The sequence below is a fragment of the Drosophila gunungcola genome, chromosome 3R, assembly GCF_025200985.1.
Source record: "Drosophila gunungcola strain Sukarami chromosome 3R, Dgunungcola_SK_2, whole genome shotgun sequence".
NCBI lineage: Eukaryota > Metazoa > Arthropoda > Insecta > Diptera > Drosophilidae > Drosophila > Drosophila gunungcola.
Window position 1 is genome coordinate 24,871,165 of NC_069139.1, and position 220,988 is coordinate 25,092,152.

Below are 220,988 nucleotides of genomic sequence, written 5' to 3' on the forward strand. Positions count from 1 at the left end.
AGTGACAAAAAAAATTTAAATATTCAGGAAGTGCTTTTGAAGTTCCAGTGTAAAATCTCCGATGGCGGCAACAGCCGCAGCATGCTAAATTGGCATTTAATGATTAAATTATAATCAATTCAAATACTGTATAAAAAAAGAACCACGCTCTTCTCGCTGAGATCAAAGTTTCTTCGAGCTTTTGCCAAGATCACTCTCTTGAAGCCCGTTTTCTTCTCTTTGTGGGCCCCTTCGATCTCTTTTCTTCAAGCAACCACACTTGGGTATGTGAACATTTTCAGTTGATATTTTGCCGCGCTGCGAGAGGTTGTTCGCGAGAACTTTTCAGCTCGAAGTGAAATTCCAATCCCTACTCCGTGTGTGGTCGAGTTAAACTAAAGTAAATCAAAATCAATTGAAGGTTATCTGGACCCTTGTGGTTGCCAATTAGCAACTGCAATCGTTGGGACACGTGCTGCGAAAGCTGCCGTTGAGCGATTGACCTGGAAATTTTAGAAATTTTGGTTATGCAAACGGTTTTGTGAGAGAAATGTGTGCTATAAATGAAAAAACTCAAGACTGCAGTCGTGGAAACAGACGCTTTTTACTAAGCACACAGAAAAAAATTTTAAGATCTGTTGGATAAACAAAAGGGGGAATGAAATGCTTCTTATTAGTGAGATATTTTCTTAGAAAACAATTTGTACATTCACTTTGCAATCAGTGAAAATAAACTTTGATTTCTGAATTGCACAGATATCTAATACAGACGGACTTGTATGATGTAATACCAGACAAAATTATCTGTGTAAATAACAATTTAGCTGAATTTAAAAAAAAACAACTTTTTTTTTAGATTTCTTTTTTAAATATATTTTTCTTTATAAAATTCACCATCATCAACAAAGTTTGACTCAAATTTTTCTCTCAATATAGTACAGTAAAAATAGTTCACTTTTGAGACCTTTTTTAATAAAGGTTTCTTACAGATATAATCGATTAAGCTTTGGCGAAAGCACAGCGATAAAGAGTGGCAAAAAGAGAGGCTATAGAGAGAGCGATGCACGCTTTCTTTGTTGACTCCAACATGGCAACACGCTCTCCATTGGGCACCATTCAGGCTGGCTTTTGTTTAGAAGCTCGATGGGATTTTCGCACTCTTTTGCGAACTGGGGAAGGGGTGGATGACATGCCGGCCTCCAACTGGCGATCAGAGTTTAAATATTTAGACGGACACAAGATATCTAACCGGGCCGAATTTCTGTAAATTCCATCAGGCCCCCCAAGTCGCCATGAGTCCCCGACCACGAGAGATCCTGGACGAAAATGAGCTTGAGGTTGAAACGTCCACCTGCTACCTCCGAAAATCTGGGAAGGACTCAGCAGGCAAAAGTTGGGTAAGTCAGATTATGCTCTCTGATAAAAAAAGAAACTGTGGACAAAACACTTTAACGGTAGCGGTCTGGAACTGGCGGGGTCTTTGTACTTGTATAAAAGAGCACAAAATATAAATATTTATATTGAAGCAATCGATAGTGTTTTGCCGCGCAATTTGCCAGCCAGTTCATGTGTCACTTAATAGACTTGGGTCAGTGTAAAAAACCTCCAAATTACTCTACTTCAGTTTAGTTTTGAGTTGTAATTTTAAAATTTAAACAAGAAAGAAAGCTATAGTCGACATTACCGACTGTAAGATACCCGGTACTCAGCTAAAAAATATCAAACTAAATATTCCCCCCAGACTTTTGCGATTTGTGGGCATTAGAGTAGGCGTGACCACGTTTTAAAATTAACTTACGCTGCATAAGAATAACTTAAATCTGCATGTCAAATCTCTTTTAGCTTTTTTAGTTTCCGATGTCTTGACGTTCATACGGACGGACATAACTAGATCTACTCAATTTACTTTACGATTTACTGCGGATATAAAAATTAAACTTACCTTAATGCTAATATAGACTGTTTTTTAAATCAATACACATTTTTGAAAATATATTTTCTTTAGTTTTTGCTACGTAAATTTCATACCCAGAAATAAGTTTTATAAGATATTGAGAATATAATCAATTTTACAATAAGAGTTTTGTATAAAACACTTTTTTAAAAGTTTACAAAGCTTTTGAAATCTATGAAATCTATTAAAAAATTATTTTAAAAAGAATTACTAATAGTTAGTTAGTGCAAGTGTGATGATATAGCCAACGCTATCCATGACGTCGATTTCAAGCAACTAAACTTAAATTGATACAAGTTGCTAAAAATCCAATACAAAAATAATATTATAAATTATTTAACATTTGGATTACTTTTTTTGTTTGATATTCTGTTTATTAAGAGAGACCCGGAAATTGCAGTGCGTCAAATCGAGATCCGCTCCTGTTCTCGACGACTGCCAAACGGCACGTGCATCGCATTGTATTCAATCCGCAGCGTTTAACACCAAAAACATATAGCCGTAAGAAAAGCTGAAGCGCTCGATTTAACCTTACACAAAAGTGGCAGAGTGAGCGATTTTCGCCATACCCCAGGGCTAGCCCACTAGATCTCCGCCGAATGGAGCCAAGGTCAAGTTGGGCTTATTTGTAACCGATTAGAGCTTGCCACACCGATATCTTGTTATGCATTATGTTTACACATGCCCAAGGGGCCTTGCGAAAGTCCCCACGCGGAATTCCTGAACTTCGTCGAAAGGCGAAACTGGTTTTTGGGCTCGATTTTCAGATATGTACATACGTTTTGGGTTTTTACTTTTACGTCTCCCGCCAGCGATAAAAACAAATCATGCATCCGTGTACTGATATCATGTAAACAATTAATGCGAATTCGAGAGAAAAGCTTTAGCTTTCAAAATTGTGCAATTTTTGTTTACAAAAAGGTTCTCATTGTGCGACCGATCATCAACTCGATTTGTTATGTAACAAGGGGGCTTGTCTTTATTGAAAACATACATGGTACACTCACAAGAAATAATTGTACTTTCCTACTTACAAAACAAACATTTTAAAATGAAACAAAAATAAACATTTACATTTAATGGTTTGATCAGCATTTGAAAGGATTTAAAAAATAAATTATTTTTATTATACATATTCATAAACAATATGGTGATTAATTAATAACACACAAAATTAATTTTTTTAATGTTTTTACAATATGTATTGTAAGATGTGTGGTAAATTGGGTTGTTTTAAAAACTATATAACTTTAAATATAGTTTTAAAAATATAGTACTTTCAAGTAGAAAAATCTTATTTAAAACACTATTTTTTGAGTGTACTCGATAACCAACCCGACTTGACCAAAACAGGCCGCTTGCACAAGAAGCGAAAGCTCATCAGCCACGAAATTTCGCATGATTTCAGCATAGCATATAAATGTCGGTAGAAAATATCTGCCTCTCCCCTAGAGAAATGATTGGTCAGCTTTTTTGGCTCAAAACATTCTGCAACCGAGTTGACGCTCTTGGCAGCTGCGAAACTATAGAAAGCTTTTCCACAAGCTTTTTCGATTCACTTCATTGGCCACATTGGATATCGGGGGGTTTTCAGTTGCCAACTAGTAAGCAATCGCAACGGTTTGATATTATCCCGCGCTCAGTTGAAAATTTCGTCAAGGAGTCGCGAAACATTTGGAAAACACGGTTTTGAAATGACCGTTTTGGTGTCTTGTGTGTGTTGAAATATATTAGTTAATTGAGAAAATTAGTAAAAACAAAAAACTTAAAGGACAAACAAACCAAATCTTAAATTCCAAATATATTTACCTGGTGATAAGCTCACAAAAATGGAAACCACAATTGTTACCACAACGACAACCGAACTGAATTGCATTATTCGCGGCAGCAAAAAGAAAGATGTAAGCTGGGCTCCAAACTCTGAAAATCTAAAGTGTGCATTATAGGAAAACAAACAAAAAGCTAAACTACGTCAACGGCTAATTAATGAATGTTACATCCTGTTTATTGATGGCATTTCACTACATTTTCTATTTACTGACAATTACCTCGGCGTTTTCATTAGCAAGAATCAGGAAAATTTTCATGGAGTGTTTGTTTGAAAATATTTAACAAGTTACAATGTCATGCTATAGAGCTGGAGCATATTTCTTATTTCAAGTGATATTTAATAGAATATTGAGAAGTAATTTGCATTATATTTTCTGGTGTAGTTTACAATGTAGTTGACCAACAACTATTTGACAGTTATGAAATTCAATTAACTAAACATACACCTATTTCAATTTAAGCAAACAGCCGACCCCAAACAACATTTACTCACTTGTATAATTATTTACAAATAGGTAGCGAAAGCAATTCTAAATAACCTTTTAAGTGACTCTAAGGATCGTGAGTTAAAAGTTTAAAAAAGGGAATTATTATGCAAAACGCAAGTGCTTAAATGTACTTATCATTTGACATTTTACTAAGTATTCTATGATATATGTATGTGTGTCTAGTTTTTGTTGAAAAAAAACTATGTTGGCCAAAAATGATTGAATTGAAATTAGACTTTTATTTACTGAAAATATTCAATTAAGGAAGTAATAATAGTTTTCTTAATGCATTTATGGGAATGCAAAAAAAAAACTAAAAAAAAAACAAAAAAAACGAATTGTAAACAAAACGTCATCAAATTGGATAAAATACTTGCACTTGCACTTGCCCTCCCACACTTGTTGATGTTGTTGTTGTTGTTTTTATGCATTAGATTTAGAAGCTAGATAAACAAATTAAAGTCAAGCCCCCTTTGCAGTTGTTGTTGCTGTTTGCTTATGGGGTTATAAGTGATCGGTTGTTGTTATTGCATTTTTGCAATGCTCGTTTCTAAGTTGTTTACACGCGAAATCGAAACCAAAACCCCGAGTTCGAAACAACAACAACAGCAACTGAAATAGCAGGAACCACAGAAAAGATAATAATAAAATCAGCAAACAAATCAATTTTCGACTGCAGTTGCTGTTGGCTAAATATAAATCGAAAACCGCCAGTTGCCAACGTCTGTTCATAAGGCGGAAGAATCTGCGAAACATATATGTACAGATATCTGTTCTTGTCCTCAATTCAAATTAGTTTTGAGCCGATGCGGCAGCTAATCGATAAGGTTTGTGTTTAAAACATTTTCTTAATTTCTTGGCAAATCTCTTGCAGATCGATGGTCAACTGGTTGCGGATAACACGGACGCATCACACCAATTTCCGTCCAACGAGGAGCCCAATATTCTGGGGCATGGACCCAACTACGACGAGAAGTTGTCCAAATTCAAATGGCTCTGCAATTTCGATGATGTGAGTTAACCCACGCGATCTTGGGGGTCAATTTGGTGGCAATTGTCGCGCAGTGAATTTTAATTGATCGCAAATTGTATTTGGCGAATTGACAAAACGACACAATCAGGGGCAAATACGAGTACAGGTTATACAAAAAATCAAATCATTCAATTACCTTTGGTATACCTTTGCTTATACATGGTTTCAACTCTGGCTCTGGCCTATTGTTATGGTTATATGCCCAAATAATAACCGATCGCTCGTTGTAAAATGGCCACAACGTTAAAATATGTGAAATCCACGATTTGGCAACCATTGCAAAATAATACAATTAGACAAACCCAACCAAATGCCAACTGAATCAAGGTCGGGCAGCAACAAATAAAAAGCTCTACGAACAGCGAGCATTAAATATTTAAATAGCGGTGGCAAATAAAAAGAAGCTACTGTTGTTCGGAGGTGTAGGTTACATGACTGAGAAATTCCCCAAGGTAACTCCCGAATCGCTTTGTTTGCATTCGAAGTGGATCGGATTGTGAATCGATTTTGGGATTTTTAAAAAAATATTGTACTCTTAGCTGCTGTCGAAACATTTAACTTTATTTTGAACAAGTTCTCAAGCAATTTAAAACGAGATTTATTGCTTCCGACTTAAAGCCATTGATTAATTTATTTAAATGTTATTATTTTAAAGGGCAAAAATTAATACTTTTTAACCTGAAAAACTATAAGAAACGGTAGACAAAAACCAAAAAAAAATTAACAAAAACATGTATGAACAGAGTTTTTTACATTTGAAACATTTCTTTCAAGATGCCTAACTAGAAAAATTGGATTAATTAGTTTTATTTATTTTTAATTCAAGCACGTGAAAAGCTGTTTCGTTAGAGATTGGGCGGGATGCCAAAGCCAAAGGTTTCCTCCATTTGTTTCGGCCTTTCTATGTTACTTCGTCTTCATTGTTTTGTTTTCAATGCTGCGCATTCGATTTGCATGTCTTATCGACTTGAAAAAATGTATTTATTTGGAATGTTTATTCAATTGTTTTTTCGATGCAGGCCCCCAGTCACTTAAAGTTCAACCCTTACATCCGACGCGGCTATCGCACATTCCTATCCAACAAGTTGTGCCTGCAGAGCATTTTCTGGTGGACCAATGAGACGGTAAGATCATAAATAATCATGTTTCTAATCCTTGTGTTAAGCTCAAAATATCAATCAAATTTGGCCTTTTAAAAAGAACTTTTAAAAAAGTCTTAAAAATAATTTTGTTAAGTACATCTCTTTAAAATACAGTTAAATCATTTGTTGTTTTTTATAAATCGATCCTCTGATTTGCATTACTTAAATTAAGACAATCTGATAAATAAAATATTATTTAAATTTAAATTAAAGAAATAAAATTCAGAAATAAAATACAGGAAATACCTTAAGACCATATTTTGGTCAAATATTTTGAAACAACTTTGTGGTTAATTTCAAATAATTTAATGGTTATTATTTTTCTAGATTAACATCTGGAGCCATCTCGCCGGGTGCATCCTGTTCATCGGCCTGACGATCTTCGACCTGCAATTTCTGCGAATCCACGCCTCCCTGACCGATCAAGTCCTGGTCGTCTGTCTGCTGGTCTGCTTCTGCCTCTGCATGCTGATGTCGGCCATATACCACATATTCTCCTGCAAATCGGAGGAGCACTACGAGCTCTTCCTATCGGTTGACTTCCTGGGCATCTCGCTGTCCCTGGTGGCCATCTACATCAGTGGAATGTACTATGCCTTCTGGTGCCACACCTTCCTGCGCACCCTGTACTCCACGATCGCCTTGGGTATGTTCGCCCTGGCAATCGCCGTCCAGATTCCCCGCTTCAATGTCTCCATGAACGCCAAGGTAGCAGTGCTGCTGCTCTGGTCCGCCTACGGAATCATCCCTCTGGGTCACTGGGCAGTGGCGATGGGCGGCCTTGAGAACGAGCTTGTCAGGGTAGGTAATTCGAAAAATTCAGGAACTAATGTCCACAATTTTTAAAGATTTTTTAAATATTTTATTTAATGAAAAGTGTAAATAATATTTTCCTAAGTTTCAATAATAACCTATAGTCAGAAATTCAGTATAGATAAAATTTAATTTTAAATGAGAAGGAAAAATATCGAATGATTTTTTTTAAGTTTCTAAGATCTAACTATTTTATAATATTTATAATTACAAGTTTTAAAATGCCCATTTTTAACCGGATATTATTAGAAATATTGAACATAAATCATTTGGATTTTGTGTGTCGTTTATTAATCAATTAAAATAATTATTGAGTAAACCTACAATTGTAAATAATATTTTCCTATGATTTATAAAAGATTTTTTTCTTTTTTAAAATTGTAACTCGTATTACCTACAGTTAAAAATTCAGTGAAGATAAATTTTGAGTTTTAATTACAAATGAGAAAAAAAATTTCTTAAGATTTTATTTTAAAGTTTTATATATTTAAAGTTTTTATATAAAATAACAATTTTTAATATGTTTACTTTTTAAACGGATTTTTTAGAAATATTGAATATAAATAATTTGGATTTCCTGTGACGTCAATTAATCATATCGGACGACTATAGCATATAGCTCCCATAGGAACAATCGGAAAAATAAATGAAAAAAAATTATAACTTTGCTGTTTTTTAATTTTTTGTTTAGTTCTTCGACATATAGTAATGGTAAAATATTTCCGATTTACGTTTTAAATTTCATCAAAATCGGACGACTATAGCATATAGCTCCCATAGGAACAATCGGAAAAATAAATGAAAAAAATTATAACTTTGCTGTTTTTTAATTTTTTGTTTAGTTCTTCGAGATATAGTAATGGTTTAATATTTCAGAATTACGGTTTTAATTTCATCAAAATCGGACGACTATAGCATATAGCTCCCATAGGAACAATCGGAAAAATAAATGAAAAAAATTATAACTTTTCTGTTTTTTAATTTTTTGTTTAGTTCTTCGACATATAGCAATGTTTAATTATTTCAGAATTATGGTATAAATTTTATCAAAATCGGACGTCTATAGCATATAGCTCCCATAGAAATAATAAAAATATATAAATTTAATAAATGCATTTAATAATGAGTAAACTTACCATTTCCTATTTCTTACAGCTGATGGTGCCTCGCATTGTGGTCATGTACTTGCTCTGCCTCATCGCATTCGTTTTCTACGCGGCCAAAATCCCGGAGCGCTGGTTCACCGGAAAAGTAGACTTTGTGGGTCACTCTCACAACTGGTGGCACCTGATCATTGTGGCGGCCTTCTATCACTGGCACAATACCGGATTGATCTATGCCGAATATCGTCTGAATAATGGCTGCAGTGCCCCCGTCCTCGCCTGAGATTTGATTTTTAAGAGCGTTAATCTAAGATCCCAGATCCGAGGAGCGGAAATGGATGCGAAAACGGAACCGGGACATAGTGTACATAGTTTATGGGGCGCTCTTTTTCCGCTATTAACTAATATTTAGTTGTAGTTGTTGACCGATATGATTAATTTATGTGTAATTTACCGATTAGTTAGGTTTTCGTGTTAGTCTATCCAAACAGTTGACTTAACACGAGCGGAAGGAAGGTTTCTCTCTTTATTTCCTAGTTCATTTCGTTTTAATATACAATGTTTATGAAAGTGCATGTTTGAGCTGAAGCTGTGTTAGTCTAGTTGACTCGATTTTTACAAATACTTTAAATGCAAATACAATATTAAAAGTACAAAAGATTCTTAACCGTATACTTCTTGAAATTTATTTATGCATGGTGGGTACTTCTTATGAATCCATATATTTTTTGATAAAAAAACATTTTTGTTTTCTGTCAGACTTGAAATCATTCCCCAAAACATAATCATTTTCATAAATTTAGTTTGGCCGTTTTCTTCTAAAGAGCTCGCGTTTTAATGTTAATAATATTCTAATAGGCTAGCAAAAAAGAGGCTACGGGAATTCGTCAGATCGGGAAAATCAAAATTAACTGTAACTTAAAAACTTTAAATACTTATGGATTTTCTTGCTAGATACACAATGGACTAAATAATTGTTTAGTAGGAACTTAATCCGAGCTATTTTTAAACAAGCCGCTTTGTTTTGCACTGCAATTAGTAATTTTGATTATTAATTACGGTGATTAAAGTGCATTTTCTATTGAGCATACAGTGCGTACGACGCTATATGTCATACTAATTATTTAAGGAAAAAGTTTTATTTCCAATATGTATGACAATAGAAAGCTGTGCAATAGAGGAAAATAAACAATAAAATACAAACCCTTTATGAATAAACTCTGAACTTTTAATAGGTATAGTTCGAGTTTGGCTATGATAAATACTATATATTTTCATAATATACCATCATGCAGCCTGATTTGTTTATTTTTTACAGTGAATACATGTTATTTGTTACATTATATTTTATTTATTTTTGTGATATTAATTAAAATATTACATTAACATTATATTAACAGAATTCTGTTCAATTCTGTAATAGATAAACATTTTATAAAAAGCGAATACTTGCACCATAAATAGCGAATAATTTCTCCATAATAAGCGAAGACACAATCCGCAAATAGCAAATACATAATCCGTGGTTGGCGGATACCTAACAGAGAAGACTCATTTATCAATATTTAGTGGAGACACATTTATCAATATTTAGTGGAGACACTATCAAATTTTCTCTCTGAGATTGAGAGAAACATTTTCAAACATTTCACCGCAAATTCGCCACGTCAGGCCACATGTCGACCGTGGCAAACAGCACTTTGTCCAGCGCCGTGTTGCTTAGAGGTGAGGAAATGTCTATGTATGCGGTGAATTTGCGTGCTTGTGGGGGATTGTGTTTTGCAGTGAAATGCTAGCGGAACGTCGAACTAACAGCGAAATGTTAGCCAATCGTCGAACTAACAGCGAAAGTTAGCGAAACGTTTAACTAACAGAAAGAAAGAGAGACTGGATGGAAAAACATCGATAATCTCTGCCAAACATCGATAGGACCAATATTTTGAAAACATCGATATCATTCCCCCTCCAACGCTCGGCTTAAACCTGTTCTTCGTGGATTTGACGTTTATTCTTCGTTGGTTGTCGTTTTTATTCAAAAAAAAACGGTCGAGCTTGGCGCACGTTGCGGTTCCTCCGACTGGTGTGTACTCCCCCCTGTGTCTCGCGTCCCTGTGGAAAATCTATACTGTGCATAAGATATAACTCTGAAATAGGTGCAAGCACTTTCGTTATTGATTTACCAACGCGCTGCGTTCGTTTGTGCCAATTCAAATACATATTTTCCCTGACCGCCCCCGCCGAGCTGCCCTGCACATTGCATAATTTCTGTGGCGGTCATTAATTCCTGCAGACCGACTTTCCAAGAATTACGCAGAGACCAAATAAAAGCTGCGAGAAGAAACTATGTATAAAAAAAGTGCCGCAGCAGCGGATTGGGAATATGCGCATAATAATTAAACACAGCGGAACGGAGAAAAAATAATACACAATAAGCGCAGCTTTGCTTTATCTGTGTTGTGCTTGCCGATTCCTCGGTGGTCTGTTTTCGCTTGTTGTTCTATGTGACATAACGGTTTTGGCCAGCGCGAGCGAGAGGGCGACAGAGGCTTAGTTGTGCAAAGCAAAAAAAAAACGGGAAGCTCAGATAACCTTGCAAAAACAAAGAACAGCAAAGCCCGCATCTTTTCAACTTATCTGTGAATTAATATTTTCTTTCCGAGGATAACGGCTAACTGTTGTTTGCCTTTGAATTGCAGATCTTAATCGTAGAGCAGCACTCACACTCGCACACGCCCCCGCAAAAATAACACACACACCAACACACTGCCAGCAGAGATCAAGATTCCAAACAAGTGTTGTTGCCGCTGCCCATTGCCGTTCTTGTTGTTGTTCGTCCGCTAAAATGCTGAACGCCGCAGCGCTTTTATTGGCGCTGCTCTGCGCCGCAAATGCAGCCGCCGCCGACGATTTGGCGGACAAATTACGCGATGACTCGGAACTCTCTCAGGTGAGTCAGAAGTAGAAGAGGAGGAGAAAGAGGTGGTAGAAGAAAGCAGTAGCAGCAGAAACAGTTTGTGCAAACAATGAAACCCAGCTCCCAAGCACCACCCCCGCTCACCTTGACTTATCCTGCGGTACAGTCGGCCCTGCCTACAACGATTTTTCAATAGATGCAACAAATGCATATGTTCAAAGCAATTAATCGCATCTTTGCATATGTAGATCGAACTTTTTGAACAAGAACCTATCTTTTAACACTTACCAAAGTCATTTTTAAACGAGACCAGAAAACGGGCCTACAAATGTACGATTTTCAGAAAATCAACTTTTTTGACGATATTTCCTAATTTATATTCCCATCAATTGATTATTATTGTTTAGAAGGATATAATACACTAGCACTGTTGTGCTGGTTTGTTGTTGTTGGTTTTTAGGTCCTTAAAACATTTTTAAAAATGAAAAGTTACAGTATTCGTTTGACTAAACTTTAGCTCTGTTCAAAAATATCTCTCAAAAGGTTTAAGCTGTTCGTTTTTTTTTTTTCAAATAATAGTCAAAATATGAACTTATCAATTATGTCAGACCGATTTTTTTAATTTCATCATTTCGACCAAAAAATTTTGGTTGTGTCAGCCTTGTATTCAGAAGTAAGAACATGTCAAAGTGATATCAAAGTTTGGCTGTAATTGTGCTACCTCCCACCAAAGTCGCCACATTTCGCTGGCCTTGAACGGAAAAGCCTTGACAGCGTGTGCGAGGGGGACGGGGTGAGCCGGAAAAAGGAGCCTGCGCAAGGCTTAGGCACCCGCATTTCGGCACAGGTAGCTTAGTTCCGGCAGCATCGTCCTTGACCTTTAGCCATCTCACTTGTTGTTGGGGATGTGGAAAATCGATGATGCTGCCTGAAATCGCTTACGGAAAGTCCAGCCGACCACTGAACTCCACTTGGCCACAATTCGTATGCATGGCGGAGTGTGTTATGTAAAAATAAAAAGCCACATATATAAATTAAGCAGAAGTCGGAGCCCAGCAGGCAAATGCCGGCCGTTGACGTCCACTGAGCATAACAGTTTTATATTTAGTTTTGCCTTTTTACACCTTCACAGGCCAACTCACACACAAAAAAAGTACATAGAAAAACACATTAAAATGTTAAAAAGTCTGAAGCCAACAAAGGTACGCGGCTGAAATAACAAGAACAACATGTGTAATGAACACAGTGGCGGGGTTTCAGTCAGCACAGAGGCTAACAATTGTACACCATGAAAAAAGATCTAAAGACTATACATATATTAGTAATATTTTAGACTAATTTGTTGTGCCAAACAAAAAATAGAATTAGTAGATTGTCCGTACATGTTTTTGGACCCTTTTGGAAAAAAAACTCCTAAGCCCCTGCCTAATTTTCTAGTCTGTTTAGCATTTAACGCCCAAAATACGTGTTGAGTGAGCAAAAAATTAAATAGTATTCCAAGTAAAAAGAAAGCGTGCGACAGAAGGCAAGAAAAACACGGCTGTAATTGTTGCAGCAAGTGTCTATGAACTGGGGTCTCAGGGAAGTAGTTGCATCCACCAACCTTTTCGAGCCGCACTAGACGAAACAGAGCGTACAGCGAAATAAAAAAAAAATATAAACTGGAAGGGGGTTTCGGCTTGCTCATTTGCACCCTTTGCTTTGGGGTATTGTTACTTTGCCTAGAAGTTTGCCACTTTCAGAGGAGAGAATTTCCGGCCTCATATAGTGTTCTGTTTACATGAGGGTTGGTCGGTTTGCTCGTCTCATAAAAACGTAGGGGCGGAAAGTAATCTTCGGTCACTTATGTAAATTTGATGCCGTAAAACTGAAGGATTAAAGTCAACTCTTAGCAATTGCATTTCCAAGTTGTTTTCTCATTCAGTCAAAATTTATCAACTGGAAAGATATTTATTTTTTGTAAAAAATACCTACGTTTTTTATTTTACCCATCAGTGTGCTGTTTATGCTTTTTTTTTATTTAATTTCATATTAATCCAAAAAAAAAACCATATAAATTTGGTCGCAAGGGTATTCCAATCACCAGAAGTTGAAGTCTTACTTATGTTCTCATTATGCCAGCACTTCTTATTATGGGTTAGATAAATATAGGTTGGCTGTTTCTTGGTTTGCGGCTTTCTGCTTGTGGTTTTGCTTGGCAAATCACCGGGGATCTGGTGAGAGTTTTAAAGTAATCTGGTACCGCATTCCCTGCTAGTCTCACTAATTTACTCAGGCTATATTAAGCTCACTGGCATAAACCTAACAGATCAGAGCTGAGCATTTTTTAGTCTTTAAAAGTGAAATTTCAGCCGAAATTAATTTACATACACTGCTTATGTTCATGCTCGCGTATATACGATGGTAAGCAACTACTGTGCGGGTCCGAGGAACGAACTGACCTCCTGCGACTGACCCCCACTTCCTGTCGTGCGTCAACGTCTTCTGCCTTTTATTAATTTTAATTTTTAACCTTTGACTGATGCAATTGCAGTCGGACGAGTGGGGGTGTGGACAGTCCGAGTTGTCAACTACTGGCTGAACTCTGTCTAGGAACACACACTGTACCGAACAGTCCACACTCTCACTTGCAGCATCATCGAATTCAATTAAATTTAATTTAAGAATTCAATGCGATGCCAAGGCGCGTTATTTGATATGCGACGAGCTCCATTACAGGCGAGGCGGTGAATGAGCCACGACTGACCTTAATGGATCCACATGCTCATAGACGGATCTCTGTCCGTCGGAGCTACATACTTGTACATCTGTAATCCGTGGCGTGGGGGCGAAACGGCCTCGAAGTGATGCCAGAGCAGTCCCCGTTCAAGCCCCTTTCCACTGCCCTGCCAATTAAAAGAGAAATGTTGTGCCTCAATCTCAAGTCCCGAGTCGGGGGTTGAGACCGCTTTCGCTTCTGTTTTCTGTTTCTGCTGCCGCTGCAATTATCAAAAAGAAAATACTGTACAACCGACATATGCATACATAATTTGTACCAATTAAATTTATTTATACAACATGCACTCGCTCAGAAGGAAACCATATACATACCTCAGCCCCCTGCTTCTGATCCGATTTCAGTCCCTATTTCAAAATACGAAGCTTGGCTCGCTCTCTTGGCTAATTAGTTTTAATGGCTCCATTAGATGATGGAAATTGAATTTCCTCAAGTGCCGCGCCCCTAGAGAAACACACAGTCTCCCCTTTCATAATTGTAGATGTTTTGGTATAGGAATTAGTACAATTTTTGGCTACAAATCGAAAGAAAACAAAACAAGTTTGAACTGCCAGCGGTTCTCTCTCTCTCTTTCTTTCTTTCTCTCTCTATCTCTTTCAGAGCACTGCCAAATCCTTGAGCCGCCTTATGCCAGTTAGGGTAAGCTGCAATTCCAAAAACCAAACAGAAACAACACGAACACAATTAAGCTATTGTAAAATTCGGCAAAACAAAAGACATCATTTACAACTCACATGTTTTCGACTTAATTTAGTTAACCAGTATTCATCGGGCCATTGGCCAAATTATTGTTTGCCCCGCCGTCTGACTCTTACCCTTGATTTGGGGTGCGACTGTGGCCCCAGGGTCATTGGCTTGGCACTCGGGAAAATCAAAATGCGCTTTTCAAAACCCTCCCCCTCGGGAGCACTTTTAGCGGTTGAGAGACGAGCGATGTTTGCATAGTAAATGAGACGCCCCAGCCCGAAAGGGAAACTGTTTTTCGATGACAGGATAATACCCTAACAATTGCTGCAGATTTTCGGGCTTCCGAAAAAGACTCCCCGGGGAAAAGCCCAACGGCCTTATCGCGATGATGTGCTAAAAGAGCCGGAAACTCATTTAGATGGGTTGCCTTTCGCCCTGTTCTTTCATCAAATGCAAAACATTCGATAACGGAAATTTATGAAAGTAATTGCATCTAATTGTCAAAGGCTTCTAGTCAGAGCCCAAGGGGGTTGAATTTGGAAAGGATGCTGACAGATGGGCAGTGGAAAATGGCCGCCAAGTGAAAGTGTCTCAATTTTCGGGCTAACAATATCTATTCAACGAAACTTCTTTCGAATCTATTGGCTATGATACCTGAGCGTATCCCATATCAACCTGTGACATATGCCACAGCCATTCAATAATACCCCACTTAACAGCAGGGCACTCTCTTGGCAGATAAGCGAAAACATTTCGAGAGCGAAACAGAAACCGGCCAAGCAGTTCTGACCAAAACAGGAGACGGGCTAAGAACAAAGCCAGCGACGACTCGAATGTCCACGACCAGGACAACAACAACGCTAACGGTCCCGACAACTGACGGTTTCAAATTACCAAAAAAAAAAAAGAAAGGAAAATGAATGGGGAGCAAGACTGCAATGTATTTACACTCGGGGAAAAGGGACAAAAAGTCGTTGTAGCAGAACAAAAATCTTAAAATGTTTGATCAGTAATTTTGTTAGACCAATCGATGTATATCAACACTTTTCGGTAATAGAAAAGTTCCTGAAGTTAAATTTAAGAACAAACAACATGACAGACAAATCGATGTATATCAACACTTTTCGGTAATAGAAAAGTTCCTGAAGTTAAATTTAAGAACAAACAACATGACAGACAAATCAATAATGTTGGTTTTTATTGCTCATGAATGTGTCAAATTTACTTAATATGATATATATTGCAGTTTAATCTTTTAAAAATAATATAATTTTGATGATTTTGAAATCTAGTTATTCCTTCAACATTAATTGCTTTAAAAAGCTAAGTAAAATTGTTATCATTTGTAGAATGAGAGAGCTTTATTTATTTTGAAATATGTAGGTTTAATCACATTAATGGTTTGATGTAATTCGAGATCCCATTCCCGAATCTATCCCTTTTTTGTCTGTGTATATGCGTGTGTGTTGGCGATGCCAGAGCATAGATATGTGCAGCAGGCAGGGAAAATGGAAATGAAAAAGGGAAAGGACGGACTTTTAAAGCCAATTTGCCATGACTCATGCTGGGCAGCAACGAAAACACGAGAGTCACACGACCGTTTTAAAGGAGGGCACGGAAAAAGGTGTTGTCCCCGGCAGGACACGCACCCACACAGACACACTCAGAAACAAACACAGATATTGCCACAGGACCTCATGAAGGCGACTGGGAATGTGCAGCGGGGCGTGGCGGCCAGTGGTTCTCCGACGGGAAGCCGCAGAGTGTGCGGTTGCATGTGACCTTATGTGGCAGGGGCAGGTGGCCCGCCTGGGCAACTGACTCTGGGCCTGGTTTAGGGTCAGTGGCTGCCTTTTTGGGGTGGCTGGAAAATGCATTTTCACATCCCGCTCTCAATTGAATGACACACAATCCACTTGGGCGGCGTAACCCACCCCGAGGCTTACGTAATTGGTTCAATAAACCTTTTTTTTTCTGGTACGCCGCCCTGCCATCCCAACCAGGACATGCATAATGTTGTTCCTCATTTTATTAGTTTGTTTGGCGTTGCCATGGTGCCGGCCGTTTGCCGTTTTGCCAAAACCGCCCAGCAACCGTCTTCGAACCACCCCGAAAAGCACCCACTCCACCCCAGAACCACCACCCACTACTCCCCACTCGGTTCGATAAGATATTGGCAATGGAGCGACGCGAATGAGTGTAACGAACCCGTTTATCTTTGCAGTTCTACAGCCTGCTGGAGAGCAATGCCATTGCCAACTCGACGCTTTCGCTGCGCAGCTGCACGATCTTTGTGCCCACCAATGAAGCCTTCCAGCGCTACAAGAGCAAAACCGCCCATGTGCTCTATCACATTAGTGAGTTTAGTTTCAATCAGGCTGATTAAAAATAATCAAAATAACGTGACTGTACCCTTTAAATCCGCACATTGCAGGCACTGAGGCGTTCACCCAGAAACAACTGCCCAATACCGTGTCATCGGACATGGCCGGCAATCCGCCGCTGTACATCACAAAGAACTCGAATGGCGACATCTTTGTGAACAATGCTCGGATCATACCCTCGCTCAGTGTGGAGACGAACAGCAATGGCAAGCGACAGGTCGGTAACCCCCACACATGTTACATTCCATTCGGCCACAAAGCAACCTATTTAACTCCCCCCCATATCGACCCACAGATCATGCACATCATCGACGAGGTGCTGGAGCCGCTCACCGTGAAGGCTGGCCATTCGGAGACCCCCAACAATCCGAATGCTTTCAAGTTCCTGTCGAATGCCGAGGAGTACAACGTGGACAAAATTGGGGTGCGCACGTACCGCAACCAGGTGTCATTGGCCAAGAAGGAGTCGATCTTCAATGCCGCCGGGCAGCACACCTTCTTGGTACCCGTTGATGAGGGCTTTAAGGTTGGTTACCCTTTGTCTCAAACGTTTTCTCCACTTAACCAACTCGCCACGATTGCAGCTTGCGGCTCGTAGCAGCCTAGTGGACGCCAAGGTCATCGATGGCCATGTGATACCCAACACTGTCATCTTCACTGCCGCTGCCCAGCACGACGATCCCAAAACTTCCGCTGCCTTTGAGGATTTGCTGAAGGTCACCGTCAGTTTCTTCAAACAGAAGAACGGCAAAAGTATGAAACCCAAGAATTGCTGTTAAGTTGCATAGCAAGTTTAGTTTCATTTACACTTTTTTAAAAATTGAATTCAAAACAAAAACATTTATAAGAAAAATACTCTTACATGAAAGTTTTTAAGGAACTTATTCAAAAGAACTCACTTGTATAGGCAAAACAAAGTTTTCATATAGTTTATTTTACAACAAATAAAATTTAAAATTGATATTTTATTTTAATAATAACATTTTTAAGTCATAAAAGAAAAATCATTTCTGTTAGTTAATAGCTTTAAAACAAATTCAAACTAATTATTCTGGTTGAAAAATATTTCAAATAAAGTTAAATTGTGTATTGATTTTTCTCTTAATAATTATTTCCTTTACATTTATTTGTAGTGTACGTGAAATCCAACACTATTGCGGGCGATGCTAAGCACCGCGAAGGAGTTGTTCTCGCCGAAATCGTAAAGGCCAATATCCCAGTGAGCAACGGAGTCGTCCATTTGATCCACCGACCGCTGATGATCATCGATACGACGGTGACCCAATTCCTGCAGGTATGTGGGGTGTTGGAGAACGCCTCCAGTGCAATTGTAGCCACACTGACACAAACAGACAGTCCAAGACACAGACACCCAGAAACATTGATAGTGCCTGCGGCTTGTGATAAGGCTTGGCATTTTGATTGGCTCGGCACGCACTGAAAGATAGCGCTGGCGGCAGCTCCAAAGAGACTGGGAAACCATTTTATTCGCTTGTCAGTTGCCCCAGCGAATGCTGCAATACATGAGCTAAACACATTCAAACACACACGTCGAGCACTCGGCTTTTCTTTGCCCTTAATTGAGCTTTTTCTCAAGTTTAAAGTCGCCAAAGGGAGAAAAATCCCATGGTTAAAGATTCCTCAGGGCTTAACTGAGGGCAAAGCCAAAATCAAATAAATATGCACCCAGATACCACAGCTTAAACACATACAGTATAGAATAGATCAATGCAGACACTAGTTCTGAGAACCCCCTAGACACATATAATTTATACAAATGAATACCCAAAAGACTGATTTTATCTAGAACTGAATTTTTGCTTAAACTTGATGCAAAACTCCTCCAATAAAGGATTTTGCTCAAAAACCATTCTAATTCGGCTCTAAGTAAAATCCAAAGCAAAATTTTATTTTAAAATAATTTTTAAAATATAAATTTTATTTTAAAAAAATTTTGGGTGTAATGTAAGTATTGCCAATAACTGAAAACCAAAAAAAAAAAAAAGTCCAAACGCAATGTATTTCATGTAAATTTTTCTATGAATCAGACTTCTGTATCAAAATGCATTTCACTGACAGTTGTTGCACAAAAATTGCAATTGACTGTCGCAGTTGGGCAAGGCGCTTTAAATTGGCCCTAGAAATTCGATACGTGATTCAGTCACGAATTGGCAAACACTTAAAAGAATAGCTGAAAAGGCGCTTTGCTCGATCTGACCGAAATCGACAAAAGCTTCATCACCAAAAACCCCATTGTTCTATATTGAATGTATTGGTAATTGAATGGCGTCATTTAATCATTGATTGGCTACCGCTCTTCGAACCCTCAATCGCCGTGCATATCAATGGTCAATCATCGATCGCTCGCTATCAGCCGGCATGCTTTGATCATAATCTTAACCGTAGCTGTATATGTTTCTTCTAAGCCTAATCCAAACCCACCACCCCGCTCAAAAAAAATAAAACTCTCTCATAGGCATAAACATTATATACAGTGCGTTTCGAAACTATGAGACAGATTTCAATAACATGTATTGTGTATATGCGTCGACGTTCTGAGTCTAGTAACGTAGTTCTTCTTTAGTTAATCTTATAGTATTGCAACGGACTGTAGAATGGCTAAGCCATTCGACCGCTCGAATCGTCAGCGCCCCCCATATCGTGCTATTGTTTTCGAAATTTCCAACTTAGTTCTGTTGTAATTACTTGTGATACGATCCTTTGGCTACTTACTGATCCATTCCTCTATCCTTTGTTTCTCGCAACATGCCGAATAATTGTCTCTAAAACTACAAACACAATCCAATCCAACCACATATCGATCTAAAATTGAATTGATGCACCGAAAAATTGAAACAAAACCTATACGTTAACGCATTCAGTCGTTCAAGGTAAACAAAACCAAGATCCGATCTTAAAATTTAGTTTATTGATTTCTTATAAGTTGCATTCTATGTTACACCCCCTGCTATATTCGTTCTGCATGATTGACATACCAGTTAATGCTTAGACCTTTTTTGTAAAAATAATTGATAGGCTCTTAAAGTCGTGGAGGTCTAAAAGTGTTTTAAATAATGTCTGCACTTCCAAAAAGTAAATATCTATATATATATATATTGTTCATACAGCACATAAATAATGTACAACCAGTTTGGTTTAGCGAATGAAGCAAATGCACATAATGCTTAATAGATTGCAAAAAGTTTTTTGTAAGAAATAATTTTACAAGGGAATATAGGGCAACAAAGTGGATTTAAATAAAAATACTCATCATTTTCTAAAGGTTACTTATGATTTGGCGTTTATACTTTTTGTTTTACCATTTTTTTAATTAGAAACTAAGAAATGATTGAAAGCAATAAAAACTTTTTGGTTCATGGTAATGCTAACTATTTTGCTTGGTTCGCTGTAAACGTTTGAAGAGTGCTGCACGCCGTTCAATAATAATGTACATAAAGGAATCGTACTGTTTGCCTGCTCTCTGTAAAATGTCTAAGAACAACGAAAATTAAATATATTTCCCTGTGCTTTATTTCAAACGTTCTTCTGTGGCGAAACAACTCGGCAAACCTGCGTGGAACACAAAACCAAAAACTGAATATAAATTTAAATGTTCCAATTCAATTTTATTCGAAATTTATTTTTACTAAACCACCTCGAATGAAAAAATGAAATATTTTTTCTGCCACTCCGTTTTAAAAACTAATTTAGTTCATGAACGTAAGTAAATAACACACCAGCTGAACAAGAACAAAAACCACAAACAGTCATCAGTGCAACGCTTTGCTATCAAATTGCCATCCAACCCAACCACCGCACATTCGATTCACCACTCGAATAAATATTTTTAATGATTCCCTAGATTTGGTTTCCATGAAACTCATTAATTCAGCTGTTGTGAATCATTTTGCATTATCCCCATTGACTCACGACTCAATTGGCCAGCCATCCACTTTCTTACTCAATGTGTGTATAATTGGCTAATCTTATAATCGGATATTTTCCTTATTTATGTTTTATGTTCGTAATTTTTGAACGTTTTTTCCAAAAAAACACAACAAAAAGAAAACCCAAAAGCCTATGCGTACCTCTCCCTTCATGCAACCAATTATTTAGTTAGTTTTTTGTTTTGTTTTGGGTAAACTAACTTTTTAGAACATGAATCCACTTTAAAACTTTCGTCCTATATTTTGAAGGAGAATGCTGAGAACGGAGCCCTGCGAAAGTTCTACGAAGTTATCATGGACAACGGAGGAGCAGTTTTGGACGATATTAACAATCTGTCGGAAGTGACCATTTTGGCACCCAGCAATGAGGCTTGGAACTCCTCCAATATCAACAATGTTCTGCGGTAAGATCACTCAGATTGGAAATAAACTCATTTTATTTTTAAATAAATAAACTTTACAGAGATCGCAACAAGATGAGGCAGATCTTGAACATGCACATCATCAAGGACCGCTTGAATGTGGATAAGATCAGACAGAAAAATGCCAACTTGGTAAGGATCTACTTCAGCTATTTTTTCAGTTGTTCCTTTTCTAAACAATACTTTTTCACACAGATTGCTCAAGTGCCCACTGTCAACAACAACACCTTCCTCTACTTCAATGTCCGTGGTGAGGGATCGGAAACCGTGATCACAGTTGAGGGCGGCGGCGTTAATGCCACCGTCATCCAGGCTGACGTAGCCCAAACTAATGGCTTCGTGCACATTATCGACCATGTCCTGGGCGTGCCTTACACAACAGTTCTTGGCAAATTGGAGTCCGATCCCATGATGAGGTAATTGGTTGTATAGCGTTGATACATCTTTGATTACATTTAACCTTACTTCCCAAGTGACACGTACAAGATGGGCAAGTTCTCGCACTTTAACGACCAGCTAAACAACACTCAACGCCGATTCACCTACTTTGTGCCCAGGGACAAGGGCTGGCAGAAGACCGAGCTGGATTACCCGTCGGCTCACAAGAAGCTGTTCATGGTAGACTTCGCCTATCATGTAAATTGGTTGTCCAACTATTTTGTTCCTTTTAATACTCATATTTAAATGTAATTACAGTCCAAGTCCATTCTGGAGCGCCATTTGGCCATTTCGGATAAGGAGTACACCATGAAGGATCTGGTCAAGCTCTCGCACGAATCGGGCAGCGTTGTTTTACCCACATTCCGCGATTCCCTGAGTATCCGTGTGGAGGAGGAGGCTGGACGTAAGTATACCCAATTGGAAGCCAATGGCTCAACTGCTTCTCCTTTCAATTCAATTCAAGTCGATTCGATTCATATAAATTTGATTTGATTAATATTGGTCCTCCCCTACCGTGCTGCATTACTAACCGAAACTGTTTTTCTACAACTCTCGAACTAAATTTCTCGCTTTCTGCTTAACTTAATCTAATCGTTGTCCAATCGAAAGATCTCCATGATGAGTATGCTAGTCACGAATGGACTGGTGAGTGCTGTCGTTTGTCAAACCCACATCGCACCGCCCACAAAAACGCCGACCTGGCCATAACCATGCCCACCCATAGCTCTCTCATTGGGCAATCCACTAGCATTAGCCACCCATCGATTGCATACAAATTGGTTTTCTGTCCGACCAACTCTCTAACAACGATTACTTCCTCTTGCAGGCTACGTGATCATCTGGAACTACAAGAAGATCAACGTGTACCGGCCCGATGTGGAGTGCACCAACGGAATCATCCACGTCATCGACTATCCGCTCTTGGAGGAGAAGGACGTGGTCGTGGCCGGAGGTAGCTATTTGCCAGAATCAAGCATTTGCATCATCTTGGCCAACCTCATAATGATAACAGTAGCAAAGTTCTTGAACTAAACGCATCCGATATGTAAAAACCAATCCAAAGCAAATGCAAATGCAAATCAAACACTACAACAACAGTCGCCTACAGAACAAGAAACAACAACACTCAGTATCAGTATCAGACTAATGTGACATCCACCATGGATGTAAATAATCAGAACTAGTTTGTTGATACCGATCGAAAACCATAAGCAACCAAAACTGTATCTGTAATATATGCGTCACAAGGAACGATCATCATTCCAACATGCCACGCCCATGCCACCCACATACACACAGCCCCACACAGAAAGACACGCATGCAGAAAACTGCCTGCTGAATTTGCTTTAGCATCGACAGCTTCCTCCAAAAAATCTGACAAGAAAGATTAGGATGACGATGAAGCCCTTACTTTTAAGTATTAAACTCGATTCCCCTTCAACGGCCTTATGTATTATATGAAATATGAAACTCTCTGTAAAACATTTTAATTTTATGTTCGACCTATACTGGTAGCTTACGTTCATCAGCTCGCTAAGTTTTAAGTTTAGACCCACGTCGATATGTCTGCCCACGCATTGACATTGGTATCGTACCATGGAACATCCGATTGTGTTTATGATTTTAAGTGTACATTTTTTTGTGAATTGCTTGTTTTAGTTAATGATCTAATTTATGATTTATGAAATGAGTTATCTTAAGTAGAATGCGAATCTCATTGTACATGTCGAAGCAGAAGCAATAAGCGCATCACACTCTCATACTCGAACGCCCACACATTCCCCTATCCATAAATACACACGAACATGTAACGAAGCAAAGTCATTGTAAGATTTGAAAAGTGTGAAATTTTATAATAAACTGAAAGTTTTCATTTGAACTTAACTATTAAGCCCGCCAGCATTCTTGTCTCGAACCACATCGAGTGACCCCTGTAGGCTCAGAACTATATCAAAGTCGGACAAGAAATGTGCAAGCAAACAACCAACAAAAATTCAATTATATGAAATGCCATCCTGCACTTAGTTATTAGCCCGCTATGCATGAGAATCCCCCAGATAAACCCATACGACCACACACACCAGCCACTTGGAGCGAGAGTAGCCACTGCAACTAGGTTAGTCCAATGTAAAACAAGTTTCGAAACTGCCGCCAACTACAAACTATACAGCATACATACAAACCCTGTAATCTAAATCACTCACGGGACACTACTACATGTCATCACTGAATGGATTTTGATACCGATTTTAACTTGCATACAACCAAAAACAAAACAAAAAAACCAGAACAACAAGATGAGAAACCGAACTAAATTCTCCCTCGCCCGAGCAGTTGCATTTTAAACTTTGTATGTAGTTTAAACTAGTTTTTAGTCCGACTTAGAACAACCCAATCGCTAACTATATACCAACTCTCTTTCTATTTCTCTCTGTCTCTCCCCCTAATGCTATGTACTTATAGGTTAGACATTGTAACTAGCGTAACCAACCAAACCCCAGCGTTAAGTCGAACAAACATAGAAATGTACTATCCCCAAAAGAAAACCAAGCGAACTTGCATTCCTATCAGCCTACCAGTACACACTGTCTCAACTTTCACCACCACCCACTTAGGAACTCACTCGAAAACCAAATCGAAAACGAAATCAAAAACCCAGTTGTGGCTTCTTCAGTCGCTTCTCGTAGTTGCTAATTCCCGATACGATACTTCCCGGCAGTCTTATCTTTAGTAGGTGGTTTAGTTTCGTTTGGTGCAGTGTAGTGCAGTGCCGTAGCAGCTAAGAGAAAATGAATATGAGATCGAAAATGAATATGAGATCGATAATGTAGAAATGAATACGCTAATGAAATGTACACGTAAGCTTTAAAGAATCGCTGGGGAGCGCGGATCGGAGGATTTGGGAGGGAGAACCGCATTGCAGTCGCAATATGTGTCCGTAGTCAGTAGTTACACGTTAAGCGGCGTCTTAACGTGTAACTAGTGCCTTACTAAAGATAAAAAACGCATTACCTTAACCTTTATACAAATTTACTCGAAACATACTTGTACCCCAAACATACGTTCCGCTTCGAAAGATATCCAGATATATATGGAGGTACACCCAACAATACAAGTATAACTACAAATGATATTGCGCCACACGCTATTTACACCAAAATACACCAAACAAATCGATAAATGCATATTTTTCATATATTTAATTGTCAGAATAATGTAACGTAAATGTAGTTTACTTACTGTAAATCTCAAGAATCTTATAACAAGGAAATTAAATCACATATATTAATGTATATTTAGCCATTGAGTTTCGAAACAAGCGTTAGACACGGGAATATATGAATAAATCTATATACAACAATATGCGAAACCAAGCAAACTATGGAAAACTGCAGTGCAAAAGAATATTATTCCATTTTATTTTACGACAAGCGCTTTTTACAAATAAACCGAATCCATTTCAATTAATCGTAATGAACAGCAAGATTATATTTAGCATTAGTTAAACTAATTAATACATGTACTAGAAAACCGAATGTCAACCGAGAATCTTCAGCAAGCTTGAGCGAATAATAAAACTTTAAACTAACTATAAATAAATGAAGAAGTTGGGTCAATGTTGGTTTTTATTTGGGAATTTTTGGACAGGGCATCTAAAAATTGACGGAGCGGTAAGTATTATCATGCTTCCATGGATAATTATTGCAAAGAAACCTGCGATTAGGAACGATAAATGCAGAGGATGGAAAAAACCTCAAAGAGCATATCAAAAATGAATGATGTATCGGGTGTTCTGTGGCAATTTTGTATTACTTTAATTGGTGCAATGTTTTCTTATATATAAATAGCCCAAAAATCAGGGCTTAGCTCCTTTATTTATAGATCCACAGTTCCGCTTTCGACGCTATTCCGTGTACGCTATTAAGACGCAGTTATTTTTGGAATGGCTGCGTTTAGCCGCTCGAATTTCGCGTGAAAACTAGTTTTTATACTATTTAGCTAAGACCATACACGAGGTATTGGACAAAGGACAAAAAAAATGAAATTGTTTTTTGAAAGACATTTTTACAAAAAATGATGATTTTTTAAAATTTGTATTGACGTTTTTTATTTTCAATAATTGTTTTAATCGAAAAAAAAATTTTTTGTTCAAGACCTTTAAATTATACCTCGAACACCGGTGCAAAATTTTAATACGAGCGGTGTATTAGCCCGCGAGAAATCTTGACAGCCGACTTTGAAAACACAGTTTCGAACAAAAGTTTCAAGTGAAAATAAAAGAGGGAAACAAGCGCGCAAGTATATTCTAAGAAATGTTAAAGAATTTAATAAAAAAAAAAAATTTTTTTTAAACCGTGAAACTTTTGTAACCCTTGTAACCCTTTAATCTATGACATTATTCCGTTTTTTGCTCGTTTTTTCCCAACAGCTATTTAACCGTGCAAATTCAAAAACTCAAGGGGAAACGGAAGTATAAAAATCAAATGAAAAAAATGGATCCGAACCGGGAAACCAGTTTCGGGGAAAAAATAATGGTTGCACTGACAAAATCGATGTTTTTATATTTCCAAAAAACATCGATAGAATTCAATAGTCATCGAGGCCTGTTCCAGCACTAACTTCTCTCACTTTCTTCTACCTGGCAACACTTCCATCGGTGTTTTTTTGCTATAGAGCATTTTGTCTGAAAAAAGAAAATTTTTTTTTTGCAATGGAAGGTGCAGTTAAGATTAATAATTCTAACAACGCCTTGCCGTTGCCCCAGCGCCAGCAGAGGGGTAATCTAGCTAATAAGAATCTCGGCAAGCATACAGCCCCCAAGCAAAACGCCGCCACTGATGGCAATCCTGTTGAAAAAAAGGCACGATTCGGGCCGCCGAACACCCAGAATGGCGGAGGAGTAGCCGGTGGTGGTGGTGGCGGTGGTGGTGGTGGTGGTGGCCGCGGAGGATTCGCCGGGAACCGCAACCGTGGAGGAGGAGCTGGCGGCAACCAGAACCGGCAGAGTTTCCAGGGTGCCAATAATGCTAATCAGAAGCAGACTAACGAATCGCCGAAGCCGGTTGCGGGCAATGTGCCCGCAAAGAACAATGAACCCGCTGCTGCCAGCCCAAATCAGCCGAATCAGAATGCCGGCCAGGGTCCGGGCACTCAAGGCAATCAAGGAAACCAAGGAGGCCAGGGTAACCAAGGCGGACAGGGCTTCCGAGGACGTGGTCAGAACCAGCCGAACCTGAACGCTAGCCAGGGAAGTCAAGGAGACCAAGGTGGTGCCGCCAATCAGGGGGGACAAGGTAATCAAGGAGGTCCCGGCAATCAAGGTGGACAAGGCTTCAGAGGACGTGGTGGCGGTCAAAACCAGCCGAACCAGAATGCTAACCAAGGAAATCAGGGCGATCAAGGAGGCTCTGGCAATCAGGGAAACCAAGGAGGTCAGGGCTTCAGGGGACGTGGTGGTGCCCAGAACCAGAATGCTAACCAGGGACAAGGCCTGAACCAGGGCCAGGGAAATCCAGGTGGTCAGGGCAATCAAGGAGGTCCAGGAAACCAGGGTGGCCAAGGAGGCCAAGGCAATCAAGGTGGACAGGGCTTCAGAGGTCGCGGCGGCGCTGGCCACAACCAAACTATCGGCGGCGGTGGAGGAGGAGGAGGAGGTGGTGGTGGTCAACAGCAGCGTGGCAACCGCGGAAACCGCCCTGGAGGACAAGGAGGACTGAACAACACCATGATGGGCGGCGGTGGAGGTCAACGCGGCGGCGGCGAAGACTTCTTTATTGCCCAACGCCTGCGCAGCCTGGGCGGACCCACCATTGAGCTGCCGCCCATTGAGGTGCCCACCGAGACCAAGTTCTCTGGCCGCAACCGCCTGTACGTGGGCAACCTGACCGGAGACATCACCGACGACGAGCTGCGCGAGATGTTCAAGCCGTACGGCGAAATCGGTGAGATCTTCTCGAACCTGGACAAGAACTTTACATTCCTTAAGGTCGACTACCATCCTAATGCCGAGAAGGCCAAGCGCGCCTTGGATGGCTCAATGCGCAAGGGACGTCAGTTGCGCGTCCGCTTTGCGCCCAACGCCACCATTCTGCGTGTGAGCAATCTAACCCAGTTCGTGTCCAACGAGCTACTGTACCAGTCCTTCGAAATCTTTGGACCCATCGAGCGCGCCAGCATCGTTGTGGACGACCGTGGCAAGCACACCGGCGAGGGAGTGGTGGAGTTCGCCAAGAAGTCCTCCGCCAGCGCCTGTCTGCGCCTGTGCAATGAGAAATGCTTTTTCCTGACTTCTTCACTGCGTCCGTGTTTGGTGGAGCCGATGGAGGTAAACGACGACAATGATGGCCTGCCGGAGAAGGCGTTGAACAAGAAGATGCCGGATTTCTGCCAGGAGCGAAGCATCGGACCGCGCTTTGCCGACATTAATTCGTTTGAGCACGAGTACGGATCGCGCTGGAAGCAGCTGCACGGCCTGTTCAAGAGCAAGCAGGACGCTCTCAAGCGTGAGCTGAAAATGGAGGAGGACAAGCTGGAGGCCCAGATGGAGTATGCCCGCTACGAGCAGGAAACCGAACTGCTGCGTCAGGAGTTGAGGAAGCGCGAGGTGGACAATGAGCGCAAGAAAATTGAGTGGGAGATGCGCGAGAAGCAGGCCGAGGAGATGCGAAAGCGCGACGAGGAGACCATGCGTCGTCACACGGGCGAGATGCAGAGCCACATGATCCGTCAGGAGGAGGAGATGCGCAGCCGTCAGCAGGAAAACTCGCTAATGAGGCAGGCACAGCAGCTCAATTCGCTGCTTGATCAGCAGGAGGGATTCGGAGGCGGCAGCAACTCTGGCTTTGACAACTTCGGGCCCGACTCGCCATTTGAAGTTTTTAGAAACAATAACACCAACAATTCCACAATGGTTGGAAACAATGCTGGACTTGGAGGACAGGATAACCTGGAGGCTTTCGAGTTCGCAGCTGGCGGAAATCAACGCGGCAACAACGTCGGCGGAAATAGTGCTCCATGGGGACGCCGGCGCTTTTAGACAATGAAGACACTATACGTAATGTTAAATCATACCGTAATCTCATTGATTGCGCTCTACATTTGACTTTTTACTCGCCCACGAGTGAACAACATGAATTTACACAAAGGGATCGTGTAAGCGAATGCATTCACATTTATAACATTATTTGATTTAATATTTTTAAATATACATTAATCGCCTATCGGTCTCATCAAGAAATCCACCATGAAGTAAACATAAGGAACGGACAAAAAACCTTAAGAAATACACAATCCAAATCGGCATGCTAACATGATGTGTAGTATTGTAATGAACAACAATTAAAATTTCCAATCATCTTTTAACCATTACGTACATCAATTTAATCATAACGATAATTTTAGATATATGTAGTAATTATCTCCAATAACACGATTACTTTTTGTCTATCATTCGCATTAAATATATGAAGGTATGACTGAAATTATCAATGTCTATTCGTGGAGAATTAGGATAAGGGGTCTTAGCAAGTATAGGTAGTTGGCCAACATTGATTTGAATTGGATTGTATGAGGGGCTACCCATCTTTAATTTGTTCTTAAATTTCAGTGTATTTTTGATCTGCAACTATGTCTACTGAATAATTTTAAATAAAAACGGCTCTGATACTCAATGATTTTATTGCCTTTTGAATTTTCTAAAATACTTGTAAAACTTTAAAAATAAGTGTTGTAAATACATTCTTTAATGCAGCAAAAGTTGTAAAATTATAGTAGCTTTCTAGCTAAGGAAGATGTTTTCTATTACAAAAACTGGCAGCAAGCGTACAAAGCTGAAAAGGAAAAATCAAAATCCGCATATCTGCTCGTATCTTTAGCCCCAAGGGGCTGTCCATATATTACGTCAACATGTAATCAATTGTTCAAACAAACATCTAATTTGGTCCGCAGAAGTAATCATTTATCTGCCTCTCCTCCCACCACGATGTCTGCGCAATTACATGGACGACAACCAATTGTTGTTTATTCAATTTTAGTTGAAATCAATGCGGAGAAGGACAATAAATTTTCATAAAGTGCAAATTGAGTTCCTCACCCAAACATAACAATATTCTTCAACCACTAAGTTCATGTCCCAAAAAAGTTCAGTTTAAAATAGCCCGTTTTTTATTTTTAATGTATATATTTCAACAATGAACAAGTGTCACTGCTACTGCTAGAGCCTCACCATCCTCCAGCGGATTTCTAATCGGCGCCTTTGGGATGACTTGGTTTTTTAAAGGATTCGTAAGCTTCCATCTCCAGCAATTGTGTAAAATGTTCTTACTTTTTTTTCGCAAGAACCTTGCTGAGGCGATTTGACATCCTTTTGTATACATATGTCGTGGACGCGAACAAATTTTGTTCTAGTGTACTCTCTTCTGGCTCCTCTTTTGAGCTCGATAGGGACTGCAGCATTTTGTGGGAGCAAGATCCTGCGACAGTGGGTAGGATGGTCATTTCTTTTTGTGGAAGCAGATGCAGCAGCGGTTCTTATTTTATCCATGAACAATTCTACCGCATCCTCTTTATCGTCTGGATATGTTAAGATCTGTGCTGCTGTCCAATTTGAATTTCTATGGAAAATGTGGATTTTCTTCTGGCTTTGTGTTTAGGTATATGGCTTAAGGTTGCAATAACTCATATTTGGTCTCTATTAAAAGTTTGTTCAGAGGGATCCCATTTGCGATGGAAAAGTAAAGAGCTCTTGGGGTAAGCTAAGAAAAAGGTAGGCTCACCAGTAGTTAGAACTTGGCTGAAGCTAGTAGCGATGGCCTCTTGTAGACGCTTTCCTTGACTACATGCCCTTAGGTTTACCCTAGTTTCTAAAATTATAAATAGAAGCAAGATCAAAAAATAATCTTTAATTTTCAGCTCATATTGGTTGAAATAGATTTTGATTCGTACAATTTTAATTTAAATCGAATACTCCTCTCTCAGTCTAACCACAGTCTAACCTTAAATGCAAGCTAACTATATTTTCCGAAAGGGTTTTTTTCTAATATTTTTTTCCATCAATGAAAAGCATAATTTTCTTGGAAATTATCTAAAAGCACAATTGCTGCTTTAATTAAAAAACTAACAAAAGCACAATTTTGACTTGATTAACCTATAAAAGTCTTATTTCTAAGCTATAACTTGAAATATTTATTATTATTTACAAATAGGGCGTGCTTAAAGTAAAATATTTATTTGGTCAAAAAATTTAAACAATTTTGTAGACCGCGCTCTTTCAAAACATCGACAATAGGAATAATCGATGAAAAAATAGAGGAACCCCCCTGATTTGTCCTTTTTCCAACGGTGAAACACGGTCACACCTAAACTTTGGCGTTGGCTTAAAAAAAACTCAACACAGGAAAATTGATTTTTCGCTCAAATCGAAAGCAACACCTTGGGCTACAATTTCATTTCTCGAAATTGAACTCTGGCTGGCGGACTGATAAAGACAAAGAAAAGCCAATATGTCAGCATCGCAGGTTGACCAGGTGAGTAAAGGGCGGAATTGGCGAAAGCTTTCCGGCCGGAAAACGGCGTCGCCATTGTGAGGAAACCTGAGGATTGTAAGAATTGGGTTTATCCCCGCAGAAACGTGCCCTCAACAAGCTGAAGCACGATTTGGAGCCCTTCCGGACAGCCATCGTGGGAGCCTACGGCGTGCTCACCTGGGAGAAGCAGTACTACGCCGGCGTGGTGTTCGGGGCCATCAGCGTCCTGTACCTGGTGCTCTGGTACCTGGACCTCTCGCTGATCACCCTGCTCTCACTGCTGGGTCTGCTTGGCCTAATACTAGCCTACGTGTTCCCCACGGTATCGCGCCTGATCTTCGGGAGCGGCAACTGGGACGGCGACCAGGAGGCCAAGTTTGAGGACGTCTGCGGTCAGTTGTGCACCGTCAAGGGCAGCCTAGTGCTCTCGTATGAGTACCTCTTCAAGGAGCGAAAGTCCACAGTGGTGAGTGCTCATGGCAGGCTCTAAAGGCTAATAGAAACTTAAATGCCAGTTGAAAATAATATCGATAGGTCCTCTTAAAAACTTTTAGATCTTTGGGGCCTTTACACATATTTTTGAAATCCAGACATTGTTTTTGAATCATACAATTTTTATAAATAACATAATCCTCCTACTGTAAAATTTAAGGCTAGTGGTTCGGTCTGACAATATACTAAAGGCAGTTGCGGTTTTAAGAAGGCAAATTGCATTCCAAATATAGCGCTAAGTAAATGGTTAGATTCAGGAGAAAATAAATATTTGTTGAACTTGAAATGAAAAATGTATTTTTCCATTCAAACTTATTGTTTACCTAAGAAGCTCTTTTGGAATAGGACACGAGTTCAAGAAATTGTTTACTTCAGCGCTCAAGCATTTTTATTTTTAATGAAATCCAAACATCTCTATTTTTTTAGGCTAATTTAGCAAATTAACTATATTTTATTAGGGTTAACAATAAAAACAAAACAATCAAATAGTACCATTTTTTTTGCTCACTTTTATATTTTTTACAGTTTGTGATCATCATCAGTCTGGGATTCCTAGCTCTTGCCTGGATTGGGGCCATATTCAACAATCTTCTGCTGATGTACCTTACCACCCTGCTCATTGCCATGTGGCCGGGTCTGCAGGACAAAGACGTCTTCAAGGGCATCACCCAGAAGGTCTCGAAGATTGTCAACGATAAGATCCAATGCGGCAAGAGGAAGCTGCAGTAAAGAAAATACCATCTCAACCAATCAGATACACTCATCACCATTTGACCAAAAATATTAAACAAACCTAAGTCATCTACTTGCCATCACGCACACATCGCGACTGTCACTAAATACACCATCGAGCATTGAATTTGAACTAAGAATATCTTAAAATCTTAAAAGTGCAGCAGCATATTGAAAGTATTCTCATCGGATATCTAGCAAATCCCGTCGTGGTCTTCGCCCCATCACATCTCCTACTATAAGTTTGTAACATGTAAGAGCGAAGGAATCTCGAAGCAAGGCGTACGGAGAGAGAAAAAGAACGCGCAACAAAAGACAAGACATTTTTGTGATTATTTTGTGAGTTAATTGAAATTTATGATAATCCCGAGTAAGATACAAAAGAACTTAAGCGTCTAATGAACTATATTTAAATAAAGATTTCAACTGAATAGATCAAATAATGGCAAATAATTGATTTCTATCTGCCCCTTCCCCTTGATCTGGAACGTGTGCGGGATCTGGCGTGTTTGCTTTTCTTGGTCTTCTTTTTGTGCTTGCTGGGGTGCCGGCGATGGTCCTCTTCCGGGCTCTCATCGCTCTCCAAACTGGAGTCGTTATCCGCACGCTTCGATTTACTTTTGGACTTTTTCGAGTGCTTTCTAGACTTTCGGCTGGATGATTTTTTCTTGTGCTTTCTGCGCTCGTACGCCGAATCCGAGTCGCTCTCCGTGGACTCTCCCGTATCGTCCGCCTCGTCTGAACTGCTCTTCGCCCTTCTGCTGCTTCTGGGACTCGGCGAACGGCGCCTATCACGTTCCTCTCGCTTGGATGCAGAGGAGCTGTTGCTCCTGGGACTTGGCGAGCGCCGCCGATCACGCTCCTCGCGCTTGGATGTGGAGGAGCTATTGCTTCGGAAGTCCTGCACATACTTTTTTCTATCACGATCCTCTTTCATGCGGGAATGCGACTCCTCTTTGCAAGTCCTTTCGCTGCGGTGCTCTGTTTTGCTTGCTTTTCGGTTCTCGTCTTTGTATGATATGCGATCTTCATCCTTGAACAATTTTTTGTCTTTACCCTTGTAAGCTTTATTGTTTTCATCCTTGTGTAGTCTATTGTCCTCATCCTTGTAAGCTCTATGATCTTCATTCTTGTACGACGGTTTATCTTCATTCTTGTAAAGCCTGCGATCTTCGCCTTTGCTTGATCTCTGTTCCTCCGATTTATAGCTCTTTCGTTCTCGATCATCGTCCCGATGTGATCTACTCTCTTCCCTGCGGTCTCTGTCTCTTTCTTCAGATGATTTCTCGTGTTTTATAATAATCTGGCCGTGCTCATTTTCCTGTTTCTTGAACTCTTCATACTTGGCGGAGTCTGAAAGTAGAAATTAGTTCATAACTAGTGCAGAGAAATAACTTTCCAAATCCCGACATACTTATGCACTTTCCGTACTGTGAGTACTCCTTTCGGGATACAGGCTGACAGAGGAACTCGTTGAATGCCTCTTTGGCACCCCCAATGGCCATTTTGACAATAACTCGGCCTGCATGATCGTCGAATCCTTCGATTTGCCCGTACTGATCCTTCTGCTTGCCGCCCAGGATGCGGACGTAAGCCTGCTTCTTGATTTCTAGCACCTCGTTCTTTTCCGGCTGCACCAGCAGTGCCTTGGGTTTGAGCGCCTTATCAGCTCCCAAGCCCATGCCCTTGGGCCGCAGGAAGGGAGCATCGTCAATTGGCACGGAACCCTTCTTTTTGGGTGGCGGATCCACCCAACCCATGCCGCGCAGCATAGCTAAGCCAAACTGCTGGATCGGTATGTTGTCATAGTCATCAAGGGTTGCCTCCTTGGCTCCATCAAGAGGAAGTTCGTCTGCTTTGACAGCAGGCAGAACGAGTTTTTGACCATCTAAGCCTTCGGCTCCATTGCTCTCACTGGCGGCCAGCAATTCCCGAGCAGCCCGCTGTTCCAGGCTTTCCGCAGTACCACCTGCAGTCACTTCTGCGATGGACTGAGCTGCTTGAGTTACCTCCTCTGGGTCAGGTTCCTCCTCTCCCAGCAGCACCGCCCGCCTCTTCATCAAGCTGGCCAGAGCAGAGGAAGTCTTTTGGCTGCCCTGCATTTCGATGACCAGAGGGGCAGCCTCAACCTTTTCGCTGCAGGCACGAATTATAATAACAACGATTTTAACGAAATAATGGTTTTAAACTTACGCCACTAGCAGGATTTCTTTGCCCTCCAAACATTTGATGAGCTCAACTTTGTTTTCCTCTTTTGGCTGTTTGCTGGGCAGGATATTCGGTTTCTTGGCCACCTTACTGAAGCCAAAAGATATCTTCTTGGCGTCCATGGCTCTAACCAGATTTTTTTTCTAAATAGTTAATCAATTAAAACACTTATTTATGATGAAATATGAATAATGCCGCCGGAATCGTTTGTAAACAAAACGCAACAGCTGTTTCGCAGAGAGGTGTATTTTGCTTTGTCATCGATATCGATATTTGTTTGAAATCGAAAAAAAATGGCATTCACACCATGGTATGGATGATTTTTCATATATATTGTTATATTCCCGTTCATACGTAAGCTACCGCAAACGCAAAATAACATTTATGATTAATATGTGATAAAATTAAAGCTTAACAACCGTTTAATACTTATATAATTCGATTTGGTTTTTAAAACCGGAAAAAAAGTTTTCAGTACTGATATGTTTTTTTGGTTACTGTTATTATGGATACATCTTATCAATGGGTCGTTATTCCAAATTAATCAGCTATAAAAATGTTCAACACAAATTTGGTGATCACTGTCAACGTGATTCAGTGAAAACATCCAATCGATAAGAAGAGCCGTCTGGTGTAAACATAATATTTTAGGATATCGATACTTAGGAGAGGTGCTGCTTCAAATTGTACAGAATTTGAATTAAACTCTTAAGAATTAAGTCAAATTAGCACAAAGTAAGTGCTTAATTAATAAAAATTGGCCGCAGAAATTGCCTGAACTTATTAGCAAGCCGGTCCGCTCAGTTTTCTATCGAACATTCTCGAATAGTGTGTCATCGGCGGGTCTAACCTCACTCATTCTCTTTCAAACAGCGGCAGCGCCAGCACGAGTTCATTTGTTTTCACGCAGAAATAAATTAAACAGCCAGAAACATGTTCGGTGGACAGCAGCCAATACTCGTGTTGAGTGAGTATGAAATTTACACCTCGTAGAGCCCCCTTGCAATCGAATTACTCGTCGGCAGGTCAAAACACAAAGAGAGAATCGGGCCGCAAAGTGCAGTTGGAGAACATCCAAGCCGGAAAGGTATGACTCACATGTCTGGGCCTTGTGTCTCGGGTTTTCGCGTTTTCCCGGCCATCTGCTGATCGAAACCCCTTTTTCCAGGCCATCGCCGATGTGATACGCACCTGCCTGGGTCCCCAGGCCATGCTGAAGATGCTTATGGACCCCATGGGCGGCATCGTCATGACCAACGACGGTAACGCCATCCTGCGCGAGATCACCGTGCAGCACCCGGCTGCCAAGAGCATGATCGAAATCGCCCGCACACAGGACGAGGAGGTGGGCGATGGCACCACGTCGGTCATCGTCCTGGCCGGCGAGATGCTGGCCGCCGCCGAGCCTTTCCTCCAGCAGCAGATCCACCCCACCGTGATCATCCGCGCCTACCGAGAGGCCCTCGAGGACATCGTCGGCCACCTGCAGTCGCAGCTGAGTGTCCAACTGGACGTCAAGGACAAGGCCAAGATGGCCGAGGTAGTCAAGGCCTGCGTGGGCACCAAGTTCATCGGCAAGTGGTCGGACCTGGCCGTGAAAATCGCTTTGGACGCCGTCGAGACGGTGACGCTGAACGAGAATGGCCGTCTGGAGGTGGACATCAAGCGGTAAGATTTGTAGGCCTATCTAGTTCCATAAACCAAATGATTCAACAATCTTGAGCACTCGAAAATGTTTCGCTCTCTTTTGATTTTTGTCAAGTAGTTCTTTACCCAAATTTAATAGGACATTTGATGTTTTAACTACCGGTTTTGTTTTCGTTCTTTTAGTTCTTTTAGGAAAAATCGATCCTATAAATTTCATGTAAATCTGTTTCTTATTATAAATCATTGTTAATCATGTTCTACCGGGAAGACATTTGTTATCCCTTGCAGAGGGTTATATAAAATTGCTCAGAGGTTGATAACGCTGTAAAGGAGACATTTCCTTTTTTTCTTTTTTTAAAGAATATATATTTTTGATCAGCTGGACTAGACGAATTGGCATAGCCAAGCTCACTTGTCCGTATGTTTCTAAACCTTATGCAAACTTAGTTTAAAAGCTAGACCCTTGCCAAAATAACAATTTGGTCAAAATTGTATTTTAGTTAAGTTTAGATAGTATTTAGCTCCGAATCCAATTAATAGTAAACATATTTGATTTTTAGGCATGCTTAAATTTTAAATCTATCTAGTTGTGGGTAGGGTTTTATTTCACTAAAAGTTTTTATACTTATTTTAATAACTTTATTTATTTATTTAACTTTTCAATGGTTCCACAGCTATGCCAAAGTGGAGAAGATTCCCGGAGGTGCCATTGAAGAGTCGTGCGTGCTGAAGGGCGTTATGATCAACAAGGACGTGACGCACGCCAAGATGCGTCGCCACATCGAGAATCCCCGCATCGTGCTGCTGGACTGCTCGCTGGAGTACAAGAAGGGCGAGAGCCAGACCAACGTGGAGATCATCGGGGAGCAGGACTTCACCCGCATGCTGCAGATCGAGGAGGAGTTTGTTGAGCGCATCTGCGCCGACATCATTGCCGTGAAGCCGGACCTGGTCTTCACCGAAAAGGGTGTTTCCGATTTGGCGCAGCACTACCTGCTGAAGGCTGGCATCACTGCCATCCGTCGGCTGCGCAAGACTGACAATCTGCGCATCGCTCGTGCCTGCGGTGCCACCATTGTGAACCGCACTGAGGAGCTGACCGAGAAGGATGTGGGCACGGGAGCTGGCCTGTTCGAGGTCAAGAAGATCGGCGATGAGTACTTCACCTTTGTGACGGAGTGCAAGGAGCCCAAGGCCTGCACCATTCTGCTGCGCGGCGCCAGCAAGGACATCCTGAACGAGACGGAGCGCAACCTGCAGGACGCCCTGCACGTGGCCCGCAACTTGGTGCTGGAGCCACGCGTGGTGGCTGGCGGCGGAGCCGTGGAGATGGCTGCCTCCCAGCTGCTGACGCGCAAGCAGGTCAAGGGACCGTACACAGCGGTGGCCCACGCCCTGGAGATCATCCCGCGCACGCTGGCCCAGAACTGTGGCGCCAACACGATCCGCGCTCTGACCGCCCTGCGCGCCAAACACGCCTCCCACACCGGCGAGGGCGTCTGCGCCTGGGGCATCGACGGCGAGTCCGGCGAGATCGTGGACATGAACGTAAAGAACATCTGGGAGCCCCTGGCCGTCAAGCTGCAGACCTACAAGACCGCCGTGGAGACGGCCATCCTGCTGCTGCGCATCGACGATATCGTCTCCGGGTCCAAGAAGCGCGGCGGCAACGAGCCTACCAACCCGGCCGCCATGGCCCAGGGCCAGGAGTAGTAGCCCGCGATCAACCACGTGTATTAATAATGCTTACTATCCTTTAATACTTAATTTAACACACAAAAAAGAAATGAAAAAACACAAAATCCCACACACGCCACCCCCAAATGTTTAACATTTAGTTCGAGCCTGGCGATGCTGGCTTCTCTGGAAGGAGGAATCGCATCCGCGGGCCGCCTACACACAAATTCTGCTGCATTTGCTCTCATTAACAGTACACAAATAAAATTGTTAAAACTCATAGTTGTTTTGCTTAAAGTTTGATTATTTATTGGCTGTCAGGGTAATCTCTCTTTAACAAAGTCGGTTTGTATTTTTATTGTTCTGATGCACTTTTGTTGTTTATGTAGCATTCCACTTATTAGCATAATTATTTTAATATTCTGCCTTTGGGTGGCTTCTACATTTACTTTGTACAAATCTAAGCGCATTAATCCATTCATTTAATATTTAAACAAGTGTGTTTTTCATAAGTATGTCAACAAAACAAATGAAGAAATACGCAGAAGTTAATAAGAACAAAAGTGCCCATATTAGGATAACTTGTCTTCCTCACCCACTTCATATAGCCTTTCGTCCATCAATTTGAGAACCTCCAAGCCAATGGATGTGAAGTGGGGCTGCAGGTATCGGGCAAACAGCTCCAGGCAGTTTGGATCCTTTTGATCCTCCTCCAGCTGCATGTGATCACGGATCCAGTGCAGCAGTGGTGGCTTATGGGAGTGCACAATGCTGGGCACGCTGAGAAGCAGATCGGTCTTCTGGATGTCCTTGGCGTAATCCTCATGAGCATCGGAGCGACAGGCCACGTAGAGCATCTCATAGGGCTGCTTTTGGCTGAGATCCGCCTGCGGAGGGGCAATCAGTTGCAGGTCTGTGCTGAGTTTGTACCATCGCAGTTTGTGGACCAAGCGGAGCCTCCAGCTGGGCAGTAGTTGCTGCTCCAGTGCCACCTGGTGTTGCGTTGAATTGGTGCACCAGATGGCCACCAAGGACCGTGGGTGTGTGAGCCTGGAGAGCGGTAGGAGCGACAGCTGGTCGTTGCTCAGCATGGAGTATCCCAGCTCCTGCTTAGCCCGCTTCAGTCTACGGATGTACTTGTTGCGCCAGGGGGGATCCAGCACGATGAGATCGTAGGTGGGCAGGAGTTGGTGCAGCAGTGCTGGCAAATTGTCCACATTGTGGTTGAAGAACTTGGATCGATTGGGAATTAAGTAAACACATCGTGCGTCATCCTGGCCCTGGAACCTCTGCATCCGACCGCTTTCGTTGGCTCCATGGAGTTGGGGCACGTTGTAGGCGTCCTCCCAGTACCTGGCTATTGGAGGAGTGTCCTCCGGTTCGAGGGGCTTGGTCAGAAGCTCCAGATAGCCATTCACCAGCTGCAAATCCTCCAAGCAGGATGTGCGATCCTCGCTGGCGTTCCTCTTGCGCTTCCTGGACTTCTTTCCACCATTCTCCTGAAGCGTCTTCTTGGCCTGGAACTGGAAGAGCTCAGACTTGAGCTGGAACTCGCCATATGCCTCGTTTATTAGTTTCCTGTGATTTAAGAAAACTGCACATTTTGTATCTTTTTGTTTGTTTTGCAGTTTCAACATTTCACAGGTGGAGTAACATATTTTCGTTATCAAAAAAAAATCATCTATCGATAGTTTCCTAAGCCGCCGGAATTAGCAAAGTTTGAATATTACGTATCTGAATGTAGTTTTTAAGTAAATTAAAATAAAAATTTAGTTGGATGTAGACCTAAGATATGAATTAAACTAAAAGTTTCAAGAAGTTTCTCTTCTAGTTATAATTATATTTCTTTAAAAATGTAGAAACAAAAGATAATATAAAATTCAGATATACCTTTAATGATTTTCTCTTATTCATGTTTTTGTTTATCCTCAAGATAATAATTTTATTAATATTACGAACAAATAACTTATCACAGAAAAACAAATCAGTACCTTTAATACTAATACTTGCATGCATTTTAAATACATAATGATTCCTGAGCTTAAAATATTTCATAGTTTTCAGTGTTCTTTGGAAACTTTCACGTGCTGTCGCTTAAATCGAAGAAATCCTTTATATGAGTAAGTAATTTCGCATGGAGTTTTTGGTGACCCCTACGATTGTAGTAATGCAGCTCCTGGCTGGAATTTTCGGCTACAAATCTGAGCATTGTCCATATGCCCAGCTCATATTTGCACCGCTGTGGAATGTGTTTTCGGGATTTTTGCAGGACGAATAAGGCGGGTACAGAATCTAGGCAAAACTTTTTGGGAGGACTGATTCCGCGAATATCCATTTTGAACAGACTAACTGACTCCTGCTTCAGTTTATCGGCCAGCCGATCCAGATTTATCTTAAGACTAGTATTAACCTCTGTCCCATTTTGCAGGGAGTTGTAGAAACACAGCGCTATATCTTCATCGGAGGCGTATATAAGTTCGTTCCAGCTGGCCAAGTCGATATCCTCCACCTTGGGCTTAATGCATACGGGTTTTCTTTCCTTTCTCTTAATCACCCGCTCGCAGAAATCCCTAAGGCTTTTCAGTTTGGGCAGTTTTGGTCCAGCTAAATCGCCAAAGAAGAATACTTCGCCCGTCGCAGCTATGGCGTAAATCAGTGGAAGCGAATCCACGGAGCAGCCTCCATCCCTACGGAAAAAGCTATAATCATTGGTATTGAAGATATACGCCAGCCACAAGTCCTCGACGTAAAAGTCCATCTCCTGGCGTAAATCCTCAGGGGCTGCCAGCTGGTAAGCCATTTCCACCCATTTCTCCAGAGCTCCAAAATCATCGGCAAACACATGGAGCATTATGAGTGCGGGCCGCTTGTGGATTTCCCAAGATTTTCGCATATTGTCACGGTAGGGAAGGCGCTGCAGTCGGTCCTTATACTTTTCCGGGAAAAAGGTCTTGAAGTTGGGAGGCGCTTGTTCCCAGACCATGTTTGCTGAATTTGTTTTCACTTGGAAATGAAATAAACAATTGACTCATCAGGTGGTTAGTGAAAGTATTTGCTTATCTATAGTGGTTTTCTCGATTTGCTAAAATATCGATAAAAAACTAATTAAAACGTTTTTAAAGCAATATAAATAAAAAGGAAATAGTAAAAATAAATATCTGACTATTGAATCCAAAATAAATCAATTTTATATACAAAGCATTTTAAATTTCATTATTTAATATTAAAACATTTTAATTAATATGGAAAAAATTTGATTTAAAAAAGTACTTGTTTTTTTAATGCTAATAACAATATAATTAATTTCAAATATGATTCAAATTTAATTATATATTTCTATTACACAAATTTGATAATATTAAAAAAAATATTTAAGAGTTTAAGATCTAAAATAACTAAAAAAAGCAATGAATAAAAATCAAAGTGAAAAATATTGGAATTGATTATGAATTACCTACGTTTTAACATTACAATCTAAAAAATGCATTACATTATATTTTTTTTGTTAGACTCCCCCAGCTCATTGAGAGTTTAGAATATTGTGACGATTTGTTTAAAAGTAAAGCTCTTTTTCGCAAATGGCTCGTTCGAACACAAAGACTTCGTTACTAAGCAACCTGCCACCTGCAACCTTGTTTATACAAGAAATCAATAGAATATCTCAGTAAAAAGTATTAAGAACTCTATTGCTATACTGAAATTACTTAGCTTTCCACAATGGCTGACCAAAGCGAGCTCGATCAATTGGCCACTGCCGAGCTGCTACGGCTTCAACGCCAACATCGGGGTCTCCAGCTGGACCTTCGGGGACTCCTCGAGGAGAAGGCCAAGCGACTGAAGAAGCAAAACCACATGATAAACGTGTTGCAAGTGGAACACCAGAAGCTAAAGGACGAGATAAAGACTCTTGAGGGAGGCACCCATGCCCGCAAGAACACAAATGTGGGTGGCCGTTTCAGATATTGATGAGGTTAATCAATAGACCAACACTTTTTCAGAGGGAGAAGCATCTGGGTGCGTTGCAGGGGCAACAGGCTGATCTCCAAAGAGTGCTTCAGAATGAGCGGACCAATCTTTGGGAGCTGGAGGGACACATCCGGAAAATGGAGAAGGAGATCGATGCCCTGCGGCGCAACGAAGTGCCCGATAACTGCTACAAGGACACCATTTGCAAGGTGCAGAAGAGCGTGGTCAAGTTGGAGAACCGCCTGGATGTGGTGAACAAAAAGTGCAGCGATGTCCTCACGGAAAACAGTAAGATGCGGGATGCAATCAACCACATGCTGCAGGATCGGTAAGAAAGAGTCCGAGCACACTTAGGTATGTTGGGGTCACCAATTTCCGTTATACATAGGTGCTATAGGTTTGAAAACGGGGTCACCAAGCTAATTACCACTACACTAAAAAAAAAAATGTCAGAAACTAAGCTATTGTTACCTTAATTTGTAAACTATTCTCAACAAGATAAGTATTCAATTTTTACCACAAAAGTATTAAAATAAAACTTAAGTGGTTTCAAAATAAGGCCTTAAACTACAGTTTACAACTCTTCGGTATAATAATGAAACTAAAAAATAGGGGTTTATTGAATTAATACTTACATTTTAATACTGCCTATAGGTTATTTTAAAGACACACTTATTAAAACTAAATTTGATGTTTTTTTTTTGGGTGTTTGCTTATAAAGATTGCCCTAGCCTTTTTATTAGTAACTATATGAACCCTCTATTGCCGCAACTTTAGGGCAAACTTTAATGACATGTGGCAGTTGATGGTCACTCAGTTCAACGAGGGCAAAAAGTTCATCATGGACCTAATCGATCAGTCTACGCTGGCCTTTGACCAGCGGGAGGAGCTCTGCAACAAACTGTCCGTACTGAAGGACCGCAACGAGAACGACAAGGTGATGCACATCCAGGAGATGCGCGAGATGCAGCGTAGACTGGAGCACGACGCCAAGTTGCAGAAGTTCTTCGACATCAAGGGCCAGAAGCGACTTAATCCGGAGCTGGAGCAGCGCGAGCTGGACAAGAAGCAGAGCCAGAAGGAGAACTATGAGCGCCAGCTCCTGGAGTACAAGGAGATCATCGAGAAGATCAAGCTGCTCTACGGCGAGGAGGATGCGGACCGACTGGTGGCCCAGTTCAAGCGGCAGGAGGACGAGAACTTCGCCCTCTTCAACTATGTCAACGAACTGAGCCACGAGGTGGAGGTGTTGAACGATTCCACGCAGGAACTCCAGGATGAAATAGGTAAGCCTTCAAAAGTTTCCTCTAAATCATAGAACAGACTTACTAGATCTCTAATCCACAGAACGTCAAAAATCGGAGCAGACAGAAAAGGAGTTGAAGCTTAAGACTGAGGCTCTCGACTATCTGAATGCAGAAATGGAACGAATCGAGCAACTGGCTGAAGAAACACGGGAAAAGAAGCGCACCCTGATCATCAGGCTGGAGCAACTGCTCAAGGGCATCGAGGACATATTCAGGTGCGACCCATAAGTATATTCCATTACCATTAACTAACTGACAATCGATTTGTAGACAATTGGCTTGTGACGATGCGCCAATTCTGAATGTGCTTAGCACGAAGACCTTTTTGACAGTGCACAATGTGAAGCTTTTCATCGGCGTTATTGAGCGACGGGTCAATCTGATCATCAGTGCCATTAACATCGAGGATAATTCCAACAAAATACTGGCCAGAAAGGATCGAGTTCCCAAATTCAACATACGGGAATCTGCCAAGACTAAAAATTGAGCATAAGTTCTGCCGACAGGTCAATAATCATTTTTATCAGAATCATTATAACCATCACTCATCTATCTATAACCAACTAGACTTCAAAAAATTTAAAGCAATATATTCCTTTTTTTTTTTTAAATAGATTTTAGGTTCAACTAGTTTTGAAGTTCTTTTAATAAACTCCATACATATTGATGCTTTTAAAAATGACAAAGAGTCGGTAAAGGTAAAACAATACTAACATGCATAGTTTTAAATATAGTCTACACATAACCCTCTTAAAGGTTCATGCATAATATAGTTTGAACTACAGTGGCTCAAAATAAGGGAATAAATACTCCTAGACCACTCTCCACATCCGCCCGTTAATATATTTACAAATAAAGTAGTACCAAGTGGTAAAAAAATTAGGTTTTCATCTCAGTTAAACAAACTTATCAGCCGAACAATAGAATTGTGACATAGTGTGAAATCCTGGCTTTTTTCAGCATGGAAGTATATGATCCGATATGATATTTGCTATTTTGAATAGTAAACCTTTAGTAATTGTCTGTAACGATTACTTATATCTCGACTTTAACGAATGAAAACTATCAACAGATTCCGCCTTTTTGAGCCTAGTTTTAATTGATATTTTTTATTTTTCCTTAGCTTAGGTTCGCATTGGCTGGGGAAGTAGAGAGTATGGGCGCCGAATCTCTGCATTTAAATCTATTCTAATCACAAGGGAGCTTAACTAGTTTCCGAACTTAGGACCTGGTCTCAATGCTTCTGCTCATCGCATCCCGAATCATGACCTCGAAGTGCTGGATGTTGGTCATCACGGTCAGGCTGTGGGCGCACTGGTCGGCATTGGGTGCGTTGCTGATCACCCCGAACAGGAAGTGGCGGACGGTTTTCCGGGCGGAGAAGATCTTGGTCTGCAACTCGGACGTGAATCCACCGCCACTGTCGCCCTGGCAGGCCAGCGACTTGCCCTGCGTGAAGATGCAGAACTTGTCCGCCTGGATGTCCCGCAGATTCTGCCGGCACACCGAGTTCGCCTTGGACACGGCCGGCACGAATTGCAGCTCGTGCTTGTTCTCGATGCTCCAGCCGGCGAACTTGCCCTGCACCTCATCCGTGACGCTCTCCTTCTCCGCGAAGCTGGCAAAGGTCACGCAAATGGGCCGGATGACATGGCTCAGCTCAAACGGCTCGTCAAGGGTCAGCAGGGCCAGGTCCTGGTAGTAGTTCTCCGCTCGACCCTTGTAGCCACTGTGTGGAATAAATTATATTGTTACTTATGCTTATAAGTTTAGCTAAATTCCTCTCTGCTTACGGCGCTATTTCGATGAGCCTCACATCCCGCCGCTTGTCATCCGGCGTAGTCTCTCCGTAGTTGCGGTAGAACTTGGCCGCAATCACCCGGAATGTGTCGTAGCTGTAGGACTGCCGGGTGCCCTCGTCGTATACGCAATGGGCGGCGGTAATGACGAGGTCTGGGGTGAGCAGCGATCCGCCGCACTGGAAGTGGTAGTCCCTCTCGTTGTGCCACACATATCTAACAAAACGAATCTTAAGCATTTCTGGCTGGTAAGCTTACGAAGGGATCACTTACAGGCCCACATGCCAGGGCACCACCGTGTTGTTAATGGTATAGCCGTTGGCCGAGAAGCTCTTGGTGGGCGTGGCTATCTGGCCGCAGTCCTGCTCGCACCGCTGACGTCCGCGGTTCCAGTAGCCGCCCTTCATGCATCTCATATCCGGCAGGCTGCTTAGGGTCTTGAACCCGGTGGCACAGACGAACTTCACTTCGGTGCCGGGCGGATGGAACGGTTTGCGGCAGTCCACTTCCTGTCCGTTGTGGGTGCACAGTGCCTTGGTGGAGTAACCCTCGAACTCTCCGGCAGTGCTGCAGTACTCTGGGGAAAGGCAAGAAGTGCGAGTCAGAAATGATTGCCAGCAAACAACCCAAACTGAGCCACTCACTCACGCATTTCGGGACCGTATTCGTACTCCACTTCTTCTTGGCGCAGTAGCTGGTCTCCTCGCCCTCCAGCACGAAACCGTGCTTGCAGGAGAAGCGCACGGTTCCGCGGGTGATGGGTCCGGTCAGGATGCGGCTGCCCTCGCCGGTCAAGATGGGCCGCTCGTCGCCAAGGGGCAGCGGGCAGCCCAGCAGCTCCAGCGGGGTCTCCACCACAAGGGGAGTGGTAACCTTCTTGGTGGTGTTGCAAAGCAACGGCGCCTCATCCGAACCATCGTAGCAGTCGTTCTCCCCGTTGCAGGACAGGGATCCCGAGATGCAGCCACCTGTTCCGCACTTGAAGGAGTACGCCGGACATTCCATATGACCGCACAGCCTCACCGACTCGTCGAAGCCGGTGCCATCCGCACAGTCGTCCTTGCCATCGCACAGGAAGTTTCCCTTGTCCAGGCAGATTCCGGATGGGCACTTGAACTCGTTGTCCCTAAAAAGTAACGTTTTCGTTAATGGTTGTGATGGCTGACAAAAATATTGAGCCCAGTGAATCTATTCCGAGAATCGCTTGGAAAGAAACAGTGAGTGGTTTTCGTTTCTTATGCATTTTGCAACAGCCTTGTACTAAGCAACTTCACCAAATGAATTTAGAAAGAAATTTGAAACGTTTGCATTTCCGACTTTTTTAAATATTTAAAAAACCATTTAAAAGCATTTATTTAAATTTGAATATGCTATTTATAATACTTACTGGCAATTGCCCTGCAGAAGGCGATCGTGCTGTCGTATATCGTCCTCGTTGCCGCAACGCAACGGCGTTTCGTCTGAGCCGTCGGCGCATTCACTGACTCCATTGCAGCCCGCCGTCCCGATCACACAGGCTCCGTAGGTGCACTGGAAGTAGGGCTTGGAACAGTGCTGCCGCTGGGAGACACAAGTCAGGGCCGTTTCATCGGAGCCATCCGGGCAATTCTTGTCGCCGTTGCAGACATCGAACTGCGATATGCAGCTGCCGTTGTCACACTCAAACTGAGAGCTCTCACATTCCGCAAATACTGCAATAATTGTTTTTTTTTTTTGAATAGAAATATTTTTTAAACACTGCTTAAAGAATTTATTTGAGTTCCTGTTAAAATCATTGAAAATTTTTCAATTTGTGATAATTAAAACTTAAATGCATTTCTTTAGCAATCTCTTAAAAGTTGTTTATATTGCTAAATTTAAAAATGAATATGTTGATCTGAACGTATGCATCGAAATATATTAAATATGCAACGACATCTTTTCGCGGTTTTTCTAGATTATAATTGTTATAATTGTCTAGTTAGCTTATAATTCTCTGTACTTATAAATAAATATAAATATTTACATATTTAAATGCATTATTATTCCAATTAACAATTGATTAATTGATCTATGTGATCAGGAGAAATGATTTTATAATATTTTATTGTTTCTGAAAAGAGGTTTTCAAGTACGACTTTAAAATGCCGGCATTTAACAAACATATTATGTGTCTAATATTATTTAATTCCGCAAAATTATAAATGCTCTCTTGTCTATACAATACAAATTGAAAATCAGAGATAAACAAAGATGACTGATGAGAATGCAACGCGCGATTTCAAGATGAACCGGCTCAAATCTTGTTTTGAGACTTTTTCTCTGAGAGAAACTTCGTTTGTAAACCAATTTGTACACGCCAGTGTGTTTGCTCTGCACAGTGAACATCATACTCTCGCATATATGTACGGAAAAGGTTTATTTTCGTTCGATTCGTATTATCATATTGAACTTTACTCACATGGTTTGAGCCTCAATGAGACCGCACAAAGAAACAGTAGATTTGATAAAATTGTTTTAAGATGCATAATCTCTGTGCTTAAATAGATTTTTTCGATGCACTATTAATGCACTTTAGAGCACAGAACACTCACATAGATATTCTTAAATTAAGTGCGTACTGATAAAGTCGATTTGAGAGCACGTGCCGCCGAGCTTAGAACGAGTTCGACCGAGCTCACAAAGGGAACTGATCTGGGCTATATTCGCGCTGGATCTTATAATAATAATCACAAAACACGTTTTAAGAGCACAACATCAGAAACGCTATGACTGCGAAGAGTCTAATCTAGTCAAGTGAGCAGTGTATTTTGAAGAATGAGAACGGTATTTCATTTCAAAATGTATGTTTTCAAAGTTGTTTATTAAAAAAGCCTGGTAAAATAATAGATAACTAAAATTAGTTTTGTGTTATTTGGAAAGCCGAAAAATTGCACTTATGTAATTGAGAATACACTTTAAAAATAAAAATATAATAAATATTGTTGAATTATTGATTAATTAATTAATTATCTGTTACACGCATTTTTCTTGGTATTTAGTTGATCCAAATGACGAGAAATTCGTAAAACGAAATGCAGCAAAATAAATAAATAATTAAAACATGCATTATAAAAGTTATGAGCCTCTTAAATCCTTAATCGCGTTACCGTTTTTTCCTGTTATATAATATACACTGTAATAATTAACACTAAATAGATTCAGAAACAAAACTATGGGTTTGACGTATTTTTACTTGAAACTTATCGTCAATGCTTAATCATTAAAAGTTGTGTTTACAAAAAAAAAATATGTAAAAAACTAACGTTTTAATTAATTAGTGAAATTAAAATAGGATATTATTAATAAATATATTTACACCTTCAATATAAAAGACAACTTGTGTCAAGTCTCATGCTATAGCTTTTTTCCGCATTAAGTGATTAATCCAAATGCTATTGACTACTCCAACAGTGTGAACAGTCTTGTATACAATTAAAAAAGGAGCATTAGCATTTAGAAGCAGGCACATTTCAAAAATCCACTAAAGCCAATTTTATTTGAAATTGATAGATCGCGCACTTTGGCGTTGCCAGACCAAATGTGGTGGTTGAACGCACTGCATATTGCTATCGGAAACGCGAAAACAATCGAAAGTAATTAAGACGTGGAAAAAAATTGATTTGAATCGATAGTATCAATGGATGCGCATTTCCCCACATATTACACGAAACCTTGGTGGCGCCATGCGAAAAATATGTAAAATCACCAATAGGTGGCGACAGTTTTGTGTAAAATTGGTAAAATATATAAGTAAAATGTATAATAAGTGTATTGCGGTAGAGCGAAAAACCATTAATGTAAACATAAGTATAAGTATGTTTCGAGAATCGTGATTTCTGTAATGAGGCTTGAAATTGTTACGCATGCTTACAGATCATCAGCATGAGTGGCACAGACTATCTGGCATCCTTATCCTGTCCTGTATTCCGAAAGTTACCGTTACTTTTCTATGTGAGTTGTATTTTATAATAATATACTTATAAACCGCCAAATAGGAACCCACTGATTGTCAATAAAAAATGCAAGGGCGATTCATAATTTGTTTAAATCGTTTTGTTTAATTTATTTGTTTCATTTTCCACATTCTCACTGGTTGCTGTTTGTTTTGTGTTTGTTCTTTTTTCGTATAGTTTATATTGATAATTTACAACTTACGGAGCTAACATAGAATGGCTTTAAATTAGAGTTACATAGATTAAGTATAAACGGAGCTTGCGGGTCCAATCGGCGATCGCGGGGAGGGGAAAGTACGAGTAGAAAATGTATCTGCAAAGTATCTGTAGGTCTGATCTGATGGAAATACGTATTTAAGGGAAAAGTAGTAATCTCGATCTGGATAGGCTGCTCCTGCTCCGAGGGTCAGAGAGCTTAAAGTAAAAGCCACTAGCAATGTACACGTATGTAGCGATTATTATTACTACGAATGCACTGGTATTACGTAAGTTAGTAGTAGGTAAGTGGTAGGATGCAGTACTATATGCAAGACTTCTCCGATACGGTCTCTATTTACGTATATCTGTTGCTACGATAATCCACATTTAAATCTTTAAGTATTGTATTTTAGCGTCTATTCTTGGTTTTGCGGTGGCGAGGAATACCCCAATCGATCCACGCCTCTCCTTCGCCACTTTCACGCCCTCGTTTCGTTCAGTGTATGTATACAGTAACGTATTCTGTTCGCATCTGCGTTAGCAATTGCGTTTGCGTTTAAAATCTATAACATTTAACTTATTCTTATTTACGTATTTGCGTCTGCCTCCGTTCCGCAGAAATTACACTCTTATTGTTTGTCCATTTCTACTCGATCTCCATATATAAATACATAAATATATATCAAGAATTATATATATGTATATCTATAATCGAATCTTAGGCTCTAGTTACGTATACATCTTGTGCAGGGCATCGTTTCGGATGGCCCCCAACTGGGATAAGTTTGGAAACTCAACTGAAGGATGAAGTTCCGGGACACACTGCCAAGTGGCTTGATTCGAGCACAGCTCGTTGGATCCACTAAACTATATGGTATCGGTATCGTAATCGTAATCGTTATCGTTATCGGTATGGGTAATGCGTATCTCTATAGAGCGTACAACTTACGATCAATTAACGGAACGAGATCAAAAGCAATTTTGCATGCAAGCGGGCAACCCGCGAACTCTCAAACAACTCAGGCTCTAATTACACAGGGAGAACAGAAAACAATCGCAATGGCAGAACTAAAATAATAACACAACAATCGAATTCGTTTTCTCATTGTTTTTCAGATTTTTTCAAAACCAATAATTTATTTGCGTTTGCCGGAGCAAACGGTTTGTTGTACTCCTCTACTCGTCGCATCTGTCGGATAATCTCATAAACGCTTGTCATTAAACTAAACATAATAATAATAAAATTAGGCATTAATTTAATTTAAAAGGTAAACACACTACATATTACTTAAAGAAACAGCTTCACTCTAGTCGTTTGGGCGAGAACTAAACAAATTCGTTTAAAAATAAACAGAGTTAACTAAAATTGCATTATTTTATTTAATAAGCACAAACTATACACATTCAAATATTCGATCCTCCCAAAAACGTTTGTTTTTTGTTTCGTAATATGTTTACTTGGCTAACAAATTCTATTTATATTTAAGTTAAAGTTTAATAGTTTTATTTTTGTTTTTCGTTTCCTTTGTTACGTATCTTAAATTGGTTTAGAACTGGTTTTTACCAAAAATTCATATCAACAGAATTTTGCTCGCATTTAACATTGTATTCGTATAGTTTTTTTTTTTTAATTTTTGAGTATTTTTCGCGAAAATTAATTAAAACATAGCAGTAAGCAACAAAGGGGCAGGACAGAGGTTTAAATTTCGAGTGATCTCTCTACGTGTGGACAACAAAAATCTTACGCTTGCGAATCTTTAAATTTTTTTCGTTTGGAACTAAATTAAAATTGTTGGTTTTCCTCGTTTACGTCTAAGTAGGTTTATAATCTGCGCTCTTTCCACTACTTTCATTTACTTAGCCTAGTTAATTAGTTTGTAGTTTTGTTTCATTTACGTATTTTCGGTTGCTGCTCAAACGCTTGAAATAATTCCATTAGGTTCGATTTAGGTTAAGTTTCGTATTCGCACAAGTACCATCAAAATATTTAAATATTATTCATTTAAGTAAATAGTTCATTTGTTACAATATAGTTGCTTTGTATCTGTCTCTGCGCCATTCCGCCTAATTCGTCCCTACAGATCCATAGATCTTCGGGTCCATGGGTCTACGGTTCTACGGGTCTACTGATCTAAGTGTCCGCCCTGGACCGCCGCCGCCGCTGCCGCTGCCGCCGCCGCCTTTTGGGCCTGCGCCTGCTTCTCCTGCTCGTTCAGCTCCTTGATCGCCTGGATCTCTTTCTTCAGCTTCATCCGCCGGTTCTGGAACCAGATCTTGATCTGCCGCTCCGTCAGGCAGAGCGCGTGCGCCATCTCGATTCTCCGTCTGCGGGTCAGATAGTGATTCGTGTGGAACTCCTTCTCCAGCTCGAGCGTCTGGTAGCGGGTGTATGTCTGTCGGCCGCGTCTTCGCAGTCCATTTGTACCTGTAGATCAGAGAGGGAAATAAGTTAGCAAAAGGATCACAAATTAACATTTCTAACGGTATTTTTCATAACAAAATGGATCTGATAGTGACATGAGCTTAAAATCTCTTATAATATCAGTTCCAAAATGTATTCAGGAATTTTATAGAAAAACATTGACAAAGTGTTCAAATAGGGACTAATATTCATATTTGGATTTCAAATTTAGTGGCATTTAATAAAAAATTTAAATATTTATCATAATAAATCAATTGCAATGTGATATATTTTTTTCTGTATACGAGTATTTATATTTGGCTTTTCAACGGGCAAATTAAATTGAAAAATTGCAACAAGCTGCTCGACATTTGTTTGCTGTTCGCCGTTGTTTGGCCAAGTCGTAAATATAAATGCTCCTTTTTGCCAGCGATCATCAAGCAGCTCGAACGTAGGCCGGAATTGCTTATAAAGAGGGGGGCAAGGGAAGCAAAAAATACATTTCATCTTTACGAGTATCGCCATTTGCCAGTTTGCAGTTGTGGTTTTTGTTTCTGCTGCCGGATCGTTACTTTAAATTGATCGTTTGCCGCTGCACCGCCGATGTTGCTGCCGTGCTGTCATTGCATCCAGCCACATTAAAATGAAATGGAGAAACGTGCGGGCACTCGGAGCAGGCATTCAGTACTGGCTTTGGCACTGGGGAGATGGTGAATGCGAATGTGGCTACTTAAATTGCAGTTATGCCAGATAATGCCCCTTTAATTGGCAACCTGAGAGTCGAGATGAGGAGCCGGTCGCATCAACAGGGCCCAACACAGCACAATGCCGTGTTTAATCTCTGATTTTAAATATTTATGAAGTTTAATTTGCCTTCAAGGGCAATAACTCAATTTTGTGTGTGCAAATGCACTGTAGCTGTCTCTCGCCCATCGCACATCGAAGGAGAGAACCAGACGATGTCTGATTTTATCGAAATCCCCCGCCCGACTTTCGCATTTTGGACACCAGCTCTTTCTCCCGGCCTGGGCACAATGTTAAGTTAAATATTATGAGCATTTATTATGTTATAAATTTGGCCTAAAGGTATTAACAAATTTATGCCGACACGAAAGTCATAAAGTGAAAACGCATTTATCTTTCACTCACACATACAAATGTGCTGGCAAAATTATTCCGGAGTGAGTGCAATTGTGGTGTGGGTGGTGGAAATAAATGGCGAAAAAATTTTATAGACAATAAAAATGATATGGAAATAAAATGGCCAGGATGCAAACAAAGAAATTATCATCTATAGGGGCTCACACATGCAGATAAATCTGTTTAATGTGGCTTTATTTTAAAATGCCTTGCGAGAATTATAAAGACCCATTTAATGTGCGAGAAAATTGGCCAGTGACAGGTCATAAGCTTTGCTATGCGTCAGTTTATGGCAATTTGTCGAATATATTTTTTTAAGTACACAAAGGCTTCCCGTAAGAAAATTAAAGAAAGATATAAGTCACTAATAAATAATAGTTTTTAGTCAACATCAAAAATGGCGATTTGTTGTTATGGAATAGATGCAAATTTCTTAAAATTATACGTAAAATTGTGATATATTTGGCTGCACTGGCTTAATATTCGTTAAGATTGTTAATTTAAACTGCTTTTGGAATTTCAATTAAACGAAGATGCTGCCTCGCAGAATTGCCAAGTAAATCTCGAGTACACTTCGCTCGATTCGCAGCCAAACAAGCCGCGTAAAACGCATAAATAAATTTATTTAGCTCTAAACCTGTTTGCTGATTAACTTAAGTCCCCGGCAGTCGAGTCGCGTTCCCTTCGTGCCAGCTCCTTCGCCTGGAATACATCACGCTGAGGTTTAGCAAAAGTTTCATTTTATTTAGGAGTTGCCGAGCAGAAAGTGCAGAGCCGGCTTGAGGAGTACGTGAGCTTTGCTCGGCAATTTTAAATGGAATTTGTCACTCGGCGACCGACTATTTTACCCTCGCTTCCCCTCAAAAATCCCTTTCCCGGCCATTCTGGTGGTATATGCAAAAATAAACTTTTTACGAAACTTTGCTTTGCCTCGATTTTTTTCCCCCGTCCTTCTTCCTCTTGCGTTTAGATTTTTTTTCCAGTGCTGGCCAAGTTTCCGAATTTATTATGCGAAAAAGTGCGAAATTCATTTTGCTGGCTCGCTTCCTTGCTTCTTCTTCATCTGCGTCCTGCTGTGCTGTGCCATTTTCTTTTGTAGACTTTTGGAAAATTTTTGTGTATTTCTAAGTACATAATTTAAATGCTGGTATGTGTGGGGCAGTAAGGGAAATGGTGGCGGTGGCGATGGCGGTGGCACAATAAAACTTTGTATGGCAAGGCGCGAAATTTCTCGTAGATAATTTAAACGAGGGCGAAACGGAGGTGGAACGAGGATGGATGAGGGGAGGAAGAGAGAGTCTAGGAAATCTTTTTTTTCAGAACACTCGTATTTATTCTGTTCCAGTTGGTTTTCCATGGGGCCTTCCACGGTTTTCCTTCGGCCGCCCCGAAGATACAATTTCAAGGTTTTGTCGACTCCGTCTTGTATTTTTTTCTCTTTTTTTTTTTGGTAGCACAGCTGCGCCCGGGTCCCCAGTACGTGTTATATTTTTTAACTTAAATTCCTCAGGGATTTAAAGTTTTGACAGTTTACGTGTTTCCCATTTGCAGCGAACTTTGAACCGAAACGGAGCGATATCTATGCCCGTCTCGCTCTGTCCGCCTATCCCCGTCTCTGTCCGCCTTGGGGGAGTGACTCACCCCCGGATTCGGAGCGTTGCAAGCGGCCATAAATCTCCAGGTGACGCCGACTCCATGTTGCATGCGGCACATCGTGTGATCTATGCTTCTATTATAACTATTTATATACACAGATGCGGATACATGCTATCTATGCACTACTTATATTTAATTCGATTTGGTTTCTCGACCCTATCTCACTGTTTTCTAGTTTATGTTTTGTTTTTGTCATCGTCACGTGCTATCTGGATGAGATTTTACAAGAATTTGGGGAGCCGTCTTCGAGTGTGATAGGCTAAAATTCGGATGGGGACATTCCTGGTATGTATCTTCAAGATACTGTATTTAGATTACGGGGAATTGTAGAAGAAACATCTTTAACGTCTCGGGCCCAACCGGAAATTAATTGCCTTTATTTTTTCCCAGAAACACAAACCCAAAGGACACGAAACCCTTTTTGAGGGGAAAGCTGCCAAAAAGCGAGCAGAGAAATCGATTGGCCATCGATTAATTGGTTGGCTTGGCACACATGTGTCCCATCCCAGCCCTCCCCCCGCACGCATTTTATTCGCAATTTAATTAAATCTATTTTCCTGCGTGTTTGTCAGGGGCGTGTTCCACCTTGCCAGCGAGTATATGATGTACGCACACAACCATCCACCCACCGACATCTGCCGGATATATAGATATATGGCCGCCTATATATAGGTGGGCTCGGTACATGGGCACCCGGATTCGAGTGTCTATAAAACAATTAAATGCGACTCAGTCTCAGTCGTAGACTCAGCCTCAGCCTCAGCTCCGGTTGAGGTTGAATGCGAGACGGAAAACTAATTTTCCGCACTGCCAATCGAGCACCACTAAATCTGTCAATTAAATTGGCCGCAGGGAGTACGAGACTCTGGGGACGGGGGCGTGGCTTCCTTGGATCTGGATCTCTGTTCAGACGTGATTATGGCCCCCATCCAGTGCCTGTTCCTATGCCTATGCCACATATTGATGCTTGCGGTGGCAAGTGCGCAATTGAGTTGCAATTGCCAGCACAAACACGAGCACAAGTATCCGCAATCTGCAACCAGCAACCTGCAACTTGCAACTGCAGCTGCCGGTGCAGTGCGGTGCGGTTATCAAATTTTGAGATACACGTTTAGGGTGTGCACCCCCAACTTGGCCAGTATCTTATGGCTGTCGCAGGCAGGAACTGAATTTTCAATTTTTCCCGAATCCGAAAATTCACAAGGCAATCAGTTTTTAATTGCTTTTTGGAAGCCGCAAAGGGTGAACTGAACTGAATCTGCATCTGCGGCTAGGCACTGCTGGTAGTTAAGATTTTCCCTGGGCTCTTGGCAAGTGCAGTCGTTCGCAAGAAAAATTGGGATCGCTTCGAATCGGATCGGATCGCGGAATTCGTGGCGCGTACAGCCTCCTCCCAAAATGCAATGCCGCGTAATTGTGGCCAAAAAAAAAAAAAGAAAAGGGCAGCTCTGGTGAAATTTCAGACAGATCGCCGATAAAATCCGCTTAACGAACGGGCTTAAGCCTCACTCACGCACATTTTCGGTCACTTTTTTAATGATTTCTTTTTATTTCGGTAATTTTGGCTTGCAAGCGCAGCTCTCAATGGCTGCCCGATCATCTGAGAAGTGGAACGGGCACGGAAACTGGTTCCGCTTGGACTGGATCTGGCTATATGGACATGGACATGGCGGCGCATCTTACGCATGCCCAGGATCGAGCAAAAGGGGCTTCTCTCTCGTCATTAAAATAATTCATTGCAAGAGGCTCGCGGTAGCTGCCGGTGCAACAGGTAGCAGGTCTCCCCGATTCAAGGGCCACTGACCAGCGATTCCGATCCCCGGTTTTGTGGCATGTTCCCAGTTTTGAGTTACGACCGCGCCTGTTGAGCTTGCAATTTAGCAGGCACAGCTTTTGTTTTGGGGAAAAACGCAGACTCAAGAGGGTGCGACGACTAGTGACGAAAGCCGATGAAATTCATTGTTTTTAAGTTACTAAAACACCGTTTAATCTTTCATCTTATAGCTAAAATTGGAAGAGAAAAAAGAGCAAGTACTACTTTTTCTGGAATTAAAAGGTTTATAACTTAACATTCATAAAAAAGGGAATCTCAGAAATATTTGAAATAAACTATTTCACAAATTAAATATAATAAGGTATTTACCATTAGTTAACTGAGAAACTTTAATTTAGCAAAAATGATTTAACAAATTTAAAATGAATATATTTTTCATATTTTAATAAAATAGGATTCAATAAATTCTTTTAATGAATTACGCGATTGACAAACTTCAAAAACATTTTTTGAAGTATTCACTTTTTTTCCACTTCCAACTGATTAGAGTTTTCCCTTTCACGTTTGATGTTTGGGCGTTACTTTTCGGCCGGCATGTCATGGCAATTAAAAGCCAATTTGTGTATGAATGAATACATTTGACTGTTTATTGTCTCTATTCAGTATGTGAATTGTATAATAATGCCATCATTGGCACACCGAACCGAATCGAAGTTGGCTGAGTGACCCAGTGCCCCAAGCTTTGCGTATGGAGTTCAAAACCCATGGCGCGTCGAAGCTGAACGCGGCATTTGATGTGGGTTTATCTTAATAGCTCAATTAATGAGCGATGTGAACGACGTCGTACCCCTTTCTCCCTCCCAAAAAAAAATATATTAGGAAAAATATATGTGGACGCGACACGCCATTGCCATATTTACATAGACCCGAACCATCTAGGGGCTTGTAGATATATACATACGTTTAAATACAACCGAATGTGTGAGTGCGGAACGCCTTCCCATCGTGCTTTAACCTCGGCGTCATCATTAAAATAATCAACGACTCTATTTTGGCTCTGTTTCAAGTTCTATTTCCATTTCCAGTTTCATCTTCACAGATTCCTATAGAGACGGACACATACAGATACAGATGCAGATACAGATACAAAGCAGCGACAGCTGGCGGAACGCATCGATGGGGATTGAGAGATACAGATACGGATACGCAGACGAAATTTTAACAGTTCAAATGCGAAGCACAAGCAAAGGCATTTGAGAAAGATGCGAGCAAAGCGTGACTACGACGATGAAGCTGTTCAATGATGGGGGATTTCAGTTCAGTTCAGAACGGCAAAATCCCGAGACAGCAAGCGGCAGACTTGGACGTCGAATAAATAAATAAGTGGCACGATGTCAAGCTGTTTCATATCTGTGGAGAACATCGTGGCCGGGCCATATATTCCCGATTTCAGAGCTCATTAGACAAAAACTAAAAACGCACAACTCAAAGCTCGCCAAAACGCTTAGACATTCTGACGTCACCTCGTGTCCCCGATAATTATCGATGGAAGTTATGGCGTTGCTTCTGGAACGGAAATGTGCAACATTTCCGCTACTCACCCAAAAACGGGCCAATAAAAATCAGCGCCAAGTGTCAAATCTAAATAACGATTCTGAAATAGGCAAAAATGGCCGCCACCCTCCGATAAGGCTTGGATTGTTTATGCTTTTTTGGCGGGTGGCTGGTGCGGGGCAAGATACAAATCAGACGGCGGCTGCATCGCCATTTGTGTATCTGTATCTGAGTATCTTTTAATTGCACAAGAGTGCGCCTTTCTGATCCGACACGCCCACTCGTTTGCGACTCTGCTTTAAGGCGGCCCCTTTCTTCTCCGATATCTGTTGAGAAAATCGCCTTGAATGCGTTTTTAATTGCATTTCTTTACAATCAGTTAGGGGGTGTATTTTATGCCCCATAATAAACGACTCCTTTCTGGGGTTGAAGTTGTTGGATTTTTTATCAGGGAATAAGCAGATTGTATCACAAAAATTATAATTAATGCTTTCAGAATTTTCATAGTTTAATATAAGATATTTCCTAGTTTAACTCTTAATTCCATTACTTTAAAAGAACAAAAAAGAAAAAAAAATATAAATAAATAAAAATATAAATAAATAAACCTTTTTTTTAATTAGTTTAAATCTCTTATTAAATTCCTGTATTATATTAACAGTTTGATTAAACACAAGATTTTTGTAAACATTTTTATAATCTTGCCATTTTCTTCTTGAGCTATCAAGTATCGCCAAATAATGAGATGATGATCATTATAAAAAACTCATACAGAATGTGTCATTTAGTTCGTCTCCACCTAGTCAAATTTCACCTTTGGTTAATTAATTAGCCCAACTTCCGGCTTCGCCCAAAACACTTCCTCGATTCGCATTACACGCCCAAAGACACGCCCACCCACCCACTCACACGCACAAACACAAACACATATGAGCCAGAGAAAGGAGAGAAAGGTCAGGTGGTGCAGCAGAAACTTCATTAAGGGCGCATAAAAGTAAACAAGCGAAAAGTGTCGGAATTTCACACATAATTGGCACTTGAAGTTTTTATTTTTATTTGCCCTCAACTAAACGACAAACTTATGGTCCAAAACTGTGCAAGTGAGATGGGCGAGTGTGGAAGGGAGACGGCGCGGTGTCGAATTCGGGTTTTGGGTTCGGCCTTTTGGGGTCACAGCAGCTGCTCCCTGGCAGCTTTTTCTTTCTTTTCCACCGTCTGTCGGGCAAAAGTGAAAGTTAAGAGCAACAATTCCTTTTTGTTGCCCCCTTATGTTGTTTTTTCAGGTTCTCACTGCTAGAACGTGTGAAACAAACAGTTAATTTCGAAGTTGCAGTTGCCCACATCCTACATCCAACATCCTATATCCCGAATGCTACAATCCTATTGCGAGTTCGATTCCTGCCGCGTCCATTGCGAAAGTTGCAGTGTGTTGTGTGTGTGTGTGTGTGTGTGTGTGCCTGTATGTGTGAGGCGGCGAGTTTGTCGTTGGGAAGATTTATGCTCAAATTGCTTTTGCGCAAAATCGACAAAAACAAGCAAAGGTGCAGAGGGCCAGTGGATACAGTGGAATAAATAATAAATTGTATTTAGCTGTCCCTAAATAAAAATTTAAAAAAAAACATAAATTTTAGTTACTTTTATTTTAAAGATATTTAAAGACATGTTTTTATGTCAACTAACTTTCATAGGTATTTTTATTTTAAGTACACAAATGTCTAAAAAATATTTTATTTATGGGTCCTCAATTGCATACGCGTTGTTCAAGAAAACTTAAGATGTTAATTTTAGTTTGCTATCATCAATCCCATTAATTTCTAGTTTCAGTTATCTGTTTATCCCATTGTACTCAACACTGGGGATGCAGTTGGTCGATGCCGGGTGCCGCAGTTGTTGCCGTCCTGTTTCGTAATCAATAACATTTTCGCAAGTGAATTACTCGCCATTGTTTTGCCCATCCCTCAGACAAAGAATTTACGGCTCAACTGGGAGCGGGGCGATGGGAGCGGGGTCGGGTGAAAGCGGGGAGGCGTAAAGAAAGAAAGTGCTAAGGTTGAAAATGTTCATTTCCATTGTAAGTCGTCGCCTGGCCCTCTACGCTCCTTCATAGATTTATGATGGTTTATAATGAACTTGTAAAGTAATTATGCGCTGCGACGCGTACGAACGAGTATGTGCCACCTTGTCCTTTTCTCTACCGGAGAAACTGGAGAATCCGGAGAGCCACCACCAACTCCACCACCATCGCCGTAACTCAGCGCAACCCTTTTCAAAAAATGTCTCCTGTCGTGTGATTTTTGGTCCACCACCCACACAGCGTTTACGCTTGTAATTACACGCTTCATTGTTGAAAGGGCACAGGATCAGAGAAGGAGCTTCCAAGATGGCCAAGGACGTAGTTTGAAATGATTTTCTGAAGGGTTAGAAAAGTGATTTCCAAGGTTGGCAAAAAAATGTTATTTTTAATTTGGACTTGTATCTATTTATTGAACAGGTAACCAGTAAACTTCAGAATCAATTTTTTTTTATTGCAAAATAAAATTTCATACTAATTTAAATAGCTCATTATCCATTTATGGATTTAATAATGACAAAATAGTTGATACTAAAATGGTTGAAAAAAAATGCATGACACAAAACAGTTTTTTCTTTAAATTACGTACAAACAGTAAAGTGAAAATCGTATACGAATTTGATTTTAATTATGACCATTTCATTTTATTTGTGAAATAACATAACATTGCAATTGGTATTGGAAACTTTCAAATAGTCAAATTTAAGTTCGCTAAATTGTCCTCTCCTCCCCTGACTACGCCCATGAAAATGGAGAGATGGTCCCGCTTGCGTCGAGGGTCTCCATTTTGCGTGTTGTTTCGTCGCCTCGCTCTGGTGTCGTATATCTTTGTTCTAATTGGGTTTCGTTGTGCGCCGTGCCCGCTAATGTCAGCCCAGCTTGTTGTTTCCGTCCCGGCCTCCCATGCGTGCCGCTCGGAGTAAGGTCCACCCGATTCACTTAGCTTGCACATGCAAAAGACGATCCCCAAACTGCCGAAAACTGAACTCAGGGCCATTAAAAGTGGGCGGCGGTAGGAGGATGTTTGGAGTGCGGCTTGAGGAAACGGAAACGTTGTGCTTCGTCGCTTCTTGGGATGCCCAGTTCTCGTAGTCACCCCCCCACACCCTTTTGTGAGTATGTGTGCCCCGAGCTCCGAGGAGCTGGCGTCGGGTGAATTATGTTGCATGCTTTTAGGTGATTTAGCCCACGTTTGTATGCACAAACGTCTGCAGGGTTTTGGTTTATGTTTTGTTTAACTAATATTTTGCGAAATCTTCTTGGGAAATTATGAACTTGGCAGGCTGGCTGCTGGATGGCTGGCTGGCTGGCTGGTTGGTTGACTGGCTGGCCACAACTGCAAACTTTCACCACCCACCCATCCACCACCTCCTTGAGCTTGGCCAAAAGTTTTTCATTTTGCTCTTTGCCAATTTCACACTCTGCCAAACGCTGCAGGGCGGGCAATAACTTCCAGCCAATAGCTTGCTGAGGAATGAGCGGTGCTCTGAAGGTCCGAATTTGGGAAAATATTGTGACATTTCTAGCAGCTCATACAGTGCAGTTGAATAGTGAAGAGAAAATTATGTACTTCAGCAAATGGACATATGTTTAAGGGGAATTATTTAAGATAATTGAGTGTCTATCAGATGGAATCACATAAAGCAGGAATCACATGAGTGCCCTAGCACTCATAAACATAGCTTGTTGTTGGTATAGCCTTCTGATTTACAAGCAAACTTTTTGTTAAGCAGCTATGCTGTTTACACAAAAATTGTCTATTATTCGACCCTATTTAAAATAAGTAATTTTTTACTTTTTATTAAACTTTATCTGCCAGATAAGCTTTTCTTCGAAATAAATGTATCTCCTTCCGCCTGGCACGCTTATTAACTTAAGCGAAGGGCGGCCGGCTGTCTGTCGTAAATCAGACCCCTTTGCCCATGCCCATGTACATGCTCCTGCCCCTGCAACCCCCCCCCTGGATTTTCCCCTGCCCACTGCGACGTTTTCCCGGCGCTTCAAGTCTCTTCTCACATATTAAAAATAAGGAGAGCAAAAACCAAAACAGAAAAAATCCCAACAACGTTTTGCATAAAAAATAAAGCACCGAGTCATGTGTGTGTGACATCATATCGTATATTGTCGCATGAATTTACGTGACCATATGTTGTCGCCGGAGCGCATAAATTGCAAGTGGGGCGCAGACGGCTTCTGGGCCTCAAGAGCGGCCCTAACTCTTTTGCCACGCCCTCATCCTTTCCAGATGGACCAGGCCAAGTGTTGATATTTCGTTCGATGCTCGTTTGACTTCTGCAAGTGCGAGGCGACAAAAAATGCGGAAAAAATATGGGTAAAAAATTTATTGAATTTAATTTGAATGCGCCGAATGGCCTCCGCAACAGCTGGCACTTGATGGGCTCCCTGAATTTGCTACTCCATTCGCATCTGCATCTGTATCTGTATCTGCACATCATTGCTCATTCCGCCTTAGATCGGAAGCCCGGCTCATATGAATATTTAAGCTGGCAGCCAGCCACCGCCTTCGAATTTTCACCAGCAATCGCAATCGCCTAATGAAGCCGCGCAAAATTCGTTTTTAATTGCCATCGCAAAATCCCAAAGATGGCGGCGGGCAGAAAAATTTCGTTTTAATTGCTGCCCGGAATCCCGGATCGCCGAGACCGAGACTCCAGCAGAAATATTGCCACTTGTGTTTTTTAGCCGGAGCACGAGGCGAAAAAAAACTCGATTTTCCAGCTAATGGATGAAGGCAGAATTGTTGCTTTCGGTAGAGGAAGTGGAAGAGCAGGAGCAGGAGCAGGACTGGTACTCGCACTCGCACTGTGATACTGAATACTGCAGCACCGAGAATGGGAACGAGAATAAAGACTGGGCCGGGACTGGGACTGGGACTCCGCGCTCGAGTTCGACTTCGACATCGGCACAGCAGCCAATTAAAGGCATGACATAAATCCAGCTGTGACTTGTATTGGGTGTTTCCGCCTGCGGCCCACATTCTCCATTCTCCATTCCCATTCCCATTGCCATCGCCATCGCCATCGCCAGTCCATGGTCCCCAATCCCAGTCCCCAGTTTGCAGTCCCAATCCGAAGTCGAAGCCCCATTCCGCTGGCGGGCCGGCAAAAGACAGCGCCAAAATGTTCAAGATTGTTGCAGGCCCAAACAAAACGGAGAGCGGAAAAAACGTGGCAAAGGAAAACTTTGCCCAACCAACCCATGCCGTTCGCTTTTCCATGCTCACGCCCGTTGTTTCATTTTACAATGTTGCCTTTGCATGCCCTAGCTAAAGGTATTTTCTCTAAGGCAAGTGTTTGTAATCAGAAACACTTATTGACAGAATACTTAAAAGATATGAATGTTTAATTATAACATGTGTGTCTTAACCATCAACTAAAAACAGTATTGAAGTGTAAGTATTATTTTAATACTAAAGAATATAGCTTTTTATTTTAATTTCTATATCAAAGAGTCTAAAACTGTAGTATAGTGCCTTATTTTAAACCACATAAGTTTTATTTGACACTTTAGTGGTATTAATTTAATACTGATCTTACTGAGAAATTTTTCAGACGTTACTAACCAACCTACATATTTTGGTTTTACCTAAAATTGTATATGAAAATAATGAAAGAGCACATAAGCTTCGACCAGCCAAATTTGAATTGCTTCCTCGTTTTCGGATGGGTTTGGTTTCGTTTGTTTTTTCAGCGTTTTTGTTGTCTGTTTTTTGGTTGTTGTATTATTGCATTGTACGAGTATTTTTCTACTTGACTTGGCACCGACGCCCTCGTCGGAGTTTCAATTGTTGTATGCTTTCCTTTGGCTTTGCCTTTTCTTTTTGGTTTTACCCAGGAAAACATGCACTTCAGCCCAACTGGCGAAAGAAACCGCAGCTTATGCTACCCCTCTTGTGTCCGAAACAAAAAAAATAGAAAAAAAGATGTCAGCTCCCCCCCACGGGAATCCACATTAAAATTCTCGAGCGAAACACCCGCCAATTCCGAACTGCGAGTCCAAGTTAACTAATTTATGTCGCAGGACTTTGAATTAATGAATAAATGGCGAGGGCGCTTAGATGGATGGTGTGGGCTGGAAATATGTAAATGACTTTGCAAAAACCCACTAAAGGTAAATAAAAACAGTAAACAGAGCGGCGAAACGAAACGAAACGGATAGAAAGAAAAGAAACATTGCCCACACGCAATCTTGAGAGGGCAATGAAAACTTTTGTCTTACAAAGTGAAAATTCCGCCCCGATTCGTTTTGAGCAGCTGCCAATGCCGCCCAGAGGCATTTGGCCAAAGCCGAAACTTTTCGAAGAAAACCGAACAAAAAGTTTTCAAGTTATGAGAGTGATGCCATAGAAGTGACATCATGAATATGGTAAATAGACCATCAAATTAAATATATACATTTATAATTGAGGGGGTGATTGCATTGAAGTTGGGGTGGAAATCGCTTTTGTATTCATTTAACAACCAGAGAAAATTAAGCTGGATTTGCTGGTGAATATTTAATAATCCGCTGTTATCCTGAGCAGTTTAAAAATTAAGCTGAAACTTTGAGCAATTGGTATTCATATAATTTCATACATGATAAAATTACTTTTGTTTAAATGCATAAAAACACAAGTTTGTCATTTAAAGAGCAGGCTTATTAATTATGAAGTTATAGGGAAAAAAATGTATATTTTAAGCAAGTACAGGTCATGGACAAATTTGAAAATATATAAGGTAATTTTAAAATCTTAGATCGAAAATAATTAATTTTATTAAATTTAACTCAGTTTACATCAAAATTATTTATTTAGTTATTTATCCTAGTGCGACAAGGTTGAGCTTACATTTATTGCACTAGTCAAAATGGAATTGAACATATTAAAATTGGTATTATAACTTAAGATGTTTCTCATTCATTTTTCATATAAGTATTATTTATTGTTATTATTATGTTGCTATAATCTTTTTAATGTTTTTTTTTAATTCAAATGTTTATTGTTTTTAAACCTTTTTTATGCACACAATTAATCCTGTCTTATAAGTTCTTCAGAAAAACCAAAAGGAAGCTTGCTTAGATGCAGATGGGTAGCCAATAAAAGGAATAATCATAATTAATAATCATAATTAATAATCATAATTAATATGATTTGTTTGCTATTGCGAGGGGCGCAAAATTATTTGCCAGCCATAAATCGAGAAGAGGGGAGTCCGAGAGATTTAGAGAGTTATACGAAGCCCGCATTGGGTGTTCCCGTTCCCCCAAGGAAAAGTTCGGCAATTAAAATGGTTCAACACATGACGACAATTGGGGTAGAAGGAGAAACTCGGTAGTCGATAAACGAGCGGAGAAGAAGCCAGTCGCAGCTTGGCATTATCTTTGGGCAAACAGACATGACAACGAGGAACAAATAAATCGCATAAAATATAATTATGAAATTTGTAGCTCAGTTGGGGGAGACTTTCAGGCGAGTGGGTGGTGGCAAAGCGGTTGCAGTGCTGCCTTGAGTTAATACGCGCCTGTAATTAACTTGTGATTTATTGGTTTAAGTTTTTAGCGGTCTCTTCTACGTCTACGGGTCCGCTTCATTTGGCGGCCCGTTCCTTACTTTTCTTTTATTTTCCATTCATTCCATTGGGTTTTATTCTTTCTTGAGAATTTTCCTTGGCCACTTTACCCCTGCGCTGCCACTTGTCTCCCGGTTCGGTTCATTTTGTAAACTTTCTCCTGCTTTATTCGCAACAAAATGTCTTGGAGAATAAGGCTAATTTATAAGGAGTCCGCCCCTGCCAGTTATTCCGCCCGTCTGGCCACAGCATCCGCCCACCTTTAATATTAAATGTTACACCAGGGACACATTTCGATGAAATATTTCGTAAAAAGTGTCTACGAGAGAAAAATTTGCTCTCACTCTCTCCTCGCCTTTCTCTTGCCGCCGCCCCCTTTTTTCCTGAGGCGGCTTCACCTTTTTTGGCTCTGGCCAAGTTAGAGTCTCCCTTCCAGAATTTCCTACCAGAATTTCCCTGTGCCATGCGTCTTGCTCAAGTTGCTGGCACAAAACTTTCTCCTTTCTCCTTAAGGCGTGCCACGCCCCCCGCCCCGCTTGTGCCCAGCATCCTTGCCTCACGCACGTGGCAAGAGGAAGAAAAGCAGTGGCAAAAGATGCTGCCTTTTGTTTTACTGCACGGTAGTAGCAAGGGTGGGTGGATTTTTCGGGCCTGGCACACAGGCTAAGAATTATTACCGACCAAATAAGCGATATTTCTCGAGGGATGAATGTGCTTTGGTGCGTGTTTTATTTTATTTCGTTGAGTTACAATCCACCATCTAACGGTACACGCTTTCCCTTCCGCCCCCGAAGGGTGGTGCTTTTTTGGGGGGTGAGAGTGGGTGGTTGTGGGTGGGGGTGGTGCTGTGCGCATGGCTGCCGCCGCACGGAGGTGCAAGGGAAATGTCGAATGCGAAATTAAGAAAACATGGCAGTAAAATTGGACAATAAATCATTGGGGGGCCTCAAAGTGTTACTTCCACAATGTACACAGTTGGAATTTGTTTAGCTACAAATTATATAGATTTTGCAACACACTGCGACATATGTCGGCGGTGGAAATGGTGTGGAAAACTGATTGCCAGTTATTATAGCCAGAGAAAATTGTCCTTGCGGGAAAATAGGGCTTTATGCCGCAAAATGGTGGAAAGTAGTGAGCAGTTAATTAATCAAATACGAGTATGTTAAATAGTTTTCTTTCAATAAATTACATATTTTAAAGAGTTGGAAACTGGCCTAAAACAAAGCCCATTGGCCTTATCCATTCACAGGTTGTAAGTCGTCTGGCTCCAATGGTCAATCGAAAGGCAATCCCCATAATCCCATATCGCTCGCAGCTATCCCATCCTCCGATGCGTGTGTGAGTGTGATTAAAATGGCGATATGAATGCATAATAATATGAGAGTTATGACCCGGCCAGACCCCGCCGTTCAGTTCACCCTCCCCCTCCTCCCCCTCTCCCAAATCGGCGCATAAAACTGCAGCAAACTAAAGTCCTTCAGCACCCCCAAAATCCCCCCGTTCCTGGCCATCATCGCCGGGTGAGTAAGTGAGCTGAACTTTGATGCCGCCACATTCTATTCGCATTTGCGCTCCAACTACCTATAGCCATATATCTTAGTCGGCCGGCCCAGGAATATGTGTGCTGTGCACTGCGAAAAAAATACTGTGGGAAATAGCCCGCTACAAATTTTGTATTTTATATTTATTTTTGATTTGTTTCAATAAAATAAAGGGTTTTGCGGAAATAAATATTTATTATAATTTGTAATTCTTATAAATTCATGAAAACCTATATTTTATTGCAACCATTAATATATTACAGATCAACAGGCAGTGAATATTAGTCAATTTTAAAATGTTGCCTAACTCAAAGCGCAGAAGAGTTTGAAAACATGACTAGATATCTTTAAGATTATAAATGGTATATTTATATATTATCAATTTAAAATGTTATTTAAAGGGTTATTTCTTGATCTGATATTTTTCTGTGTACCATAAGGACTAGGACTAGCACCGACTCGCTTCAGCGCCAGCGGGCCGCCTGCTATTTTTTTGTCCGTTTGCATTTTGAGCGAGTCAACGCCGAGTACGAAGCCGAAAAGTCGTAAAGCCTTGCCTGGAGAGTTTTGGGTGGGGGGTTTTCCAAAGGGGGAGGGGGTTTAGGCGCAGTGGCAAAGAGTGCCGCCCTGGAAGATTTATGCAGTTCATATTCACATTTTCCAAACGCCGCATACCAGAGACCCAGCATTCGAAACGCACAAGGCAGGCAGGGGAAAGGATGCAGACGGGGGGCGGGGGGGAGTTGGCCAACACGGACACTGCATTGTGCATATGTGTTTGCCAGCCTATGTGTGAGTCTGTGTGTGTGTGTGTGAGGAAGAGTAAGTCCAGTCGCAATTGTTGGAGCTTTTTTGGGCGCAAAATGGGCGCTGAGCATTGCAGTTTGCAGTTTTTGTTGTTCTCAGGGCAAAAATACAGTGGGTTAAAAAACGAACTGAATTTTTCAAAATATATTATAAGATCATTACATTCTGTATAAATCTTAAAAAAATATCTGATTTAATAATAATAATAATAAAAGAATATTTATAAATTTAAAATTATATTTAATGTTTTCGGAATTTATTTCAGACTTTCTGGATTACGTATTTATTTAAAACCTTTTATTTTATTTCGCTAGCCATTTCTGAAGTACCGATGCATTTTCTTGTTTTAAGCAATATTTTGAAGACAAGACATACAATAAAATAATTTCACTATAAGATATAGTGATTGTCACATTGAAAAAAAGATTCTAAATAAAAAAATGTAGAAAAAAAATAATAATAAAACATATATCTGGCTACATGTCTGTTTAATATATTAAATAGTCAAGATTAGCTTAAAAAGTAGTCACAATTTAAGTCTTTACAGCCAGATAAAAACTATTTTGTTAAGTTCAAGTTCAGTATATATCAATTTATTGCTTCCAATCAGTTGGCTGTTCCACAGTGCGTCTAGCTCTGGCGGAGATCAAAGCCTGGCAGATGGGATGGCGATGGAGGTGGCGATGGGGCAGGGTGAGTGGGGCAGTGGGGTCTGGGTCCCGGCTTTGGTGGATGACTGCAGGCCTGGGCCGCCGCTCGTGCAAGTGCCGGAGCACACTGCATATTAAGTTATTGTATATTAGGTGTTAAATCAGATAAATTTTCGCATAATACCGCATACAGCACTCGGATTTTCAAAGATTAACGTGGCGCACACACACACACTGGCGATCCAGTTGTTGTGGCCGCTGGATTCTGTGTGCTGTATGCTGTATGTTGGCTGCTGTATGCTGTATGCTCTTGGCCTGTCCAGAACCGAACTAAACTGGGCTGTGGCTGCAGCATTTCGGAGCTGTTTTAATCATTTGAATGCTGCACATTGTTTTCATCCGGGCAAAGAAAAGGGACAGGGACTGCAGTGCAGTCTCTAAACAGTGTTGCAGTTTATTTGCATCGCTGGACGATGGTTATTTGTGGGCCTGTGCAGTCATTGATAAACTTTTCGCTCCGACTTTCCACAGTTTCCCTGGCTGCATGCAAGCGCACTGGCTTTGTTTTCGTAGTTAACAGATTATTAAAGCGAACATAAATTTATGCAAATTATTAATTGCAAAAATTGGTTGAAAAAAATTCGAAATCGAAGCCCATGAAATTGTCTGTACGGGCTTCATTAAGGCCGGTGTTGTTGCACTCGACGTTTTTCAAAAAAAAAAAATAAATAAATCGCTGCGTTATTAAACAAAAGCTATTGTGTTTTATGAAAAGCGCATAAATAAAAAAGGCAAAAGCCAGCGCAGCGCAGCTCTAGCACAAATTTATTATGACAAGTTGCCCTGGCACTTTTATCTCTCCACACACAAATTTCTGCATTCAGCTAGTACAAACATATATATAAACGTATATATTTTTTGGCATTTATGCTGTTGTTGTTGTCCTCGTATTATACAAAATATATGCAATAAAATGGCCACAAAACAAACTCTGCCCTAAAATGCTGGATGCTTCGGCAGAAAAACTAACTAGAGAGCACAAGCACACAAGTGTGTACGTTATAAATATATATATATATATATATATATATATATATATAGCAGTATCTGGCAGAAACAAAAACTTGACCAGGGCCAAGTGGATTTGACAAATAAGTTGGTAGAAATAATTCGCACGCCCAGGCGGCCATTTAAGATTAGTTTTAATTAGTTGAGCGTTTGAAGCTTGGGTCAGAACACATTATTTTAATGGTAAAGGAGTGTAAAATACACCAATTTATTGGATTTTAAATAAAATGTTCTTTTCAGATCCTGATTCTATGATAATAGATGAATAAAATAAATTTATGACCCATCCTGATAGTCTGTCAGATATTGAAAAAGATTTGCTAGAAAATAAAAGCTAGCAGAAAAATAAATTAAAGTCCTTAAATTAAAGCAAATTCTTTATAGACTTAAGCAAAATTTAAAAAAACGCTTTATATTATTTCGTTGATTTAATAACAGTATTTTTAAACGAAAACTCCTCCTTTTAATCACCTTGTGTTTAAAAAAATAACTAGATTAGGTGTTTAAATAGCGGAACGAATTCTGCGTGGTAAAGTCTTCAATTCTTCACCCACCCAAACGGCTAATCCACCGCCCAGATGATTGAACGCAACCAGGCTGGGGAAACGAGACTTCTATTTATTATAAATTTGCAATTTAAGCAACAAGCCACAGCAACGGCGAATTATGCACGCCGAGAGGCAGCCAAAGTTGATTGCACTTGGTCTGGAAACCGGGGGCTGGCGGTACCCGGGACCTCGGACAATTTAGTTCGACATTGCATATTTTTGCTTCCTTCGCATGCGAACACGGGCCATGGCAATGCACAGGCAACAGCAACAGAGCAACAGCAACGGCAAAGGGACACGCTCCTGGGCGCGTGAAAAAAGGAACGAAGCCCGATGACCATCGCAATGCTGATGGACACACCGCGAAAAACCATTATAATATCCATTTAATATTGTTAACTAAATTGTATTTAAATTTTTAATTTTATTTTGATTTTAAATCATAACAATATAAGCTAATGTTCTCAATTATTTCCATACTGATGAAACAAATTTGATTTCCTTCAAGGGGTATTCACAGGAATCTTTTTCTCTTTCTATCTTGCACAATTTAAAGTTGCTCTAAAAATCTTCATTGTTTAAACATTTACTGGTATTTAAGGTAAATATAAAATTGTTACATTTTTTATTAGATCAAAATATTTTTTTTTAAAGGGCGTTTACAATATAAACTTTCAATACAACATAAATCAGCTATAGCACTAAACTAAAACCAAATCGCCGTAGTCTTTATGTTACTTTAATAATCAGAAGATCACTACAGAAGATGTAATTTGTTTTCTAAATTTAATTATATGTGGTGCAAGATTATTTGGTATTCAATTATGTTTAGATGTTTTTCTTTAACTTATTATTGACAACATATTCATAATTCCTTATTAAATATTTCATGTGAGTATGCCATAAACATTAGTAATTTCCTTGAGTTCAAGGCCTATTTTTTGTAATTTTTTTTCTGTGCACTAAAGGAGACGAGGGTGCTGCGACTGGTCAGCAGGTTGCTGTTGCTGTTGCCGTTGCTGTTGATTTGTTTTGGCCGGTTGTTGCTGTTGCCGCTCGCCGTGTTGCTGTTGTGCGCTTTCAAATTGCTCGTTGCCAGTTTGCCGGGTGAGTAAAACGATTACCCGCCGGCTAGGAGGCTCACATTTTGGTATGTGTTGGAACAACTATTATTAAGCGTACACTCTCCTCGTTCCCGCTGCAATGTTGAATGCTGAATGTTGTTGTTCTTGTTGTGCTTTTTTACAAGTGCAACGCTTAGCGGCCATTGTTCTGCTTTGGCTGGAAATTATTATTCGCATGCCAAAATGAATTGAGCAGCCGACGGACGCAGCAGAAGTTTGTGCGGCATGCAACATGTTTAGTTGCCCCGGTACACATGCGTTTCAGTTGCTGCTGTTGTTGCAGCTCCCCCTTTCCACCCATTCAAATTGCCCGGTTATTAAGTAAATTGATTTTAAGTATGTTTGGAAATTATTTGCTTCTAAATGTTTTGCTGCTCGCATTCGTCGCAGCTGCGCGCTTGTCGATTTTGTCGCGATAAGACGTCCAAATTGATTGTTAACATTATATGCAATTTGTTGGATTTCTTTTGATTTTCACCGGAGATTATAAGAATTTAAAGCGATTCTATTAAGATTAACATGCCTCACATTAACTTTATTTAGCCATTCGTTTTCTTTCGCTTTTAATGCTATACATTTATGTCTTGATTTTTAATAGGGGTGTCCTCTTTTTTTTGTAAATTGAACACTATTTGTCTAGATTTTTCTGAAACTTATTCACACGTAAATTAATAACACAACAGTGCACAATTGTCCTAACTTAGTAAGCTGCAATCATTATTAAGTCTTTACAACTTCTTAATGTTGTAGAACTTTCTTCAATTTTCCCATTCAGTGCAGCCTGCAATTTCCATTAAAGCACCATTTTTTCCTGGCCTTGCCCACCAACGATTCGCATGCATTTTCTATTAACCGATGTTAAATTTAATTTAATTTAAAACAACACAGCCCAAACAACATGATCGCAATGGAGGCTCGGCATGCGAACTGGTAATAAGAGTCTGAGGAGCAGCGGAACCAACCCAACCTGTCCGGCATTGCTCCTCCATAAACAGTGCAATTAAACTAATGACTGTGCTTAGGCCGGAGATCTGGGGGCAGATGCCTCATAGACATGGCCGAGACCACACACAGACTGCCGCAGACTGGCCAAACCGGCTGAGATCGGCTTTTGGCACTTGCGCATATGATTAACCTGCCGACGAGCGGCCACGTGGACGACGGAGGCGACGCTCTAATGGGTCGCCAAAAGATGCAGCTGATGAATTGCCGGCCAAATGGTTGCGGTTGCCATGGCACCGCACCGCACCGCATCGGCTAACCGGTTTTCCGAGGGCAGGTAAAATACGAAGCCAGGCCGGCTCGGTGGCGGCTTTAATGGCTTCCGCCAGCGATCATAGGAGTGAAATAAATGGCCAGACGCAGCCAATAAACGTCGCGCGTTATGCCCTGGCTCTTTCATCGCCTGGCCGGGCCAAATGAGTTAAGAACTGTGGACAGTTTGGGCCGATTTACGGCGACAGTGCGGCAAAAAAGGAGTTTAACCAGATAGCAGCCCCCTTTTCCCTCCCCCAAACCAGTAGACAGAAACTGAAAGACAGACAGAGCGAGCGGGAGGACATTCCATGTCCGTATTATAATAATTTCTGTGCGCAATTTACGAAACATATATATAAATGGCCTAGGCAGGCACCCATCAATCAGTGGGCGATTTTAAAGGAATTGACCTCTGTCCGTGCTCTCAGCCGATCCCCCTGAGGCTGAAAAGTCCAGCGCCGTCCATGGTCCGTTCGAATAATAAAAGTAATCGCTCTTTACCCTTTAGGGTTAGCGAGTGCAGCAAATTGCGAGCTGAATGCGCTTTTCTATAAGCATAAAAATTGCTATAATTTGTTGGAAATTACATTTTATACATAAGCACCGCCCGCTGCCCGCCGGATCCGCAATTTATTTTCCCTACCTTTAATCAATATGCGACTGGGAGTACGGACAATGTGGCAGCACTAACTATTATCCAAGATGGATTGCAGTGAAGGGCTACGAAAAGCGGGGGAAAAGTAGATGGATGGTCCGAAAGTCCGGAATTGGAGCGGACTAATCAAAAATATTGAAAGCTATTAGATCAAGCCATCAAGATTGAATGGGTAATTGTTGGTTGATGCACATAGTTCAAGGTTTTGGTTTGAAGTCACCTTTGGGGACTAACCTTTAATTCTCGCCACTCGGGAATTACAAATAATCCATCGCAATTGTATTCCTCTGGCTCTGTTGTCTAGTTTTTTTGTTGTTGTTTTTATTGCCCAACATTAATTACCCCTTTCACGACTTTGTGCAGCATATGGCCATGGAAATTTATGCAAATTACTTAATAAAATGTTGTCGACAACAAAATACATTTTCAATAGACCAATATGAGGCAAGGGGCGTTAGTATTTGGCCATTTATGGTTTAGCGCCGGCTGGGTGCAACCCCTTTGATTGTCCACCCTGAAATAAAGGGGATGGAAATGCAAGTCACTTGATATGATGGACCTGCTGAGGCAGCTGGAACCCATTTTCCCAATGCGGATCCAATTAAAGTCTAGTTTTTTTCCTGGGCCGTGTTTTTCCTCATAAATTGTGCATTAACCTGATGCGGCGTGGCGCCGTGAAGAATGGGCATAAATCGTGGCCAACTTTGCGAACCACCCTCGGCCACTCACGTGCCACCCTCGCCTCATTCTGATTCAGATTCCGATTCCGATTCTGCTCCGGCTTCTGCGTCCTGCTCCTGTTCTCGCCTCCTTGCGCTTCTGTGCCGATTTCAGCCGAAAGATAAATAATCTGCTGCCGCTCCACCCAGACGCAGTCTCATATTTGCGGTTGCCGGTTGCCTCGGCAGAACTCCCCACCATTGGCCGCACGAACCTGACTTCTTCTTGGCATTTTCGCAATAAAATCGTAATAAAACACATTGGTCACGTAATTTCGTTTGTCTGTGGGATTTTATTGCCATTTTTTCGAGCAATTTTAAATTGTTATAAATGTGACGGGCGACGGCCCGGACCCGTGTGTTTACTCAGCCAGCCGCCTGCCGTACTTTGCGTACTTATATATTTATGATGTGGAAAATATCTCGAGAACTGCACACGGCCGGGCGGGCAAAATCGATAATGATGATGGGGATCTGCACCGCATTTATCAGGATAATTACACTCGTCCTTGGGGCTGACGCTGGGTATAAGTATAAGTGCGAGCCAAATGAACGCAGCACGCCCACAGGCCCGCTTTTGCAGCCTTTCCAGTTTTTCCGCCCAACACCCTCTAAACTTTCAATGGGCAAACACCAGAACACCCGCACAAACGACAATTAAGCAACAAAACTTTGATAAATTGCTTCCTTGCTCGCATTTTACGAGTGGCCGAGGTTGCGAGTGCGGGGCTTCTTTACACTAATTAAGGGTCTCGGGGTTTCCTGCAAATATTTGTTATCTGCCTGCCACAAGCCGAAAGCCGAAAGCCAAACAGGCAGCATCGCCAACAAAGGGGGACAGTTTTGTGGCGCCACCGAAGACTCGGAATATTTTTGCTCCATTGAGCAAAGTTTGCCATCAACTCGGAATAGTTGAAATCGTTTTCATTTGTTCGAAACTTGAATGGCAAAACAATTTTTGTGACCAGAAAAATTCGAAATAAGCAATTGTTGTGTTTACTTAACTTAAATATGTACTTAAGGTCAATATCTGTAATAATATATTGATGATCTTATCTTCTGTGTATTTATTTTTACATTTATTAATTTATTTATTTATAAGCTTATAAATTTGTACAGCCCTTTACTCAAAATAACTTTGCAGCTCTTATGGCCTGTGCAAATATTTATTTATTAATAAATTTATTGGTCGCACAATCCATGCAAAATCTTTGCCAACGAATTCTTGACCTCCCCCGTCGCTAATCCATGCGATGAGGAAGAAAAACTTTGCTCGCCAATAAAAATGATAAAGTTTCTTGCGGAAATATAAAATTGAATTATTGCATGCAATTTAAAAACCAACAAAAGCTGACAGCAGTCGCAGCTAAAAGCCAAGCGATGCCGGGCACCAACAACAACAGTGGGGATTGCCAAAAAATTTGTCAAAATAATGGCGTCATTCTGCAGTGGTCGCCGCAGTGGTTTTGGATTGGAGCTTGGTTTCGGTTTCGGATTGGGATTGGGATTGGGATCGGGGGCGGTGAGCCGACAAAGACGCCACAAGGATCCGCCAGGACAAACACACACCCACACCCGCACACACACACACACACACACACTTGGGGCTGGCGACGCTTTGGTTTATCCTTTATCCTTATGCTTTTTTGCACATTATTTGCTTTTGCAATTCAAAGCGATTAAGTGTCTCCAGTCTCGCATCTCGCAACTCGAATCTGGAGACTCCGGGGTCATTAGGGGCGACATAAAACATGTTTTTGTTGCAGCGGCGACTATGGCTATGGGAGCATATAGAATATATGGCCCGGCTAATGGCAAAGTCGTCCAATAACTCAGGGCGAAAGGCGAAAAGGGCTTGGGCTTGGGCTTTAAGGCCATTAGTGCAGGCTGGCCAGCCCCGAAAAATCGCCGAATAAAAAAAAACCACTGAGCCCATTTAATAGAGCAATTATGAGCAGTTGAGAGTCGTGAACAGTCGACCGATGTCGGCCATATTTCAAAGTGTTTGGCCGTAACTAATTAAGCAATTAATTCCGGAGCAGCGGGACCCGCAGCCGACGCCGCCGCCGCGGGGAAGTTCAACAAACTTTGGTTGGGAAAAATTATTTACAGGCCCTGCTGCCACCGTTCCGAGCGGCGTAAATTAGTGAAATTATTTATGTTCTGGGCTCCCGATGCTGAGCATCCATCCAATGCCGAAAAACCCTTTTTCACATGCGTGCGCCGCGCAGTATGCAACAATTCCTGTTCCTGGCCGGCAGCACATAAAACACGTTAAACGCCCCGAACGCCCGAGGGTGTGAAAACTGGAATCAAAAACCAAACCGAGGCACACTGAATATTTATGATGCGATTAGCAGGAGTCAGGGGCAGCTCCGGCTCAGGTTGCAAGGAGTTGTGGAATTGAGAACTGGTAACTGGTGGGGCTGTGAGCCGGGAGCCGGGAAATTTACGTGGCCAAATAAGAAGGCTGCCAATTAAGGCCGAGAGCGCGGAGTGCGCCGCATGAATATGTAAATAAAAAGAGGTAATAAGTGGGTGTTTAATAACCGGATGCCTTCCTCCCTTCCGCTCCTCCTTTGGCAAACCCACAGAAACAAAAAAAAATAAATAAAAAACCAAGCAAAAAGAGAGAGCGCACTTTGTCACCCGGCAAAAGGTAAAAAATCAGTAGGCAAGGCAAGGCAACAACAAAAAAGGACCAACCAAAGGACCAAAAAAAGGTAGCTTGTTTAATTTGCGTGGCATTTGCAGCTGCCTGCGGCAAAAAGATAACGAAAATAAAACGTTTGTCGTCCTCGTCGTATTTTTTTTGGGGTTTCTGGGGCAGAACTGAGAGAATGAGCTTTCGGAAATTTGTAGAGCTGTGTAAACTAATTAAACTAGCGTGCAAAATAAATTCCCACCGAAATATGATTAAAATTTAATTTAGCGAAAATAATCAAGAGCACTTTGATTAACTCCGAACGGACATTATGTGTATTTAAATGGGCGGCATAAATACGAAATGCATGCGGCGCACGGCACATTAAATTCATTAAAATTCAATTAAAAGCTGCGAATCAAAAGTGGAAAAATCGAATCAAAACTAATAATAATCGAGAGTTAATGACACCGCCGGGGGCAGTGCGATAAATATGTGCACCAGTGCCAGGGGTTGGGGATCGAGTGGGTGACAATGGGGCCCGGCATTTATTCATTCATTAAACGCAGACAATTAAGTGTCAGGAATTTTGCAGGACCATAAATTATGCGGTGGGTCAGTGGGCTGGAGGCGTGGGCAAGATGGGCTGCCATTGCCTTTTGTCAGGTCAGCTGAAAATCTACATATGCACTGACCAAACAACTATAAAACTATGTGAGCACGACCTCCGCACGGGTGGTGGGAGTTTTTGGGAAATTTCAATTTAAATTTTCCCTCTGTGGCGGCCATTTTACAATGGCCGCGACTATTATGGCCTCGCAAAATGGTTCCCACCCCCCGAAGAACCATACGAATCGGCCGGGGGTTGGCTAAGCTGACAATCGGTTAATTGAAAATTCTCCAGAAATCAAATTAGGGAATGCCGGAAAACTATCCCGGCGCTACCAGGAAAATATGGGCCCCGATAAATTCACCCGGCGCACAAACATTAATCTTGCTGTGATGATTCTGGCTCAGTTTGATCAGTGAGTAATTGTTATATTGCGTGGAAATTGAATTCATTCTGATTTATTCGATTGTTTTTTTTTAATCTTTATAATGTGTACACATTTTCTAAAACTGTTTTTCTTTGCTTGAAAAACATTTTGCTTAAATAATAAGAAATATGTTTTAAAGATAACTCATCATTGAAAAAACTGCAATATTTTCAAAATTTATTAATGCCCAATTATTGGGTTATGGTTGCTAATATATTCTAAGATTATGAATTTAACTATAATAGAGTTTAAATATTTTCAAAAGGATTTTTTATTACTTTGCTTTGAAAATTATTTGAGAATTTGTTGGTTTGTTTCTTAAAAAAAGAAATTAATAAAATTTACTGTGGTTAATCCTCTTTGGATCATTTAAATTAAAATATAAAAATGGGGTTTTGAAAATTGTAATAAGTCGGTCTATTTGAATTTCGGAAAACCGCTTTTCCTCTTCCCTTTCCAGCTGCCAACTGCCGATTTGGCCGCTTATCGATGACTAGGAAATGTAACTCATGACGTGTCCTACGGCTTATTTTCCACCCACCGCCCTATTTTTCCGGATGCGAAGTGTGTGTGTGTGAGTGTGTTTTGCTCGCAAGACATCAAATTACTTTCGTATGCAAATCAGCGGCTTTTCTGCAGCCTTTTTTTGTGCTGCTGCCACACGGCAGCCGACAGACGCCGTCGGAGGGAAAGAGATGGAAGGGAGTGGAAAAGGGACGGGGACAGACAGTTGATCGGCACCAAATTTATCTCAATGATATGCAGATAAAACTAACAAGTACCAACGTTTCTTTTTCATTCCGTTCGGCTTGCTCTGCTCCTTGTTTCCCGCCCTCTCTGCTCCGCTGCACTTCTCCAGAGAAGCGGAGAGAAGAGGCTGAGAAACTACATTAGCAAATAAATTTATTTAGCATTACAAAAAATGAGGTAGCTAAGTGGCTGCCTTGGCAAAAAAAAAAAAAACCAAAAGCAAAAGGGATGCAGGGGTGTGGTGGCGCCATGAATTTATTTAAGATACTTATTGATTGGATTTGATTTCGGGCTATGGGAAAGTAAACTTGGGCAAATAAATTTAAATGGGGGCGTTGAGTTCGCCTGAGGATTTTGGAGGATGGCGGAAATTTGCAAGTTTTTCTGCTTTTGGGCTTTGCCAAGCACGCATGAGTAATTTTTCCAATTTTTTTTTCACATCTTCTGCTAATCCGGAAAATTGTTTTTCTTCAGTCGCTACTTTAACTGGTAGAAGCACTCGTTTTATTATTTTATTTATCTACTCACTTTGTCAATGTTTTTGAGGTGGGGTATTAGGGTATATTAAATGTTTGACACTTACCTAAAAAAGAGAAGAAAATGTTTTGTTTAGTTTAAAGGGAATTGTAAGTATTATAACTATATAAATATTCTGTAGGCATGCGTATATTAAATGAGAAAATCTCAAGTTTTACCGTTTCAATTAGTTGCAAAGCCATTTTTCAGCAAAGAAGATTTCAAACATTATTATTGCAAGTTTTCATTCCCAACTTTTGTGTAATTGCGCGAAATGAAATAATTAAAATGAAAATACACCCGCGTAAGTGTGTAAAGTAAGTTAAAATATCTTAACGACCTCTCTGTTAATAACGCAAAGTGCAAATGTTGCCGCTGGCCACCTGCAACTGCAACTGCAACTGCCCCACGGCAGCAATAACAATGTGTAACTGCAGCAGCAACTGTGCAGCGCCGCACGCAATTTTCATTTTCTCCTTGTTATTAAGTGATAATTGAATTTTTATGCCGCCAACTGCAGAGCTCCACAACTGGAGCTCTAGGGGCCCAGGGAAAATGGCAATTGGTACTGCGAACTCTGAACTGTGACCTATACTCACCGGATTCAATTTCTCCAGCCATAAATCACAGAGTCATGTGCCAATTTCCTGGCAAAGCATGTAACGCACTTTCTAAACATCTCAAAAGAAGCAAGAGGAAAACCTTTTTACCTTTACCATTGTCTTGCAGTTTTTATCAGAACAGGACAAACAAAAAGATTGGAGAAATTCGCTGCAGCTGTTTTATGACCGTCCAGAAGTCGACCTTTTTTCGCCAACCGCAGACTGTGCGAAAATTATGAAAATTCATATTTCCGCACGCACTTGGCAGGGAATTTTCCGTACCTGCTGCCGTCGGTGACAAAAACAAAGCCAGCGGGCGGTGCGCCGTTAAATTTGCATGCGTCAATAGAATTTGGGAAATTTTGCAACAGTTGCCAAAAAATCGACATTTGATTTACAGCCGTAGCAGTGGCCATAAATCTCGCTTCAAATATTTTGGATGCTTCGATTTCATGCCTGCATATTGCAATTGCATTTAATACTGCTGCCTTTTTTTCCGACAAAAAAAAAAGAAAAAGAAAGAGGAAGAGGAAGACGAAACTCGCACACATTTCATGCGGCTTCCACAAAAGGTAAGAGCCCAAGAGACCCAATCGACGACAACGAAAAGCAATTTACGAAAAGCACGCAGCGTTTAGATCAAAAGCAAAGACGAAGACGACGACAATCGCCATTTGCCAGGGGCGGTGGAGCAGGGGATAGCGGGGGGATCTTGGACAACGATGCTATACAACGCAAAACACATCATTAAGTATAAAATTCTTAAAATGGAATTTTAAATCATTAAAAGGCAGCGGCGAAAAAAACCAGCCAAGAGGAATTCGCATTGCGTTTGCTTTATTTGGGAGCTGCAACAGCAACAGCAGCAGCAGCACAACGGCAACATGCAATGGCAACAATTTCTGCTGCCCAGTCGCATTGTCCAAAATGCTTGAGGTCGGGGCAACGCAGCAGCAGCAGCAGCATCAGCGCCGGCATGCAGCGTTTTTTTGCAGGCCTTTTTTTTTATTTTTTCTGTACTTTTTTGTTTTTTGTATTTTTTTATGTACACGCCAAGCCAAACAGCTTGAATGGAAGTAATGATGCTGGCCGAACGTCGCCGAAACGAAGTCTTCAGAAAGGCGCGCAGTTGGGCTGCATTTGCAATGAGTTGCCGCTGCAGCAGCAACACAGCAACCGGCAACAGCAACAGCAACAGCAACAGCAACAGCAATGGCAATCAGCAACATGGCCGCCTGAGCAGCAAACGAAGCTGAACTGCCATCGTTGCTTTTATCGGCGTTTTAGCTGCTGCTGTTGCCCCTCATCCAAACCGCCAAAGCACCCCCCCCCCCACTTGAACCCCCACCCCTGCCGCGCATTCTGCTCCTTTTGGTAACATGTTGCTGCCGTGCATTGCATGTTGCTGCCGCTGCACGAATTCTATGTTGCACTTGGAATTTGAAGTAAATAATTCTTAGCTGTTCGCTTTTGCTTTTGAGCATTTTGCAAGTGCCTGCTCTGCTCGTTAAGCATTTTGGGTGCGATTTTGTTGCTTTTTATTTGCTGCTGATGTTGCTCATCATGCAGCACCCAAAAAATAAATAAATAAAAGGGAAAGAAAAGAATGAAAAGTGGTTCCGTTTCGTTTATCTCATGTTACGGGTGCATTATGTAAGACACTTTATGTGGAGATGCTTTTGAATTCAAGTAAGAGATTGATAAACTCGAATGAAAATATAAACAAGATTGGTGCTTAAAAAGACTAAATTTATTTTTTAGCAGCAACAACTCAAGTTTAAACTTTACTAAATGTAAAACAAAAAGTGAAATATTTAATGTATGAAATACTTGCTTTTAGTTCGATTATTTAAATTCAGTGGATGTGGTAAGATTAGTATTATGCATATTTTCATAATCCGGTGAGCCTCCGATTGTTTTAACTCAAAGTGGTTATTTCTTTTGTGTGCGGTTGTGTCTCTCCATATGGCCTAAGATTTGTCTCCATTGAAACCCGCATGCTGGCACGATGATTGACAATTCCCCAGCCAGCAGACAATGATCTCGGCCTCGATTCCCCCCACATCCTCCGGTTTTTCCCATCGAGCTGCCAGCATCCGCCAAATACTCGACATTGCTGGCAATCAGACAAGCCCAAACCGCTGTAAGCCATAAAAGGCAACCTCTCTTTTAGATTTCTTTCCTGCTGTTGTCTGCTTTTCGCCTCATTTTTTTTTTACCTTTTCTGTTGTTCCCGTTTTGGCCTTAACTTCATCTTGCGACATTTGCGAGCAAATAAATTCAATTTGCTGCTGGTCAGAGGGAACTGCGACAGGTTTTTGTCGCATTTATCATCGCATCAGCCACGGCAGAGGATGGATGGAGCTCCAAATGAAACGCCATTTACCAATTTATTTATTTATATAAGGCGAATATATTTTATAACCCGAAGCAAAAGCAGCCAGCACTGAAGAATCCACCCAGCAAAAAATGTTGTATGAAGTGACCAAACTAGTTCGTTAAAATAAATTCGAGAGCCACTAACAATGTTGAGCGGACCGCAGGATGGACTTTCGGACGGATGGGATGCTGGATGTTGGATGGACAACATGCAACAGAACAGTCGGGGCAGCAGCAACATCGGGGTCCCCGATTCCCGATTCTCAGCGTTCAGTGCCCAGTTCCCAGTTACCCATTCCAAAGTGCCCATGTATCTCCGATGTATGCGGCAGGGCGAAGATGTATTCCTTTTGGGATGTTTTTAATTTTTCTTTAAAGTCGTTAAGCGACGTCGTTCGGTCGTTGGTTTCTTTTCCTTTTTTTTTTGTGTTTTTCTGTAGCTCCGTCTGCCATCCTGCCACTTTGCCCCTCTCCCGGCTCCTTTGTGTGTTGGCCTTCGTTAGCTGCCATTTGCTTCCTTTGCCTTTCTAATGGAGTTTCGCAGATAACAGAGCCACAGCGGACGGGGTCTGCTCCTGCATAAGCACACACTTAGGGGTTAAGAAGGGGACTCCACTGGAGGAGGGCCTGAAAACTGAAAACTCGAAATGAAATTAAACCCTTTTTGGCGGCTGCTGTTGCAGCGGCAACATGGCAACATGGCGGCTGGCTGCAAGAAATTAACATTATTGCAATTTCTGCAGCTTCAACTAACAAGCTGGGCAAATACAGGGAGAAACTAAGAGCCCAACCTGCAGACGATTTCGAATATAATTGAAGGAGCCTCGCGAGACGTGGCAATAAATTTAAAATCGTTTAGAAAATTAAAGAAATTGCTGGCTCGTATTTCCATTCGAGCTTTCCCATACCCCCCGAAATGGAAATGCCAACAGTTGCGAATGGGAAAACAACGGGGAGGAGCAAGTGGAGCAAAACAACAACAAAACAAAACTAAAATGCTGAAAGCCAAACAAAAGAAGCAGCAATGCTAAGAAGTTTTTGCCTCGACGTCGACAGGCGGCATATGCAAATTTTTTACCAGAATGCAGTTAAACTTGCGGAGGCAAAAGGGTTGAGCGGCGCTATAAGGGATAGAGTAATGAAGATACTCCTTAAAGAATACGTTTCGCTGTTCATTGGCTTTACTTAAGCAAATATTTCAGCACAAGCCGCCGTTGAATGGCCAACATTTACGGGCCCTTGATTTAAGACTGCGCTACCAAAAAGTTTTGGTTGTTTATGGCAAAACTTAAATTGGTTAAAACACCATAAATATTGCTAAATTATTTAACTATTTACTTCTGGAATATTTTACAATGAGTTCTTTATATTTGATATTTATTATAAGTGTAATTTATGTATTTAAAAATTTATAAGATTTTATTTTCATACAGTGAAGTTCTCTTTCTTAAATTAATTTGTCTCTATTTTCTATAGTCATAAGGGATAAATGAGGTTTTCCAAGATTAAGCTAAAAACTTTGCAATGATTTAAAAAAATATTTATGATTTATAAACATTTATTGTTGTAATTTTCTTTTACCAACATAAACTAATAGATATTATTATGTAACGATTAGAATAGTTGGTGCTAATTTACATTTCTAATTTTTTTTTTTAAATAAAAATGGATATTTGTTTGTTTAAAATAATGAAGTTGATACTGTTCTATTATGTTTAATTTTGTGACGTCTGGACATTATATACTTTTCCTATTTTTACCCAGGTACATTTGATTTCTTTTTACATAGCTCCCAGTATTCATTTAGCACTTATTCAGAGCAGGTCGGATTGGATCATGTGGGTTATGTGTGGGTCAGCATTCAATTCGGGGCTCAGTTGCAGTTGAAGCTTTTCGCATTCGCGACTGCAGCTGCCCGCTGTGTTTGTGCAATGATAACAGACGGCTCCCTTAACCCCCCAATGGCCCCCTTAGCCCCCTGCAGTTCGCTGCTACTCCGCTTCTAATCTGTCTTCGCGTGCTGTTTGCTGTTGCATGCGAGAATTGCGAAACACGGCGAACATGCAATGCAATGCAATGTCCGATGTCCAATGTCCAGTTCCCTATATAGGACCTATTCACCCACCTCCCCCTGACAACCTCCTCCCGCGAGTGAACAACATCAACAAGGCTGCCACATGCTGCGTTGTTGTACGCCATATGCCCATCTCTTTAGCCCCGCACAATTGCCATCTCTTTCGCCTGCACCCCAAAAACATTTATGCAAATGCCTGCGCGCCATCATAAAATTGGATTTGGCATCTGATTCTGGTTCCGATTCTGGTTCGGATCGAGATTCTGATTCTGAATCTGATTTCGATTCGGCTGCTATTTTAAGCCCTACGAAAAATTGCTCACTCAGAATGTACACACATATATGAAATAAAATTAATTTTGCTGCGACGCCTACTATATCTATTTATTTTTAGTTTCCCACTGGCATTTTCAGCTCGCTAGTGTCGTTTTTGCTTTATTTTTAGTCGCATTTTTGTCGCATTGCGAATCTCGCGCGACCTCCGTTTGGGCCGACTAAATAAATTTCGTTTTAAGCGTTTTCGCCACACTCCATATACAAAGAAGAGCAGCTGCAGGGCGGAGGGTGAGGGTGAGGGGCAGGGTGAGGGGGCGGCGCAGCACACGGAGCAGCCAAATAGCCAAAGATAATAAAATAAACAAAAGGTTTGCCGCCAACGGAGGAGCAGAAGAAAACGCAACCAAGAAGCCAAAACACTCAGGCACAAAAAAGGGGTTAAAAGCGGGGAAAAGGGGGCTATTGGGGGGCCTGCGCAACCCGGGGGCAAAAAGGGGCAAGGGGCAGCCAAAGGTGAGTCGCAGTTGTTGCAGGTTTTCAAGTTTTATTTGTGTGTTTTATTGTGGGCATATCTCAAAAGCCAATCTTTTGGCAAGTCCGACAGCGATTCGAACTCTGAAATCGGAGGAGAGGCGATTGAAGATGGAACTCACATATGGGAAAAATTCGATATGTGTTTAGATACAATGTATATATGCAGGAATATAGGAGGGCTATGAAAAGGAAAGAACAGAACTTGGAATTTAAGGCTGAGAGATTACTTAATAAGTTAATTATTATACTTAAATATAAAACATTTTTCGATTTCAAATTTCAGGCTAATTTATATTTAAAAGTAACCAAATAAGCTTATATTTACTAAAACACAAACTGAAAGTGATTTTCAAATTTATTTTTTGGAGTAACTACCAACTGAACGAATATATCAAAAAAGGTAAACTGATTTTAAGACAATTTTATTTGGCGTCTTTCTATTTTGAATGTGTACTGCTCTTAGTAATCAATATTAAAATATTTTGTTATTATTACTTGAAGTAAATACTTGACATTCTCCATATTTCTCAGTTTCAACCCTACCTTCTTAAGCTTAAACCTGAATTTACCCTGCCGTTGCAGCTTCTGGCTGCCTTCTGATTTGCATTTGGCTTGTATTCACCTACACCCGAAAACAATCTCCACCATCTGTCTGCCCCTCGTATGCAAATGAAGCAGCACGCGGTGCAACATGCAACGCGCAACATGCAACATGCGAGTTGCCATTGCACGTTCCGGGAATAGGAATGGAAATGGCTATGGAATGGGATTGGGATTGGGAATGGGTCTGCAGTATCCAGTTTCCAGTCTGCAGGCCCCAGACCCATTTCCTTTCCAGCTGCCTCGTGTATCGAAGATGAATAAGGAGCTATTTTTACTTTTAAATCTTTAGCCAGCTCCCGCCTGAATGTTGCAGCTTACCGCGATGTCATCGAACTATTGCCAAGTTTCTTTATGGGCCTGGGAATTGATCGAGGAGGACTGAAGTGCATATTGCATAACCATGTGAGCAGTCTCTTAATCCTCGACCTAATCTGCTTGCAATGTCTGGACAATCTTTTGGCATGTCGAGCCTGCCAAAACCAGGATCACAATGGCAATTTATGGGAGCTTTTGGGTTTTTAGTTAGCCGATGTTTAGCTAATACCTCGAACATTGCCAAAAATACTCAGGCGTTCCCAAGGATTTGCCTTAAACTCTCAAATTTAAGAGACCACATAACATGTACTTGCCAGACAACCGAAATCCCCCTGTGATTTAAGGCAATTAGCACTTAACTAAGTCTGGTTTCCTTTTTAGAAAGAATAAAACATTGCGGTGTCAGTTGCAAACGAATTTCTACGAAAAAATATAGCTCACAACTGTTCATTTCGTTTTTGGAGTAACCCCAGAACCGATCGTGTTTTATTTTACCAATTGGTAGGCAATTTTAATGCATATTTCATTTGAATGGTTGTAATGCATGTTCAGACTCTGCATATATGTATATGTATATTTCGGGGTTGGGGAGTACTCCATATTGAATTATGATTTATGATTGGAACATGTTGTAGCCGGCTCAAGGGTACTTAGTCCATAACCCTCCACGTGTGTGTGTATATGTGTGTGGGAAATGTGCGCATATGCGCTAGTTAGTGAGACATTCAGTTGCAGCGGGAGAAAGGGCTGGAGAAAGGCGGAGAAAGCGGTGAAGTGGTGGGAAGTACTCGAACATCGAAATCGACCAAAAATAGCGACATTTGTGTGCGCGGCCCTTGAATAATGGCTGCCATGTTTCCCAAAGACAAGGATCAAGGATGTTTCCATTTTCCTTTTTTAACGAAAAGCGAAGGAGACAGATAGCACTGGTTGTAATTGGAGTTCGAATGACTCTTATGGCCTGACAATTATCTCCAGCGATAAGACATGCAGTTTTTCAAGTCTCTTGAGGTTTATCAGCTTCCCATTGTCAAGAAGCGATCTGTTGCTAAAAGGGAGATATATATTTCTATCCTATGGGGAGCCAAATATAAATAGGTTTGTAACCTAAGATTTAGTTTCCTGCAAGTAAATATTTTACAGGAAATTGATTTTTATTAATTAAAAGTTTCAAGGGAAACGCCTTTTAATGAATGTAGAGAAAAACAAACTAAAATAAAATTTTAGGAAAACATATTGGTTGCCAAATTTATAAATGAAATGCAGATTTATTTAGAAAAAAAAGCTATCTTATAAATATCTCCGTTGATATAAAAGAGTTTATACTTTTTCAATCTGTTGACAAGGAATGTAGTTGTGTTTTAACACCTGAGTGCCTTTTATCCGCGGCCACTGAAAATGAAAGACGATTCAAAGGGGGAAGAAGGGAATGGGCTCCCTACCATTTTAAAATTCCAACCCAGGCGCGACAAAAATTCACACATTTGCGTGGCTAGGACCGAATAAAAATCCCATTTAAATGTGACACTTTAAATGCCAACGACAAAAATAGTGCCAGACTGCGGTGGATATAGAAAAAAAGTAAGTGTGGAGATGGGGTGTACTTCACGTGGACGGTGACGAATTCGTGACGTGGAGGGACTAAAAAAATGACAAAACCTTACATTTATTTGCATTTTCAAGTCGAGCCAAAGCATGGCCATCGCATTTTCCACCCTTTTCCTATTTTTTCAGCACATTCTTCATTTCGTTTCGTTTGCCCAGTAGTTCCTTCCTTCCGTTTTGCGGTGCAGAAAAACATTTTCCACAAGAATGAGCCAACGAGTTGGCGCTATTTACATATGTGCAGCTGTAGCTGTGTGTTTGTGTGAACTGTCAACGCGCCATAGAACTGTCAACTTGATGGTAATTTTGAACAAAGCCATGAAAGCGGCAAAGGAGTTGGCTAGCTGCAGGTTTCCTCTTGTTGTCTGGCTTTCCCCTATTTTACTTGTATTTTTTTCGCTTTTTGTAGTGCTAAGCAAGACAAAGGATAGCTGATGGATTCCATACAAATTAAATGACCTGTTCTGCTGTATTTTCGGCTCAGACAACATTTCATTTCGAATTCATGCAAAACATGGAGTATTTATGAGGTCTGCCTCAAGGACGCAGGACAATTAGCGGGTTGTCTGACAGCATTTCCTGTCCATCTTGAGTGCCGCATCCGCATCCGTTTGGGAAGCACAAATTACGAGTTATCTCGGCTTCATCGCCGCTGTTAATTAATCTAATTACTCCATTTGATGGGTGAAAAAATCGAATTTATATTGCACATATGAGCGCCACGCATAAATCCCCACAATTTACGCTTATTGCCAATTTATTGCAAAAAAAAAGATGATGTGAATAACATTCATCGAAGCGCCGGACCGAGTTCAAACAATCAACCCCATTGTCCAGGGCCTTTCGCTTTATTTCATACCAACTCCTTTTTTGTGCCCCGATATTGCAAAATTTACTATCGGTCACTGTGGATGCTGCAAAAAGGGCAAAAATCGAAATATTATTAAGTCCCAAAGCTGCACTTCAATTAAAATGCATTTTCGCAGTTTATGGGTTTAATCTCATAAACAATTTCTGCATTGTTGCAAATTCGCCAGCAGACGGTAGGAAAAATGTTTTGACGCCAAAAATAAAAAAATTATAAAATGTGTATTAATTTTGGAGAACATAGAGTATGTTAAAAGTTTTTAGTTATTTTAATATACTATTTTTGTTAGTACATTTAATGGTAAAAATGAATAAATATAGGTAATGTCTTTAATTTACTTTAAATTTTTAATTAGCTTTAAAAAAACGCAGTCAAGTGTAATAACTTTTAGATTTATTTCATAATTTTTTAGCCATTCACTTAATTTTGTACACTACTTTTTTGCTAATTAAGATTGTCTCACCCTCATTAATGCACCTGTCCCATTGTCCCAGAAATTTCGGAAAACTTTCGGGCCGCCACAGCCCATTTTAGTACCTGTTCCCGGCTTGTTTTGGTATCTTTTGGCTGTGCTGTGTTCCCTTTTAATAACTTTATAATGGCGTGTTGCATCACGCGCTGCAAACTTCGTGTGGCCACGCCCCCATCGGTGGGTGGGGCAAGCTCGGCCCGCCCAACAAACAATTGCAAAGCGCGTGTTTGTTGCTGCATTTCGTGCGATTCTTTTTCGGTTATCGACGCTTTTCAATCTATGCGCATAACTCAAGTGCAGCAGCAACACCAACGAACCCGCATCATTGGACCGGGTGCGAGGCATATGTGCAACTTCCGATGATTCTGTTGCTGCTGGGCGCTTAACTGATGCTGGATGCCCCATCAAACTTGGCAATAGGCACACACACACACACTCATACTCACACACTGTTCGGCAAACAAAGGACGGTCAAAAAAGTGGCGGGGCAAAGGAAAAAAATAGAACAGCAGCAACAGCGAAATAATATCGGCAACATTTTATTGCCCTCTGACCTAGAGTGTGGGTGGGTGTGGATGTGGGTATGGATGTGGGTGTGGGTTCACGACCTGCTCAAATTTGACTCCAAATATCCTGCCGGACTATCGCCATCTCTCGTTCTCTGTTTTCCGCCTTATCGCCGACGTCAATAACCACCCACAGTGTCCTTCCACTCTTTCAGCCCCATTCATATCCTTGTGCGTTGTCTCGTTTTACTGCAAAATTTACATCCTGTACTGCTGATGGTCATTTTACTGTTTCCGTGTGTGGAGTGGGGGGGGGGCGTGGGTGTCACTGGAGGGGTTTCGGGCCAGAAAGGACTCTTGGCCGGCACTGTGTGCATATGAATATTTTGCAGCAGGCAACAATAAAATCCATGACATCATAAATATCGATGCGTTGCCGTCGTAACGAAAATTTTCGGTGCGGGCTTAGTTCCATTCATTTCGAGACCCCCTCCACCCCCTTCCCCCTCAGGGGTGTGGCGAGGTTCCGGGGGGATAGGCACACCCGCAGCAAGGCGCCGCGCGATAACTCGATAATTATGTCCGCTTTTGTTTATTTCGCACATCGATTACAATGCCGGAGTGCGTCCCAGGCCGACCGATTCCGGGGTTTCGGCCATTACGGATATTTTGGTCATTTCCAGAGGTGGCGGGGTCACCAATGGGGGGGGGGTTTGGTTTTGGAGGTTCGCTGCAAAGTCAGGTACTCGTGCATACGTCACGGTCCCAACTCCAGCGGAATTTACAAACTTCACTAGCGGCAGGACGAGTGGTTGGGGGGAAACGCAATGAAGCCGAGTACACAGGGAAAATTAAAATCATTTAAAGAAGCTGGTTTCTCTTTGTTTCCACATATTTTTCTTATAAAAGATAAAAACTTTAATTTATTAAATGTTTAAAGAATTTTGCAGTAAAAGTTCCTAATTCCTCTTTTTAGATGTTATCCAATTCAATGATTAACTTTATTAAAAAATAAATATAAATTCAATTTTAAAATCTTTTTAATTACATCTTTGACAATACTATTAAATATAACCCATCTAGAATTCAGTTCAACTGAATACAATTTAGCTCTCTGCCTAGTCTTCATAATTTTCTTCCAGTGCAGGGAATCCCCCCTTTTTGGCCCCCTTAGGTGTGGAGTACGTTGTCTGGCGTCGCTCGCTTCTCATAAGTAAAACGCTTGTGAGCAAAGTTTTATAAATTATCCTTGTGAGAATCCTTATTTATGGCGCGTGTGCAATTTTCATTTTATCGCAGTAAAAGCAAAGTTAAGTTAAGCTCCTGCCGCTCCCGTTTTCCAACTTTGGCCCACAGTTTGCAAATGGAGGCGTTGCACCACCGCCACCAACGCCACCACCGCCAACAAAAACAACCATCAGCTGAGACTCGCTCTCTCTTTCCCCCGCCCATGGACATATATCTCTGGCTCTTGCTCACTTTTTATATTTGCGCCGGCGAACTTCAATTGTTCAGCAGCCAACACAAACAATCGGGACGCGAGGGGTCAAAGGGGGCGGGTCGAGGGGGCGGTTTGGCTCTCAACTCGACTTGACTCTCGTATATTGCACAAATGTCTGCCCAACAATCGAGCGCTGCATTATGGGCCACTATGGGAAGTTATTGGCCAAAACTAATCAAAACAAGTACATGTCTGAACGAATTAAATGTAAATTATACAATACTAAATAATTGAACAATATTAAATTGAAATTTACATTACCTTGGTTAACTCAGATTCAAATTTTGATTTATTGGCGTTTTCTATTTTCTAAAAAGCCTGATAATTTTGGTTATAAGTTTAAAATTAGGCAAGACTAAGAAATATTTAAAAACCAGATTTTTTTCTTCCTTTCTAGGAATGTTCGATTCTGATAATTGATTGTATCAAATCAAGAAGACGTTTAGTCTCAGAAATTATTTTACTCAGTACCTATTGTACCTGGATTTTAATAGAGATTTACTAGTTAGGCTTAGTCTCGACCAATTTTTGACCATCTTAAACCCTTTAAACACCTAAGCTTTCTCCACCTTAAAGCCCACTGTTCGTGTCTCCGAGAGGGGGTGAAACCTGGAGGGGGTTGTCGGAACGTCGGAAGAAGATCTCTCGTTGAGCTGCCAAAGTTTTTTATGGCCTGCATATGAATATTATGCGCTCGAGTATAAAATGTTGTTGGCCACACTTCCTACGTTTCACTTCCTGCACTCGACTCGAGCTGCATCCCCCGGCACACACACTACACACACACCAAACCCTCTGTGTGGTATATGCACATCTATCTGCAGCCGTATCTATACATCTCCGCAGATACAACAATGCACAATGGCAACAAAAACAAGTGGGAATGTATCTTGGCGATGCGAGCCGAAACTTTAAGGCTGCCTTTAACTGGAGATTTCTGGCCCGAGGCGGCAAGACAAGAAAATGCGAATAACAGCCAACTTCAAGCCAAAAATCCTGTCTGAAGTTTTCTTTGTTTTCCCTCCACAGGGAGGAGCTCTAGCCCCCTTTTCCTCCTTTTGGTGTGTGCAAAAAATATTTAGCTGGCAAAGTTTTATTGGCAAAATCTGTTTATGGCTTTTGAATTTTAATTAGTTTACATTATGTCGAAATGTTGCCGCTGCCGTTTGCAACAATGGGGCGATATGAGCGGAAGAAATAGTGTCCTGGCAATCGAGAAGAGTTTTCATTACTATTTGTCTGCTGCCTTTCCGCACAGCAGCCGCAGCCGCAATTTTATGCGCAGGATACAAATGTACATGAATAACTAAGCAAGCCGGCAAAAGGAGTGGCGTGTAGTGTCCTCGCCCTCGTCCTCGTCCTCGTCCTCGTCCTTGTCCCAATCCGTTTGCTCCATACCCAGGATCAGCGGCAGCAAACTTTGGCGCTCTCGCCGAGACGTGCCTTGTAGCAAATTTTAATTCGACAAAAACATGAAACTCAAAACTGTTATTGGGATGTTGTTTGCCTGCAAGTTTTCATTGAGTTTCGGTTCGGCTTGTATTTGTGTTTGCCAAAGCCCAAGGATGAGGCGCTTATTGTTGGGTCCTTATTTTTTCGTAAACCATTATAAAATTAGCTGATGTATGTTTGTAATTATTTAGATGGCCAAACTTTGTCTAAGAAATTTCTATTGTGTTTAAATACGCTTTTGTAATTTATTTTTATCAAAAAGAACTCTGCTAACTAAGAAACCACCGTTGAATTGTGTCTTAATTGAAAAATATGATTCTATACAACAATTTTTAGAACAAATGTATTAATAAGAAGTTCTCTTACAATTAAAAAAAACTATGTTCGTTAAGAAAATGGGTTATTGTTATAAAGGCTAATCCTGTACACATTAAACTCTACAATTAATGTAAAAATTGCATGTTGCAAAACAAACTAATATTCATTAACCATATAGTAATGTGATTATGCTCGCACATTTAGTATAACTGTGTTATAAAAAGTTGAGAGATGAGAATGTTTAAGAGATTTCCCCAAGCAAGGCTTAATTTCAAGGCAAATTGAATTACATCCAATGAATGCGCCGTAAAGTAGAATTTGAAGTTGAAATTACCTAAACGGTTGCCGGTAATAGAATTTAATGATGGATTGCACTCACGTATTTGGGGAACGCTAACGATGTTGCAGCTGCACTGTCGCTGAAAAGGAAATCCTACAGCCCCAAAAATGGCGACGAATCGCGGACTGAGGCTCGTTGACGAATCTGCAACCTTTTCTCTTTGCATTGGCAGCCTCCAGATTTCCAGATTTGATGCAGTTCAGCCAAGCGACAACAGCAGCAGCAACAACAACAGGAATTGACTGCAAAAAAGGCGAATTAAATCAGCGCTTTTTGTGCCTTTGCCGCTGCTTTTGTTTGCTTCGGATTCGGAGTGTTTTTGCTACTGTTTTCAGTTCATTTTCAAATCGTTTCGTTTGCTTTGTATGCAGTTTTATTTAATTCATTTTTCACGTTTTTTGTTTCTGTTGCTGCTGCTGTTGCTGTTGCTGCTGCTGCTGCTGCTGTCGTCGTTTGGGGCTGCAAATGTGCAATTAAAGAAACAGGTTACACGCCCATAAATCTTGAAATGCTGGCGACGTCGTCTCCGCCGTTTGTCGCCATCGCCATCGTCTCGGCAAAATGCAACCACAATGTACATACATAGCTGCGCTGCTGCTGCTGCTACTGCTGCTGCTGCAAAATGTATTCGTATTCACATGTCTTAATGTTGACAGCATTTTTGTGATTGTCTGACTTATTGCAAGCCGATTGATGACAAATAAATTACGTGCACTTTTTTGTGGTTCGACTGGCTCTTTTCTTCGGCTTTTAGTCGGCGTTTTTCCGTTTTTGGTATCTGCTGCAGTTGCCGCTGCGTTAATGGCCTGGGTAATTACTTTTAATTGCCATTGTAAAGTTTTTCGCATCGCAACCGAAAATGGCCAAACGGCCCTGACCACTTGACTCAAGTGGCTGCGACAGATTGGCGGCTTTTCACTGCGATTTTCCCCCGCTTTTTCCCTCGTTTTTCAGCCTGCCTAACTGGCGCCATGATTTTTGCAGTTGCTGCTGATCGATTGGATGTCTATAAATAGGCTCCAAGCTGCTCCACTTGCCTTCGGATCGATCGTAACATCGATTTACTATGACTGGCAAGTACTAATCAAACTCAATTGGTGTTGTATAAACAATAATTAATTTAACCATTTTACTAGGTATTATTTACGCATGGCAAAATTGAGCTTGTGCGACTGATAAATTAGATTTACTTTTAAGTAACAAACTTGCTGTGTTTACGATATTTTGGTAACGGCAACTTTGACATTAAAACCCACCCACTTTTTCAGTGTTTAATTTTGTTGCTTAATGTTTCTTATGTTAAAATTATTTAAAAAAAAAAAATTGTCCTAATGAAGCCACATTCGTTCTTATAATAAGAGTAAAGAGCTTTCAGTTTCACAAGCGTAGACAGCTTTGTAATTTCTCGTTTAAACAGCTCATCGATACTCACACATTACCACGAACAACTCAATTGCCGGATTCCTGCCATGATTATAACGAATAAATTTTAATTATGCGACTCACGATTTTGTACACAATTTGAATTGGGTTGACAGCGACCGACGAACACGAAAAAAACTCGAAATTTTTTATCTTATTCAGCTGATGGAGGGTTTCAGGTAGTGCCCGAAAACGTGGACCCCAAAATACCTATATACTTGTATTTCAAAGCATACAGAGATGTATCAAAACAGAAATACAAAAAAAAAAACTTGCAGTCGACATCTTTATAAATCGCTCGACGCATAAATCAAACGAACTTTTGTTTTCGAATTTTTGTGGAAATTCTGCGGGCGTGCAGCGATTGAAATCACCGTTTGTACACTGAGCGAATTTGCATGTTTTTTTTTTTAATATGGGTGCCGTTTCTTTTCGGTTCGTTAGTTAACTCGTTTAACATTTTAAACAATCATAGCGAAAATCACGAAGTCCTTACTCCACGGGTTGCCAACTGCGGCAAAGGAAATGATTGCATTTAAAATTCAAACTCGAGCGCGGGTTGGGAAAAAAAGAAGCATACGGAAAAAGGCGAAGGAAAGAAAAAAACCAAGGAAAAAACAGCTGAAGTCGGCACAAAGCCATGTCGCCATCGTTTCGGCCATCTCCTCGACGTTCTCAGGCCCATAGACCCCAGTCGGCCATTTAGGCCGCGCCAACTCAACTCAACGGCGAGCGAACGAAAAAAGTCAACAACTGAATAAAAACATTTTCGAATACAAATGTTGGCATTGCATAACAAACGTTTTCTAAATGAGGCTAACTAAGCAGCCGGCAGCGACGTCGACCGCGGCAGAGGCGTGCATATGTTTGAATTGCCGATGACGATGGCTTTTTCCCTCTTAACTGTTTCGTGTTTGGTTTTAGCCAGCTTTTTCCCCCTGTGTCGTGGCCTCAACTGCTGGTGGTCTTTGTATAGTTTGTATAGCTTTTTCTCCTCTTTTTTTTGCATAATATGACCACAAAACTAACGGTTAAATGGCTGGTCTGCCGTCCTGACCAAGGCAAATATTTGATTTGGTCTAAAGGTTTTTCATTTGTCGCCGTGTCTCTCTCCGTTTTCCGTTCTCCTTTCGACATTTCTATGACTGATTTAATCAGCAAACTTTGACAAGAGTCAGGAAGTCAACCGTCTGACGTCCCTCATTCCGCTTTTCCCCCCGGTTTTCCCCTCGATTTTACCCCACCTGAGCTGGGCCGTTTTTGTCGACTCAGGTTTTAGGGGGCGGCAGGGAGTGGCTGGAAGGACGGGGCAGAATTAAATTAATTAGAAATCTGATAAGACTTCCACTCGAATTGCGCCTTAGTTAATTTGCTTTTTTTTCGCTAAGGCTAAGGCTCGACATGCTCTTCGCCGCAAGATCTTGTTCTGGCTATTTTTCCAGACTTTTTTCGCTTGTCGGACAATTCTTAAAAGTGTCTCGTTTAATTTGTGAAGCTTGTGTATTTAATTTTACGTCTGTTTTCCTAAAATACCATGTATATTTCAATTTGCAAAATAAAGTAAGTGTTTAGGTGTTTTTTTTTTAATTGAATCAGGAAGAATTAATTTTTAATTGTATATAAATGTTTTTCGTCATTTTTTATAATTATTTTTTGAGAACAAAAAAACGTTCCCTTACCCTTTACTACTTTGCAAACATTTCAAATTTTAAAGATACACCTCTTAGACTACCCGATGCTTTTAAGGACTGAACCTCCTGTGACTTTGTTGAAATTTCCAAACCACTCGCAACTCATCAGGTGAGAAGGCCTGCGAATGTGAATTCAATTTGCCGCATTTATCTGCTGCTATCTACTTTTTGACTTTTCGGCTGCTTGTTATTTTTTTTTTTCGCCACTGCGACGGCTGCCAACTGCCGGTGGGCCCATAAAAAACTGCCAAATGCACTGGTCCATCTACCTAAATGGCAGAGGACCGAGGCCAGAGGTCGCAGGACAGCGTGTGTCCTGGCCATGTCCGCTGGCCTGTCTCGCAGCATCCTGCATCCTGAATTTTCAACGGAAGGCCAAATTAGCAGCGCTGCCTCCGCTGCAAGGCGCGCGTTTTGTTTACGACGCCGACACTTAACATTGCACTTTTTATGGCCTCGTAAAAAAATTGCACACATTTCTCGCTATACCGAAGGCTGAGCGGAATAATTTTCGGGGAAAAACACTGACCTTGACGGCGGCGAAAAAAGTTAATGATCATCGCCACTCGAACGATTTTTTAATGTTTCTCATGTGTTGCTCAGACGTCTGTTTAAAAAACAGTTCCCTAAAAAAACCAAACGATCGAAAGACAATGCATAAGTCAAGGATAACTCTAACGATTGTTATTTGGGATCCGGTCGAGTTCGAATTCGTGCCGCCTGAGAATTTACAACGTTTTCCCGCCGAAATCCGCCGAGAAATATCGTGTCCCGCGCCACATTTCTCATCCTCCTGCGCGGGCACGAAAATCTTGTCATGATCTCTTCGAGGACACGGAGCCACACGATCGGATGCCCAGCTGGAGCCACAGAGTTCTCACATGTTGGCCCAAAAGGGTCAGCGGGGTCAGCTGCAAGTTAGCAGTTGGTAGTTGGCAGTCGTGGTCGTGTCTTCTTTTTGTGGTTTATTTTTGGGCAGGCCAAACTCTCGACTTTGTCAATATATAGATATAAAGAAGTGGTTCGGCGCGTTGGAAATGAGTGAGTACAATTTAAAGTTACTAAAACAAAAGGAAGAGGGTGATTTTTAATATTGTACCTTGTAAAAGCCTAACAATTACCACTTATACTAGTTTTTTGCCAGAAAAATAACAATATTTGTAACAAAGTACAAGTGCATTTCATTCTCAATGCACTATAGTAAAGTAAATATAAAAAAAACGTTTTGTACAACATAAAAATGCTTATAAGATTAAAACACTTACTTCTGTACGTATGTTAGCTGGTACTCAAATTGTTTATAATTAAACTTTAAGAAACAATAAAATACTTTTAAGAAAAAACAAATTTCCACAACAGATTTCGTGTTGGTCGATATAGAAGCAGATATAAAAGTGTTAACTAAAAACTTTTGATTTGATTTGTCTTTCTAATTCAGGAGAGCTTATAAAAACAGTTAAAAATAGTTTTCTATTCAAAAAGACTTTGCAACCTATCCATCAAAACATGAATTCATAAATATTTTCTCTCAGAACCAACTAACACTTCTGGCAGAGCCATGAATAGTATTGGTTATTTATTTTCCCCCGTCGGCCACTTCATTAAAGTCTTTGGGAAAACATCGAACAATAAATTAAGGGGACCAATAAATCAGCGAAATGTGACAGAAATTTGATAAAAACAAAATTTTTGGTTTAACTGATAAAGCCGGAGAGGGTAAAACAAAAGCGCCGAGGGACAAAAAATAAATAAAGACGGAAAGAGAAGAAATACAGCGTTTTAATAAAGACTCATAAATTCCGCTGGCGACGACAACAAAAGCGACAAAACGACTTTGGACTTGCAAGATGAGCGCTAAAAATAAATAAAACTATTAATCAGGGGCAGCACGAAGAAGAAGAACGAATAAGGATGGCAGTGAGTTTGAGTTTTTCCACACAGAGAAAAAAGGGTTCAAGAATTACAATTCTTAAATCAGTTTGACAAGTGAATATCGTTAAGTCAAGATGAATTCTAAATTTCATTACGTAGGTTCATGAAAGTCAGGCATCGAACACAATCATTATACAATGCTTTTTAAAAACTTTTTTTGTATTTATTTTTCTATTAAAAGAACTTATAATCTTTCATAATTTACAAATTTTCTAATTGACCCATTTTTCTTTGAGTGCAAAGGGGAAAATGAACAGCGTCAGCGAAGCGGTCGTAAATAATTTTTAAAACAACTCTTTTTGCCAAGAACGAGAGAAGGCAGCGGAGCCTTGCCAATTGTGGCGCGGTTTTTCAGCATGCTGCCAAGAAGAAAAGCCAAGAGTTTTCCTCTGCAAAACGCCAAGTGCAGTGCAACAGGAAAAGCCAAGAAAACCAGCAACAACAAAGAAGAGGGAGAGCGAAGGAACACAGAGAGCGAGCGAAAAAGGGGGCGGGCGAGAGAGGCGGCCATAAGAAATGCCACTTTGCGAATATTGTGTGCCAACGATAAACACTTCAGAGCGGCCATTAAAATCACGGTGAGAGAGCGAGAGCGCACTGGCTCAAAGAGAGAGCACAGTGAATGGAATGAACGCGAGAGGGAAAGAGCCGAATGAATAATGGCGGTGCCGCAAGACAAATAACCCAGCCCCGTTCTCTCTTGCTTTTCGCCTGCTGTCTCACTCTGGCGCGGCGCGTTTATGTGCTCGCCTGCTTTGACTTATGGGAAATAAATCAGCAGCCGTTGAGTAGGTGCTGTGTGTGTGTGCCTGAGTGTGTGTGGAGGGGAAGTGCTCTCTCTCTCTCTCTCTCTCTCTTCCTCTATCTTTCTGTCGCGCAGGGAATAAACAAATATTGTTTAATAACAATTCACAAGTAAATTAGCGCGGTTAACGTAAAGTGTTGAGTTTTTGTATTTGCTAAACAAGTAAATCAAATCCACTGTTTTCCTTTTTTTTTCAAGTGTAGCAATAACTCAATATTTTAGGACTATAAACCATTTGCTTTGTTTGCCAAGTGTCTAGAAATACACATAAAAAGTATTAAGCACGTCTTTTGGTCCGCGATTTATGTGCGAATCGTTTTTCCTGGCCGTTTCTTCACACTTTTTTTCAGTGGTAAAGCTGCTACCTTTTAAATACAATAAATAAATTTAATTTTCTACACACGCGACGCGATTTCTGCTTCTTCTTTATCTTTTGCTATGCTTTTTGCGCATGTTCCGCAAAATAAAAACGAAGGAAATTACTCTGCTGCAAAAGTCGCATGTTTTACGAGGGCTGCACAATTTATGGCCATAATAGCAAAAGAGAGCGGTGAAGATAGAAAAAAAATTTTGGTTAATTAACTTTTAAAATTTGTACAAATACAATTTTTTATTAAAAGTAAGCAAACAAATCAATAAAATTAAGTGTTAAACAAACAACAACATTGCGGCTCGAGTGCTCATCGATTTATTTATGTGCGGGAAAACGACTCGAGAAGCAAAGAGAGCGGCTTGAGTGCTTTTACGCGGCCATAAAGCACTCGCACTCACACTCCATCATTATCGGTTGGGTTTTGGAATTCAAATTCGTATATGGGTCATTCCACTGGGAATAGGCTGAGAATGAGACAGAGGCCGAGCAAGCGGGGAGAAATAGCAAGAGAGAGAGTTGATTATATAATCGGCTATTGAAATTCAGATTCTGCCCTGTGTTGATATTTAAATTACAATCGACACCTCATCAAAACGAGTGTTTTTCCACCCACGCGTTGCTGCATGCAATGCATTTTAATTCCGAATTGAGAGGATGTGCCGCGGAACTTGATTTTTGTTGCCCAGTGTCAACTCAGCGATCCCGTAAGCTCGTCTTTTGAGCCAAAAGCTTTGCCTTTTGCCCTTCCCAGTTGCCGCCGATGGCCGACAGATGGCTCTCAACTCTTAACCCTCTAAATAACTTTTCAAAGGAACTGCGCGAAAACTAATGCAACTTTGTTTAAACTCAACATGGATTTAAATATATAATGGGTTTCAGAAATGAAATAAAATGTGCTGAAATATAGATAAATGACTAGGTAAAAAAATGATTTGAAATAAGGCCGGAGCTTTGTAGAACCAACAGTAAAATGAAGTTATCTGGGTCTTAAAGAACATATAGAAAAAAAATATAACATATGATTCTTAAAACGTGAGCAATGTTTAGATATTAATGGAAAAATTTGTTGTTATAGCACTAAAATGCTATAAATTGCTTATATTGAAATGTATAGCATATAAATAACTAAAAATATTAATTTAAAATATTTTATAATCAGAATAAATTAAAGGTTCTTTTTTCGCCGCTAAGTTTCAAACCAAAATTGCAGACAAACATATTAGACTAAAATCCATTGCTCATGTTTCGACCACTTGAAATTTAAGGGTTAACTCGTTCTCTCCATATCTTCTCAAAAACCCAAAAAGTTTGTATGTTTGTAGCCGCGGCCAAGCCTTCAAAGCTATTTCTGTTTTTGGGTTCCCAACACGCACGAGAGCGTCATCATCAGCAGTTCCAAATTAGTGAAGATCGTGGAAAAATCGGGGGCAGGTGGGGTTCAACATGCGTATGACCATAACAACAAAAATCGCACAAATCCACCGACGCTGAGAGCTTATTTATGAGTTCGCTGAGGTGGAAACACATATAGCATTCGCAATGAGTTAGCTTATTGTTTACAGAGATTTAGGAACTGTCACAAATATGTGACAGTATATAAAAATAGCAATAAAAAAAATATATTTATTTGCTATTATAGCTTCCCTACTATTTTTTATGACATGATCGAGAGAAAAAATATTTTCCAAAGTTTGGTTATTATTTCTTTTATTTAATCTCTTATTTTATATATTTCAAATTTTCTAGACATATACTTAGTATTTCGTATCCTTTAACAAAAATAGGTAATTCAGTTGCAATAAAATAGATAAAAAAAAATTAAGTCGATGTTATTTTTCAAAAATATTAATAGTAAAATTAAATAATTATAAATAAATACGCTTATCAAGTATTAAGTTAGAGAATTTGCTTGTTACCACAAAAGATCTCTTTCATCTTGTGCTGAAATACTAGAAAATAAACTTTGGCCGCACCTCTCTTGGGGGTTTCGCCTATTTGGCTTTGATTCGAAGTCACTGGGAGACACAAAGACCATAATGGCAATTATGATTAATAAAATACGGTTGATTATAGTCCTGAGACTCTTTGCGAAATGTCAAGAGCCCGAAATGGTTGGGAAAAGGGAAAAGAAGGTCAGCGACTATTAACTCGGTGATTTTCGCAAGTGTACAAGTTGGTGGGTGGAACCCTGGGAGTGTGTGTGTGTGCAGCTGAAGGCACAATGATAAATGTGCAAGGCAAAAGGCAAGAAAAAAATAGAAATTGGGTGAATAAATAGCCCAGATTCCGTTGAGCAAGCAGAAAAAAAACGAACTCGAGGAGAAAGACGGCGCAAGGCAAGTGGAAACAAACAATAATTTCGCCGTCGGCAAATGCGAAAGGACAAACGGCCAAAAGCGCGAGAGCAGAGTAGAAGGCCCAGAAACCCGGAGAGCAATAAAATCAACAAACTCCGAGCAGAATGCCATTTATCAATGGCAAAAGGAATTCGGTGCGGAAAGCCGAAAACACAGTTTTTGTCCAGGGGAAAAGCTGTGGAAATGGAAATGCGAGCAAACACACGGCGAAGATGCGTGTAAGCACAAGAAGGAAAAGTGCGGAAGCCCCGGAGAGATACAAGTATTTTTAAGATGGAGTTTGACTATAAAAACAGTTATAATGTATTCCATTAGTTTAGATACGATTGTAACTAGATGATAAACATCAAAAGGGTTAAGTGTTTGAAAAATTTAAGGAACAACTTTTGTTAATTTATAAGATTTTTTTTTTTTAATGGGGAATACAATTAGAAATTCTAAACAATTTTTCTTAAATATGTTTTTTCTGTTCATATATTATAGTAATTTATTTTATTTAAGTTGGAATGCGTTCCCACTATTTGGAAGTAGTTGTTCTTTGTTTTCAACTACAATAAAAAGAGATGTCTATACACACGAGCTATGGTTGCCATCCCCTGAAAGATATGCTTAAAGGGTGAGTTATCCCACACATGATATGCTGTGCAATTAACACCCCTAGCCATGTATAAAACAAGTTTTATAAATACTTTTTTTTAACGTATCCTAAGATTTCTGTTCCCTCCAAAGGGCTAAACACCTATTAAAAGAAATAAAATCCGCATTCCCACGCATGTCGCACAATATCAGCATATTAGTTGACCGATTTTGAATCCACCCTCGCCGCACGCAATGGAAATATAAAAAAGATATCCGCCCGAGGACAGCGACATAAATAAATAATTTTATCCATGTCTCTGTCGCTTTGTGTATCCTAATGTGTTTGGGTGGCGGGCGGCGTAACAAGGATAACATGACTGATTATGTAAGCAAAGGCAGAGGCAAAAGCAGTGGGCCCAAACAAAAGCGTATAGCCAAGCATATTTGGGTCCTGCCCCGTAAGCCCCGTATCTTCTGGCATTTTCCGGGTGCCTTTTTTTCGGCAGTTTGCGGCAGCAGGTTGAACGACAGTGGCATACACACCCACTTATTGTGCTGTGCGTGTTTTTGAGAAAGTGGCACAATTTTTACTTTACGAACGCCTAATGTAATAAAGCCCGCCCCGCAATCCAAGCCCTGGCCCAAATGGATGGCCTGCGTTTAGCATTCGCAGCGATAAAGCCGGAGTGGAGGAGCAGAGGCAGCATCAGAAGCCATTGAAACTCTGAGGTTGGGTCTGGGCCATGTGTGCGACTAAGGTGGCCCAAAGCGGGGTCAACGGCCATAAATCAAACCGAAAATTATACGCATTCATCTGCTGAGCTGGCAAAAGAACAAGAAAAATATCTGCCACATTGCCTGCGGCGGGGGTGGAGCTGAATGCTGGCATTTCCCTTTTGGGGGAGTTTTCCGAATGGCGGAAAATATGGGTAACTGTGCGAAATCTAATGGCCACCGAAAATCGATAAAAGTCGAGCTGCCACTTGGTTTTTTTTTTATTTCTGTTCACCTGACGGGCGAGTGTTTTAATTGCGTGCGAATCGAGTAGCCGACGCCCGGAATACTAATATTAACTCCGTCGTTAATTCCAAAAATATTTATTTCAATTCGGCGGCCATTAATCATTAATCCGAAGCTTAACGGCTTTGAATCGCTAAAATATTAAAATTAAATTAACATTATTGAGTCGGCTTGAATGGTCAAGAACGAATTGGGGATTCACTTTTACTTCTGTATAAAAGCAATAAAGTGAATTATTTTTAGGAGTTGAGTTAGAAGTTGAGGTCTCTGATCTCTTAATTTTAATTTCCTCTTATATTAACTGATTAAAATTGATATTTGAATGAAAGTCTTTTTCTTTTATACGGAAATACATTTATAAATTATTAATAAGTAAATAATATTTTAGCGGAATCAGAAAACCTCTTTAATAAGAGTATTGCTGGACTATAACCAGTAATTACTTTCGAATATAAGATACGACTCAGAAGTCAATGAAAGAACAGGGTAAACAAAGTAAAAATAACCGGTGTCGGGAAAAGTATACATGTAGGTATACCTAAATATATAAACAAGTATATTAAGTGCTAATAATAATATGGTTAGAATGCGGCATTATCAAAAGAATGCTTCGCAGTTATTTGATTGTGTATATCAAAACTTTGTATTTGATCCAAAGAGAATGGATCCTGGTCAGCGAGGGGTGTTTGGCGAGTTCGTAATAACTAAAGATTCTTTAATTAATTTTAACCAAAATAAAATGAATTAAGAAATGAAGGGAGATTACTTATCAGAACTTCTGTGATAAATTCACAAGGGAAGTCAGCAGTGAAATATCTCTGAGATACCTTGGCATGTATCTTTGCATCTGTGAGATACATTCTCGACCAGTGGCCGTGGCGCAGTTCAAAGTGAGCTGGCCGCCAATTAACTAATTTGCCAAGTCTGTCTCGCAGGGGCAATTAAGAGGACTCGGCCAACGACCAGATAGGGAAGTGCACTCACACTGGCCCAGGTCCGCACATAGATACACACATGCACGTGGGCCACTTGCAGATAATTCAACTTGTTGCAGTTGGAATTCGCCCCATCCCCATCCCCGTGTTTAGTGTTTACTTGCCCCGCTCACCTGGCGATGTCAGAAGTCAAGCGAACTGATAATTGCAATAGAACAAAGTGGATCGAAATGCCGGAAATGGCAAAGGGAGAACTTTCAGATTGTCATGGGGTGCTTGGAATGGGGAAACAAACTCAAAAGTATTTCCAACCTGCCGAATATCTATTCGGAATAACGGCTACCAAATGGAACAGTTCATAGGGGTCCAGAATTTTTCAATTGCTTCGCTTCGTGTTTATCCTCAAAGTGGCGCCAAAGTTTATCAACAATTCAACAAATTAAGATACTTTATTGCACATTATTATGTTATTATTGTGAATTGCGTGCCATTTGCTTTCGCTGCGGGGAAAAGAGGGCGCCGACGCGTCGATCTCGTCGAGACATTTGCTCCATTCATGTTTCCCCCCCGACTATAAATAGACCCCGCCCGAATGATAATGAAGCCAACTCCAAAGTGTGTGCAAACATCTGGCCAACAAAACGATCAAAAGGCGCAGAGATTGGATAAAATTTACATATCTCGTGTACATATCTTGTATATTTGCTTAGTTATTGGGAATGAAAATGTATCTCTTAGAAGAATCTACAATATAATCGATCTTAGCTGTGAATTTTGTATGGGAATTTTATTCAAAGCAGGTGGGGGCTATTAATTTAACAAGATTAGGGGTTATTGTATTTAAACACATTGTTCAACATTCTCGCCAAAACGTCTTTCCTCATATATTATTTAAATAAAATGTATTTACATAAATGGGGTATTAATATGTGCCGATATCATAGTTGTTTTAAATATCCGGCTTCAAATTAGAATTTAGGTTATTAAGCCAGATTACAAGCTGGAAAATATCTAAAATAATGATTGACTATTAAATCAAATGAAACATTTGATTTATCATTTTAATTAGTATTATTTATAAAACTCATTTAAATATTTTTATGTTTTATGAGTTCTTGTATTATTATACCACTCAATAAATTAAAAATTTTACAACTATTTCCTGCTATTTACAAACGTAAACATACTTCTCACCCATCCCTTCTAACATCTGCGTAGAACTGGTCTAATGGATTTTATCCTTAAAAGGCTGACAACAACCGCTCCAGAGACTCCTTCCACCAAACCTCAGACAGAAACATTATCCAGACAAAGAAGCATTATTGTAATCGATTGGACTTTATTCTATTAGCGTCGGCATAATATACATTTGGCCTCTCAAAAAACAGCCACAAATTTTCTCTGTATGACAAAAAATGAGCCGGAAAAATGGAGAGGGAGGAAGTGGAAAACCGCATTCGCAGGAATAAATTTCCCGCCATAGACTTTATTAATTTTCTAATGGATTTTACGTTTTCTGCAGTTAAAGATTTCAACATTTCAGATAAATATTTATGCGTGGGGTGTGTTTTGTTGGGTGGGGTAGGGTGGCTATACGGATATAGAAAGCGCCTTGAAACCGTACTTGTTGTTGTCACTGTCGGCGACAGGACTCTCCGGGTCCTGTCCCTTTTTTATGGACAGGAATTGATTACGATTGGCAAATGGCACTCGGTGGAAGGAAGTTTTGTTTATGTTTGTGCTGGTAATTTATGCGATTGAATAAATTGTCCATAAACATATAGGAAAATGCAGAGGTTGCTGGTTGGTCGAGTTGTTTTCGTTGTCTGTCGAGTGTTTGGTTAACATAACTAAAAACAGGAATTAACAGCCTTTCGAGTGCCTAAACGGGCAAAGTAAATTAAATGTGTGTTTAATTGGCTGTGCGGGGGAAGTGCCACTGTACCACTGTACCACTGCGCTACAGTGCCACTTGGACTGGCGTGTCCCGGGGCGATTCTTGTCAAGTGCAGCCTGCTGAAAAACTGCTTACAAAATGATACGCTTTGTAAAATTCGCAGCCAGGCATCACCAATTTTCGCGCTGATTTTCTTTGCGTGCCAAGTGATACTTTTCCCCGATTTTCCACACAGGGCGGTGGGTGGCTTTTAATTGCACACCAAGAGCAAGGAAATTGTGTCTCTGTGTGTGCAGTGTTTTCGGCAGTCGAGTTTGTTTGTGTGTGTATGTGAGTGAATGTGTGTTGGCCAGAGTTGACAAACTGAATAATTGGCAATTATTTTGGGCAAGTTTTATGAGCTGATAATTTCACATATTATATGTACAGAGTTGCATAACTTATTGGGCCAACACCTATTTGGAGGCATGCACATGCTGAACTATGACAGACACTGAGTTACAGATAGGTTGGTATGTATGTACAATAGGTTCTAGGGGTATAGTTGGAGATATGGAGGTATGCACACAACACAGAACTTACTAGATTTATAGGAACTTGAAAATTTCGCTTTACCTCTCGAACTCTGGCAGGAGACGCTTCCTCTTGACTGACACGAAATGAAGACAAACGGGATGATCGGGATGATGGCGATGTGATGTGATGATGTTGCAACACCAACGACAGCAACAACAACCAAACGCAAAAATCAACGCAAAATTCAAAGAAGCTCGATTCAATGGATCTGGAGTGTTGGAGAGTTTTTGGAAAATGTCTGGACATTTGGACTGGGCGGGTTTCGTTTCGTTTTGTTTTGTTTTGGGTGTCTGTTGCTTTCGAAAAATATGTTTTTGTCTTGGGTTTTCGGGACTTGGCATTCTCAAAATCAAAATCAAAACAGATCGTTTCCATAAAAACAAAAAATGGCTTTGCAACGCATATCGAAAAAGTGAATAAAAAATGTGAAAAATTCAAAATGGGTTTTTCTCACAAAAATTCAAAATAAATCATAGGCAAAACTATAAGCTAAGGGTATACAAAAATATAACAAAACGTTGACTTACCTAGCCAGTCTGGTAGAAGTGAGCCCGCAAGAGATTCTGAGTATCTCTTACCTGGAAAAAAACAGAGAGAAAAGGCATTTAATTTTGGAGGTCATGATGTATTAATAGTGCCTCACATGTTAGTAAAAAAAAAAAATAAAAAACATAATTAACTAATTAATAATACATTAGAAACGAAAAGTTAAATTCATAAATCATAAGCTTAATATTTTTAAGTAACTTAAAATTATAAATCGCCTCACAATGCGTATTTTTAAAGCATAAGAAAATCCAATAAGTTTATGAAGTAAATAAATGAAATAAATAACAAATACATCTGTGATAAAATGATTTTGCATCATATGTTTCAAAATAATAAACAATTTGTAGAAATAAAAAACAACAGGACACGCAATACTTAAGCGAACAAAAAGCACACATTTAACCATTATTAGTGCAAAATATATAGAAATGTAGGGATTTGGCAAACTTATCTTGCTCCTTTTTGCTGAAAATTTCCACTTTTTGTTGTAAAAGTTAAGAAATAATAATGTTTAAATTGCCGCGCCTGTTTGAGGAACTATAAAGGCAACATGACTCGCTGAGCAGTGAGTTAAGTTTTTCATAAATTTGCGCAATTTGAGGCTGTTGTGGGTATTTCGTTTATGCGCATGTAAATAACCCCAGGTAAATCATAATTCTAAGCTCAGCCCGGGGCTGTTGTCCCATCTCCCTAGCGTTCTCTAATGCTAATCTAATAACTTTAGCCGTCTCAAGAATTTATTTGCCTCAACAGCAGCGCACAAAATTATGCACGGAGGGCAGACCCTAATCCTCCGGCCCAAGGAAAAAGTGTTCCCGGCGGAAGACGTTGGAGCGCGTCAGGTGTGCGCATTAAAAAGGAGATCTCCCCGCCCGCCAATCCCGCCCGCAATCTAGTAAATTCCGTACAAAGTTTTAAATAATCGAAAACGACACGACGCACTTGGCGAAAAGTTGAAGCATGTAAAATTTGCATAAATAACAACTAAATGCAACTTGGCGCTGGGCAAAGTGTTGCCAAATGATGAATTGAGCGGTAGAATGAGAAAGTGGGTAGGGCTCTTTTGGAAAAAGGTAATTTCAAACCAGTTGAAAACATTTTTTGCTGCTTCAATTTCTTTTTAAAATTCAAGAAAATTAGAATATTAATCTAATTACAAATTATCTCTTCTCCAAATATACATTTTAAGTTGATTAGTATGTTTAAAAATGTACCAACCAATTTATATATCATATGTCTATCAATTTTAATTTATTATTAGCATTTCAAGTGTTTTGTTTAAAATTAAAACCTTGTTCATAGCAAAATGTTTTGCTAACCAAATAAAACGGATTTTTATTAATCTGTAATACCATTTCTGCTGAATTAGCATTGTGTCACTTTTGCTGCAGCTAAAAAAATATTCATTTTAGGTGCCATGAAACCCATTTAAAAATATGTTCTCTGCCATAACGACACTCCACCTTCTTTGTAGTTCGCTGGCATTTTGATTTTTGATTTTGAATGGATATTTCATGAACTGCGCCGGCATCCCACAGCCCCTCAAACCCCCCTTTTGCGCACCCCACGAATGTTGGCAACTGCAGCCAACTCAATCGACGCGTCTCCGCTGGCGTCAAAAATGGGCGTAGCTTAAAAAAAGAAATAAAACCAACATGGGGAGGAATCAGGCCGAGGGAATTTTTTGTTTTTGCTGTGTCTGCTGCGAGTTTGTATGCAAATAAATCAGCGGCGCCCCATCATATGTCTCCGGATCGAGGGGTTTTTGTAATGGCAGGAGGAGAGTGGGGGGAAGGGACTGGCCTGGTGCAGTGCGCAAAAACATATCTCACACTATTTGTCATGCTTTTAGATACTTTTATTTTAAAATAAATTGCCAACTCTTTTGCGACAGTCACCCGTTTCCGCGCTCTGCAATATTTTATAATGAAAATCCGCGACATGTGCAGTGAAAATGCAGCAGCACAATTTTCACATTCGACCAAATTTATCGCGCCAGCAGTTCGGGATTTTCGAATTGGAATAAATGCGCGCCAGACAATAAATAAGTTAAATTAATGGCCGAGTGTTGACTAATTTTTTGTCGCCACTTCCCTCTGTTTATTCCCTCTGTTTTGCTGTATTGACGGTTAATAAAATTAGCCAAATTTACGTCTCTTTACCCATTCGGCCATTAACAATGACCATCCCCAAACCGAAGCACAACCCCAAACCCAAACCCAAGCCCAATCTCATCCCATCTCGAACCCTTTCGATTGCATCCCTTAGATGGGCGGCACAATCTGTTACTGGATGTGCTGCCAAGCGTGAGAGAGTAAAGTCCCTTTGCCTGGATTTATTATTTTTACAAGATAAATGCAACATTTTACATTGGAATTTACGGGCGTGCGCCGAAAAAAGCACCAGCAAAAAACAACGCCAAAGGCAAAAACAAACAATGACAAAGTCAAAAGTCGATGGGACAGTGGGGCAAATTAAAGATAACATAGTTTATTGGGTTTACAGTGGATTAATTAGAAACAATTTTAAGGATGTAACACCCTGGTTTTTAAATTATATTTAATTTTAAAAATTAACCTCTTAGTTTATTAAATACATAACTTTTTGATTTGTTTATAAGAGAAAACATATTCAAATGTATTCAGTAATTTTTAGGATTTATTTTATATGGTTATTTCTTTAAAAATAAATGCTGTATATAATCAAAATATGAGAGTCTTAACACCGTTAAACAATTTATATTTTTTTCTAAAACCTCTAAGTTGGCCCACTGTTTTTGTAACCACTGTCCGCTGAGAATAAATTTCACGTGGCAACAAGGGACGGGAGTTGAAACAACAACAATAGCAATGGCCAGCGGCCTTTTGGCCATTTTCGATAAAGCACATTTAAACAAATGAAAATCCTTTAAACGAGGATAACACACAGAGAGCACGTCCATGCTCGGTTTAACCCCATGACTCCAGAAGTCGCCGGAACCCCCGGAATCACCCCGTCCTCGCAACGGATTCACTTGAGTGTGTAATTGTGTATTTATTTGCGTTATTTGACAAAATATCAACAAGCACAATCAATCCTCAACAGTCAGTGGAGTCGCCCATCCAGGGAGTGCGACCTCCCATCCATTTGGGCCCCCCTCAGGCTCCCCCTTGGCCCCTTTTAACCCCCCTCGGACTGCAAATTGCAAATGCTGCCATATGTCTGCCAGGGTTGCCGGCAGAGAAATCCATTTAAATTAAAGCTGAGTTGAGCTGCATTCGAAAACGCATAAATATCGGTGTGTCTCCCCGTCTGTATGTACGTATATATATGTGTATTTGGGTGTGTGTGTTGCCGGGGATCTGGCTACAAGTGTATATGTGCGTTGTGAACTTTCAATTTGAGCTGAATTCAAATTTAGTCCAGGCCAGGGCAATAAAATGTGCAAAAAAAAAGAGTCGTTTGTTGCTCCTCTTTCTTTGCCTCTGAACTTTGGCTCAATTTTCGCACAAATTTACAGACTGCAAAAGCAGGGACTTCTACAGATCCTATAAAATAGTGTGGGCTGCAATTGTATCTTATGCAAATTTACCTAAATTAAACAAAATCTTTGAAAACAGAAAAATAAGTTTCGAATTTATAGGCGACACTTGTGTATCGAACCTAAGTAATGGGCGTCGCAACTTCAGGCCTAGGACCTCCTTTTAACCCAACAGTAGTTGCTGAAATGCCAGGACCTCCCATACAACCCCATCCTTTTCATTTGCGAGTGTATTTGCGAGTATCTGAGTGTGTGTACAATGCGACAAAGACTTATGGTTTCAGTGCCGGAATTAGAAGCTTTCTCTGCCTGCATTTCCACTGAACACACTGCACTTGTTGTTGCTGCCGCCGTCGGTGGAACATTTGTCGTCCTTGTTGCTGCTGCTGTTGCCCGTTGCAAAATATATTGCGAATAATTCTCAATATATCGTAAAATGTCTGCTGCTGGTACAGTAAATATGCAAAGCTCGTTTAGCGCAAACAGTCGGGGGTTTGGGGGCGGTTTAGGGACGGTTAAGATGGCTTAGGGGTGCGGGGCGTGGCGAGTTTTGGCCACTGATTTAGGGTATTGGCAACTTTTGGTGTTGGCCAAAGAAACGAGTTCAAAATAAAACCCTTACGAGTGCATAAGAGAACCATTCATCATGTCTAACAGCAATGTTAATTCGAAAAAAATACACTGATGGTGCAAAAATCCATAAAATGAGTGAGTTTTAAAGTAAGAATATTTTTAAAATTTTAAATTAGAGCAAAGCATATTTCTTTAAAAAACAAGATCTTTAAGCCCGGCGCTTTAAACTTCTTTATTATTTAACATATTGTTCTATAGAGCTATTTTTAAAATTAAGGGTAATCAAATTTTTTTAAAGAAATTTATTGAAAAAATATTTTATGTACAGCTAAGAAATTATTTTTCAGCTGCTTTATATAATTTATTATATTTAAATCAATAGTGGGACATAATAATGTATTTACTAATACTCAAAAAAAGTATAAATAGTTGTACCCCGTTTGAGTCTTTTTTTTAACCCATAAGTTGGCTTTGCATAAAGGGGTGGCATTCCCGAAAACCCGCACCCACTCAAAAGGGAAACATATGGCATGCGAGTACATTGACGATGGGTCGCACACTTTGACAGTTAATTTCGCAATTGTATTTCAATAACAATAAATTTGCATGTACGACACAAAGTGCGCTGGTGTGTGCTAGCTGGAGGCATGTGTGTAACTGTGTGTGCGGCTGATAAAGCCTAAACGCAGAACATTTGGTGCAGCAGCTAATGCGGAATCTAATTAAATTTTAGCTGCACCACGCACACCCCGACATCCGAGTACATGCCAAATGGCACAGCAGCCGCAGCAACTGCAACCGCACTCTCGCTGCATACACATTGATCAATTAACAGACAATATTTTCATTTCGTCCAATGGGTTAATTTATAAGCAACTCCACGAGATATCCACATTTTCCCCGCTCTCTAAGAACGTTCCTGCGTTGACAAGTTGGCTTTTTTATAGCCAAATGTGGGTACTAAGGCCTCCAATATGAATTTACTCACTATTATCAGTTAATTTTAAAAATCAATTTGATATTTTAAGATAGTTTTAAAGGGTACACAAAGGAGTATTGCATTTTCTCTTAATTTAAAAATTACTTCTGACATACGGCCTAATTGTTAAAGATTTTAAATTTTCAATAAGATGTATAATCAACATTTTTTTCAAACTTTTTTAATGTTTTTAAAGGAACATTTTACTTTTACAATTATGTATTATGCAATCGTGTTTTTTTTAGCCTTTTAAAATGCACATGCACATACAGTACTGTATGGGTATGGGAGGATCGTAAAAAGGGGAAGGTACGAGGGTTAATGGCGCAAAATCCGGGAAGCAAATAACGCGACGAGCACGCGACTCAGCCGCATGGCCGACAGGTGCTGCAATGGCCGCCCGTCTGAGCCGGACTCGCCCTCTCTTTCGTCCACCCTCTGCGCCTCTCTTTCTGCCGGCAGGGGGTGGCTTCGGGCCTCCCTTTCGCACCCTTGCAACTGTTTCCTTTCGTCCTTTCGTTGGCCTGCACATGTGTGTGTGAGTGTGTGAGAGCTCGTGTGTTTGTGTGATGGCATTCCCTGGCAGTCGAGGAATGCCAAAAGTGCATTTCCCCTCTCTTTCTCGCCGCATCTACCCCACTCTGTCTGCCGGCTTGGCCCGCAATTGTTTTGCAAAGAAGTCCCCTCGAACCGTGTGCTAAATGTCAAGTTCAAATGGCAAAGTTCTTCAAATGAAATGATGCTGGGTGCCGAGAACTGAGAACTAAGAACTGAGAACTGGGAACCGGAGTTTGCAGACGAAGTGCAGCTGGAATTGTTGTCCCACCTCGTCTGCACTTTATGATCTGTGAATTTGTTGCCAATTTGCAATTGTTGCTTTAACCGTTTAGTTAATTTGGCTTGGAAGTTTTACCATCCTGAGGGGAATTTCGGACATGTTGCTTAATGGAGAATTGGAATTTGGCATTTAGGGATTCTAATCGGAGTAGAAAACCCTTTTTGTTGATGTTTATAGTTGGAATATTTGGGGGTTAATAAATTAACTTAATAAAAATAACACCAATTGAAGCCATTTATACGTAGGGACCATAAAAAGGGTTAGGTTTTATTTGTTTTTTTTTTGCATACTGTCAGGAGTTTATCCTTAACTAAAAAATATTTTTGTAAAAACTCTAAATTCGAAAATATGTATGTTAGAAATACATTTTTATTAATTTTAGATCCTTTTGAATTTAACTGTTTTTAAACTACAATATATAATTTAAGCTCCCACTTTATGGAGATACTGAAATTTCCGAGTATGGAAAAAAGGTAGCTACACACCTTTGAAAATGTGCATTTCGGAATGACCTTTGCTGACCCCTCGGGGACACTTTGCACCCAGCTAGTTCTCATTACAACGGTTTCTCTCCTTCTCGACTTACAAAAAGTGTCTTTTTTTGCACACACACACACACCAAGCCATAGCCTTGCATAAACGAACTGGCATTGGAGTGTGTGTTTGTATGTGTGTGTCTTCTACTTGGGCGCGTGTGTTAAGCTTCACTTGAATGTGATTTATGTGATCCGTTGCAAATTTATGGCCCCAAGTTTTGTTGGCTCACACACACTAGACCATGGGCAAAACTCTTTCTGAGCAGAATTACCGCGTGGTGCGCCTTTTGTCCCCCTTTTTACTGTTGTGGCTGCAATTGTTGCCGTTGTCAACGTTGTGCCCCCCTTTCCATTTTCCATTTTCCCTTTCCCCCATAACCATACCCATTTTCCTTTCATTTCCCCACCCCATAAGCTGCCAAGTGACGCAAACAAACAAAAGAACGGCGAGGAGTGGGAAACTCTAGCAGTTGTAGTGCATACAACTAACTATTTTCTATATATTAAAAGCCCGGCACTTCCAGCTGCAGTGGCGCCCCCTGGAGGCCAAGCCCCCACAATGATTGAATTGTCAACTTTGTTTCCTTTGTAGACATTTTGGTGGGTGATGAGGGGTTAGACTGCACAGGACAAAATTTAATTTGCATGCATTTTGTTATTGAATTTAACATCTGATATTATTAAAAATTATTTGTATCAAAATATAAAACATTTTAGTATACCACACTCCTATTTAAAAAAAAGTAATGTTAACTGTTAAGTAAATTACAGCCAAATTGAAAATATCAACTCAATTGCATTACATTTAAATATCCTTGCTATTCGGCACAACCGTGTTCAATGATATTATTGAAAAGTAAATTTCGGTTCAAGTCAAAGTCACTCATATTCTAATGCATAGTTGATTTTGAAATCCCATTGAGTACATTTTCTCTTTGTGCAAAGATCCTCGCTTCTTGTTGGTCACTTGGCTGCTCGAATGCGCGGCGAATACTAAATATCCGGACTCGCTTTTCGCATTCCCCGTTCTCACAGGCCAATGTCAAGTGTTCCACTGAACCCCCTCCGATGCTTCACCGAATTATGAAATTGTTAAGCGTCCGCGGCGTTTGCAACTCTAAGTGACATTTGTGTGACAGACATGTGCGCGGCGTGCATCCGTGAGTCCGCTCCACCTTTTCCAAACACGTGCTCCGGCCACCAAAACGGAATACTGCGGAATACCTGCTCCACTATCCCTGTAATTGTAATCCTATATACCCGCTCTGGATTCATCACAAAACTCTGGCTGGCGAAATTTCGTCTTGCAGGTCAAGTGATTTGTTTATGAGCAGGCCGAACCTCAACGGCTGGCAATTTGTTGTGACATGTGTAAGCGGCACGCCGGCAACGGCCAACAACAACTCATTAACCCATGCTGAACTCTGCAGCCCCCTTAGCCAACTGACAGCTACAAAATTGAGTTAGTTAACAGTTTTATACGCCGAGGCGCGCATTTCGCGTGTTTCTGCAGGAATTCAGATACAGATACAGATACAGCTACAGATACAGATTCGGATCCAGAGCCGGTCGCCGAGATGCAACCGCAGCGAAACTGAAGACGGTCGACGGGACAGATAACACCCAAGCGTCTGGCTCGGGATCCGAGTTGCCAAGACCCGGGCACCAGCAACAAAGCAGCCCAAGTGACACTCACAAAATCTGACAGAGGCAGCGACTTTGCCCGGTTGTTGTTGCTTACCATGCACTGGGAAAATACAAATTTAAACAAACCGACTTTTATATTTAAACAACATTTTAACATATTATGAAATTTATTAGAGATTTCTGAATGATTTTACTCAAAAATTTGAAGTTGTAATAAGAAAAATTATAAACATTTTAAGTAGAATAAAATGTACTTCTTTGATAATTTTATTTTTAATAATGTAAGTGATACACAAAATTGTTCAAGAGTATTTAATACCGAACCAGTTAACTTTATTAGCAATTTAATAATATATTTTATATTTTAATTTTAAAAAAATATAATTAAATGTTTTTTGTGACAATTTCCATACATTTCTCTAGGAACCGAAAAACAAATAATACAACATATTTCAATAAACGATTATTTGTAAATTGAGACTTTTTATAATATTTTTTTGGGTAAGAGTAAAAAGATGTTCATTTGTGACAGTAGTCCTTAAAAAACAAAATTATTTTTTAACCATTTTTCACTCATTTGATTTAACCAAATGGACTTATCTTATATGGAATTTAAAATGATGTGGTGGCTAACATTAATAGATGGCAATAGTCTGTTTAAGATTGTGTACTATTTTTCGCAGTGCATTGTTGCTGAGTGACTTGCGCGCATGCGCAGCCGTTTTGCTTTATTACAAGGACAAGGACTGGGCCCAAAAGATGTAAAAAGGTGGCAAAGGGGGTAATGGGGGCAGGGGGAGAGGGGGAGAGGGCCTGCCAAGTGACACATGAAAACGAAACGAAAATGACAGCGGCAAGTGACACTTGGCCGGCAGCAATAACAGCAGCTCAGCGGATCGCAATGGCGGTGGGCAGGGGCGATATCTGACCATTGTAATTTCATTTGTAATTAGCTGAATGCTGTACGCGATCCGTCCAGTGTCGCATGGCACAGTGGGCCAAAATGCCAGGGACTTTGCCAAAAAAATAAATAAAATAAGAAAAGAAAAGAACAGAACAATAATCAAGGGAGCCTGGTGCGACATTTTGGTGCGCCGAATGCCATATTTTATTTCCATTGCCAAAAGTGTCATGTTACAGAGATTTATGGGCGCTGTCACTATGCTGTCTCTCTCTGTTGCCCTCTATCCCTCTCTTTCTCACTCGTCGAGCTCACGCCCAAAAATTTGGTCATGTTTTGTGTTTGTGTCACAGACACAGCAACACAACAAAGTTGCGCATAAATACGGAAAAATACTCTGACCAATTCCAAATGCATCGAGTGCGATAAACAGGCCCCGAAATACTTGGCATACGACTTTTGGCCAGTTATCAGCCTCAGCTTGGATCGGTGATTTACGGCCGAAAGTATTTCCGAACCCATCTACCTGTTCTATCGATCTGAGGGCCCACGGGTCCTAACTTTCTTTTCCCTCCTCTAGTTCGAATGTTTGTTTGGGCTGGTCAGGTGTCAATACACTCGCTTACGGCAGCCGCAAAGGCGTCTGATTCTCGTTCATGGTCGCCTCTCCAAACCTATCCAATCCCATCCCCCTGCTGGCCAAAACCCAACTGACAATGACATATTTGGCTGGCACTTTCATCGCACGTCCATGTTAATATGCTCAAGATTTATGGCCCCAGTTGACAAAGGAAATGGCATTCTGGCTCAATTGTCGTTGCTGTTGTTGTGCACATCCATTTTGTTGCCGCAACGGAAAGTTGCATAATTTTTATGGACACTCGTTAATAGATCATCGATTCAGATTACAGGGAAGCGCTCGATTCTGGTTCGGTTTCACTGCGGTGGGTCTGAGTCTCTTCAAAATTCCCCTGAAATCAGGCGACATTTTGTAAACGTGATTTTGATTTCGATTGGGATTGGGCCTTGTTAAGGGACGCTTCATTTACTTATTTGGAAATAGTTAGAAAGCCTAATTAATTGCCTTTGAAACATTCTGTATTTCAAATTGAAATTATTTTATTTTTATTATTATTTTGAAATATGTGTAAATAGGTTTTCAATATGATATAAATAATTTTCTGTGTATTTCCAACTTAAATTTATTAAGTTTTAAAACTTCAAGCTCATAAATTTATAACCGATTATATCTTACAATAGCTAGCATCTATAAGACTTAATCCCGTACAGGTAAATCCAACCAAATCTCTTATCTGAGAGCCTCTAATGTCTCATATGATCTTAGCTTGTATACCAAACTTCTTAACCTGTCTAACCGCTGTCTGATCAGAAGTATTATATCACCTTTGCAAAGTCCAATTAACAGCTGCGAATATCGTAAACGGTCTGCGGTTGCCCGAAATGTTCCAATTCGAATAAAGGTGAGATTCATTCCAGCGAGAGCACATAAATTAATTCCCAGAGCAGTGGTTAAAAAAAAACCGGCTGAGCGAAAAGATGATCGATCACCAGGTGAGCGAAAGAGAGGAGCCAGCGAGAGAGAGAGAGGGAGCCAGCCGAGCAAGAGAGAGAGTGCGCATACCTGTGCGGTGAGCAAGCGGTGATCTTTGAGCATCAGGTGAAGATCACTGTAGTTTTCCAGCCATATGGCATTTCCAAAATGGGTTCAAACACGCACACCACCGCACTTGCTTCCATCGTCGATCAGTCACTTGTGTCAATGAGTGATCACTTTCAGGTTCATTTCATTTGTCCGACGGACATTGCGGTGTCATGACGTTTGCTTCTTTTTTCGGGTCTGCGCGATCAGCTGATCATAATGGCCGCCAAAAGCAGGTTTTCAACTCAAACGAGCGTTATTAATCATAAGTCGGGTGTGGAAAGAGAGAATCCCAGTCCCAAAGAGAGTGAGTGGGAAAGACAACAAACGCTTTTCAAATACACCAAAATTTATGGCCTGAAGCCAAGCCGACGGCAAGCAGTCCGCGACATGCACAAAAGTCATTTATTTCGCGGACTCTGCTTTTTGACCTAGAAAACCATCGGTAGCCGCTGCGATTCGTATCTCCCAGATACACACGCACTTCCGCTGCCGCCGAACCCATAAATTATCTGCACTACATTTCCACATTTCGAAGGGGGATCTCCTCCTTTCGGGGCTTTGATTTCAAATCCCTAACTCGCTGAAAGTTCCGCAACCTTTAAACCCTTCATTTGTCCGCTGACCAACGCCTCGAACGGATCTTGCAGCTTTTGAAGCCGTGATCTTGACCAAGATCGAGGCCAGTTTACCGCCGGCATTTCGCGATCTTCGCTGCGCGCTCTTTTGTGTTTCTCTTGTTTCTCGTGTGTTTTTGCCGATCTGGAGCAAATTGGTTTTTGGCGGTTAATAAATTTTTAAATTAATTGACTAATTGCATACCTACAGCAAAGCGAGCAGAATCGCGAGCAAGTCGAATAAAAGTGAAACCAAAGAGCAGGTTAAAAGATATGGATGTGCATTCTGCGATAAGACAGGTTCCCGGATATTTAAAATCAGTGGCTCATCGCGAGCAAATATCGCATTGCTTACCACTCCCCATAGAGGCGGTCCCATCTACAAACTATCTATTTTTCCAACTCCAACCATTCATTAGCTGTAGCCGGGTAAACAAACTACTATTCAAAACTGTGGTCACTGTGGATCCCAGATACGTACGTTTTAATGGCTCAGTGATATGGTAAATTACGCCACTGCAAATGGCATTTGTCGCGACCTGTAATCACAGTCGCTAAAAGGAGTTTAAAGTGTTTTGTGCTATTTGAAGAGTGCTTATTGACTTTACAAATAAATACACGGTGTTATGTGTAATTTTTACTTACAGCTTACTTTTGCTGTCAAAAATGCGAGTTCTGTCTGCTAAGTTATTGAGAAAATGTGTTTTAAAGGTTTCAAAGTTTTGAGAATATATGTTGAAGATACATTTTTAATATATCATAAAAAAAAGATATAAAAGTTTGGGTAAAGAATTAATTTTCAAACAAATATTTAAACTAAGCTTCTGTATGTTATGAATAATATTCAGTTTGGGATCTTTAACTATTGTGAATAATATGCAACATTGACCCGGTAAACATTTATATTGAATAACATAAAGTTAACAAAACTGTACAACTTTTTCTAACTTTTTTAAAATCTTGTACAAATCTATATCTCCTTTTTTTAAAATTATATCTGAATTGTTATTCTTTTTTCCCTTTTATCCCAACACCTGAGTTTTGCTTCTAATAACTAGCTCACGTTTTGCCACCTCGTTGCCACCTCCCTGAAGTGTTCATTACGGCAATGAAGCCGAAATTACTAATTCATTAATTGAAATCTGCCCCGGAACACTCAGTCCGGTTCTGACCGGGCCAGATGTCCGTCCATTGGCTCGCAGGCGACACATGCCAGGATGTCCTTGCTACCACCCACCACTTATCACCCATCGCCCTTTCCGACTGCAGATGCTGCAAATGCCAACGGTAAAAACGAAAGTGCCCTGCTGCCATTTTATGAACTGTTTCTGCTCCGTTGGAGAGTGTACAACACTTACACTTGCCTCGCACACAAAGTGCTCCCCAGTTAATAATTTCGAAGTGTGTAAAATCAAATTGCTGGCACGTTGCGAATGCGGATGTGCGGAGTATCATGAGTATCTGTCGGATTCATGTGTGTTGCCCTAATTTTCCAGTGATTTGAGGCTCATCAAATTAATGGAAGAATTCTTCTATGGCATTTGGTTCTTGGATAATTTATGCATAAGCGTGCTGCGACACTTTGCTAGCTTGGCGTCTCTTTTGCTTTCAGCATATGTGGAATTTTTGCACTCTGCACATTCTTTTATTGTCTGTTTTTTGGGTGTGCTACGACGGACATTTGTCCGTATTGCAGGTGCTGTCGTTTGTTTGTCTGGACTCGGTCTCTTTCTCTATCGTCCTATCGCCCTTTCTCCCTTTCTCCTTTCTCCGTCTGTGCTGGCTGTTATTGTGTAATGTCTATGAATATGAATTATGGAAATTGCAGAGCCACAGCGACAAGGACAACGACCAGCGAACAAGAGCCTGAGTATTCACAATACTCACAGTCGCATTTGGCACAATTCCTTTTTTTTGCCGCTTTTTTGTCATTCGTTTGCAAATTTTAAAACTCTCATGGGAGGGTTTTTTTTTGTTTACTTTTGGGGGCGGTGTTTCCGAATATTTTCAGGCCATTTTTGAGGTCGTTGGAACAGTGACCGAGTTTGGTTGTTTTCTGGGTTCGATCTGTTTTAAAGAGTGGGTTTAAAAAAACAACCGACCCAATTTAGGAAATCAGAAGATAGACTTCATAAAACAAATTTAAAAAGATTTTTATGATGTTTGGTTTTTATTAGACATGTCATCAGCTTAATTGTTCTCGAATGTGTATATTACCCTTTGCTTATTCTCTGGGGTCTATTTACTCTAATATCACAAAAAAAATCTAATAAATACACAGAACAAATTTGAGAGTACTTCCTCTAGAGGCAAATATCCCCCAGGCGATCATGCTCCTATTAAAATCGCATAAATTCAATTAAAAGCGAACACCGGCTCTGCGGATTGCGAAATTATACGAGCAAATACAAAAAAAGGAGCTCTGGTTCGCCCCCAACTGACCACGCCCCCTACGTCGGACATCCGCCGCTGACATTTACATTTAATGCTTGCAAATTTAACAAATAATATTCAATTAACAATTTGAATATGAATTTATTACAGGGGTGCCGGCCGACGGAGGCCGAACCGCGCGTCCAAAGTGGTAACAACTTCGACATCGCCAATCGACTTGTGAGGGGAGAGTTTTAGCGGGAAGTAACGAGTTGGCCAAGTGGCCGACTTGTTTACCCTGCCAGAAGCAAACACACAAGGCAAAAAAAAAAACAGACAAAACACACACTGAAAACAGAAAACAGAAAACAGAAAACAAAACAAAGCCCGGGGAGAGGGAGAAAAAGTTATGTGAAAAAGGTGGGAAAATGCAAGCATTGTTAGCCTTTTGGCCAGGCTAAAAGGTAACGAAGCATGCAGCCACTGACGGACGGACAAGCGGACAGAAAGACGGACATCCCCATGGAGGAAGCCGCGCAGGAAGCGCAAGGAGCATAGCACAACTCCTGGCAGGCCGCACATTTCAATAATTATTAACTGCAGCATGCTTCATGCAACATGGCCACATGCAACCTGCAACCTGCAACCTGCAACGCGCCGCACAGTAGCAACACACTCGCACTCACACACACAAACACACACACTTGGTAACTAGGGGGACCTGCAATTATCAAAACTTGTCCAAATTGACATTTTTTGCCGGCCAGCCAGGTGGACGGACTCACATGAAGAGATGGGGGCGTCAGCCCGTTGGCCATTGCATTTTGGCACGTTGCGGATTTTGAAATGCAAACAGGCATTTAATTCTATTAAGGCCGCTATTTAATTATCTCTTGCGGGCACGGTCCGCAAACGCAGCGTTCAATGTCAGCGAAGCCGGAAGAGAGTGGTTCCAAAGTTGGTTCGTTTGGTCCAAAGACCCCTCCCCAAAAAGTGCCCCTTAAGTGCTGGCCATAATCCACAGCCAGGAGGAGCGGCCTTATCGCAGCTTATCTGCGAGTGCCAAAAGTGATGCCACACAGAAAGAAATAGAAATGGCTTTTAACTGGTTACTAACTGAACATAATTGGGTAAAATTTAAACTTTTCTTTAAGGATTTCTTATAAAAAACACAGATAAATAGGCAGTTAAAAGTAGCACATAAACTTTAAGCTACGATCATAAAAATGTTTCTTTCTCTAAATTTTAAATTAAATATTTTTTAAAGTTTTGCTGTTAAATATTTTAAATTATTATGCTGATTTTTTTTAAATTTTTAATATCATTTAGCCTATATCTTTAATGTTTTAGTGCCCAGATTGTATATACAAATATCTATCTATAATGATAGGAAACATTTTAGTGCTCTTTCGAGAATAGGTAGTTGGATCACGCACTTAACGATATTTTTTTTTTAAGTGTACACCCTAAGAAATTATCCACATTTTTCTCCGTGCACTGAACGTGGATCTTGAATCTGGGATAGCTGATCGCAGATCCACAAGTAGCTGCCCACTTGTTGCGCCTGTGCCAACATTTAGCTACCGATTTGCACGAGATTATCAATTGAATATAAATAATAAGTGGGAGCGAAGTGGCTGACTACGGAGCATCTGGGTGGCTTAGCTGGCCCGGCAATTTTTCGCCTCAATGCACCCGCCAACAATGTCTGTAATTTGAGTGGCCTGCCCCGCAAAAAAAAAGGCGAATACCCGCGCTGATCAGAGGGAGCCCTACCTCCCTACCTCCCGACCCTCCATCCCCATGTCCCCTGGTTTTCCCTTGTTCACGTGTGTAATTGGATTTTAAGAAGTAGCTGCGCGAGACAAGACTGATTGATAACCTCGCATCAAAAGGTCCCAAACAACAGGCTGAAATAAACGCCTTCAGTGGCTCTGGGGCTTTGATGTTCGCGTTCGTCAGCGAATATCGTAAGCGGATCTGGCTTAGACGAATGGACAACACTCTTATAGTACTGGGATATAAAAATTAAATCTAGTCTTTAAATAGTTTAGTCTGAAATACTTATACATGTTGTAAAACAATTTATTGAAATATTTTAAAGTTTTGTTTAAAGCCACTTCTTGCCATATATCTCAGAGATACATGTTGTTTTTCAATCGTTGTTTCTTTCGCAAATTTTATGCTCTTTAAAAATGCTTGTTTCAAAACGGAAATTATTTAAAATTTGTGTTTATCTACAAAAGTTGAATAAATTGGTTTAACCATTTCTTAAAATTGTGTTCAGCTTGGGTTAGAATATATCAAGCTTTCTAATTTGAAGTATTTATAAATACTTTTTGTATTTACTTATTTTTACGTCTTACAATATTCATTGTTTGATTACTTTTCCTTTTGCCAGAAATAAAAGAGTAATGCCTATGCTGAGTTCAAAAATGTATATTTAAGAGAAGAAAATTATTTAAAATTCATATTTTTATCTACAAAGCTGTTTATTAATAGCATTCGCACCCAGAGTGCAGGGTATGTGGGGGAAACACGCAATTCGGCTGCTCGATCGGCAGCGGGAACAAAAGCTGATAGCACGAGGTACCATAGGGAAAAGGGAGCCGCTTGAACAAGGCATCCAACCGGGCCCAGATCCCGCTCCTTCACCCCCTTCCGACGTGCGTGTTGGCCGCATTTGTTGGCCAATTGAATTGCCATGTTTAATATTAATTGCCAGCGGAGCAAGTAGCTCGAACATGACCAGCTCTCTTTTGGCCGGAGCGTAATCATGGGACAGTGAATCAATCATTTCCACACGCGGCCCCCAGGTTTTTCCGGCCCACCCACTGCTCCGCCCCCCGAGTTCATAAACTTACCCACCTTAACGTATGCTAGGGTACTAAGTCACCGACACCGCAACCTGATTAGTTTTCTAGGGTATGTTAGTAGGTCTGCTCTATACGCTACACTCTATACTCTATTCTTCGTAAACTTAAGAGCGATTAATGTAACGAAATAAAAGTGGAAAAGTGGAAATTTTCTTACCCATGTCTGTTGATATGCCGCCGTATTGTGTTAAATCAGATCTTATCTTACCTGAAAATGCAAGCAAAGCGGAGAGAAGAAAACGTTTAAAAAATGTGGAATCAAAATTGTTTGCTCTCGAGAGATCTCGAGATGCAGATGGATGGTGTTTGGAAAAAGGGGGTTCGTGGGGAGCTGGGGGCATCTTAGGGTTAAGCAGCCGCACGTGTTGCGGAGCTGGTTAAGATTTGCTAACCAAAGCTTTGTTGTTGTCGGTTGGATAATGGATGGAAAGGTGTAAAATTCAAAAACTAAGATTAAAGAAATCACGAAAATTATTTGTCCTAAGGAAATAAGAAATACCATTGAAATAAACTTAAATCTGATGAGCTTAATAGGTTCAAATAATATTTTGAATCATTCCCAGCAAATGATAAATATTATCATTATTAAATTAAAATACCATGTCACTAGAAATGTATGGATTGGCCTAAAATACTTATTAAAAAACATCAAAAATGTGTTTATGAAATCCTAAAATAAGTCTAAAGGTCTGATTTTACGAACTTCTAGGCAAATTCTATATTTTAAACACATATACAAGTAATGTCGCTCGGTACAATCCAAACTCTAATCAGCTTGGAACGCTATTAAATTCAATTCAGAAGGGTGCTGTTTCTAAGCCACTCAAAGTGCACTCCATAGCTCTTGATAACTCGTCTGGCACTACGAGAGTCTTTCAAAGTTTGAACTAGGGCTATCAATCCCATTTAGACTGATTCATGGAAGCGGCATTATCGCCTCTTTCTATCGCGTTTGCTGGATGTCTCGCCTTTTTTCACGATATTTAGCGTCGCCCCGGCTTTGTTTATGCCATGAAAGTGCAAAATGTAAACAATCCGAAATGCCAACGCCTCGAAAAGTGGGCGTGCGGGGGGGCCGGCGAGGGGGGCGTCAGCAGCTTGCCGTGGAAAAGGTAAAAGTATAAAAATATGATTTAATGGCAGCGATAAAACACGTGTGTATTTAAATATGCGCGCCTGGCGCCTGAGTAAACGTAATTTCCAGCTCACGGACACAGAGTGCCGCACACAGACACTATGTGGCCATCCAGACGCAAAGAAACAACAAAAGAAAATATTAAATTAAAAAGAACAAGAAAGCGGCCAAAAACTATGAGGGGCAAAGGGCTTAAATTTGACAAACGCTTGCCTCTGCTCTCTATATTTTTTCTATGTAAACGAAAATTATGAAAGAAAAAAGTGGAAAAAATGGAGTGGGGAACGGAGCCAGCCACTTTAGACAAATTCAAACAAATGGCTGGAGAAAGGGGGATGCTGTATGCTGAATGCTGTTTACATGCGACGCGACTTGTAAAAATTAAACATTTAGTTTGCGGTCTTGCCCCTGGAAAACTCACCCCTCGCCCCCTCGATTTTCACACCTTTTGCGCGGGGGAAATGATTTTTATGACTCTTTAGGGCGGCGCACGCTTCGTTTTTGTGGGAGGATTAGTCGCCAGCCGCATAAATGAGAGAGTCTGGATGCTCCGGGAGAACGAGAGCATTCTCATTTTCCGGCTGCAGCTTGCGGCGTCTTTGGCCTTTTATTGCCCCATCAAAGGGGCTGATATAAATCTTAATTGCCGACCCAAATAAATAGACGGCGAGAGCATGTGGCATACGAAACTTTGAGCAGAGCATCAACAGAATGAACAGAATGCAACTCGAACGTCTAACGTCGGAAAGCTTCACTTTCGAGTGGAAAACTCGTTAGCTATTTAGCATAAACACTTTCCCAGTTTGACCAGCAAACTGATAACAACTGGCCGACAATAACAACGAGAAGTTGCAGCCAAAGAAGTCATTAAGGAAACATTAAATTGACATTAATGTGGCCCCAAAAAGGAGCACAAGGAGCCCAAAGTTCTGACCACAATTCGCTCAGATAAATCAAAATAGTAATCTATAAATTATAGTATACAAGCAAATGTTTGGAGAATGCGGCGAACAAATCGATGACCCAACAACGAAAAAATATATTCAAGCTGCTATAACAGTTACCCACATTTTGGTTTTGGTCAAGACAGATCTCGTAAATCATGGAGAGCTGGCCAAACAGGCTCTTTCGAGGAAGGTATCAACGAATCTGAAATGCCCTAATTTTTACTAAAGAGTGGGTAGTGCAAACTAGTTTGGAATAAAATGGGTTTTTCCCAAAAAAAAAACATGGCATAACACTGTCAAACTGTTCATTCAGATACAGTGTTCTTTCAAATTTTTGAATGGCGTGGAGAAGCGATAAAAATATGCCTAATGATCTTCAGGCTACACAGAAAAAAATTGATGCTCAATTTTTAATATTTACTATTATATATGTATGTTTTATTTTTCTATTAATTTCAAAGGTTTAAGTAGAAGAGCTTTAACTTTTTTTATAGCAAATACAAATCTGTATGGATTATCTTTAGTATCAAACTTATTTTCCAAAATATTAAATAAAATTCTAGTTGTTTTAAAATGTTTTGGCAATAACCATGAATAGTTTTCCGTGCAGTTCTATTGGCAGAGCCACCTGAAGCCGGTAGACTGGACAATTGTGAACCCATTAATCTTTGTCTTTTTAGTCTTGGAGATTTCTATCTTAATTGAAGCTCATTATAATATGCGTTTCCTATGCGATGCGGCATGTTTGTTTGCTGGTAGCCCAACTTTTGTTACACAACTCCAAGACAAGCGATATTCAAACGAACTGGTGGCCAGCTTTTGCACTCGGAGAACTTGGATCTGTGGAGTGGCGATGGGGATTGGGGATTGGGGATCAGATCGCAATCAGGCCGTCCGATTCCAATATGAAATCCCGGCAAGAGGCCACCTCCAATGAATTATTAATAATAAATAAATCATTATTAAAATCAAAATAATACGCAAATATGCATATTATCGGAAACAACATGGAATTGGGGGGCCAGCTTGTCCGAGTGCGAGAGTGTGTGTGCGTTTCTTTTCATGTTTACGCCACTTTCTCATACAGACACACACAAGTGGTTATAATGAATGATTTGTTGTTTTATAATAAACACGCCGAGCGTCGAGCAATGTTGGCGTCTTCCAAGTGGCGATGGCTGTGACGTAGCCATCAAAGGGTTAAGGGGACGGGCGGAGGAGGGTCTTATGTTTTGGTCACTAAGGCCTGCTGTCTGCTATATTCCCAAACTCCCCCGAATATATCCTTGTGTTCGCGACCCTTGTCCCTTTTGGCATGGCTGCATTTCGGCCCCCTCTTTGGCCACTTGCATGTGTGTTGGCCGGGCCGTGTTGTTGTTTTTATTAGGTATCAAAAACACCTTAAAACATGATTTTGCAACTGCCAAGAGAAGACGTCCGCACAGTGGGCCCACAATTGTGAATAATAACTGCCTGTTCACATGGCATTTCTATGTCAAAGAGATGATCGATAAGGCGAAAACGCCAATGTCACAATGCGGAAGGAAACTCACAGTACGTATACTCTAATAATTATTTCTTATCTGCGATCGCTTCTATATACAATAGTTATTATTTGTTTGAAAAATTCAACACCTAATCATTTTTCATGGGGTCATTTAGGGGAGAAAATGTAAATGTAAATGTAAATGTAAATGTAAATGTAAATGTAATGTAAATGGCGAATAATAATTAGTCTATTCTGAATGAATGCGTTGAAATATAATACATCTTAACAACTTAGCGCCGCTCGTTTGTTTATTAAGTTTTAGTTTATTAAGTTCTGCTGTCAACCTTTACATTTTCTAACATTTGAATAAGAATATTAATTGTTTCTATTAAATTATGTTTTCCCCATTATAAATATGGACGTTTTATAATTTGTTATATTTTGTCAGTATATAATGGAGAATGTGGTTTGTTAGAAGCTTAAACTGTTTATAATAAAAAATATTTAAATTTAAAAAATGTAAAAACTTGTGATTTTAAAAGAATTTTGAAGATGCAAGAACGCAATACATATTTCACAGTCACAAATTTGACAAAAAATGCACATAAATATTTTCTTGGTGAGATTTTACTGATTTTTAAATTAGCCCAAAATGAAAACCAAGTGCACTATCTTTTTTCAATTTTGAAATGTAGCATTTACTTATAAAAAAGTGTTTAAATTCCAATATAATTAAAACTAAATTCACGTTTAATTTTGTTTTCTATACAAATTTTTAAATAGAGAACATTTATTTTTCAATTAAAATAAGTCAAATTAAAATTTTCCTTATGATGCTAGAGTGCTTAAAACTTTGTTAAATTCATAAAAAATCAGAAACAAAAGCACTTTCGATTTTTTCAATATTATATACTTTTAAAACCGTTAAACTAGAAAAAAATAAAGTTTTATTTAGCACATAATTTGTTTTTTTTAAACAAGATATTTAAGCAATTGCCCATTGCCGCTCCGACGGGTCTCGAAAAATACAAGAGAAAAGCCAAAATTGCTCCTCGCCCTGCAGCTCCTCAATATGGCTGTTGTTCTTGTTGTTGGGCCATGTGTCTGGGCCACTTTGTGTTGTCGTCGTTGGCGACGTCGACGTCTTGCAACTTCGGACTCCTCGACTGGCAGTCGCAGTCGCAGTCGATGCCGCAGTCCGAGTACGAGTCCAACGACTTGAGGACCGCCAAGGTGCTTATTAAATTCCTTATTTAAAAATACATTAAAAAAATGCAAGAAGCTGCCCCAGAACCCGAAAACCAATCCCCGAAAAAGCGATCCCCGGGAAGGGGGACTAGCATCCGCCACAGAAATTACGATGCGATGCGATGCGATGCTCACAGGCGCTTTGATTTGATTCTGATTTTCTGTTTTCTGATTTTGCATTCTGCGTCCCGCGAAAAAAATGATTAAAAGCGCGCGTTGAAAGGTTTTCCTGTGTGCGTTCGCTTGCACTCGCCATTTACATAATCATCGCCGCACTTCCTCCGGCAATTAATTGCATGTTGCAGTGGCAACTGTTGCCTGACATTTGAACTGCGTATTTGGAATGCTGCAGGCTGCCAGCGCAATGCCCACTGTCCACTGTCTACCGCCCACAGTCCATTAACCTTGAGCCGTTCTGACGTGCCCTCGGTGGTTCTACGTGTTCGCTACAATTGCAGGTAGATGTGCCAGGATACAAGGCATCCCGATAATTACGTCACAGCGTGCGAATTCTTTGCTCGCCAACTGCGGCAAATATGAATTATGATTGCTCGATACGTGTCAATTGCCGGTCCGGCCAGCCATTCTCAAGGTCATTGTGGGACAAAAAAAATTACAAGCCACAAACAAAATCTATCTTTCAGGGTAGACTATATTTACACAGAGAAAAATTGTTATAAAGATTTTCCTTTGCCATATTTTCTACGAAATATATTACTTTTTAAAAACTGCTTACTACAATAAAAAATGTATTGTACAAAAATGGTTCATTAAAAAACTCGTGGTCAGATTTCAATTAAATAAATAATTCATTCTTATTTTTAACCCAAATTGATTTGAAAAAAGTTTTTTATTTACACAATTGAATTAGGAGAATTGCCTTTCTGAATTCTCAAATGAGAGTTCAACGTTAATTAGGAAAAACGATCATAGGTATTACATTAGACTAAAAATAAAAATTTCATGGGGTCCAAAAAATCACTCAGTATGCGTTAATAAATATAATTTTATGTGTACCATATAAAATTTTAAAATTATACGCTTGTTTTTTTTGTTACTAAAATGAAAGTTTTTACTCAGGTATTTAAAGCATTTTCATGTAAAATAAACATTTTTTGGCATATTTTTCCCCGTGCACTGGTCAAAATTAGGCGGCCGACAAATTTCGGACAGCCGCAGAACTTCGCCGACGTGAACCTCACACACCGGCCCGGGCAAATAAAGCAAATTTACGAATTTATGTTGAAATTTATCGATAATGACTTAAAAGCCTTCAGGACAATGATTTAATGCTCCTCGCCCGCCGCTCGCCGTGTTCGCACATACAACACACACAACTTAACGGCCCAAGAACAGCATTGCGAAGCCAAAACCAACGCCAACAGCCAGAAAACTCTGATGTGGGTTTTTCAAATGTGAAGCCATGTTTAGATACGATAAAATTGAATTCGGTTTGCATTTCGGGCCGCGGATCAACGGCAAATGATCGATGATCGCTGGAAGTGTGCGCCGATTTATTTATGACTTGATTTTCCGTTGCGATCGCCCAATTTAATCAGTTCGCTCAGAGCAAATCGCTTAAAATTAAATTATATTCGCATTATATCAAATCAGCGATAGCAGTTGACAAATGGCACTCAGGCGGATTTAAGTTCAGGGAGATGGAGATAAGACAAAATAATATATAAATTATAAACCACGTAGATGTTATCAGCAGATAATTTGATTCCCAGGTCTCAAGTTCATAAAACTCAACTCACTCTGTTTGAATATCGTAACCGGCTGCTCGTCTCGTTTTCTTATAAGAAACTTAATGGTAAGGTTAGTTCAGGTAATCTTGTTTGACTGTCTTCAGGTAAGAATTTATTAGAATTTCTTAGAAGAAACATTCCCCTTAAGATGTTATAACTCTGAGAGATTGTCCGATGAACCTGAAGTGTTATACAAGCCACCCTGTATGAAGGGTTTTTGGCAACGTTTTTTTTTTGGCCTGGCCAATTCATCACCAACACTTCAAACTGGCCTGACACAGCGCATAAATTTCATTACGCTGATCATCTCGCAGAATCGATCGAGAGGCGGGGAAAACCTGTCACAGGGCCCTCGAATTTAGTTCAACTTTAATTGTTTTTTAGCCAGCTCTTCGCGCTGCCTTTAAGTGAAATTTGATTGATTTTTGAAGGGCATTTTTCGCAAGCTTACATTTTTACACAGGCAAAAATAGCGAAAATAAAAGCATTAATTACAGAGGCCATGGGAACAATTAAAAAAAATAAATTAAAAAATAAATCTGGGTTTTTAGCAATAGGAGGAACAATAAAATATCACGTTCTGATCATTTAATTTCTGATGTTCTTGATTTTTTCAACAAATTTATAATCATATAAATCTTAAATCAAATTAAGATTTAAAAAAAAGGTTGTCAAATGCTTGGAATATTTTTAAACATGTAATCCGACGTCTAGACATTATCTTAATTTTGATTTTCCTCAGTGCTGAGTTCAGTGCAATTTATGTTCGATCTTCGAGAACCTAGACCTCCTTCGGCTGACCTACTCTTGGCATTGTTCTTGGCCCAAACGGCAATCTCGGACTCGGACGCAAGCCGTTCGCCTCGCTCGGCTGGTGGCTTTTAAGCCCGTGGTCGGGAAAAAAGTCGGGCGGCGAGGTGCTGAACGTAATTACATAATGGCGTAGTTAACCGTAATAAGCGCGACTTCTGCGCGCAGTGTGTGTCCTGGCTGAAAGGATTCCTTCCCTTTTTTTCGCCGACTCCTGTGGCTGCCTTTGCAGCTCCTTTGCTAGTTTGCTGCTCTTTCAGCCGCATGCCATAATTCACGCTGCGCGTTGCCGCTCTCTTGTTGCACAAATTGCAGCTCACTTGGGCTGCCAGCGTTGCAACAATTACCGCCGAGCATCATTAAAAGCAAAGGTGACAAAAATTAGTAAACAAAGTGTTGAAAATTATGAGGCACTCGGTGCGCTGCAAGGTGTCGCGGATCGGAGCAGGTGGAATCGGAAGGTCTGAGCTGGTTTCTCATTTTTTTTCTGGCTGCCCATGGTTCTTGTTTATGACTCTGATCTCGCTAAGAGTGATTAAATCTCTTGAATTGCCGACCAGCGAATAAACTATGGCCAGATTGGCAACCCGACTAGGCAGCTTTAAATAGAATAAGTGGAAAACAATTTGCAGTTCATTCAACGTCACTTGGCCAACAGGAGTTCTGAAGAGCTCATGTCGAATGGGTTTGTAAAGTGGGTACAAATTTAAATAATATTATGCATAATTTGTCAATCAGATATTGGGCTTAACTTATTTTTAATCAAGTCAAAAAAATGTTTTTTAAATGCTATATCTGAGATTTTTTTATAGTGATATTATATTCTTAAATATAATTTGTTAATTTAAAATATATATAGAAACACTGAATGTGGTTGATGTGAACGTTCTTCAAATTAATTATGTTTTTATTTTATAAATACATTTTTCAAAAAAATGTTGAAGTTACAAAGACCATTTACAAAAAAAAAAACAAAATTCAGATTATTTTAAACGTTTGTTTTGTTGAAGAAGAAATATCTTTTCACAATAAAATAGAACACAAAAAACATTTAGGTGATAAAGGAACTTCTAAATATTAATATAAATATACTGATCAAGAAATGTTGAAGTTAAAAAGACCATTAAAAACAAAAATAAAAAAAATGTAGATACTATTTAACGTTTTATTAAAAAAGTAATATATATGTAATATAAAAAGTTCTGCGTTGTAGTAAAAATAAAGTTTTAACAATATAATAGGACACAATAAAAATTACAATATTCGAGGGTCTTCTAAAGCAAATCAAATTTTTTTTGTTTGTCAGATTTTATATGTGTTTTAATATTTTTAAATGCTTACAATTATGAATTAAAGAAATGTTTTCTAAAAAAAAAAACTTGTACAAATGTTGAGTATTTTTAACTTGAGGTCTGTTTTTTCATGTAGCTCCACTTGTTTATCTTGGTGACTTTATTACAATTACCTATTATCTGTTTTTCCCTACGATCGATGTGAGCTCTTCATTATTTTGCTTTTACATGTTGACTTTGTCTGTTAATCGGTGCAAAGACAGCAATTAGTCACAAGATGACTTTTGATGAGTAAGCTGCAAACTGTTGAGCCTGATGGCAACTGGGAAAACAACAAAGCTTCGGTTTTGGGAGGGATATATATTGTTGGGGGAAAGGGGACTTTAAGTGGACTTGTGCTACAGTGGACACTCACTTTTGGTCGGATCTTCAGGACACTCACCTGCGATAGCCATCCAGGGGTAGAATGTGTGATTGCTGGCCTGGTGTAAACTGCTGGCGGCCGCCGTCTGAGCGGCAGCGGCGCCCGAGATGGTGCAGTTGGCGTTCCAGGCGGTGCCCGCTGCGGCCACGCCCACGCCGCCCTGCACGCCACCGCCGTTGCCGTTGCCGCCGCTGACGCTTACATTGCCGCCGGCACTGCCGCCGCGATGGCTGACGGGACTGCCGCCCGAGGTGTCCAAGTAGCCGCCCACTCTGGAGTCGGGGGTGCAGGCGGAGGGTCGGACGGGCATACCACCCGCCGGATTGTTCTGTCCGTTTGCATTGGCCGCATTGGCACCGTTGGCTCCGTTGCCGGTTGCTCCTGCCCCGCCGCCGCCACCTCCGCCGCCCCCGCCGCCATTGGAGCCGCCCGTGTTCCAGATGTCCTTGTAGCCATTCACTGCGTCCGCCTTGATGTTCAGGCAGTCCTGCTTGTAGGTGCCGGCCCCGTCGCCGTATATCTTGTTGCAGGCGGCCGTGATGCTGGCGTCGTAGGGCGAGTCCTGGGTGGTGCGCTGCAGATGGTGGTTGGCGTAGGGACTCATGCCCAGTGACAATGGGAATCCGCGGTAGGCGGCCGCCGCCGCACTGGCCGTCTGGTCATGGTGGCCGCCGCTGCCCATCGCCATTCCGGTGGCCTGGTGCGGATGGCCGTAGAAGCCGGAGGCCTGCTCAAAGTACGAGTTCATTGCGCTGCTGGCGGTGAGAATCTTGGCGGTGCTCCGTCCGAGACGGGCTGAAAATCGTTGGGGGCTTGACTGTTTTCACTGGGGTGTATCTCCGGATCTCTGCGATTTTTGGCGGATTTTTAATAAAATATTTTCTCCAAGCTATCTGTGATGTTCATTAGTCTTGTTTTGGTTTTTGCAAAATTTTCAACTTTATTAAAACTTTTTTTTTTGCAAATATTTTTATTTGTTTTTTAAAGTCTTTATAAATTTTATGTTTAATATGTTCTTAATGGCATTATTTTGTAGAATTTCGATATAAATATTTATTTTTTAATTCTTTAAATATTTATAAAATATTTTTCACAAGCGGTTGTTTGGTAAATATTTTTTAAAACGTTTATTTTAATTATTGCACTTTCCACTGGGGGCCCTAACTTGGTTTAAGCACTAATGTTTGTTGAACATTAACTTCGATAAATAACTTTAAATATTTCTTCACTATTTTTTACAGTTTCACAAGTGTTTCGTATACTTTGTTGCGTTTTGGTTTGGTTTTTTAGCCAATTGCACTTTGCTGTTAATTGAATTCGAATTTGAATACTTGTTTAGCGCTTGCCTTGGCACTATCAAAGGCTCGTAAGCGTTACGATTATTACTATGTTTATTGTTATTGCAATTATTATTATTATTTTTATGGCTTTAACGATTTGAACGATTATTAGCCTTAGTGCTGACCGAACGAGCGCGAATGCTGCTGACGGATTTCCTCGAATCGGGACGCCAATTTAGTGGAAAGCGACTTTTCCGCGCGGCATTCACGGGCGGACGCGTGGGCGAGCGGTACTGCGCTGGGGGCCAATAATAACAATAATGCCGCTGATAATGTGGATAATAAAACAAAGCGCGCGCCTGTTATCCAAACCGTTGCCATCGAACGAATGTGCCACCAAATCGCAGTTGCCAGTGTTTTGACTTTGCTCCGCCGAACCACTCAGCCCGATTCCACTCAACTCGGCCCAGAACGAGTGGAACCGAGAGCTCCAGCCAAAACAGAGAGCGTGCGAGGAGGGCAGAGCGTGCTCAAACCAGCCCGCTCGAATGAATTCCCTCCGAGAGTTCATTTTCGCCGCGCTCAGCCTTCGAACTTGTTCGAGCGCTCTTGCGCTCTCCGCTTTTCCCGGGGTGGTTCATCATTCGCGAGAAAGGAAAATGCGCTCGCCGCGGGAAATTCATCATGGAGGAGGGCTGATTTTCCTATAGGCCAACTCACTCAACTGAGTGGCGAAAAACGCTCGACGGACTGACCGCCAGTTGCCAGTTGCACGCCAAGCGCTGCACATCTCGCTTTGACTCGGTTTCAGCGCATTTATGCATGAAGTTCTTCTGTTTTTATGCTACTAAAAGTCTTACGAAATTTATGATGCATAGAATATCTTAAAATTACATTTATTCAAAACTAAAATGTATATTACATAATAAAAAAACGTCGCTTTTTTGTAAAACAAGTAAAATTTTATAGTTTATACAAAAACGAAAAACACTTGGTATATTATCTTGCAGTTATCCTGTTTTTCGCTGCTGGAAGTCTCACAATATAAACGCTAAACATTTTTATTATTAAAATGGCTTATATTTAACAAAAAATTAACTGAATACTTAAAGCGATTGCTATATTGTCTTACATAAATGTTTTTTTAGCTCATTTTGCTGACAGTTTTCCTAATTTCTGCATATAATACAAGTATTACTTTAAATTTAACAAAACAAAACAACTAAAAAATAATTTTTAATTTTTAAAAAAACATTAAGCTAAAAACGAGTTTATTAATATCCTATCAGAAAATTAAAGGCGATATAAGTTGACAAAAGATGTTTCACCGTGTGTTTATTATTCTTCACAGAGTATAGCATTACCAGCTTAAAAAACGAAAACGAAAAATAAAATTTTGTATTTTGTTTATTTAAAGTAAATGCAATCGAAAATAAATGGCATTTTGAGTTAATTAAAAGCATTTTCAATTTCCCACTTTCCAATATATTATTTTTATTAAAAAGTACAGCAGTCATATTTTAATTATCCTTTTTTTTCTAATTTCCTTTGTTACATCTGCACTTTTGTAAAGATGTTCAAATTTAATTGAATAATAATTGAGTATATTGCTTCTACTTTCGATATAACGTTTTAGCAGATTGTATAGTTGTTATTTAGAAAGGCTTCATATTTTCAAATTGAATAAGATTAATTATTATATACCTTAAAGACTGATGTCATAGTTCGAAAAATAACACGCTTCCGAGATCAGTTTATTAAAGTGCACATCTCGTCCGGTTTGCCTTTAATATGTGATTCAGCCGAGAAGCCGGAAAATTTGTGTGTTGCGGTTTTCCTTTTCCTATTCCTATTCAAATTCAAATTCGCATTCGCAACCGAATGTTCAATCCGTTCGCCAATACTTTCAATGGGATATTAATGTCAATGTAAATATGGCTGCGAATTGATGCTAATAAATTCATATGCATAATGCAAATAGATCGGGGTCTTGCAGACCAAGAACGCAGAGCCATTCGCGAAAGTTTCGCAAATATTTGTCAAAGTTTCCACATTCGCACAAACGGCTCGTAGATTAAGCCAGAAACCGACGACGAACAAACAAAGTTGCTTGCCACAAGTGTTTGCAAAATAAACTTATTATAAGAAGAAATTTACTTTTCTACTTTTCCACCCCCGCCCGCGCCATTTTCCACCCCCCATTCGCCGCCTGCGATTCGGAGCCAAGTCTGAAAAATCAACAACAAGCAAAAGATACAAAAACTTGCACAAAACACAGATACACACACGACCACACACACACACTCACACACACTCACACACACTCACACACACTCGAACTGGAGACGCGGCGACATTTTCCAAATATGCGGCCAAAAGCCCAAGGAAAACGAAGGCGAGAGGACCCAGAGCAAGGCAAAAGTAAAAATCGCAGTCGCAACTGCAAACTAAATATCGTGAGTCGGGACCGAGACCGGGACCCAGAAACTCGGAATCCAGGACCCAGGGGAAGGACGAGCACAAGGACTCGCGGGGATGACAGAGAAATAGCCTCATAACCATTTGAAGCCATTCGAAGGCGCATAAAAGGATCACAACAATCGCCGAAATGAGCCATAATGAGCTCGTAAAAATTTTGCTACCTAATATACTCGGGAATCTTACGGGTACGAGTATATTCAAACTTGCTACGTTATGGGGTATGCAATGGGGCAGCTTCCCCTCGTTTCCCCCCTTATCCTCTTCTGGGTTTTTGGCTCCTGCAGGAGCTCCTCGGCGTGCACAAAGTTGGGGAACTGAGTTTTGTTTTTGTTCGACATCGATGATTGTTTTTCCTCCGCTGTGCATTCTTAAGTTGCTGGAATAGGAGCGTTGTGGTTTGGTTATTGATTCATTCCGTTTTGATATCGGACAAGAATAAATTATATTGAGAAGGTCTTTAAATTCTAAAAGTATGTTTTTGATTTGATTAAAACTGTATCTTATTAAAAATGACATATTTGACTTAATTATTTCAAAGTCAAAAAAAGATAATAACCAACTATACTGTAACCAACTATTTGTATTAAAAGCTTAATATAGCTGACAAAGCTTTTATATATTTTTAAAGTATAAGAATTAATTCAGTACTAAATCATAAAACCACTCTACTTCTTAGTTACTTTTTTACACCGAAGAGTCAAAAATGTGCTCCTTTTTATACCCTTGCAGAGGGTATTATAATTTCAGTCAGAAGTTTGCAACGCAGTGAAGGAGACGTTTCCGACCCTATAAAGTATATATATTCTTGATCAGCATCACTAGGAGAGTCGATCTAGCCATGTCCGTCTGTCCGTCTGTCCGTCTGTCCGTCTGTCCGTCCGTTTATATGCAAACTAGTCTCTCAGTTTTAAAGCTATCTGCATGAAACTTTCCCAAAAGTTGTCTTTCTATTGCAGGTAGTATATAAGTCGGAACGAGCCGGATCGGACGACTATAGCATATAGCTCCCATAGGAACAATCGGAAAAATAAATGAAAAAAAATTATAACTTTGCTGTTTTTTAATTTTTTGTTTAGTTCTTCGACATATAGTAATGGTAAAATATTTCCGATTTACGGTTTAAATTTCATCAAAATCGGACGACTATAGCATATAGCTCCCATAGGAACAATCGGAAAAATAAATGAAAAAAATTATAACTTTGCTGTTTTTTAGTTTTTTGTTTAGTTCTTCGAGATATAGTAATGGTTTAATATTTCAGAATTACGGTTTCAATTTCATCAAAATCGGACGACTATAGCATATAGCTCCCATAGGAACAATCGGAAAAATAAATGAAAAAAATTATAACTTTTCTGTTTTTTAATTTTTTGTTTAGTTCTTCGACATATAGCAATGTTTAATTATTTCAGAATTATGGTATAAATTTTATCAAAATCGGACGTCTATAGCATATAGCTCCCATAGAAATAATAAAAATATATAAAATAACTATCTAATAATTGAGCTGCAAATAATCATAGTTTCAATGTTTTTTTTTAGCACATACTCAAGTAAATCATAATTTAAATGTTTTCAAAAGTATTTAATTAATGCAATAGCTGCAAGGGTATATGAACTTCGGCTTGCCGAAGTTTGCTTTCCTTCTTGTTTTATTTTAAAGCCATATATTTAGTAAAATTTTTAATAACCTACCAATATTTTTAACAATGAAACCATTTCAATGCCAACTATTTTGTTGAATCCTTTTGAATTTTTCTGGAATGTGGTGTACCCAATAGAACGTGGGTTTTTTAAAAACTTTTAGTATAGGGCAAAATAATATAACAGGGTCTAGAACCATTCCAGGCAAAGCAAACAATTAATTCTTCTCCTAGATGTGTAAACACGTTTGAACAATTGAATCCCCTACTCCGCCCACACAACCCGAAAGGGAGGATTCGATTGTCTTGGCAAAAAGTCGCAGCGAGATTGCGCGATTCCCGATTCGCAATACGATTCCCAGGCATTTGCATACAAAGCGATCTCATTTTCATATGGCCACCGCCCCCGCACCGCTGTCATCGGTAGCTTGTTGCGGCAATTTACGAGAGCTTCCGTTCTGCAAAAATGGGGGGTAAAATGGAAAGCTTACACCTGAGCTTGGTGCTTAAGGTGTCCAAGCTGCCCAAGGCGAACAGATGCCCAGGTGCCCAGTAGCCCAGTTGCCCAGTGGATATGGACAATGCTAAACGTGGCCAATTAGCCCCGAGGCAGCCGAATTTGTAGCCAAAACTAACTCCTCCTTCACACCATCGCCTTGATTGATGGTCTCCATTCGCTTTCGAGAACTGGTGCTGGGCAATTAGACAAGCAGTTTAATGGCCACCTTGGCAGCTTGGCAGCTTGGCAGCTCGTCTGCCTCCTCACCCGCTGTTTTATTGGCCGCAATCGCTCAAATCGAGCAATGCCATCGGTGAGATAGGCGCACCCAATCTAATCATAGTCCAAAACAGACACGCTCGCCCCCCACCTGGAAAATCGGAGGGAGCCACTTACGCAGCTAATAAAGCAGCAATTTGGCAGCTGGAAGCGCCGGCGCTGACGCCAGTCCAAAACATCAAACGGCCAGTACCAGATACTCGCCTCCCCAACACCCCCTCTCACATCCGATATCAAAGTTGTGGGGCCGGAGGTTTATTTACACTGAAATGTTCAACGAAATACTCGAGCCTGGCCGCCTGCACTCGCCGTTTGTTTACGTATTGTCTATAAAGATTTTGGCTCTGTCTTTCGGCATTTTTCGGTTCGATGGGGCTCGGCACCTGTTAGATGATGCACTGGGCGAAACGGTTACATGGAGCTGATTGCCTCACGAGTTGTTTAAAAATCAAAAAAATATTTGTCAACAAAACGTTATACCGTTTGTTTAATCTAGTTTTATTACTTATATTATTAAGTTTCTTAATTGCATAGGCCTTTTCTATTTTTGGGGTGATACTTTTTTTTTTTTTTGAAAACCCAAAAAATTATCAGTGACGCCTTATTAACAAACAAATTTTTAAAGAGATTAGGACATGACACTTTAGTTTTTTAAAGATATGTGTTCCAATTTAATTTTTCACTGTGTCGTAATGGGTGGTACTTTAAAGGGCGCTTTTCTCGCTGCCCTCCAGATTTATAACTAAAATCGTTCAGGATTTTCAAAGTCAATACATTTCGCTGTCAAGTTTCGGTCTTTGATGAGACCGAAGCCAAGTGATCGCGATCCACGATGGTGCCGACAAGTTGATAGTCTAACAAATAGTCGAATTTGATGCATTTGGTATTTAAATGGCATAAGTTTCTAAGGATTGGTTGCAGAGCGTGTGTAACATTTAGGTGCCACTAATTAATTAATAATTTAAAGGTTTAAGCTAATTCTTATTAAATATTCTTTCGGACCTAAAACTTTCCATACATCTAAGTAAATGTTTATGCAAAAAGGTATTTTAAACGAAACTCCGCCCACAAAAAAAAAAGCTTCACATATAGTGAGACCTCCCACACCGACGCCCTTGCGTAAAATTTAATGAAAAATGTAATCCACAAAAAAATGAGCCAGAAACAATGAGTGGACGAAGGAGCGAACCGAAATGAAACTACCGGGCGCACTTCCTCTGCAAATTTGAATGGCCCCGGCTACAATGGCCATAATGTACGCATGGATTAACCAATTACATTGCAATTTTAATTTGCAGGCTGGCGAAATTTTATTGCGAAATTGGCGAGAGCGCAAAATGAAATCGGCGCGCCGCGAATATGGAACGCATTGATAAGGAAATCCTGAGGGCCATGCGGCGGCTTTTTTGGCCGGGTCGAAAGTGGGTTGTGAGTGGTGGGTGTTGGTTTGACCCGAAAGCAAAGGCCAGGCAAACAGAGAGCGAAGAGGAGCACAAACAGAATGCGCCGAATGCGAAATGCAATCCAACGGATTTAAGTTCTTTATTAACACTTAATAAATCATAGGAGGGCGCTGGGCGGTGGCCCTGGGTAATTCTGACTGCCTCCGGAGTTCGCTTCCATTCCATTGACGTCGGGGGGAAATGGTGGCCATAAAACTAGCGCCAGCGGACCGGGCGGGGCCGTAAATGCTTGTCCATCCATCCATCCATCCATTCATCCATCTGCTGTCCGGGCTGTCCGGCACTATCTGCCACATTGCGACAGTGTCAAGCATAAATCCTCATCATAATTCAAAGCATTGATCATCGCCTCCGACTCCCACTCGAATGGCAAAAAATGACAAATTGTTTGGCGCTCGCATGTGGCGCCTGCCCTTTTGCACGTGTGTTGCTAGTTGCCAGTTGGCAGTTGCAAGTTGCAACTGCAGCAGCAGCAGCAGCAGCAGCAGCGACAGAAACTGCAACGGCAACTGCAACGTGCACAAATAAAATACTCGTAAAATTCAGCCAGCAACTCCGCAACGGTAAGGGAAAAATTTTCCTCTTTCATTTTTGAATGAAAGTTTATTATTGTTTTTGCGTGACAAGATAAGGTAAAAGTCGTAAAATTTTATTATGTATTTATGCATTAAACATTCTGCATTATGAATTTAATACGGAATTATAAATATTTGCGGATTTAAACTTAAGGCCTATTTGTGTGCGAGTGTCGTCAAATTCAGGTGAATCGATTGGTGGGATGGTGTGCGGCGCGCAAAGTTGAATATTTAGTGCCCATTCATTGCTGCAACAACAACACATTCTGTTTAAGCCGGGCTTTAATTAAACAAGTGACAATGCGAGGCCATAACAAAACAAAACCATTAAATTTAGTTGACAAAATCAATGGGAAACTTACCAAATATTTCTGAAATTTTAATAGCTACTTCTTTCTAAGAGTAAAATGAAATAATATACGAAGTAAGTCAAGCAAATAAACTAATTAATGATTTTTGAAAAGAGTGTTGCAAAGACAAACCGTATACTTTACGAAGTGAAACCCATTTATTTACAGAAAAATGAGATTACATGTTTTTAGAAGATAATAATAATGAATGATTCCTTATACCATATGAAGATATATGTGTTATTAGAGCGGTTGCACTAATTTAATTAATGTTTATAAAAAATGTTATTAAAACTATAAAAATTTAATGTTTTTATGCTTTCATACTATACACTACCATTTTAAACCAAACCTCGATTATAAAATATCTTTTCAGTGAATCTCGTTAAAGCAACCATCGATGCTCATTTGAATGACGTTCCACCGTTAGTTGGATTTATTGGACGACTCGCGACCTGGACAGACAACTCGGAGAATTTTCCAGCTCGACTCCGCTGGAAAATCAATAAACGCAAAAATCCCGTACTACGGACAAGACATACAAATTTTCCAATTAAGCAGAACACGTTTCCTAACGATTATTTTATACAATCGAATCGAAACGAAGCCAATTAAGACTATCGACGACTGCCAAAGCGATTGCGTTAGTACGAATAAATCGTGAGGGGATTCCAAAGCGGGCTCCTGCGATTTGATGAATTAATGAATAAGTTGACGGGCCACCGACTGACGATCTACCGCCGGCTGTCAAATGCAGCAAAAAGCGGGCTGCGCGGGGGCAACAGCAATGTGCAACAATTGGGCGTGCATATTCGTTAGCGAGTGCCACCAACGTTGGCGGTGGTAATTGAGGCCTAGGTCTGTGTGGGCGGGGGAGTGGCTGCCAGTGCCATTGCTTGACGAGCTGCAGCGCTTAAAATGTTTGCAGATTGCATTCGAGAGATACGAATGCCAGAAAAAACACGCAAAAAAAAAAATTCGAACAAAAGAAGCTTACCTAGAAAATAGTATACATGTTTAACCGAACTTTGTGTAAATAAAGCTTACAATCTGATTCAATAGTGTTTTAATGGGTAAATCTTAATGTAAATTACAATAATTGTTATAATAAAATAAGCATGGAGAGTGAATATAGGTTAGGTAAAAGAAAAAGTATTATTTGTTTGGTCATCTTACTTTATTAAAGATTTGTGTTCAGTTCAGGTCAATAACGCACATCAAACAATTTGAACTCTTTAAGCTTTTTGTGTAAAAAAAGCAAAATGTAATAACATTAAAAATTAATTTCCATTTAAACAACTTCAACTTAATAAATTGGTATACACTTTTTTTTAATATTCTATTTTTTAGATTCCTGTACAAAAATAAATAATACGCTTCTCAGGTTTCCAAAAAACGCCTCATATCATTTTTGAGGGAATGACGGAAAATGATGTCTATTCTTAAAAATAAGAATTAAGGTTCCAAAAAAAGAATTAATTTAATAAACATATAAAACGTTATTTAATTTTCAAATTTATAGAACCTATTTTTTTCTGGGTGTATTTGGGATGGCCCAACAATTGCGAGACGCGCGATTTTCCATTTTTATGCGCAGCATTTCCACAATTCAAATTTGCACACAAAGTGGCAATTTGGCCCAAAACCGTTGCGAGCGCCTTTTATGGCCTATACAATCAGAGACGTAGCTGCAGACGGAGCTGCAACTGCCAACTGAGTCGACGTCGACGACTTGCAACCGCTCGTTGGCCGGCGAACGGCGGCGCATAATTGAATTGAAGCGCTCTTCGCGTTTCTTCAAATGAACGTCAATTAAAAATGCATCATAACCGCCCCCAGCGCCATTCCATAAACGCTGGCTTAATTTATTCCCCCATCGGTGGGCCAGGGAAACGGCGATTCGCGATTCGCGATTCTAGCCATAAAGCAAACCAGTCCCAGGTAATAGTTGCGTATTAGTGTTATGGCACCCCGCCAGCCGGAACCCGATCTCCATCTCCATCTCCATCTCCATCTCCATTGCGATCCGGTGCAGCAGCCAGGTGGAGTGCTACTTCCATATGTTATGGCTGCACTCACGATAGAAACGCGGACGATACCCAGTTGATTGGCGACCAGCCATCGCCAAGATGGATTCGTAATGTGTGTCTAAGAAGTAAATTATCTCTGGGCAAATTGATTGAAATTGATAAGCAGCCATTGATTCGCCAACTTTGAGCATGCAAAATATTTAATCAGATCTCAAAGACGTGATATTAAGGGTCATTAGCTCTGGGCGTTCATATAAATATCAAATATTTATTGAGGCCTTGGCAAATTGCACAACATTACCTTAAATACTTGTGTGCAATGGAAATCGTTAAATAATATGATTTGGCCGTTTTTTCATTTATGAAATCACTAAGAAAGAAACAAAATGTTCAATGTTATTGCACATATCTGAAAAATGTTGTAAATTATCTGAAAGATGTGTATTAAAATTTTAAATTAACTTTAAGAGTTCAAAAAAAGTTAATTGCGAAAAGAACTTAACTTTGGTAAATTTGTCTTTTTCCTCATTGCAACCTAAATATTTTGTGATATGGTCTTTGAGTTTATTAATGGTATTCCAAGTTGAAACCAATTATGTTCAAAAAATGTTAAATTCATTCAAGTTTTTAAATTCTTTATTGACTGCTTTCTTGTTATTTTTAAAGAACGGTTTTTAAATTCGTTAGGGGCTAACCAACCATTTAAATACTATTTATAATGAAAAATAATAATTTTATCGAAAAACCTGAGCTGTTATTTTGATGAGCATATCTCTGAGCCAATGAGTCCGCCCATTCACATTACCTTCCGCCATCAATAACTATCTGGCAAAATGGCAAATGGCTTAATTAGAAAGTTTTCAAGTGCTTGGAGTTGTCGTCACCGAAAACTCCATTCGCTGGTCTATCCCTGGGATAGAGCCCGCTGCTCCACCCACAGCCCTAAAGTTGGCCAGTTGCTGGATGTGGCTCACAAGTTCGGGCCAAAGGCAGGCGGCTGTTGGCCTTGCTACCCCTGGAGTGCAATCATCGGCGCCTTGGCGTGTTTGTGTGCAAAGCAGTCATAAAAATTACAATAAACAATCATCATTTCGATCCGTTTACACCCACTTTGCACGTTTTCGCAGGCCGTGGAAAGTGAAAAAGGATTCCGCTCCGGCTTACACCGCTCCAGTTAATAGTAGTGCACTCAAAAAAAGAGGTCTCTTCATCACTTTGAGGATATGATTGTGCAGTGTACTCCTTCCAAGGACTCATACATATTTTTAAAGGAAAAATGTAAAGATAAGCCTAAAGAAAAAGTTTTTTTTCTTTTTAAACTGGATGTTTAAATATTAAAAAATTCAAATATATATCACCTTTAGTTGATTTTTTGCTTATATGTATAAATTTGTTATTCTCTCAATACAACGTCAGCAAATTTGATAAAACAACAAACTATAAAACTTAATTTAGTAACTTTAATAACTTCAATACACAAAGCACTTCTTTAATTAAGGGTTATAATTAAACATAAGCAATCCTTTTTTCTCAGTGTGCGAGGGAGGACCGGAGAGCTGTTGGCCAGCAGCTAACAAGTAGGCGAAAATCACGAGGCACCGCACTCAAACAAAAGGGCTCAATTAGTCGCCCTCAGTCCTCAATCCTCAATCCGCAGTCCTCAGGATTCGAATGCAGATACGGAAAAGGGAGTTGGGAAATGAAGAGCTGCCGACAGCCGCATGCAAATGCTCTGCCAATTGTTTGATGAATTGCGGCCAGAAGTCAAGGGTTCATTGCCAGGATTAGTAGGTAGTATGCCGCCGCGTCGAATGTCTTCATTGTGTCCGAGGAGTTTCTTCGGCCCGGTCGGTATTGTTTTGGTTTGTTTGGCCGCTCTGCTTTGCATAAGCAGCTGGTTTACAGCGAACTCGGACCGCAATTGATTTCTGACCCCGTAATGAGCCCATGCCCGGCACCACTGAGCCACTTTGCGGTGGATTAAGTCATCAAGTCGCAAACAAATTTTTCCCGCGGCGCCTGAGGCGTTTGTTTTGGAGGTGGGAATACGGTCAAGCAACCCGGAAGGGATTATGACTGTGAATCGTGCTGAGGATTTCAATGGGTTGAGCTTAGCCCTTCTTTAAAGTGTACTTTAATTGGAAATATAAATTATAAAATATGAATAATATAATACTTTAAATCAATGATTTATTAATATTTAAATAGGTGCCGAAGTTATATTGACAAATAAAAGTAAAAACACAAAATAAACAACATATGTCACAATGTGTACAAAATATATAAAATTGTATGGAGTTGTGATAATATTAAAAATGATTTCCATTAAGTAAAATTATTAAGCATTTGGGGACTTCCTAATATTTAAATGTATTGCTTGCAATATCGGATATGGTTTCTTTAAATTTTCAATACTTGTAAAATTAAGTTAAAATTTTTTTTTTAATTTTAATATTAGTCTAAGTCTGTTCTATTTAACCCAATGTTGTTTTGTTTTTCCAAAAATAGGTATTGTTAAAACGTAAGTTCAACTCACAACGATGTTTGTTTTTTATTAAATATTCCGCACTTGTATGCTTTTTTTTTTATTTATTACTAATATATAAATAAACTATTTTGCTTTAATTCAATCTGACTATTTAGCTTTAATTCAAAACATAATTCGTCATGTTAAGAACACCCGAAAACAAATCGTTTATGACCGACATATGTCATAGGGATTAAGGACCTTTAGTGCCCCATTTGGGGCTGGCTAATAAAAAAGCAAACAGTTAAGTAGTGTGACAAGATGCTATAGAACCTGTTGCTGCTTTGGGCTGTCGTACCTGTGTCGTACCACCAACTAGCAAATGAAAGCATTTAAATTGTCGTAAAATAAATTTTATTGGCTCGTAAAAAGAAAAACCGGCAGTCGGCAATTAAATGCTAAGCAGAACAGGGCGGAACAAGATAGAATGGCATTTTAACAACTATATAAACAAATTGCGGTTAATACCAAACACAGGCCGAAGTTTTATGTTCTTTTTACGACTTGACGCCACCGCCACTTGAGTGGCAGAAGTCCGCTGCTGAACTGAATCCAGTCCAAAACTCACTCAAAGCGGCAGCGATCCGAACATCCTCGGCATTAGCTTCAGCATCACCATCCCAGTAGGTTCGAGTGATGTCCTTTGTGATCCTGAGTGCTCCGGGGGATGAGCGTTTGTATTCATTTTGGCTAGAGTGAGATTTCGGGTTTGAGTCTGCGGACTTTACGACCTTTTTACGATCTGTTAGTGTGACACGATGACAATCAATATAAAAGACATAAAACCCAAGTTCCGTGACGTATGCCATAATTATTGTGATATCCCCTTCGCGTAGATACAAATGTATCTGCGAGCTGCTGATGGCCCATAGACATCATTACTTTTACGAGGTGCCTCGGATGCTGCCGCCCGTTAGTTTGATGCCCTGCTCTGCTCCTCATGCCGCTGATGATGCCCGAGGAAATGGCGGTAAAATTTTATTCGAATGCATTTGCCTTCGCCGGGGCTCAGTGATTGCATATGGCTGTGGCTTTTATGGCCTTTTAACGATTTGTTTTGACGTCGGATTTGGCCAGCATCTTGATGAGCGCTCCGCAAGGTCGCAGCTCGTTGACGCCTTGATTTACGCACTGGAGGAAGTTCATTTCGTTGGGGTCATAAATGTAGTCATAATTTGTACAATTTGTTTTTACAGCGTTTTTATTAGTACTTAGAAACATAACAATTAATTTCACAATTCTGAGATATTTTAACATTTTTTGCATGGAAAATTGTTAAAAGAAAAGATTTAAAATGGATTTGGACTTGTGTAACCCATTAAAATTAAAATAAATAAATCTTTAAGAGATGCTATTGTTTATATGTTTCAATTTTTTCTTCTTTGAATACAACGATTTTGACAAAACAACTTAATTTAAAAAATTATTTTGTATTTCTTGTAAACATTTTATTACACAAAGCATTTTTTTATATTTTTTTGCGCTTAGAAACTTGTTATAAAATTTATTTTGAATTTATTTTATTATTTTGAGTTTATAAATTGCCTTGACTTAAGTAATGTAAAAAAACATGTATCCAAACAATATAGATGGTAATTTAATCAGTAATAATAATATTTTAATTATCGTTTCAAATTTTAAGACACTTTTAACTAAATAAACTAAGTTCAAAATGTTTCTTAGTTCTTACTGATATCATATCCAAATAGAAATCTCATCTTTTGGAACCGCTTCTTAGAGGCGTCAGTTTTCAAGATGGAGGAACTTGAACGGTCGTCCCGTTTTTCCTCCAAATCGACGCTTCACTGGCAACATGTGTACTGTGTCTGCCTCCGATTCTGGGCCTGTTCAACGGGTTCCAGTTTCCAGTGCAGTCGAAATCGAATGCATCTGAAGTGCACTCCGGCCGGTTGTGTGCGTGTGTGTCTACATCCATATAGTATGTGCGGTTATATTAAATCATCTGCTTGTAGTAAATCATGGCAGCAACTTAAGGATGAGCGGGTGGAACCACAAGTACAGCACTGACATCCAAAGGCATATGGCATGAAAATGAAGTCATCTCGGTCCAATGGCAAGTGATAATGTGCTGGGGATTAGAGTTAAAGAAAGTGAGTCAGATGCTTAATAAACAATCTTTAATTAAGGCAACATTTGTGCACTTAAATATATGTCTTGCATTATAATACAAATAATTGGATATTCAATAATTGATCTCAAAAATACAATTCGACACTCAAAATAAGAAATGCAGATACATGGAAATAGTTTCAGGCGCCTCTTACTGACAGCCCAACAAACGGCCACCTCTGGAATATTTTTTTGGCAAATAAATCAAAATTCTCATATTTGGCAAGGATGAATGCGGCCCGAATCGGCTGGCGCAAAAGAGAAAGTTGTTGGCTCTTTGTTTGCCTGGGCATTGGCCATGCCGGTGGTTTTGTTATCAGATGCTCGAGGGCGCGATCGGCCCGAATATATAGTACCTACCGAGGGACACCACCAATTTTACAGGGGATTTACGAATCCACCGTGTAACGAGACCTATGCCTCTCCTCTCTCCTCATTCCCGATTTGGGCGGCTGAGGCATATTTTTATGATTTATTACCGGGCCGGCTATAATCGAGCTGGCATAGTCAGACAATACCTGGGTGTCCTTTTTGGGCTCGTCGGAGATGCGATAACAACGAGTCAAAACAAATCTCCTAAGGTCAGCTAAAAAGTATCGTTCGCCTTGGCATTTTTTACGCTCTCGAGGACATGTTGAAAGGCAGCATTACCATTTCCATTCCCATTTATGGCTGCAATATTTTTTATGACACATTTTTATGATTTATGAATTGATATGGTTTTGACTTTGGGTTTCTTCGCCGATCTATTATTTTTTGTAGTTTCGGGAAGGCGACCTTCGTTTCGAGTCCTGGGAGGGTCTGGCCTCAAAACGATTACCAGAGCATATTGGTATTATTATCACCTTCGGCGTTGCTTTACTGTAATTGTTTTTGTGAAATTGGGCGTTTAACGTAACTTGTGGCAACTGTCTGTGTATGGTAATAAGCTGGCTTTCAATATAGAGAGCAAATAAATCGGGGATTAGGCTATAATATGACTAATTAAGTGGTTAGATAAATATATGCTAAGCATCCAGAATGAAGGTTTTTTTCCTTGACACTAATATGCATTAATCATTTAATTTTATTCTTAAAAATTTTAAAACTTACTAAATGTAGTTAAATAAACATTAATATTGTTCTGAACTCGCTAGCCAAATAAAATAGTTTCGTTATTATGAAAATAGTTTCGTTATGAATTTTTAAAAATACAAATATTTATTAGAACACTGTTTTTTATTTTTATTTTTAATATTTTTGACTAGTTTGTTACTCAAATGCGAGGTTTTCACAACATAAAGGGAGGTAAATTTAAGAAATTTTTGTAAATTACAAACCTATTGCTAGAAACTAAATCCTATAGAGCTATAAGAAACATGTCTGAAGCTATAGATTATTCCTTTGAGAATTTGTCTGAAGCTATTGATTATTCATTTGAGAATTTGCTTAACATAGCTGCGGTTTCTTATATTCTGGTCCTCTTGCCCTGAGTCACTCGAACACTATGCGCTAAATGCAAAATCTCCCTGGCGGAGTGCAATAAAAATGGTAAATTATTTAACCGACAACTCAACATGGCCTGGTCTGAAAATTTCCAGTGTTTACGTTGCGAAAACAATTGAAATCATAACAATAAAATCAAATTCGAAATTTGCGAGCGGTGGGCGGTGGATAGTGAGTTGGGCAGAGGTCAGCGGGAAGGGGATCGGACCAATGGGCAACCAGTTGCGTCAGAGCGGCGATGTGAGAAAATTTCCAGCACAAGCCCAACAAAACCAAAGGTAAATGGCAAATGGGTGAAATGCTCAAGAAAATCAAGCCAACGAGGAGCACAGCCAGAAACAGAGACAGTGAAACGAACGAAATGGCCATAAACTTAAGCCAAAATGCTCCCTCTCAGGGAAGGGGGGCGTAAAGGGGTGATTAGGGGGTTGGGGTGCCGGGGGGTTGGGGAGACCCAACCAACCAGTTCGGCAACGAACGCGAACTCCGAACTTAATCGAAACATCAAAGGAAGAAAGCCAGCCACAGCAGCAGCAACAACAACCAGCCAACAACCAGACACTTATTAAAAACAACAAGTGCAGCTTGCTTAGCGAGTTGGTCAAAAAGGGGTGGTTGCTGCAGAGGGAGCGGTGCAACACGGAGTGAATCCGTGCTGCCAATTTGGATATCTTGCCACCAGCTATGGCGTTTTAAATGAGGTAAATAAGTAAAGCAAAACAGTGGCTAAGAATTGTTAAGTTTTATAAAAAGCTTTTACGGCTTTTATTTAAATGAGTACCTTTTATGTATTTTAGTTCATGAAATTTTAATATATTAAGGTCTTAAATGGATACTGTTTTATTCGGTCTTAGATCAAATAAAATGTCCTGTTCTAAAGACTTCGCAATCGATTTCAGAAACAATATTTATTTGGACATTAAACGGACATAACACGAATCATCTATCGTTCAGTTTGTGACAGCATATGTTTTATTTCGTCAGAAATTTTTTTAGCGAGAATTTAGTAATTGTTTTGCGAGACTGTATAAAAATGTTGTACTTGTTAAGGCTCAAAATTTAGTCACTTTTTAGCAGTAACACGAGCTTTAAATAGTTGTTAGTTTTAAAAAAGTTTTTTCTCCGATTTTCAATCTATTTAAGGACATGGTGCGTTTTTTTTTGGGTGCTGAGAAATAGTTTTTAAACGACTATTAACATTAGTTTAAATGCCCGATTGCAATGCATTAAATAATTTTTATTATTTACTTTGTGTTTTAAAATATAGTTAGGTTTTTCAGGAATCAGTAGTAAACAATATATAAAAATTGGTTTTCTTGTGAACATAAATTTTTAAAATCCTTTGTGAACTAGAAAATACTTTTAATGAAACTCATGCATGATGATTATTTAAGTATAAATACACATGTAGTAATTTATTAGTAACCACTGAGTTTAACACGTTTTTCTAAAGACTTATCTGGCTTTTTTTGGCTCTTAAGACATGGCTGCACTGGAGGGCATTCGTGCTGTTTGTGCAGTGGCAGCACGTCCCAACCGACATCGACAAGCTGCACTGAGCGAAAATATCAGTTAGAGGGGAGCGCTGGAAGGGGAGTACTCAAAATGGGCACTTTCGGTCGCAATAACCACGACATTTACGATTATTTTACGGCCACTAAAAATCAAAAGTGTAATTTACGGAACCAAACCAAACTGAACCGAGACGAACAATGAGACGGGGACAGGGACGGCAACACGAGCGGAGAAAGAGACGGCAATTTCGACTGAGGAGCGACGAAATCGTATCTGTATCGGTGTTGCATCAGCTTAGATGAAGTTGAATCCACGGATATGGAGGGCAGAATTTTGGGTTGGTGCAGAGTTCAGTTTGGCGTGGGTGGTGCTCTATTGCGTTGTGGGAAGCTGTATTGTGAACTGAAGTACACAAAAGGAGCTATTTGTTTAAATAAAATATTTATGTCTTATATTATTTACCAAGACATTCTGTCCTAATAAATTGTTCTTGTTATATTATATTTGATCATTTTTTTTTAAATAAAATTTATAGGAAGTTATCAATATTATTTTATTATAATAACGAAATAAAATATTTTTTTAATCAATTTAAATTTAATAGTTCGTTTAGTTTCCTACAAAAATTACAAAGTTACTTACAAAAATTCATATTTAATAATAAATTCATATTTAAATAACATAACATTTTCTAATTTTCCTTCGATTAAGTCTTGGAAGACTTAGTTACACGGTTGCTGCATAAATATGTTATGTATTAGAAAAAAATTAATTTAATATCAAATGGTCTTCTAGAGATCTTCTTGCACTTATACTTTAAACCACTTTGCAAACTTATGTAGTTCTGATGTTGGGTTCAGTTTGAAATACAGACTGCTGAAGCAGTGAGGATATACTGTAAGGAAAACCAGTTGATTCCTAACTAGATGGACACTGCCGGCAGCCGAATGAAAAGCAGTCGTTGCCTCCTTCGGTTCCTTTCTCTGCACTTGCTGGCTGTCTCTGTTATGGCTTGCCTTTTTCCTTATTTTTCCTTATTTTTCTGGCCATCACATGTGCAACTCGAAGCCAACAACTCCAAGTATGAAACCCTCTTCCGCCCACTTCCCCTGATTGCAATTGGTGTTCTGTTTTAGCCGGATGGCGATGGCTGGATGCTGCGAATCGCGTCGAAAGATGATTTTCATGTTTTTCCCCTTCAACGTCCCCAGAAATCCCCCAGTTTTGAGCCGGAATCGTGGCCCTAACGATGCTCAAAGTAATTTTGTTGTCTTAACCGCGTTTACTGACATCTTGATGCTTTGATTGCTCCGATTTTGAATGGAATCGTTTGCGCTGCAACACCCGCACTTGGCTTTATGCCCCATTGCCATTATCGTCCCTGGCAAGTCGGGGAAATTGAATTGAAGTCTTTGATTGGCAATATGCTCCGTTGACCCCTTAACCAGTGCAAGTTGATCGTTAACCGGAGCGGGAATATGCGGAAAGCGGAAATATATATATATATATATATATATATATATATATATATATATATATATATATATATATATATATATATATAAGGTAACCTGATTCCCGAAACATTTTAAACAATAGAGGTGGTAACTGAAACAAATTTCTTATAATGATTCTATGATGATTCTAAGCTGTTTTGTTTTCTATCAATTTATAAAGGATTAAATACCTTGGAGAGCATCACAAACTAAAAAGAATTGGTACAGTCAACCAATTCTGCAGATAAAATTATAAATTAGATAATTTTAATTTACTTAAAATATATTAATAATAGGGCAATATTATTGTAACTTTACAGAAAAATTCGAATCAAACTTTGTGTATGTTTGTATGCGTTATACCCAAAAACTTCCAAAAATTCCGCTGTTTTAATCAACATAGTACTGTTAATAAACAGTAAATAAATTACTTAGCTTAGTTGTTATTCATTTGCCTCCCAAAAAGTGTGGAAGTATGTGAGTACCAACGTAAATCCCGCAAAATAAGTTTTACCACCAAATAAATTTTTTTATAGTTGCTTTAAAAAAAAGTACAGTATACATATAGAAGCGATAGAATGAATATCGGCTTGTAGGCGTCTTTTTTTCAAGGTGATATATATTCAGATTTTTGAAATTGGGAATAAACGGGTATATTTCGGATTCTATAGTCGCCTGATCGCAGAGGCTCTAAAATGTACAGACATTCGAGAAAATTTACTTCAGATGACATAATATAGCGAAGAAGTTGGATTTACTCGGCTGCCAATGCTAGTGATGAATAGATATACTTTACATGATAGGAAGTATCTTCTTTATAGTGTTGCAACCTTTGTTTTTAAATTAAATTACCCATTTGTATACACTATAAGTATAAATGACGAACGACGGTCCTTACCCCCTTGGTCTGAAAATGCAGAGTGGCATTGTGGGTCAAACTTCACAGCTAAGCGAAAAAGAGCAAAAGATTCAAAAAGAACCATACAAATGTTCGCAGATAATTTATGATATTTCTTCTATGTGTAACATTTTATTTAAACATATGTCTGTTACGTAACAGAGAAAAACTTCGAAGGAGTAACAGTAGCTCTAAAACTGGACTGCCAAGTGGCTCTCAAACTAGTGATAACAGAACCCATAGATGGCGCATTTGAAACAGTGCTGCCATCTGCCGAACAATATGTGAAACTCCATCCTTTTATCCGTTAAATTTCAAACGAAATAAAATGTTGCAACAAACTTATTATCTCGCTTTTTTTGATTTACTTAATATTTGCACTGACTAAAAAATTTTCGGGTACTTTTGGTTTTGAATTTGTTTTTTTTTCTTATTCTCTGCTTATTTTTTGTCCAACAATAATTTTGGTTTTGGTCTTCTGGCAAGAAATCGCTCATCCGCCCCCACCAAGCGACGTCTGCGCCGCTGCGAGTCAAAACTGGAAATGTGGCGCGGTGGTTGAACGAGCCAGAAAAAATCCAGCATTTCATCACCACCACCAGCATGAAAATGGGCTTGGCCTTTTCGTTTGAGTGAGTATTTCAAGGCGCTCGTTCTCCTCGATTCTCCATGCGCCTCTCTTTTTTTCTCGCAGATAGCCGTCGGCGTTAAAATAACTATTACAGAAAAACTTTAATACCTTCCTCGGATATTTTTTTTAATTTTAATCATTTTGATGTTATTAAATGTCATCGGAATAAAACCACATTATTTAAAATTATAAAAAAGTTAAAAGTTTCGTCATTTTGAAAATGTTTTTTTTATTTTTGAGACATTTTAATTGTTTAAATAAAATAAAATACTTTTTGAGCTCATAGTTTGTTTGTAATCTCCACTGATAGTTGAACTCAGTTGGTAAAAGTAATTCTTTGGCTGGTCAACCTTCCTTTTTAATATAGACATACAAAGTTATAAAATCGTACGTCTTCTTCTTATGAGTATATCTTCTTTTTATGAGTATATTAAAAAAAAGTTTTCAAAAGTCAAGTGTTTTTGCCTTATGTATGTTACCTAAATGTAAGATCTAAAATAAAACACGTAAAATCTAATTAACTTAAACTCTTACAAATAATAACAATTTTGTATTAGTTATGAGTAGAAATAAATAAATAATTAAAGAGCAGATGTTGCGCTTGAGTATTCATCACATTCATTGCCTGAGTCGTGTTGCAACTTCACTTTCAGGTTTGCGGCACAACTTAATTGAATTCATAGAGCGTGTTGGCACACCCGTACAGTGAACACCGGCAGATGGGAACGGTAGCCGCCTGACGAGTCCATAAAATGTTAATTATGAATTGCGAGTGAGTTGGCCGTGGACATCCTCTTCACGATGGCTTGGAAAACGTTTTATTCGAATTTAATTCAAAGTGTTTCGAATTCGCCCGGGCATTGATAATTTCGCACGAATAAAGTCGTCACTGGGAATGAACCGTGGAGTAATTTCATTTCACGCTGCCTCAAATGAAGTGCGCAATTCTGACAGCCGAGGTGGGGGGAAAACGCTCGACCTTGCCACCATCGAAGTTGGCCCATTGTGCCGAGAGCCAGTTGAATCAAGTTTCTGAACAAATTTGTACAATTTCATATTTACCCAGCACCACAAAACGACGCCAGACAATGGGAAACTGCTTAAAGATAGCTGGCAGCGCACAAAGCACCCCAGGAGCGTCTCGTGGTGATTATGGACCCGGGTTGAAAATCGGGTAAAAAGGCCAGATACAGATAAGTTATTGAAGCCGGCGAGGAGCAACCCCTGCAAGGGATCCGTAAAAATAGGACAAGATACACTCGTACACATTCATCTGCCCGGAGGGTGCGTCGTAAAAATGAGTTACGAGTCCTGCCATTTTAAATTAAAATAGCAGGCAGCCTCCATTGTGGCAGCAAGATGGAAGCAGCAAAAGGAAAAAGGTCAAAGGCCACATTTCCACCCCGAAAACCGGGCGGACAAAATGGTCATGTTGACAGAAGTAAATCTCCTGAATTATCGCATTAGATGCCGCATTCTCACAGATAGATTCCAGGCCCGATGAAGCCATGTCGTAAATAATCGGGATCGGAACGTCGCCGGGGCATTATAAAGGATTTTCGGGCAGCCCTGTTGACTTAAGCATTCTTCTTGTGTTTGTTTGCCATTCGAAGGGGTTCAAGACCATCGCCACCCCATATTCAAAAGACTCTTTTGGCCACCAACTTTGATCGACATTTTACAGTCGTCTCATTTGTATTCAACGTATATTAGCAATTTTAATTTTTCGAATCTTATGAATAAGACATGTACACAAATTAATTGTTGTTTCATAAGATATTCACAAAATTCAAATGAAATATTAAATAGAACTTTCAATTTTAAGTAAAATCTAGAAATATTTAAAAAACGTGCGAAGTGTTAAAATTGTTTTTTAATTATTCATCAAAATTGTTACAGTTTTTTTGTAAATGGTTTTCTCGTTGTTTCCGTCGATTAAAAGGAAAATAACTTTTTTTCTTATTTCCCTATCAAAAGTTAGCTTTTCCGGTTTACCTTGTATATATTACGCTTTAGTCTACCCCAAAAATGAATATTTTAAAGTATTTATTTGTAAAAACAAAACACCCCTTATTCCATATTTTGTTTTTAATAACATTTCATGAAGATGGCAAGAGTATTGGCTTTATACTGGTGGCTAAACTTGCCTAGTTATTTTAAGAAACCAAATCCTAAAAATATTGGGCAATCCTAGGAGATTGTTTCTTAAAAGTTTCAGCAAATTATTAGGTTATGCGCCAAAGACTTCAAAAATTCAATCTTAACTCTGGATTTGTAACTGCTTAATCGTATCCTTTTCTCTCACTGAACGACTGTGATGGTAAAGTACTCCTCGGGGGCCACCAGGTACTCGAACTTGCGAGTGGCCAGGCGCATGAAGCACAGCTTGTTGGCCGGGTCAATGTCCCGGATGACACTTTGGCAGGTGCTCACCAGGAGCCCATTTAAGTGCTTCACGATCGCCTGGGCACTGGTGTTGTCGAAAGACGTTTCGGCCACCGCATTTGCCATGTTGTCGGAAACCACGTATCCTATGGTGTGCTCCGATAATATGCGATCCACTGTGGTTCCGTTCTGATGGATCACCTGCTCCAGTATACGATTCATTTCTTTTCGTGTGATGTGTATAAATGTTGTATATTTCAGGACAGGGAGTGAACTGACAGCTCAGTGTGAATTGTAAGGTAGTACTGAATTTATTTGGCAGGTTGAACTCTTAAATATAAATTTGTTTTGATGTTGAGGGCACAGGTTTCTTGTGAGCTTAAAATTGCTGAAAAGTTTAAAATTCTCATTCTCATAGCATAAAAAAAAATGTATTTGTGTTTTCATGAGCAAAGTTTTCTTATCTCGAACCATATATCGAAAAGAAGCACAATAAATTTCGATAAGGGTTTATGTACAATTTTAAGAAACGCCTAAAAATCATAATTTCTTGTTTTAACATAAAAATGCATATGAATATGAATTAGGATATGAGCATTAATATTTAAAATATTAGAAAAAAAGGCTAAACCATAACACATTTTAAAAGCACTTATTAAGTCTCGTATGAAATGAAACTAGAAAGTGCACTCACCCACTTTCCCTTTACCCACTTTCAAATTAAGCCCCCATGTTCAATGTTTTTATATCGGATTTATAATTAGTGTTCAGCATACGCCTATCGTGTTGATTAAATAAGTGTTGGTCCCTCGCACTTTGCAACAGATGGCAGTGGGTTTCGAATAAATTAAACTTATCTGAAATTTCTTATCTCGATGCGGCCTTTGATCCCCACTCCCCCCGGAATCCCCAGTTGTGTACCCGAATGCCATTGAACTTGCCCTCCAATGGGATCTGCCGAGGTCAGTTCGAATTACTGCACACAAGAACTGATATTCCCGCCCAAGTTCAAGTGGTCGCGTGGCTTCTCCGACTTTCTCCTCCCGCAGGCAGCCTCATCAAGCCGTTTTCATTTAATTTTCATGCACATTTGATGGCGTCTGTTATTGGCTTTTAACGAGATTTCCACTCCAGCCCGCCGTTGTATTTTTAGGTATCCGTATAATTGACTTTTTGACTTTGAACCGCTTTGTCGCAGGTCGTTGACTCGCCGGCGGCGACTTAAACTAATTCCAATTGCTGGGCTTAGCTTAAAGCCCCTTTCATGAGCCATAAATCAGAGCCGGCGGAGTTGCGAATAGTGGCGGGTGTTTAGTATTTAGTACAACACTCATCTGGCCAAAGGCTCATCTGTATTCAGGGCCCCTCGTCTCCTCGGGCAGAAGTGCTTGTCGGACAAGTCCAGCGAGTGCATATGGGAGTGCATGTCCCTCCGAGTCCCCAGACACCCAGATCCCCAGATCGACCCAAAATGGCCACTCGAGCGCCCACAAACGGCCATAAAACACTTTCGGACATGTTGTTGGCCCAACAAACAACTCTCAACTCTGCTCCGTTCTTTTCTCTCCGTGCTGGTCAATAAAATGTGCATAAATTCCGATGCCATTCAACGGCAACCCGAAACAGGCCGATTTTGACCGTTCCCGTTCAGCAGGAGGCTTTGCATTTAACGGCTTAAACTCGAAGGTACGGTGGAAAAATTGTATTTATTGGCAGCATTTTTTCTTATTACTAAAAGTGTTGACTTTGGGAGTATGCATTTTGGTGTCACCTTTGTGTTCTAGAAAATTTTCTAATTAAACAAATTAATACCATTTACAGCCAAATTATACTATATTACGAAAACTGCTTTAATTCCAAATTATGAAATTTGGATATTTGGTGTATCCTTCATATATTCTGGATGAGAATCGTCGTGAAAGTTCCTTCTTGTGGCAGTATTTTGTAAAGTTTTGGTTACTTTACTTAACATATTTTTATATCAACGTTTATTTACCTTTCTATTAAACAAATTTCTATAAGTTTATTTTGTATTAAATTTGTACTTTTATTTAAGTTTCCTTCAAAGTTTGTAAATTTAATTTAACTGTTAATCAATATTTTCTAATGCCATTACGAACAAATTAAAATGGCTAAACAACAATAATGATAATAATAATAATAATAATAATAATAATAGTAAGAATAATAATAATACTAATAATAATAATAATAATAATAATAATAATAATAATAATAATAATAATAATAATAATAATAATAATAATAATAATAATAATAATAATAATAATAATAATAATAATAATAATAATAATAATAATAATAATAATAATAATAATAATAATAATAATATTAATAAAAGGCTATTATTATTTTTAACTCTTTTTTTATGCTCCCACCCATTGTAATTTAAACTTTTAGAACCGCTTTATCCAAATCCACTCCCACTTTTAGTCATGATTCATGGCCGCCGAATGCAAAACGAGAGATTTGTGGCCGGCAAAATGAATTGTGTCCAAGTTCGGGCTCTGTGCCATTTCAAACTATGCAAAATGCGAGCTCATAAATCCCCTGAGCCCAAGTCGGACTATTTTACTATCTCTGGGCCCGAATTTGGTTTGGTTTTGGGTTTTGGCCCCGGGGCGGGATTAGGCAAGCGCTTATCCGAAAGCGAGAAACTCGGCGTTATGCCGGCGCCATAACTCATTTAATTAGATGACTATCGCTGTTTAGGCATAATTCAACCACCAATATACGAAACTTTCCGAATCCCCCGAACTGCGAAGAGGTCAAAAGGTCGGGCGGCATTAAAAACGATAAATAACACCCAAAAAGAATGGAACTTACGAAATGGAAAATTCCTACGATAATTAGAAAAACCAACAGACCAACTGGCAACTGAAATTAAAAAAAAAAAAACACAGACTGACAAAGAGAAAAATGCAGGACATAGAGTGGCAATTTGGAAACACTTTCCCTGCCTCCGCTCCTGAAAATGCAAATGAGCTGCTCGAGCAGGAATCCAGGCCTTTTGGCTCCAGGTCCGGTCATTGGCCGGTGGTCAGTATATCTGGTTTTTTGCGCTCTGTTTTGGCCCTTTCGTTTGTGCCACTCGAGCGGCGAAAGGGACACGTCGCACACACATGGCACAAATTGCCATGGCCTTTTGTCCAACTGGCCCAAATATATCCTTCAGCTACCCTTCCGTCGGCCCACTGACACACTTCCCCGCCCCACATACATATCACCAGCATCTGAAGCCCAGTTTTGATTACGGACTCCGAAACTCCGAAGCTCCCATAAATAATGTGCAACATACATATAATACTTGTACATGTGGACTCACCTCAACGCGTTCTGAATTTTTAATGTGCCCAAAATGGAAAACAATCCTCGAGAGTTGTGAAATATACAAAATCCTGGGGTGGAAATCGGACTACATGACAATTCATCTGCTCTGTGAGTGCTCTGTAATTGAAAATTAAAGGGAAAGTGTTAAATGGACGAAGGAGCAACTTGAGATATTCTCCCAAAAGGATTTAGGACTTATCGTAAGTAAACCAAAATAACATTTTGAAGTATATTTATAGACAATTTCATAGCCCACTTAAAGTCAGTACCAGTGGTTCTTTAAGGCACTATTAAAAGATTAATTTTTATGGAAATGTTTATAATCCTAAAAACAAATTCAACTAAAACACGTATTTTATAAAATGAATTTGTTCATCAATGATGTAAATTCCCGTGTACCCATTTCCCATAATTATCAAATTTTTTTTTCTTTGAGTTTCCCCGAAATTTACATAGTTAAATATATAAGATTGTATGCTAACTAGGTTTCTGAGGAAACTCACCTAATACTTAAACAACACTCCTCAGAACACCATAACCCACTCAAGGTATCGCATATAAAATAGAGCCTTACTCATTAACACATGATTTCATTATTTTTAACGACAAATTGTCGAATCGACTCATTTGAGATGGGCAAAAAACAATAAAACTGTGAAAATATTGCAGCCCCAAATTCGTAATCCCATTGACAAATGGCATTATTTGCTTTTCGAATTTATGTTATGGACTTCTAAATAACAACCAATTTAAGGTATTTATCTTTAAGAAGCGTAATTTCGTATGCTAATTCCCGTGGCAGTTGGCTTGCTAATTTATGAAAGCGTCGGACTTGGCCACAACCGATCTGGTTTCGACCAGCTGAATTGAATACTTGCGGGCCAAACAATGCAAATTTTTATTAGCCATGAAGTCGGCCATAAAAGCCATTTCAAACCCGCTCGAAATCGTTGCTCTCCGCTCGAGTACAAATTGTTAGAAGAGGTGCAAAACGGCGCGATTAAATTTATCTCGCAGGCTAATTTTAATAACTTCATGAGACTCGTTTTCAGAGCAAATAAATTTAAAATTTAGTAAAAAACAAACAAAGTATTGAATATCAAGTTTCGGCCGATGGCAATCTTAGAACTCGAAGCGAAAACGCTTGCCAAAACAAAGGAATTGAATTCATTTAGTTTTATGGTCCCAAAAAAGGTGGGAGATGTTCGAAAAAATTACATTGGGCCAACAACAAAGACGCACACACACAGACAAAGGCCATTGAGAAGATAAATTTCTTAATTTAAATTCAGAGTCAGAGTGAATCGAGTTTTGTTCGTTTCCACCCTCGAACGATTTTCATTTCCGTTACAAATGCTTTTCAATTTCGCCCAAGCCAAATTCAATTTTCAAACGTTTTATTTCGACAACGTTTTGATTTAGTCGCGCTCGCTTTGAATATTTTACGAATTGGTTGGATTTTGGAATCGAAATTGGGCTTGGGCCTCCATTTTCTGGCTTTTGTGCGTATGTGCGTTTGTGTAACTATGGAATATTTATTATTTAAATTTCTCGACTGCGACTCGGCGGCCCTAAATCATGCGACAGGCTCATTCAGAAACACACACACTCTCGCGCCCGAAAACACTCGCATATTCGTAAGTTGTGTTGTCTTTTCGACGCATGATTTAGGTGCAGTCATAAATTCAATTTTAAGCTTTTTGGTATTTCATTTCGCTCTGGCCGGGGATCTGGTTTTGGGCCCCGGAATGGAGGATGGGGCACGGGTTGGGATCGGGTCCGGGTCCGGGTCCGAGGCCAAGATAAACACTTGACAACGTGCTAAGGCCGGCACTGGCAACGCGATAAGCGCATAAATAAAGTCCCCCGTAATAAATTCAGCGTCGCATTTGACGCCGCGCCATCGCATCTGTGGGTCCATGGACTTCTGGGGGCTTTTCGGGGGTTCCAGTGTCACTTGGTCCTCCAGAGCCACTCTCGACTTCTTGGCTTGACTGTACCATGCATCATCCGTGGCAGTTTGAAGGAACCATTAAGCTCTTCTCCTGTCTTTTTACAAGACAACTTCTAGGGCCATTTTAGGTTGCTCTTTGAATATTTATATGACAAAGCTGGGACAATGTCGTATTTCTTAACCATTACATGGTTTATGTTGTAATATATTTTAAGATTAAATAAATTCTATTACTAAGGTAAAGGTTGTTATGGTAGTTAATTTTATGAGAATATGTAAAAAATTAAACTTAAATATATTGAGATTCTGTTAGCCACTTATAAATGAAACTAAAATATAAAAAAAAAAATCTTTAGAAACTACAAAATCGATTGTCAAGGAAAAACTCCCTTCCAATTTCTTTCAGAATTCGGACCGTAAAGGATCTGCCAGCTGGTCAGCTGTTGTCCGAGTGCTTTTAGCATGCCATAATTGCTCGGCAGGACGACGGGAAATATATGACATCTGCGTTGATGGAACAAAGGGCGGAAAGGAACGGAAAGGAAAGGATAACAGTCCTGCAGCCAGCTATTCACGGCAATCAAACAGCGCGGCACACGCGGCGAAAGGATGCGGTGCAGTGTGAGAGTGCAGAGTCCATTAAAAGAACATTCCACGCCGGCGATCCACATGTGTCCGTGAAAAGGACGTGCCGTGCCAAAAGGATATGGCACCTTGTTTGTTTTTCCTCCACTCTATGTCTCATATTTTCTTTTTTAATTTTTGTAAATTGAAAATCGTGTGCGGATGCGGATGCAGCATTGCGTGGCAATTACACAAGCCCTCAGCCCCGACCATAAATTCCATCCTTTGCAGGGAAAGCCGAAAGGAGTAGCATGCCACGGGGGGTCGCCTCCGTCCATCTGAGCCACTTCGAGGTGGCCAAGTGGCCGTGCAACATTTCATGTCGTGTTTACACTCACTTCCCGATCGTATTCCCTTCCCTCGCAAAAAAAATCCAGCAACCAGCAAAGAGGGTCAGGATATTAAAAGTCGCAATTAACTGCGGCCAGTGCCTCCAGTTTGCCAATTACCGCCAGAGTTGTGAGCCAATGCGACAGGTTGTGCTCCGTCTTATTTATATTATTAAGTTTCTTTTTTATAATTTATCAATTTACCTCTTCCGCAACCGCAAAAGTTGCAAGTGCATAATTGGAATCGGGCTCATACAAACAATAATTACTTACTGTGTAAGCGGGCATTTCGTTGGGTTTCCCTTCGTTCGGTAAGATATACATGTAAGGTTGGGTATTAAATATGGGGCGGAACAGTATAAGTAAGGTACTTCGGTGCTTATAATATTTACAAAGTAAAGTGAATCCTAGTGTCCAAGCTAATCGCTCATACGCAGTGTGGCACTTTTAAATACCAAATAACTAATTTTACTGAAAACCATAAAAAATTTTAGCTTAAAACTTTTAACCTTATGCTCACACTGAAAAATGTTAAGATAACTGATAGAAATGAAAATATATCAGAATAAAAATGCTTTAATTAATTAAATTTAAATTTTATATTTAATTTCTGATTTCGATTCTAATAGTCTTAAAATATTATTTGCGTTTTTTAATAACCCATTCATATGAAATAGCCATATAATGCATTTTCTACAATTTTATTTTCATAATATGTGCTATGAAATGTATACATATAAGTTGATTGTTCTCACTTAATATAATTTGTACAATAATTTTAAAGGAACTCAATGTTTATTCTTTTGAAGTATATTTTTTTTTTGTCTTTCGTTAGTTCCCAAAAATGTCTTCAATCAACATTTTTATCACGATAAATAAACCAATTAACTAAGGTGGGCGGAGAAGCATGTTTTTAATATTACATTGCTTTAAGACCCACCCGAAACCGCCCCCCAAGAAACTGCCATTCAAGAAGCGTGGCGCCGCGGATGAAAACAACAGTATTTTCGAGTTCTTTGACCCAATTAGAATGCATATGGCCAGGGAAATTGGAAAAAGTCGGCGTGGACTTCATGGCAGTTTCCAATTTTGAATTTGCCAATTAAATGTTTATCTCTGGCTAATTACCGACGCCTTTAAGCCACAACAACAGCAAACCGCCGACGCCGGCATTATTCAATTAAAATTGTTGCTGCTGGGGGGCTGTTGTTTTTTTCCTCTGTTTTTGGCACGCACTAAACCCCATAAAAGTCATAAAGACCCGCATAAAACCCATAAAAACCATAAAACGAAAATGAAAAGAATCTTAAAAAGCAGCGAGCAACAAGAAGCGATGAATTTCGAAAGGAGAAGGAGGAGGTGGAAAAACAAGTTTAAGGTGATTCCTGATTGATATGGAAAAGCACTCGCAACATGTTCGCTGCTCTCGCTTTTCCACTCGCTTTTCCTCCGTTGAGTGGAAGTTCGCCTGTTGCCTTTGCGCTCTTTTTTCCGTTTCGTTTTTTTTTTTCAATCAGTGCCTGAGCACAATGATTTTTATTTTTATGCGCCAACGTAACGATCTCGTTTCCACTTACTTAAATCTACATTTTAACTGCCTGGCACATTTTATGTCCCCCTCTAACAGCCATGCGAGATGGGAAGATGCGCGCGCTCTTCTTTGGATACACTCTCGCTCTCGCTCACACTTTGCAAAAACAAAAGGGCAAAAGAGAGCGGGCCAAAAGAGAGCTTTTCTTTTCCCAGGGACTTTTTTACGCAGCGAAATGGTCACTTCACTGGGCAATTAAATCGATTCTAATTAATAAGCAAACATGGGCGAACACAGAGAGAGTTCAGCGCGAATAGAGAGCAGCAAGTGAGACAATTGAGCCACATTCAGCAAACGATTATGAGGCCATCTCAGTCGCACTTAAAACGGCCATTACCCACGACAGTTATGGGGGACGACGTCGGCAGAGGCAGCGACAGCGACGTCGGCAGAGAGAGAGAGCGTGAGAAAAGACATTCTCACGAAGAGCTGCGTTATCGATTATGCTCAATGGCCGATTTACTTGTCTTAATGCGAGAGCGACACGTGGCGGCGTGTGAGACTGCCATCTCGCTCTGGCCGCTCTCTTTTTATCGCGCAGCCATTATGGTGCGCACAGCCTTCTCGCTTGCTCACCCAGTCCAGGACCTGCTGCATCCCTCTCTGACCCACGCGGCTCTCCAACGACCTCTCTCTCTTTTTGAGTTATCGGCACTTTGGCTCTGCCGTTATGGCTTCCGTGTGAAGAAGGCGTGGCCTAGAGAGCGGTAGCATTTCGCACTGGGGTTTTATGGCTCATTTTCGGCGTTGAGTGCGTTCTTCCGCCGCCGCTTCTTCTTCTTCTTTGGGCTCGAATTCGTATTTTGTATTTTCTGGGCTTCTGCTTTGACATTTGCCGTCGCTTGTTTGGATAATTATTTCGATTGTTATTAGATTGTTGCAACAACTATAAAAACGGCCGTAAAAAATATTTTTATTTCGCCTTAAATGATTTTTAGTGGCCAAGTGCCTTGTGGTGACAAATTGCCCTGTAAAGAGATGACTAGGCCTCCAATCACCGTTCTGATGGTTGATTATGTTTCATCTTCTTTATTTTAGATACAAAAGACACACGGGGAAATTTTTATGGGGAAATGGAATAGTGTCATTATTGAACAATTAAGATAGCTGTTTTGTTAGATCAATTTCAAAACATTTCAAAACATTTTTTAAAATTTTTCAACATATACAAAAAATTGTAGGTAGAGTAACTATATTTTTAGGCAATAAAAAGAAATGATTATGTTTTATTATCCGATAAACATGTTCCAATGAAATTAAATTTGTATTCTCACTTACGCTTTTAAGGCGGCTTTTTTGACAGATTTTTTGGATTTAATATTTTGTTGTTTTTGTCATTAATAATTGTTGTATTTTTAATAATAATTATGATTTTTTGATATTGTCTTGAGGTACATTCTTAAGAAACGGTACATTCTTAACGACAAATTCGTTAAAATAAATTATTAATGCTTTACGAATGTTATTGTTACCTAAATAATAATAAATAATAATATATTTTGTATAGAGAAAATTTTGTTTCTTGTATTTTTAACACATTAGTAATTATAATTTTTTTTTAATATTGTTAACTTTGTAATTCAAACATTTTTTAGAAATCTTACGTTAAGAATTTGTTAAATTTTAAAAATCAAATTTTAAATAAAGTGTTTATGCTTCGCCAAAATAAATGTCCCCCACCTATTTGATTACAAAATAATATCAACTGATTGAATAACTCCATAATATGTTCGAGTTAAGTTTCGATTTCATTGCGAGTCTTTAGCTATACCTTTCGCATACAAAAATGGATTATTTATTTCTTTTTCATATGGCAAACATAATTCTTGTGGAACTCGAAGACTGGGCCAGCATAAGACCAGAAAAGAGAAAAATAAGTCAGATAAAGAAAAAGCATTTTAACGAAACTGTCACGGCCCCGGGACGTGAGTTCCGTGATTGGATTGCCCAATAAATGTTTATCGAACGTCGAACAAATGCGTATCTATCCTCCGAATGTTTGGCGGGTTTTAAGAGTTCTTTTTTGTGGAGAAACCATTTTGCATTTTTGGGGTCTGGGCTTCGGCTGGGACCCAGCTGGCGGGTAAACAAACAAAAGACACGTTCGGAAGAGAGACAATAATGAACAGAAGCAGCAGGAATGGAGGCAATGTTATTTTTATGAAATTAATATTGAGTGCTGCGGGGCCTTCCGAGTCCGAAATGGGTAATTAAAATAATAAAAGCATTTCTTCGACGGCCGATGCATTCGGAATTTTAATTAAAAGTCGCATGGGACCGCCGCCGCCCGGGGGAATGTTTATAAATTCTGCAACACGACATTTCAGAATGTTTTCGTAAACAAATATTAAGATATTTTCCGCGAGCAAATGTGTTTTTAAGTAGCAGCTCCGCCATAAGCGGTCCAATAAATTCCGTCTGCCGGGCATCCCATTCGATTTAATTGACTCGCCCGGTTTGACTAATTTTGGAACGTTTTCCTTTCATTTCCCGGCCCTCCATCAACGCACCTCCATTCCCCCGGGCAGCTGTTCTCCAGATACTCCTCCATTCTGGTCCGCTTATGGCTGTGTCCGGGTAAATTTATGTGCCTTTTCCAATGTTTTCTTTCTTGTCTATTCCCATTTTTTTTGGTAATTTCTTTGAAAATGTGCGACTTGTCAGTCGGCAGCAGCATTTCCACCCCCTCCTCTCTCAGGTCAGACATCCCGTTTTCCACTTGCCACTCTTTCTCCGCTGCTTAATTATCTGTTTTTCCAATGTCATTTTTTATGCTGCACCTTTTCATTTGTGATTTGTGTAGCCGTGTGACGACATTACTCGTATATTTTTTTGGCCATAAATGTATTCTTTATGTCTTTTTTTACGAACTGCCATTTACGAGGAACGGCGTCGTCCACTTCAATGCGTTTTTTTGTTGTCTCAAGGTCAATCGCGGCGGGTGAATGACGTGCACCGGTGCTGTCTACTGCGAAAATATAATTGCCTTAAATATAATAGAGAATTTGCGAATTTTATTGAGAAAGATTGGTTCTTAGAGGCAAAACTAAACAAAAGAAATTCCATTATCCAAAAGTAACCACCAATGGCATACCAATACTTCTGGCTTAGTTATTGTTATGATTTAAATACATATAGGTTATTAGTTAAGGAGCTCAGTTTCAAATTTAACGCAAATTTAAATCTATGTTAATTTTATATTAAAAGAAATTGTAATTTAGAATAAGAATATTGTAACTCCGTATCACGACACAACGTGACTAGCACATTAAACTAAGAGTTAAATTACTCGTAGTGCTATGATGCAAAATAAATAAATACAAATTGTCATTCTATATCAACAAGAAAGATAGATATAGAAAAAATATATAGATAGAAAAATCTTTTCTAAAATAGATATTAATAAATTGAAAAATTAATTTTAAACAAGCAAATCTTATTATAAAACACTAAAAAATGTATGAAACCCCGATTTTGTTCTAATTATTGAATAAATAAAATACATATAAAACAAAAAAACAGTTAAAGTCATTATATTAAATGCACTACCGAATCGTGAGAAAATCCTGCTCACGGCATATCTACATCGCTGAACTTTTTTAATGAACCGGCAGAGAAAACTCGATGTAATTGCATTCATTTCATTTTGGATCACTTTGCAACTGCTCATTGCAATTATTCGAGCCGCAGTCGAGTGCATTTTAAAGAGGAACAACAATTACAAATTATATACATTTCGCATGGGCATCCTGGATGTGCATGTGCATCTCATCTCACCGGCGGCCATCTACTTTCGTCAATTACGAAAGAGCTCGGACAGAGCTGAAGTCCGGGCAGCTGCCCGGCGGCCAAATTATCCGAACGCCATTAAAGTCATTAAAGCCATTATTCGCCGAGTAAAACGTTTAAGTGAAAATACATCTTCTGGACGTGCATGTGCATACGGATGAGGCTGGGTATCCACATGGGAAGTGTATGGGATGTTGATGAAGATGGGCCGGGTTCTGATGAGTTGGCGGCATCCACCAGCGACAAACGCACACGGGAGTGATCCCCAACTTTCCGATCGCTCAGGTGGCTCTGTTATTACCAGCTTTTCGGAAAAAAAGTTGCAATCGAGTTGATTTTGAGGAAACTTGGGCATTTTTTTAATTCATACTCGATGCAAAGGCCACACACATATAATTTGGACAATTCTGGTGCTCAGCGCGAACATTTGCTTAAATGGAATTATCGATCAATAACCTATTGATGCACGGGAAGAAATATTTTGTTTAAGTGAAAAATAAAAAAAATACTATGGAGTAAAAAAAGTATTTAGAAACGCGAGTAATTTATATAAATGTTTTCAAGTAAAGATCTTAAAATTGACAGCACATTATTTAAACTGGGACTTTTTAAAAAACTTATCCATAAGCCGCAAAATATTTTGTGGTAATATATTTAGCATAATATTTTCATTTAATTTCAACAACAACAATTTTTTTGTAGATATCTTAAGGACTTAAGAAAAAATTATACAAATTTATGAACCCTACAATATATGTGCACCTAAGAATGTTTTCAAAATAAAAGCCTTGTATAAAGTAAAGCAAGAAGAATAGATTTCCAAGAACATTCCCATTAAGTCCACTCTTTATAAACGTTATTTAATAAAACAGAAAAATTTAAGTTTGATTATACTTCGAAATCTTTGGAGTGATCATACCCATTGAAAACACCCCTAATACAAATTATTGTTTATTACCCGGAGGAAGAAATTTATTGAAATAATAGAGACTTAGTAAATATATCAGAAACCTCCGCATAGTTTTTTAAAAGTGTGTTGTTTTTGTGTGGCTGCTGCGTCAGGCTTCATCGATAATGGTGGACCACGTACTCCCTGCCTCGCATTCCCCACCTCTTCGATTGTAATATAATCCATTTGACTAAAGAGAAACTATAGCCCCCTCCACTCAGTCCGCTGCATATCACGAAAGGAAGCTGCTGCTTTGGCCGGAGTCGAGTGTCAGGTGTTCGTGTTAAAATGCCAACTAATTTCAGTGTTTTGGGCCAAGAGCTGATGGCCAGTTGCTGGCCAATCGATCCACTTAATCAATGGGGCCGGAGCAAAGTGCTCACATTTTTTGGGTCGCAAAATGAAAACAAAACCATTAAATGCTCTTACTTAATACTTAATACGAGTGTTTAAGCACAAAAAGTTGTCGCAGGAAATGGCCCAGGACCCGAGGGCTGGTGGGCCGATGGGTGGGCGTGGTCAGCGTTTTGTGGCTATCGCGCCGGGCCATCTTGGCCAGGTTTGCACACGTCCTCGGCCTTTTAGCTGCTTAGTCAGCGCACCGAATGTCAACGAATTTTATTATTTGCAACCTCTGTCAGTATCTCTTTGTTGGCAGTTGGCAGTTGTCCGTTGGCCGCTGGCAATGTGTGGGTGGAATGGCTGCCTAAATTATGATGCACGGCCATGATAAAGTGGCAACAAACGTCACCAGTCCAGTCGCAATTGCCATGCCATGTAGCACTCTGGGTTGAACGCCTCCGCCGGAGCAATGGCTCGATCTGGCGGGAACCACTATGCAGTAGACACTGGCCCTCGGAGGAGGACGTGAGTCGCCGATTCTGTACTTAGTAAAACGACTTCGATGGCGTCAGCCAAAAGTGCCAATAATTTAGAATGATAAACTAGGGACTTATATTGGCAAAACAGGAAAATATGCAGGTCTTTCCGCTTGGGAAATCCAAACGCTCATAAAATACTCCTATATTGATTGACTTGATTGGCTGGCATTAAATTGTCCACGAATCTTTGTCATTATTTTAAATTCACAGTAATAGCAAGCTTTAGTAGATTTTAGTCTTATCTCTTATTCATAAAACGATTTTCAATTGAAATCAATAAAGAATAATTCATATAAAACTAAATGAATGGACAAAAACTAAACATTTTCTGAGACTTATTATATAAATTAGTCTAATTCATATCATTAACATGTCAAATACTTATTTAATATACCTTCCAGATTCGGTCAAGTTCGATCAAAATAATACATCTTTAAAAAGATTTTCCCCAGTAACCTAGCCTGAGAAACTAAATAAAGTATATTTTTTATATACATATTTGCTAAAAAAATTAAATTGTTCGTACTTGGTAATTTATTTTGTATATTTACAGCAATCTATGATTAGTTAACAAATTTCAATTGCGTTTATCTCTGGAATCCAAACTAAATCTTGGCTAATTTTATTTTATTGCCAATAGCAATTGATAAAGTGGACATTCGACGCCTTAAAGTGATATCAATGGGCCATCGAAAGTGTCGGCCATGTCAAATCACAAGTCGTTCGGCTCAACTAGTTTCTGCCCCCCGACTCAATAATTATAAAATATTACGTATACGCCCACGACAGCCAACCCATTAATAATACCAAAAACTTTATAAAAACTTTTCGTTGCGGCTTTGCTTTTATCTTTCCCAAAACACACAAAAACGTTAAAGTGTTTTTTTTTGTGAAGCACACAAACAGAAGAGAAAACAAACAAAGAAGCCCAATAAAGCTCCAGCTAAATTAGTTTCTCAGCGGAGAGGCATTCGTCTAATAAATTATTTGACAGTAAATTTGAAATTATCTTTTGAAATTGGAATTGCAGCGCATTACTTAAGCTCGCATAAATAAACAATAACACAATTGAGTAAGTCTGCAGCAACAATAACCGAAAAAAGAGACTAAAACAGAGGGAAATAAAGCCACAAACACAGTGGACCGAATAAGAGGCCAAATAAAAGGCAACATTAACGACCGATTCAATGGGCCCATTAAATTGGAACTGTCGGGCCGCCGTCTGGACGGGATCGAGTAAATATACAGAGAAAAAAAGTTTATTTATTAACAAAAGTAATCGAAACTGCATAGCACATTAAAATAAGATTTAAAATTTTGTTATCTAAAAGGATGAAAGCTTATTTCTGAGGCTTGGAAAATGTTGTTTAAAAGAAACATATTGATACAAAAATCATAAAATCAGGTTACCAAAAATTTACTTGATTTTTGTCTGTGCTTTGGAATCGGAGAAACGCACTGGAAATCGGACGCGGAATGAGAAACACAAGGTGGAGACGTCACGATCACGGATCAGGCCGCCTTTTCAGTGCTCTTTGCATATCATTTGAGCCGAAAATTTATAATTTCATTGAGTGGCGGCTGCCGACCACTCGGTTCGTTTCATTATTGAAATTAAGCAATTTGGCGTAATTTAACAACACTTTCGGTGCATAAGTTTGGCCGTTGCCATTTCGAATGATAACAATGAAGCACGGCCAGACAGGGACTTTGGCGAATGGGAATGGTCATTCAAATCGGAATGGAGCTGGTTTTTTTTGCTTCTGCCAAATGACCGGGAAGTGCGTCGAGTATCCATAGTCACGTCATTAGCTCAATTGTTCGCTGTTCATTGTCCGTGGCCCTCTGTCTTTAGCTCTACATTGCCTGTAAGTCTGAAATGCTTGAAATGTCTGGTCCCTGGCCCAGTGCATCAACATCAACACGTCTTCAGCTGGCTTAATAATGGATACCGCGCACGATATGGATAAGCAATATGTATTGTACTCTTTGTTGTTTTAAGCAGACTTCAATTAGCCGCAAGTGCACTCGTTTTTTCGGTCTTCTGATAAGGATCCACATCGGATCGTAGACCCATATAGCTGATTAAAAAACATGCTGCAAACTAGTCAAGACAATGTTGTTAATTTATTTTTAAATGCATATTTTTTAGATTACTTTAATGCATTTAACTTTTCAATTAAGTAAAGTTTCTTGCTTGAAAAAATGATATGTTTGAAAAATGTTTTCGAAATATTGCTTACAATTTCCGAGTAAATATTCTAAAAACGATTTAAAACTCTTTAACCTAATGCAAAATAGAGTCCTAAATTTATAGTTTTGTGTTCTTTGTAGGGCAAACATTTTTATTGACATAGCCGTGATCATTGAAACACTCTTCATTTATTTCCCACAAACTGCGCGCCTTTAATGGACCAATTACCGGGCATATGCTCCTTTCGCCTACTCCACTTCATTGTATTTTTATGGCGATCAGACATAATTATCCTTATCAAATCAGAATCGAATCCCTTACACAATCCACCCGGATAACGACACGTACATAAGTCTGGCCGACAACTTGCGGTGGCTCCTCGGGCGCCACTTTTGTTTATAGCCCTTTTACGGCTCTTTCAAGTAGTCACGGGAGTACGGAGGAAGTTTTTACGACGCTGCACTTGAACCACATCCGATGCGATCCAATCCAATCCGGCCCGAAATCGGTGTCGCGGTCCCGGAACAAGTGCTGGAACAGCAACCTCAACAGCAACAGCTCGTCCTGGTGGCATTTCGACACGTCGTAAAATCATCTGGACGGCTGTTAGAGCGGCTTTTACGATCTATAAAACGCCCGTAAATCGCTGGGGTGCTGACTGCATTTTCGCCTTTGAATCAACTCGATGATGGCGTTTAATTGTCGAGGAGCTGAGTTGAGTCGACTCGACTCGACTCGAGTTGAGTCAAGTCCGCGGACACCGAGCGATGAGCGGGCCATAAAAACCTGAGCGTGTGCCTGGGCCAAAAAAAAAAGGAGAGGAGGAGGGCATCGAGCAAATCGACGCTCTGTTTTGTTTACGGCATTTGTCGAGTAGTAAAAATGTCGTAAACGAAATTGTTATGAATTGCGGCAAATTAAATAAACATCAAATGCCAAACGCTTCTGTTATGTTCTGTTCGAGCTTGTTGTCTGTGGATTTTATGTCTTGGCTGCTCATTGAATCTTTATGTCGGGCACTGATTTCCCGAGTGTTTAAAATGTCGTTAACCAGTTCAGAGATGATTTACGGGCCTTACTTTGGCTTAGGGCTTATTTTACTAGTTATTGGATGGCTTAGTTCTCGTCGAGAGGTTAACATAAAACTGGAAGGCTGGGGAGCCAAAACGGGCGGACACACGATATCCGCAAACGAATCTCGTATGGCAACGACCACCACCAAAGAAAAGGCTTTTCGTTTGCTCCTCTTACCTGCAAAGCACGAAAATGTGACCCCAAAGTAAAAAAGAAATATATATAAAAAGCAGGGAAAATCCGACTGCAATCTGAGATAGCGATAAAGGGTACGAGAAGAAGCTATAAAGGAGACAAACAACAAACAGGCCAAGCGGCCAAAAGACTCGACGCAAAGCCAAAAGGCCAAACGCTGACTGGCTCCAAGACAACGGTTTTACTGTGGAGATTAAGATAACATTTGTGGGTAAAAATAAAGTTTTAAAGAAATATTTTTCAACCAAATTCCCACTAAAATGCTAAATCGATCAAAAAGTATTTTAAAAACCCCCCTTTTTAACTTGGACTTTTCTTATTGGATTAAAAATATTACTGATTACAATTTTAAAAGCTTTAAAAGCATGTAAGTTAAATTATATTAATTTTTTTAAATCCCGATTGTATTATTATAGTTATAAAATATTAAGGATAATTGATTACTTTAAATAAGGATCATAGTTTAATTAATACTATGTTACATTTTATAGAATTCCAAACATTTATCCAGGAAGTTCGATTTTTGGAAAAACTGAAATTTTCAGAACCAAGATCATAATATTAAACACAAGATAAACGTGTACATTGTACAAATTCAAGTAAATAGAAGATAATTTTATAGAAAGTGAAAATTATAGATGTTGTATAAAAAAAGTTCAATATTATTATGAATAATATTTCAAACCCAAATGTTGTTGTAATTGTTATGATACATTTATTAGCTATAACAATATTTAAAAAAAAAAATAAGAAAAATAATAACTCATTTGAAAGTTAAAGCATGTATTTTTAACATAATAGGATATAAGTAAAATGTACAATTTTTGCATTATTTTGTTGTTATATTTTCATACTAATATATTCACTGAAGATTTTCCTTATGCAGTCCATTGCCTTGTCATTTTCTACCTAGCCATGGGCCGTATCGGGCCCAAACAGGCCAAGCCTTTAAAGCGGCCTGAACCCTGCTCCGCTGCTGTTGTTGTTGCATTCCGGCATAGCAATGACCGCAACATTTACTGGGTCTGAATTTGAAACTGGCATTGGGATTGCGATAGTGTTGGTCGTTTGGAAAAGAAGCGAGCCAACAAAAACAACACAAAGGGGCAACAAAAACAAGGGGTTCCATAATGGCTGCGACATTCATTCGCATTCGTATCTGTAAGTATACGTATTTGTATGTATCTGTATCTGTATCTGAATCTGTATCTGTGTGGGATGGCCTGCAAGTCGCAAGATTTAAGATTGTCAACCATGTTGTTTATTGCTCTCTCAAGATTTGTCGCAGCCCGATCTTGTTGCCGTTGTTTTCGTACCTGGAGCGGGTTTATTTTTTCTGATTCTTTTTTTCCAGGAGTTGGGGGGCTGTCCGCCTGCTTTGTCGTTTATTCCGCGGAATTACTCAAAACGCTGAGAAAAATCTGGGGAAAGATAGGGACGCAAGAAATGTTCCCCGGATGAGATGCGCAGGCATGTCTGCGGTTTTCGTCTGTGATTTATCTCAACCATTTTTTTGTGCCCTTCTTGAATTCTCCTGTTCGCATATTTTAGTCTGAGGAGCCTGTGAGCTTCCTTTGAACTCAATTAAGTGGAAGATGGATATGAAGAAATTTTGCTAAAAACTATTTAAAAGCAGCTAATGGGGTCCTTTTCTGATGTATGTAAACTAAATGATCATTTAAACATAGTGTTTATTTACAATACAAATTGAGAGCACAGTAAACATATTTTTTAAGCAGAATACCTCTTTTTGATTTTCATTCTTCCCTTCTAAAATAATGAATTTGAAATTATAAAATATAAAAGCCTTTATAAAACACTGTGTAATTTTTCTGTAAAAATTCACTGCAAGACAAAAAAGTAAAAGGAAAGCATACATACAAATATTTATTATTTACAAAAACTCTATATGTATTTTTCCAAAAATACGAGCATGGACAGGAAATGTCCATTCCTAATACTTAACCCTTCCACGTTTATAAGTTTAAGTTTATAAAAAAGTGATTGTCAGATTTTGTCTTGGAGTTTTGAAATCATCAGTGTTTAAAAATATTTAAACTGAGAACTTACCTATGCAACAATTGAGTTTCTTATCATAGTCAGCTAATGTTTCATCCCAAGCCCCCCTGACTTTTCCACTTTTTATTTTCGGCCAACACATCTTAAACACATGGACCTCTTTCGATTCATAGGACACACTTCACACTTAACACTTTCCAATGGAAAACGGCACATATGCCATTTATGGCTTTTCATATTTTGCACACATTTTAACTCATTTCGAGTTGCTGGTAAACAGATATCGCCGAATTCGATGCGTTTTTTAGCCGATCCGCAACGTCCAAGCACCCGGGAACTGGAACTCATACTGAGTGTTTACAAAACAGCAGCCGCCGATTCCTGAAGATCCCGACACCCAACACCGATCCTGGACCGCATGCAAAAGGGTCACGGATGTGGGCATTTGGACGGATTTGGACACGGCCAGCGTCATAAATCATAAATTTCCAAAGGCTGCTGCTAAAAAACCAAATCCGAAACCGTTCGCCACGCAACGGGAATGCGCCATAAAAAATGTGTGTGCGTTGCCTTTTTTCCGCTTAAAAATTCGCACCAAGGTCAGCAATGCCGGCGGCCATTAAAAAAAAGGTGCCTTCGCTCACCTTTGCGAGGCGAATAGATATAGCCGCTCAGAGATCGCTCATTAGCAGCTGCACTTGTGTGTTTTTAATGAGGAACCTGCCCCGACCTTGGCCGTCGTTTTTTATTAGCCATGGCAAAAAATTATGATTGTTTCATATTTTGTTAGACCGTGCAAAATGACGCAACCTGCTAAATGATTATTTAGGGAAAGTTCCTTTCTTACCTTGAGCGTCTTCAAGGTTTTTGTATTCATTTTTGTTCAAAACCCCATTAACTGGGCTCAATCCCAGCTGCGCTTATACCCTCCACAGATTTCGGTGGCCTCCTCTTCGTTCTTTTGCAAAATTCGGGATGTCCGCCATTCAGAGCAGGCGTTGCACGAACATAAACATTTACACGGACATAAAAACATTTGCGTAATTAAATTTGTTTTATGTAGTGTCATGTGCGTTGGAAAGGGGAGAACAGCTTGACTATGACACAAATTCATTGACTACAAGTTTTGCAGGCAAGCACGAGAGGCTACCGGAGTTGGTCCTTAAAATAAATAAAATTTTAAATTAAACCTTAAAACTTAATAAGAATTTTATTTAAAAAAAAAATAAATAGAATTATAGTTTATTATTAATAAAAGATACTTGTTAAACTCAACATTTAAACGGGCAACAGAGCCATTAATTTATTATTTTAGGCCAATAAACACGACTCTAACAAGCGCAAAATCTCTGCCTTGTCGGCAACACTTTAAATTTAATAAAACAAGGTGGCTTATATTAAATTCGCATCACGCACAGCCATTTACACATATGGCGACTGCATTATTTAGGTGCGTGGTATTAACTTTAATGCGATATCCTATCCGATGGCCGCCAATCAAAGCTCATTTAAAGCGACGGGGCATAATTTGAAAATGTGTTTTTTTGCACTTTGGGCCGCGTTATTAGCCTATCCGTATCATAATTAATCCTAAACACGCAATTTGTGCCAAATAATTACATTTAATATGGCCCCTCGTCCCGCTGCGATGCAGTGCCGGGCAATTTGCATTGAAATGCTTAAAGTGAAATATATGGCGGGTAATTAAAATGCATTTTACATTCACGAGCGGCTTCTGCCGCCGCCTTTTCGCTTAGTGCATGGTCATAATGGCGAGTGCATTAACAATTAGCTGACCGCATCCATTGGGCTCCTCTGCAGCGTGACCTCCCTCCCGGATTTTTGGATCCCCATCCCAAACCTCCATCTGTTCCCGGTAACTTGATCCTCCTAGAGCAGCCTCGTATTTCCGGCAGTCCGCCCACAATTCCACCAAGTTCCACTCCTTTCCAATTCCCTTCTGCCCGGCAGCAGGACAACTGAGTGGACAGATTTATGCCGCCCGGCTGCCCGGCCTGTAAATCTCGGGCCCCCGGCTGCAGGGCAATAAACACGCGTTGGCCCAAGACAGTGCCCCACCCACCGACGGACGCACCACCGACAACAACAGCAACAGCCGCAGCACCACCAACAACCGCAACGCCCACCTCGAAGCCTCGTTTGGCCAGCTTCAGTTTTGGGCCGCCGAAATCTCTGGCCTTAGATGCACAGAAAAAAATTGCAAAAATTAAATACTAATCATCTAGTTATCAAAAAGACTGTAAAACTGCAAAATTATATTGTATATTAGAAGATAACCCAATTGACTTTTTTAAAAATAACTCAAATGTCTGAAATTACACAGAAAATTAGTTCTTAAACATTGAGTAAATTTTATTTAAGTAAACATTTTGTGGTTCCAATTTTATTGAGCGTTTTAATTGTTTATTCACTTAAAATATGGCCTTACGAACATATGCAAATATACTTCTTGGCAAAAAGTTCCACAGCCAAAAGCCAAATAACTTGAATTGGAAAATTTGGAAATGATCTGTGTTCTATAAAGTTGTAAAATAATCGTATAGCTTTAGTCTACTCCTACCGAGTCATAAAGAAAATATTTTATTATTATTTATTAAAAATATTTTTTTAACGTGATTTAAACATGTTTTTTGTAATGTCTTTAGTTTACTTAATTAGTTAGAAACTTTTCTTTTAGTGCGATGACCAAGCGGCGCAACAAACTCCATTACATAAACACAAAAGGAAACATACCTACATATAAATAAATATATGTATACATGCTGTTGTGGGCTGTTGTTGTTACAAGATTTAATTTCGTAAAAAAGTTACTCACGAAATTTACGAGGAGTACATGGCGTGTGGTTGGCGATTTTTCCACTGGTATGGTTGTGTGTTCGCATAAAGTGTTGCCGCCGAGATTTATGCGTCATGAATAAACCCCAGGGGGGTGGTGGTGGTGGCTAAGGAACAGCTCCAACAATACCGCCACCGCCAACAACAGCAACAGCAACAATGTCGCCACAAACTGGCCCGTCACAACTTTGGTGAAAAAAAATAAAAGTTTCTTCGCTCCTCGGGCCAGCACAAACATATCCAATAAATGAACGCCGTTTACATAAGGAAATACTTTGGGCCAGAACAAAAGCAAAAATCGATTAACTCATACATATATTTATTAGACGGCACATAAATACACGCCTTTACCAGAGCTAAGTAAATGGAAAAAGAAATCAGAAAGAGGCGAAGATGGTGTACTAACCTCGATTTAAGGAAGTTTGCAAGAATAGTTGTATTTTCCTATGTTGGTTTTAGTTTTGTAAACAATTTTGGCATTTAAATGTAATAAACTTTATAGCAAAAGTACGATTTAAAATCGAACTATAGTTTGTATCAAAAACCATATACTAAAAGAACTCCCAATTTGACCAGAACTAAAATTTATCAGATCACTTCATTAAAAATATGAAAGTAAACCATTCTATATTGAAAAAAAACTTTATATTAAGAGTTAAATTGTGAACTCGCTTCATTTTCATTTGTAAACAAAATCGGAGAGCCTTGATGATCCGGAAACAAGTGGCTAGTACTTAACCGAAAAATCCTAAGGCTTTTGAACCTTTCTATTGGAAAAAGTTGTTGTTACTTAACTCAAGATTTATCCATTAGATCCCTAGGTTTTCAGCTCTTTTTTCTGAGCATCGAAAGATCAAATATTTGCAACACGTTTTGCGAATGGTCCAAGCCGAGTGCTCTGGTAATTGAAGAAAGGTTCAAACGGTGGGGAAACAATTGCATGTGGGGTCCACAATTTATTGGCCTGGCTAAATCAAAAGGATCTGGGGATTGGCCCGGAGTAGGGCTTGGCCTGGACCGACTCGCTGGCAATAATCCAGTAGAACGCCATAAAAGCTGTTTATGGTTTCGCGCTCCTTGTGCGCCATAAATCGAGCAGGAAAAGGAGGAAAGACCCAGACTCTGGTTGCCGAGGCTGGATCTGAGATTCTGGAGCTGGTTTCCTGGCTCTGGAGCAAGGAGCCAGTGGCCGTGGGCTGCCAAGACAGGCGTATATAATTTAGTTATAAAAATAACTGCAACAGCACTGTAAGATGAGATCTCCTGGAATGGCCGGATCCCCAGGTTGTGGCTAGAACTTGGCCCTCCGGCCACCGACATGCAGCGGCGTCATTGTAAATTAAAATTAAATGAAGTGCGTGCCCTCCATTTTCCATTTTCACTCCTATCTCGCTGCTCTGTGCTGTGTCCACGCCATGGAAAAATTTCGATTAAATTATTTATCAGGCTCTTTGCATCGCCGCATCCGCGATTTATGCGCGGTAGCAAAAATGCGATTCGGATTCGATTTTTCAGCTGCAACGGCTGCCGTGCAAGTAAAAGCCAATTTAATATTTTTATCAGTAGATTGCAATGCGGATGAGTAATTTTATTATTTATGGCGTTTTCGACACAAAAACAAAGGCGAAAAAAATAACTGAAATTAATAACAAAGTTCAGTTTCAATTTGCCAATCCCACATGCTGCACAGTGCAAGTTTTTTGGGATCAACTCTTAAACAAAACATTACAAAATATTAAGCGAAATTGTTATTTTGATAAGTTGAATTTTTTTAATCAATAAAACTTTATTTTTTTTGTTAAAACCTAATTTAAAATATATTATATGGATTCGAATTTAAAAATGTTTCAAATACTAAAAGTTCTATAATAAAAATCTGTCTAAAAAGTTAATCATTTTGTCTTATTTTCGTTTATGCCATTGCAAATTGGCGAATATATTTCAGATATATTTTCTGCCTGTGTGAAAGCTTCGGTGGAGCATTCATAAATAATCCTTGACACAATTGAAGGAGAAAACTGAAGGGGGATTGGGGATTCGAGTCAGCCATGAGTGTTAAATAAATTCTGTCAGACAAATTAAAAACGCAAATGTTTCTGCCACCTCTCGTCCCATTTGAATATCCATTTCCATTTTGCATTTCCTTCCCATGCAGCTGATGCTCTGGCCCCGAAAGTCCTCCTTTTATATCCGTCTGGGCGACTATTATTAGAAACATTTTGCAGATATTTATGCGGCGCGTGACGCGTTGTCTTCCTCTGCTGGCCTTCTCTTCTGGACTCCCCCGAAAACCGACACCCATGCCCATGGCGTCCACGTTCCCATTTGCATAATCGCTTTCGATTCCTCGCACGGCCCGCGCCTTAAATGAGTTATTTGCGAGGGGGTAGCCATTCCGCCCGCCATCACCAATTCGATTAGTGAATCAATAAGGATCTGCTCTGCATTCTAATGCGATTTATAGTCGAGCGGATCCCAAACCTGGGCAGATTGTCGCATAATTTTATTCCAATTCTGATTCGTTTTTTATTTCGCTGAGTGGGAATAAAAGAATTTTTAATGTGTAAGGGAGCGAAAGAATTGTCATGGGACTCTGAATTAAACGAAATCAGAGTGAAATATTGCAGTGCCGCGGTAAATTGAATTGCCATTTTTAGAATTAAGTGATGGTGCGCTTCTTCCTGGAAATAGCTAGAAAACAGAGGCATAATAATTATGGGTGTAAAGCTTCAAGCAACAGAGTTGATCTTACAAATGCACTAATTCACTGCTCTGATACGATTCACATGTAATAACAGTTTTACCAAAAGTACATTGCTTCCGCTTCATCGAAGTTAATTTATAGGTTCCGGTACCCATGTGTCTTTATAACTCTAGTTGCCCTAATAGCAGCTTGAATAACAAGAAGCGACTGGATGATTGTCCGCTTGAAGATTGAATCTTAAAGTGCGTTTGCTCACTTATTTGCAAGTATTATTGCTTATGCCTAACCTACAATCAAATTTAAATGATATGAGAGATTGAAATCGAAAGAGCTGATAAAACTAATAATGGGCGCGCTACTAAATTGTTTAAATTAAGATAAAGTGTATCAAAAATCTTTATGAATTGCTTAGGAATATTTTTATGTACACATGCACAGTTCGGTTTTAAAAAGCCCCGACAACACTCATCCACATGAAGATGCTGATGTTTTCCATTGCTAAGCAACACCGAAATCTTGTTTTACCAGTGAGATAAATATTCATTACATTATTTTTAAGGCCAACTCCCACACGCTGTGATGACGATACAGAAATGAATGCCCCGGCACATCGGCAGACCCGAGATTTAATTAAAACATTTTCGAACTGATGGCGGATGACGGAGAATTTACGATGCCTTTGGGGCGGGATCAGCTGCGGATCGTTTGGCGGATTGAAGCTGGCTGAAAAACGAGCTGCGTTACAATTTCGCTGATTGCGCACAATTGCAGGAGATACAGATACGATTTACATGCAGGCATAAGGGGCAAACAACAATGGCAATCAGCGGAGCCTCGCAAATTTATAGTTCACTCGCAGCGCAGAGCCAAAGTTCATAAAGTTTCATCAGGCCAAGGCAGCGAGGCAAAAGGCAGAAAGGCAGAAAGCGTTCTTAGCCGGGTCCACAAAAGGCGCATGAATATCGGAAAGCCACCAAGACGACGACGAAGATGGCAAAAAATATATTTCGCAGAGAGCTCCTTAAAATATGCAAATGAAGAAATAAATTTGCATCCCTTTTTTGTGCTCATCACACACCGCTGCAGCATCCACGTATCTATGTGTGGTGCAATCAGTCTGTACACAAACAAAAAATAATTTGGCAGAGTGTGTAAAAAGACTTTTTAGTATGAAGTTCAATAAAGCGTGTTTAAAATCTTATAAAATAAAGAAGGTACCCTGAAAAAGGTAATAATACGAAGATTTAAATAATTTTTATGACTTAAAGTTGTCAAACTTATGGCTTATACTGTGTTTCACAAAGGTTTTCCTAAAAAGTTTTAGTGGGATCAAATAATACGTTCCACAACATTTCATTCAACTTTTTATAGATATTTTAATGCTTAAAATAACTTATTAATTTACTTATAATAACATTAATTATATTATTATTTTGTTGTTCCAATATTCTTTTATTGCTAATCAATGGAAGTATTATTTTTTCTCTCTGCACAAATACATTTTCGTGAAACGAACGGAGCTCGGACTCACGTCCCGGGCATAAATAGCACTAGCATATTCAAAGCCTCCAGAGGCTCTCGTGCTCGCCGCAGAGTCAAAAGATTAAGACACAAAATTCTTTATATGCTAAAGCGCAAATAACATTAAATTAAGCAACTTTTTGTGCTCTCCCCAGAGAAGCTGCTCCTCCGGTTGCCGTCGAGGATGAAGATGCGATGGGGCTTGAGCCGAGGTTGGGAGTCTGGAGTCGAGCCAAGGCTAAAGTTTCTTGCGGTTAACGGCAATTTATGCATTTCGGGTTTTAATTCTAAAATTGTGACTCACAACAGGCAGGGGCACTTCGGCTGCGGACGAGAGTTGGCTCACCTAATGGTTTTGGCTTTGTTCCGGACCCGGCATATACCATACATACGTGTAGCAATTACGGCATTTGCGTTTCCAACTTTTACTTTGCCTGCAGAATGGGCAATTGGATGAGCAGGACTTGAGTTCACTTTACACGTATAGAGATTGAGGTTACAGTAGGAAGAGGACAGTTTGGATTCCTAGTTATGCGAGTGAGGTTAAAAACTCTTAAGGGGATTAAACCGTAGCTCATACCTTCTAAAGCTACATATCGTGCTTACTTACAAATTTAACAATTATAATACAAATACATTTGCTTATATATATTAAAATTATGAAAAATTACTTTAATAAAAAATTGAATATTCATTCCCCACAAATGTAAATGTCAAATGTTTTAAAAATTAAGTAAATGAAGTAAATTGACATGCCTTTTAAGCCTTTACTACTTTATAAAACCTAGTTCCTTATTACAAAAATGCATTTATTATGGCTCTACAGTGTTCTTATTTAAACATGAGCGGAAAGCAAAGTGTATTTGTTTTATTGGATTAGTTGTTAATCAAGCGTGTTTCACGGTATATTTATACCTCATCTCAATTCTGATTTAAGCACAAAATGTTACAATAACCTTAACAAATTTACCAATCTGACTGCCCACACAGTAATTTAATGCTTTGATCCTTGGTGGTGGTCTCACCTCACCGATTACCTATTTACCAGGCAATTTCATTCCGATTAGTAATGGTGATATCCATTACATCACTGGTCTGCTGACGAGCCACATTTCTGTGCAATGGCAGCTCATTAAATGGCTAAAATCTCTCGAGGAAGACCGGCAATTCACTTACGAGGAGCAGAAACAATGGAGCATCTCCGCCGCCAACTCTCGACAGGCCATAAATGGCAGCTAAGCAGCAGAGTTATGGCCATGGAGGCTGCCTCCAATTTGACACAAAGGATGCGAGAAGCCATTAATGGAAACATGTGCTGAGCCCGGGTCGAGTTTGAGATGCTGCAGTGGAACCACTGTTTCGAAGTCCACAGAAAGAAAGGAAACATTTCAGTTGAAAAAAAAACTTTTTTCCTCTTCTATACGCTTTTTTTCCTTTTAAAAAATGTTTTACACAGGAATCTCGTGATCAATCGCCAAACTTATATTATGTTTTAAAAGTTTAATCAACTTTTTTTTCGCTGTGTGGCGATTCCAGTTCCCAAATGGCGTGTTGATGCGCTGCCAAATTGGACGACGACTGCAGAATGCGTGCGAGCGGGTCCGAATTGCATTAAATCATGCATTAACCATGAGCCTGGAACCCGCCTTTCTGCTTCTCAAGACCAATTTGGCAGCTATCCTTTGTTCCCGCAGAGCAGACAATGTTTTAAACATCGTCTGGTCGGAATGAATTTTTATTGGCCATGAGGTTTCTTTGACATTCGCAGGAGTTTCATGAATTTTCCACTTCCAGTGGGTGGAATTGGACTGGCCTTCGTATCTGCCATCCCGATAATAACTTAATATGAGTTTTTAATCCCGCTCAGTCGTCCTGCACACGGCGACCACCCCGAATCCACTCTGATGATTAAAAATGATAAAATTGTTTAGTGCCGTTGGCAATGGGTCTCCCGGGTGCCCTAAGCTGCTATACACACATTATAAAATGGTCGCCGGGATCAGCGAAAAGGGACAGGACGTGTGTCTGATTACGGACTCAGTTGTCCTTCCGTCGGTCCGTTCTTTGGTCCTTTGTCCTTTCCCAGCCTCATCCAAAACAAACAGGAAAATGTCAAAATTTAAGCTCACCAGGAGCCATGAATGCTTAATTGTGTCGCATGTTTCTGGTGCGGGTGGTGCTGGTGGTGCAGGATTGGATGGGTCGGTGGTTTGGTGGAGCGTAATTAAAGCCGGCTTACGGTGGCCATATATGACTTGATGGGCTGCCGAAAAAGGGTTCAATTCGCAGGGTTGCGTGCCGGCGCTTGATCAACCTGATTTGCGAGATTGGATTTTGGCCTCTGCCAGTCCAGGGCTTATGTGGCTTTATTGCGGTCTTAGCGGTCCTGTGGTTCGCCCCGGCCCAACCTCAATGGTCCTCTGTATAAACACATATATCAGCAGAGTTTAACAAATTAATTCAGCAAACTTTTCGCAACTTTGCACAATTTGGCCCTGCTCCAGAAAGTGGCAAGGGACTGTTTCTGACAAAAGAGGATTGGACACTTGACCAAATATCATTTTCTTGGCCAAGTTACTGCAATAAATTCACATGTCAAGTGCAAAAGTACCCTTAGAAATTATCTAAATTGCTAAAGTAGTTAGGAAAATTGTCGTCTTATAATATACAGAATTTGAATTTATAAATCTTTCAAAACGTCTTACATAGCTCTAAGTTTGTTGAGAACATTAAAATATAGTTAATATTAAAGTTAGAAATTGCGTTTTTGTTATACAAAGACCAACCCTTACTTCTTTTCTTAAATGATTTTTTTATAAGTATGTGGAAAACTTTCAAGAAGGAAATTGAAATTTTAATAGGCATTGCTCAAAAGTATTTTAATTATTCTTAGTATAATGATCTCTTTAGATTATTCTGTTATAAGTTTGAAAGTAAATGTTCTCCTTAAAATACACTATTTTAATGGTTACAATTAAAATCATAAATCATTTTAATGCGTATTTTGAGTTCTTATTAATGTAATTTTTAATACTAAAAACATACCTTTTTGTTGCTTAGTCGCTCACCAGATATGTGAGTTATTGGCCTGAGTTTTCGGCGTTACCGTTAAAGCCCAATTGGCAGCCTTAAAGCCTAACCCTCGGTGACTCCATTCTCTTCGTCTATCGATCCTTGCCCTTCTAACCCTCGGTGACTCCATTCTTTGCGTCAATCGATCCTTGCCCTCCTCTCCTGAAATCCTAGTTTCGAATCCTTTTGTTCGCCGGCAGAAGCGAAATGACTAACGGCAGGCCAAAAATAAAGGAGCCCGTTTCGTGATTCGTCTGCGTTAATCAACTGGCTGGAAAGGTGAGCCCGGAGCTGTTAGCCGTATGGGAACAAAAGGCCAAAAAAACAATACAGCGGGGAAAGCGGAGCTGAGAAATGGGAATGCGAAACCAAACACGAAAGTTGACATCACGGAGTTACGACTGTGTGAGTGTGTGTGAGTTGGCCCTTTGTTTCGCCGCAGAAGTTTATTTTGAACTTTTCCCAGGCAGCGGCAGGCGAGCAATGCGGTCTCCCTTTCGCCTTAATGGCCCAAAAGGACAAAACGTGTTTTTAATTACTCGTACTACGGAGCCCCCTTCGCTATTTACGGGCGACATTATCCGTTGTAAAGTTGCCTGTTAGCTGGCAAAACTTTTCCGAACTCGGCAACTGCGGAGTTTCTGGCTGCACTTGCCAATGCTGGAAATCGCAAACAGTTTCGAAGCGTTCAATGGCGCATTAAAAGCCGATTGCCCGCGCCCCGTGCCCTTTGCCCATTGCCCTCTGACCCCGGATTTTCCTCGCGCCGATTGGACGTCGGCCTTCGGGGCCATAAATTCAATTTCCGCGCCATGAATTCCAATTCCATTAATTCCACTAAATTGACCCGCGCGCCATCTAGCGGCATGCGGACGCACTGCGGCGCAATGGGCGGACCCCGCCCCTACCCAGCCCCCAAAACGCCCCCTTCGCAATCCGGCTTTAAAGTGTGGATGGAATAAGCCTGTGGAACTCAACTGAGTTAGGGACGCGATACCTGCCTATCTGCGATGGGCAAGAAAACCGGTTTTTAGTTCGGGAGCGAAACTTTTTGAAACTCGGGTTCCAGAGCCCCACATCATAATCATAGCCAATAAAATATTTAAGACTCTGGCTTTTATATAATGCACGCTTTATTCATATCAAGAATGTCAAGAAATTTAAAATATAACATTTATGGATGTTTCTGGAGGTTTTATTCTTCCGAACTGGGAAATATGTCACAAAAATTTATCCAAGAGCAACTGTCCTCTGAAATGAAAGCAAAATTATATAAATTATTAATAGATTTGTTTTAAATATATATAAAAATGTTATTTTTAATTGTAAAAATGTTTCAAAAAGTTTTTAAAATTGTCATTGCCTTGTTTTTTAAATCATTAAAAAAGGTGACAAATCGTTTTTAGTTCTCAACTTTTTCAAAAACTCTATGTTAATGCAGTAAGGGAACTATTATATGCGGTTAAGCACTACCAATCTTTGCTAATCCACAACTTATAAGCAATTGAATCCTAAGACATTTAGGTTATAAAAGAATTTGATGTGCCCAAAAACTCAACTGGTGGAACCAAAGATGCCCTCACAGCCCATCAGCTGAAACAAAACCTGGCAGCAACCAAATCCTGGAGTTGCTCTCCCCAAACACTTTGCTTCGGCCATAACAATTACAGCCATAACATAAATTGCCGCAGCACCCAAACACAATTAAAATAACTGTCATTGTATTGGCATTAAATGTCAATTTAGGCGAGTGCGTGTCATTCACGGCCTGTCCTGCCCATTCCCTTGCTACATTCCCCGTTTTCAGATTGGAAGTTAGAATCGAAGTCGCACATCCGCTTCACTCGGCGCTGCACTGAATAAATATTTTCACAGGACGCCAACAGAGATTTCGGGAGTTCGGCCGCACATTCAATAGATTTTCATCACTTGCACTGCGGAAAATTAAACAAACATCCCCCAGCTGAGCCCGGATTTTCCAGGGGTGGCTGCTGCTGGCGCGCCATGTTGGTATCGATTTTCCATGTTGTTCGGAGGAAGCCGCCACTGGGGAGTCTCTGGCATGGCGAACAGGATTTCCTCTTTTGCTCTGCCGGCCGTGTAGATACAGATGCGGATACTGAAAGGCAGCCTCCTGCGGCGGCCACCCATTCAGCTTCATTCGGCTGCACAGTCGATCAACCAGCGATATGAAAAAATCTACAGTCCAAGGCAAGACAAAATATTTATATTTTGACCCACCGAAACAATTTTGACATTCTCATTTTCTTATTTATTAAGGAATTCAGCCTGATTGAGTACTTGCGTAATTCTACACTGCAAAAACTAGTTCATTTGTTAACCCAAAAAAAAATCAAAAGACTTTTATTATTAAGTGTGTCTTGAAAATAAACTACAGAAAGTTTTAAAGTATAAGTATTAATTCATTTCTAAAAAATATAATCCCTATACTTTTAAGTTTCATTTCAGTCTAAAGCCGCACTCTAAGGCCTTTTTTTAAACCACCAATTTTTTATTTTTATACTTTCGTGGTATTAATTTATTACTCATCATATTGGGAAATTTTGCATACCCAATAGTTTACAATTCATGTAATAATAGTTTAGTTTCTATGAACAACTTTTTTCGGTGTTCAACACATTTGTATCTTAGCATTTAAAAAGACTTTCCTATTTTAAAAATACATAAATTTTCAAAAAGTATTTACACTTATCAGAATTTAAAATTGTGCATTAGATCTAAATTATATAAGTATTTAGTATTTAAAAATGACAGAATTTTGTATTGTTACTTTTTGCGTAAAGAAATGTTTTGGTGAATGTACACAATTGTAATTATATTTATTATTATTCAACCATAAACATATATGGTTTATTTATTATATTTTTTATACCCTTGCAGAGGGTATTATAATTTCAGTCAGAAGTTTGTAACGCAGTGAAGGAGACGTCTCCGACCCTATATAGTACATATATTCTTGATCATGTCCGTCTGTCCGTCCGTTTCTACGCAAACTAGTCTCTCAGTATTAAAACTTTCCCAAAAGTTGTATTTCTATAGCAGGTAGTATATAAGTCGGAACGAGCCGGATCGGACAACTATAGCATATAGCTCCCATAGGAACAATCGGAAAATAAATAAAAAACAATTATAACTTTGTTGTTTTTAAATTTTTTTTAGTTCTTCGACTTATAGTAATGGTTAAATATTTCAAAATTACGGTTTAAATTTCATTAAAATCAGACGACTATAACATAAAGTTCCCATGGAAACAATAAATATATAAAAAAAAATTTTTTTTTTTAATTTAACTTTTTTATTTTGTAATTTTTTTTAGAAATTCTTTTTGATTATTTAATTCCGACAGTTCAGAATTATTAAGTAAATCATAATTTTAATGTCTTCAAGAATATTTAATTTTTGCAATAGCTGCAAGAGTATATGAACTTCGGCTTGCAAAATTTTGCTTCCTTTCTTGTTTACATATATGGTTAAAAAATAATAATAAATTTACAAATTCAAACATAATTTAATAAATAAAAAATGCTTTTTAATTTTAGTTTTAAACAGCCTATCCGAATGAGATGCACTGTATTGCTCACCAGCTAGTTCAGAACAAAAGCTCCAATACACGGCACATCACTCGACGGCTGAGCTTCACAACCGCCCAACCACCACCTTTTTCAGGAAGAGGTCCTGGCTGGCAAGGAATCATGAATCAGGCGAGTGGCCATAATTCTGTCGGCAGATAAAGCTATTACCGCCATGCCGGATAAGTGCGCAACCGGCGCAGGACGCTCGCGCTCCAAGCGGCGCTGTCCCTGTTAGATTAGAATTTAAATCCGGTGGCAGGACCCAACCGCCCAAACACCCACCCACAGAACAACCCACCCACCCAGCAACCCTGCTCTCGCAAAAGAGCGAGCACAAAGAACGCGACTCGCTGGGCCATTAAGGATATCACCCCGAATGGCCGGGAACGCCGGTTTGCGCCGCTTCTGGAGGGGGAATGGGAATCGTTTCAGGCGGGTGGTTTTGCTCCTTGTGCTCCCCGTTTCCTGGACAGCGCAGCTTAATACAAACATTGAATAAATCTCATTGCGGCGTTTATTTTAATTTCTACGTAAACATAAACTACGAGCGCCAAGGGAGCGGCCGCCCTTTTCGCGGGATGGTGATTCCACGCAGCAGGATACAAAGACAGGACACTGGGAAACCAGTTTGGCTAGTGGAATTTATGCCATAACATGTTCTTATTTACAAGGCATTTGTGATTTACCATTTTTATAAGAGTTCAGCTTTTAATTAAGAATCTATCGATGCATTTTTATCTTTGTCTTAAAATTAATTTTTGTATCTATATTTTTAACAAATTAAACATTGTTTAATTTATGTATTTTGTTTTAAAGTTTATTAGTACTTATAAACGGCACACTTGATTTCAAATGAAATATTTGTTAAAAAACTTATGTTTTATATTTTAAAAATATGCTTTTATAAATTATTTATTTACATATCTCAAAAATAATTTTTTTATGTATTATAAGGGGGGCTATTAAATTATGTTAGTGCTCACCCAAGTAACGACTTTTTATGTACAATGTAAAATGTATGCATACATGCTCTCCGAAAATATGTAAATTCATAAAGGTGATTTTTTAATAAAATAAATTAAATGCTATCCCCGAATCGACTTTCATTACATATTTTATTTATTTTATTTTCATGTTGCCCCTCAGGAATCGGTTCGGGGCATTTGCATGCATAATGACCAATTAATATTTACCAACTCAGCCGAGCACGTTCGATAACCTTTTCGTACCCAATTGCAATGTTACCCTAATGAACTGCCGCCACTCGAGGCCAAAGAGATGGGTCCCATGGCCTAAAGGGGCGGGTAGCTGAAATCAGCAACTTAATGTTGCATTTTATCGCCAAGACGCTCCGGTTGCCTCACCTTATCTCAGGCACCACAAAGGCAGATGAGGCCGGGCTTCTACCCTCTATACTCGGTGGCGGGAAAATGGGAACGAATTCGGCAGCATGTTTGTATAAATTTTTTATAGGTAATACACTTAAGGAAACGACACTTAGAGTCATCATTACAAGCGCTTCGGCTGCAATAACAGGCCATCTTGCACATAGTTTTCGCAATTTACTTGATCCCTGGCGTGCGGCAGGCATCCACGGAGGGTTGGCACTCTGCTCCTGGTAACTGCTGGCCTCAAGTGCCCGAGGCAGTCGATTAGCCATTTTTAGGCAAACTTCGGCCCGCAGCCGATGGTGTTTTCATCATTCGCTATTGGCCATTAAGAACACCGGTGGCAGGTTATAAGCTTAGTACAAAATATGCCAGAGTTTTAATCTTAAAGAAGCACCGTGGAAAATCCCTGTCTGGCAGACAAAGATGTCCAGACATACACACCCCCTTACGCCCCGGTAATTCCGAATCGCTTCTAATAATGCAATTGATTCTTGATTTGCACTCTCCATTTCGAAATTGGCCGCCGGGACGGAGGAGAATGGCGAAGAAAGGCAGACGAAGGGCTGCCGCGAGGGCAACGTGCGCATTCCATAAATCCCCGCTTCATTTTCGCTACATTAAACGTCAAAATATGAACCCATTTGTGAAACAATTTTGCCGCTGCCGAGCGTCCAGAATGGCACTAGCCCATTATAACTACAAAAACAAGGGCGAGGGCAGCAGCAACAACAGGCGACCTCCTCGCGGACCGAGCAATATTACTGCAATAACGAGACGGACAAAAGAAAAACTACCGAATGCGGGAAAGGTCCGCGGAAGAAAAGGCAATTCGAAATGGTCGACCACTGAGTGGGCTTCAACTGAGAAAAAAGTATACACCAAAAAATTAAATTACCTAAACAGTTATTAAAGTTAACCAAAATTTAAGCCTAGGCCATATATATTTTTTTTTCAAATTACCTCTAACACAAATTTTATTTCTCTTTCTTTATTCCCCTTATTTTTACTTAAATATAATGGTTAGACTCAAGCTTCAGTTTGGATAGCTTTTGTTTTGATTTAGCTTTTATAAAAACGATCTTACTTAATTATAATACCATGGATTTATTACAAAACAATAGTCAGACCTCCAAATCTGAAGCGTTAACTTTAAAACTTTCCCCAATCGAAAAAACTGCTTTTATTTTAATATTTTATACTTTAGCTAGTTTTTTATTGAGCTTCTTGTCATAAATAATTATTTTATTAAACTGTAAATGGCATATAATTGCTTATATCCTGCCGTATTATTATAGGCTATTGATCTCTTTATAAATATTAGGTTAAATAATCCTCAGGGATAATTATCATAAAATGATTTCAATACCTTGCTAAAAGAAAGCCAATCCTAACCTTATATTTGCTTAAAGATAGGTAAACTTTAAAAAAAACTTATGATTAGAGAGGTCGATAAAATATGCTAGGGAGAGGCTGTGGTACAAGCCATTTCATCTTCTTATTCATGAATTTCCGGCGGAACGAGTCCGCTGAGTGTCATTCCCGCCGTTGTCCTCCATGGCAAAGGGAGGGGCGGATCGAAATCGAGTCAATGAGATGCGCACGTTCCACAAAAAAAAGGCAACAATGGCAACTCATATGAGGCATGCAGCATGCCAGTCTCTGGGGGCTTTGACTCCCGCTGCAATTACGAGTATTTTTTAACTGCTTATTGCGTTTTCGTCCTCCAGATCCAATCCCCGGCATGGCCAGCCATTTGTGCCCGGATATGAGTGCCAGCAACAAGCAAACAAGGACCAACAACTGAATTTCATTCGATTTCAATGCGAAAGGGGATCTCGAGAGCTCGCCAATAAAAATTAACGATACACGCATACCCAGTTCACAAAATGTCGGGCCAAAGTATCTTATTTTTTTTTTTATTTTCGTTTTTGTGGGTGGTTCGAAATTTCAATTTCGTTGAAAACTGAATTGCGCAGCCAAGAGGTTCTCTCTGATATGTACAAATATTTAAAAGAGCTTTCCTAATGTATAAAGCTGAAAAAGGTTGAAATTCGGTCAGATAATTTTAGGTATTATTATCACACTTGTCTTGTATTTAAATTAATTTAAAACATTTTCAATCTGAACAAATGAAATAGGTCGATATAAAATACTGTATTTAATATTTTGCATGGCCATTATATTAGCATAATTATTCTCTCCATTAAAGTTTTGTTATCTCAAAAATAATTGTAAACTTAAAATGTATTAAATTAAAATTTAATACTATTTAAAGATCTATTTGTTTAGCAATTACTATTACTATTCCTCTCTCTTTTCGCAAACGCCTTAAAGCCAACCACATGAGCACCCCGTTTCCAACGACTTTACCCCCGCAAACGCAATCACAACATCATTAAAAATCGCTGCTTCACTTTTCTCAATTAACCGCTTGAGCATCGTAATTTTGCGACTAAAATCTAATTTAGTTCGATGGGAAATGTTCCATAAGGAAAAGGAAGGTGGCTCCCCCAATTTTTTCGCTCACACCAAGAGAGTTCTCTAGAACCCAAAGAGGTCGTAACAATATTTTCACGTTTTTCCCAAGTCCGGAATGAGTTTTTGAAATTTATTTCGGGTTCTGGGTGGAGAGCGACCCATCCAATCCCCGAAAAGCGGCCTTGTAGAGAGGGCAGCCAACAGGCGAGTGCCATTATTTTGATACTCAGGGCTATTAACGTTAATTTTCGTTAGTTACGTAATATGTATTCGAAAGCACCTTACGCCCACACACACAAACACGCACTTGCGAATACCCGGGCACATATATATATCGAGTTCCATTACGGATACCCATACCCATACCTTTTTCGACTTTTTCTCGGGGGTAAAACAGGCATCCACCATGCGTGTACATGTGATGTGTGGAACTGCTTAGCCCCACACCGCCAACTGTGCTGCCAAACACCCCCTCAACCCCACCACCTGCTCCTCCGCTTTTCCTGCCATTTCCCGGGTGTCTCAGTTTGTCCGGAGGCCGCTGGCATTAAGGAGATTTACGAGTACATGATTTTGCATGTTCGGTGCCCCTGATGCCATTTAGATTCGCTTAGGTACATTTTCATCCTGGCACCCACACACACTCCCCACATAGATACGTATGCGAACGGGTACGTGTGTGTATTTGCGTACGCATTTAATGGCCCATTAGTGCTATCAAATACGCATAAATATCTGCACTTTGCCAGAAGTACTCCCGGACAGACACCCGTACAAATTCAAAACACAGCTCCGGATGCGAGTCCGGAATAAATACCCACCCAAACTCAGAGCATGTGCATACGAGCCGGGAGCGTACAAATATTTGCAGATGCCAGTTTATTGCCGACTCGATGTCCCTTTGCAATTTAGCTGGGCGGTTCTGGGGGATTTGGAAATGCAATATTGTAAATCGCTCGCCCGCAATCCTCTCCATCCGTTGAGCCTAAGCAATTTTTGCTGCGAATAGCATAATGTGTTGTATAATTACTGGGCGTACATTTTGGTTAAGCGAATGCGTGGATAGTAATATAACTCCGCTCTTTTTACACTAAATTCATGTTGAATTACCATCCTTAAAATTAGACAAAAACAAATGTTAATATTCTATATATCATTTTTAAAGTCCATTAAGGCCATGCTTAAAAAAAAACTCAATTTATTATCCATATTTTCATGTATTTAAATGGTATATGATAAGGGTCACCAATTGCAATCCTATCGGTTTGTTTAGGTTTAAATTATACAAATAATCTTGTAGCTGATTTACCTTCTATGCCCGATTCTCAATCTAAGTAGGCAATTGCTGTTGAAAATTGCTGTCACAAAAATATACATCTTATGTATATAAAAACGCCATCTTACATATTCTCATGCATCTTTATTCAAACATTTGTTCGATTTGAGGAACATTTTCTTACGGATTTAATTACATCAACTAGTATTTTATATGTCCAGTTCTACAACTAAGTAGACATAATGATTTAGTTAAAAAGAAGTTTAAGTGCTACAAATATATATAATTGATGTTTAAAATTTGGTTGTAAGTGCTGACCATTCGGTAGCAAAAAACCTTAAAAGATGCAAATACCGGCGAAACAAGTATCGGAACCGGAGCCGCCCGCTCCCGAGCAGCCGAGGACTTCAAGGTGGTTCACAAGGCGCAGTTTGCTGGGGAAGAAGCCCTCCGAACAGTCCGGAAACTCATTCCACCCGCCCGTCAGCAATGTGGGCCTCTACAAGGCCACCTTCTACAGCAACATTGGGTCCTTTCTCTTCGGGATCGCAGTGGGTTGGTCGGGAGCGGCGGAAAGGTCGGTGATGCAGGGGCACAGCTATGATTTTCAGCCCTCGGAAGACGAATGGAACGGTGTGTGCATCCTGTTGACCCTGGGAGCGGCGGTGTGGTGTGTGCCCATTGGATTCCTGACGCGATGCTGCGGCTGCAAGCGCACCATCCTCATCCAACTGGTGCCCAATACGCTGGGATGGTTGCTCACCGTCTTCGCCAAGAGTATACCAATGCTGTACGCCGGTCGCTTTGTCCTGGGAATGTGCGGCGGTGCCCATTGCGTGGTGGTTCCGATCTACAACTCCGAGATCAGTCCCATTAGGAAACGCGGCGCCATGGGTGTGCTCTTCCAGGGAGCCTGCATTTGCGGTGTGATCTACAGCTTCATGATGTCCATTGTGCTGGAGCTGTGGATCATCAATTTTATGAATCTGGGCCTGCTCACACTTGGCCTGCTTCAGATACTCATGCCCGAGTCGCCGGCGTACTATGTGGAACGGGGCAATATTCCACGGGCGGAGGCCTCACTGCGTTTCCTGCGCGGCGCGAAGTACGACCCACGGAGGGAGATCGACCACCTGATGCGGACACCCACACGAATCGAGCACGACGTGCGCCAAGGACCGCTGCGGGGCTTCAAGTATAAGAAGATACGAAGGAGCCTGGCACGGGCCTTGGAGCTGGCCGTGCTGCAGAAGATGTGCGGTGCCCTGATCTTCATCTTCTACGGCCCAAACATGCTGGGCTGCCTCCGGATTCGGCGCGAACACGGTGCCTTTCTGGCCTTGGCGGTGGCCACGGGTTTTCTCATCTGTTTTTTCCTCGTGGATCGAGTGGGTCGCCGACCCCTGCTCATCATCTCCTCGGCCTTCATCTTCTTCGCCTCCGTTTTCCTGGGACTGTACTTCAAGGTATGGGTGACCATGGACTACGCCATCCTGCCCTGGATCGCCTTCTTCTTCATCGGCCTGTTCGTGGGCTCCTACACCGCTGGAGTCGGATCGCTCACCTGGCTGCTCAATGCGGAGATGATCGTGAGGCTCATGCGACCCGTGGCCTGCTCAATAATCTGCGCCTGCAACTGGCTGACCGCCTTCTTCGTCGTCTTCTGGTTCACCTTCCATGACATCAAGTGCCAGCCGTACCTCTTCCTGCTGTTCGCCATCATCGCGATCATTATCATGCTCTTCACCCTGGTCTACATCCCAGAAACCAAGGGCCTGACCTCGGCCAAGATCCAGCAGCGGATGGGCCGGATCATGAACCGACCAGCGCCCATAACCATCACGTCTAGCAGCGACTCGTCCAACACTTAGTCATTGTAGTCTCAAATAAATTCAAGTGTTACAGACGGTTCATCCAACTCGAAAAACGTTCTTTTGAGGAAAACGCATTTGAAAATTTGAACTCTTATAAAAAGCGCCAATAACTTTTGTAGTTTGACAGAATATCTATTTGAATATGCAAAATATACCTCCCCTAAGTGTCTTTCATTATATTCTGCTCGTTTGCAGTAGATTTTTATGCTAAACTAAAATGAGGATAATATTTATTTAAGCAGAGGTATATAGTAATTCATCTCATTACCAAATAAACAAAATAATAAATAAAGCTTAGGCAGCAACTTAAAGTTATTTTTAAGTTTAAACAAAACGTTACGATAAAACTTGAACATTTTTATAAAATTAAGATGAATAAAAAAAAAGTCAAAGTCAATATTAACTGAAAACCCCTTTTCAAAAAAAACCTAAAACCCTGTACAAAAATTAAATTCAAAGGATTAATTAAAATATTAATTTATAAGCTAAGTTCATAAAAACTGCCTGGGGTTCCTAAGGTAAAGAGGTCTTCTTTCGGTACTTCCGCCCTTGCTTGGAACTACATTGTCTTCAGCATTATTAAGCATTTATTTATGCAACTTGTGTGGCGACATTTTCTGTTTTTGCGCACTTTTCCTTGCTCGCGTAATTAAAAGTTATGTTTTACACTGTAAATTCATTGGCAGTGCTGGCACATTTATGAATTTATGCGCTGTGTGCGCTGAAAGCTGCGTTAAGGCGAACACAAACTGGAATCGGGTTCCACTGGTATTCTGGTGCGGGTATAAATATTAATTTGCATTTTGTCACATGATTTAGACGGCAATAAAGTTCAATTAATGAGCCACTGCAACTGGGGTCTCATTGAGATAAATGGCCAAGGAGGGGGCGAAGTGGGGCTCAGATGGTCGCCATTTATTTGCCTCGATCAGTGGGCATTAGTATGGCTGGCTATGCAAGTGTGCCGATTCACAGTGGTGCTCTGCGATCATCTCGATTTATCTATACGCAATTAATTGAATTCAACCCAAATTCCCCGCTCACCTGTCCGCCAGATATTTACCTTCCCACGAGCGTCGCATGCAAATCGGGGTTGACATTTTGCGGCAAATATACGAGCCACCATAAAAATAGTTTACGACTTTTAATTACGGACACAGCATGCGGTCGGGAGCCGGGAAAATATATAATGGCTGAGCCTTCGGGCCTTTGTCTTTCACGGGCTTCTTCCTGGCTAATTTATTGGGGTTTTAAGCCTCCATTTTGGTGGCTGGTCCTGGTCCTGGCCTTTGAAATTCCCCTGAATTATATCTCAATTCATTCCCCCCAATAAATTTGATAAATTTCTCATTTTGCTTACCTGCCCGCTGGGATCTTCCGATCTCCGATCTCGGATCGCCATGCCGCTGGATCGTAAATTAGTGGAGGACTCCGCCGAGTGCTCGCGGTCCCACAGGCTGATTAAAATGTTCAACTCGGCCTGTCTGGGGTTTCTCGTCCGTTAATTATGCACTTCTCGAGGAGAAATTTAAATGTTTAATTTCTTTAAGTGAAATGGAAAATTAATTATTCGAATGTGCGCCTCGAACGGAATGAACAAAGACCGTTCGAATTGAATTGTAATGAGCTGCATTCGCTAATTGAAATGACATTTCAAGCTCTTATCAGCACGTTTGATGCAAACTTAAAACATTTCCTATATTGTTATGAAAAATATATTGGATTGGCAAGAAAAATGATTGTTGATTTAACAAACATTAATAAATGCACTACATTTGTTCTTGGTAAAAGAATACTTTTAAAATGCATATAGCCGGCAATTTTTATTTGAAGAACTTTAAGAAATTAAATGGAAATAACTGAGAAAGTAAGAAATAAATTTTAAAATATTATAATATATTTAAAATATTATAAAGCTTTAATTTATTGATGAAACGGGTCGAAAGTTACAAATATTAAAGGTGTATTTATTTTTATGAATGCCTTATGATTTTCGTTCAATTGTGTATGCTGAAAGTGCGAACGTCACGACTTTTTTACCTTGTTGAGAGGTGTTTTTGTTAAATATATAGAAATTAAAAACACTATTATATTAGATAAAATAAATTACAATTAATTTTGATTAAAAGAGTATCCTCTTTATACATAGCAATGAAGATCTTGTAATATATGAAAAACAAGCCAAGTAACCCATCAGCGGTTCATCATTGTTTAACTAAACCTCCTTTAAAAGTCAGCATTGGATCAAGTGCTCATATGCGAATGTATAAATCCGCATCTGATAAACCCTGAAATACACTCAATTTGTGTCCAGACCGACTTCATTTCGCCTTGAGACGCTGGCCAAGGGAAAAAGCTGGAAGGGGCTGAAAAAAGAAGCCAAAAAGAAGCTGCCGCTGGGAAGCGCATGTGCATAACCGCCCATTTGCGTGGGCGAGGACTTTTCCTTGGCTGCGCTCCTGCGAAAAGGATGGCTAGATGGCTGAAGTCCACAGCCAACGAAGGTGAAACTGGAGTCCAAATCCACGAACGTGGCTCCAACTCGCCCACAAAGGCAAAGGCAAGTCGTCGTATTGATTTTAGTGGCGCATTTACGCGCGATTATCGTTTAGTCGGCGATGCCCGAAGTATTACGAGAATTGTTATGGCCACCGAAATGGCTCCAAACGATGCTCCCAGCAATTGCCAAGACCGAGACAGCGACGACATCGTCATCGTCATCGTCTTCGGATTGTGGCCACCAGAGAAGCTGAACCCGGAGCTAGACAACAACAGCCTTCTTGGCCAAGATTGGGGGTGGGAAAAAGCACAGAGTGGCAAGCACGATACTGCAAAAGTAGACGACGCATCTCGAATTTCTTTTGCTCCAAGTTGCCGTCGGGCGATAGCTAATTTCTTTTTGAACCACAAAAATTTAAATGAAATGAGAGAAAAGATTACATGTTTAACCTCATTGAGTGTTTTGCTAAGCTAATAAAATAAATGTGTGATATTGTTGTGTTTTTAGTTTCTGCACATCAAAGCTTTGGCCTGCCTTTTCTCAAAGCTGGTTCTATTTTAGTTCGAATTTTGTATAGTCTTTTGTTCCTAAGAAAAACGTAAAAAGTTACAAAAAAATATGACTTAAAAAGGGTCTTTATTTTGATTTGTTTGTAAAATGACACATAAAAATATATTTTTTCTCTTGTGAATATTAAGACGAAAATAAATGTGTTTGTAAACATTAGACAAAAAAATAACACATTTTATCAATATTCTATTTAATGATAATTGAATTAAATTTTTTTAAAAATATTTATCATTTGCAATAAAAATAGAGCTTTTTTAAATCAAGCTTCGATTAGGAATATGATCTGATTTAACTTAACAAAAGTAATGTTTAATATTTTGCTTATCTCTACAGAAACGTAAAATATCATTATAGTTTAAAATTTTAGTTTATGTCCTTAAAGGCTTGCCATAAAATTGGCGCGCCGGTGATCAATCAGAGCTTCTTCTGTGGGGACCCCGATCCTGAAGAGCTTATTAACACAATTACAAACGCTTTCTCCAGATCCAATCGATTGATCCAGCAAATATGGAAACCCGAAGAAAAGCAACCCAAGGCAAAAAGGGAGAAACGGTGCTAGGTCGAAAGGATGCATGAAAATTGCTTTCATATTTCAGGTGATAATGGTTTCCTTATGTGAATTTACAAAACATTAAAGCTCCTGCTGCTGTGTACGGGTATACATAATTTGGCCAGAAAGCAATTCACGTTAATGGCGCAAAATCCCAAAAGGATAAGGCGGCGAAAAAAGTGCTCGCCACCCTCCCCCCCCCCAATTTTTCCTTTTTTCAGCTGCTGCTGTTAGTGAACGGAAACGGCGAAGGGACATCCGAAGATACGGGCACGATACGCGATTCGGAGGGCGGGACTTGGGATGTGGGATGTGGGATGTAGGATGAAGGACCTTCAGCCCCCATCTTCCCGGCATGGCGACGCCACCGCCTCGTTGTTTATTGTAATGGGCGTTGTACCGGCGCCGCAGGACGAAGGACCCGTCCCCATCCGGCTTTTTGGGAGCTGCGCTCCCAGCCAAGGATATACGAGGCCATAAACGAGATTAAGAACGCTGCTGGCAAGCGAAAAAAACAGCAAAAAGCAGTCCAAAACCAAGCAAGTGGAACCGAGCCAGGTACTTGGTCCTTGCTCCTCGCTTGGATTCGATTTTCTTGTATTGGTCTTGTGGGAAATGCCAAGAATAATTTCGTGCATCTCTTTACATTCCACTCCCACAGTCTTGTTTATTTTTTACGCTCAACCAGGGCTCAAGGATTTGAATTTAACCCTCGAGCCAGGACCTTCTTGCCTAGCTGCAGCTCTTACCTGTTTGGTTTCTTTCATTGCCGTTCCAAGTGCAAATTTTCAAGCTGATGATAATAACCGTGAAATATGAAATCTGCAAAGTGCTCCGTTCCCTTTTTATCCTCCTGGCAATTAACCTTGGTCGCATTTTTACTGGCCGCATCCGTTGCGGTGGGTTAATAAGTGCAAAAAATGAGCACCTCACCAAGGACACCTGGACATAACAATGAATTGTCCTTGACTGTTATATTACCGATTTTTAGTAGGGATTTTTAGAGCACAAGTGGTGTCCGGTGCAAAAAATACACGTCAAAAGGACACACTTGGAAAAAAATCGACCTTGGCTTCTATGGAAATATAACATCAAAATGCTTAAATAATCCTCCCTTTCTTTGCGTTGAAAAACATATATGCAAATCTCTTCGTTAATCACTGTTTAAAATATTGCTATTGTAAGTTATAGTATGACACAAATCCGTTATTATTTTTTGTCTTATGATAGGAAAAAAAAGAAATAGAATACCCTTGCTCTTTTAATTAATAAAGAAAAGAAATAGCAAAAAGCAGCTTAAGATTCTTGTGCTGTAACTAATTTAAATCCAAAAAACTTAAATTAATCCAAAAAGCGGTTTACCTGTTTCTAGGTAGCCTTTTGATGGCTTTCCATGCCAACGGACACCATCCTGTTGAATACAAATATGCCGCGATGAGCTTAATCCGGCCATTCAAATGTTTATCTTTCAATATGGAACGTCGTTAAACTAAAGACAAAACGCGGTCTGAATTTCCAACTACTTAAAGGCACTGGAATTAGACAAGAGCCGGCGAGAGCAACTGTAACAGCTGCAAAAAATTAAATGCAAATTAGAAAAACTCTCAAAAAACGCAATCGCATTAGTCTCAGATGTGAGAAATGTGATATAGGAATATATATCCGGCCCACACCCAGCAGATAGGACAAGTGCGGCTGTGTGTGCGAGCTGGCAAAGTAATTTTTCTTGAGACTCCCCAGCAGAAAAAGCAATTTTGTAAGCTGCTGGGCCGAGGTCGAGGTTTGTGGGGGCAGGGAAAGCCGCAGGGGGAGGGCAGCGAAAGGATATGGAAGAGCAAACCCAATTTCCTTCCCGGCCAAATGGAATCCGCTGGCTACGTGCGCCCCAAGAAGCGCGCGCGTCTTCCCAATAAATCTTCTTTACGAGCGCACACTCTGGCAACAATGGCCGTTCCACCACCCTGGACCCCCTGGCACACCACCCGCAAGAACACCTCCCCTTTGCCCGACCACGGAAAATGAACCTAAGCAAACTATCTGAATGGCATCTCAGACCCTAAGACGATGCTGCTCCCGAGGAGCTGCACAGCGAAAAATCTTTACAAAGAACAACATAATCTTAATTGTATTTATACGAAAATAAAATATTCACCAAGCACCCAAAAGGTACTTGTAATTAAATTTTACACTTTTTATACTTATTATAAAAATATTTTTTTTTTTAAATTACCATTAAATTTAATTATCATACCGATAAGTACAATATATTTTTAAACCTAAAATCCTTATTAACATATGTTAAAAAATACCTTAAATATATTGTGCTAAATATATTTTGGACTCGTAAGTCAACCTTCAATTTATAATAAAAAGTTTCATATTGGCATGAAAAATAACAATCCCATAAATATTAAGGTTTGTTTTTGTTATAGCTTGTTTGTTGAAGAGGTAGTAGTTTTCTCGTAATAAGCCGATTTACAAACTCAAAATATGAATTTTTAAAAATCATAACAAGCATATGTTTTTGTTCAAAAAGGATTTGCCAAAACAAAAAGCACGACTTTTGTCTACAATTGTTTCACTATTATAATGATATATATATACTAAACTGTCTGTAGAAAGGTGACTACTTTCCTAAAATTTATTTGAATGAAGTACCTATGAAATCAAATATAAAATAGTTATAATAAATATTTTAGAGACTTAATGTTACGTTATTTTATGAAGCAGCTTACCCAAATTTTGTTTTATATTTAGCTTAAAATATATTGATTTGTTTAATTACTATAAAGCTGGTAATTTTTTATTCAAGTTTTGTCTGTTTCTAGAATCCTTGGTATCCCCTTTTTTCCGAGTGTAAACAGTTGGCTGCCAAGAAATGCGGCAAAAAGCAAACAAACGGTCGAGGAAGGCGCCTGTAAGGGTGGGTTGCCGTTCGTGCGATGGCGATGGCGCTGCGATGGCAGCCAGCCAGCCATCCAGCCATCTTCTCCTGCGCCATCGTGCTCCGGCACTCAGGAATTCCGCACAGCCACCCCGGAGAAGTTTCCGACTGCCTCGGAGTTGGCGGCAGCTGCCTCTGGATGCGAACGCACGAAATGGAAAAAAATGGCATTTAAGAAAAGCGAAACGAGAAAAATAAGGAGCTAAACGACTTTGGAAATTCCATTTGAGCAAACAACAGGCAGCTCCTCCCACTCAACCCTCACGAAGAAAAGTGGGTGTCCTAGGGAAAGGAGGAGGCTTCTGCCAATAAATGGAAACAAGTTCAACCATTGAACCAGGCTTTAAGTTGGTTACTTACGTCCACTGCATTATTGTCTTAGTCTTAAGCAATGATATATTCATATGGTTTTTTAATTCCTAAAGATAAGATTTGTACTTTAATTTATTTAAGCACTTATAATTTAATTAAATGAAAATAGCTTGTTTTTTAATTCATATGATCACTTAAGCTGCACGTCTGTAATAAATTTACAAATATACAAAAAAGCGTGCTTGAGCTACATATTCGAAAATATAGTGAACAAGTTGTGGGCAGGAGCAAAGAAGCTGCAATAATGCAAATGGCAAAAGACCCGAGTCATCGTCATCCGATCCAATATTTGCGGCAATAAATAAATTTAATGTACAAACTCCGTGCATGCAAGAGAATATTAAAAATGTAAATTATATTCTGCCCAGAAGCTGCTGCCAAGCACGCATATTCAAACCAATATCCCCGGCAGCCCACCGCCCACATGTGCGCTGCGCATTTGCATAAATATAATTACGGAGCGGAATATTAAAAATTGCATACAGTTGGAAAAAATATTCATGCGCAAATTGAAATTATTATGCTGAAGGCCATTAAAATGCGCAAATAAAGTGAGTCAAGCAGATAAAAAATGGAGGAACTGAGGCTGCCTTCATTTGAGACCCTAAAATAGATTATAAACAACTAAATATAAAATGCAAAATAATCTTCTAGGCTTAAGTCTACAAACTGATATATTAAGAAATATTTAATATTATTTAACAACAATTATTAAATTTGTCTAAGTACAATCATGTTTCTTTTGAAGTATCGAAATCTATTTAAAGAAATAAATTATGTAACATTTATGTTTACGAACTAAGAAACTCGTAACAAAAACGGAAAAAAAAATAAACCATTCAATAAATTGAACCAAAAGTAACTGCTAAAGTTTTTGCTATATTTTGTACCATAATTAAATTAACGATATTTTTTTTTGTTTCAAATTGTTACCAAGCTATTCCTTAACTAAAAATTATATTTAACAAAAAAATATTCTTAAGGGGCTACAACCTCACTTGTATTAACTGCTTTCAAGAAAATGTGTGAGCATTAAGGGCTCAAAAGCGTTCGAGAAATTTGGGAAAGCATCACACGCAAGCCAATCGAGCGGTTAAAAAGGGAGAAACGAAATGACTGAGATTCCTTTCCTTTTTGGAAAGGTGGAGCGGAGCAAGGCATTCATATTTATGCCTGGCCAGGACATCGGATGCTCGCACATCAGCTTCGATAGAACACCCAGCGTACGTGTTAATATCCCCGAGTGGCACGCACGGAACCATTGTAAAAATAAAATGCCATTGCAGTTGATTTCAGGGCGAGGGAATGTGGGAGGATACGTGGAAGCTGAACAAGTCCTGATGGGCGTGGCAGTTACCATGCGGGACAAGTGGTGCGTATTCATTAAAACTTTATAATCACCAAACATGAACGATACGTGATTCGATTGCCAAGTGCCAGGGCCATTTATCGAGCATGAACCTTCGACAAAGGGCTTACAGGGAGGCAGCTATCAACTGAACATATGGGAATGTTGAAAGAGTGTCAGGCTAAAGCAGTTTATGGGTAAACTTAAACCTTAATCTTACCTCTTTAGATTCTGTACTTTAACAGAACTTAAAGCTCCTCTTCATACATGTTTCTTTGAGTACCACCACAAAATGGTAATCTTGTAATAGTATTAATTAATTAATTTCGAATTATATTTTGTATACGTACAGATAGTTAAATCTGGTTTTAGAAACACGTAAATAGAAACGTCATTATATCTTCCATTTGCGTTCAAATTGCAGTAAAATATTAAAAAAAAAATAATGTACACACATTTTTAGTAACCAAATACCTAACATATCTTAAGATAAATAAAAACCTTAACCTTAGGAAAAGGTACCCTTATATATTTCTCTTTGGTAACATTAAAGGTACCAACAAATTGTTCCTAGGTGCAAGTAGCTAGATACACTCCAACACTGGTTTTGAGCCACAAACTAGAGAAATACGGACTGAAAATTTCTACTTATGTTGAACGTCAGAATCAAGATTAATTAAAGAGCAAAACACTATTTAATATATGAACTATAAATTCCAAAATTAGATATATTTAGCGAACATAATGTTTTATTTATATAATAATAATTTATTATTCTTGATCAGCATCACTAGTAGAGTCGATCTAGCCATGTCCGTCTGTCCGTCTGTCCGTCTGTCCGTCCGTTTATATGCAAACTAGTCTCTCAGTTTTAAAGCTATCTGCATGAAACTTTCCCAAAAGTTGTCTTTCTATTGCAGGTAGTATATAAGTCGGAACGAGCCGGATCGGACGACTATAGCATATAGCTCCCATAGGAACAATCGGAAAAATAAATGAAAAAAAATTATAACTTTTCTGTTTTTTATTTTTTTGTTTAGTTCTTCGACATTTAGTAATGGTTAAATATTTCCGATTTACGGATTAAATTTCATCAAAGTCGGACGACTATATCATATAGCTCTCATAGGAACAATCGGAAAAATAAATGAAAAAAATTATAACTTTTCTGTTTTTTAATTTTTTGTTTAGTTCTTCGACATATAGCAATGGTTAAATATTTCAGAATTATGGTTTAAATTTTATCAAAATCGGACGTCTTATCATATAGCTCCCTTAGAAATAATAATTTTATATTTAAATCAAGAAAAAGAGTTTTTCGAAAATATTCAGTCCTGATATCACACAGTTTTCTTTATTCGCCAAACTGCCTTATAAGTTTTTCAAGGTTGACAGGCATCTTTTGGAATTCCTCTTTGATTAGGAATATTTGGAAAACGCGCACTCCTCCAATTGAATTGAAACTTTTGCGATTGGAGTGCAAACTGCCGGCGAAAAGCGAACCGAAAGCGAATTGAGGTCCCAGCAGTTGCGAAAGGATCAACAATTGCAATCGAGAAAGGATTCGGCAAAAGAGTTTCGCCCGCCGTTGAATGAATCCCCGAAGCGGCTTTATGCGCAAAAGTTTTGCTTGTTATTTTTAATGGCCGGCAATAATCGTTAAATGTGTCGACTGTCGTCGTCATCGTCGTCGTCGTCGTGTTCAGCTCTTTTCAGCTCCCAGTTGCTGTTTCAGGCTCCACTGCACTGTCCTGGCAAAGGCAAAGGCAACTCAGCAGAATTCCCCATCCTTGTCCTCGGCGGCAGAGGAGTGGAAAAGGGGGCGAGCTTGTGGCAACTCAACTGAAAATTTCATTTCGTTGGGCCAGAGCGATCCGCAGCAGCTCCGAATGTGGACGAAAACTTTTTAGACTTTTTGTCGACTTTTCGCATTTTTAGTTGCGGCCAAGTGGAAAGTGCTGCCTCAGCGATGGGCAAAGGGTGGGTTGGTGGGTGGCCAGCCCTCGAAATGTTAATTTCATAACCCGAATCGTGCCCGACTTACAGTAGTTTCATTTATTTGTGTTCTATGTAAATTCCCAGAGCTCACGTACGGCCTTTGCGATGGAAAAGGTGGGCGTGCCACCGGTTAGCAACCTGGCATCGGGGCCCTGTTTTTATAAATATTTGAAAATTCTAATCAAGATCCAGTTGGTTCTCGGCACGGCAGCATCCCAGCTTTCAAGTGGCGCAAATGTCGTGTTGATTCTTTTTTGGTGGCGTTTTAATGCCCTGGCGAATGTGCAATTCAGAAACGAATTAAAACGAGAATTATCATATAGCTGCATTTTGCCATCGCTTTTCTAAATTTCCTTCCTGAGCGGTTGCAGTCTTTTTTCGTCAAAGGCTGGCATGAACTTCTTTTGTCCAAATTCGCACCTGATCCACCGCTGATAATTAAATAATATCCGCTTACAACAGCAATAGAATTGTAAAAATGGTCATTAAAGCGATTTTTAAAAGTTAATGCCTTAAATATTATTATAAACAATTCATTTTTTTCTGAATTTTTAGTTTTATTTTAGTTTTGTTAAAAAAACAATATCAGTTAAAACATTACCGATTAAAGATTTATTTTCACAATAAAACTAATACTGATACCAAATTGTTTGACCAAAAATGATTAAACATTCGAATATATAAATAAACTTTTTAAAACTTTCTTCTTCGTCCCTCTGAAACAAAGCATTTATGCCTTTAGTTTACACAGTCATTTTTAGCGCAGCGTCGAAAAAAAAAACCTATAAACTTAGTCGAATGCTTTAGACAAAAATGTGTTATATATCAAAAACTTTAAGGCATAGTTCAAAATTATTTTTCATTGCAAAGAAAAAGTGAGCAGCCCTTAAAAATACGTTTTTAAAGATGTATAGCTTGTACTGTTGTATATAGTTATAAAGCATTTATTAATGTAATAATTGAATTAAATTAATTTTAATCTTGAACCGTATTTCAACTCTACTTGCTCATCGTTTTCTTAATTGTTTTTACTACTATTGGTTAAATTTAGAGACAACAAAGCAATATCAAACTCGTTCTAGATCTCAACATAATTTCACTCCCGGGTGGCCGAACTTATTGGTCAAGACAAGAAACCTTAGCCGGCTTCAAAACAAATATGGCCCAAAGAGAACCCATGAGCAACGACGCCATTAGGAGGATCGTTGAATGGATTTACGACCTACAAAAGACAGCTGAGGCGGCATCAAGAAATAAACTCGTTTGGGCCACTCCTCCCTTCGACCGTTGGCCATCTGGGCTTGAACCAATGCAGAATTCGGGCCGTTAGTTAGTCGCTGGAGTTTATTTTGAAACCGGCACTTGGAAACGAAAAAAGGTCGTAATTAACACAGAACATCGCGACACCGACGTTTTTAAAACCCATCCACGCCATAATTAATTTCCAGCCTTGCAACGTGTCAGCGACATTGTTGTCGGTTCAGTTGAAGTTGCCGAGTTGTGTTCATTAGTTCAGGTAGAAACCACACCGACATCGCGATGATGAAGTTGACTACTGAATTTATTGTCGGATCGAGCAGGTTAACTATCGCATCCCATCTGATTCAGGCTACATTTTTGAGTGGGCGGCTGAGCCTCGTTTTCAAGTTAATTAACAGCAGTCTGTCGACCTTGTTTTGGTGCAATCCTCTTAACAAACTAAAAAAAAATCCAATTGAGTTTATACACTACTTATTTATTTAGTGCTTATAACCCTATGTCAGGTTATACGGCGAGCACTCAGTTTACAAAGGCGTATACAGGTTTTAAATATCTGACAACATGTTAGAACTAAATTTGTAAATTTGCATTCAACAATCTTCATAATTATAGCTAACTTGAAGTAGAAAGGAGGTTAATAACTCAATTCAAATGCACTAGAAATATGTTTATTTTTCCTTGTATGCCGTTTATTACTCCACAAAAAATTGCAATACTGTCAACAATATTGACTATTTTCCCCGAAAAATATAGAGTATTAAATATGTTGTTGTCTTTGTTTTTAATTTTTGTTCGTTTGATTTTTATTATTTAACACCGAAAGTTTTTTTTAAAAGAGTCATGTCACCGCCTGATAGGGCCAAATCTGGAAACGTTGCATACCTTTTTCCTTGTAAAATACCAGTATTAGTATAAACAGAACATAAAATGTGTATCTTTAGTTGATCTACGCCTTTTGTTTTAAATATTTTGTTACACAGGCTATGTTTGAATACTAATAATAATTAAAAACCAAAAAAGAACAGTGTTTAAGGTTTTTTCCAATAAAGAAATCGATCTGGTCACCACAATCCCCAAAATACGTGGGTTTTTCGGAATACAGCCCAAAACCAAAAACTGAACTGTGCCCTACATTTTAAATGCCAGACTATGGAACGTTAATCAAACTTAAACGCGTTGAAAAGCTTCTTTGACTCTTGGAAAATTGATCATCGAAATCTAAAATATTTCGCTTCGCTTAGATTAGCTTTTGGTGAGCTTTCAATGTGTAGTGATTTTAAATACGCAAAGAGGTAAAATCAACAATGTTACAATAAAAATGGGTTTTGTAAATATTTCGTTTACAATTTTTTTGTGCACTGATGGATTTTAAGAAAGTTGTCGCCTAAAATCTGAGCTGCCAGTCTCGTGAACAAGATGGTGACACGACAGGCAGTGTTTGTCAGTAATAAAAACGCAATCAGCTTGTGTTTATTAGCGTACGCGAGCCAGTACTCAAACCCTTCCTGAAACTAGTTCATTTTTTATTATTGAACACTGGTTCCGCCAGCTGCAGAAAATCGAAACTACTTTTATTTTGTTATTTATTCAAAAATAAACTGCTTCGGTATTTTTTTTTCAGTCCGGAATAAGTTCTTGTAAATTAAAAAAAGGTTTAAGAAACATCGAAGAAATGTAATAAAATCTTTAAGAAAAGCTAAGATAGTGATTTATTTAACATTATTAATTTATTAAGATTATTTTTAAAAACCAAATACCGGCTCGATGTCATATGATGGTGGGGAAAATTAATTACGAGTCTCCTAGACTCAAACTAAACGTTTTAAAATTATTTATTTTATAAGTAAAGGCCTTTTTATCAATGTATTTTAGTTTTTGACATAAAATCGTTAATTTATGAAACTAAAGGAAGTGTAAGTAAAATTTTAAAATTTAAACCAAATTGAAGTAAACTTTGCACTGAACTTTAATTAAAATGATAGTAGAACAAAAATGAAAAAAACAGAAACAACAGTACCCACGAAGATTATTTTGATAACATTTTTAAGAGTATGGCTTAGTACTTAGGTCGAAGAACAGTTTCGCCAGCAGAAAAACTTAATTCTTTGTAATGTGACCGAAGTTTTGGGAATTCATCGGAACTGTGTGTGCTACGGTCTTACTGTCAGTCGCCTGGGCCTGTTGGCAAAAGGAAAACAATTCAAATTTAACCCGCCAGCCTGCAACTATATTTAATCATTAACAATACTGTAAATATATATGTAATATTTAACAACCTTTAAATTATGAATTGCAAACTTTATAAATGTTTTCAGCTATATTTTGGAACGCGTTCAATAAAAGTGACATCAAAATGAATTGGGAATTTTTTTTTTGTACTTTTCCGTCCATTTTTTGATCTAACAAATACTATGCAATACCAACTGCAACCTTAAAAAAAGAATAAATTTGTTATTCTTTGCGCCGGCGCCTGGCGAACGTTTAACCAGAGCGCATCTCAGAAATCTGACAAGGCACTGAAGAAAAGTGTACGCGGTTTACTTGACTCTCGCTTTTTCTTATATCTGACAAACAGACAACAATTTAAAATTAAGCGGCTAGCTTGCAACTATGATCCTATCATTATTAGCATGGTATATGTATATGAATTTTTGAATTATGTAAATCTTTGAATTAACATCTTTATAAATGTTTTTTAATGGATCGGGAACACTTTGTCGTCAACATTTGAACATTGCAGGCGAATTTTCTAAGTTATTTAAGAGTTGTAACAGACTGAACTGTTATATTTGCATGCTCTGGCCACACTGGGCTATAGGTTATGCTCTTTTGAGAGAGGGGATCCTGCTAAGTGAGAGAGAGAGAGAGAGAGGAGAATAAAATGAAAGAAAGCTAGTTAAAAAAAAATTGTTAATGGCTTGGAAAGAAATGTGATACTTTGGTCAAAGAAAAATTCGCTAAACAACCCAAGAAAACGATGACGAAGATGAAGATTAAGAAGAAGACGACCCGAACACTTATTTGGAGGAGCTTATAGCCAGTGGCACCTCTTATGGAATAGTCTTGAGTTCCAAGGGTGGGGACATTATTTATGTACGTCTGAGACATGAATCTAAATCGTTTTGATCGAAGTATTGGCTCGAAAAGTCCATAACAGCTTGAGATTAAGTCAGTTTACCACGCAATCTGGCAAACTCAAAATATAACTATAACCCTTTTCGCAGCCTCAAATTAAGAAAATTGATTCTTCTTAATGTAACCGTTCAAAACTTTTAAAAGTTTTCAGTTGTTACTTTTAAATGGTACATGATATTTCGTATACATGCTCGCACTTACGTAAAATCGTATAGTAATAAATATAAATGGGCAATGAATGAGGCCAACAATGGAGTGTCATAAGCCCATGGCCGGTGGCGAAAATTGCCATTACGAAATGGATAACGAATATATGTTATTTGGCCGCCAGTAATCAGTAGAGAATAAATTACGACAAATATAATCTGCGTATACTTGTATACTTAAACTTATACTGTTATCCAATTCTACAACCTGGTTTGTTTTTATTCAGTGGCTCTACAACTGTAAGCATTTAAAAAAGCGCCCAAAAAGTATGCAATCACTTTCTGCCGAAAAGTTACACGGAATTTTCGATGGAGACATCTATGTTTCGCGTTACGCGTACTAAAATATATGTAAGGCTTGTAACTTATAAGTTTTCAAATATTTTATTATTTTTTTTTTGAAGTATCTAATAATTTTTCATTAAAATTTCAAGTCATACCGAAAGAATGTACAGAGATATGAACATTAAAAGAAACGAGTCAACGACTATTTTTTGCATTTTTCTCAAAATATGCCATTTATTATTTGATGACCATAACACCTTCAAAACTATTGAGCCCACTTGGAAGGCTTGTTTAATATACAAAAGTATATTTCAATAAAAAATTATATATTTTTAACGAAAAATTTTTTTTAAACTGAAAATCGATTAAAACTACATAATAATTTAAATTTAACATTCATTTTCATTAAAAAATGTACAGCAGATTAAAAAAGGTTTCATTAGCATTCAAAAAAGGAATGCTAATTAAAAAAAGGAAAGTTTATAATTTCCAGCTTTTTTTAATATATGACATCTTAAAATAAAAAATTTTTCCACTTCTGAAGAATTATCGGTTCATAAAATTCTAATCTCTGAGTATAAAATAAATGTTCATAAAGCTACCAGTTCTTAGCCAAAGATACGCGCCTTCTTGAGGTCCATATTAAAATAAAATCTTTGCAAGTTAAATATAGCATCCAAGATAGCAATAAGTAAAAGCGTTTGTGGACAACAAAGTAGGTTTTTTAAAAATCAACGTAAACTAAATAATTTTAACTTACTAGGTTTTTTATTAGAATTTCTTTTTTGAAAATTTTAATAGCATAAATTTTGAAATGTTAAATAAAACATTCTTTTCGGTAGCATAACTTTTTAGAAATATAATCTAATATTTGTTCAGGAGCATTTCTTACCTGCCATCTAATGCAAAGTTTATTCCTTTTTTATTTTTTTTATCTCCTGTATACTCTAATTGCAAATAAAGCCATCACAGTTATTAATCAAAATTATGTTTTTGTGATTCTCAAAATTGTTTTTGGGAATATCCTTTTTAAAACGAGTAAGGTAATCAGAATACCAAACCAAGAAAAACAAGGTTATAAGAAATGTTTAATTAAGATATACCTTATCGTCTGAAAATATTCGATTGTTTAAAAAGTTTCTTTGGAATTTAATGTTCCCTCGGGGCACTCCCGTGTGAGAAAGGGTTAATTAGTTGTACACTCCTCCCCACTAAATATTTCCGAATTATGTATCAGCTCATCAAAACGTGCACTTTATGTGTCCGATTATAACCTCGGTATCCATTAAATATAAATAAAACACATATTGAGTCGACAAATAAAATCATTTGAATTGCTCCGTTGATTGTATCTTGAAAATGCGCGAATTGCATTTGCTCAAATTTGCGACTTAATTTGTACCTCAATAATTTAACTGAATTTAAATTGTTTATTTCCATTTCAGTAACCATGTATATGTCTTACTCCATCTGAAACTGGTTCTAGCAAGATATGAATACTTAAGGTCGACTGAGGCAGTACCATATTGTACTTTTGAATAAGTTACTTTGTATAAAGAGTGTTATGATTAACAAAGCAGTTTTATTGACAGTTTGTAAACTTTTCATTAAATCTCAAAGCTTGTGGGTACCTTAATGATTTTTATTGTTGTACAATATATTTAAATCAATATATATAGACATTTTAGGTAAACAACTAAAATTGATCATAAGTTGAAAGGGGTGATCAAAAGTTATAAACTTGAAGATCTAAAATATCTCCGTTAAAAATGAGTTAAAAATAAAACTAGTATAAGTGAGAATTAATAAACATCTGGATTCAAGACCTGATTGACAAATTATTCGAATGAAGTCTTCCCGCAGAGGCAAATAAAGCATTGAATGTGCCGAGTGCCGAATGAACACAAAGCCTGCGAAAATGAAAAACAAGTTTGGCTTATCTGGACAGATAAAGCTAATGGCTCCTACGACATTTTGCTTTCTTCAAATGTTTCTGGGGCCGAGTTTGCCCGCTCCCTTCATTTATATCCGTCGGATGCTAAGTTACAACGGCCAATCGAGACGACAGCTGGGGATGTGGGGCGAGTATTTCAGTGCTTTAAATGAGCTCCATAAAAATGATTCAATTGGCGGTTTGGCTGAAATAAAAGCCGCCAACGGTTTTCAGTGTTGCTGGCTCGGAAACAAGTTTCCATTTTGAACCAGGCCTTGCAGTTCGAGTCTCTGTCTCAGTTTGGTTTCTGGCTAAATGCCGACTTATAAGTATAATGCGCCTTCGATTGAGTCGGCGACAACGACTGCGGCGATGCGAAATGTTAAAATAAAATAAATTTATGTTACAATTAATGGCTGCGATAAATTTGTGCCTACGACATGTTGCGGTCCATAAAAACGCTACACCGCCATCTCCGGAATCGAGGGACAGGGTCCGGGGCTTTGGGGCTTTGGGGCCCAATGAGATTAACACATAATCAAGCTAACATGCACGACATTTGCATATGGAATTGAATTAAATTTAATCCGAATTGAATACAGACTCACACGAACAGAGACATGGACACGCCAGGAACAGTTACAGACGCGATTTAAAATTTTAATTAATTCGAGCGCCGTGCGCAGGAAAACTTTTCCCCAGAATTTCAAAAACGAACATTCCCAGCCAGGCCGCTTCCTCCGCGAAAGGGTTAAGAACTGTAATCCGAAACAGCATGGCAAAAACTTTTGTGGCAACACACTCCCGTACAAAGTCATATATATAAATATATATATACATATAGGTATATAAGGACGGCCAGGAGACTGAGGAAGTGAGCCGGGTTTCTCAGCCAGCAGTGACACAAAGTTGAGACTGGGTTTCAGTCTGTGGTGCAAGTTTTCGGTTTGTGGCCATAAATTATCACAGACAAAGTCATTCGTTCCATTTCGAGTGAAGCGCGCAGAGTCGAAGGCGGAGAATGGAGATTCGAGAGGGCAAAGCGGGTGCACAGAGATAAAATAAGTCTCCTCTTAAATGCAATGTTAAACAAATTAATATTTTAATCGACTGGAAAGTGCTCATCATATTAAATTATACAGAAATTTAAAGAAAACTGCCACCATTTAATGTCCTTAATAATCTTAAACACTAATGTTCTTAGAAATCTAAAAATCTTAAAAATACTAAATACTAATAATCAACAATTTAAGGGATGTTAACTTATTGAAAAAAAAAATTCCAATAGCTTCATTCATTTACAAGTTAATAAGAATAAATAAAAACATCATTATTTATAATTATAAATTATTTATTCAAATTTTTTTAAATAAACAAAGTATGTTTCACCTAAATTTTTTTATAAGATTTAATAATTTGGTTTGTAATGTAAGTAAACTTGTGAAATCAGTTAACTTTTTAAATAGCAAGTAACCAACATATTCAATATTCAAAAGCTTATAATTTGAAATAAAAACAGACTATAAAACTAATTGTTTTCTGTGTAAGCATGTGGTCTCTGTCTTCGCCGCGGTCTCGTATCTTCGGAATCACCATTCCGTTTTAAATTAAAACCGAAACCGAACGCGTGGAGGCGCACAGCCAGAAAACCAAGAATCGATGGAGAGAAGGGGAGGAAACCAAATACAAAAGACCCCAGCAGTCGAGACAATGGCTAAAAGCAAGATGGCCCATAAAGGGGCTACAAATAAGATAAATTGCATCTTTGGGATCACACGCACAGGTAGAGAGGCCGTGCTTGGATACATAAAAATATGCACATGATGGCCGACTTTGGACCGAAATGCGGGAGATTCTCGGCTCGAATTGCAAGGGATTCCGCTGACAGGGCCAAGTAATCCGACCAGATCCCACCTTTGCGTGGAATTTGGTGTCACTCTATCTCCGGACCGAAATCAACCTGCCATTGATTCGGGTTCGAAAGAGTTATCCGACCATTATGAATGCATATCGATTTATCGGCTACTTCGAACCCATAGAAACTGGGCGATAGCTGCCGCCATATCTGTCCCGTTTAGTGCTTTTCTTTGTATCTTTTTTTAAGGTTATCTACTTATCAAAACAAATACAAAGGAACGAAATACAAATAAACACCGATAATATTCAATTTCGAGCTGTAGTTGGAAAGCATTTAAGACTTTAGTAATTAGGCTATTCAATGTATTTGATTGTTCGAATGAAATTTGTTTGTTTTGAACTACAAGCCATTCCAAACATAAACTAATTATTAATTCAATTTATAATAGGTGGAGTTGGACTTATAAAATTTATAAAGGTAAATATATTTTTTATAAATATATATTTTCAATGTGTAAATTGATTGCTTAAAAGAAATGATAAATTAGTTTAAAGACTAAAAGTAATACTATTCTACAAGTTGTTTTAATCAACAAAAACAATTGAAAGCATTCTATAAAAATAATTTAAGCACTTAATTTTAATTTATTACATGTTTAAATTCTACTTTATTTATAAAAAAAATTGTGTTACTCCCAAACTACATGCCGCTTATTTGTTAAGCATTTATGTTTTGTTCGATATCACAAACAAAAAAACATTTCCCATTTAAGTTTAAAGGTTGTGAAATAATACATTGTCGATCACAAGTTGCTCTATTGGATTACCCAGTTAACCCTCTTCCTAATGATTAATTCTGTAAATTGCTCTTAGATGGCGTAATTTCTCCCGGGGCACACGCGTCGGTCATGAAATGTCCGGATCTAGGAGCATCTTCAAGTAGCACATACGCGTATCTGGCCGTGAGAGTTCGTTTTATGAACTGTTTACCGCCGTAAAAGTCAGTTTAATGTGCCGTCCGCAGTCATAACTGTCGCCAGTGATGGCTGGCGCTGGGCTAGCTGGCGGAAATTGCCGAGGTGCTGAGCGGGATCTTCGCACAGAAGCTGGGCAGGATCAAATTCGAGAGGCGTTGCGTTCCCAAGGAAGCATCGGTACTTGGGATCCGTACTGCCGATGGATGGGCGACAGTTTATCTTCTGTTTACAGTCGTAAATGCCGTTCAATTGCGAGCCTGCAGCGGATATATGCAGTCGTAGGGTTTCAAATGTAAAATGCCCACGGCAGGCAATTAAAATTATAACCAGTAGTGGTGGGTAGGGGGTCGGTGGTCGGGGGACGGGGTCAGGGGTCAGGGTCGAGGAGTGGGGGGGGCTGGTGAAGGGGTGGAAAGAGAGCCAACCAACTGCCATGTTTGTGTGGAAGGCAGCACAATGGCCGTGTCTTGTTGTCATCCTCGCTCACCACACTTTACGACCTTCCCGTAATCTGACAGATACGTCACGGCCTCTCCTTGTATCTTTTACTCTCTGCGCAGTTCAGGTAAACGAATGTCTCACAGTCTGGCCCGAAAACTCCTTATTAAATATGATTGTATTGGGTGAAAGTCAAGAAATTCGCGCTGACATCTGTTCAAGTGGCTGCCAAAAGAAGGCGGTCGCTTTCAAAAAGGCCAGCGGATCGCATAAAAATTATGAGAACGGTGAAGTTGGCACAACAAAATCGATAACGGCCGGGGATTAGATACGGAGGGGCAAGCGTTTTCCCGGGAAAACGGCTCGTAAATTGCCGCAGATCAAAACAATTGGAGTCGGTGCAGACCGGAATGTTTATTGCGAGAGCAGTTGGCAAATTGCGCTCCATGCTCCTCCAACGACGAGATGGCGATAACCGAGGCAATTTTCAGCTCAGCAATATTATGCAATATAAATCAGCAAATGGCAGCGACACCCAGCCACCCACTTACCCAAAATGGTGGCGGGTGGCCAAATCCAACCGACGGATAAGGCAAGGTGAAGGCCTCAGGGGCCGGGGATGCCAACTTTAATTCGAAATGATAACAGAAGTTCCGAAAATGTAACAAGCTACCGTGAAAGCGAAGGGAAACTAAGTCGGGCGGCCGACTTTTGGGCACAGTGGTCCCGGCATGGTGGTCACATGCTGGTCAATGGCTGATGGTGACATTATGGGTTATGCCAAAGGCCATTAGAATCAAGCAGTTAGGCGGGTTGTCAAGGAAAAAAAAATATTTTTAGATGGCAATTTTCGGAGAAAGTTTTTAGGATAAAATAAAAATAGTTTTGGGAGTTAAGAGTTCCTTAAACTCTTAAGCTAGATTTTTTTTAATGAATCATTTTTATAATGGGCAGGGGCTTAAGAAAAAAATAAAAGACGCGCATATTAAAAAGATATTAATATTAAGTAGTATTAGTTACAACGCAAAAATAAATAAATATTTATTTTAAATCTTATTAAATTTGTTATATTTTAAGATTAGTTTCTTTAATAAATTGTCAAACTTTTTAAATTTAAAAAAAAAAGTTTTAATATAAAATTTTGAATTAAATGATTTAGCATAAAGTAATTTTTCAGCCCTTAATAAAAAGATGCAGCTTTAGATAGATGTGTTAATATATTTACAACAACGTCAGATAATTATTTATGAACACTATCTGTTAAGTCATTTATTCAAAACAAATTTATATATCTTAAAAAAAGTTAAAAAAAATAAATACTCAAAATTTTTAAAATGGTATATTTTTACCTAAGTTTTTAAATGAGACAAGCGATTTCTTATTGTAATTTAATCATATTAATTAACTAGCTTTCTTCAGTTTTCGGTCCCACTGTTCGGCCAACAAGGATGGCTGCGTTGTACCTGAAACCAATTCGGACTCTCTTCTCGGCTACCAACATTCCATATAAATTAGTCTCGTGGGTGCAATTTTATTAAATCAACAAAAATTTGCAATGTTGGCAACGTGTTTCAGTTTCAGTTTCAGTTCCAGTTCTAGTTTTCCTTCAGCCCTTGTACCCGGAATGCGAGGAAGCTCTAAGTAGCCGTTGTGAAAGTGCCAACCTCGGGGTGGAAGGTTGGGTGTATTTGGATGTGGATGTGGATGTCTTTGGGATTGGGGTGGTTTGGCTCTAGGGTACTTGTATTAAAAAGATTGTGTTCCATTTGAATGCGGTGCACATTTGTTGGTTGGTTTCTTGGCGGATTATAATAACACATTGAAGGTCGCTTAGTTGAAATTTAGTGTTAATGTCAATGGGGTCTTATGAGCGCAATATGAGCATCACAATGGCCGGACAAATGGCGCTGATTCACAGGTCGTGGCTTTTGGATGGAAATCTGCCTGTTGGTTTGCTTTTGCTTATGTATGTTCCAGGGATGAGCACTTTTTTAAATGTGAATGGCGGTTTTCAAATAAATATATTTTATAATATATTCAAATAAATAATATTGTTGTTATTAGGCTATATAGGAAGGTATATTTTCACTTAGCACAAGCAAAATTTGTCAGAAATTAAATGTTTAAAATTTAAGAAATAACACTTTTAATGTTATGTTTATTTTGGTTTGCTTAATAAAATTGAATAACCATAAATCTTGAAATATTAAAGAGTTTTATAACAAAGCAAATCCAAAAACATTTTGTCTTTAAAATCCGATTTCTTAAGAACATGTAAAGGGACCAGAGATCAACATTTTAGAAATAAATTTTGGTGTTCAAACCAATTTATAGGACAAAAAGATCGTTTGTAACACGACAAACAAGTTAAATAATTTTCTTATTTTCAGAGGGAAGAGGATTTTTAAGATTTTTTATGACTAATACCACTATATCTAGAAAAGCTTTGGGTAAAAGCCGATATCTTAAACTGATTTCCTTTATAATCTGTTACTGTACACCATACGTTTTCCGATCCGTTTTCACCATTTTCTATTAATTGAATTGAAAACTTCAATTTTCAGTTTCCCCTGCCTCACTTTAAAATGAAATTGAAAAGCGAAAATTGTGATAAATGAGCGCCAAGGGGTTTTAAACAGCGCCCGGTGAGTGTCGGGCAAAAAAAGGCCAAAACCCATTTCGCAGTGTTAATAAATTATGATGTAGCAGCGCGGCGGGATGTGCAATTTTGCAACAAAAGATAAAGGTGGGGAGAAGACAACAACGGCGCAGGCATCAGCCATATCCATAAAGGCCTACCCGGAGACATGGCCAATCTTTTCCGGCGGAGGCATGAAAAAGTGCCAGGGGATAAAATCAACCTGTGCATTCGCAATGAGCTGTGAGCTGAGAGCTGGGAGATCTGACATCTGTGGAATGGGGATGGCTAGAGATACCAACGCATCTGATTGGGGTTCGGATTGGTATGTGGATGGAGACCCTTTTGCACACACATACGGCACCATGACTGCTTTCACTTGTTAAAAAAAACACACCCTTCGCCATAGCATTGACATGGGCATCGGGGTAAGGATGCCATCGAACAGGGTGTTTTATGCCTTGTTTTATTTATGCAAAATTATGTTTCAATTAAACGCAACGCGCTCAGTAATTGGCCGCCATTTTGTCGGGCATGAAAGCCGGAAAGCCTGAAATCCAGGACGCGGATGGCAACATCTGCGATGCGCTGTAATTAGGCCTCGCATATGCCGCAGCATCCACAATTTTCGCCGCTGGGCTGGGACGGAATTTAAAGTAGGATCAGCGTTTGCGGCTTTGTTTGCCCTGTCAAAATATTGTAATTCTTTTTCGGCCGGGCTCAGCCCGCGAACGAATTTGAATGCCATAAAGTGCCAGAGTTTATGTGCGATTTGGCATTAGAATTACACGGCCGACTAACGCCATCCGCGGATTTGCCGAATCTCGCAGTGGTGGATACACAGTCGTTCAACATGAATAAAACATATGCCTTAAATGGGTGTTCCATTGCGTTTATATCATGGAACGGTGGGAAACCTAAGTAAATGGTTACAAAATTAAGAAACAAGTTATAGTTGACAACAAATAAATAAAATTATACATTTGACCATCATTCCCCAAATTTTTAAGCTAAAACCCATGCTAACTTTAATTGCCTCTAATGTTCCGATATTCAAAACTAATGTAATTTAAAGAAAAAAATTGTATTAATAAAATTTGCAGATAGACGGATAATCATTTTTCCTGCGAGTGCTTAAGATTTGAATTTTCAAAATGTATCCTTTATCATATAATCAAGATATCTTTAAAAATGTTTTCGAACTTAAGTGTCTGCAGTTGTAAGAATATAAGTGCTGCGAAATGTGCCTTTCTGCATATATTAATTATAGAATATTTATTGGCCAAGGGACTGTTTGCATTAAATGGTTTTCGCAGGGCATATGAAATGAAATATATTTTGAGCGCCGCCTTATCGCGTCGATGATCGCCTTTTGGGGCAGTTTGAGCGACGCAGGAAAACTTTTCCAATAACAGCATCCAAATGTGAACTTATGCTTGGCCCGTCTACGTGCTCGGAATGGCGAACCCAACAAGCAACCTAGAGCCCGGCACCCAACCCCAACCCCACCCACATGCCCATCAATGGGACCATCTTTGGAACGCCATTTTGACGTTTTCGAAAGTTTCTTTTATTGCATACATGAGCCATTTGGGTGCCGGGGCTTCCGTTTCCGCTTCCGCTGCCGAGGACTCAGCTCGTTGACGCTGCCATTACGCTGTCGCAGCTCCAAAAACAGGATGAGTACATCGTCTGGCCTCCGCCTCCGCCTTCGCCTCGTTCCGGGAATCGGGCTCAGTCCCCCTCGTCCTTCATCATTCATCCTTCGTCCTGGGCACACATGTGGGCGTGCCGTAAATGGCGTCGTTATGTGTGCGCTTATTATCATAATCCGTTGAGTTGTTGGCGCATTAATTAAATTTAATTAAAGGCGTTTTGCAACATTTCCGGGTACGTGGCCACGCTGCCAATTGCAAGCCCACATCTCAGCCGAAAATGGCCCTCGGAATAACTGTGCGAACTCTAACCCCAATCGTCCTTGCGACGAGGCATGAAATCAATTTGCTCAAAATGGCATTCGTTAATTAATATTTGCGGCAGCGGCATTAGCAAGTGGGACTTTATGATTCGAATGGACT

At 39.6% G+C, this 220,988-nt stretch overlaps 13 protein-coding genes and 2 long non-coding RNA genes across 34 annotated transcripts; 7 read left to right on the forward strand and 8 right to left on the reverse strand.

Moving 5' to 3' along the window:
- Positions 1-297: 297 nt before the first annotated feature.
- Positions 298-9,014, forward strand: LOC128266195 (progestin and adipoQ receptor family member 3). Of its 2 annotated transcripts, XM_053002542.1 has the most exons (6): positions 298-380; positions 1,259-1,376; positions 5,126-5,263; positions 6,304-6,408; positions 6,754-7,227; positions 8,395-9,014. In XM_053002542.1, exons 2-6 carry the CDS (start codon positions 1,272-1,274, stop codon positions 8,623-8,625), a joined length of 1,053 nt encoding a protein of 350 aa, XP_052858502.1. In that variant the 5' UTR covers positions 298-380; positions 1,259-1,271; the 3' UTR covers positions 8,626-9,014. The 2 variants fall into 2 exon arrangements, with proteins under 2 accessions (XP_052858502.1, XP_052858503.1); XM_053002543.1 differs by lacking the exons at positions 298-380; positions 1,259-1,376 and adding an exon at positions 3,516-3,834.
- A 1,256-nt stretch (positions 9,015-10,270) lies between these two features.
- LOC128252741 (fasciclin-1) lies at positions 10,271-24,424 on the forward strand. Of its 14 annotated transcripts, none has more exons than XM_052980732.1 (15): positions 10,271-10,422; positions 11,039-11,289; positions 14,633-14,671; positions 16,944-17,076; positions 17,154-17,320; positions 17,399-17,629; positions 17,688-17,856; positions 18,237-18,406; positions 21,300-21,454; positions 21,514-21,888; positions 21,946-22,108; positions 22,169-22,316; positions 22,523-22,558; positions 22,740-22,865; positions 24,378-24,424. In XM_052980732.1, the coding sequence occupies exons 2-15, from the start codon at positions 11,185-11,187 to the stop codon at positions 24,380-24,382; spliced, it is 2,022 nt and encodes a 673-aa protein (XP_052836692.1). In that variant the 5' UTR covers positions 10,271-10,422; positions 11,039-11,184; the 3' UTR covers positions 24,383-24,424. The 14 variants fall into 14 exon arrangements, with proteins under 14 accessions (XP_052836692.1, XP_052836691.1, XP_052836697.1 ...); XM_052980731.1 differs by lacking the exon at positions 24,378-24,424 and having other exon boundaries at positions 21,514-21,604; positions 21,668-21,888; positions 22,740-23,798; XM_052980737.1 differs by lacking the exon at positions 22,523-22,558.
- A 2,104-nt stretch (positions 24,425-26,528) lies between these two features.
- LOC128252740 (protein no-on-transient A) lies at positions 26,529-29,587 on the forward strand. The gene has a single exon (XM_052980725.1). It carries the CDS (start codon positions 26,626-26,628, stop codon positions 28,948-28,950), a length of 2,325 nt encoding a protein of 774 aa, XP_052836685.1. The 5' UTR covers positions 26,529-26,625; the 3' UTR covers positions 28,951-29,587.
- A 1,657-nt stretch (positions 29,588-31,244) lies between these two features.
- LOC128265599 (ADP-ribosylation factor-like protein 6-interacting protein 1) lies at positions 31,245-33,105 on the forward strand. Its single transcript, XM_053001742.1, has 3 exons — positions 31,245-31,438; positions 31,539-31,904; positions 32,456-33,105. Exons 1-3 carry the CDS (start codon positions 31,415-31,417, stop codon positions 32,657-32,659), a joined length of 594 nt encoding a protein of 197 aa, XP_052857702.1. The 5' UTR covers positions 31,245-31,414; the 3' UTR covers positions 32,660-33,105.
- Positions 33,106-33,108: 3 nt separating this feature from the next.
- On the reverse strand, positions 33,109-35,078 carry LOC128265596 (splicing regulatory glutamine/lysine-rich protein 1). Its single transcript, XM_053001730.1, has 3 exons — positions 34,856-35,078; positions 34,077-34,798; positions 33,109-34,015 (listed from the first exon to the last, which is right to left on the reverse strand). Exons 1-3 carry the CDS (start codon positions 34,990-34,992, stop codon positions 33,123-33,125), a joined length of 1,752 nt encoding a protein of 583 aa, XP_052857690.1. The 5' UTR covers positions 34,993-35,078; the 3' UTR covers positions 33,109-33,122.
- Positions 35,079-35,511: 433 nt separating this feature from the next.
- On the forward strand, positions 35,512-38,476 carry LOC128266016 (T-complex protein 1 subunit gamma). The gene is made up of 5 exons (XM_053002287.1): positions 35,512-35,605; positions 35,744-35,837; positions 35,896-35,957; positions 36,039-36,538; positions 37,192-38,476. The coding sequence occupies exons 2-5, from the start codon at positions 35,804-35,806 to the stop codon at positions 38,228-38,230; spliced, it is 1,635 nt and encodes a 544-aa protein (XP_052858247.1). The 5' UTR covers positions 35,512-35,605; positions 35,744-35,803; the 3' UTR covers positions 38,231-38,476.
- Positions 38,477-38,522: 46 nt separating this feature from the next.
- Positions 38,523-39,919, reverse strand: LOC128255369 (N(6)-adenine-specific methyltransferase METTL4). The gene has a single exon (XM_052984931.1). The coding sequence runs from the start codon at positions 39,829-39,831 to the stop codon at positions 38,767-38,769; it is 1,065 nt and encodes a 354-aa protein (XP_052840891.1). The 5' UTR covers positions 39,832-39,919; the 3' UTR covers positions 38,523-38,766.
- Positions 39,920-40,189: 270 nt separating this feature from the next.
- Positions 40,190-41,220, reverse strand: LOC128257943 (uncharacterized). Its single transcript, XM_052989253.1, has one exon. It carries the CDS (start codon positions 41,175-41,177, stop codon positions 40,275-40,277), a length of 903 nt encoding a protein of 300 aa, XP_052845213.1. The 5' UTR covers positions 41,178-41,220; the 3' UTR covers positions 40,190-40,274.
- A 625-nt stretch (positions 41,221-41,845) lies between these two features.
- Positions 41,846-44,140, forward strand: LOC128265074 (outer dynein arm-docking complex subunit 1). The gene is made up of 5 exons (XM_053000883.1): positions 41,846-42,136; positions 42,193-42,488; positions 42,938-43,446; positions 43,508-43,682; positions 43,738-44,140. Exons 1-5 carry the CDS (start codon positions 41,912-41,914, stop codon positions 43,952-43,954), a joined length of 1,422 nt encoding a protein of 473 aa, XP_052856843.1. The 5' UTR covers positions 41,846-41,911; the 3' UTR covers positions 43,955-44,140.
- A 420-nt stretch (positions 44,141-44,560) lies between these two features.
- Positions 44,561-47,945, reverse strand: LOC128265069 (modular serine protease). Its single transcript, XM_053000869.1, has 6 exons — positions 47,707-47,945; positions 46,654-46,957; positions 45,911-46,392; positions 45,540-45,843; positions 45,261-45,482; positions 44,561-45,196 (listed from the first exon to the last, which is right to left on the reverse strand). Exons 1-6 carry the CDS (start codon positions 47,771-47,773, stop codon positions 44,689-44,691), a joined length of 1,887 nt encoding a protein of 628 aa, XP_052856829.1. The 5' UTR covers positions 47,774-47,945; the 3' UTR covers positions 44,561-44,688.
- A 1,380-nt stretch (positions 47,946-49,325) lies between these two features.
- Positions 49,326-134,197, reverse strand: LOC128252746 (homeotic protein ultrabithorax). 5 transcript variants are annotated; one of them, XM_052980746.1, is made up of 4 exons: positions 132,509-134,196; positions 123,579-123,629; positions 106,880-106,930; positions 49,326-51,863 (listed from the first exon to the last, which is right to left on the reverse strand). In XM_052980746.1, exons 1-4 carry the CDS (start codon positions 133,263-133,265, stop codon positions 51,562-51,564), a joined length of 1,161 nt encoding a protein of 386 aa, XP_052836706.1. In that variant the 5' UTR covers positions 133,266-134,196; the 3' UTR covers positions 49,326-51,561. The 5 variants fall into 5 exon arrangements, with proteins under 5 accessions (XP_052836706.1, XP_052836707.1, XP_052836708.1 ...); XM_052980747.1 differs by having other exon boundaries at positions 132,536-134,195; XM_052980748.1 differs by lacking the exon at positions 123,579-123,629 and having other exon boundaries at positions 132,536-134,195.
- On the reverse strand, positions 117,171-118,780 carry LOC128252747 (uncharacterized). 2 transcript variants are annotated; one of them, XR_008267335.1, is made up of 4 exons: positions 118,654-118,780; positions 118,528-118,591; positions 118,382-118,458; positions 117,171-118,317 (listed from the first exon to the last, which is right to left on the reverse strand). It is a non-coding gene; the product is annotated as an uncharacterized LOC128252747 (long non-coding RNA). The 2 variants fall into 2 exon arrangements; XR_008267334.1 differs by having other exon boundaries at positions 117,171-118,458.
- A 13,016-nt stretch (positions 134,198-147,213) lies between the features above and the next one.
- Positions 147,214-175,530, reverse strand: LOC128265066 (uncharacterized). The gene is made up of 3 exons (XR_008268799.1): positions 175,186-175,530; positions 159,531-159,652; positions 147,214-147,733 (listed from the first exon to the last, which is right to left on the reverse strand). It is a non-coding gene; the product is annotated as an uncharacterized LOC128265066 (long non-coding RNA).
- On the reverse strand, positions 155,829-156,549 carry LOC128265057 (dynein light chain roadblock-type 1). Its single transcript, XM_053000848.1, has one exon. The coding sequence runs from the start codon at positions 156,404-156,406 to the stop codon at positions 156,101-156,103; it is 306 nt and encodes a 101-aa protein (XP_052856808.1). The 5' UTR covers positions 156,407-156,549; the 3' UTR covers positions 155,829-156,100.
- Positions 175,531-194,113: 18,583 nt separating the features above from the next.
- On the forward strand, positions 194,114-196,042 carry LOC128265048 (glucose transporter type 3). The gene has a single exon (XM_053000835.1). It carries the CDS (start codon positions 194,370-194,372, stop codon positions 195,894-195,896), a length of 1,527 nt encoding a protein of 508 aa, XP_052856795.1. The 5' UTR covers positions 194,114-194,369; the 3' UTR covers positions 195,897-196,042.
- The last annotated feature ends 24,946 nt before the right edge of the window (positions 196,043-220,988 follow it).

Bases quoted from the DNA above. Each gene is read 5' to 3' on its own strand.
- LOC128265599 (XM_053001742.1), top strand. From the start codon at position 31,415: ATGTCAGCATCGCAGGTTGACCAG. The intron at 31,439-31,538 runs GTGAGTAAAGGG...TTATCCCCGCAG, and splicing joins CAGCATCGCAGGTTGACCAG to AAACGTGCCCTCAACAAGCT. The intron at 31,905-32,455 runs GTGAGTGCTCAT...TATTTTTTACAG, and splicing joins AGGAGCGAAAGTCCACAGTG to TTTGTGATCATCATCAGTCT.
- LOC128265069 (XM_053000869.1), bottom strand. From the start codon at position 47,773: ATGCATCTTAAAACAATTTTATCAAATCTACTGTTTCTTTGTGCGGTC. The intron at 45,483-45,539 runs GTAAGTGATCCC...TCGTTTTGTTAG, and splicing joins GTGCCCTGGCATGTGGGCCT to ATATGTGTGGCACAACGAGA. The intron at 45,197-45,260 runs GTAAGCAGAGAG...TATTCCACACAG, and splicing joins AGGCTCATCGAAATAGCGCC to TGGCTACAAGGGTCGAGCGG.
- LOC128265596 (XM_053001730.1), bottom strand. From the start codon at position 34,992: ATGGACGCCAAGAAGATATCTTTTGGCTTCAGTAAGGTGGCCAAGAAA. The intron at 34,799-34,855 runs GTAAGTTTAAAA...TCGTGCCTGCAG, and splicing joins AAAGAAATCCTGCTAGTGGC to CGAAAAGGTTGAGGCTGCCC. The intron at 34,016-34,076 runs GTATGTCGGGAT...TTCTACTTTCAG, and splicing joins ACAGTACGGAAAGTGCATAA to ACTCCGCCAAGTATGAAGAG.
- LOC128252746 (XM_052980746.1), bottom strand. From the start codon at position 133,265: ATGAACTCGTACTTTGAGCAGGCCTCCGGCTTCTACGGCCATCCGCAC. The intron at 106,931-123,578 runs GTAAGAAAATTT...GTTTTTTTCCAG, and splicing joins CGGCATATCAACAGACATGG to GTAAGAGATACTCAGAATCT. The intron at 51,864-106,879 runs GTAAGTCAACGT...TCTGATCTACAG, and splicing joins ACTTCTACCAGACTGGCTAG to GTACAAATGGACTGCGAAGA.
- LOC128265074 (XM_053000883.1), top strand. From the start codon at position 41,912: ATGGCTGACCAAAGCGAGCTCGATCAATTGGCCACTGCCGAGCTGCTA. The intron at 42,489-42,937 runs GTAAGAAAGAGT...CCGCAACTTTAG, and splicing joins AACCACATGCTGCAGGATCG to GGCAAACTTTAATGACATGT. The intron at 43,683-43,737 runs GTGCGACCCATA...ATCGATTTGTAG, and splicing joins GGCATCGAGGACATATTCAG to ACAATTGGCTTGTGACGATG.
- LOC128257943 (XM_052989253.1), bottom strand. From the start codon at position 41,177: ATGGTCTGGGAACAAGCGCCTCCCAACTTCAAGACCTTTTTCCCGGAA.
- LOC128255369 (XM_052984931.1), bottom strand. From the start codon at position 39,831: ATGTTGAAACTGCAAAACAAACAAAAAGATACAAAATGTGCAGTTTTC.
- LOC128265048 (XM_053000835.1), top strand. From the start codon at position 194,370: ATGCAAATACCGGCGAAACAAGTATCGGAACCGGAGCCGCCCGCTCCC.
- LOC128265057 (XM_053000848.1), bottom strand. From the start codon at position 156,406: ATGAATCGTATACTGGAGCAGGTGATCCATCAGAACGGAACCACAGTG.
- LOC128252741 (XM_052980726.1), top strand. From the start codon at position 11,185: ATGCTGAACGCCGCAGCGCTTTTATTGGCGCTGCTCTGCGCCGCAAAT. The intron at 14,672-16,943 runs GTAAGCTGCAAT...TTATCTTTGCAG, and splicing joins GCCGCCTTATGCCAGTTAGG to TTCTACAGCCTGCTGGAGAG. The intron at 21,889-21,945 runs GTAATTGGTTGT...TTACTTCCCAAG, and splicing joins GAGTCCGATCCCATGATGAG to TGACACGTACAAGATGGGCA.
- LOC128266016 (XM_053002287.1), top strand. From the start codon at position 35,804: ATGTTCGGTGGACAGCAGCCAATACTCGTGTTGA. The intron at 35,838-35,895 runs GTGAGTATGAAA...ACTCGTCGGCAG, and splicing joins GCAGCCAATACTCGTGTTGA to GTCAAAACACAAAGAGAGAA. The intron at 36,539-37,191 runs GTAAGATTTGTA...ATGGTTCCACAG, and splicing joins CTGGAGGTGGACATCAAGCG to CTATGCCAAAGTGGAGAAGA.
- LOC128252740 (XM_052980725.1), top strand. From the start codon at position 26,626: ATGGAAGGTGCAGTTAAGATTAATAATTCTAACAACGCCTTGCCGTTG.
- LOC128266195 (XM_053002542.1), top strand. From the start codon at position 1,272: ATGAGTCCCCGACCACGAGAGATCCTGGACGAAAATGAGCTTGAGGTT. The intron at 1,377-5,125 runs GTAAGTCAGATT...AATCTCTTGCAG, and splicing joins ACTCAGCAGGCAAAAGTTGG to ATCGATGGTCAACTGGTTGC. The intron at 5,264-6,303 runs GTGAGTTAACCC...TTTTCGATGCAG, and splicing joins GGCTCTGCAATTTCGATGAT to GCCCCCAGTCACTTAAAGTT.